The sequence below is a fragment of the Panicum virgatum genome, chromosome 8N (assembly GCF_016808335.1).
Source record: "Panicum virgatum strain AP13 chromosome 8N, P.virgatum_v5, whole genome shotgun sequence".
In the NCBI taxonomy this organism is placed as follows: domain Eukaryota; kingdom Viridiplantae; phylum Streptophyta; class Magnoliopsida; order Poales; family Poaceae; genus Panicum; species Panicum virgatum.
In genome coordinates this window covers 13,238,203-13,526,560 of record NC_053152.1, presented here as the reverse complement: position 1 = coordinate 13,526,560, position 288,358 = coordinate 13,238,203, and the positions used below count along the sequence as shown (strand labels likewise).

The following is a 288,358-nucleotide window of genomic DNA, read 5'->3' as shown; positions in this document are numbered from 1 at the left end:
AAACGTCATGTAAGTTGCCATGTCATATAGAAAAATGCATACATATAGGACAGTTGTCTAACAATGGTAAGATAGTGATGAGCAAGGGTTTAGCTAGAGGTGGTGGTCCACTTGTTTTCCTCTAGGCTTGTAGAAAGGCTCATCATGAAGAAGCTTCCCGTGGGTTCAAACTTGACAAGTAGATCTTGATTTCTTGTTATGCATTTCTTGTCATATAGATGTGCACTTCATGTTTACTCTTCTTTCGTATGTGGTTGTAGTTTGCATTATCATTGCATGCGTAAGGGTCACAAAGGAGATCACTTGGTGAAAATGAGACTTGTTTCATATACAAGATCTTAATTCATGAAAAGTGAAAAGAGCAAAGTGTTAGGTACGTCATTGCCTAGTGAGTCATGTCATGATGAGTTTGAAGCTTTCTATCTTCAATATTCCTATGACAAGGCTCATACATTTTATTTGGCGCTTTGTCTCGCTTTGCGGCTTTTCCTTGTGTTGAAAAAAAAAAACTATTAAGCTAGTGTGCTACCCTATTTATTTTGAGGGGTAAAGTCGCCTATGCAAGTCCATTAACTTGAGTTTAGTTGAATTTTATAAGTTTATTGGACTTAGCATAGAAGAGTGAGCTGAGTGAGGGGTTTTTGGGTTCACCGGTTAAACCGACGCCTAATGGATCTATACCCATCGGTTTAACCGGCGTTACTAAGTCTCTGTCTCAGCTCAGACAGACCAGGTATTCAACCGGCGTATACAAAAATCATAGCATCGGATCAACCGGTGAACGTAACTCAGATCTGACCCAGCAATCAACCGGTGTTAGCAGCGTTCAACCAGCGAGTTCAAATTACATATCGTCGGATCAACCGGCGTTCAGATGATTTTCTGCAGGAGTCTCGGGTGAACTGCACCGATGCAATCAACCGGCGTTCTAAACCTAAGCATCGGTTTAACCGGCGTTAAGGAAAATCGCGGGGCCCACCTGTCATATATGTGTCTTGCCCACGCCGCGCTCCTCTGTTTCTCTTTTCCTCCTTCACGCCGCCGCGCCCCTGCTCGACTCCGCAGCCGCCATCGCCGATCCCGCACCGCCGCTCGTCCACCCAACTGCCGCCGCTTCGCACCCTTTGCTCCACGCGCCGCACGCCATCCTCGCCGCCGGCCCAGGTCGCCGCCACGTCCAGTCTGCGCCACCACCGCCCGCGCGCGCTCACGCCGCCCGTGCACCTCCGCCGCCTGCGCCGCCCGAGCGCCTCCGCGCCGCCACCACTGCTACTTCGTGCCGCCGCCGCGTTCTGAGCCGCCGCTCCCACACGCCGTGCCACCCACACAGCCGCGCCTCCACGCCATTCACGCCGCAGCCGCAGCCGATCAGAGCTCGCGAGGTGTTCGACAGTTTGCCTGATCGAGATGGGTCGCGAGAAGAGGAAGGAAAAGGAAGTTGTGGTCGAGAAGCCCGTCTGCAAGCGGACTCGCGCAGAGAGAGAGGCCGAGAGGGCCGAGATGGTGGCCAAGGCCACCGAGGAGCAGGCATCAGGCCGTGCTCGTCCGTTCGCGATCAGGGAACAGCCAGCCAGGGGCAGAGGCAGAGGCCGAGGTATGGGCAGGGTCAGAGGTGCCAGGGCCACCAGAGCCACGACTGAGGCAGCAACAGAGTCAGATCACTCAGATACAGCTGCAGATTCAGATGCAGATTTAGAGGCAGAGCAGTCTGAGCAGTCTCAGGAGCAGAGTACTCAGGGGTCACCGACTCCACGACGTTCTGGCCGCACTCAGCAGACGTCCCCAGCTGCAGAGGCTTCGCCAGCGACCGAGCGTCGCACAGGACCGAGGACACGAGGAGGTCACCAGCCACAGGAGCCTCGCAGGTCCGCAGCAGCAGCAGCAGCCCGTAGTGCGGAGGCCCTAGAGGCCGAGCGCGCAGTGTTCCGTATGGACACTGTTGTGCGTCTGGAGCCAGGTGTACTGCTCCAGAACTTGACCAAGGCCAATGCGGCGAAGGTCAAGAGGCTCGGGTGGAGTGTGTCAGAGGAGGACTGGTTCCCCGTGACCCGTGAAAGCAGGGTCGACCGTAGATTCTGGACACTTCTTCAGGCCAGCTTCTACGAGACCTACCAGAGGCGAGGGCACAGGATCTTTCCGCACATGGTGCTTGACTGGGTTTCTCTGAGGACAGCTGCAGGGGTGTTGATATCAGAGAGCACTTTGCCCACTTCAGAGGTCTGCCCAGGCTACTTCAGATGGAGCAGAACAGGTACATAGAGGATTGGGTCAGAGTGTTTTATGCCACAGCCTGGATCGCTCTCGAGCGCAGAGCCGTACACTTCGTGTTTGGAGGCCAGGTCTTTGGTCTATCGAGGGCAACGATTGCAGGGATTCTCGAAGTCGATCTAGTCGACGTCTCCCTGCACGAGATGGTATACGGAGACGCAGATCCACCGCGCAGAGCTATGATTGGCGGGATTGCACCTTCTCACGAGGCGATCTCTCAGTGCTTCTGCCAGCCATTTCCAGCGTCATATGCCAGAGTACCTAGCTTGCTGACCCCAGAGGCATACGCTGTTCACATGGTCCTCCGAAGGACTCTGTTACCGAGGAGTGGCTACCCAGAGGGGTTTACAGGTCTGCAGCAGCTACTGCTTCTTCACATACTCACGAGCCATTTGACATTGTTGACTTCATTTTGGCTGAGATCGAGGATGTGATCACTAACGGGATGGGGGTTGTGAGGCAGTTCCCTTATGCACACTGGATCAGCTATATTTGTTATATGATTGTACCAGCAGAGTCACCTGTCAGCAGTGTGTACCGTCAGGATGAGGCTCCCCGGTTCCCAGTTTACCGTCCGACAGTACCACAGGACCGGAGGAGAGGCAGACAGGCAGAGAGAGCTGCCATGGCACAATTGTCACCTGAGGCACAGGCTCGAGTAGCACAGGAGGACGAGGCACTTCTGGCAGCAGAGGCACTGGTCTGAGCTTGAGTCAGACTCCTCCGAGGACGTCGAGTACTTTCCTGCAGCCCCAGCTAGTCACGACCACGAGGCAGGGGGGTCCAGAGAGCCAGCTCCAGAGTCACCAGCAGCTGCTACAGTCACCGAGTCCCAGGTGACCCAGCCGTCCGAGCTTACCTCTCTCCTACAGCAGCTTGTCACTCAGCAGAGAGAGGATCGGATCGCACAGGAGGAGGTCAGGAGAGCCCATGAGGCTCAGCTTGCAGCGACACAGAGGGAGGCCGCCCGAGAGCGTGCTGCAGCCGAGGAGCGTTTTGTCGGGCCTATCGACAGAGTCTCTCAGAGGACAGACGCTCAGTTCCAGCAGATGCAGCAGGGCATGATGGCGATGTTCGGGATGATCACACAGCTGTACACTCACACCGGACTCGCCCCGCAGCAGCCAGGCCTTCAGGGTGTTGGAGCACCTCAGCTTACAGTCACTCCAGCTCCAGCACCCACTGCAGCTCCAGCTACTACAGCGACACCGGAGACCACGTTCTCGATGTCTGCACTTCTTGGGTCTGCCGGTCGTCCGCTCTTCTCACCACTGCCAGCGACTACACTCTTCCAGGACTCACCGTCGGCAGTGCAGTCAGTCGCCCTCCCCGTCGTACCACAGACACTACCTTTAGGGGGAGGTGGAGAGGAGTCTATACTTCAGCAGTCGACACAGCCGGCAACTTCAGCACTCACTACTTCAGATGTTGACACTTCTTCTGCTGAGCCGGTTACCACGTCTACGGACCCTCTCCCAGGCAGTGCTAGTACGAGAGCCTCTACGACAGCTACACCCCCAGTCAGTTCAGACCAGCAGCTCCCGTCCGTCACCGAGGGTTCACCGTCCGATGACGACGACGACCCGGACCGCTTCCTCGCCGTACCGCGACAGCCGAACCAGTAGCTCACCTTTTTGGTGCTTTGATGCCAAAGGGGAGGAGGAGTTGGAGTCAGGGGGAGGTTAGAGTTAGAGAGAGCTCGTAGTTACAGGACTTTGATGTTATATCTCATTTGATGTTAGTTCATGGATATGTACATTTGACTATTGAGTATGCCGTGCTTTGAGACATATCTATGGATTTCGTTTGAGCCATTGAGCTCCTTGGTTCTCTTTCGAGTTTGCTTGAGTTTATCCTGTTTTATCTTTCTCGCTCTCTCGTTATATTTATTGTTGTGTTGTCATCAATCACCAAAAAGGGGGAGATTGTAAGCATCTAGGCCCTCTAGGTATGTTTCGGTGATTAATGACAACCATTATTATGACTAATGAGTTTGTACAGCTTAATAAATCATTACCGCTCATTTGGTCATATGTCAAAAGAGGCCCCTCAATTTCGTTATTCAAAAAGACGATCTCGGTATTCAACTCAAATATATAACAAGACTAAGGATCTTTCTAGTCCTAAGTGTTGTAAGGTTGAGAAGGACACTTAGGTTAGTATAGGTTTTATAGTTTTGTAGTGATCGCACTATTAAGAGGGGTTAAGGTCAAGTAACTTGAGCATGGACATGATCAATCAAAAAATGGATGCACACTATGGTCACTCAGGTTCTAAAAAAGTTCAAATAAGTGGTTTTCAACTTATATCTCAAGAATATTTGGATTTCACTCAAGACTCAAATCAGAAAAGGCAAAATCAGAAAAAGTCTATACACCGGTTTAACCGACGACTCAATTTTTCTATACGTCGGTTAAACGCAGTCAGCAGAGTCTGGACAGGTTCTATACACCGGTTAAACCGATGATGTTTGAATTAACATCGGTGCATTAGTCCAGAGTTGGTTTTTCCAAGGTATTTCAAGCTCTATACACCGGTTAAACCGACGGTATTTGAAATGAAACGTCGGTGCAATTGACCAGTGAGATGGTTTTTCCAGGGATTTCAGAAGTTGTACTCACCGGTTAAACCGACGATGGATTTGAGTTAACGTCGGTGCAGTTGTCCAGAGACTTGGTTTTTCAGTTGATCAGTGGACAACTACACTCACCGGTTAAACCGATGATACATCGGTTAATCTGCCCAAGTTGTAACGGCTAGTTTTCAGAATGGGCAGTTTACATTCATCGGTTAAACCGACGCTGACTATTGGAGGTACGTCGGATTAACCGACGCTACGCAGTTTTCTGGCAGCTTTTCTCCAACGGCTCTATTCGTGTGAGCTGGCTATATATACCCCTCCAATGGGTCATTTTGTACTCTCTTGATCACCAGGCAACATTCATACACTATACTATTGTTGAGAGCCACCTTGAGCTTCATCTTCCACACATTTGTACATTCAATCATTCAAGAAGCAAGACTAAGGACTTGAGTAGAGAGAAGCTTGTGTGCATCCGTTCTTGGTGATCGGCTCTTGCTCAAGTGAAGGCCCTAGCTTGTTACTCTTGGTGATTGGCAGCACCTAGGCGATCTTGGTGATTGAAGGTGTTTCTTCCGGAGCTTGCCAAGGATTGTGGGAGCCCGAAGAAGTTTGTACGTGGCTTGAGCTTCACCACGCCGGGATGGTGAACGGAGACTCTTAGTGAGCGCCCTCGTCTCGGTGACTTGGGAGGTGACAAGACTCTTAGTGAGTGTCACAACGTGGATTAGGGGTGTGTGCCAACACATCGACACCACGGGAAAAAAATCCGGTTGTCTCTTGCCCACTCTTTATTTTCAATCACTTACTTTAATGCAATTATTCATGTGCTTGACCTTAGAGATCATAACTTAGCTCTACCTTGTTTAGTTTCTTATCTTGTTATATCCTTTATAGCTTGTGTAGTTTGCTTAGTTAGCCGGTTGGTGAATTGAGCCTTACTAGTGTTGCATAGATTAAGGTTGCTTTACATTGTTTTAGAAATTTGAAAAAGGCCCAATTCACCCTCCCTCTTGGTCCATCGATCCTTACAACGGCACGACGCCCGTGCCGGACCGGCCCGGGCCCGTTTATCTTCGTGCCGGGCCGGGCCGTGTACCGGGCCCAATTCTCGTGCTTCGGGCCGGCCCACGGCCCACGGGCCTGATGGAAAACTATAATGGCTCCTAGCCAGAAAAACGGTAACATTGCACTTACTGAAGCAACCATAGTTGTGTACTTGATTGATTATAACAAAATGATCACAGGTGGTCATTATTATCTCTGGATCAGGTCTCTCTTCTTGGTAGCTAAATCTATCTAGTCTGTAAGATCGAATCAACGGTTATCTGACACACGAACACAACTTCAAGATGAAGACTACAATCAATGATGGTCCAGTTTTACTGACAGAAAAATAACAGTTCCATTGCACAAAGTTGCTGGTGGCATGCATCAGTTAAAGATCTAGCTAGATGCCTTCCTCGTGTCCTACAAGCCTGCTAGAAATCTCTCTTCCAAAGTGATTCTCACTTGGTCTAAAGGGCTAAAGATCCCGGTTCGTGTCTCTGCATGCATATGAACGGGAAAAAAAAAGGAGAACAAATTCTTGTTTTGCTTTGGACTGGTCTTTAGATCTCCTTTCACCTTTTGTCTTTTCCTTTGCATCACTCTCCCTTGCAGAGCTCCAATCTTTCTCTGAATACACCTAATAATTTTGATTGTAATGAGCTCGTGATGAAGTACACTGAGCAAAGATATCAGGAACCCTAAAAAGTGCACCCCATCGATTTGATCCAGTGAAAAGCAAGCACTTACTGATCAATCATTTCGTATATAATTTGATTCCGTTTCATCCAACACACTCACTGCATGCAGAGATTGATGCAGTGAAATAGGGCATTACTTCGCCACAAAGCAATTCTCATGTGAATGTGATTTGCAGGTTGCAAGTAGCAAAGATGCCCTCAATGCGTGGCAGACTGCTGAATTGTACGTCCCATCTATCTTGCGTTGTTTGGCATCTTATCTTTTCTAGAAAGAGACTTCACATTGATTTCATTCACGGCTAGAAAGCAGGGGAAAATACTGTTTCATAGTACCAGATAGTGCAACAACAATGATCATGTTCTTGTAGTTGTAAGAAAAAAAATCCATCTTAAGTTCATTCAGGTAACAATACTGTGAGGTCCTTATTAAATTGATCCTTGTAGTTGTTACATGTTGGTCCAAGAAGGGGATATATACACATATATATACATGGCGATTAAAAAAATAAGTTTGAAGCAACCACTTCCGAAAATAGGAGTCGAGATAATACTGCTCGTAGACCTTTTTTTTATAAAAAGAAAAAAAGAAAACTTGTGGGTATTGGTGACTGAAGAAGAATCACAAGTCGATCTGATCTATGTGTTCTTGATATTCTGATCATGTCCATACAGTTAGTTGCACCTAGGCAGCTGCATGTAGGCCCGTGGTGTAAAAAGGACCTGTCGAAATATCAGTAGAAATCGATGATGAACACTTTGCGAGTTGGCGTCACATGGCCAGTAGAGACGACCCACGACAGAGGTAAAGCCCCTCCTCTACAAAGGTAAATTTAAACTTTAAGACAGTGCACGGTAGGGACCGTACGTGATCGACGGAGTGGCAGCGATCAGAACAGAAAAAAATGCAGACGACTAATCTGATGTTGCGTTGTTAACTGCGTACGTGCAAGCAAGGGCTTTCGCAAAGGTTAAGATTACATTAAGGCTAATAAGGCCCGGCCGACCGATCGTCGATCTGGCCTTGACAAAACTAGTAGGATTTGGCCACATGCAATGCTTGGAAACGGATCATGATGCAAGCGTTATTTGATTTTTTGCATTGGTGCATCATTGCTTGCAGCCTTACAGCCTGCTGCTACCTAGTAGATCAAGGCTAGATAAACCATATGACCAAGATCCGATTAAGATGGTGAACTCTCACATAATTGTTGTGGATTACCTAGTACTTAGCTAAGATATTCTAGTTAGGTTAATGCGATCCAGCTAGGCTTCTAATTAGAACACATTTGGCGTAGCTTCAGCTTCTCCTAAAACAGCTCCTGAAGTAGCTTCTCTGGTGAAACAGCTTCTCTGATGAAGCTGAAGCTGTTTTCAAAATTGTTTGGCGAAATATGGGCCCGCGGGAGAAGCTGGGCTAAGGTACGATTTCCGGCTCCTCCCCAGTGTAATCTGGAAACAGCTTCACCAGGTGCTTCGTGGATGAAGCTGCTAGCAAAATAACCGTTTGGCAAGATGGTTTCCACTAATGGAATCTACTTTTTTCCCTAGGGTTATTTTCTTTCCCGCGAAACCTATCAATGAAAATGGTTTTTTGCCGGCTCCTTAACAGACTAGCTTTCATCCTACAAATGTGTGCATTACATGGAAAACCCGCCAAAAATTATCCAAAATGTGTGGCAGGAAAAATCCAGCACGATTTTGAGGGGGTTTTTTTTGACAGGAAGATTATTTCTATAAAGTTATCATATCGGCATATCCGATCCATTCTCAAAACCCTGATGGACAGCAACCAGAGAGATGAACAGGGTAACATCACGTGAAGAACCACATGAGGAAGGAAAAAACAGACGAGCGAGGGAAGACGTGCAAAATCCATGTGGTGCTCTGAGCCTTGCAGCAGTACATACATACAAAAGGCGGTTAACCCATGAAGTTGAAAGCGAGTTTCTGCAAAGCGGTGCCTCTTCTTCCCTCGCTCCCCTGGTCCGGTGGACACGCAGACGACCCTAGAAAAGCGCGCGACGAAGGGCAGCACCAGAGAGAGAGAGAGAGAGAGAGAGAGAGAGAGAGAGAGAGAGAGAGAGAGAGAGAGAGAGAGAGAGAGAGAGAGAGAAGTAGCTTTGCGAAAGCACGAGGCCAGCATCAAAACTAAAGATCGAGAAAGTGCAAAGAGAGATAGGGGAGTGTGTGCATACGATTACGAACTCATATGATACAAGCTCACGCTTTCCGATGCGCTTTGTGGGGTTCGCTGGCCGGCCCCAACGCTTTGCACATTTTCGCTTTAGTTCCTCCCCTTTCGATCAGCAGTAGTAGCGGTGGTGTGGATCGATGCAAACTTGCAAGCCCCATCTTTGCATGTCCATTGCATTTCACTGCTTTTGTTTACATGTGCCCTTTAGCATCATCAAGACATACACTTTTGGTTAACCTTCCCTTGTAGCTAGAACGACACTTTGGATTATTAACTATACATACGGTCGAGGCAGTTAGCAGCTGTAATTCAAGTAGAAGGTGTCTCCCTGATCTTTACATGTACAGTTCCTCTTTAATTTGACCCTTTCTTGGATAAAGTTTTTGTTTGCACTTCAATTTCACTAGAAGTACCTAAGTCGAGACCATGATAAGAGCCTCTGTAGCATATCAGATTCTGGGTTTGACTCTCCATGAGAGTGAATATTCTATAATTTTTAACGGTGTTTGTGTTTTCAATGGTAAGCGGCGTTCCTATCACCAGTGAGGCGCCTATGGTGCCTTCGTCAGTTTTGAGGATTTGCCGGCTCATCAGCCTTCGAAGATGCTCATAGTGATAGGGTTTATGTACTTTGTGTTTATAGGGGTGAGTGTGTACTTTGTGAATATCCGAGTTGTACTGCGTAATCACAAAAAAATATCAAACATATAGTTTCTGGACACATTTTGATCGACGCTCAAGTTTTGGTTATACATACATGGGCGCGATATCCGCAAATCAAGTGACCATGTGTGGTTACAAATGAATTGAATTTACGGTCATACACAAAAGTTTGGTTTTAAATTTTGGATCACTGTATGTGCATTATTATTTGCCTTTTTTCCTTTCCTTAGTTTCCTCTTTCAGATTACCAAAGCTTGTCTTGTTCGCTTTTGCGAACTAGCGAGAGCGCTCCCCAAGATTCCTTTTTGTTTTTGTTTGGGCTCTCCTTCGACACACTTTGGCGTGCATGCGTAAGGTCACGGTGAACTACTCGTGCATCCATGTGAAACTAGCTGTTTGGAAACTTCCCAGGACAGGGAAAAGGGTGAAAAGGCGCAGGATGTAACCTACCAATTTGTTTCGGGTGAAGTTAATCATTGAGACTGCTGTACGGATCAAGAAGGTTCAAATTCCATCGATTCATAATACATACCCCTTTTCCAAAAAAATTTGTGTTCTAAAAACCATAATGTACCTATATAACTCTGAACAGTTTACAATTTTGCAGTAGCAAACGTACTCCCAAGGGGGGGGGAATCATTTTTTAAAAAAAATCGCACTAAACTGTTCCTGAACAAACACATTTCCCCGTGCTTCCAAACGGATCAGAAATTGATAAATCTTGTACCATTTTGTTCGATGAACAGAACACAGGAACAGTTTTTCAAAAAAAAAAGAACAGAACACAGGAACCGAGGCCGGGGACGTCCTGTGTCCTGTCCCGGCCAGTCCATGTCCATTGATCCCTGCATGGCGGAATGGTCGGATCGGAGGTCCTTCCAGAACCATGCGTGGCAGCAACCATCATCCACGGCCATCCAGGACGCAAGCACGGAGGTGCAGGGCCAGGCCAACGGCTGCAATGATGGATCCCCTCCCCTGCAGGGCTGCCATGCATGCTGAACTGAACTGAACAAACCCTCCGCCCGGCAGCGACCACGCACCGTGCCGCCCCAGCCAAGCCACCCACCCGCACCGGTCACCAGCCATCATCACGCACCGCGCACCCCGGCCGGCTGCCGAGCAGCCACCCATCCGCGTTCCCCGGCTTCCCCTGGGCCGGACACAATGATTCGCCCATGATCACACGCACCAGCTGCGCCGGCCGCCTGCTGCATGTCGCAGAGAGCTGCAGCAACCTGCTGCTGATCCCCCCCTGGCCACCACTGGACTTGATATGGACGGAGATGCATGGCGTGGGCACGCACGACGGCTAGTGGGCGCGGCAGTGGTCGCAGCCGCAGCGCCAGCCGGCCGGCCAGGGCCAGGGCCAACCACCGGCGGCGAGCTCGAGATCGATCGATCGACCCAACTGGCAGGCTAGCTGCAGAGTGAGCAGGCGGCCAGTATGGCTGCCCGCGCCGGCCGTGTTGCCTGATGCTAGCTGTGCCTCTGGCCGTAACCTGCTAGCTCCATCGACGAGGAGTGGTGAGAAAAAGGGGGGCATGATGAAGCATGCAGGCGGCGTCTCTTCAGCTAGCCATGTTGGGGCTGTTCGGCTGGTGGAAAAGCCGGCTGATTTCGACTGATTTAATAGTACTATATAAGAAAAAATAAGTCAAAACAAGCCGAAATAAGCCGGAAAAAGACAAGCGAACAGGGCCGTTGTGACGAACTTGCAGTGTACCTACGGATTGTTCTTTGATCTGCACAGGTCAACGAGATAGGATGGTGTATCCGAAATTGTTTTTATTTCCCGCCCTGGTTGCCTTGGTTCACTTCTGTTTAGGACTAGTCTAGGTAAATGAGTGGTGAAGTCATAAGATAGCTTGTGATAAAAACCAAAAAGAGGGGTGAATATTAGCCTCTAAGTTTCTGAAAACATACATGTCCATCTTGGGGGACCATGTTGCTTTGCATTGTCTCTGCGGGTGGTCCAATGGATGTCCAAATTTTAACCTCACGTACAACCCGGTGTCCATGATCACGTACAACCTCCACGTATACATGTCCAAAGTCCACATTTATCCAGTTCTGGAAGGACTAGGACTATATAGATGCTATAAATCAAATCCTACATCTATATGATCACGAACCTTTTGAAGCCAGTTAACCACATCTATCTCGCTTATTAAGAGCGACCTTATATTATTACCGTACGTGTCAGCTAGCTTCCCGTTCCTATGCCATCGAACGTACATTTGTGCAGTGGCGCTGTGGCGCCGCGCACAACAACATGTGCATGCACCACCCCTCCAGACCAACACGATCCGTGGCACGGCCGCCGGCTTGACGGCGTCGCTTTGCCGGCCGGGCGGACGCCGGGGAGCAAAGCGGTCAAGCGCCGCCTTTTGTTTCCGTAGCAGCCAGCCCAGCGCCACCCGCTTTAGCTCGCCTCCTCACCTCCCCCGGCACTTTTCTTTCTTTGGCTCTGGCCCCTGCATGCCCCGGCCGGCCACCTTTGGACGCCGGCCGCCGCGCGCTTTACCCGGCCGGCCGGGCTCGCCCAGTCGTCGTCCCACCGGGCACCACGGATGGGCAGGGTGGAGATTGGCATGGCAGGGTGACATGGAACCCCGTCCCTTCCTTGCCAGTCGCCACTCACCACCACCTTTAGGCGAGCTTTAGCATCTCATCTCCAGAATTTTTTGTACAGAAATTCAGGTTCCAAATTAAGTTATTCGTTGCTTCATCACATGAGTAGCCCATCTATATATCGAGCATCTTCGTCGAGCGGTTCGAAATGTTTGGTTTCTCTATATTTTTAGTCAATGCCGCCTTGTTGTACTTCTATATATACTAGGCTGCTGTTCGGTCGATACTTAAGTTTTAGTGTGCCACCTCTAGGCTTTCGTCTTAAAGAGTTCGTCTAATAGTATGACAGATTTGTGCTGCACAAGTATATATTGCAATGATCAATCGAAAGCTACAGGTTTGTTTGGATGAGCTAAAGTCAGGCACTAAACTACTTTAGCACCGTCAAAACGCAATCTTCCGACCGTTTCAAATCAAACCACGCCTAATATTTTGAGGCTGCCATTCGACTGATTGAGCACCGCGACAACCCCCCGAGGGCGCGCACTCTTTAATCATTGCCGGAACTCATAAACGGCCGGTCCCTCTTATCTTGACGGAGACCGGAGTGCATTCCTCTTTTCCTGTCGGGGCGCCCTTGCCACAACTGAGAAACAAAACCCTTTCTCCCCAATACCACAACCATTTCAAGCAAAGATAACAGAGCGGCATCGTCGTCCTTGGAGAATCCAAAGCTAGAAACTCCCTAGCACAGTGCTTTCCCGGCCCCCATCTCTCCTTTTCCCCATTGCTGCTTCCTTGCCCACAAAAGGCCTTCAACAGTTCCCTTCCCTCTAATCTTCTCCCAAAGAAAAGCAAAAATAAAAGGAGTTGAGATGAGGAGAGAGAGAGAGAGAGTCAGATAGAGAGATGGACTCGCACAGAATCACACAAGCACTGAAGCAGAGAGCAGAGCAGAGCAATGGCACAAGGCACTAAGGCAGAGCAGAGTACAAGACCACTGAGCTAGCTAGTGAAGAAGACAGACACCCTTCTCCCTCACGCCATATATACCTCAAAAGACAAAGCCCTCCTTGCCACCCAGAACATGTTCGATCCCCCCCTGACCTGACCTCGTCATCATCTTCCACCTCCCGGCTTCACCCTCAAGCCTCCCTCCCTCCCCGTCCATCTTCTTGTGAAGCTTCCCAAGATTCTCGCATGCCTTTCTCCAGCGCCCTGCCACGTACTTCTCTCGCCATCGAGCTTACTAAACCACCTCGGACGCCGACGCCCATGGCGGCCGCTCTCCTCTAGCTCCACTTCCCGCAACCACAATTCGCAAGGCCACGGAGGCAGGGTGCTCGACCCGGCGTCCAGATGAGGGCTCCGCCGCCTCTGCTCCTGCTCCTGCTCCTCCATTTCGCGCTCCTGCCCGCCGACGCCATCGCCGCCGGCAATGGCGGCGGCGGCGGCAGCGACCTTCGCGGCGACGCGGCCGCGCTGCTCGCCCTCAAGGCCGCGCTCAACTGCCGCCCGCGCGCGCTGCGATCGTGGGCGGCGGGCAATGCCGGGTTCGTGTGCGCGTGGACGGGCGTGCGCTGCGCCGGCGGGCGCGTGGCCGCCGTCGACCTGGCCAACATGAACGTGTCCAGCGGCGCGCCCGTGGTGGCCCGGGTGGCGGGGCTCGACGCGCTCGAGAGCCTCTCGCTCGCCGGGAACGCCATCGTGGGCGCCGTGTCCGCGTCGTCGCTCCCGGCGCTCCGGCACGTCAACGTGTCCGGGAACCAGCTCGGCAGCGGGCTCGACGGCTGGGACTTCGCGTCGCTGCCCGCGCTCGAGGTGTTCGACGCCTACGACAACAACTTCTCGGCGCCGCTGCCGCTCGGCGTCGCCGCGCTGCCGCGGCTCCGGTACCTGGACCTCGGCGGCAACTACTTCACCGGCGAGATCCCCGCGGCGTACGGCAGGATGCCCGCGGTGGAGTACCTGTCGCTCAACGGCAACAACCTGCAGGGGCGCATCCCGCCGGAGCTCGGCAACCTCACGACGCTCCGGGAGCTCTACCTCGGCTACTACAACGTCTTCGACGGCGGCGTCCCGCCGGAGCTCGGCCGGCTGCGTGGCCTCACCGTGCTGGACGTTTCCAACTGTGGCCTCACGGGCGGGATCCCGCCGGAGCTCGGCGCGCTCTCCTCCCTCGACACGCTCTTCCTCCACACCAACCAGCTCTCCGGGCCCATCCCGCCGGAGCTCGGCAACCTCACGTCGCTCACCGCGCTGGACCTCTCCAACAACGCGCTCACCGGCGAGGTCCCGCGCACGCTGGCGTCCCTCACCTCGCTCAAGCTGCTCAACCTGTTCCTCAACCGGCTCCATGGCCCCGTGCAGGAGTTCATCGCCGCGCTGCCGCGGCTGGAGACGGTGCAGCTGTTCATGAACAACCTCACCGGCCGCGTCCCCGCGGGGCTCGGTGCCAATGCCGCGCTCCGGCTGGTCGACCTGTCGTCGAACCGGCTCACCGGCGTGATCCCGGAGACCCTGTGCGCCTCCGGCGAGCTCCACACGGCCATCCTGATGAACAACTTCCTGTTCGGCCCCATCCCCGGGTCGCTCGGCTCGTGCGCGAGCCTGACCCGTGTCCGCCTCGGCCAGAACTACCTCAACGGCAGCATCCCCGCCGGCCTGCTCTACCTGCCGCGGCTCAACCTGCTGGAGCTCCAGAACAACCTGCTCTCCGGTGAGGTGCCCTCGAACCCGAGCCCGAGCGCGGCGAGCTCGCAGCTGGCGCAGCTCAACCTGTCCAACAACCTGCTGACCGGGCCGCTGCCCAGCACGCTGGCCAACCTCACCGCGCTGCAGACGCTGCTGGCCAGCAACAACCGGCTCGCCGGCGCCGTGCCGCCGGAGGTCGGCGCGCTCCGGCGGCTCGTGAAGCTTGACCTCAGCGGGAACGAGCTGTCCGGGCCGGTGCCGGCAGCGGTGGGGCAGTGCGGGGAGCTGACGTACCTGGACCTCAGCCGGAACAACCTCTCCGGGGCGATCCCCGAGGCGATCGCCGGGATCCGGGTGCTCAACTACCTGAACCTGTCCCGGAACGCGCTGGAGGACGCGATCCCGGCGGCGATCGGGGAGATGGGCAGCCTGACGGCGGCGGACTTCTCGTACAACGACCTGTCGGGGCAGCTCCCGGACACGGGGCAGCTGGGGTACCTGAACGCGACAACGTTCGCGGGCAACCCGGGGCTGTGCAGCGCCGTGCTGGGCCGGCCGTGCAACTACACCACCGGCGGCAGCGCGGCGTCGGCGTCGGCGGGGGCGACGCGGCGCGCCGGGGCGGGCGAGCTGAAGCTGGTGCTGGCGCTGGGCCTGCTGGCCTGCTCGGTGGTGTTCGCCGCGGCGGCCGTGCTGCGCGCGCGTTCCTTCCGCGCCGGCGACGGCGGCGGCGGCGCGTGGCGGTTCACGGCGTTCCACAAGGTGGACTTCGGGATCGCGGAGGTGATCGAGTGCATGAAGGAGGGCAACGTGGTGGGCCGCGGCGGCGCCGGCACGGTGTACCTGGGCCGCACCCGGTCCGGCGGCGCGATCGCCGTGAAGCGCCTGCAGGCCCGCGCCGGCGGCTCCGGCGACGACCGCGGGTTCCGCGCGGAGGTCCGGACGCTGGGCAGCATCCGGCACCGCAACATCGTGCGGCTGCTGGCCTTCTGCTCCAACCGCGACGCCAACGTGCTGGTGTACGAGTACATGGGCGGCGGCAGCCTGGGCGAGGCGCTCCACGGCCGGCAGCAGCAGCAGCAGCAGCACCAGCGCGGCGGCGGCGGGGCGGCGCTGTGCTGGGCGCGGCGGCGGCGGATCGCGCTGGAGGCGGCGCGCGGGCTGTGCTACCTTCACCACGACTGCGCGCCCATGATCGTGCACCGCGACGTCAAGTCCAACAACATCCTCCTCGCCGGCGGGGACAGCGACGGCGACGGCGAGGCCCGCGTGGCCGACTTCGGCCTCGCCAAGTTCCTCCGCCCCGGCGGCGCCACGTCCGAGTGCATGTCCGCCGTCGCCGGCTCCTACGGCTACATCGCGCCTGGTACGCGCGCTCTCCCACCCGCCTTCCCCGCACGTTTTTTTCCTTCACACTACGTGGCGTCGATCGGACGGCTAGGATTTGACTGATCGGATTAGCACCCGATCGTTCTGGCTGTCGCGTTGCACGGTGGCGTGTACGAACCCGGGGCATGACGGTGGTGTCTGTCTGGGCGCGGGACCCACCGCCCAGAGGGGACGTGCCGGGGGGGGGGGGGGGGGGGTCGGTCCGGTGGTCTCTCGCTCGGGTCAATGGGGGGCTAGCCTGCCCGGCCCGACACCGCGCTCGGGTCAATGGGGGGCTAGCCTGCCCGGCCCGACGCCGCGGGCGCGGTGGTCGCCGTCGTGCCAGGCGCCCAGGCCGGCACGTCCGTAGACCGTAGGCCAGTCACGTGACTACTACAGTGACCCGGCAGGTGTATGTACTGCAATACAAGTGTAGACCAGCGTATTTTGGCTGGTGAGAAAAACGGCAAGATCTGGGTGGTGTCTGGCTGCCACTTTCGTCCACACAGGGCGCATACGTACGTACGTACACGTACATGGCAGCAGCAGGGTAGCAGGCCGGGCTACCAGCAGGCAGCAGCAAAGCAGCCGGCCAGGCCACGTCAGCGCTGCCGCTGCGCGGCGGGCCCGGGGGCGAAAGCGGCCGAAAAGAGGTCCTCTGGCCAGGCTCGGTGGGTAGAAAGAAGGGGTCGTCGATGGCCGGCGGGGCCGACGCACTCGAGCGCCCAATAATTCCCGGCGCGGGGCCCGCGTCTCCGGTGGGGCCGGCGACGGTGACTGGACGATGCGTGGGCCTCGGCGGCAGCCGGCAGCGGCGTCGCCATGCCATGCCATCCCTCCCGCCGCGCGCGCGCGGGCACAGTGGCACGGTCGTGCTCGTGCAGGGCACCGGCGTGTGCGCCCCGCGACACGGCAGCCTTGGAAGCCGCGCATTGGACGTGCAGGGGCAGCCGGGCAGGCACGGCCCCGCGCGGTGCGGCGGCGGTCGGAGCCGGACGCGCGCGCGTTTGTCCCCCGCCGCAGCGCGCTGCGCCGGGCGGCCTGGCAGGCAGGGGGCGGCGGCGGCCCGGCGCCTCGAGCCACGGCCATGGCCAGGGCAGTCAGGGATGCGCCGAGGACGGGGCGCAGAGGAGCAGCATCGGACTCGCCCCAGCAGCATCCAAAATGCCATCAATGGCTAAAGGCTGATGCGATTGCGATGCGATCTTGCTCGCCGAGCCCGGCAGAGGCCCGCCGTGGTCCCCGGCTCCGGCCGGCTCCTTCCACGCTGCCTTATCTTTGACCGGCAGCATGGGTGGTACGCTCCCAAAAGCCTTCGTCATCCTCCTGCTGCTCCGGCCGGCCGGCCGCCCGGCCTGGGGCTTCGCCAAAGCGGACGCCACCGCTCGCCGTTACGTCGCCGCCAAAGCGAGGGCTGCTTTTTTTTTCCTACTGTTGCAGCCATGGCACGCTCTTTCTTTCCTTTTTCTACTCATCTTTTGGTTGGTAACACTGAGGAAGATCACCTTCGCTGCAAATTCTTTTATCTCCCGTTTCTTGCTCCATGCATGCGTGCTACTTGTATACGCGCCCAAGATTTGGGTTTAGGGCCAGGATCTCGGCCGGGGATGGGCGAAATGGACAAAGATTAGGCCGGACGGCGGGGGGGGGGGGGGGGGGGGGGGGGGATTTTCCTTGGGCTTCGTCCCGCGATGGTTTGGTTTGGGAAAGATTCCGATGGATTTGACGCGGCCGTGCCAGGCACTCCCCTTGGGATTCGTCGCCGTGCTGTAGGTGTGTGTGCCTACTAGGCCTTGTCCTCGATGCACAGGAGCAGCAGCCACCCAGCCAGTTTGTGTGCTGTTCTATTCAAAATCAAACATCGAAACATTCTAATTCAGCCATGTATAAAAATTGATACGTTCAAAAAAAGTTTAAAAATTGGATCAACTCTAGATACGCTTGGATTTGCGTTGCTCCTTTTGAGACGGCACGGTTAGTATGCACGCCACTGTTAATTTAACTTGAGTAGCTAGCTGATTATTAACCGTGTATTTTCTTTTTCTTTTTCTTTGGTGATGAAAAAAAATGCAGAGTACGCGTACACGCTGCGGGTGGACGAGAAGAGCGACGTGTACAGCTACGGGGTGGTCCTGCTGGAGCTCGTCACGGGGCGCCGCCCCGTGGGGGGATTCGGGGAGGGCGTGGACATTGTGCAGTGGGCCCGGCGCGCCACGGGGGGCGGCCGCCGGGAGGCCGTGCGGGCGGTCGCCGACCGCCGCCTCGCCGGCGACGCGCCCGCCGACGAGGTCGCGCACCTCTTCTTCGTCGCCATGCTCTGCGTGCAGGAGAACAGCGTCGAGCGCCCCACAATGCGGGAGGTCGTGCAGATGCTCTCCGAGCTCCCGCCGCAGGCGTTGCCGTCGACGTCGACGTCCTCGGCGTCGTCGCCGAAGCCGCCGGCCCCCGCCGGGGAGGAGAGCAGCAGCAGCAGCCCCGACGGGCAGCCCGCCGACAAACTGCTACAAGCTGTTCGTCCCGGACCTGCTGGCCTGAACAACAAAACGACTCATCAAGCCATGCATTGCAGATTGGAGCTAGCAAGCGTTCTACAGTATTGGAGATAGATGGTGACAAGTAGTAGGAGCTGGGGATCAATCAATAACATGTAACTTTATTTAATTGTTTTTTAACTTTTTTTTCTCTCCTTTTTTGGTTGGTCTATCAAAGGTGTATAGGGTTTGATCATATGCTACCACCTAGCAGCAGCAAGGGTTTGTGCTGTCCAAAGCAGTAGCATCCTCCCTAGCAATAGCTTCCATCATCATAGCTTTGGCACTTTGTAATCTCCTGGTGATCTTTAGCCACCATCCATTGTCCTCTGCCACTCTACTTACCCATCGCTTCGCTTTTACACTAATCCTTGTTAATGTGCAGTGATTAGTCCCGGTACTTGCTCGTTGCTTTTTGTATTGTTTGGGCCATTTTTTTGGCAGCAAGAGCTGTGCTCGCTCGCTGATCATCTGTTGGAAGATTCTTGACCGGGGCTTCGGTTTCAGTGAAAGCATGAAAGAGAAATGCGGGGAAAGAGCAGTACTTGACAGTCTTTGAAAACATCTCAGTTCCCAACGCTTAAAGCACTCCTGCTAGACAACTGAATTGCACAACTTTCATGGAAGCAAAGGAGATAGGATGAATCGCTTAAGAGATTTTAGAGGGGGAAAAAAGAAAGCAGAGATTCATGAACAGATGATATGCGGCATGGTTTCTGGACTTGCAGTGTCAGCATGTAGCTTCAGAATTCACACGAAAAAACCGTTTCGACCATGGAACATCTATAGCTTTAATCATGAGAGGTAAAGGTTGGATAGAAGCTGCAAGGTTTATTAGGGGTCAAAAGACACGAGGTAAAGATGCTTACTTTACTGGAACACCTTGGTATACTTTACAAGTCATTTCGCCAAACAGGATTGACAGAATGATTGATTGCTAAGAGCCTGGCAAAAGAGTGTCAAATTAAGGCCCCGTTTGGCACGGCTCTTGGGGCGGCTTCACGAGCGGCTTCAGGTGAAGCCCTCCCAAACGTTTGTTTTGTGACCGGCTTCACGTGTGAAGCCGGTTTTGAATCCATCAGCGGCTTACACAGGCAAGGTGAAGCCATGAAATCGTGGCTTCACGCGGCTTACACATCAATCTAACAAGTGAAGCTGTTTTGCCAAACATTTTCTAAAACGGCTCCAACTCCACCAAAAAAGCCGCTCCATCTGAGGAGCCAAAGCCGGAGCTGTTTTTGGAAGAGCCGAAGCCCTCCCAAACGGGGCTAACTGTGAATTGACATGTCAACAGCTCATGCAGCTACGAAAACAAAGTGAGAATATTTATTTCTGATTACCTCTAGTAGCACGACAACCGAGAAATCTATGACACCAGAAACCAATCCAGGAGAATATTTCGTATCACCTGTTTGTGTTGCCTTTTCGTCTCTACCATCAGCGATGTTCCTGATGGACAATACTGTAGCTCAGAAAAACCATGTGCAGAGATGTGACAATCATTTGGGAGATCAACTTATCCAAACTTTGAGGAAGAAAAAACAATTGGTCAGAACTCAGATCGTGCTGTTTTCACTCAAGTGTTTGTCTGGACACGGAACGCAACATCAGTTCAAACATCTACAAAATCATGCTGCAATCAGCACTTGTTAAAATTGCTGCTGTTTCACCAGCAAATCTTTATCTTCCCACATCCAAAAAGGAGTGACGGTTACACTGTTTCCCTTTTTATTACTCATAACAGTACAAGCTCGCCGTAGTTGTGGTTCACTATGAAAATCTCACGAGTAGTTAGCCGCTTCCTTGTGTCTCAGTGCTCTCCAACCAATGTCACGCCTGAAGAATCCTTCTGGCCAATCGACAGCGTCTACTGCATCATATGCCCTCTCCCTTGCTTCTTCAATGTCCTTGCCCTTGGCAGTGACACCAAGAACTCGGCCTCCAACAGCAACAAGATTGCCATCTCCATCTAGTGCTGTACCAGCATGGAAAATCTTGACAGCTGGAGAGACCTGCTCAGCCTTGTCGAGTTTTTTTATTACAGTCCCCTTCTTATAAGAGCCAGGATATCCCTGGCTAGCCATTACAACCACCATTGCCATTTCAGATGACCAGGTTAGTGAAACATTCCCTAATTCTCCCCGGCAGGCGGATAACAGAACTTGTGCTAAATCAGATTCCAATCGCATCATCAGAACCTGTAACAAAAGGAAAAGATATTAGTAGGAATAAGGACAATCAGAATATGATGACAAAAAAAGCATTTCAAACGTCAAGTAGATAATTGCATCAGCCAAACTTATATGCTAAATATATCATCTGAAATTTGTAGAGTGTAATTCTGAAATTTAATATACAATCACAATGAAGATACAGCAAAGGAGATTTGCCATTCAAATTAAGTACATTCAAATAAAGTAATGCATTAGATACTTTTTGGCTACAACAGCAGCAATTTAACTGATGCTGGACTGCAATTTGGATCCATATCCACTTAGATAAACAAGTACTGCTGATAAAATCAATTATACCTTCTCTCCTGAAGTTTTTCAGATTTAATTTTGATATATAATAATGGTAGCACTCCTGATCCCACGTGCTTACTGTTCCAGTAGCCTTGGGATTTGTTCTTATTAAGAAATAAGTCTAGATTGGTCTGTTTCCGAATGTTGGAGATTAATCCCTACCCTTTGGTGTGGTTGCCAGGTATCACCATAGTCAGATTTCTTGGGTTCAGGGCAATCTAAAGTATGCCCGTAGCACTAATATGTATACTTATCAAATTTTAAGTAGCCCAAGTTGAAATGTTACACTGGCATTGATTAAAACAGAAGTGAAACTTTTGACAGCAGACAGTGATCAACCAATGTGAGATTCCAAAATTACATGAATGAGAGCTTTATGGTGGTTGATATTGATCAAATAAATAACAATGTAGCAGAGCAGACAATGGCTAGCAGATTAATCCTAAACAGCCACTCATATAAACCATGGTTATTTGCGGTCATATAAACCTCTGTTGGAGTGTTTCAAGCGCCTCCACCTTGACAAGAGTGCAGCCAACATCGAGGGCTATAAATTAGCGAAGAGGGTTGCAAAGCGAGCTGTGAGTGTAGTAAAGGGTAAGGCGTATGATGACTTGTATCAGCGGCTAGGCACGAAAGAAGGGGAGAAGGACATTTATAGGATGGCTAGGATCCGCGAGCGGAAGACAAGGGACATCAACCAAATCAAATGCATTAAAGATGGGACAGATCGACTGCTAGTGAAGGATGAGGACATCATAGATAGATGGAGAGAGTACTTCGACAAGTTGTTTAATGGGGAGAGTGAGGGCCCTACCCTTGAGTTAGATGACTCTTTTGATGATACCAACAGACGTTTTGTGAGGAGAATTCAGGAGGTAGAGATCGGGGAGGCTTTGAAGAGGATGAAGGGAGGTAAAGCGATGGGCCCTGATGGTATCCCCATTGAGGTGTGGAGATGCCTAGGAGATAGAGCAATAGTATGGTTAACTAAGCTTTTTAATCTCATTTTTCGGTCAAATAAGATGCCGGAAGAATGGAGGAGAAGTATATTAGTACCTATCTCCAAAAACAAGGGCGATGTTCAAAATTGTACTAACTACCGTGGGATTAAACTGATGAGCCATACGATGAAGCTTTGGGAGAGGGTTATCGAGCATCGCCTAAGAAGAGTGACAAGTGTGACCCAAAACCAATTTGGGTTCATGCCTGGAAGGTCAACCATGGAAGCGATTTTCTTAATACGACAATTGATGGAGAGATATAGGGAGCAGAAGAAGGACTTGCACATGGTCTTCATTGATCTTGAGAAGGCATATGACAAAGTACCGAGAAATGTCATGTGGTGGGCCTTGGAGAAGCACAAAGTCCCAACTAAGTACATTACCCTCATTAAGTATATGTACAAGGATGCGACGACGTTTGTCCGGACATGTGATGGCAACACCACTGACTTTCCTATTAACATAGGCCTACACCAGGGGTCAGCATTGAGCCCTTATTTATTTGCTTTAGTGATGGATGAGGTCACAAGGGATATACAAGGTGAGATCCCTTGGTGTATGCTCTTTGCTGATGATGTGGTGCTAGTTGACGAGAGTAGGGCAGGGGTTAATAGGAAGTTAGAGCTGTGGAGACGCACGTTAGAGTCGAAAGGGTTCAGACTTAGTAGGACCAAGACCGAGTACATGATGTGCGATTTCAGCGCGATTAGGCATGAGGGGGGAGACGTTAGTCTAGATGGACAAGTGATGGTCCAGAAAGATACTTTTCGGTATTTAGGATCGGTGCTACAAAAGGATGGCGACATTGATGAAGATGTTAGGCATAGAATTTCAACTGGCTGGTTGAAATGACGACAAGCTTCTGGCATCCTTTGTGACAAGAGGGTGCCACAAAAGCTAAAAGGCAAATTCTATAGGACAGCAATTCGTCCGGCGATGCTATACGGTGCTGAATGTTGGCCTACAAAAAGGCGACATGTTCAGCAACTGGGTGTAGCAGAGATGCGAATGTTGCGGTGGTTTTGCGGACACACAAGGAGGGATAGAGTCCGGAACAAAGTTATTCGGGATAGGGTCGGAGTGGCACCAATTGAGGAGAAACTTACCCAGCATCGGCTGAGATGGTTTGGACATGTCCAACGAAGGCCTCCTGAGGCGCCGGTGCGTAATGGGGTTCTTGAGCGGGTCGATAATGTAAAGAGGGGTAGAGGTAGACCTAAACTGACGTGGGATGAGTCGATTAAGAGAGACCTTAAGGATTGGAATATCTCTAAAGAGATAGCTTTGGATAGGAGCGCTTGGAGACTAGCTATCAATGTGCCTGAACCTTGAACTTATTTCTTTCGGGTTTCATTTCTAGCCTACCCCAACTTGCTTGGGAAAAAAGGCTATGTTGTTGTTGTTGTATAAACCTCTGTTGGAAAGATATGCATATGCAGCATAACCATTGCATTCTGTTGTCCAACAAAAACACCTAGATTACATTGTGATCATATAAACCAAAACCAGAACTGAAGTGACCAAATTGAGACATGTATAAGCTATTATGCATCCTTTCGGTAAACTAGAAGTCTACTATCGAAATGGACCATTCTACTCGTAAAGAGCCTGGAAATTGACAGGTCTTTTTCTTTCTTTGATTCAGCCAGAGCAACTTTTTGACTTGCTAGTTTTGCAGTTTAGGTTCTTTAGTTTGATACTTATTATTACTATTTTTGGTATGTGCTAGATTCTTGCTGAAGGCATTCCAACATTCTTAAACTGGATTTACATGGCATGAGATATTTGTACTGATCTTGTTTTTAACGATTAATATTTGTTGAACTTCTTGGCCTGTTAATATACAGAAATGAACACTAGATGTTGGAGAAGGGTGGCTAACCTGGCATTCTGGGTCACCAAATCTCACATTATACTCAATAAGCTTAGGCAGCCCAGATTTCTTCTCGATCATAAGCCCAGCATATAGTACACCAACAAACTTGCACCCTTCTGCTGCCATACCTTTAACAGTAGGGATAATTATATTTTCCATGACTATGCGCTTGAGCTCATCTGTAACTATTGGTGCAGGAGAGTATGCACCCATACCGCCAGTATTTGGGCCAACATCACCATCACCAACTCTTTTGTGATCCTGTGCTGATTCAAGAGGCAATGCATTTTCACCATCTACCAATGCAAAGAAAGAGGCTTCTTCACCCTCCAGAAACTCTTCAATGATAACCCGTGAACCGGCAGAACCAAATGAGCCTTCAACCAACATAGAGTCTATGGCTTCGAATGCCTCATCCAAAGTCATAGCGACAACCACACCCTTTCCAGCAGCCAGTCCATCAGCTTTAACAACGATAGGGGCTCCTTCATGTTTGACATATTTTTTAGCTTCTGCAGCATCCGTGAATGTCCGATACTGCAAGAGAAAAGGTAAGTGCAAAAATTAACATGGTTTGTATGGATTATCACTGAAATTATCAATAATACAAATGAATGGGCTGTGCCCCCTCCCCCTGGTATACTAACTATATATTCTCTCTTTTCTAGAGCAATGCAATGGAAACCTCTAGAATTACAAACAGTTCTTTAATGTAGTTTGGCCAGAAACCAGATACACTCATGGAAAATCACATTTGACAACTACTAGTGTCTGACAATTAATATGGACTTAGTAAAGCATGGGCAGGGATAGACTAGCCTATAGGGTTAGCAATCAACATAAATGGAACAGGAAGTACCTTGGCTGTCGGGATATTGTACTTATCACACAACTTCTTCATGAAGTCCTTGGATCCTTCTAGTGCTGCGGCCTCTGAAGAAGGGCCGAAGGTTGGTATCCCAACTTTGACAAGGTCATTTGCAAGACCCGCGACAAGAGGGGCTTCAGGGCCCACTACGACCATCCCCACTCCCCTCTTGCGACAGAACGAGATAACATCATCGCTACTGGAGATGTCCAAGTCTGGGACACAGGTTGCGTCCCCGGACTGAGCAATACCCGCATTACCAGGGGCACATAGAACTGCAGCGCAAGACGGGGAGCGGCTCAAGGCGTAACAAAGAGCATGCTCCCTGCCTCCACCACCAATGACGAGTACAGTTATCTTCTCATCTGAAAGAAGGCAATGGACAAAAATGAAACTAGCCCACTCTTGAATTTTCATTTACAATAGCACTAGTATGTTTAGTCTCAGACAGCCAATTAGAAGTACAAAGTAATTTACCAGAAACAATGTCTGCATCGGTTGCTGAAGCTTTCAGGTTGGAACGCCACCTTGCTGAAGCCCGAACACTCAATTGACAATGGGATGCGACATGCCGCGCCGCGACCGAAGAGCAATTGCTGCTCCACCCCTGAGCAACGGGGCAAGACACCCAAGTCCTGTAGCCGTTGCGCGAGTAATAACCACCAGCGGAGCCGCGCGTTGCAGCGAGCTTGAGAGGGCCCCTGACACTGCAAGCAGCAGACGCCATGGCGGGGGCGGCGTTGGCTTGCGGCGCGGGGGTTCGCTCGATCCCCCAAAATTTGCGGAACACAAGCTGCACCCCGCACCTTTATTGAGCAGCAACAAGTCCTGTGTGCCAGCTAATGTCGATCTCTCGCGCTAGTGCTGAAGAAGAAGAACCCAATGGAACCAGCGATGGATGGGTTAGATACAATAAGTAAGGCACCACGCAGGACAAGAACCCTCGCTGGAGCCGTCGCCCGCTCGCCTCACTGGGGAGGGCCAGTGGCTGCGGATTTGGGGCGCCGCTGCCGCGGAAGTGGTCGCCCGCTCGCCGCGAGTTGGAGCAGGCAGCAGCAGCAGAGAGAGATTCTGGCGGCGGCGTGGGTCTGGGGGCGGCGGCGACCGGGAGAGAAGTGACTAGTAGGTGGGCTGGGTGAGTTAAGATTAGTTGGAGGCCAGATTCGGCTACCTTGGGCCGCCTTGGGCTGATACAATGAGCCCATGAGTGGGATTGAGAGGATGGGGCTTCTCTGAGCGCGCAGTAGCTTACCGTATCTGTTTAATCAGCCATTAAACGTTTATTCTATTTAATTATCGTTTAGTCCGTTGAAACATTTACTGTAACACTACCAACACGTAGATCCAAGTGTCAGTGACCAAGCCTAGCTTATTTTGACTTCAACTTCATTTATTTCACGCAAATTGAAATGCTGTAGCATGAAGTCATTTTATAAGCTCGTGCTAAAATGAACTAGAAGTTAGATGAAATCAGTGTTTTTGGGCTTTAGCGTTTTTACCCCTAATTTGAAGTGAAATGGTGATTTTACCCTTATTTTTTTAACTTTGTGATTTTACCCCTGCGATTTCAAAATGAAGGAAGATTTTACCCCTGGTGTATAAATGCACAACTTTTCTCATGAGCTTTTACCCCTATTTTATTATAATATTTGTGTTTTTACCTCTATTTTAGATTATGTATACATAACTTTTAGAAAAATTCAACAGCATTTCATCTAACGAACCATATAAACATAATTTAATATCACGCAACAAATTAATTTCACACATTCTTGGACTACGCGAGAGAGAAAAGAAAAGATTATTTTATACTATTAGATCCACATGCTCCTCTCACATATTCTTGGACTACGTGAAATAGATAAGCTATTTGCTCATCACTAGTGACTACTCTCTCTCCTACTTTTTTTGTTGCCACATTAGATCTAGCTAGCTAAATAGCTAACCATTGCGGACGCCCTTAAAATCAGGATTTTCAATCTTGTCAAGCACAGACTCAGTTTCCGAAAGAAAACTACTCCTACCTCACGATGCAAACGGGGCGGGCTTTGCCGCGAACCCGCTGAGCCAACCCGCGTCACGAACCCACCTAACCCACGTCGCAAACCCGCATAGTTGGAGCGGTCCTTGCGGGCTTACCCGCGTTGCGCCGCGGCGCCCGCATTTGGCCGCAAGCCTACCACCGCATAGCTCCATAGGACGCTTGTGCCTGTATACCGGGACGTTGCCAGCCTCTCTACGATCTGTTGGACTAGGTAGTACTTCCAATCTGCTAAGCCTCCCTGAACTGATTTCCACGAAGCATATTTTGTTGAACTTATTAAAAGATGGAAACTAGTCCAGAAAAATATCAAGGAAAACAGATAGATCAGCAATCCTGCAGATTGATTTGTCCTTGATGCAGCACCTTCAAGCACTCAAGCAGTAATGGGTACATAGATGAAGACGACGTTCGCATAAGCCGTTGGGTAGACTTGCCTTGGCAGCCGGCGCGTAAAGAAACTGGCAGCCGCGATTGTTGTCAGATTGCACAACATGTTTGCACTTTCGACAAGATAGCTTGCGGTCATGTGGGTTGCCGCAAAACCCGCGGAAAACTAGCGGACGCGTGCGGGCTGCCACTTGAGGCCGCATTTGTGTTTGCGGCAGGCGCAGACGGGTGGCGGACAGCCGCAACCCGCCCCGTCTGCATCCTGACCTACCATACATGGAGAGTAAAGCATTTGACACTCGGATGTCATTCATTAAGTCATGCTTGATTGCCGAGGAATGAATTTGATGCCCGACTCAGTTTCTGCAAACCCGTTAGGCCGTTACCTTGAGCATATATCCATGTATCTGCTCGTCATCGTGTGCTCGTTCCGCGCAACGCTGGACTCCATTATGCCCACGAACATGGCCGCGGCGTCCTCGGGCCGCCCGTTCCGCTTGCACCTGGGGGGTACAGGGCGGCTGGGGCGGCGGCCGGCGGGCAAGGCCCTCAGCGGCTCTGCCTCGCCGCCGTCGGCGTGAGCCAGTGGAAGGGGTCGGGGCGGAGCCCGCAACAGGCCGTGCAGTCGCGAGCAGGGGGCGGGCCGAGGTGTCACCTAACCGTGTGGTGGAGAAGAAGAAATGAGGGCCGGCGCGGCCGGACCTGGCTGCCGCGCCGGCGTGGCCTAGCGCACGCGCCTTGGCTGGCCTGGGGCTCCCACTGACCGGTGGGTCCCTGCTATAATTTGTTTTGTGTTCAAGCTTAATTAATTTATTACTGATGTTCTATTGCTCTAAAAAACATGAAATTTATGCAGTAGCTCATTTTCGGAATGTATAGTTTACTATAAAATCTACATGTCCTGAGAACATCATCTAGTGTGTTAGTCCATTAATCCAGGTACTAGTATATTTTGGAATTAGTAAATAATGGTAGATTAGAGTTATGCTTTTGCATTGACCGGCATTTCATTCGCATACATGTAGAATCCGTAGCCGGAGACGTCACCCATACATTAATCCTGAAGTCAGGAGCTGACGGAGCAGGCCCAGGAAGAAATTCGTGAAGATCCAATGCAAGACCGGAAATAATACTAACCCCGCTCAGCAAAAGGCAAGCCTCAGTGCATAACCTACTATTTTAAATTATGAATCATTATATGATTATGATTTGTGCATTACGTTTTTAGAAATTGTTTGGAACCTTAATTGCATTATCCCCAGATTTCTTTGGTGTATATATAGGTCGTGTACTGCCATGCTTAAATAGAACTCGGTAGAAGTCGAGTGATTTTCTGTCACTCGCGAGATTTAGGACCACTGGAATTTTGATGGCAAAGTTATTGGAGAAAGAATTGATGAGAAAAGAGAAATGGAGACCGGGCGGAGATGAGTATGATTATGGATATGAAATGGATGAAGAGTAAACCTCCGCCTGTGTCAATTAAGGTCCGTTCGTTGTTGGCCCTGCTGATCGAGTTTGAACAATACTAACCATATGTCGGGAGTAGGAGGTAGTCGAAACAGGTAAACTCAGTACCATATGCGCACCGGTAGGCGGATTTGATACTGTCTTCACCAGTGGAGCTAGTATAGAAACTCATGACTGACCCTTCGTTGGTATCGGTGGGGCTAGCAGTCCCGGGTCGCAGGGCAGTTCGGCTATTCGGTGTGCATATGTGAAGGGTTGCCGCGTATGGTCCGACGGGGTGTATACGTGGCGTGTGTATTAGGTCCACCTTGCAAGGTTAAATTGAATCGATTCGCCATCAGTCGCTCTCGGATATGAACACCTTAATCACCGAGTCACATCGTAGTGTAATCAATGAAACATGGATTATATATGATGATGGTTACTTTGAATTGTGATTTAATACTCCACCATGTTTGCTCTAGTTAGTTGTGCAAATAATAGCTGATATTTAATCTATATAGAAGTTGACCTAAAACCTTGAAAGTAAGGATCCATTATTAGTAGTCTGTTCCGCAAAATAAACTCCAGAGCCAAAGAACTTTGCATATCTAGATAGTGGGCTAAGTATACCCATAGTCGGGTAAGCATTGCTGAGTATTAGTATACTCAGGATTTGTAGTTATATTGCTTTCAGGTAGCTGCTGCTGGAAGCTAACTAGGATTCACATCTGTAGGGTAGATGTGATGTCCCCGCGTCTCCGTAGTTACCGCCTTTTTGTGCTTTTGTTTTCTCTTAAAACTCTCCTCAGTTTAGAATATCTTCCGTTGCTGTCTCCACTTATGTAAATTCTAAATTTATCTAAGAATGTTGTGTAATTATTTCGTATTGTATCCTAGTTTTGTAAATTACTCAGGCTTGTTCTCTCCGCGCTCGCCGTTATGCGAGACTATTAGTGATGTTTCGATCGGACCGTGGGTTGGAAGCAGACTGTCAAGTTACGTTTAATTAAACTAATGCGCTTAATGTGTGTAAATAATGGCCATTACGCTTAATTAATCTGTTTAATTTGATGGTTCTGTCACAGGATCGGCTAGCAGAATTGGGACGGGAAGGAGGTAGACGAAGAACAGAGGAACAACGGAGCAAAAGAACGATAGAATGTTCAGGTTCTTATTTCTTAACCATGTCAACTTGGGACCAGGGATTTATACTCTGTCCCTCCCAGCGGTTACAACGACCACCGACTGAGTAACATGGCCCACGGCACAAAACATGAGGCCTGTCTAGGTTCCAACAACTACTGACTATTTATATTCATGTATTCATGACACGAGGCCCTCAGGCTCAGCCGCGGCGCCGCTGCGGGCGCGAGCCGGAGGAGGGGTCGGGGCGTAGCTCGCAAAGGCTGTGTGTCGCCCTAGCCGCCGAGGCGCGAGCCAGGAGGGGAGCAGGGCGGAGGGAGGAGGAGGCCGATGGGAGCCGCGCCACTGCCGCCGGTTGTCTTGTTCGGGAACGGTTCGAGCGAAGCGAGGAAGGAGAAGGGAAGATTGTGAGGGGTATCATTGTCTTTTCGTGTAGAATTTTTTCTTTTTTCTTTTACCATTTATAATCCAAGGGGAGCTTTGTTTGAAAATACCGAGGGTAAAATCATAAAGTTAAAAAAGGGGGCAAAATCACCATTGGACTATGAAGTAGGGGGCAAAAAAACCAACTCTTATTTTATTTCATCAGTTTTAACTTCACCAGTAAAGCTGTTTTGGCATAACCTATGCCAAACGGTGTTTAAACGTAGAGGGGGTAAAGTTAGAGGAACCATTTCTTATTAAGGAGAGGTATTTTAAAATTTTTTCATATAGTAATTTGGTGATTTGGTTATCTGGTTAACCTAAACCTGAGATCGAAATTATGACAGAGAATTTCGATTTGGATGAGTTCAGGTCGAATCTCGATTATCGCGTCCTGGCTAATTATACCCATCATCTCTAGAGTTGAGGAGGAGGCGGCGGCGACGACAGTTGCTGCTTCACAGGTTGAAGGTAGCACAACTATCCAGTAACAAGTAGATACTGGATAACGGGCCAATCAAGGGCGGGGAAAGATCCTGGACGGCCCATCAAGCAGAAGGCTGGCAGCCCGACATCAGACCAATAATAGTTTCCTCTGAAAAACAGTCTCCCGCCATCTGGCCAGTAGTAGTTGATTTTAGTGACATGAATAAGGATATGTATCAATTCTTATTTAGCAGGTGATCCAGTATGAGGATATAAATTCTCGATTCCCAGGCTCATGCCACGTACAAATCTATGCAATCGCCGGGGGGGGGGGGGGGGGGATGGGCTCTCCGTGATGCTCTTACCTCTTCCAACTATTTGGTTGTACATGTACTTTCAGTACTCATGCATTGAGCATAGGTGAATTCAGCATTTCCAGCCAATAAGATCATCATCATTCCACGACAGGCTTAGCAACACTATAAAAAGTCATGAATAGTAACTTTTTCCTGAGGAAATAGGAGGGGTTTGCACCCCTGGTTGTATATTAATATTGAAAAGAAACAAAACAAGATCCAAAAGCTGACAAGAAAAAAAACAAGAAACAAAAAAAAAGAGAAGTTACAAGAGGGTGTCTATCCATTTGTTCAACAATGTTAGGAATTTTTGCTCTTAGAATAACTAAGGCAAACTCTTTTTTGAAGATGAAAAAAGCATGCTGCTGTGTCGGTTGAACATTCCTGAAGATGAAATCATTTCGGGTTATCCAAATACTCCAACTGATGAGAATGACGATTTCCATGAAAAAAAGTCAATCGGAGCTGATCACGAAAAGTCTCAACTACCAGGCCAGGGCTAACATCATCTAGGGGGATGTTTAGGCCAAAACAGTGCCAGAAGCTTCTTGCAAAGGTACAGTAGAAAGAGGTGGTCAGAAGTCTCTTCAAAGCTTTCACCACAAAGAACACAATTATATGATTGTAACACCATATTTTTCCTTCTCAGAATATTTCTAATGCTGAGCCTGTCTTTTAAGAGGAGCCAAAAGAAAACCTTGTGCTTGTTCTAGCAGGCATTTTTCCATAGCTATTTAAAAACTGGGCCAACTGGAGCATAACCTATTAACTATTTGTAAGCTTTCGAAGCTGAGAAAAAGAGAGGAACCCAAATGTAAGACCAAAGGGGCAGGTGCAAAATTTGATCCAAAGATGAGCAAGAGATGGTGTCTTTCATAGTAATTGTGGCCCTTGTAGCGAAAGAGAAAAGTTCAGGGAAGGAGTGACAATTTACTAGTCCATTGCAGAGATCCATCCACATAAGGCAGGTAGCACCATCCTTTAAGGAGACAGAAGCTAACCCTTTAAATTGTCCAGCAATTCATCACATTACCCCACCAGAAGACCCTTTCTTGGTGTGGTAAGATGGTGTGGTAAGATGACTCGAAGTCGGCTACTTCGAACTTAATGTGCTCTGTCCGAAAGTTTTGCTCTGTACCAAAGGTGATGGGAACAATGACTGTACCAATTGGTGTAGAGGAGTTTCCCGGGATGATATCGTAGAACGGGGCCTTGCTTGGGGTAAGCAGACTCTTGTAGTTAAGGCCCATCTTCCTTAAAGTACTCGCCAAGATCAGGCTGAGCCCGCTTCCTCCATCAATGAGTATTCGAGTAAGTTTTGAGCCTTGCACAACAGGGTCGAGTACGAGCGAGAACTTTCCCGGCTCAGAAAAGTTGGTCCATTGATCTTCCCTAGAGAAAGAAACTGGGACCTCGCTGTACTTTAGTGGCCTCTGGATTGCAGGCTCCACCAAAAGGATCTCGCATAGAAGTAGTTTCTACGCACGCTTGGAGAAGCTTGGATCTCCACCGAAGATGATGTTGACCACATTTTTGGGTTGTTGAAACCCGTCAGGGTCCTTCTTGTTGTCATCCTCATGATCCTTACTTGGTTTCTTCTTGGGCCCTTCGGGTAATGGTGCGTTGAGGGACTTCCGGATGAGTGCACACTCGAACATTGAGTGATTGCTCTTCGGGTGGATTGGGAACCTTTTATTGTGTAGGATCTTGTCGAATTGATCCTGTGGCTTGCCAGTCTTCTTGCCACGCGGGCTGCGGTCGATTAGCCCCGACGACATCGTCTGGCTTTCGCTTGAGCATAGGGTCCCGCTGGCTGCTGCTGCCGCCACGATCATTGTTACACTTCCTGTTGTTGTCATTATAGCGGCGTGGGAAGCGACTGAGCTCTTGTTCTTCCTCGTCAGCCCATCGCTGCATCATGTCATGAAGTTTCACCACTTAGTCCGGACAATTTCGTCCGAAGTCATAGCAAAGAGATTGCATGGTGATGTTGTCGTGGAAGTAGTCGATGACATCCTCGTCGGAGATGATAGCGATGGTGGCTCTTGTGTCGAAGAAGCGCTTCACGTATGACCTCAGGGTCTCGCCTGGCTCTTATTTGCACATCGCAAGAGCGTGGCGAGTGTTGGCGGTTGATATCCGTGATTTTCGCCACCAACGCTCCGCCTGATTTCATGAAACCTAGGTCATAATCATGCCATAACCATTATATCTAATTAGTTCCACAAGTTTTGGTGTATATTTGATCTCAGGAACAACATATCCAAATTTGACCCAAAACAAACACTGTTTGGACCAGAAGGCCCGAGTCCGGCCGACCAGCATATGTACTGTGGAATCTCGACATGAAACTTTACCAGAGTCATCTAGAGGGAGAATTCAAGCCAATCCCATGGGTAGTTTCCTAGAACATACAAGTTGGAACCGGAAGGCTTGAACCCCTATGCAAAATAGAGGAATCCAGGTCCATGATTAGAGAGCAAGATAATTACCCATCTAGGAGTAATCTACGACCGTTGAGGAGCGAGTTGGTGCAACGGAGGGCCAAGAAGCCTCCAGAGCCAGGCCGCTCGGCCCAAGAAGATGTCAGTTGAGCAAACCGCCAAAAGTACCGACCTCCAGAAGCGATCAGAGCCGTCCACGTGAAGTCGGTGGGCACGTGGCGCCACCCCCAGGCCGGCCGGAGTAGAGGAGGCCACCCGGCCCCACTTGTCATCCTCGGGAGATGCCCTTTCATGTGGATTTGAAGCCAAGGCAGAGGTAGCGTAGGCTTGCAGTGGTTAACAGTTTCATCGACCTTGAGCAGCTATAAATAGGACCCCTCACCTCACTTGTAACACACACCACTTGGAGCTAGAGTGTCTCAAGTTTAGTTCTTTATCCTAGTAGAATAGAGAGAGTGTGAGGTGAGAGCTTTGGCGGAAGCTGGGCTAAAGGGGCGGAGTCGAGTTCTCTCGACCTTACCCCAACTTTGTACCCACCCCGGGGGAATTTATAATCAAGTAAGTTCCTCGTTTATCTTCAGTTTCTCGCTAGTTTTATTTTTTACTTAAGTTACTTGTTTAGTTACTTTCTTTGATCTGCGGGATCCTGAGTCTGCGAAAGTAGCAAGTTCTACTTATTTGTGATTAATTTCTGCCTTAGTACACGGTAGGAGTAAGTAGCTCGATAGCTGTGGGTGTGGTGCCCAGGCTAGGTTAGCTATCTCGGGTTGTATTCCACCCCACGGTACCGCAGTGGTATGCGGCAAGTGGTGATAGCCTTGTCCGTCCTTTGTAGTCCACCACGTTCGGGTGCTTTCATAGCAATAATTGCCAAAGGACTCCACCATGTCGAACTCCTTTCTCATCCCTTTCTACGTCCTCTTAGGCCGCCGAAGTAGATCAAGTTAGTAATCTATCAGGATAGCTTAGTAATTGGGATTCTATCTGGAGTTAAACCCTCTACCCTCGTACCTCTTCTCCTTAGCGGGTCCTGCTGAATCGCTCCAGACCACTAGTTGAAGCTTATCGTTCCTTGGATTCGATATCCCAGGTATACACCTTGGTGAAAGTTACAATCGGTCTTTGTGCGCTTGAAGAGTAATTTGTTTAGGCTAAGGAGTGCCAACAAGCTTTCTGGCGCCATTGCCGGGGAACGGCAGCAACACTAGTACTAGAGCTTTTTAGCTGTACACTTATCCATCCATCTTTCCATATGAAGTCCGCTCCTAGTTATCCGGCAGTTCCATCCCGCGAGTACATGGAACCACCTCCATCCTACCATCCCATCCTATCTGATGGCTACGAGATCCGTCCCAATCACGTAGCCATGGTTCATGCCAAGTGCTTCTCTGGTAGAAAGGACGAATGCCCCTACACTCACTTGCAAGAATTCGAGGAGAATTGCTCTCTCCTCAGCATACCCATAATGAACCAAAACACCCTACGGTGGAAGCTTTTTTCGTTCTCTCTAACGGGAAATGCGAAAGTTTGGTACAACCGGACTGCAGTGAGAGTTGGAGGAGATTGGATTCAGTTAAAGGACGAGTTTGGCCTGTTCTTTTTACTGTCTCCAAAGTGATTCCACATTGCGTTCAACTGCTTACTTTTAAGCAAGGCGACGGTGAATCACTTGGAGTAGCGTGGGCACGATTTATGCATCTAGCAACCTCTGGACCCCCTCATAATATCCAGGAGGAGATACTGATGCAACATTTTGTTTACGGCCTCAACCCGAAAAGCGAGCATTTCTTGAATCTCACCTCCGAGGGATCTGTCATGTATTAGAAAGTGTCTGAAGCAAAGGCCATCCTAGAGAGGGTCCTTAACTCTACTCAGTACACAGAAGTCTTCGACGATCGTCCCGAGCCAGCAAATCAGCCCACCAAATGGCAGCAACTCTGCATCCTTTCCGCTGTTTTCTCTCCAGCTCCTCCACACATAGAGTAAATCACTGAACCATTGTTAGCATTTCTTAGCGCAATCACTAGGAACGGGGTTGTTAAGCTCATTCCCGGCAACGGCACCAGAAATGCTGGGTTGGTATGTCTTAACATTTACAGAAAGATCCGCAAGCGCACGGATATACTGTTGTAGCATTTCACCCGAAAGTATTCAGGGTATCATTATTTATATTTTCCCAAGGGATGGCGAGGTTGTGTAAAGATATTTACTAGTTACATAACCATGACTTTATGAAATAAGGTGCAGACTGCTGATTATACAGGGGTAAGTGATAAATAAAGGATAATCAGGTGTAATGTGACACACACAGAACAACCAACTCTCATGAATAAAGAATAAACAAGCACACCTAAGGTTAGTGGGAGCATAGGCACAGATCCTAGTATATTATTCATGTTAGCAGATAAGTTATGTTTGCCACATGCTTAGAACTGCAGGTGCAGGGAAATTACAGACATCGGGAATAATGACTCACACTGGAGAACATCCAGTCCCATTTCATCTTTGCATGAGCTCGTACACGATACCCAAACATCGAGGAGTACGCTAACCGAGAAGTAGCTTCCCGGCGGACCGACAGGGCTGTCACCACCTGCGGTCTACCCCAGTCAAACCGTGGAGCACTGTCATATCCAAGGGATCCTGCATACCCAAGCACCATGCCTGCATATGAGGTCACTACCTTAGCACCCCCAGGTCCCCCACCCTTCGGATGGACAGGTAAGATGCTAAGATATGCCCGAAAGCACAATGAACCGATATCCTTACCCAGATCATCTGGTCTAAGCAAGCAACTAGAATAACTCAATAAAGCATAGATCAAGGCTAAGCATGCTAAGAACACAACAAGATAACCAAGAACAAAGTCAGTATGAATAGCATAACGAATGTCAGAATACAAAGCCATACCAGAGGCCGAGGATTGCTCGCCGACCCCGAGGACGACTGGATTCGCTAAGGAGATAAAGTACTAGCCTAGCTCCACTACCCTAAGGAGTACAAGTCACAAGAGAGTGTGAGAGAGAGGCCTTCAAGTGGTGTGTGTGGAGTGTGTGGAGGGAGGCCCCTTATATTGTGCCTTGAGGTCGGTTCCCGCCAAAACTATACATGGAAACGCTGAGAACCGCCTTCAGGAGGATCAGCACCGCCTTCCCGCCAAAGTGCAACTGGACGGGAACCAGGGCAGGTTCGACCAAACCATGGGTTCGGCCGGCCCTACCTTGGGGTCCCTGGCCACCGCCTTTCTTCGTGTGTCTGTCTGGTGGGCCCTGATGTTGGTACGTCGGTGCCGGAGTCCAGTTGGTCTATTTGGTCTGTTAGGTGGGCCTCTTTTGCATGTGTTACACAGGACGTGATCTTTTGCGACTTTGTCTGCGTATTCTTCATATTTTCTTCTTATTCCGGTCTTGTGCTCCTAAAAACATAAATCTTCAAAAACAACTGTGGAGCTAGGTTAGTGATACAAATATGCGAGTAAGAGGTATGGTTTTTCTTCTTTTATGAGTATAGTTGACGGTCATATTTCGCACTTGACGACCGTCAACACACCCCCAAGCTAGCCTTTTGCTTGTCCCTAGCAAAACAAGGCGCTTGTTGTGGATCAGGAATTGCTACGTTGTTGAATTTCCAACTCATACTTAGGCACAACCAAATGCTTCTTACCTTGATTTTGAATAAGTTGGCCTTTTGTTCTTACCTCTTGGCTTACTCCTATGGAGCTTATAGCTTCACCTCATCTTTGGCGGTTGAGAGTTAGAACGGTATCATAGAGTGCTCATATTTCTTTCTTTTTAGTTCAACCGTCAATCCGGAGGTTTTGTGAAGTTTTTCAAAAGAAATTTATAAAGTTCCTCGGATGATCTCTCAAATCGCTCATTGTGTATGATTCCTTACCAAGGCTTTTTATTATGCCTTTCTTCCTCAACCTATCTCTAGTGGCTGTTTTTGTGGAGCTATAGGTATGGAGGATTGAAGGCATACCTGCTTCTCATATTTTGCTAAGTCAAAAACCGAATCCAAAGGAGAAACAAGTCATAAACCTTGATCAAGATGTGCTAGTGTGTGGATATTTTTGGTGGATGGTGTATGAACTCCTTTGTATGAACCATCTCTCTTTTTTTTTCTTTTTGGATAAGGGGCTATCTTTTTTTTTGACATGCCTAAGCATATGGCATACCTTCTTTAGGTATGCATCTTTTATCTCTCTCTCTCTCTCTCTCTCTCTCTCTCTCTCTCTCTCTCTCTCTCTCTCTTTTTGACATGCCGAAGCATGTGGCATGCCTTCTTTGGGTATGCATCTTTTATTTTCTTTTTGCATAGCCCCATATCCTTGATGTGTTTTTGAGAGAGAGGTGTCATATATTGACATGGAGTTTTACTTTGTGGATGGATGGATGTTTGCTTACTTCTAGTGTAGAAGCATAGCATGTGGTGGAAACGTATACGTGATCTTGATCATGGGAGTTTGAAATGAATCTCACTAAGGGTCACAACAATTTGACAAAGCTCAATGAGATAGCAAGTTGCATATGTGGATAGTTTTGCAATGAAAACAACATATGGCTTTGGATAGAAATTTCATATCATCGAGGAACTTTATTATATTTTTGTGTTTTCAAAATTAAATACTCCGGATGTCAAGTATCACATAAAAGAAGATCATAGCAACTCTATTTAACCATATCATAGCTCACAACAACTTAGATTTGGATCATGCTTTCCGCTACCCACAAGTTTCGAGTTTTAAGGGTTGAACTTTTAAGCCAACGAACCCAAAACTAGGTAGAGCATAAAGTTGTAACTAAGTATATGAAGGAAATTAACAGAGCAACTATTCATCATCTCAACAAGGACAACTTACACCATGCTTACTACACATATTAAAGAAATATTTTTGGTGTTTTCTAAGTTTTGCAAAAAAAATTATTTGTTTTTAGTTATGCAAATTTTTATGGATTTTTCTAGATTTTGCAAATTTTTATGGGTTTCATGCAAGGTTATGAAGGTAGTAAAGATAAATGATACAAGTTACTTCTCGTGGGGGTCCTCCCCCAAGCTAGCTTCAGGCTCACTACGGCTGGTCGGGGTTGAAACCCGTCCAGCGGCAGTAGGCCCTCCACTCCTTCTATTGCTGCAACTGCAACTGCTCCATGTCGTGGAGTCTCTCGCCAGTGTGATGCTGCCATGCTTGGGATGTCTCGATATGTTGGTGCAGCATTTCTTGAATGTTGTTGCCTTGCACCCGCAGCTCACCTAGCTGCTGGGTGATGGCGCCGAAACCTCGAGACGAGGTCGTCCGTCTAATGAGGTTCGGGGCTCCGCTGGAGCTGGAACTGGTAGACCGGCGGCCTGGTGCCTGCTTTGCCCACTCCTCAGTGCTGGCATTATGCCATGACGACCCACCGGCCTCATGCTGATGTGAGTGTTGTGGCTGCTGAGGCGGTGGTGTCGGTTCTGCTTCCCTTCTGGTCTTGCTTCTTGTCATCCTGCCAGGCAAACCAGAAGATCTATGCCTACTAGCCCCTTCTCGTGGAATGAGATGGATGGTTAGTGAATGTCAATTATACAAATGGAACTCCGCATTGGGTAGTGAAATCTCATTTGTAAAGCCCAAGTAGAAAAAAAATCAAAGAGTCATCCGGGCCTTTCTTGAGTGTGTGACCTTGGATCAAATAAGCCTCGTCGATATATGCACGGTCACCCTCAATGAAAGGAATAAAATTCCCCTCTAAGGCACCGACACATGTAGCGATGTGAGTAATCAAAGAAGTGCACTCAATAGGACACGTCATCTTGAAATTCGAAAGCCATTGCTTAACCAAAGCTTCGCGGGGGAGATTTTGATCTTGTTGACCATGGCATATAGTATGAGCAACTTATCGTTGCGCACAGGTTAGACATCATCTCTAGAAAAGAGAGTGATGGCTAACCATTTGTGCATCAACTGAAGAGTCGGATTATGAATATCATTGCACCGAGGAGCAAATTTGCCATGGACAACTTGACCCGAAATTTGGCCCCAAAATTCATGACCATTAAAACCGTGGCAAGCTTGCTCAAGAGAAATTGGCCAGCGTTTGTTGAAATCGAGGTGGCTGGCAAAAGTTTTCCAAGAAAACAAATATTCTTTCCCGAAAAGTCAAAAATAAACTCCATTTTCCACCTCCCGAAGAGTGCAAAGAAATTGGATGGTGAGGAGTCGAGAACCATACTCCTCAACGGGAACAAAGTTATTGTTGATAGCTCTTAAGTACTAAATTTAGGCCGTCAACTCCTGCATAAATACATAAAATGTAAACATCAACATAGTGGTAGGGGTTTATTACTGACCATTTCCATGAGTGTTGGTGTATATTTATGTGCAGGTTGCTTATGCTTGGAAATGAGAAGAGAATGCAGCCCATAAGCAAGGCGACACGTCATCGATCCAAGGCAACAAGTTCTCGACGAATCAGACGCATTCACGAGGTTCTACGGGCCTACCAGAGCTACCAAACCACCTCAAGACAGGCCCTTGCACATGTATATCACAGGGGGGTCCACCTAGCAGCCACCTGACCGCAAACTAGGCCAAATAGGCCCAGCCCACGGTCGGCCGACCAACATGGTCGCCCGACCAAGTGGTAGCGGCCCACGAGCCCCACCGCCTCTCAGATGACACGTGGCGAGGTGTGGTTGGTCCCCAATGGCGGTTTGGCTCGATTCCCGGGCAAGAGGCCGGTGGTTCCCTCCTATAAATACAAGGGGAGGGGTTCCAAATGAAGACACACCACCAAGTTGGAGTTCACATCCACTTCAAGCTTTCTCTTTGGTTTGGAGTTGTCTTAGAGTAGGGAGAGGGTAGAGGTACTTAGGAGGGGGGGCGGTCTTCGGCGCTCTTCTCCATTGTTGTACCTCTACGAGAGTGGGGGAGTAGTTCGGGAGAAGTGCCGGGTGTCGGCTCTCTGCTCCCAGCTTGTACCTCTACGGATGCTGCTACATTCTTCGGTATTTAGTAAGTATTCGTGGTTCCAATCTCTAGTATTTTACTTGGTATAGTAGATACTAGTAGTACTTGTAGTTGAGTGAGATCAGTTCTCTTACTCGCGGGTTCGTCGCTTTGTATTCGTACAGAGTGCTGTAGTTTGCTACGGCTCGAGATACGTAGTTAGACTGCAGTAGTAATCGATAGCGTAGACGTGGTATCTAGGCTAGGGGTTTGTTGGCACTCCTTAAGTACCCATTTTATCCCTTGTTTATCCTTGATAATGGCATGAATTTAATATCAAAATCACTAACCATCCTAACCCCGGCCTAATTATTGGTCATTTTCACACTTGCACATATATTTTGGAGGAACTTCGTTTTTGCAGGTTTTTGGTCTATTTTGGAGCATGAAATGACGAGGCCCGTGATCGAGCGCCAACACGAAGAAAGACGAAGGCCAAAGCCCAAAGGAAGGACCAAAGCCCATGTTGATTCGAAGCCCATTCATGCACATCCATCCTCCAAGAGAGCCCAAAGGACCGAGCCCACGAAGATGAGATCAAGATACTTCGGGATTAAGCAAAGCAAATGAAGATTTAAGGAAGGATTCCCTATCCTATCCTTTCCTCGAAGATATCTCCAAGATAATGACGTCCAAAGGGGTGCAATCGTGAAGTACATAAACTCTAGAAGATGTGAGGAGTCTACACGCGAAAGATGAGACCGAGGCGGGCCCGAAAGAGGGTAGGTCAGCCGGCCTAGGCCCATGAGCCGGCCGGCCTAGCCCGTTTCCGAGGCAGTTCGGCCTCCCCTTCGACCGGTGGCTTCCTCGGCTTATAAATAGCTCGTACCTTATTCAACTCGGGGCATCCATCCACCCAGAACTTGACGAAAACCTAGGGCCAAGACCGGAGGGAGACGACGGCCGCCGTAAGTCTTCGAAGTTGTCTAGGAGATGGCTTAGGCCGCCCCTAGCCGCCATGGCCTCCCTGCGTGGTTGTGCCATGGTGGAGTTCATGAGCTAGTTGGAGTTCTCAATGGTATGTACACGGTGGTGACGATCCAAACAAATCTATTATGTGAGTAATGATAATCATGTCTTCCGAATCTTTTAGCGGCCATGTTCTCTCTTTCGATTTCGTTCTTTTCTTTGGGTTTGCTTCATCCTAGATCTATTATCGAGATAGATCGCTTAGCATGATCTTGTAGTCATGGTGGCTAGAGGTTCATGGCGGAAGTACCAAAGGGGGTTCGACTTGCTTCAGGGTGCTTTCGTCCAAAGGGGGGCGTCGTGACAGGGCGTTGCTTTAGTAGATGGGGTATCGAAGGATCGGATTGGAGATTTTGGGTTTAAAGATGCCATTGATTAAGATGCATGATTTATTTGCTCGTTAGCTTGAGCTACAACTAGATGACAATTGGCCTAGTCATGTCTTTGGTTTTGCTATGGTTACGCCTATGTTCATGGATGAGATCAACCTTTACACGACACTCATATCTATTAAAGGTTACTCTATATGTGCAATTCATGCTTCATATTAGGATAGATCCGTTAGATTAGATGGAAAACCTTGGGTAGTTCTTTGTCGATCCACGGATTGATAAACCTTGGGGGAATACTCTAAGGGAAAAGCTACACGATCCCGTGCGCTTGCGGTATATAAATTGGGGCGCTAAGGTGCATCAACAAGCTTTTCTGGCGCCGTTGCCGGGGATCGGCAACTCGAACCCTAGGGTGATCTATCTAGTTTTTTTGGACTAACCCTAATTTTTATTATTGCATATACCCTTGTTTTCTTGTTTGTGTCCTTGAAAGCAGGTGGAAAAAGCTAGACACCAAACTTGGACTTCGAGAAATCCATAATCCACTTCAACAAATTTCAACAATCGGCAACAAGATGATCGAGGAGCCTCGACATGGAACATCGACAATGTCCACATCGACATGACGGCAACAACATCAAGATTCGCTCTTTAGTGGTAGGTGCTAACTTTTGTTAGTGGCCCAGCATCCGCTATCGAGTCCCCACTCCCCAAAAGCAAAATATGATAAATAAGGTACACCGCCGTGTCAATTAATTTTAAAGACTAATGTTTTTGGGAAGAATTGTTTGTTCAAGCAATAGGTATGAAGCATGCCCGCGAAGAAAATTGTGCGATCATCATTATCTATGAAGTGTTACTGTTGTGATGAGTTTTTCATCCAAGATCAGAGAAGTACCATGAGCAAATAATAGATTATTTTGAAGCTCCATCAAGTCTTCTTTCCAACGGATCAAAAACCGTCAACTTTGGAGATCGGTGTGAAGAGTTATGGTAAAATCTTTCAACGCTGCGCGTTCTGAAATCCCTCTGGACAGATTGCAGCGCCGTAATAAAACAAGCATAACTTCTTTATTCGGAGTCCAATTGGAAAGATAATTTGATGAACCTTGCAATAGAGTAGAAGTTTGGTACATGTTCTGCACTGGATGAAGGGGAATTCAATGAGGACAGAGGCAGTAGCAACCGACGAAGAAGGTGATGACGATGTCAATGGATGATTGGAAGGCTGTGTACGCAAAAGATGATGATTTGAAGTTGACCAAAGCTGGAGACAACAAGATTAGAAGAACCAGAACACCACCTATCTTCTCCAGTGGGATGCTCGATATACTTCTAATCGAGTGATGCTATCAAGGAAGGAAACCGTTCGGATCCTCAACACGAAGCACATGAGCATCTTCCAATCCCGACACCTTGGGTAGAGCAAGAACATGAGCATCATTGAAGCCGTGATATTTGCTGGTAATCAATGGCGATGACCTTGAAGCCTAGGGACGCACGACACTACGTTCCAAAGACCACATGATTGAGATCATTGACATCTTCGGATGAATTCACAAGAAGATATTGTTCTCATCAATGTCCAGCTCGACCTCAGAAGCAAATAGCAGCATATTTTTGGATATTCAAAAGCTCCATGAAGTTCCCGTTCCAACGAATCAAGAACCAAGTCAATCGGAGATTCCTACAAGCGGTTATTGCCAAAACATTGAAGGGTGTGCACTCTGAAAATTTCTGGACAGCACGCAGCGCCAAAAGTGAAACGGGCATAACTCCCTCGTTTGGACTCGGTTTAAGATGAATGACCACTCGTTGGAAAGGTAATTTCATAAACATTTCAATAGATCTATATTTTGGTATATGTTCTGTTGAGTATACAGGTGATATTCCACAAAGAAGAGGCAGGAGCAACGAGATGAGAACAAGATAGAGAAGATGACGATGACAACAATGAAGGGGAGTTTGGGCGATGCTTTCATCAAGTGTCCATGATAAAATTCAGAGGCTTGGAGCAGAGGAAGAACCCCAATGACATTGGCAAATGAAGGCACAAGCGGTCGACCTTCGACAAACGAAGATGTTGCAAACAAACCACGACGGATTACAAGAGCGCAACATTCAACACATGGAGACGTGAGAAGCAAACCACGACGGACCACGAAGAATGCATCAAGATGACATCTCGCACAAAGCACCATGACTCCAATGAGTATGAAAAAGCTCCGAGGCTAAGGTATACTTTGAATTCTCAAGCTTCTATTGGTTTTGTTGATAATCTTTAAAAATCTCATGCTCGAACTGATAGTCGGAATGAAAGTTTAAATTCTATGCCTTGTTCTTTTCATGATGATAGGCTAGAGTTTCTTGAGAATGTTAATTTCACGCTTAAAGAACCTCTGCCTAATAATGAGCTCCGCGCTATGCAAGAAACACATGCTGCATTTAATTACACCATGCCTTGTTGATGAAATTTAATTGAGGATGTGATTATGTTGCATATGTTTACAAATAATTGCAAATTTCGATCTTGCTTTGTGTTTGGTCAAGCTCATGACCATAAAAGAGCACAAGTCGGGAGAAGCCCCGAATTTCACTAACCATGCAGGACATGAAACTCAAATGATGAGGAGGAAAACCGTGCCCAAAATTTTGAACACCATCATCAACATCTTCAAGTTTCAAGAACGGACGTCGCTAAGCCTCATCAATTTTGTGCACAAGTCCAGAGATTTACAATACAAGAAAGTTGAATATTCAGGATCTCCATCAAGTCCTCGGTTCAACGCATCCATGATCGATACAATTGAAGACCCACGGGAGGAGCTATGTCTCAAACATCGGAGATGCACGTGCTGAAATCAGCACGGGGCAGATTGCAGTGACGGGGAAAAAGGGGCATAACTCCCTCAATTGGAATGTGTTTTGGGCAAATGAAGATTTGTTGGAAAGAAGATTTCATGCACCTTGCATTGGATCAATTGGTTGGCGCAACTCCCAATCTGGACAGAGAGGAAAATCCGTGAAAAGAAAGATAGCGATGAAGGACAACAAAGAAGGAGGTGACGATGATGTGAGAGACGATTGGGCAAGTTTTCCATTAAGCGTGATTGATCATGTCCAATATGGGAAGTGGAATAAGAGCTGCATGGAACACCTTCACCTCTTGCATGAAGGACCTTGGCTTCACATCAATTTGAAGGTAAGAAAGTCGAGCTCTATGACTTTAAATGAAGCACTTTGCGGGAGGCAACCCGATCTTTTATTATATATGTATATATATTAATATGACCGTCTACATTGCACTCTTTAATCGGAATATCAAGTAACATTGTATCATTGCTCTAACAAAAACCACAACTTCATGTTGTTCATTCTAAATGTTATTGAGGGAGCACTTTGTTATTTGATCTTGGGAAACTTGTAGACCTTTTTGTGTGCCTATTAGTGTTTAGAGTCTTTTTATTTGTATCCTTTTAGAGGGAAATATGAAGTGTTGCACCACCCTTTGATTCTAAACTTGTGGCTAGTTAACTTAGTCTAACTTTTTGTTTTGTTTTAGACCACCTCATCATGTCATATCATTTTGTTCACCCACCCCGTGTTGCATTGCATACCATGTTGTTCGTCTCACACTTTCATTGTATTGCACATTGCATTTAAAAAAAAACTTTTTCTAAAAACATTGACTAGCCTCGCTTTTGAGATCCTAAAACCCTTAGGAAAACCACTCATAAAGCAATCCTAAAAACCATAGGTTATGTTTTTCTTTCAAAAAAGATCTAACTTTTGTTTCTCTCTAGTTTTTTTTTTTAAAAACTACCTTAGATAGAATTTCTATACCCAACACTCTCTCTTCAAAATTTTTGTTTTAAACCAAAAAAATATAGTAAACCCATAAACCTACTTCTAAAACCTTGTTAGCTCGGTTGCTTGGTCCTTTTCGATATATAATCTTTTCATTGACAAAAGCCTCACTTCTTATGAAGTGTCGCGAAGGCTTTTTGTCACTCTTAGCAATTGTTTTTGAATAAGCTAGTTGTGGAACAACATCGAAAGGTCCTTTCAACCTTGCTAACACTTGTTTTTGCTAACTTTGCATTTGCACTTTGCATCCATTCCATTGTTCATGCCACAAGTTGAGTCTAGGGATGCTTGGTTTGTTGGCTTTTGTCTCTACTCCCGATCGTCACCCCGGGAGTAGTGTGTGCACTTGATTGTTTTGCAGGCATGACAGAGCATTCCCATGAATTTGTGATCAAAGAAGAAATCAAATTCGTCAACATCTCCAAAGTTTGAGAGCAAGCCCCGCTGTTTTCATCAAATTTTGCACATGGACAGAGACGTACATGGCAGAAAAAGTTTATATTCAGAAGCCAAAGTATGCACATGGACAGAGACGTACATGGCAGAAACCAAAAATATCCTTTTGTGATTACCTCCTTGACCACAACCCAATTTGAGTATGGATTATCATTTCGACGGAATCAAAAGAATCAAGGGCACCATATAAAGAAAAGTTTTGGGAGACAAGGCTCCCCGGAGATTCAAGAGGTTCTACGAAGAAGAAGATGAATTTGAGATACTTACCCTAGCTAGTTGGTTCTCCCACTATTTATACTCGAGGACGAGCATTTGTTCTAGCATGCGGGGATGGCTGGGTAAGTATTCTATGTTATCAAAAGTTCTAAGGAGCAAAAAGAAAGAAAAATAGAAAAATGAAAAAAAGGAGAAAAGAAAAGAAAAATGAAAGAAAAAAAAGAGAAGAATAAAATGCTCCTTAGCTCTTTTTGGCTTCATTAATTTTCCAAGTTACTTTGAAGAATTATTCCATACTCAAATCTTGCAACCATGTGCAATCCGATAATGAGAACTTCATTTGTGTCTCGGGATCATCCATTTGCCACTTGCACATGTCCACCTATCTAAATGTGTGTGTTTCATCTTTCTCCCTCTCCAACATTATTTTCCAATGGCCTTTTTAACAAGTCTCAGTAAATCCAATAGATCTCTCTTAGTTTGACAATATTTCAGATATAATGTTTTGCTAGGATTGTTTTTACCTACCAAGCTCCACATAAGCCTTCCACTTTTATATATGAGTAGAATAGGTTGAAGACAATCTAATGTAGGCTTGAGAGACTTGATGAGATGAGTATTTCCATGATCTTTTGCAAGAGAACCTCACTTATGTTTGATATGCATTCTTTTGAAAACTCTTCACGATGAAACAAGGTAAAGGTTTGAAGTTTGCTTAAGTTTGAGAGCATTGTATTTATTTATTATTGTGGCTTGTTCTTTAATTGCTAGTCTATCTTCCATAATGAAAAAGTAGCCGGTCACAACATGAACTTAAATGCTAAATACTTGATAGAGCAATATGTCTTGTTATGTATGACTAAGTACAGAGAGAACGTTGAGGGGCAACGCTGATTTCTTTATAAGCAAAACTCCTGGACTTACTCGAGGACGAGCAAGGTTTAAGCATGGGGGGAATGTTGGTGCTCCTTAAGTACCCATTTTATCCCTTGTTTATCCTTGATAATGGCATGAATTTAATATCAAAATCACTAACCGTCCTAACCCCGGCCTAATTATTGGTCATTTTCACACTTGCACATATATTTTGGAGGAACTTTGTTTTTGCAGGTTTTTGGCCTATTTTGGAGCATGAAATGACGAGGCCCGTGATCGAGCGCCAACACGAAGAAAGACGAAGGCCAAAGCCCAAAGGAAGGACCAAAGCCCATGTTGATTCGAAGCCCATTCATGCACATCCATCCTCCAAGAGAGCCCAAAGGACCGAGCCCACGAAGATGAGATCAAGATACTTCGGGATTAAGTAAAGCAAATGAAGATTTAAGGAAGGATTCCCTATCCTATCCTTTCCTCGAAGATATCTCCAAGATAACGACGTCCAAAGGGGTGCAATCATGAAGGACATAAACTCTAGAAGATGTGAGGAGTCTACACGCGAAAGATGAGACCAAGGCGGGCCCGAAAGAGGGTAGGTCGGCCGGCCTAGGCCCATGAGCCGGCCGGCCTAGCCCGTTTCCGAGGCGGTTCGGCCTCCCCTTCGACCGGTGGCTTCCTCGGCTTATAAATAGCTCGTACCTTATTCAACTCGGGGCATCCATCCACCCAGAACTTGACGAAAACCTAGGGCCAAGACCGGAGGGAGACAACGGCCGCCGTAAGTCTTCGAAGTTGTCTAGGAGATGGATTTGGCCGCCCCTAGCCGCCATGGCCTCCCTGAGTGGTTGTGCCATGGTGGAGTTCATGAGCTAGTTGGAGTCGTCAATGGTATGTACTCGGTGGTGACGATCCAAACGAATCTATTATGTGAGTAATGATAATCATGTCTTTCGAATCTTTTAGCGACCATGTTCTCTCTTTCGATTTCGTTCTTTTCTTTGGGTTTGCTTCATCCTAGATCTATTATCGAGATAGATCGCTTAGCATGATCTTGTAGTCATGGTGGCTAGAGGTTCATGGCGGAACTACCAAATGGGGTTCGACTTGCTTCAGGGTGCTTTCGTCCAAAGGGGGGTGTCGTGACAGGGCGTTGCTTTAGCAGATGGGGTATCGAAGGATCGGATTGGAGATTTTGGGTTTAAAGATGCCATTGATTGAGATGCATGATTTATTTGCTCGTTAGCTTGAACTACAACTAGATGACAATAGGCCGAGTCATGTCTTTGGTTTTGCTATGGTTACGTCTATGTTCATGGATGAGATCAACCTTTACATGACACTCATATATATTAAAGGTTACTCTATATGTGCAATTCATGCTTCATGTTAGGATAGATCCGTTAGATTAGATGGAAAACCTTGGGTAGTTCTTTGTCGATCCACGGATTGATAAACCTTGGGGGAATACTCTAAGGGAAAAGCTACACGATCCCGTGTGCTTGCGGTATATAAATTGGGGTGCTAAGGAGTGTCAACAGGGTTATCCTTGATTTGCCTTATATCCCACGGTTTGTTAGAGGTAGGCCATAGGTGGTGATGGCCCTATTGGTCCTTCGTAATCCCCCACGTTCGGATATAGCGTAGAGCTGTTGGCCGGAGTTGACTGGCAGACCAGTTGTAAGCCGGTGCCCGAAGCGAGTATTGTGCCCGAGAGATTGACCTTTAACTCAGCAGTAGCACTATCTTAGGAATCCTCTCTACCCTTCTACCTATCTTGGTGTATCCTTGGACCGATTAGAATAGAAGAGAGTGCACACACGTTCCCTATGGATTTGATAACCCTTGGAATACTCTGAGGTGAAAGCTACAATGGTATCCGTGCGCTTGCGGATTTATTCGTGATGCTAAAATACCCAACAAGCTTTCTTGCGCCGTTGCCGGGGAACAGTTGCTGTAACTTTCTTCGATCCTAGTCGTCCTCATATCTTTTCCTTTTCTTTCCTTCTACCTTCACCCCCGCTATCCATGGAGAAGTTGTCCTTTAAGAGCTTCTCTATCCTACGGAATTTATTCTGTATCATCTTTCATTTTCTTTCTGCTACACCAACCCCCGCTACCACAGAGCAGCCTTCTATCCGAGACTTTTCTGCTCCTATGGGCGAGTTCCTTGAGCCACCGCTTTTTGAGCATCCAATCCTTTCATCCGGCTATGAACTCTATCCTGACCTTATCGCTATGGTTCGGGAGCTTTCCTTCTCTGGGTTAAATAGCGAAAACCCATACCACCATCTGCAAGAGTTTGAGCTAGTGTGTTCATGCTGTGCTATCGCAGGCATGTCACGTGATTCCCTCAGGTGGAAGTTGTTTCCCTTCTCTCTTGTAGAGGAGGCTAGACAATGGTACACACGTACCGTAGCGAGTATGAACGGAAACTAGGGTGAACTTAGAGATGAGTTTTGTCTCAAGTTTTTCCCTGAGTCCCGGCTCGTTGCTCTACGAAAGGATATCGTCTCCTTTCAACAGAATGAGAAGGAATCTATAGGTGCGGCTTGGGCTAGATTTTTACTTTTGGTAAAATCCGGCCCTGTCCTATCGATACTCAATTATGTGTTAGTTGAACATTTTTACTCGAGGCTCAACAAGGACTCTGCTGCTTACCTAGACATGACAGCTGGAGGGTCTTTCTACCACAAGACTCTAGCCGAAGGCATGGAAATCTTAGAAATTATCACCGAAAATACTTCCTTCGCAGCTGAGTCTGTACCCTCTCATGAACAACATAAGTCATGTCATGAGGACATTCTAGGAGCTAAATACGATCATTCACTATCATACCTTTAGATTCAACCCTAGAACCCTTTCCTGAACCACGAGTTTTGGAGAAAGAAGAAATTCGAACTCAAGAACTCCATTACAAATTCGAGGATGATCCTTTTGAAGATTTTAAAAATACCTCGAATTATGTCTGCAAGAGGAGACCACCGGTTCCCATTGCTTCCACATATCCTATAGAAGCTACCTTCTATAAGGAAAATGTTAAGAAGTCAATGGCCACTATGAGCAGCGAGTGGTTGAGAGAGATGAAGCTCTCATCAAAAGTACTTTGGATCAGCTCTCCTCCTGCAACCCTTTCTTGCACCATAAAGGGAACCCAGGTAGACACCCTCTATAGTCCCACTGTCGGCGCTAACATCATCTCTAGTGAATGCGCATTTCGCCATTTGCGAGATGAGCCGTTGGTTCAAACCGACAAAACCTTCCAAACTTCCTTTGGAGAAATCCTGGAAGCATATGGGACTTTGCAGAACATGTCTATTAGACACGAGGACGTCGAAATAATCCTCGACTTTCATATGTTCGACGTCCAAGACTTCGATCTCTTGATTGAGCATCCCATCGAGAAATTGATCGCGGATTCTCTGACCCAAAATAAGCTCGACGTCCATCAAGGGAAGGAAACCATTTCTATCCAAATCGCAAGAGCCACAAATTCCATGACAGAACCATCCCTTGATTTTGAACCAATCAAAGAAGTTAAGGGAATTCTCCTTGTTGACTCACCAGAATCCCCTTGGGAGAAATATGCTGAAGAGTTCATCAAGGAGGAGAATGATATCTCAAAATCCGTAGATTCATCCGAGTTCGAGACTCCCCCTAAACCTCCGATTGAGTTTGAGCCTCTTCCCTCTGGCCCAGAGAAAGTTGTTCTCGACCATGATCGAGATTCAACTGTGATTTCCCATGATGAATCTCTTGAGATAGAGACACCAGGGGCCATGGAATCTGACGGGGCACCGACTTTGGAGTCCAAAGAAAAGGATTCCATAGATGAGCATGGGAGTTTTATCCTTGAAATACCACAAGAATCATGCTCGTTAAATGCCTCTCTGGAGTCAGGCATGCTCTGTTCCCCGAGCATACATGAGGACTACAACTGCCTTAAGGTCCTCTCAAGCAAAACCTTTAGAAGGCCAGTTGTAGATGCATATGTTTATCGTAAACATTGCAGATTTCGTGGGTGCACGGCGGCACTAACCTTGCAGCGAAAACTTCATGATACATCAACAATTGGCGGTGAAAGGGGAACACACCACCAACTATAGCTGCAAGAGTATGTTCCCATGGTCGAGCTTATGACCATAAAAACAAAGCACTGGCGGGAGATAGCCCGGATTGTTATCATTTATTTATTTCCCTTCAATAAAAGCAAGAGCATGTTCTAGGATGTATTTTTCATTCGGGTATTTTTGGTCGCTAACCTTTCCAGGGGAAGATCAAGAAGAATGACGGACAAGCAATGCCTATGAACATGAGAGCTACACCGACTACAACACCTTGGTACATCTTGGCGAGGAAATGACTATGGAAGGAGACTTGAACTCCACACACTTGAAGTTTTGTTGCCCAGCAATGCAAACTCCAAATGTGGGAGAGATATGTGAGTACCCCAAGTAAGTTATTCTCATGCCAATTCATTACTTTGGTTTGGGAAATGGTGTTAGTTCTTTTATCTTGCTCCTTAAAAATATATAAAATTAAAAAAAAATGAGAGGAGTTGCCATGGTGACAATGTTGAACACTTCATCAACAAAACATCGCGGTAAGTACTCTCAGTGTCCTGCTTTTGACATTAAACAAAGCCCTGCCGGGAGGTCACCCGAGGATCGCTAGAGTAAGTCTCATGGTGAGATTAATATTTAGTTTGAATAAATTCTAGAGCTCCCTGGTTCTTGAAACCAGCAGAGCCATTATTTTGTTTCCACTATCTCGTTGAATACAGCACCAGGTACAAGTACAAGTGTGGGGGACATCTCTCAAGATCATCATTGTCATACACATTCGAGATCTCCTACAGATGCATCGCACAACATCGTCTGCACCAACATGACAAGAGACAAGACAAGGACACCAAATTCAACCAGCCACTTGGTTTGGCTGAATCACCGTTGCCTTGATCTCCACCTTCTTAAAGAGCGATATGTATCTGCCTACTCTACATGTTTCCTATGGTTTGCTTGCATATGTTTTATTCCATGCTCATCATCTTGATGCTTGTGAACAAAAATCCTTAGGAAACCATGCTTATCCAAGTAGTTGATGTTTGAGATATGGTTTGGATGATATGATCTTCGCTCCTTTTTGTTTAAGTGCTTGGGAACTTTATTTGAAAATTTGGAAAACCCTTTGTGAAGCTCCTCTTTGATGTGCCAAAGTCCTACCAAAGCCATATGATGATACTTCTTGAAAACCATTTACACATATGCTGCTTGTATTTGCATTGAGCTTTGTCAAATTGATGTGACCCTTGAGAGAATTCTTTTCATGATCAAGATTCACGTGCACACCATATACCCCCTTGCTATGCTTCTTTGAGAAGTTAGCATTGTACCATCTACTCATTCCACAAAATAAATGCTCCACTATATGTGTTGGTCTCTCCCCAGTTTTTGTTAAAAAAGAGAGAGAGAGGCATGGGCTATCGAAAAAAATATATGGACACATGAAGGTCCAATATAAAAAAAAAAAGAAAAACAATGTAGGCACATGAAGGTCCATGAAAAAAAAGAAAAAAAAGGAAAAAAGATAGCCATGCTCTCAAAAGAATTTATATAGGGAGAGAGATCACACAAAAGGAGTTTCCATTCCATCCATCACAATCCATGCACGTGCACATCTTGATCTGATTGTATGACTTGTTTTTCTCTTTGGATCCAGTTTTTGACTTTGCAATATATGTGATATAAGTATGTCTTATACTTCATGCCCTACCTTGAGCTCCACATATAGCCATCACTAGAAGTAGGATGAAGAAAAGGCAAGTCAAATGCCTTGGTAAGGACATATACACATTGAGCGATCTGAGAGAATCAAATGAGGAGCTAAGTAAGGTTTGTTTTGAAAACTTATTGAAAAACCCCAAGCTGCTTGACATAAGGAGTAGAAGTGATTTGATTCGCGATCATTCCATTCCTCAACTACCCAAGATGGCATGATAGACACATCAAAGTTCACAAGTGCAAGGTATGGTTTGGAATATCTCTTATGCTCACTTCACACCTTTGGAATTCAGGTTTCACCTCAATCCTTTCTGCTTTACTCGAGGACGAGCAAAGGCTAAGTGTGGGGGAGTTGTTGACGGCTCTTAAGTACCAAATTTAGGCCATCAACTCCTGCATAAATACATAAAATGTAAACATCAACATAGTGGTAGGGGTTTATTACTGACCATTTCCATGAGTGTTGGTGTATATTTATGTGCAGGTTGCTTATGCTTGGAAATGAGAAGAGAATGCAGCCCATAAGCAAGGCGACACATCATCGATCCAAGGCAACAAGTTCTCAACGAATCAGATGCGTTCACGAGGTCCTACGGGCCTACCAGAGCTACCAAACCACCTCGAGACAGGCCCTTGCACATGTATATCACATTGGGGCCACCTAGCAGCCACCTGACCACAAACTGGGCCAAACAGGCCCAGCCCATGGTCGGCCGACCAACATGGTCGCCCGACCAAGTGGTAGTGGCCCACGGGCCCCACCGCCTCTCTGATGACACGTGGCGAGGTGTGGTTTGTCCCCAATGGCAGTTTGGCTCGATTCCCGGGCAAGAGGCTGGTGGTTCCCTCCTATAAATACAAGGGGAGGGGTTCCAAATGAAGACACACCACCAAGTTGGCATCCACTTCAAGCTTTCTCTTTGGTTTGGAGTTGTCTTAGAGTAGGGAGAGGGTAGAGGTACTTAGGAGGGGCGCCGGTCTTCGGCGCTCTTCTCCATTCTTGTACCTCTATGAGAGTGGCAGAGTAGTTCAGGAGAAGTGCCGGGTGTCGGCTGTCTGCTCCCAGCTTGTACCTCTATAGATGCTGCTACATTCTTCGGTATTTAGTAAGTATTCGTGGTTCCAATCTCTAGTATTTTACTTGGTATAGTAGAAGCTAGTAGTGCTTGTAGTTGAGTGAGATCAGTTCTCTTACTCGCGGGTTCGTCGCTCTGTATTCATTTAGAATGCTGTAGTTTGCTACGGCTCGAGATACGTAGTTAGACTGCAGTAGTAATCGATAGCGTAGATGTGGTGTCTAGACTAGGGGTTATCCTTCGTTTGCCTTATATCCCATGGTTTGTTAGAGGTAGGACATAGGTGGTGACAGCCCTATTGGTCCTTCGTAATCCTCCACGTTCGGATATAGCGTAGAGCTGTTGGCCGGAGTCGACTGGCTGACCAGTTGTAAGTCAGTGCCCGAAGCGAGTATTGTACCCGAGAGATTGACCTTTAACTCAGCAGTAGCACTATCTTAGGAATCCTATCTACCCTTCTACCTATCTTGGTGTGTCCTTGGACCGATTAGAATAGAAGAGAGTGCACACACGTTCCCTGTGGATTTGATAACCCTTGGAATACTCTGAGGTGAAATCTACAACAGTATCCATACGCTTGCGAATTTATTCGTTATGCTAAAATACCCAACAGTTATCCCATCCAATTGCATTCCAAATGTTAGAGATGTCTTCATACATACCTGTTTTGATGAGGAGGTCCGAATCGATTGCTCAGGTGTGGACGAAGCTTCGGTTCTTGAGGATGGCATAGCCTTGGCGTTCACGATCATCTCGCAAGTTGAGGTAGGGGGCATCTTCTGCATCAATCTTTATAGCCTCGGCTTGTGGTTCGGCTTGCATCTCTTCAAATTGTTCTTCTTCCTCGTAGTCCCACGTGCTTGGTGTAGGCGTAGGTTTGGGAGTGTACAAGCTTTAGCCACCCCGAGAACGGGATGAACGTCCACCCGTCATCTTCTTGAATGCGCCGGAGACCTTCCGCCCTAAGCCTTTCATGATGGGGGCAAACAAACATGTACAACTCGAAATCGGTTAAGTTAGTGAAATCGAAATGAACGTTCTTACCCGCGAGTTGCTCCTTCTTTTTTTGCAGCAAGGAAATTAGAGAGAGAGGTTTCTTGAAATCAAAGTTGAGCAAAAATCTAATGAAAACCCGAGAGCAAAGTTTGAGAGAGTTTGAGAGGGAGTGAGTGAATGAGAGTTGAGTATGAGAGCTCAAAACTCACACCTCGGCCTCTATTTAAAGAGAGAATGGCTGGGCACAACAGCTAGGAGCTGAACACAATGGCCACTAGCCATTGGAAAAAGGTGGCAGGGAGCCGTTGCCAGGTGGGGTCGGCCGACCCTAGGGTTCGGCCGGCCCCCTGTGGGCCTACTGGCTGACAGCCAGGGCCCAGGGGCTCCCTAACGGCTATAAACTTTGAAATCTTGGGTGCTCGGTCAAACTTTGGCTCGAAAGATGTTCGAATTTATTTTTCAAAGGATTTTAATGCTCGGAAGTATTTTTGGATTTTTGTGAAAAATAGAAAAAGTGCTGGAAAAGTTTCTAGCATGCATGAGTGTTTTGAAAATTCAAATATGCAGTGGGAAAAATCGAAAAAGTCGAGAAAAGCAAAATGGTGAAAAGTAAATATGAGATACGTACCGATTTACCTTTGGCAAGGGCTCGTCGTTTTGAGTCTGACGAGCGGGACCTTTCTCCTGCTTTGGTTACAATTGTTCGGCTCGTCCTGGAGAATTGGATGAGGACGAACTCGCGACCTTATGCCACATCTTCTTGGCACGTCTTCTCTTAGAGTGTGTGGTCGTAGGTCTTGACAGTTGAGATTCTGGTGCATCCCAAAGTGCTTTCCCTTCGTCATCCTGTTGGTTCAGGATGCACTTCTCTTCCCTTTGTTTGAATCTAAAGAACATGTTCTCCTTTTCGACACGGAAGCAGATTTCTCCTCTTCCCACGTCGATTCTTGCTCTGGCGGCCCTCAGGAATGGTCGCCCTAGAATGAGCTTGATTCCGAGGTCGCCTTCTATGTCCATCACTACAAAGTCTGCAAGGACGAAGGAGTCTCATGCGCAGACCAAGACATTCTTGGCTATCCCTTCGGGATACCGGATTGTAGAGTCTGCGAGCTGCACACACATATATATTGGGGAGAGAGCAGGGTAAAGAAGTTTTTCATATATTACCATAGGCATAATGTTGACACTGGCCCCCAGATCGTAGAGCGCATGCTCAAAGTATTGATCGAAGATTGAGCAGCTAATCATGGGGACCCCTAGATCTTCTTGAATTGCTGCTACCAGGCCATCCCAAGTGTCACTCTTCGAGGGATTGTACCTGCCTGCATGATTAGTGCGGGGAGCCTGCCGGGGAAGGTTGCCCCACCCGGTAGACACCATATTTGTAGTTTCAACGGGAGATTCGGGTTGCCCCGGAATCTTTCCGGTCTCAGAAACAGGAACAACAGCAGCAATTTGTGCAAGTTGTGTTTCTATCATTTTGTTGAAACTTAATTGGTTTTTAAGAGCAGAAGAAAGAGTTTCAACTTTTGCATTTATATTTTCCAAAATTTTATCATTGGCAGTAAGCTTTTTGTTTAAATATTCATTTATTTTAGCCTGGTCAAAGACTAGATCTCTCAAGGAGGGTTGGTTCGAATTAAAATTTGAATTAAAATTTGAGTTAAAGTTGTTACCTCCTCCTTGGAATGGTGGGCGTGCTTGACCCCACCCTGGCCTCCTTGTGGACGGAACCCGGTGTTGCTGTTGTTGACGTACGCTGCGTCTTCTCGGGTCTCGGGGCAGTCATTCCCCAAGTGTCCACCGTCATCACAAACCTCGCACATTGAGTACGAGTTCATGGCATGGACGGGAATAGACATCTGTTGCCAGTTCCCTTCATCAAGTTTCTTCAGTAGGAGGTCCAGCTTGGCTGCGAGCATGTCCGTCTCCTTGACGGTATGCATTCCGCCCTTGGTGCTGGGCTGGGAACGCTCCTCGTTCCAGCCCTGGTTGGAGACCATCTTTTCTATTAAGGCCGTAGCCTTAGCAATTGTGAGGTCTAGATAGGCTCCTCCAGCAGCAGCATCAAGGTGGGCTCTGGATGTTGTCGTTAGCCCATTGTAGAAGCTTTGGAGCACGAGCCACTCGTCCATCCCATGATTAGGATAGACGAGTATGTATTCTTGGAGTCTCTCCCAAGCTTCCGGGATGGATTCCATCCCTGTCTGCTGGAAACATGAAAGTCTTCCACGTAGGACATTTGTTTTGCCCAACGGGAAGAATTTTGCGAAGAACGCTGTGGAACATTTGTCCCACATGCTGACGGCTTCCTTGTTCTGATAAAACCACTGTTTTGCTTTCCCTAGGAGGGAGAAAGGAAATAGGCGGAGCCTGATGGTGTCAGCCGTAACGCTCCGTATGCTTACAGTCTTGCATAACTCCAGGAAGTTCTGGAGATGGGCGTTGGCGTCCTCATTTGGCTTGCCACATAATGGGCTAGCCTGCACCATATTTATGAGGCTGGACTTCAGCTCAAAGTTCACGTCCCCAACATCAACATTGGCTCCAGTTGCCACATTGGCAGCTGAGGGGACGGAGAAGTCGCAGAGAGTCTTCTCAGCCATGGGTTCGGTTGTTGTTGATGGTGCTTGAAAGGCTAGCTCGCTTGTCGACTGCGAGAGCAGAGGAGGGATGACGCGAGGTCAGACCCTTCACATGAGCTTCTCGGGATTTTCAACGAAGTTTGCCGGCAAGGAGAAACTAGACATACACTACCCTGTTTTCATCCAATCAGGAGAAAACAAAAAGAGACACATTAGCCTGTATAAGCAGTAGCAACCTCTTACTCATATTGCCAGGTTTATGTTCTTAGTAAAATCTTTACACCTAGTACCATCTCCGGCAACGGCGGAAATGCTTGTTGGCATTTATTAGCGCAATCACTAGGAACGGGGTTGTTAAGCTCGTTCCCGGCAACGGCGCCAAAAATGCTGGGTTGGTATGTCTTAACATTTACAGAAAGATCCGCAAGCGCACGGATATACTGTTATAGCATTTCACCTAGAAGTATTCAGAGTATCGTTATTTATATTTTCCCTAGGGATGGCGAGGTTGTGTAAAGATATTTACTAGTTACATAACCATGACTTTATGAAATAAGGTGCAGACTGCTGATTATACAGGGTTAAGTGATAAATAAAGGATAATCAGGGGTAATGTGACACACACAGAAAAGCCAACTCTCATGAAAAAAGAATAAACAAGCACACCTAAGGTTAGTGGGAGCATAGGCACAGATCCTAGTATACTATTCATGTTAGCAGATAAGTTATGTTAGCTACATGCTTAGAACTGCAGGTGCCGGGAAATTAGGGACATCGGCGAGAATGACCCGCACTGGAGAACATCTAGTCCCTTTCATCTTTGCATGAACTCCTACATGATACCCGAACGTCGGGGAGTACGTTAACCGAGAAATAACTTCCCGGCGGACCGACAGGGCTGTCACCACCTGCGGTCTACCCCGGTCAAACCGTGAAGCACCATCATATCCAAGGGATCCCGCATACTCGGGCACCATCCCCGCATATGAGGTCACTACCTTAGCACCCCCGGGTCCCCCACCCTTCGGATGGACAGGTAAGATGCTAAGATAAGCCCGAAAGTACAACGAACCGATATCCTTACCCAGACCATCTGGTCCAAGCAAGCAACTAGAATACCTTGATAAAGCATAGATCAAGGCTAAGCATGCTAAGAACATAGCAAGATAACCAAGAACAAACTCAATATGAATAGCATAACGAATGTCGGAATAAAAAGCCATACCAAAGGCCGAGGATTGCTCGCCGACCCCGAGGACGACTGGATTCATTAAGGAGATGAAGTACTAGCCTAGCTCCACTACACTAAGGAGTACAAGTCCCAAGAAAGTGTGAGAGAGAGGCCTTCAAGTGGTGTGTGTGGAGTGTGTAGAGGGAGGCCCCTTATATCGTGACTTGAGGTCGGTTCCCGCCAAATCTATGCATGGAAACACTGAGAACCGCCTTCAGGAGGATCAGCACCACCTTCCCACCAAAGTGCACCTGGACGGGAACCAGGGCAGGTTCGGACGGCCCCACCTTGGTGCCCTTGGCCACCGCCTTTCTTCGTGTGTCTGCCTGGAGGGCCCTGATGTTGGTACGTCGGTGCCGGGGTCCAGTTGGTCGGTTTGGTCTGTCAGGCGGGCCTCTTTTGCATGTGTTACGCAGGACATGATCTTCTGCGACTTTGTCTGCATATTCTTCATATTTTCTTCTTATTCCGGACTTGTGCTCCTGAAAACATAAATCTTCGAAAACAACTGTGGAGCTAGGTTAGTGATATAAATATGCGAGTAAGAGGTATGGTTTTCCTTCTTTTATGAGTATAGTTGACGGTCATATTTCGCACTTAACGACCGTCAACAACCATCCAAGTCCCCTGATCATGAGCCCCTCCTTGAAGATTTGCCTATGTTCGTACCCGAGCTCTTCTCAGAAAAGGAATACATTGAACTCGGCAATGTTTCGAACATGACAAAGGAACATAAGTGCATATGCTCACGATCTGAGGCGTTCATTCCCGAAGCCACCTCGCAGATTGAGGGCCTTTCTGCGATTATGAGCCGGGAATGGAAAAAAGAAGCGGAATCTTGCGGTAGTATCATCCAGATCTACCGCAATCCTAGAATTCTCTTCTGCGCTACTGGGAATGTCTTTCCGCAAGAGATCTTTTACGATCCGAAGGTCGGGGTGAACGTGATGTCCAGGACTCTGGCAGATCACATCTCACCCAAGCAACCCCTAACCTTCTCTCGTAAGCACCTGAAGTGGATCGACGGCCAGATCGTGGAAAGTCATGGCATTCTCTGAGTTGTTCCTCTCATGATAGGAAACAACATGGTCTAACTGGATTTCCACATCTTCGATATCCAAGAAGGTGTAGAGTTCGTCTTGGTCGGAAGGCCAATAGAGCCTCATGTCAACCCCAACAGACGCTCGAGGTTAAGGTTGGCAAAGAAATTATTCCGGTCAGCTTATTGCGTTCATGCAACACGATTGCAGAAGCCAGACTGGAGAAAGACCCACTTGAAGAGGCTGTGTGCACCATCCACGAAGAGCAAACTCAGCCCTCCCTCAATGAAGTTGCCACTCATTTCACCTAGGAGAAAGAAGCAGATGACCAGAGTAAGCTTGACGGAGAGGAGACACCGCAACCTTCTCTCCCCGAGCTGAAGCCGCTGCCTCCTGGATTGAAGTACGCCTTTCTTCACAACAATAGAGCCACGTCAGTCATCATCAGTGATAAGCTAACAGAGAGCGAGACTCGGCGGCTCGTTGTAGTACTGGAGAAGTATTGATCCGTCATTGGGTACTCTCTGCAGGACTTCAAGGGGATCAGCCCCAACCTATGCACCCATCGCATCCCTATGGAACCGGACCATAAGCCACCAAGAGAACATCAGCGACGGCTTAATGATGCGATGAGGGAGGTAGTCAAGAAAGAGATCACGCGGGCATCATCTACCCCATGCAAGATAGTGAATGGGTTAGCCCAGTTCAAGTTGTCCCAAAGAAGGGAGGCATGACAATGGTTCAAAACGAAAGAAATGAGCTCATACCTTAGAGGATCGTTACTGGTTGGTGGATGTGCATCGATTACCGAATGCTTAACAAAGCTACCTAGAAAGATCACTTCCCTCTCCCCTTCATTGACGAGATGCTTGAACGGCTGGCCAAGCATTCCTTCTTCTGTTACCTCAACGGATATTCTGGTTATCACCAAATTCCAATCCATCCGGATGACCAGAATAAGACTACCTTCACCTGCCTGTATGGCACGTTCGCCTATCGGCGACTGTCATTTGGTCTATGCAACGCAACCACCTCTTTTCAGAGGTGCATGATGGCGATCTTCTCTAACCTGATCGAGAACACCATGGAATTTTTCATGGATGATTTCTTAGTTTATGGAGAATTTTTTACGAATTCCTTGAGAACTTAGATAAGGTTCTCAAGAGATGTCAAGACACACACTTAGTCCTTAATTGGGAAAAGTGTCATTTCATGGTCAAAGAAGCGATTGTCCTCGGTCATAGAGTGTCCGAAAGAGGGATAGAAGTGGATCGGGCAAAGATAGAGGTAATCGAGCAATTGCCACCCCCGACGAATGTCAAGGGAGTGAGAAGTTTCCTAGGCCACACTGGTTTTTACCGAAGATTCATCAAGGATTTCTCCCATATTGCCAGACCCTTGACAAATCTCCTTGCCAAGGATGCCCCATTCAACTTCGATGACGATTGCCTCCTAGCCTTCTATACCCACAAGAAGGCACTCGTTACTGCACCCATCATCCAGCCTCCCGATTGGAGTTTTCCTTTCGAGATTATGTGCGACTCTAGCGACTACGCCGTCGGAGCAGTGCTCGGTCAGTGCAAGGATAATCAGCACTATGCCATATCTTATGCCAGTAAGACACTGACTGGCCCCCAGCTCAACCATGCCACAACGGAGAAGGAACTTTTGGTCGTGGTCTTTGTTGGTGTAGCATACCCTTCAGAGCGAAGAGGTGTCACAACAGCCCGGTTCGTCGAGGGCGAAGCCTCGAGAGAGAAATTACAACCACAGTAACAGCATGAAAATTAATGCACAGGCCAAAGACTCTGTATTCAATGTCCCATCATGGGCGGTTACAGGGGTATTTATAGCCGGCAACTCAACTACCGTGAAATCGCCGTAATACCCTCTAACTGCCACGATTATGGAATATTCCGTGGGCACTAGGGTAACATTACATCAATAGTCAATGTAGTGGGCTACAACTAGACTGGCAAGTGGGCCTCCCTATAACGTCCTTGTCCTTTGCCATCCGGCTTCACGTCAAGCCCTTGGGCCTGGCCTTCATCAACCGAGTCGTGCGTCCCTCCTTCGGTCACATGCCTTCGTTTGTGGAACTTCAACGACGAGCCTTCGCCACCGAGGCTTCGCCAGGGAGAGCACGTCCCACACAGCGCCTCGCCGAGGGTCACCCTTCGGAGCTTCTTGGCTTCGCTCGTGGGCTTCACCAAAGGCCCTTCGCTTCAAATCCTTCGCCATCCAGGGTGCCGCACGATCGTCTCCTCTCCGGGCTTCGGTCTTGTTGGGCGCCGCACCTTCGCCCATCATCCGAAGGTGGCTCCCCCAACAGTAGCCCCTTGAGGCTGCGGGTGCTTCACGGAGGACCCGAAGGCTCGACAACTTCGGGCGGGCAAGCGGGCGAGGGCGACAGAAGAACCTGAATTGAGACAAATGTAGAGGTAAAAGCCGCAGCTTCGCCATGGGTGAGGTTACCCTTCGGGGTAATGATATGTTTGTCAAGAAAATAAATAAATAAATAAAAGAAAAAAATTTGAAAACGAGCCGGCGGTTAGGCTTCCTAGAAAAAGATGATGATGCCCCTGGGCCGTTTCGACTTCCTTTACGCGCGGGGAGGGGTACGACGGTCTTTGCACCTTCAAACGCCGCGCTTCTCGAGGCGCTCGAGTTTGAGCTGCCCGGCACTATATAAGCCTGGGGGGCGGGTCAGAACACCATGCTTTCTAGCACTCTAGCCCCCCAGCCCCCCTTCGCTCTTGCTCTCATGCCTTATTGCTTCGCCCATTTTCCTGACTTTCTTCGGTGCCGTTCTTGCCCGACTTAATGACGGCTTCTTCCGAAGAGATGGCTCCGAAGGAACGAGCTCGCTTTCCAGCAACCTCCATCCTTGGGAAGAGTTACATGACCCAGGCGATGATCCAAGACATGGAGAGGAGGGGCATCCTCGAAGTCGGCTTCGCACAGGCCCCTCCTCTCAGGGAGACTTCGGCGAAATCCCATCCAGACGAAGTGGTTGTCTTCCACGACTTCTTCGCCATCAGCCTTTGTTTTCCACTTGATGCGGCTGTGGTGGAGATCTTCACGCTATTTGGCGTCTTTCTGCACCAGATGACGCCGACGTCCTTCCTCCGACTCAGCCTCTACATGTGGCTGACGAAGACATGTAAGCTGAAGCCGAGTCCTGTGGGCTTCGCACACCTCTTCCGCTGCCACTACCAGCCGAAGATGGTGGTTGTGCGCAATGGAGACGAGACTTCGGAGGCGGAGCCGCAGTTCGGCGTATACACCTTCGCCTTTAGGAGTACGGTGCCAAGCCCCGTGGTCGCCTACCGCAACAAGTGGGGGGACTGGACCTCGATGTAGTTCTACCACAAGGTCCCCATCGATGTGCAACACAGAGCCACCCTTTGGTGGTGAAAGAAATTGGTCTGCTCAGGGAGCAACCTCTGACTATGGAGGTGGACGAGGGGATGCTGGAGTCGAATGCTCATGTTGCGATGCTCCGCGAGGTGTCGAAGGTCTTCGGGACCCGAGACATTGTCGAGGAGTACATCGCGTGCAAGTGTTTTCCCGTCCGCGAGGGGTGGTCAATCTCCTCGTGGGTGAGCAAGGAGAAGCGTGTTGGTGGTCTCCCGATGCCCAATTTCTCAACTTCCTTCAGGGTCACAAAGAAAGGTGAGCTGTTGTTTACTGCTTTGCTATATATATATATATATAAACCCGGCCGCTATCTTCGCAGATGTGAACCCTGTTGCGATTGAAACACTTGCGGACGAGGTCCTTGGGGCCGAGGCAGCGAAGGAGTACACACTGCTGAAGGCGAAGTTGGGCGGCACTCGTAACAACCGGGTGTTCACCTTTTTCTGCGTCGAAGCCCCCTAGCGTGTCGCCGAAGCTCGGCTCGCTGAAGCCGAGGGCAAGAAGAAGATGAAGGCCAAGGCTGCTGGAGGGGCCAGAGGCAAGGTGAAAAAGGGCTCCAAGGAGGCTGCCGCCTCTCGCATTGGCCTGACCACCGAAGCCCTAGAAAAGAAGAAATAAAGGGGTGACGGTGGCGGAGCGCGACCGAAGAAGTGTTCCCACTTGATTGATACTTTCTTCACCCAGTCCCCGCTTCGCAGCAGGGGGGACTCTGATGAAGAGGTTGAATCGAGCGGGGACAACGGCACGGTGGAGAAAACCACCGCTGCTTCGATCTCTGTAGTTCCTGTATGCGCGAGGCCTGCCTTCTCGCTGCAGTGGAGCGACCCGGAGCTGGACAGCGACGACGAAGTGCCGGCAAGGCCTCATGCCACGGCCGCCTCGGTCGTGGCGGTGGAGAAGTCCCCGGAGAGGGCGGCGACATCTTCTTCGAAAGAAGAGGAGGAGGTGAATGTTGAAGAGTTGGGGGAGTCGGGGCATACCCTGCCTTCGGCCAGCACAGCGGCGAAGGGGGAACAAGTCGGTGGCGAGGCCGGCAGTGGCGGCTCAAGCTCCTCGGAGAGCAGCGGCTATTTGCTGAGCACCTCCATTTTGGAGTAATTTTCAAAGTTGACCGGTTAGGATGGATCTCATTTGGTCACCCAAGTAGGAAAAACGTTTTCAAAATATCCACAACCTACTCGAGCCGGCGAGTAGGATGTCCTTCACCCAAGGACTGGATTGGTTTCTAAAATAAACCTATTAGGATGAACTCCATCGAGTTAACCAAGACAAAAATATTTTAGAAATACCCGAAACTTACTCGAGCAAATGAGTAAGGTGTCCCACATAAGGACTGGTGTAATTTCTAAGATAGATCTATTAGGATGAACCCCGTCGGGTTACCCAAGATGAAACCATCTTAAAAATATCTAAAACCTACTCGAGCCAGCGAGTAGGGAGTCCTAAACAAGGACTGGAGTAATTTCTAAGATAGATCTGTTAGGATGAACCCCGTCGGGTTACCCAAGATGAAACCATTTTAAAAATATCTAAAACCTACTCGAGCCAGCGAGTAGGGTGTCCTAAACAAGGACTGGAGTAATTTCTAAGATAGATCTATTAGGATGAACCCCGTCGGGTTACCCAAGATGAAACCATCTTAAAAATATCCAAAACCTACTCGAGCCAGCGAGTAGGGTGTCCTAAACAAGGACTGGAGTAATTTCTAAGATAAATCTATTAGGATGAACCCTGTCGGGTTACCCAAGATAAAACCATCTTAAAAATATCCAAAACCTACTCGAGCCAGCAAGTAGGGTGTCCTAGACAAGGATTGGAGTAATTTCTAAGATAGATCTGTTAAGATCAACCCCGTCGGGTTACCCAAGATGAAACCATCTTAAAAGTACTCCTTAAAGTAAACCATAGTTTAAGGAACTACTTGATGTTGCTCTATGTTGAGCAAAGCTTGTGGAGTAGCGTTGGAAGCGGGGTATAAGTCGGATGAGTGAGCAAAGTAGTCGATTTGTAAGGAAACCAACTTTTATAGAGGACTTGTCGTGATTACAGTGATTGTAAAAATGACAGACTCTGACTCTTAAGACCTACCCCTTGCTCGTAGTCATAAGGACGTGAGCAATGGTTTACATAGCTGAATATGAAAAAATATTCGGTGGTAATTCTAATCGTTTTGTTTGTTGACTAGATTTTGGGTAAAGCTTCCTTCACCAAGGGTGCCCCGAGGGCTTTGTGGAGTGAGTTGCACTCAAAGATCGTGTGGGAGCTCTTGGGGTGCATGAAGCACTTGCGTAAGAGTGTTTTGTTGATCTTGTCTCCTCCAAGAGATGTTTCTCCATGGTATTGGGTGTGAGGTTTACCCTGAGGGTAGGTGCTTGTCGACCTTCCTTGAGGGTGGTTGGTTGCCGATTTGTGCTTCTTGAAGGAGGTGGAGGCATGCGCTGGAATGCGGTAGTTGGAAGAAGGGATGTAAGCCTCTACTTCCTCGCGCTCCTTTCTCCTTGAGATGATGACGTTGCGTGCGTCACGACCAATGTTGATCACGTTGTGGAGATCGCTGTTGGAGTAGTCGTAGTTGTCGCCCTGCTATTCTTGTTGGCGATTGGCGATGCACTGGCGCCTGAACGCCCTTTTCTGGTTAAGCAGGCGACGACACACGTAGAGATTTTCTGCTGCTGGCTGCTCCTCCAGTTGTACAGTTACTGTGACTACTGGAGGAGGTGCAAGCAGGTCTTGCTTGATAGCAGTTTGGACTTTTGTGACTACAGGGGAGTGGTTTCCATGTTGTCGAAGAGGTACTCATCATAGTCATCAGAATTGTAGTCGTCGAGGTTTAGACGTTCCAATGAATTATCCTCTGAATCATGGAGTTCAGAGATGTGAACCATGAGGATTTCACGACAGAGATCCTGAACTTCTTGGTCTTGTTTGCTTGCTGACGCATCTATCGAGGTTCCTTGCTGGAAGGGGAGATCTGTTGGCTGAGGGCTGAGAGCCTTAAGATCTTGAGGGTGTGTCCTCTCCAGGCGCACTGTCCGTCCTTGCACCATTGCATATATGACCAAGTTTGGGAGGGAGTCCTGATCGGACTTCGAATTCTTAGTCAAGTTGGATTCGACTTCCTTACTGTACTGGATTACGTCATCCAGTTCATCCTCCGGGTCATAAGAGTACTCGGTGTCAGAATCGGTTAGGACACCGACTTTGGATATTTGTGATTTGGGTGAGGGAGAAGCGGAATGCCCATCTCTACGCGAAGGGCTTTCTCATTCATCCAATGTAGCCATGATTGTGTAGGAGTCAATCCTTCTGGCTCTTTAATCCAGGGTTTGTCGAAAATCGACTTGCTGGATTGTTCAGGAGCTTTGGATTTTCCCTTTTTAAGCTTGACTAATTCCCAGAGGGCATCTGCCATATGGGGTGGATGGGCCATAGCACCCATGAACAAGTCGACGTTGTCTGACCAATTCTCGAGATCGTCGAATGGTTGGAGGTTGTCAAGACTTTCCATGAACTGGCCGAAATCCTGATCGAATAAGGGATCGGAAATATTAGTTGGTTCAGGAGTCCACTTGTGAGCAGGTTTCGGTGAAGGAACCTGGAGTTTCCCAGAGGGAGGCGATCCCATCCGAACAAGCCGGGGGTTTGCCTCTTCAGGTTTCCCGCAGGTTTTTCCTCCCGAATTCTGCTTCTTGTTTTGCTTTCGGCCATCTTGATGCAGTCGATGAGCTTGGAATCTACTCGATCGATCCCTGAGAGCATGTTACACGACAGTTCTTGTGGTGGGTTCAATGTTTCTGGGTTCTGCTATATTTTGGATGAGCCAAGAGTGGATTTTGCAAGCTTGATGCACCCCTCTATCGATCGTGAGACTCGATCTACACTATCGAAAAGTTTTGAGTTGATGGTCTTGGGGCGTTTGATTGACTTGAGGTAAGTCACGTATTTTTTGAGGGTTTCAGAAAAGTGAAGATTTTTAGAATAAGAGTATGTATCGGACTCGTCTAACTCATTGGTTGGAGTCGACACGTTTTCCATGCTATCCGAGCCGAGCTCAAGCAGAGCTCGTTTTCCGTCGAGTTCTGCAGCCTTGCAGGTTTCAGCGGATTGGTTGATGGTTTTCAATTCGGGTAATTCTGGCGTGAGGAGGTGGCTAGAGAAGCCGCCCGATCCATCAGCCGTGCAAGCCCAGGAACCAAAAACGAGGGTCGTGCCCTTAGGCACATTGTTGGCATCGCTTGATCCGGCCATCGAATTCGCCAATGAACTCGCCAAATCCCCTATCTGGCACGCTAGCTGTCAGTGTTTACCGCCAAACATGCTCAGGGATACCCTTAGCAGTAAGGTTTGTAGGTAGGGATCGACTACTCTGGAACTCGATGGTGCAAGGAACACAAAGATTTAGAGAGGTTCAGGCCGCGAGTTGCGTAATACCCTACGTCCTGTGTGGTTGTTTGTATTGCCTTAGGTGTTGATGTGTTTTGAGAGGGTTCCTGCCCGCCCTTATATATCCGGGGGGGATAGGGTTACATGGAAAGTCCTAGCCGAGTACAGTTGGAATCCTACTACAACACAATCGGATAGTTTCCTTTGTACTGCAGCTAGTTCTACACCTATTCGGATAGTTACAAGAGAGGTAAGGTACATCCATGAGCTATCCCTTACTCTAGAACATATAATGCCTATAAGCAGTCCCGCTACCCCGGGTCTGACACCCTTCGACTTGCCCTTTGGGATGCGGTGAAGCACTAGATCGCCTTCTTTGATCTCCCTTGGCCTTACTTTCTTGTTGCGCCACCTTCGGGTCTCGTCATGATACTTGCCCAGATTGATGGCCGCTTGCGTTTTTACGGCTTCGATTGTGTCGATAGTTGGCTTCATATCTTCCTCGGGGTTCTCTGTTCTATAAGACCCGTGGCGAAGCTCTTCTGGACTCATTGCTTCTTTGCCATAAAGGAGTTTGAAAGGTGTAAACTTTGTTGCCCTCGACTCTGTCGTATTGTGGGACCAGATGACCTTTGGCAGCTCGTCCACCCATTTGCTGTTTGGCTGTTCTGTGATGTTTTTCTTGATGCCTGCGAAGATGATGCCATTTGCTCTTTCGACGGCCCTGTTAGACTGTGGGTGGTACACCGAGGCGAAGCACAGCTTGGTGCCCAGCTGAAAACAGAACTCTCTGAACGTGGAGCAATCAAACTGCTTGCTGTTATCAACCGTGACCTCCCTTGGTACGCCGAAGCGACATACAATGTTTTGCCAAAAGAATTTTTGCAAGGCAGCGGCTGTGATGTCCCGAAGTGCTTTGGCTTCGATCCACTTTGAGAAGTACTCCACTGCTACTGCTGCGTACTTGTAGTTTCCCAATGCTTTTGGCAAAGGACCCACGATGTCGATGCCCCACCTGGCGAGGGGCCAGACCTGAGGCATCATGTGGACTTCGTCCGGGGGAAATTTGCTGTAGTGGGCATGCTTTTGGCAATTTGAGCATGTACAGACGATCTCGTGGGCATCTGCCACTACCGAAGGCCAGTAGAAACCTTCACGGAATGCCTTTCCCACTAGGGCCCTCATGCCAATGTGTGAAGAGCACATGCCTGCATGTATCTCTTGTAACAGCTGCCTGCCTTCAGCTTGCGAGATGCATCTCAATAGTGGAGCACAGACACCCCCTCTATACAGGGCTTCGTTGATGATCGAATAGTTGCGAGCCCGAAGGGATATTCGTTTTTCCTCTTTTTCATCCTCCGGGACGAAGTGACCCCGAAGGTAAGCCATTATAGTTGATCTCCAATCTTCGCTAGAGATAGCATTAAGGAACTTTGCTGGCTCGTTAGCACAATCAACTGATCCACGCTTAAGTGTTTCAAAGAACACGTCTGGAGGTAGTGGGGCATTTTCTGTTGTGGCCTTCGCTAAGACATCAGCCTGTTTATTCTGTAGCCTGGGGAAGCTTCGGACGTTGAAACCAAGGAAATACTTTTCCATACTCCGCACCGCTGCCAGGTACTTCGCTAGCTCTGGTTTGAGGGCTCTGTATGTTTTGCCTATGTGGTTTGTGATGAGCTCCAAATCAGATCTAATGGATAACATTCTCGCCCCAAGGGCTCGAGCTTTGCAAAGGCCCAGAAACAGGTCTTCGTACTCGGCCACATTGTTTGTGACCCCTGCGAAGTCTAGCCTAACTGCATACTTAAGCTAGGTGCCCAAAGGTGCTGTTAGGACTGCTGAAGCCCCAAAACCATTTTTGCAGTATGCTCCATCACACTCCAACTGCCATATGGCTTCGATTACCGGAGGGTGCTGCGAAGGTGCTGCTGGTGTCCAATCTGCGATAAAATCTGCGAGGACCTGAGACTTGATGGCACTTCGTGGGACGAAGTCAATTGTGTGTGCCGCCAATTGGGTTGCCCATTTTTCGATTCTTCTGGAGGCTTACTGGTTCAGGACTAATCTCAGTGCTTGAACTTGGGCTCTAACGCCGAAATTTGGTTCGGAAACGGGCAGCGAGAAATTGATCATCCTCAGATAATGACTCAAGTACCTCCTCCACGACTACTTCTTCCTCCCTGAGCACGTCGGCCACTTTAGTATGAAGTGGCTGGAGGCGAGTCGGGTATAGTCCATGTGAGGCACAGGAGGAATGCTAACAATTTTAGCATTGTCCTATCACAATCCTCGAAGACATGAGTCAATGCAAGAACATCATAGTGTCACAAGATATGTATCAAGGCAAAGATATGGCACAATGCACAATAAAAGCTACAATCTTACTCGAGGAGGAGGATTGGTTGCTCGAAACAAAGTCAGCACATAAGGAACATGGAGCGGCTCTAGGAATATCATCCGAGTCATCTCTAGTGCCTGCGAGAGCCCCATTGGCTCTGCAACGAGTCAGGAACTATCCCGAGTACCCTGATACTCAAAGCCAAAAGTTTTCTGCCTTTGTAGAGGTTGAGTTCTCCTTTGAATCCAATTATAAACAACTAAAGCTGCTGTTACTCTCATGTCCCTCATGCAGGCGACTAGTTGCATCAAAATTCCAACCTGGCCTTTATTTAAATCAGTGCCAGGGCACAACCACTCGAGTACGTACACAGGGACTTTACTCTTGATTTTGGGAAGAGTAGGATAAGAATTTCAAAGATAAAACCACTCTGCCTCCCAACCCTTGGTAAGCTTAAAGCAGGATAAGGAATTTACTGGCCTATCCTTCCGGGCCTCAACCATAATCTTGCCCCCCCCCCCCCCCCCCCCCCAAGGATATGAGTATTTCAGGGATGAGGATGGGGAAATACACGGAAGAGGTGACGAAAAAGATCAAAATGCGGAGGAATCCCATGAAAGTTTTGCAAAAGTGAACAAAAATAGAGATGTGCAAGACGATTCTAGATCCAGATTATAGAGTTCAACTCCGTATTAATTCAAAAGCCCAAGCAAGAAATCACAAGCTAGCAAGGCCAAGCCATGTTGCGCAAAGGGGACAAAAAGAATAGTCTCAGAAAGCCACACTGACGGATCCACATCTGACTCAACAGTATGCCAGCAGATTACTTCCTTTCATTGGAGAAGACCCGCTCGCACCAAACCCATCAAATCGGCTTCAGTATCACTACACCACAACCCCGCAACAGCGATGGACTGACCGTCGGTATAAGTGGACATACCGACGGACAGTTAGTCGGTATAAACTTATGCCGACGGACAGATCCCATTGGTGCTAGTCCCGTCGGTAAAAGTTTTTACCGACAGACTCTACTTATACCGACGGACAATCCGTTAGAATAATTTTTACCGACTGACTGTGCGTAACTAGTTATACCGACAGACAGTTTGATGTTAAAAGTATCTTTACCGACTGACCATCCAACGCGATAATCTCAATTGTAAAAAAAATAAAAACTCATTTAACTGCAATTTAATTAGTACAATGACAATCATTCATAACAAGGTCCCAATATAATCCCAGACAAACATTAGATTCAATGACTGATCCATACATCATATAGTCATACATTACTCCACATAATCAGACTAACATATTCATAATAGGTGAATATATGTAGCACCTCATCGATAAGTTTTACCTACGGATTGTCCATTGGTATTACTGCACTTTTATCGACTGACTCCCGTCGTTAATACGGTATTGTGGTGTAGTGAGACTTACTTGGCACCCATGAAGATTTCTCCATTGACCCTCCCTCGTGGTCATCATGCTTCCTTTTCTCCCCGCAGCTAGCATACTTCGAATTCTCCATCCTAAATGTCATGAGTCTCTTGCAATGCATAAACTCGGGAGCTAGGGATGAGCAAGAAAGAAAACTAGGGATTCAGGGGATCGAAGGAGGCAAGGAGGTAAACCAAAGATGGTGTAAGGAATGGCGGCTGAAATGGAAGAAAGGTATTCCTAACTCTAATGATCCAACAGATTAAATAATTAATGGAGGAATTGCAAAAGTGTAAAATAGTAGAAGTCGAACCGATTTTCATTAGAAAGTTCATTTCGGAACACTAATTCCGAAAGATAAGTCTGGAAAGTCGCTTATTTTCATCATTTTTCAGGGATTCATTCTGAAAAATGAGGCATTTCAAATTTTTTACCAAATCACACACAAATCCGAGTATGCCACGGTATTCTTGGATCCTTTTTCCAAAACCTGAGAATTTAGATACAAATACAAGGGTCGAGGGCAGCTGGGTAAGTGCCATCAGGGATTTAGTTTTCAAAAATATTTGAAAGATAAATAGACTGAATTCAAGATTCAAGATGGACTCTCAACCTGAATTCTTCGATTTCAACATAAGACTCAAGGGATACTCCATATGGAGTGCGACTATTCGTCGCACCCCATATATGAAGATCATTCTTAAAGATTTCAAGACTACTTTAGCAAGAGCATCACGCAGTCTCGGTACAGCTCGTGAAGTACTCGGAAGGCACGTTCTACGTGAAGTTCGGAAACTACTCGGCGATGGCTTCAGAAGTACTCGAAGACTTGCAACTACTTGGCTATGAAGACCGCGAGGGTTTGTCATAACCGAGGCCATGGGGTATCTAACATGTCGCGGTCCTGTCCGAGATATGGGGTATCCAATGCCAACGCAAGTAGTGGAAAACAAGTGTAGGACCGATCTGGGGTTGTGACTTTGTGTTGTGACTTGTGAGTGAGCGAAGACGACGCCATCCATGCCCTGCGATTTATTTTTCCTCTAAGACAAGGAAGGGTAATTGCTTCTTTTTTTCTCTGTGAATAGTTAATCATTTATTAATTTATTTTTCCTGTGCTTTATTGGAGGTTACTTGACTGATTGGTGGTGTCCAATAAGAGTACCTTTGGTTCAGACTAATAAAGTGAAAGCTATTCAATTGCTGATTATTCTTGTGATAGGCTGATGGCTACTAGCAACTAACTATTCCATTTTTGCGATCCGAGCTTACGATTATATTTTAACGAAATCCAGCAGCAGATTTTGGATAGTAAATTCAGTATTACAGAGTTGCTGAAACAGAGATCCGGTAGGAAATTCACTTATGTACAGATTCATTATGAGATTAAAGCATATTTACTTCTTGCCTGTAGATTTTCAGCAGCATAACTTATGCAAATTAACACATTGGGATTAATGCTAGGATGCAAGTCAAAGTTCTTCTCTTTTGGGAATATTGAAATATGTATGTGGTGGAATATGGAAACTCAATGCAACTGGAAAGTGCTTGGCGTGTTCATTCTGTATTATCTTCATGGGTCTCTACAAGTACGAGAACGACCACGCAATCTTGATTTTACACTCGCCCGCAAGCAAGCAAACTCGCGGTCGACGACAACGTGTGCGGGGCTCACGCGATATTTCTCCATGCCTCCTCTCCTTTCCCATTCACTGTTTCTCTTCCCTCCTTCTCTGACCTCCCCATGCGAGCGGCTTCTGGTCTCTGGATCTCCCCAGGCGAGCGGCGGAGAGGCCCAGCTGGCTGGTGGCGGAGCGGCCATCCGGCGACGGGGACCTCCCTCCATCTCTCCCTCCCTCTCTCTCTAGCGATGGAGGCGCTGACGGGGGCCCGACCTCCCAGACTGGTGGCGCGGTGGTCTTCAGCGGCGACGGCGGGTTGCCCGGCCTCCTCGGCCCTCTGACCTTCACGGAGCGCCGCCCCCTGATCTCTGCAGTGGCTGAGCGGCCCACGCCGCGGAGGATCCCACAGCGCGCGGCGGGGAGGCGGTGTGGGCGGCTCGCCGACCAGGTAAGTGATTTTTTTTTGCAAAAAAATTTCCACAAAATTTTTTCATCTGATTTTTTTATTTTGGATGCAAAAAAATTTTACCCGAGGCCTTTCTTTTTGTTATGGATGCAAAAAAAATGTATCTGACTTTTTTTTTGTTTTGAATGTAAAAATTTTCTCATCATTTTTCTTTAGGTTTGTTTCTTAAAAAAAATTTCCAAATTTTTCTCGTCAAACTTTTTCTCGCTCTTTTGATTTTTCTCTTGAAAATTTTTTCAAGATAATTTTTATCAGAAAACGATAAAAAATTACTAAAAAGGAAAAAAACAAACGGTCGGAAATCGACCGTACGACTCCCAACTTCCGGTCGCCCGTAAACTAGAATGACCCAGTACGATGCAGTAGCACAAGCTAAAAGTGTGGCAATGGAAATGAAGAGAAGATTGTTTTCAGGTTTACTATCTCAGCAGTACAGCGGGCATGTGATGTTTACGGCTTGGCATGTGAACCCCTGTCCGGTGAGTAGGCTACCAGAATGTTTAGTATGGTAGAGTTTTGGAGGCAGTAACATTGATAGTTAAAACGTTTGGAGAGATTATTTTGGCAATCACTAGCATTAGTATATTGAGAAGATTTGAACATCATGTCAGAATAACAAACTTGACTGGGCTGTCCCATTTGATTTTGCATATCAATTGTATAATATAAATGTATTATTTTGTTGTATTATGTTATTTGACAGAGCTACTTGCTGGTCTGCAACCATTGCATGAGCAGAGGAACAAGAAAAGATATACATTGTCAATTGTTATGATAACTAGTAAAGTGTACGTGCGACACGCACGTAATTTTAAAAACTTATTAAAAAATAATATTTCAATAATCTATTAAACATACCTAAATCTAAAGAGCAAGCTAGCAACATATGAGACTTTAAATGTGTCTGCCCACCATGTAGGCAAAACATGTCTCTGCATCACTAACATATATTCTTTTTCTGAAATCTTATGTAGCATATCTGTTGACATATTGCGGTATTAAACTGAAATATCATTATCTCAAGCAACACATTTTAACTTAAAACTGCAAGTATGTCTGCAGAGTGAGCTCAAACTCAAGTAACTGAGTAAACTAAACCTGAAACTCAGTCCAACACCAAGCAGTTCGAGGTACCATCGGCCATCCTCTAGCGATCCCGAGCTATCCTGCTCTGTATTGAGCTGAATTGCTGCCCCCTCAATCTCTAGAATATTTAATTTTAGAATAACAACTATATTTTTACCACTGGAGAGAGGAAGCTACGTTTATTTTTGCTATTTTTACCACATGGCAAGACACGGAGGATTGCCAGCGTGGAGGCATGATGCGATTATGACCCTGCCTTCTCCTATCTCTTTTCTTGGTGTTGTTCTTCTCACCCAAAGCACACATGGCGAAAAGAAAATTTCCTCACGGCTCGCGGGTGTGGCCAGTTTGCCCAACACCCTCCCTGTCTCTGAGCGCACGAGATGTTTGCACCCCTGGTTAACTTCTTCCTCCGACGGCCGACCAATCACAACAGCAGCAAGCTGCTCCCGTTAGGTGTGCTGCTGGCACAAGGCCTTGCGCCATCGTCTATGCCCCCGCCGTGTCTTGCTGTTAGACGAGGCCAAATCAATGCAATTCGCGTGATTCTATATGGCTAAATCAAGTGATTCATATTGGATCCGCTCTCCCTCTCACTTAAAAAGAAATAAAATAAAATACAACAGCACGGATTGGACTGCAATTGCACGAGGCCGCTACATTGCAGGCCTAGGTGAGGTCGCCGACGAGACGAGCTGCTCACCGACCGCAGATCTGAGTCCGCGGGGCGCTGCTTGGACTTGGACTCGCGATGCGCCCCTTCCCTCGTGCGTGCGCGGAGCTCACGGCGGCCGCCGCCGTCTCGTTCTCGCAGTGCAGTGCCTCCTCTCCTCAACTCGCGTGCAGCGTCCCGTCTCCCGGCGAAGCCCCTCCTTCCCCTTGACGCGCGCGCGGAGTTTGCAGTCGCCGCCTGCGTCTTTGTCCCCGGGGCGGGGTGCCGCACCCCTCCCCCTCAACGCACGCGAGGAGTCCGCGGGTGTTTAGCAAAAAGAAATAGAGTTGGGTACTGTGGGTACGACCGGCGGGTAAGCCGGACGAGCGGTGAGAAAAACAATTATATTTAGCCAGAAATAGAGTTGGGTACTGTGGGTCCATGAGGGGTACCGTGGGCCCATGAGGGGTACCGTGGGCCCAAAGTAGGTGAGAAATGTTTTCAATTATTTTCGATCTTTATAGTATAGATAGATCTAGCATTACACCAAATATTATCGATAAATAGAAAATTCAAATTAATAAAGAGATTCCTATTCTAATTTGGAAAGAAACTTAAAAGTAAGTTTATACTATACCAAATATTTCATATCTAACAATATTCTAAAATAAAATCCCAAATATAAACACTCGCTCCCACACACCAGATGCATCAGGACCGCCTTTGCTAGCACATGGGCCTTAAGTGGTTAAATTACATACTTGTTGTGTGTATATATTTACTATAAATATAAATATAAACTTTGTTTCTTATGAAGATATTAAGACACATGCGTGACGCACCTACCTTCTGCTAGTTATAGAGAAAAGATAGACCGACAACCAGACCGAACATCGAACCGGTGAAACTATCGGTTCAATGGTTCACTGGTCCAACTGTTAAGAACCGGTTGAACCGCCGGTTCAATAGTTTTGGACTGAGAATTGAACCGCTCACAAATACTTCAGACCGGTGCAAGATAATGATATATAATAGATAATTAGCAACATATATAGATGGTCATTCGGGCTGCCCGGCCCAGCCCGAGCACGGGCCCACCCTGGCCGGCCCAATATTGCAGCGGGCCGTGCCGTGCTAGCCCACGGGCTCCACTGACGGCCCAGGCACGAGCCCACGGGCCTGTTTCGTGCCTGGCCAGCCCGATATGGCCCGGCACTACAGCACAGGCCGGGCCGCCCGAAGCCCACGGTACACCTACACTCGGTAACAACCCACGGTCAAAACTCAACAACCAACGAGATCTGCTCAGTGGGCCGACGGAGGCGCAGATCCACTCACTGGAGACGGGAGGGAAGAGGAGAGGCCGGCGGAGGAGAAGGACCGAGGCGAGGAGGCGGTGCGCCGGTGCCGCGGCGGAGGCCCGAGGCGCCGGGGCGGAGGCGGCGGAGAAGGACAAAGGAGAGGAGGCGGTGCGCCGGTGCCGCGGCGGAGAAGGACAAAGGCGAGGAGGCGGTGCGCCGGTGCCGTGGCCGAGGCCCGAGGCTCCATGGCCGGAGGCGGTGCGCCGGTGCCGGGGTGGACGCCCGAGGCACCGGGGCCGGAGGCGGTGCGCTAGTGCCGGGGCGGAGCCGTTGAGGCGGGCAGGCGGCGGAGCACGTTCACGACCTCACGGAGGTGGAGGAGAAGAGCTGAGGCGAGGAGACGGTGCCGGTCCCACGGCGGAGGCGTGGGGCGACGGGACGAACCGGCTGCCGGTGGAGCAGGCGGCCTCGCGAGTCGCGAAGGCGTGCAGGCGACCGGGCGACCGGGCAACGGGCGAGTGGGGAATGTAGCTAGGGTTGGAGAAGCCAGGAGCGGGGGGGGGCTTGGGCACTCGGGAGGCTGGGCTCCGTTGGTTGAGTTGGCTGTGGGCTGGCCGGCTGGGCTCCATTGGAGTTAGCGGGCCGCTATCGGGCCGGTCTGCTAACTCCGTGCCGGGCCGTGCCAGCCCACGGGCTGGGGTGACGGCTCAAGCCCGGGCACGGGGAGCGGGCCGGGCTAGCCCGGGAATGGTGGGGAGCGGGCCGGGCCGTGCTTGGGCCGGGCCAAATTGCTCGTGCTTGGGCCGGGCCATCGGGCTGTGGGCTGCATGGACAACTATAGCAACATATATTTGATCATTTATATGCGAATTGGCTTGTAGTCCAATGGTAGGACGGTCCAGTGGGACGCTACCCACCAGGGTTCAAATCCTGGTGCTCGCACCTTTTCCTGGGATTTTCCTAGGATTTACCGGTGTTACACGTTAAGTGGTAAGCGACGTTCCCGTCGACGACGAGGCGCTAGTGGTGACTTTGAGAATCTTTAGATCTGTCGGTGCTCAGTCCTTCGGAGGTGCTCATAGGGGTAGGGTTTACGTACGTGTATTCATAGGGTGTGAGTGTGCGTGCGTGTTGTTGGCGTCTTCGTTATACTGTGTGATTCTAAAAAAAATTTGATCATTTATATAAATAAGATTATTAGAAACACAATTGTATAAACTGCTTCCCACTAATCGACCCACAAGTACAAACACATACTCCAAGATATTGGTGCTCAAGAGTTGTTTTACTGAATATATAAATACGTGTATGGGAATATAATATGTGAGCACTTATAAATTGGTGCAAAAAAGACCAGAATAATAATTCAAATATTCACCATTGCAAAACAATCTTAAATGCTAAAATAAGTGCGCCATTGCGAAGAGCTCGTTCAGATACTCAAAATAGATATATTATTTGGCTAATTTGGAGCGGATTTTAAAAGGTTATGAAATTTTAAAATTTAATAAATACATAAAGTCAACATACTACGCATGCAATGCAACCTTTCAATTTCCAAACACGAGCTGCCATTGAGGCCCACCGGTGGCAGCAGGGGCGGATGCACACCCCGGGCCACCCGGGCCATGGCCCGGGGTTCGGTCCAATTTTTTTTCATTTTGCAGTAGTTTCTACCTCTGGACTTGGATCAATTACTGAAGAAAGACTTAGATCAATTGCTGAAGAAGAATAAATATATTACTTCGCGATGACGCTTTTTGTATGTTATCTATCTTTTCGTTTATATTTTCATGTGTCTTTTGAACCGTGAGTTTGTGGACGTCTATACTTAAAACTCGGCCCGGGATTCGACTCAATCCTGGTTCCGCCACTGGGTGGCAGCATGCAGCACAGCAGCACTGCAGCAGAGCGCCAAGCCCCAGCGGCACGCGCATCGCAATGCGCATGCAACACCAGTGCACCATGCCCAGTTGCCCACGCATTTAGCAGCACATCACGCAATCAAACAGACCGGAGTGGTTTCAAAAAAAATGGCCGGTTCACCAGTTCTATAAAAACTTGCCGGTTCGTTCGGTTTTTGACTTTTTTCCAATCCAATTACAGACGGTCTTTTAACCGGCCGGACCTGCGGAGACCTGGTTCAGTTTTTGACCGGTGGGTCCGATCCTAATAACTACGCCTACCACCCTATATAGATTTATAATTATTTTGGGTTCATCAAGTTTTTCCACGAACCCTCCTCCCAGGTCCAAATAAAACATTTTAAGCATGGTGTGTGCTTTGAAGCTTTCTTGAATATACCCGAATTGTACTAGAAAAAAAAATTGAAGCTAAACGTGTTGAGCGAACTAGCTACCCTACGAGGCTGCCTGAAATTAGGCATCAGCGTGCAACCTATTTCCGAAAGGGAAAAAATCGGTGGCACCTGTCAATTGCTCCGTCCTTATTCCCCAGCCCTTGCAGGAAGGGGCGGTGAAGGCGACGAAAACCCTCGCGCGCGGCCGCCTTCTCCTTCCTTTGCCGGCGCAATCGTCGCCGGCCGTCGATGAACAGATCCTCGACGGATTTAGCAAGGTTCATGTCTTCTTTATCTTCCCTCTCGGTCAATTCATTTTTTTCTTTTTTTTCTTCGCCTAGAGACGACCTGTGCAGTCGATTTTGGTGCTCGGTGGGGGAAAGTGTGGTGCTTGCCCTCTGATTCCTAATCTTGGAGCCCTACGCCGCCGCTTGTGAGTTCTTGTCCTTGCCCTACGTGAGCTGGGTGCGCCTTCTGAGAAACAAGCGCGGAAATTTCTCGGGTTTACTAGGTTTTCGATGCTCCGGCTCGGGAATTATTGGAGCTAAGACTCGCAAATTTGCAGTTAACTTGGGTGCATGCTTGGGTAAACAGGGCTTCATGTTGTTCCTTAAACTGCTTGTGGTTTTCAAGCGGCAGGACTTGGTGATGATGCTCCCAATCTCATACGTACTCACTCATTCTAGGCTTTGATGTGTGAATTTTTTTTTCTCGAATACGCGAGCAGCATATCATTGTATTAAGACGAAGAAGAAATTGGTACAGTGTTCGGTTACAACTCAGATGGAACGGACTCCATATGGACACAAGCCGGCAAGCCGGCTGAACACAACCCGAAAGAAAAAGTCCAACATGAACTACTCACATTCCGCACAACCTAAATGACTGGCTTTAAGCATAGCCCTCAGTCAACGCTCCATCCCACGGAGGGAGAGCTATTGCTCTTGTTCTTCAACATCGGAAATAAGTCCTGCAGTGCGTCCACGTGGTGCGGCGGAGGTTCGCGAAAGAATTTCTCCACCGCTTGCTCTGCCGAAGCCGCCAAGGGCAGAGGTGCGCCAACCTCACCGAGGCGGCGCATCAGGAGCACTGCCCCTCGTTTTGCCGGCTTGACGGCCGAGAGAGGGTGGGGCTTGTCGATGGCTTCACCTGAGACCATTTGCCTCAGATGAAGGCAGCTGAGGAGGCGCGTCGACAAGGACAGGGTCAACTCGACGGCGACGAGGCGGCTTGTCCAGAAGAGGTGACGGAATATTCTTCGTCACTTTGCTGATGAAGTCCTTCCAGGCCGCGGAATTGCCGTCCTCCGACGCCCCGACCGTGCCGGGTGCCTCCTCAGAAGCCGGCACCACAATCTCGGCCGAAGGTGGCACCTCCACAGGCGGCACCTCCACAACCGGCACCACCTCGGCCGATGGTGGCACCTCCACAGGCGGCACGGGTGTGGCAGCCCCAGAGTGCCCCAGCAGACCACCAGAGAGCGATGGCCTCTCCTGGGAAACATTCGCCGTCGAAGCCCGATCTCGGAACTCCTAAGACCGGAAAGTGGCCACGAACAGCTCGGGGAAGGCAGGCCCAAGGGTGAAGTCCTCCTCATCGATGCGAAGCACAGCCATGATCGCCGACTTGGCCGCAGCCAAAGCAACCACGGCCAAGGCATCGATGGCGGACAGCGTGAGGTCGAGGCCACCGTCAACAGCAACAGTCGTCGGCAACGGCCGAACGTCCGAAACCGGAGGGCGATCACGACCATGCCCAAACCCAGCAGGAGTGACACGACCGTCCAACCGAGGCTGGCCCGAGCGAAGTGGTGGACGCCGAGGCCGCAAGCAATCCTTGGCACGGTGCCGAAGGCCGTGGCAGTGCAGGCACCGCGAAGGCTGACGACACGAAGCAACCCGATGCTTGAAGGAAAGGCAGTTCAAGCATCATCCATCGAGCTCCTTGGGGAAGCATCGCCGCGGCGACGCTCCCGGCCGATGAGGCCGCTCCCGATGGTCCCGAGAATGCGCGCGCCGTCGCTCAACTCGTTGCCAGCCGTCAGGGTCAACGCGAGGAGGGCGATGCGCATCCTGACCCCGGACACGGCTCGGGGCAGCCCGACCAGCCCCGTGAGGGTGGTCGTGCTGCCGAAGACCGACGACCAGCTCCGTCATCCTGCGCCTGCGGTTGCAGCGCTTGGAATGATGTGTGAATTTGGTTAGTAATTGGGGTGCTCCTTGGCAGCTGGAGCCCTAGGAGCTAAATTAGATCTATTGCAATCTTGCGAGGCTTAGAGATGCAGAATCGAGAACAAAGCGTTGATGAATGGTTCAGCGTGTCGTGTTTTCTTGCAGAAGTTGTAGTAATGCCCTGCTTTAGTATTCTCTGATGAGTGACTTGATTAATGGTTATTCCTTATTGTGCTCTAAAAGATATTAACATTTTTGTGATCTAGTTAGCTCAAGTTGAAGTGTGTTATCGTGGAACTTGTAATGCACTCCCCTGTTGTTCATGTATATCTAGTATATGCTTGCAATTTACAACACAGCCTTAACGTTACGGATGCTGAAGTCTGTTATCTTGGAACTTGTAATGCACTCCCCTGTTCTTCATTATATATCTGGTATTGCAATTTACAACACAGCCTTAACATTACTAAAGCTATGAACTGTTTCACTGAGTTAATTATTTTCTTAATTCTTCGTTTCTTATGATCTTCTGCCTTTAGTTTGTTAAATTTCCCCCTTCAACCTCCAACTTCATTATATGTGTGCTTGTCTATTTCAGTGGTTGAGTTGTCTCTGAAGTCTGAACTTTCTCGTCATATGTGTGGTCTTTACTAGAAGGACGCAACAACTTATTTTAGTATGCATTGACAGAGAAAATAGGGGTGGTCTGTATTTTCAGACTGAGATTTGCTTATGAACAATAAACTATGGATCCTTATTCCTAGACACTAGTACATGTATTAGCTTTCCTAAATTACCTCTGCAAAATGAGATGAGGCTAAACTGTATGACACTAGTACTACTCGATCTTTGTATAGTATTAATGAACCCACGAGCTCAAGCACCTGAATTTTCATGTTCAGATTGGCATGATTATCAGTAGGTATAGTTTGAATTTGAATTAAAAAAAAACTCTTTCCTGGTTTCTTCATTTTAAGTTTTTGCCTAGTACTTATTCCAAAAATACAAAACACGGAGCTCATTTTAATAGCATTCTTGGCCTTTATTACCTTTTTTTATGTTAGGCCAGTCTCAATGCATAGTTTCATCACACGGTTACCTAGACAAAAAACTAGGTAAGCGAGCCAGATGAGTTTCATAGGGATGAAACTCCTCTCACATCCCATGAAATTATCTCTTCTCTTTCCTCATAAATATCCTGCCACATCAGTAAAATTAAATGTCATGAAACTCTCATAAAACTCCACTGAGACTGGCCTTACAGTTCATAACTTTGACTATTTTTCTTACTAAAATTTCTGATAGCATAGTTCATATTATTTTTATGTTACAATGTGATTTGTTCCATAGTTAAATTTCTGTTAGTTTTTTTTATCCAAACTAAATTGTCGTGTTTTCAATCTTGTGCCATTTAATACATAACAATGTTCACCACACTGCTACCCAACCTACTGCAGTTGATGTTTACTTTTACACTTAAGCTATACTCGTTTTATTTGTATTATATGCGTCAATTCGTTTTAAGCCTGGAGCTTGGTGGCATTTGAACATAGTTATTTGCTGTTCAGTGTCCGCATGTATTACTTTCTTTTAAATTGAATCACAAACCTACATTACAATTACAGGGACTCTTCTGAGCATTTGGCATCCTAAAACTTTGGTGCTGTCAAGATAGCTGTGACTTTGTGTTGGCGACTTGGCGTACTGCATAAGCGTGGAGTTTGATTTCAGCCTGTTCTTTGTTCACTCTGTGTCATCTGAAGTTCATCTTAGGTGCTAACGTGGATGATCTATTTTTTTTTTCTACCGTAGCACTATGTATAGTTGCTTTATTGGTTGTCTCAAGTAACTGTTGTCTTTTCTCAATGTTTCTCAGTTGCAACAAAAGCAAAACAAGGTGCTAAGAGATAAAGCTACCCGCGCAAGACTTCCAATTTTACACGGTTATGCCATATCCTGGTAAGGTCCCCCATGATTCACGAACTTAATAACCATAGACCAAGCTCAGAAACAAACTAATACTATCAAATAAATGCACTTCCGTGCAACACCAATGAAAATTTGACATGTCTCATATTCACTCAATTGTTACAGATATGTACATGTCAAAACTCAAAAGATGTGAGGCTTCAAAAATCCCCCACCTGCAAGGCTTAAGGCACCTGTGCCAGTCTTACATCTTTTGTTAGGGCCATTACTATAAACTGGCCTAGGCCTCTTAGGCTTGTTGAGAAATTTACATGATTTACATACATATCGCTTTGGCACCTGATCAAAATCACTAATACCAGCACACCTAGTGTGCTGCCACACATGGCAAGAGTCACAAGATAGCATCCTCTCACCATCATCATCCGTGGCTCCACAAGAGCAATTGACTGTCCATTTGTCCACGCCTCTCTCCATCCTGTAAATTCCAACCCTGCGTTCACCCCCAGCACACTTGCCTTGGATACCAACGGTACCATTTGCTCCAAATAAGAGCTTGACTTGAGTTGACTCGCTTGCTGTTCCAAAATCAAGAAGTTGGTTGGCTACAAAAGTCTGTAACATCAGATAGATGTCACGAAATGTCTTTGTTGCCTCCAACTTCAGATCAGCAACAGTTGCTGTTTGCGGAAGTGTTAGGAGCTCCGGTGGTATGGAAGGCGGATCACCAACCTGGTCTGACAGCTCTACATGGCACCAAATGTGCAGTATGGATGGATTTTCTGGCAAGAAATCCTGTTCCAGATCATAATGTTTGGTGAATTGCTTGCAGTCCAAAAGGATCATGGCAGATCTCTTGGCATGCTCATAGTCTTTTTCTGGCTGGTAAGGATTCATTGTATGAGGGTAGAGGAGAACGTCATGCAAGAACTTTATGTCACGGCGAAGATGGTCTTGGGTCGGCATGGATACATTGGGCATCAAGTTGGTTTCATCCGTAAGCCTGCAAATAATTATTTAGAACTTTCATGTTGAAACAAGAACAAAAAACAATGCCAGAATCTTAATCACCCACCTGTACTCTAGTGTTTTTGTTTCGCTGTTGCATCTCACTGCAACTGTCATTCCATCAATCGTTCTTGCAGCAAGGGTCTTGAGGCAGTAATCGACGAGCTGAGGCGAACCAATTGGATGGGATATGGCTGCCTTTAAGGTTCGCATCGCCACCCACCTTGTCCTATCAACAGCTCGAAGAACTTTTAGAGCAATGTCTGTTGCTCTCTTCATTTCCTCCTCACCCCATGTGTCTTGAACATGGGCATGTGATTGTTCTTTTTTATGCATTGACCCATACTGAATATGCACCCTCTTGCTGGTGGCAAGCCCCAGCACATAGAGGAAAAGTTCAAGAATTGTGGTTAGAGGGCAATTTGAAAGGGATTGGTAGAATGAAATGGTATCTTGTAGCTGGTTTCGAGGAGATCGGGAATGTGGGAAGAAGTGCGCTAATGGAATTGAGGAAAGGTTGTCTATAGCTTTAACGTATTCTTCTGATGTGATTCCAAAGCTCCCTTTGCTGAGTTTGAATCCCCATTGGCCATACCAAGAATGACCAGTGGCGATGGCATGTAATATACGGTAGTCCGTTCCATACTTCTTAGAGACATCCATCAATGAGACCTTTCTGCAATCAAGTTTTACATGTCAGTTTATGCTTAATAGAGACCTTAGTGCAATTAACTAGAAAACTAAATTGAGCTCAGGCGAAATTATAGTTTATATTGCAAATAGCATTGTATGATGTAATGCAGTTCATACTTCATACCCAATTCTAGTCAGATGGGCAGCATATTACAAACGAGCTGTTTTCACGGTTCAGTGGAATTGCTGAGGTATCCTGGGTCTGCATTCAGCATTGTTTTCTAGTGTCCACAACTCCAGAATTTATATATAAAGGGCACCATTTTACTAATGTTATCTTCCAAAGCAAGATGTTCCAGGTCATGTTGTACATTTTTTGTTCAGTTTTGTTGAATGCTGTTGTAGCAGGTTTAAAGCAGCAGCCAAGAAAATAGTGCAGAAACTTTTCATGTTACGGTTAATTTATGTTCCGGTTTATGTGAAGCACCAAAGTCCAGTCTATTATATTCCCTAACAAAAATTTACTATTACTGTGTCGCTTTGTGCCAAAAACAGAGCACACTAGTCAATCTTAACTTCTGCCACTGTCCATCTGTTTCATATCTTTGAAAACAATCAAAGAAGCAAATTAAAATTTGTCTGATGCGCACAATTATAAAACACGATCTATGCAAAGTCATGAGAGGTCATCAATCCCAATGTCATGCTGTGCCCTTAAAGGAAATAATTGAACCAAGTTGGCTTTACCTGACCCTAAGGTATATGCAAAGCCGATCCCAGAAGTCCATCAGTTGAATCCCCATCAGAAGACTAGAACCGCCTTCCTTGCCATTTATCCGGACAAGGTGACCGAACCCATTGTCATGAACAATGCCATGCAGCAAATGGCGTGGATTATCTAACTGCCTATAATCCCAATCTTCTGGATCATCATAAGATATTCCATGGTTGCATGACGGGCACCTGATTTATGATGAAAAATGATCAGTACTAGCGAGCAAATGTGCCAGATGGAACCATCAGCACCTTGAATTGGTTATATGAAACAAGTTACAGTACTACTTTCCGTTTGTTTGGGTTTATTGTTGACTACAGTAGTTGGGTTTTAATTTACTACAGGAATAGTTGACTGGTGATAATAGAACCCAGAGCTGATTGTCTTACCTCGTTTCAAACAACTGGGCCATAAGCCCACAGTGCTTGCAGGTTTTGTAGTCCAGTATGGCATATTCATTCCGGATTATGAAGTGGTACCTCCTCCCACAAACAGGGTGCCTGCTCCAGCCTATCAAGAAGAGTCAAGACAAACGCAACGACATTGAGATTCTTCGGCCATAACAATCACCAGCTCGTTCAATAGATTTTGTCTTTCGTTTGGCATCTGTAAAAGAAATCGCAAACTTTCAGGTGAACCGGCCTAATCTGGCTTGGCACAAGCTTGGCAGAGTATGTGTATAGTCAGGAGTCCTATTCTAGATTTTTTTTTTCATTCTAGAAATCATAAACATCCATTCCCACAATCCTATGCCTTAGATTCACGCAATACACACCCAAGAAGCAGAGGGCAATTCACTGACGAAGGAGATGAAGGGAAAAAAGAAAAGGCACGCCAACGCAATGGAACACACAAGATTAGTACTACTAATCGGTGAGCAAGAAGAGATTGAGGCGGCCACGGCGGCACGCCGTCTTACCGGCGACGGTGCAGTGCTCGCAGTAGACCCGGGCGGCCCCGGCCCTGGCCACGTCCTCCTCCACCACCTCCATCCGCAGGGCCGCCCCGTCCCCGTCCCCGGCGCGGAACCCGACCCTCCACGCGCCGCCCGCCGGCACCGCGCAGCGCACCAGGAACGCCCGCACGCACTCCCGGAACGCCCCCCGCGGCGGCGGCAGCCCCTCCCCGCCGCCGCCGGCCGGGAACGCGCGCATGTCCAGCGGCCGCGGCCCCGCCGTCACCCGCGCCCGCTTCGACGGCCGCGCCGTGATCACCGCCATCGCCGGCCCCGGATCCGGGCGGCTCGGCCGGCCGGCTGGCTAACTACTGGCGCGGGCGTCAGATCCGATCGGCCTCGAACCCGGGAAATCCCCGGCGGATTGAAATCTGGGACGGGGGGCGGGCGGGATTTGGATTTGGAAATTTTCGTTGGGGAATGGGATCGCGCGGGAGTGGCGAGATTTCTGGGGATTTCGGATCAGGAGGGGGGGGGAATTTGGGGGCGGTGGAGAGGTTTTATAGGCGGCGGGAAGCAGGGTCGGTTCGGGGTGGGAGATGACGAGTCTGCCCCTGATGGGGACCGCGTGGAGGCGGGAGTCGCACGCGGACACGTCAGCCGGTTACGGTGGGAAAGCGGGAAGGCGGAGGGTTTGGATGGAAATTTGCCGGGAAGGTTCTAGCAGGTTGGGTTTGTGGTTGTTTAATGTGGCCGTTGGGGCGGGGGGATGCAGGGTGGGTTGCGTGGGCTGGAATGGGCTGGGTGATTGGGAATGTATGCCTAATTGTTGTTATTCTTCATTTAGGTGGGCCACATCTAGGAATAATAATGGAAGCCCAGGCCCACCCAGCCGTGATTGGATGAATTTGCAATTCTTGAGCTTGGTTATGGTGGCACTGACCTCGTACCCTTCTCTATTTTTTTTTTGATGGCGTACCCTTCTCTATTATGGCCGTCCGTTATATGGTATCCGAAATATGGAGGAGACCGACCGTGACCGAGACAAGACGACAGTACGGGTATATATATATATTGAGCAAGGTTTTCACATAAATTTTTAGTTTGATCCGTCTTATTATTGATAGGTGGGTCTTAGTCAATCTCGTATGCGAGTCAGACAAACTCTCTCCATCCACGACTTGATCACGTAGATCCCTAAAAAAACGCGCAGTTACCGATACATATCCAATATTTATACCAATTTGTCTGTAGCAATGCATTACCTAGTCTATATCTATATCTATATATCTATATACATATTTCTAAATTGAGTAAGATTTCCATCTAATTTTTTTATTTGGACCACCTAAATTTGTTTAATTCGTTTTTGTCATTGATAGGTAGACCTTAGTCCACCCCTTATACGCGAGTCAGACTAGCCCGACTCGATCACGTAAATCTCTATAAATTAACTAATATATAATTAGACGTATTCAATACTTATATCAATTTTGTCTGTAGCCACATACAAATATAATTGCCTAGAATTAATTGCATACTAGTTCATCAAGGGATGTAATATCTGTCCAATCAGACATTGCTCTGGTTCGCGGTTCCCTTTCCTCTCATAACTTCCATGTAATCTCAGTCCCATCTGCTTCGTCCTCCTTTTCGATCAATATTGTAGGTGCGGCCCTAGGAATTGTCTCAAAAAAAAAGTGGCAGCAGGGCTTGGTTGTTACACCACCTCGATGAGCTCCTTTTTCTTATTCGCTTCACTGTTATAATGAAAATAATCATCTACGCATTATTTCTCCTATTGCATCTTAGAAATAAGCTGTTGTTGCGCCGTTGGCGCCCCCTCCCCCGAGAGGCCCATCACAAATGTATATGTCCGTGCTTGTAAAGTTTTGTTGAAGGCTCGGTCAAATTTAATTTAGGTTGTTAAACTGTTGAAATATGTCTATGGAAAATGTGACAGTCATCATATATAGGTGTCAATGCTATGATATATGCAGTGTGTAAATATGCGAGACGATTCAACCGCCTCAGACAACGACCCCGGCACGCCGGACAACAGGAACCCCGAAGGGGAAGTAAACCACCAGAGGAGGTGGGACAAGCAACCAACCCGGCTCCATGGATTGGTAAGACAAGATCTCCTGCCCTTTCACACAAAAGCAGGAGAAGAAGAAACCTCACAACACCACCGGCGGCGATGCTAGATAGGTCCGAGTAAGCAGAGCACCTCGCGACACTACCCAACACCAAACCAACAGAAAGGAGGAGGGACAAAATCTTCACGCCACCGACGACACCGTCAGCGGAGAAGAACCCTAGCTTATTCACTGACCTCTTGCAGTCGTCATCCGAAGAGACGGGGAAGCCGTCATCGATGAACGAGGAAGGCACGCCAACCTCACCACATCCATGGTGTCGCTCACCGAAGAATGCAGCAGAGGAGAAAAGATCCACGCCATACCACCGACATGGATAAGCCGAACTTACCTAAACTAAGTAGAGTATATACACGACCAGCTACCGATTGACCGGATCCCCACCACCTCCGACACCGGTGAGGGCATCAGAAGCGATGTGCCAGTCGAATCAGCGGCGGATCGGAAATCCGCCCTGGAGTCGCCTCTGGGTACTGTGCGAAGGGGAAAGAAGAGTCGAGACTCAACCATAATTTTCTTTAGAACAACTAGGATATCTGTAAGCGCAACAACTTTCTAGCCCAGGAACTTGTTGGACATTTACGTACTTGTTGGGTCTATAGAGAGCTTGGCCCATTAGGATCGATTGAAGTCAATCCGCTGAACCAGCAGCCAATGTAGGGGATACAAACCTATTAGATTCTGCCACCCAAAATCAAAATTCATGAAAAGTTTCTAAACCTACTAGGGAAGATGTATGTACCACAGACACATATTTAATTTTTCTTCCATCAAACAATGATGTTATTTATTTTCTTTCCAAAATAATACACATCTTTTTTCCTTCCATAAAACAATGATGTCAATTTATATCCTTCCAAAACCATCAAGCAATGATGCCATTTATGTTTCTTCTAAAAAATAATACATATCTTTTTTTCTTCCATAAACAATGATGTCAATTATTATCCTTCCAAAAGAAAAAATGAGGTGAATTATGGGTTAACGTATGTGCAAAAGAAAGTATGTATATACTAAAGAAAAGTAATACGTTAATACACGTCTTTATTTTCCTTCCATAAACAATGATGTCAATTATTATCCTTCCAAAAGAGAAAATGCCGTGAATTATGGGTCAATTTATGTGCAAAGAAAAGTATGTGTGTGCTAAAGGAAAGTAATATGTGGGTACATGAGGTGGGTATAGAAAATTGCTGGTGTAAAAGTAATAGAATTTTGGTGGAAAACATTGACGAAACCAATCCTCCTCCCTTTCGTCAAACCTTTTGGCCTGACAAGTGGGAACTCCGTGAGGGGTATGGTGGGTCTAATCTTGATGAGAAAGGGTTCAGTTGTTTCAACTTTTATAGTATAGATTAAAATCCATACCGTGTTGAGTTTTTGAATTTACCCCAAACTCATGCCCATTTTGGTTAATAGGTACCCAGAGGTAACCCGTGCACATTACTATATTAGTTTTTATCATAATCATCAGGTTTAATATAATAAGCATCAAGTTTATAGTGTAGAGAAATACTTAATAAGCAACAAGCTCGTTTTTCACTAACACTTACTAAAGGAAATAAGAATATAAATATCAAGTTCTATATTCAAGTGATCGTGACACCATGCAAGGTCACAGATGCATCATATACATACACAAATACTGCAACAAACACATATACCAGCTACCAAAACATCTAGGGTTCACCAAAATACCAGCTACCCAGATATTACATTTATTATAAAATTATAAAATAAAATAGCAATTGTACTAAGTAGGGCCAGGTTTAAAAAACCTTATGGATTTACGGGTTTAGATATTATATGAACAAATCCATGCCTATAAACCCAAATGGTATGACTTTTTGCCCATTAACAAACCTATGGGTAAGAAAATTAACCCATACCTCCATCCACAGGGCAGCATATATGTACGTATGGGCCCAACAGCTCCATTTAATTATCTCAATTGGAAACTTACATCAATTTTGTTTGGCTGAAAAAATGCTTATCTTTTCCTATTGGCCAAAGAAGTCTACTAGCTAACATCCTTGACATTGTTTGGTCGGAAGCATTTGATTGCATGACACTAATAGAATATGTGAAGTTGAAATGCAATGTGACATGATTTGTTTCCTTTTAATTTTTCAAAGAAGCGGTTGTATTAATAAATAAAGTTAGCCTAATTCTGCGTAGATGTTTGTTTTGGTGGCCATGATAACTTGAGAAGAACCAATTGCTGCATTCTTGGTTTAGCACAAGCTCAGACTCAGTAGTACATGGCTATTTTTTAATAGGAAAAAAGTTTAGTTTACACTCTAAAACTCTCACAAAAGTTCGATTTTCCATCTTCAACTACAAAACCGGATAACATAGATCATCCAGATTTATCCTTATGTGGTTTCAAATGTTGTTTTTTATTTTTAAAAAATTAACAATATTCGAGTTTAAACTAAAAGTTCATAAGTAATTCATTTTAAATAAAAAATCCGAAACATGTGCCATCATTTTTTTAGAAATGCAACCTATCTATTGGCACTCTACTTGTCAGTTATTTGGATCCAATTTTTTTATATTCCTAAGTATTTGTTTGCTCATAGTTATGCCTATTTTTTTTGAATAAATAAGATTCAAATAGAGCAACAAAAGATAGATTACATTTTTAGAAAAAACTTTAGTAGTAGTTTCAAATATTTTTTAATTTAAATAAATTAGTTTTGATTTTTAGATTTAATCACAATTTTGTATTCTCTTAAGAAAATGTAAAACCACATTTGAAACTACCTAAAGGGCCAAACTTATCTAGTTTCGATAGTTGGATAGTCTGATTATCCAGTTTTGTAGTTGAAGGTTGAAATATATGCTTATATGATAGTTCGTGGGTGTAAACTAGATTCCCCCTTTTTATTAGCATGAGATCTTTCTTTTTTTATATATTTCTAAAAGAGATGCTGTTTTCCAATTATTAGAGGTGATTATTCATTTCATCTAGGACGGCCCAAGCCCACCTTCTCATGATGGTATGGAAGCGATATCTTTTATCAATATACTAGTTGGGCCATTAGTTGAATTCCAGTAGGCGGGCAATGTTTTTGATGAGTTTACTGTTCACAAATCTGCTCCATTGTGTTTTATATGTAACAATATTATGAAAGTTATATATGTATGAAATCAATACAGCGTGCTGAATATATATAGCCTTCATTTTCAAGAGATTCTCTTTCTTTTTGCGAGGATTCAGTACAATCATCTTGCATTGATACCACTGTCATATGTAAAGCAAAACACTAGACATAACCAAAAACAAAAAAAAAACTCAATAACCAAAGACTACAAAAGGCTTGGCTATACATATCCTATGATCTCGCTTATTCGACCAGAAGGACGAGAGTCAGATTCCATCCCCAAACTCAGCACGTTAGCAGTATCAGGACTGCATAGGAAAAGACTGAAAGCAGCAGATACAAAGAGAAAGGCCACGAGCTGCTGCTAATCTTGGAGATGACTACTCTACTCGCGGAATAGTATCTCGTACTCCCAGTCCAGGTGTTCTGACGCTGCACAAAAAAGCAAGCGCAAGGTATCCGTCTCGCTGCCTTCAGGCTCCCGGCACAAGCACAGCCGGTGACATGTGTCGACGTCTCGCCGGCTCTGCATCGACCAGCGTTTTCTCCGGGCCCCCCTCTGCACCGCAGATGAGCACGAAACCGATGTTTCCTGATGGCCTCCGCGGCGCCCGCCGTTCTTTACGCGGCATGCCGACCGCCCGGATTCGCCGTCGGTGTGGATCCTCCGGTCTGAGTCTGATGATGACTGACGGGCGGTTCGTCTGCCGCCTGGCCGGCGCCATTTGTGTGCTGCTTTTTGTTTCTGTTGTTTCCGAGTGATTAGAGATGTAAATTAGTAACTCTTAGGTGTACCTCCAACTATTTTAGTTCAAAATTTTGTACTAATCTTTTAAAATAAGATCTAATTTTGAAAAATTAGTACAAAATTTTAAACTAAAGAGAGTTAGAGGTGCACCTAAGAATCACTAATTGACAACTCTTCGAGTGAGTGCCATGGATTATTGATCCTGCTTTTCCATGTGTGGATATGGCTCGCTGTCATGGAGTGCGATCCTTTCTTGCCAACCATCCAGGATTGGGTCGTGTAAGGACTAAGGAGTGATCCGAAGTTGATTCGATTAAGTTGTGGAAATGACTGTTTTGAAAGGACATTTTTTTTAACTTGGATACATCCTTGATCCACGGTTAGACAAGCTATCTGCTGAAGCATGTCTTGTTTACCGAATTGTCATGAGTGCAGCAAAGCTTGAAACAGGGTAATTGAAAATTGTCTGAAGAAGTAAATTAGTCGCAAGAACAGGGTAACCTTTTTAGATTAAGAAAAATTCCGGCCTTGATCACTCACAGTTGAGTGACTACAGGCAATAAGCATCAACACAGCACGTAGGCTGTCCAAGCAAAGCCAGAGAAATCATCCGAAACAACACAAAGATGGTCTGAGCCAGGGTCCGAAAAAAAACTCTAGATAGCTATACTTCTTCTAAAGTTCCTCTCATTTCTTGCAAACAGTTCCATCATCATTGCTTCAAGCCGCTGACAGTTTTCCCTCAAATCAGTCCTCGCTTCCTCTTCAGGTAGCAGCGACCAGAACCTTGCCCAGTAGGTCCCTCTGAAGATTACCTGCATATAAGAATTAGAATTGAATTGATGGAACACAATATCATTTGGACATAGCCAAATAGTCCAGCACATGGCCGAGGCTCCTACTAGCACAAGTTTTTTAAGTTTTGCAGGCTACCCATTAAGCCAAGACCCCAACCAATGAGGAAAACATGACCCACCTGACAGTATTGGTCATGGTTTGATGCCAAAAGTAAAGTACACAGCCCGCCAAACAAACTTTGCTAGATGACATTGAAAAAACAAATGCTGAATGTTTTCGTCATTATTACAGAAGCAGTATTTTCCATCTCCTTTCCACTTTCTTTTGAGCAAATTATCTTTAGTGAGAACAGGGTAACCTTACATTTTGAGAATTAAAGACGCACAAAGCACAACCTTCATCCATTCCTTGTGGCATATTGGAACACGAAGTAGTAAACAAGAAAATTGTTACCAAATCTTAAACATGAAGAGACGAAATAAGACGCACTTGTGAGTTGTGACAAGGTCTTTGCGCAGCTCAGATCGATATGCACGTTTACAAATAGACTTTGTTACTTTAGCTCAACATACATGCAGAACATCACTACTGCTGGTTCCAGCAGTATATATTCCCTCGTCCTAAATTATTCGTTATTTTGATTTTTTTAAATACATAATTTTTGCTATACATCTAAATATCTTATATGTGCTCAGGAGCTACTCTCGCTTTGTCCCCGCCACAACAATCGAAACCGCCTCTGCTCTTTCCAAGTCGCTCTGTTCCTAGCTCCATGTGTCATATCAATTCTACGATTGTACCCTCAACTAACTGGGCATCTGCCAAACCAGATTTTTTTTGTCTTTTTTTTGTGTTTTATTAGTCGGACTATTTTTTAGTAACAGTATATGTGCATGTTGACACATCGAGGCACATGTGGTGCCTTCTCGATTTAAAATATGCCCCTCCAGTCATTTTGACAAAAGAAGAGTATCTGAAGTTCATAAATTAAATAGAAATAAAGCTTACCCCAACCAGCAAATATTAACATAAAACTGAAACACTATAGGATTTCTAGGCACAAATAATGCTACGTTTCATGAGGTGTATAGGCGCTTCACTTTGCGGGGAACAAACTATAGACTTACTTTCTAGGGACATGAACGCACGGTCATCTCCGTAATGTTAGCCACCAAGCGTTCCACAGTGTCCAATCACTGTGCCAATAATAATGTCCTGCCTGCCTTTACCAAGTTACTCATTCTGTCGATGTTTTGGAGCCAAAGCATATACTTGTGGCACATCAACTTTACTTAATTATTTCACCAAAAAAATATTCTTTGTATCCACCTAGGCGCAACATTCTATTTAGATGCTAGAACGAGTGACTCTAAGAGAAGATGTCTTGCAAACGAATAATATGCTAATTGTTATGGTTATGATTGAATGTGTACCTGTGATATATATCTCACTACCGGAAAATCGCCTATATGTCGTGTGCCTCGCGGTTTGCCGAGTGCCAGAACACGGACGATCGGCAAAGATGCCATTTGCCGAGTGCCGACCCTTTAGCACTCGGCAAACCCAAGGCACACGACACAGATATTCTTTGCCGAGTGCCTCGGCGTAAATAATCTTTGCCGAGTGCTGACGGGCCCGCACAAGGCAAAGGCCGCGCACGTGCCCGGCACGCGCGCCCGTCGTGCGCCGGCCATTACTATATGCCGAGTGCTGCCCTTTCGGCACTCGGCAAAATCAGAACTTCGCTGAGTGCCGACAGTAGGCACTCGGCAAAGCTGTTTCGTCGAGTGCCTACCTTCTGGCACTCGGCAAATATTTAGTTTTTCCCCATTTTAGATCCGATTTTTTTTAACCAATACAAACAACATGTGGTACTCCATGTTGAAATTTGATGTATTTTTGAGTTCATTCTATATATTTTACTAGTTAATTGAATTTTCATCAATTTTTTTAATCAAGTCAAATTTGAACTGCAAGTGATTCAAATACATGAAAAGAATGAGTAGAAAATTTATATTCATACTATTCAACTCACATTGAGGACTTATTTATGAAATCAAAAGAAATTTCAAATATACTTTTTAAGGAAACATGACCTCGATCGCATGCCTGAGCGGATTTGAAATTCTATAAAAAGCAAACGAAGTCAGAAAATCATGAAATTTGACAAGATGTCATGAAATCGTATGTAGAGGCTTTGGTAAAAAATTGAGAACATTTGGCACAAGTTGGCATGTACATTGCTCACAACCTGGAACATCTCCGAAGAAGTTTCTGAATTGTTGAGTATGGTACGGTATAATTTGGAGTGAAAGTGACAATCGATTTGTGGTTTTCCTCTGATAATTTTTATATAGCCAATAGACATCAATGATCATATCATGTCAAAATTTGGTAATTTTTCAAATCCGTTTCATAATTACTATTTTTTTCTGCACTTGTATAAATGGAACATGTGCTAAAACTACATGAATATGCGTTGTGGAGTAAATTTGACAAGGTATTTCTAAAGTATATTGCAACAAATTTTGAAAATATGCTGAAAGAAGAAAGAGTGGGAGAAAAACATGATTTAAAAAAGTACTTTGCCGAGTGCCCCTTGGCCTGGCACTCGGCAAAGGTGGGTTTGCCGAGTGCCCTCTAGGCCGGCACTCGGCAACTATTTTTTGCTTTTTTAAAGAAAAATGGCTTTGCCGAGTGCCGGATTGCGGGCACTCGGCAAACCCGATCCGGTACGCGGCAAAATTTTTCCTTCACTTATCCAAATCGGCCTCTTCGTCACTCACACACGACACACACACACACACACACCCCACACACGCAGACACGCACACCGCCGCCGCCCGTCCGCCTGCGCTGCCGCCGCCCGTCTGCTCGCCCGTCCCGCCCCATGTGCTCCACGCCGCCGGCCTGCCCCCCTCGACGCTACCTCCACACCCCCAGCTGGACGAGTGCGCTCCACGGCGCCTCCACATCGCCGACCACACCACATTCACGCCACCGGATGCCTGTTCCACGCAACCTGCACTGCCGCTCGCCATGGACGACGCATGGCCACCCCCTTGACGCCGTCGGCCCCGCCACCTCTACGCCGCCGGCTGCCGCCACTGCTCTGTCCAAACGCAGCCGCCGGTCCCCCGTGCCCTGGCCGCCCAGTGCGCCACCGGCCTCCACCATCGCTGCCGCAGGAGAGAAACAGGAGGGCCTCAACCACTGCGCCCCCAGCACCACAGGCAGAGAAGAACTCAAGTTTCTCCCAATGAGATACGAGCAGAGTCGGCCCAATCGAAGAACCACTAATACCGGAGTTTTACGCCAGGTCAAAATGGAGTCGAGTATTACAGAAGAGTTGAAGAAATATACGAACTCAAGTTTCATGGTTCTGTACCGCTCACTCCAGTCATTTTCAAATGCTATTGATTTGATCCAACATTAACAAGGCATACCACTAATGTTGGCCTAGTCAAAATTCGACAAGATTCAACGTTACAAGGCGATGATGTCTACATTGTGGCTCAACAAGCCACACAAGTTTATTATCTCTCGTACCCGTGCCAAACCGACCATCATCTTCGGGGTTGGGATGTTGTGTACAAAGTATCATCACACGACAAACTGCCTCTCCCAAACAATGAAGATTACAACAATGATAGAGAGTTCTTTCAAGAAGAGGAGCTACAAGGGAGTTTCGAGATAGACTTATCCGACATGATCGGAATGGAAGTCGATAATGAAAGGGTAGTTGACGAGGAAGTTGGAGATGAGATTGAAAATATTCAGGACTTACTATTACTAGAGCGATTACATTTAGGCAGAGATAGTGAAGACGAAATTCCTCCTTCGGATTCTGCTGGTTATGTTGACATAGCTGATAGTGATGATGAGGATTACGATACAGTTAATCCCGATTATGATGACTACTTTTAATACATGTATGACTCACACTATTTAATATATATTATATTAATTTCTAGTTATATCTTCTTCATTTCCATTTATTTGCAAGTATTGTTTATCTTTGCTGATTCTTTCACTCCTTTTGATTGCAGATAACTAAACAAAGATGCCAGGTGGTGGCAAGATGACTTGGCTGAGCTCCTTCTACAAGGGCAGTGGTGGACGGGGAGTGGCATCCGAAGGGTTCGATGCACCAGAGGCGTCCGAGAGCCGTAGTGTTTGCATAGGTGGTGGAGGAGAGGGAGAGGGAGAGGGAGAGGGGGAGGGAGAGGTGGATGAAGGGGGAGGAGGGAGAGGACACCTTCTCCTATAGAGGACGAGGAGGAGGAGGAGTAGAGGGAGGAGGAGCAGGGGAGCGAGGAGGAGGACGAACAGAGGGAGGACGAGCAGGGAAGCGAGGAGGATGATGAGTACGTGCATGGGGAGGAGGAGGACGAGCACGTGTAGGGGGAGGAGGTGGAGGAGGAGGAGGCTGAGGAGGGGGCGGCAGTTGGTCAGCGGGAGGTGTGGTTGCGTGGACCATCGCAACTCCTGCAGCGGCTGATACCTCTAGCGAGACGGTCGATGATTCGACCAGCAAAGTCTCGATAAGTATGTTAGTACTTTTTTGTTATGCATTATATATATTGAAAATCAAAATACTAACTAAAATTTTACCTTAAACAATCTTCCAGGGGTTGGGTTTTTGTGCAGCTAGGTGACCACAAACGGAAGCCCAATGGTATCTTGGGTCTTCTGTGCAGGTTGCACTTCCCCAGGCTCGTGATGCATGGCGGGGTCCTGGAGCCGACCTACACGTAGTACCACTACATGGCCGTCCCAAACGCAAATGATCGAGAAGGTAAGAATTTTGGCACCAAAGCAAGGCGAGTGGTTGGGGAATTGTGGGTAAGTCATCCTCGCACTAAAATGGTCGATATATCGCATTCTGTTTCATTTGGAATAATGATTGCAATTATCGGGTCTATATGTAGGATTTCTACAGGTGCATGGAAGGGCAAGAGGCCCGGGAGAATGAGCTAGCTCACATGGCTTACTACAAACTGGTGAAGGACATGCACTACGAGGCGCGTGTTCAGGCCGTCATTTTGTACTACGCCGAGTTCGAAAAAAGGAGTGTCAAGAAAGAAGTCGCAAGAGAACTCCTTCTCACTCGGGATCAGTACTTAAAGGTAAATAAATACCATCTCTACTAATTTATCTTGAATTTGATATTACAATATGTCATACACTTCATTACGTTTAGGTGCCTCCGAATTGGTGCGCCGGCAAGGGCGCGTGCTGGTCTATGATGGTGGACAAGTGGATTAGCAAGGAGAGGGCCCGGCAGCACAGCTTATGCCGGGAGCGCCGTTTGATGATGTCGGGTCCAGCACATCATCAAGGTAGCCATAGCCTTGCCGAGTACAAGGAGTCTTGGGTAAATTTACTCATTTCTTCATTTTTTCTAAAGCTAAATTTTGAATTCTTACTAATCATCTTGTTGATTTCTTGGCAGTTCGGCGTCACATGAAGACCAGTCTTGCAACGAGTTCACGGCATACGCCATGGCTCATAAGGGCAGAGCGACATCTGACGTGGCCTACAACCCGGCGGATCCACCAGAGGCCTACACCAACCCCAGCATCCACACACGCATCACTGCGTACACAGAGATGGGAAGGGCACTCCATGGGGAGACTTGGGATCCGACCACCGCGCTACTTTCTAGAGAAACCATCATGAGGGAGGGAGGCGGGAAGAAGCACGGCTGGTACTGGATGGCCAATAGCTTAGTCGACATGGCGAGTATGCCCAGCCTCTCGCAGCTTCGGGCAAGGATCACCGACTCGACCCCGCCCATACGCCCACGGCCTGAGACTTCAGTGGCCAGCATGCACTTGAGACAGGTTAGTTCTGATTCAGTTGTCGGTCTATGATTTTTAGGCAACTTTGCTTTGTATTGTAACATGGGAGTTAAAATCTTGTAGGCCGAGATGGAGGCTAAGATTCAGGAAGAGAGGAGGAGGAGAATGGGGATCGAGGAGAAGCTGGAGCAGGAGAGGAAGCTTAGGGAGGAGTAGTCCATTATGTTGCAGAGCATGGTTTCCTGGATGCAAGGTCTTGGCACGTCAGTCAACTATTGACTGCCGCTTTCGGTGCCACCCTTCACCTTTACACCAATGACTTATTTTCCTCCGCGACCTGGAGGCACTTCTGTGAGTATGAATTTTTTTTGCTTGCATGCGCATACAATTAATATTGACTCCAAAATGTGAGTATGAATTTTCCTATTTGTAGAACCAATTGGGGGGGGGCATCGAATGAGCCTCCGGACCAGAACTCGCCGACGGCGCAATGGCCAGCTTGGGGCTCCGAATCTGACCAGTGAGTGTATTTCGAGATTTCGGACTTGTACCGGTGTTGAACATGTGGGTTAGACTTGTCATATTTGTACCGGAAACGTTGGACTTGTCTTGTTGTATTTGTATCGGAGTTGTAGTATTTGTTGCATTTCTGGACTTGTTGTTCGTACGTAGTGATATTTGTGATTTTGCTATTGTATCTGTGCTATATATGTGTTATAATAACTGCCTGTAATGTATAAATTGTCTTAGATTGGATGATTGAATGCCTGAGTATCGAAAACTAGAGAAAATAGGAAAAAAATCACTTTGCCGCGTGTAAAAGGCATAGCACTTGGCAAAGTGACCATAAAATGCAGCCTGGGAACGGGCTTTGTCGAGTGCAAAAACAAAAGCACTCGGCGAAGCTGGGCCCTTTACCGAGTGCCTCAGATTCGGCACTCGGCAAACCTTGGTTCTTTGCCGAGTGTCGGCTGCGCGGCACTCGGCGAACCTTGGTTCTTTGCCGAGTGCCAGGCGGCCGACACTCGGCGAAGTTTTCTTCTTTTCCGAGTGCCTTTCCGTCTGGCACTTGGCGAAACCGCCGTCACCATAACCGCCCGTGGAGACTTTGCCGAGTACGGTTTGGCTCTCGGTGAAAGCTTTGCCGAGTGCCCGAGAAAAGGTACTTGCCAAAGTCGTCTTCGCCGTCACTAGGTTTGCCGAGTGCTACACTCGGCAAAATCTTTGCCGAGTGCAAAATGGCCTTTGTCGAGTGTTTCTGGCACTCGGCAAAGGACTCGGATCCAGTAGTGTCTATTAGTCTATTAGTCAGTGTTCAAGAATCGAAACCATAATTTTACAAATACAAACTCAACAAACCAAGCAACAACCAAAGCATCGAGCAATAAAGTGTGCGAGTCGAGTTGTACCATATTCTAGCTATAGCACAAGGAGATTGTGAGATAAGATATCTTGTAAGGAAAATTGATAATTTTCGAGAACGGGAGGAGGTCGGGGTGGCTAGCTACTCCAGCTCTTGACTAAGCAGCCTAGGGAGAGGGAGAGAAAGAGAGGGGTGAGGATAAGGATGGGATAGAGTCATGGGAGAACCTGGTATGAGGATAGAGATAAGGTAGAGACAACGCCGGAGGGATGCAGCGGGTGGACCCGATGATCCGCCAGCACTTGAATTATTTCTTTCGTATTTTCCCCAAATTCTATAGGCAATTATATGCTTATGATCAAACTTCCACATTTTTATGTGTTTTACTATTTTTCTTAATTTAAATGAATTTTTAGAATAATTTTGAAAAAGGTTTGTAGAGGCAGGTGGGGGTCTCATCCGCTCTTAGAATTCGATTTCTAGGGGTGGGAGAGGCCCCACCCGCTCCTACAAATCATTTTGTGATATATTCTGAGAATTCAATTAATTCAGAAAAAATATGAAAGTTTTATCATATGCACATTGTGGTATGTAGAACTTAAATAAAATATTAAAATCAAAATTTCAGTGTATATAATGGATGAATGTGTTTAAACCACAATATGTACCTACCACACGACTATATCTCATAACACTCAAAGCTCACTTTGTATTTCCAAACACTTAACCACATATATAGAAATATGTTTCTCATTTTTTTTCTAGTTTTATATGTTAGAATAACCTTATTGTCTCAGGTGTCCGAACTTGTGAAGGGCGGACGGTCCAGCACAACGTGGCGGACAGTCCGCAAGCTAATTCAAATGTCAGCAACGTGGCAGACAGTGCCTGATCAAACAATTTGTAGGGACGGCTGGAGAGTGAGCCATCCCTACAAATGGATTTTTAGGGATGGCTGTTGCTACAGTAACCGTGCACTATTTGTAGGAACGGCTGCAATTTGGGTCCACCTCTAAAAAATCGAGGTGTTGCTACAAATCATTCTTGTAGTAGTGTATGCCAATGTCCTTCTTGTCTTTAGCATGTTATCCTTCATGAAAATATTCAGCACCAAGCATAAGTACTCAACATACATGGAATTCGCTTAAGGAACTCATCGCTCATAGCGCTTGAACTTTATTAGTTGTTACACCACAAAAAGTTATTCTAAACTGCTGTGCAACATCCAATTTCTTTTCCTAGGATACGCATGAGGGACTGTAAAAGAAGATATATACCAAGCACATCAACATTAAATGCATGCATTTTCCATTTCTTTATTAGAAGAGGCATATATTTGAAGTACCAGGTAATTTTAAGATGATGAAGAACACATAATAATATGCCAGCAGGGAATGGTCCTCTTATTCTTTACAATATAAATGTAACACTATAATTATTGTAGTTACTGCATCTAATGACCGTAAACAAGATAACATACAATGTAAAATATAATCTTCAGTTACCGTACCTTCATTATTGAAGAGGTTATATGGAATGTAGCTACTAGTATCCAAGAACGCAATTCAATCTAATCATATATCTAGATGAAAGCCCATGGCTACTATAGCTGTTGTCCTTGTTCCTTGTCCGCTGGCTTTCTAACTAACTATGGTCCTGAGTTTAGTAGCATGGTACAACAAAAGGTTGCCTAGATGGGGGACAAGAAGGCGATTGATGTTATCACTCACCATGCTTGCTTTCTTTGAAGCACCTTGTTGGAGCTATTGGTTTGAAAGACAGGTTTGGCATCCGGAGTGCAGCTTGGATCCATGGCTGCTTTCCTCCATATCCAGACAAAGGAAGCTAAGGCAAAGCAAGGCATAAGACTGGCCTGCCTTTTAGGAAATAAAAAACATCCCACAAATTGTTATTCTAATATTCTCCCTGGCACATATCTAATGGAAGTCACTTTTATTGCTAGGATCGGACTCAAAATTGTGATATTCCTGATGTGGAAAAGTATTATATTAATATTCTGCAAAGAGATTTGCACGCCTTTTAGGGGCTGCTTGGTTTATACCAAAACATGTAATATTCCCTGGAAGAATTGTGTGTGTGTGTGTGTGTGTCACCAGTTTTGTCCTTGCATTATTGTCTTAGATTTGCCGGTCAATCATGTTTTTTTTAATGAAACAGGAGGGGAAAATCCCCTACTGATTATATTATATTAATTAAAAATAAGTACATCAAAGTCTATAAAGGTTCATGATACAAAAAAGGTTAAAAAGAAGATCTGAGCAATTACACAAAGCCTTCTAACCATTGTGACATAGGCTCTTTGTATCTTACTTTTGCTCTTAAGATAACTAGAGCAAATTCTTTCTTAAAATTGTCAAGGCATCTATCTGGCGAAGGATGAATTCCCCTGAAAAAATGAGATCATTTCTTTGCATCCACAGGCTCCAACAAAAGATAATCATGATGTCCATAAAGAATGGACGGGTCAATCATGTTTGTATCATACTTACACATTGCATCAGGTGCTCATTCTATTATTCATAATGCCATATACACGTGTTGATCTCATATAACCCTCCCTCACTACTGCAGAGACCCTCATCCATGCCGGTTAACTGGCACTGCAGAGACCCTCATACATTGTTTTGAAAATATACATTATCTCAAAACAATTATATTTGGCATGCGATTAGATAAGGAAAAGTTGGGAGTTATCAACCACTTACGCTTGTCAATAATGCACGAAATTAGATGCTCATTTGGCAAAAAGTGTGACCAAGACCGTTGTCTCTTCTTAGTTCTCTTTTTGCAAACGCTTTATGGAGCATGACCTGTTCCGAAAAGCTCTGCAAAAGCAAAGTAGACGCTGAATAGATTCTATTATTTCTTCATGAAACTTTAGTAGTTTCGAATCTTTTTTAATTTAAATAGAGCAACAAACGATAGATTAAATTTTTAGAAAAACTTTAGTAGTAGTTTCGAATCTTTTTTAATTTAAATAAATTAGTTTTGATTTTTAGATTTAATCACAATTTTGTATTCTCTTAAGAAAATGTAAAACCACATTTGAAACTACCTAAAGGGCCAAACTTATCTAGTTTCGATAGTTGGATAGTCTCATTATCCAGTTTTGTAGTTGAAGGTTGAAATATATGCTTATATGATAGTTCGTGGGTGTAAACTAAATTCCCCCCTTTTTATTAGCATGAGATCTTTCTTTTTATATATATATATTTCTAAAAGAGATGCTGTTTTCCAATTATTAGAGGTGATTATTCATTTCATCTAGGACGGCCCAAGCCCACCTTCTCATGATGGTTTGGAAGCGATATCTTTTATCAATATACTAGTTGGGCCATTAGTTGAATTCCAGTAGGCGGGCAATGTTTTTGATGGGTTTACTGTTCACAAATCTGCTCCATTGTGTTTTATATGTAACAATATTATGAAAGTTATATATGTATGAAATCAATACAGCGTGCTGAATATATATAGCCTTCATTTTCAAGAGATTCTCTTTCTTTTTGCGAGGATTCAATACAATCATCTTGCATTGATACCACTGTCATATGTAAAGCAAAACACTAGACATAACCAAAAACAAAAAAAAACTCAATAACCAAAGACTACAAAAGGCTTGGCTATCCATATCCTATGATCTCGCTTATTCGACCAGAAGGACGAGAGTCAGATTCCATCCCCAAACTCAGCACGTTAGCAGTATCAGGACTGCATAGGAAAAGACTGAAAGCAGCAGATACAAAGAGAAAGGCCACGAGCTGCTGCTAATCTTGGAGATGACTACTCTACTCGCGGAATAGTATCTCGTACTCCCAGTCCAGGTGTTCTGACGCTGCACAAAAAAGCAAGCGCAAGGTATCCGTCTCGCGGCCTTCAGGCTCCCGGCACAAGCACAGCCGGTGACATGTGTCGACGTCTCGCCGGCTCTGCATCGACCAGCGTTTTCTCCGGGCCCCCCTCTGCACCGCAGATGAGCACGAAACCGATGTTTCCTGATGGCCTCCGCGGCGCCCGCCGTTCTTTACGCGGCATGCCGACCGCCCGGATTCGCCGTCGGTGTGGATCCTCCGGTCTGAGTCTGATGATGACTGACGGGCGGTTCGTCTGCCGCCTGGGCGGCGCCATTTGTGTGCTGCTTTTTGTTTCTGTTGTTTCCGAGTGATTAGAGATGTAAATTAGTAACTTTTAGGTGTACCTCCAACTATTTTAGTTCAAAATTTTGTACTAATCTTTTAAAATAAGATCTGATTTTGAAAAATTAATACAAAATTTTAAACTAAAGAGAGTTAGAGGTGCACCTAAGAATCACTAATTGACAACTCTTCGAGTGAGTGCCATGGATTATTGATCCTGCTTTTCCATGCGTGGATATGGCTCGCTGTCATGGAGTGCGATCCTTTCTTGCCAAGGGCACATCCAGGATTGGGTCGTGTAAGGACTAAGGAGTGATGCGAAGTTGATTCGATTAAGTTGTGGAAATGACTGATTTGAAAGGACATTTTTTTTAACTTGGATACATCCTTGATCCACGGTTAGACAAGCTATCTGCTGAAGCATGTCTTGTTTACCGAATTGTCTTGAGTGCAGCAAAGCTTGAAACAGGGTAATTGAAAATTGTCTGAAGAAGTAAATTAGTCGCAAGAACAGGGTAACCTTTTTAGATTAAGAAAAATTCCGGCCTTGATCACTCACAGTTGAGTGACTACAGGCAATAAGCATCAACACAGCACGCAGGCTGTCCAAGCAAAGCCAGAGAAATCATCCGAAACAAACAAAGGTGGTCTGAGCCAGGGTCCGAAAAAAAAAACTCTAGATAGCTATACTTCTTCTAAAGTTCCTCTCATTTCTTGCAAACAGTTCCATCATCATTGCTTCAAGCCGCTGACAGTTTTCCCTCAAATCAGTCCTCGCTTCCTCATCAGGTAGCAGCGACCAGAACCTCGCCCAGTAGGTCCCTCTGAAGATTACCTGCATATAAGAATTAGAATTGGATTGATGGAACACAATATCATTTGGACATAGCCAAATAGTCCAGCACATGGCCGAGGCTCCTACTAGCACAAGTTTTTTAAGTTTTGCAGGCTACCCATTAAGCCAAGACCCCAACCAATGAGGAAAACATGGCCCACCTGACAGTATTGGTCATGGTTTGATGCCAAAAGTAAAGTACACAGCCCGCCAAACAAACTTTGCTAGATGACATTGAAAAAACAAATGCTGAATGTTTTCCTCATTATTACAGAAGCAGTATTTTCCATCTCCTTTCCACTTTCTTTTGAGCAAATTATCTTTAGTGAGAACAGGGTAACCTTACATTTTGAGAATTAAAGACGCACAAAGCACAACCTTCATCCATTCCTTGTGGCATATGGGAACACGAAGTAGTAAACAAGAAAATTGTTACCAAATCTTAAACATGAAGAGACGAAATAAGACGCACTTGTGAGTTGTGACAAGGTCTTTGCGCAGCTCAGATCGATATGCACGTTTACAAATAGACTTTGTTACTTTAGCTCAACATACATGCAGAACATCACTACTGCTGGTTCCAGCAGTATATATTCCCTCGTCCTAAATTATTCGTTATTTTGATTTTTTTTAAATACATAATTTTTGCTATACATCTAAATATCTTATATGTGCTCAGGAGCTACTCTCGCTTTGTCCCCACCACAACAATCGAAACCGCCTCTGCTCTTTCCAAGTCGCTCTGTTCCTAGCTCCATGTGTCATATCAATTCTACGATTGTACCCTCAACTAACTGGGCATCTGCCAAACCAGATTTTTTTTGTCTTTTTTTTTGTGTTTTATTAGTCGGACTATTTTTTAGTAACAGTATATGTGCATGTTGACACATCGAGGCACATGTGGTGCCTTCTCGATTTAAAATATGCCCCTCCAGTCATTTTGACAAAAGAAGAGTATCTGAAGTTCATAAATTAAATAGAAATAAAGCTTACCCCAACCAGCAAATATTAACATAAAACTGAAACACTATAGGATTTCTAGGCACAAATAATGCTACGTTTCATGAGGTGTATAGGCGCTTCACTTTGCGGGGAACAAACTATAGACTTACTTTCTAGGGACATGAACGCACGGTCATCTCCGTAATGTTAGCCACCAAGCGTTCCACAGTGTCCAATCACTGTGCCAATAATAATGTCCTGCCTGCCTTTACCAAGTTACTCATTCTGTCGATGTTTTGGAGCCAAAGCATATACTTGTGGCACATCAACTTTACTTAATTATTTCACCAAAAAATATTCTTTGTATCCACCTAGGCGCAACATTCTATTTAGATGCTAGAACGAGTGACTCTAAGAGAAGATGTCTTGCAAACGAATAATATGCTAATTTTTATGGTTATGATTGAATGTGTACCTGTGATATATATCTCACTGCCGGAAAATCGCATATATGTCGTGTGCCTCGCGGTTTGCCGAGTGCCAGAACGCGGACGACCATTTGCCGAGTGCCGACCCTTTAGCACTCGGCAAACCCAAGGCACACGGCACATATATTCTTTGCCGAGTGCCTCGGCGTAAATAATCTTTGCCGAGTGCCGACGGGCCCGCACACGGCAAAGGCCGCGCACGTGCCCGGCACGCGCGCCCGCCGTGCGCCAGCCGTTACTATATGCTGAGTGCTGTCCTTTCGGCACTCGGCAAAATCAGAACTTCGCCGAGTGCCGACAGTAGGCACTCGGTAAAGCTGTTTCGCCAAGTGCCTACCTTCTGGCACTCGGCAAATATTTAGTTTTTCCCCATTTTAGATCTGATTTTTTTAACCAATACATACAACATGTGGTACTCCATGTTGAAATTTGGTGTATTTTTTAGTTCATTCTATATATTTTACTAATTAATTGAATTTTCATCAATTTTTTTAATCAAGTCAAATTTAAACTGCAAGTGATTCAAAAATATGAAAAGAATGAGTAGAAAATTTATATTCATACTATTCAACTCACATCGAGGACTTATTTATGAAATCAAAAGAAATTTCAACTATACTTTTTAAGGAAACATGACCTCGATCGCGTGCCAGAGCGGACTTGAAATTCTATAAAAAGCAAACGAAGTCAGAAAATCATGAAATTTGACAAGATGTCATGATATCGTATGTGGAGGCTTTGGTAAAAAATTGAGAACATTTCGCATAAGTTGGCATGTACACTGCTCACAACCTAGAACATCTCCGAAGAAGTTTCTGAATTGTTGAGTATGGTACGGTATAATTTGGAGTGAAAGTGACAGTCGATTTGTGGTTTGCCTCTGATAATTTTTATATAGCCAATAGACATCAATGATCATATCATGTCAAAATTTGGTAATTTTTCAAACCCGTTTCATAATTACTATTTTTTTTCTGCACTTGTATAAATGGAACATGTGCTAAAACTACATGAATATGCGTTGTGGAGTAAATTTGACAAGGTATTTCTAAAGTATATTGCAACAAATTTTGAAAATATGCTGAAAGAAGAAAGAGTGGGAGAAAAGCATGATTTAAAAAAATACTTTGCCGAGTGCCCCTTGGCCTAGCACTCGGCAAATGTGGGTTTGCCGAGTGCCCTCTAGGCCGGCACTCGGCAACTATTTTTTGTTTTTTTTAAGAAAAATGGCTTTGCCGAGTGCCAGATTGCGGGCACTCGGCAAACCCAATCCGGTACTCGGCAAAATTTGCCCTTCACTTATCCGAATCGGCCTCTTCGTCACTCACACACAACACACACACACCCCACACACGCAGACACGCAGACACGCACGTCGCCGCTGCCGCCGCCCGTCTGCTCGCCCGTCCCGCCCCGTGCGCTCCACGCCGCCGGTCTACCCCCCTCGACGCCGCCTCCACACCCCCAGCCGGATGAGTGCGCTCCACGGCGCCTCCACGCCGCCGACCACACCACATTCACGCCACCGGACACCCGTTCCACGCAACCTGCGCTGCCGCTCGCCATGGCCGGCACATGGACACCCCCTTGACGGCGTCAGCCCCGCCACCTCTACGCCGCCGGCCGCCGCCACTGCTCTGTCCGAATGCAGCCGCCGGTCCCCCGTGCCCTGGCAGCCCAGTGCGCCACTGGCCTCCACCGTCGCTGCCGCAGGAGAGGAACAGGAGGGCCTCAACCACTGTGCCCCCCGCACCACAGGCAGAGAAGAACTCAAGTTTCTCCCAATGAGATACGAGCAGAGCCGGCCCAATCGAAGAACCACTAATACCTTAGTTTTACGCCAGGTCAAAATGGAATCGAGTATTACGGAAGAGTTGAAGAAATATACGAACTCAAGTTTCATGGTTCTGTACCGCTCACTCCAGTCATTTTCAAATGCCATTGGTTTGATCCAACATTAACAAGGCATACCACTAATGTTGGCCTAGTCAAAATTCAACAAGATTCAACGTTACAAGGCGATGATGTCTACATTGTGGCTCAATAAGTCACACAAGTTTATTATCTCTCATACCCGTGCCAAACCGACCATCATCTTCGGGGTTGGGATGTTGTGTACAAAGTATCACCACACGACAAACTGTCTCTCCCAAACAATGAAGATTACAACAATGATAAAGAGTTCTTTCAAGAAGAGGGGCTACAAGGGAGTTTCGAGTTAGACTTATCCGACATGATCTGAATGGAAGTCGATAATGAAAGGGTAGTTGACGAGGAAGTTGGAGACGAGGTTGAAAATATTCAAGACTTACTATTACTAGTGCGATTACATTTAGGCAGAGATAGTGAAGACGAGATTCCTCCTTCGGATTCTGCTGGTTATGTTGACATACCTGATAGTGATGATGATGATTACGATCCAGTTAATCCCGATTATGATGACTACTTTTAATACTTGTATGACTCGCACTATTTAATATATATTATGTTAATTTCTAGTTATATCTTCTTCATTTCCATCTATTTGCAAGTATTGTTTATCTTTGCTGATTCGTTCACTCCTTTTGAGTGCAGATAACTAAACAAAGATGCCAGGTGGTGGTAAGATGACTTGGCTGAGCTCCTTCTACAAGGGCATTGGTGGACGGGGAGTGGCATCTGAAGGGTTCGATGCACCAGAGGCATCCGAGAGCCGTAGTGTTTGCATAGGTGGTGGAGGAGAGGGAGAGGGAGAGGGAGAGGTGGAGGAAGGGGGGAGGAGGGAGAGGACACCTTCTCCTGTAGAGGACGAGGAGGAGGAGGAGGAGCAGAGGGAGGAGGAGCAGGGGAGCGAGGAGGAGGACGAACAGAGGGAGGACGAGTAGGGGAGCGAGGAGGATGACGAGTACGTGCATGGGGAGGAGGAGGATTACGAGCACGTGCAAGGGGAGGAGGTGGAGGAGGAGGAGGCTGAGGAGGGGGCAGCAGTTGGTCAGCGGGAGGTGTGGTTGCGTGGACTGTCGCAACTCCTGCAGTGGCCGATACCTCTAGCGAGACGGCCGATGATTCGACCAGCAGAGTCTCGATAAGTATGTTAGTACTTTTTTATTATGCATTATATATATTGAAAATCAAAATACTAACTAAAATTTTACCTTAAACAATCTTGCAGGGGTTGGGTTTTTGTGCAGCCAGGTGACCACAAACGGAAGCCCAATGGTATCTTGGGTCTTTTGTGCAGGTTGCACTTCCCCGGGCTCGTGATGCATGGCGGGGTCCTGGAGCCGACCTACACATGGGACCACTACATGGCTGTCTCGGACGCAAATGATCGAGAAGGTAAGAATTTCGGCACCAAAGCGATGCGGGTGGTTGGGGAATTATGGGTAAGTCATCCTCGCACTAAAATGGTCGATATATCGCATTATGTTTCAATTTTTGGAATAATGATTGCAATTATCGGGTCTATATGCAGGATTTCTATGGGTGCATGGAAGGGCAAGAGGCCCGGGAGAATGAGCTAGCTCACATGGCTTACTACAAACTGGTGAAGGACATGCACTACGAGGCACGTGTTCAGGCCGTCATTTTGTACTACGCCGAGTTCGAAAAAAGGAGTGTCAAGAAAGAAGTTGCAAGGGAACTCCTTCTCACTCGGGATTAGTACTTAAAGGTAAATAAATACCATCTCTACTAATTTATCTTGAATTTGATATTACAATATGTCATACACTTCATTACGTTTAGGTGCCTCCGAATTGGTGCGCCGGCAAGGGCGCGTACTGGTCTATGATGGTGGACAAGTGGATCAGCAAGGAGAGGGCCCGGCAGCACAGCTTATGCCGGGAGCGCCGTTTGATGATGTCGGGTCCAGCACATCATCAAGGCAGCCATAGCCTTGCCGAGTACAAGGAGTCTTGGGTAAGTTTACTCATTTCTTCATTTTTTCTAAAGCTAAATTTTGAATTCTTACTAATCATCTTGTTGATTTCTTGGCAGTTCGGTGTCACATGAAGACCAGTCTTGCAACGAGTTCACGGCATACGCCATGGCTCATAAGGGCAGAGCGACGTCTGACGTGGCCTACAACCCGGCGGATCCACCAGAGGCCTACACCAACCCCAGCATCCACACACGCATCACTGCGTACACGGAGATGGGAAGGGCACTCCATGGGGAGACTTGGGATCCGACCACCGCGCCACTTTCTAGAGAAGCCATCATGAGGGAGGGAGGCGGGAAGAAGCACGACTAGTACTGGATGGCCAACAGCTTAGTCGACATGGCGAGTACGCCCAGCCTCTCGCAGCTTCGGGCAAGGACCATCGACTCGACCCCGCCCATACGCCCACGGCCTGAGACTTCAGTGGCCAGCGTGCACTTGAGACAGGTTAGTTCTGATTCAGTTGTCGGTCTATGATTTTTAGGCAACTTTGCTTTGCATTGTAACATGGGGGTTAAAATCTTATAGGCTGAGATGGAGGCTAAGTTTCAGGAAGAGAGGAGGAGGAGAATGGAGATCGAGGAGAAGCTGGAGCAGGAGAGGAAGCCGAGGGAGGAGTAGTCCATTATGTTGCAGAGCATGGTTTCCTGGATGCAAGGTCTTGGCACGTCGGTCAACTATTGACCGCCGCTTCCGGTGCCACCCTTCACCTTTACACCAATGACTTATTTTCCTCCGCGACCTGGAGGCACTTCTGTGAGTATGATTTTTTTTTGCTTGCATGAGCATACAATTAATATTGACTCAAAAATGTGAGTATGAATTTTCCTATTTGTAGAACCAATTGGGGGGGCATCGAATGAGGCTCCGGACCAGAACTCGCCGACGACGCAATGGCCAACTTGGGGCTCCGAATCTGACCAGCGAGTGTATTTTGAGATTTCGGACTTGTACCGGTGTTGAACATGTGGGTTAGACTTGTCATATTTGTACCAGAAATGTTGGACTTGTCTTGTTGTATTTGTATCGGAGTTGAACTATTTGTTGCATTTCTGGACTTGTTGTTCGTACGAAGCGATATTTGTGATTTTGCTATCGTATCTGTGCTATATATGTGTTATAATAACTGCATGTAATGTATAAATTGTCTTAGATTGGATGATTGAATGTCTGAGTATCGAAAACTAGAGAAAATAGGGAAAAATCACTTTGCCGAGTGTAAAAGGCATAGCACTTGGCAAAGTGACCATAAAATGCAGCCTGGGAACGGGCTTTCTCGAGTGCAAAAACAAAAGCACTCAGCAAAGCTGGGCCCTTTGCTGAGTGCCTCAGATTCGGCACTCGGCAAACCTTGGTTCTTTGCCGAGTGTCGGCTGCGCGGCACTCGGCGAACCTTGGTTCTTTGCCGAGTGCCAGGCGGCTGGCACTCGGCGAAGTTTTCTTCTTTTCCGAGTGCCTTTCCGTCTGGCACTCGGCGAAACCGCCGTCACCGTAACCGCCCGTGGAGACTTTGCCGAGTACGGTTTGGCTCTCGGTGAAAGCTTTGCCGAGTTCTCGAGAAAAGGTACTCGCCAAAGTCGTCTTCGCCGTCACTAGGTTTGCCGAGTGACCTTTGCCGAGTGTTACACTCGGCAAAATCTTTGCCGTGTGCAAAATGGCCTTTGTCGAGTGTTTCTGGCACTCAGCAAAGGACTCGGATCCAGTAGTGTCTATTAGTCATTTAGTCAGTGTTCAAGAATCGAAACCATAATTTTACAAATGCAAACTCAACAAACCAAGCAACAACCAAAGCATCGAGCAATAAAGTGTGCGAGTCGAGTTGTACCATATTCTAGCTATGGCACAAGGAGATTGTGAGATAAGATATCTTGTAAGGAAAATTTATAATTTCCGAGAACGGGAGGAGGTCGGGGTGGCTAGCTACTCCAGCTCTTGACTAAGCAGCCTAGGGAGAGGGAGAGAAAGAGTGGGGTGAGGATAAGGATGAGATAGAGTCATGGGAGAACCTGGCATGAGGATAGAGATAAGGTAGAGACAACGCCGGAGGGATGCAGCGGGTGGACCCGATGATCCCCTAGCACTTGAATTATTTCTTTCGTATTTTTCCCAAATTCTATAGGCAATTATATGCTTATGATCAAACTTCCACATTTTTTATGTGTTTTACTATTTTTCTTGATTTAAATGAATTTTTAGAATAATTTTGGAAAATGTTTGTAGAGGCGGGTGGGGTCTCATCCGCTCTTAGAATTCGATTTCTAGGGGCGGGTGAGGCCCCACCCGCTCCTACAAATCATTTTGTGATATATTCTGAGAATTCAATTAATTTAGAAAAAATATGAAAGTTTTACCATATGCACATTGTGGTATGTAGAACTTAAGTAAAATATTAAAATCAAAATTTCAGTGTATATAATGGATGAATGTGTTTAAACCACAATATGTACCTACCACACGACTATATCTCATAACACTCAAAGCTCACTTTGTATTTCCAAACACTTAATCACATATATAGAAATATGTTTCTCATATTTTTTTCTAGTTTTATATGTTAGAATAATCTTATTGTCTCAGGTGTCCGAACTTGTGAAGGGCGGACGGTCCAGCACAACGTGGCAGACAGTCCGCAAGCTAATTCAAATGTCAGCAACGTGGCAGACTGTCTGCCTGATCAAACAATTTGTAGGGACGGCTGGAGAGTGAGCCATCCCTACAAATAGATTTTTAGGGGTGGCCTGTTGCTACAGTAACTGTGCACTATTTGTAGGAACGGCTGCAATTTGGGTCAACCTCTAAAAAATCGAGGTGTTGCTACAAATCATTTTTGTAGTAGTGTATGCCGATGTCCTTCTTGTCTTTAGCATGTTATCCTTCATGAAAATATTCAGCACCAAGCATAAGTACTCAACATACATGGAATTCGCTTAAGGAACCCATCGCTCATAGCGCTTGAACTTTATTAGTTGTTACACCACAAAAAGTTATTCTAAACTGCTGTGCAACATCCAATTTCTTTTCCTAGGATACGCATGAGGGACTGTAAAAGAAGATATATACCAAGCACATCAACATTAAATGCATGCATTTTCCATTTCTTTATTAGAAGAGTCATATATTTGAAGTACCAGCTAATTTTAAGATGATGAAGAACACATAATAATATGCCAGCAGGGAATGGTCCTCTTATTCTTTACAATATAAATGTAACACTATAATTATTGTAGTTACTGCATCTAATGACCGTAAACAAGATAACATACAATGTAAAATATAATCTTCAGTTACCGTACCTTCATTATTGAAGAGGTTATATGGAATGTAGCTACTAGTATCCAAGAACGCAATTCAATCTAATCATATATCTAGATGAAAGCCCATGGCTACTATAGCTGTTGTCCTTGTTCCTTGTCCGCTGGCTTTCTAACTAACTATGGTCCTGAGTTTAGTAGCATGGTACAACAAAAGGTTGCCTAGATGGGGGACAAGAAGGCGATTGATGTTATCACTCACCATGCTTGCTTTCTTTGAAGCACCTTGTTGGAGCTATTGGTTTGAAAGACAGGTTTGGCATCCGGAGTGCAGCTTGGATCCATGGCTGCTTTCCTCCATATCCAGACAAAGGAAGCTAAGGCAAAGCAAGGCATAAGACTGGCCTGCCTTTTAGGAAATAAAAAACATCCCACAAGTTGTTATTCTAATATTCTCCCTGGCACATATCTAATGGGAATCACTTTTATTGCTAGGATCGGACTCAAAATTGTGTTATTCCTGATGTGGAAAAGTATTATATTAATATTCTGCAAAGAGATTTGCACGCCTTTTAGGGGCTGCTTGGTTTATACCAAAACATGTAATATTCCCTGGAAGAATTGTGTGTGTGTGTGTGTGTGTGTGTGTGTGTCACCAGTTTTGTCCTTGCATTATTGTCTTAGATTTGCCGGTCAATCATGTTTTTTTTATGAAACAGGAGGGGAAAATCCCCTACTGATTATATTATATTAATTAAAAATAAGTACATCAAAGTCTCTAAAGGTTCATGATACAAAAAAGGTTAAAAAGAAGATCTGAGCAATTACACAAAGCCTTCTAACCATTGTGACATAGGCTCTTTGTATCTTACTTTTGCTCTTAAGATAACTAGAGCAAATTCTTTCTTGAAATTGTCAAGGCATCTATCTAGCGAAGGATGAATTCCCCTGAAAAAATGAGATCATTTCTTTGCATCCACAGGCTCCAACAAAAGATAATCATGATGTCCATAAAGAATGGACGGGTCAATCATGTTTGCATCAGGTGCTCATTCTATTATTCATAATGCCATATACACGTGTTGATCTCATATAACCCTCCCTCACTACTGCAGAGACCCTCATCCATGCCGGTTAACTGGCACTGCAGAGACCCTCATACATTGTTTTGAAAATATACATTATCTCAAAACAATTATATTTGGCATGCGATTAGATAAGGAAAAGTTGGGAGTTATCAACCACTTACGCTTGTCAATAATGCACGAAATTAGATGCTCATTTGGCAAAAAGTGTGACCAAGACCGTTGTCTCTTCTTAGTTCTCTTTTTGCAAACGCTTTATGGAGCATGACCTGTTCCGAAAAGCTCTGCAAAAGCAAAGTAGACGGCTGAATAGCTTCTATTATTTCATCATGAAACCAACATGAGCACAAAGATGTCTTTGATACACAAGATGAATACAAACTTTGTTCGTCTCTTGTAATTACTTGCACTTACCCATAAGAAATTAGGCACCAAGATGTTTATTAGTGACAGACCAAACTAATTTAGTGATCTGCTTTAATTTATGATAAATCATTTGCATTTACATAGCTGCATATCATATATATTTTCTCCCAAACCACTTGGTACTACTCCTCGATCCTTGCAGGAGTTGAATTTACAGAACTACCCCTAAAACTTGGTCTGCTAGCCAATACTAATTTCAGTTACCTACCACCTCTTTTGATTAATTTAACTCATACTCATATATATCTCTTCCCAAATGCAAATCAAAACCATAAAAGCAACAAAATAAAAAGAAATAAAAAGCTTAACTATACTTAGCACTACTAGGTTAATTGATTAATTGGCTGACATGCCTGGGCCCACTTTTCAGGGACCCATGTTAATGATCTCAGCACTCGGGAGTGTCCTTCTGCTGCTCATCCTGCTCACCGCCGCCCCGGACTCCGGCGACCTGCACCGCCGTCTCTACGCTCTTGGAGTACCACCTCGCCCAGAAGAGGTAGTTGAAGAAGTTGAGGATGCTGAGCCCGGCGAGGAGCCAGTAGAAGAGGTCGAGCCTGTCCTTGTTGAGGTCGTTGTTGGCAAGCCAGCCGCCGCCGCCGCCGGCGGTGCTGGTGACCCTGTTGACCAGGGACACGAGCACGGAGCTGAGGTAGAAGCCGAAGGAGTAGGAGCAGTAGTTCATGGAGGTGAGGAAGGCCTGCATGCCGGCGAGCGACTGCTTGTAGAAGAACTCGATGAGCCCCACGGCGGTGAACATCTCGGAGAGTCCGAAGACGAGGAACTGCGGCGCGATCCAGAAGATGGAGAGGAGGCGGCCGCCGTCGGCGGCGGCGTGGCGGCGCCGGGCCTCGACGAGCGCTGCGGCGACCATGGAGAAGGTGACGGCGAAGAGCCCCACGCCGATGCGCTGGAGCGGGGTGATCCCCGTGGCGACGCCCGTGAGGCGGCGCACGGCGGGCACGAAGGCGGCCTCGTAGGCCGGGACCAGCGCGACGAGCATGGCGTAGGGGATCGCCTGCAGCGAGGCCGGCGGGACGTGGAAGGAGGCGGCGAGGCGGGTGTCCATGGCGCTGCCCTGCTGCACGGAGAAGGTCTGCAGCTGCGCCAGGATGGTGTTGAAGACGATGGTGCACGCGAAGATGGGGACCACGCACAGCAGCACCTTCACCTGCTCCACCTCCGCCGGCGTGCACAGGCGCCATGGGCCCTCCTTCCCCGCCGCCGACGCCCCGCCGCCGGGGCCGCCCCGCGCCTTCACGCATGCCTTGTCCAAGAACCTTGATTTGCAGAGACGAAGAATAATTTGAGACAATTTAGCAAACCTCTCTCACTCGTAAAAGTTTGATGCTACTAGCTGCTTTGTTGCATGCATGATCGACCATTTTTCTCTTATCTATAAACTGCCCATTGACCACATCTTACACACATTGAAAGTTTTTCTTTTCTTTTTCTTGCAAAAGATAGAACTTGAAGTGTGTTTCACACACCTGAACTTGTTGATGTGGCGAATGTTTGTAGGGTTAACCGACATCTCATGGGCGGTCACGCTTGCGATGGCCTGCACGGTGGCGGTCGACGGGCACACTTGCTTCCTCTTCGTCGCAGCGGCGACAAATACCTACAAAACGTTCCATTCCAGGACCATGCATGAGCTCAAAGTAAAGGAGATGTGGTAAACTTTGCGCTTTTGGCGGTTTTAAGAAAAACAACACGTCAAATTGGTCATGCTGCGTTTTCATGTCATCTGGCGCAACTAGGGGTGGTAAAGTGCCCAATATTTTGAACTAGAAGATCTAAGGGCCGGGCCCTAAAATGGCCGGGTTCTAATCTTATACAATTTTGAACTAAATAATTTAAGAGCCTTGTTGGGCTGTGAAGAGACCACTAGAGCCATAGCCCATTACCACCCCTAGGCGCAACCGCATGTTACACGCCTCCACTAGACATGATTGATGGATGCATTGCGACGAGCATATATAACAGAATGGGCCTCAAGCTATGTGTTTAACAATCAGACAGCACAGGGCAACCTTCCAACAGCTAGTGTGTGTAGTGTTGTTGTTAGACCCACTGCACCCAGTGGAAAGCTGAGCCACTAGCTCTTGTCAACTTGTCCCACATGTGTGTGTGTGTGCGTGTCTTGGTTTGGGGTGGGTGGGGGGGGGGGGGGTGTTTGAGAGAGAGAGAGAGAGACCAGCGCTAGTACACAAATCATCGAGTGATCAGTGAAATTACTTTACTCTAACACACAAACAAACAATCAGTTAAGGGAAGAAGTCTGCAAATACCCCCCAACTAAATCGGTGTCGGTCTAACGGCTAGATTCAATCTTTGAATGTGTATAAGAAATTTTACCAATTTTTCCATGTAATTGCAAATACCCACTAAACCCTGTGGGTCGCCCGAACAACTAGCTAGATTCAAGGCTTCAAGCTGTAACTAATTTACTAATTTTACCTTATAATGCCATCTTTTTTTACATGAGCAGATTGAACAGTAGATTGTCCTACAATTTTACTATTTTCATATAAGAGTCCTGTATAATCTTATATTTAGCTGACATTCTTTTGTTTTGTAAAAGAGAGAATAAATCGGGCTTCGAAGTCATAACCTCCACCACTAATGCTCAACTCCTGTTCCTGATAGGTGATCCTGTGGCTTTCGGATCAAAGAAAGAAAAAAAAGCCTTGCCAATTAAACAACACCGGCGGCCATCAGCTTTGCTCCTAAAGCAAGCATATCTGGAGTCCTACTTTTTTCATAAGGAATCATGATACGTATGGTCAAACTTTTCCCTTTCCGAGTGTTGGATATACACCTGCCTGCTCATCCATCCACATGTACGCCTTTTGATTTTTTTTACTGACCTGCTAGTGCGTCTCTTGCTATATATCATAGGATCTCGCGTATTATATGTATGTAGATAGTGCGTGTACGTGGAGCTAGGGCCGGCGGCGACTACATATATGTGTTGACACCAAAATTATGCAGATAGTGACAATATCGGCACGATTGCGGTCGTCTCAAACTTATGAATTTGCGCTTGCGGTATCTTTGGCCTTGGTTTTTTCTTAATCTACATTTGACAATATGCTCTTCGACTCCACATATCCTTTAAATTATGTGGTCCTTCTACATAGCATCCATTGATAGGGGCAAGAGTAAATACCTAACTAAATGCACGGATCTCACGACGAAATCCGCCGTCATCGGTTATGGGAGGATGTTCACTTACTTGTGTTATTGGATCTATATGTAATATGTAGCTGATGCATACATGTGTGGAACTAGGTCATAGTTTTTGTCTAGACATGGCATTGGGCCTATATATAGCATATTTGGTGATGGGTTTTCTTTATCAATCTTGTTAAACCATGCATGCTACAACACTTAACATATTCCTCCTATGTGGATGTCCTCTTCCCATGCTAGTATAGTATGCTAGTACCTACCATATATTTTTTTTTGTTGAGGTCTAGATACGTTGGTGCTCATGGTGGGCATACCTTAGCTATGGGAGTGAAGATGCTGCCCTGGGGCGGCTTGTTGCGGTAGAATGGGACGCCGGCGACGAGGCTGACCAGGCCGGCGGCCATGGCGGCGGCGGAGACCCCGAACCCGACGTCCATCCCGGAGCGTGTCTGCACCCAGACGAGCACGGTGAGCGCCACCAGCTCGCCCACGCAGAAGCTGAAGTAGGCCGCGTTGAAGTAGGTCGACAGCCGCCGGGCGTCGCCGCCGGCGCCGCCACCGCCACCGCCCCGCTGGAACTGGTCCGCGCCGTGGGCGATGATGTTGGGCTTGAGGCACCCGCTGCCCACCGCCACCAGGTACAGCGCCGCGAAGAAGATGCCCGCCTTCACCCCGCCGGCCTCCTCGCACGCCGCCGCCCCCGCCGCCGCCATCATGTCGCACGGCGGCGGGCGCAGCTGCGGCAGGTGCGCCTGCACCGCCAGCAGTATGAACCCCTGCAGGAAATCAAAACCAAAGATCGCTGATGAGAAAGTAAGAATTTGTTGGCGCATCGTGCTGCAGCATTCGCTGTTGCCATTGCCCGGCCCTGATGCACTGAACCCCAGCAAAGATTGATCGCGCAGGGCCAGGGGAGAAAAGTGGACTGGCGTTTCGGGCGCGCACTGAGGGCGCACTAGACGGCTGCCGTTGGCGGTGATGATTTGTTCCTGTCCTTTCCTTCGCCTTTACTTGCCTAGACGGTTCACAACGCTGCTCTGTCTCTTCTCTTCTCACTCAAAAAAACTGGCTACTATTTTGCCTATCATTTGGTCTTGTTTCAGGCCGGTAAAGTTGAATGCAACCTCGCCTTTTGTTCATTATTGAATGTTTAATTTCTGCATCTTTCTGTGGTGCCACTAGTTTAGTTATAGTAAAAGAACAGTTACCAGGACAGAGTTTAAGTTAAACTATACATGATCCTAGGCCCTCTTGCACAGAAACAAACAAGAATGCAATCAAGTATTTTGTAAAGAGGACCCAGGTCAGGTGGCATCTTTATTTTGTTAGCTTCATTTCAGGTATGATGATCATGGAGTAGCAGACTCTGCTGCATCCAAATCATTGAAGGGGTTCATTGTTGATTAGGTTGGTATGGTTGCGCTTACGGAGAGCTCGACGAATCCAAAGATGAGCATGGTCCAGAAGCTGCCGAGGTAAGAGTCGGAGAGGAAGCCGCCGAGGAGGGAGAGGAGGAAGACAGTGCCGATGAAGTTGGTGACGATGTTGGCCGCTTGCGACAGCGGGAAGTGCATCTCCCCAAACACGTACGTGATCAGGTTGTTCCCCACCGCCGCAATCGCCATCATCTCGAACGCCTGGATCCCTGCAGCAGGCATACACTTGATCAACAAAACCAGGAACCCAAGAACGAGGAAGAACAGAGCAAACCAGACAATTGCAAGCAAAGATGTAGCTCTGAACCAAGATAGGAGAAGGGAGAGGTCCCACACGAACCTAGGACGAAGACGGCGGCTTTCATGCCGCCATGCTTCAGGTGGTCGCATGGCCGGCCTCTCCAGTCAACAGAGACCTCAGAGGCACCACCAGCAGCAGCAGCCATGGAGTCCCCTTTGGGGCCTTGCCTGGACTCGATATCCATCGTTCACCTTATTGTACTCGAGTTTGCAGCTTGCACTAGTGAACACCACTCCCTCCTACAGTGATCTCTGCTCCCTGACTTCCAGTGTCTCCTCTCTATGTCCCCCTACTCTGCTCTTGTGATACTACTAGTCTATATGGTTACAGACCTTCTTGGTACCCTTACAAGCTAGAGCACACTATGAAGCTAGTGTGTTGTGTTGTGCTCAACCTTGTAGGAGTTGAGTGCCTTGGTAAATTTCTAGGCAACTGGGCCGGTTATTTATAAGGGCCTCTGGGTGGGGGAGCCAATTATCATGGCATAGTGTTCAACTACTGTTTACCCAAGCGAATGCAGAAAATATCGATAAATATATTGAAAACATCTTAATCAACCTTGCGCTCTCACTGATGAAGAACTGACTTGATGAGCAATCTGATGTAAAATGTCGAAAAAAGAGGGATAAGACGAAGGATGCATTATCCTCGTTACTACCTTGGATCTGGTTCACTTTTATTTTGGATATGGACACAGTATGCTCTCTATCTGGCATAGATTTCACTTTTAAAAATAAATATTATCTAGCAAAAGTTCCATGCCAACGAAGTATTTTGGGAGATGAAGGTTAATTAATATCGCTCCATTTCGACAAATCTGAATGCTTTGATGTGTAATAGCATTAAAAGTTTAATTTTTTGATAGCATATTGTTCTTGGATGACAACTTTTCTGGAGCAGAGGTAAATCTCCACATAGTGAAGTGATATACTACAACATGCCATCTCTTATGTGATAAGTGAGCATCTTCCTTTTTTTTTATGTCCTTTCAGAATTTTTATCCAGACAGCTGGAGATAAATGTGAGGCTTCAGGCTTGTGATTCTGATTGTGATTTGTTAATATCTTTCGATCATCAGTGAGTAGATCAGTGGGGTTCTTTATCTTCTTTTCTTTGCAAGTGTTACAACATATCCTAGATCTAGGAAAACAAGAACACAGAGAGGGAGAGAAGAGAGACCCTCGACGCCACTGGAGCTCGATCCGGCCATCTTTGGTTCGGTGGTGTAGGTCCGCTCTGGGCGGCGACGGTCGGAGTAGTGGCCGTCGCAGGGTCGCCGGAGACGTAGAGGTTGACGGTGGCGTGGTGCAGGGGCTGCGGGCTTCCCGTCGCTTCAGCGCCTCGCAAAGATCGGGTCGCGACTAGGTTTTCAGTGGTGAAACTAGGTGGTGGCGAACCTCGTGTCACGAGCCACCAACCCCACCTCTCTCTCTTTTATATGGCACTGCGCGATGGGGGCCCACCAGCCGTGTTGGGCTGGGCGTCCCCGATCAGAACGCGAGTCAAGGGCCTAGTTGGCCGTTGGGCCAACTGGTGGAGATCAATCCAACATTCTCCCCCTTGATCTCACCTTATTCTTTCAACTTTATATCTTTTATTCCTTTTCATATTTCATCACAGATTAATGCATAGAGCAGCTTCATCGTCACGGTCAGTTGCCGACAGATTCAGCAGCTACAATACACGTCTCTGTTCTGAAACAGATCCTTTAACTTTGGGCCCTTTATTGTCCGAAAAACATAGGCTATACCATAAACCCATGTCGACTATGTGTTTTCTCTGTACACACTGGGCGGTAAGCCTTTAATAAGCGGATCCGCAAACACTTTGGCTATCATTTAAAACCACAATGCATTTCAATCATGATTCCGAACTTTCTCCTTTACAACGTATAACTTTGTGTCAACGTGTTTGGCACCACAGTTGACTCGTTGTCATAGGAGCAAACTACTTTAATGGTTATCGCTGCTGTCAACCATTATCATCTCCGGGTACAGGTTCCCTTAAGCATTTTGCCTGCCCCTCAGCCTCGTATCATGCTATACCATATCTTTGCATCACATTGATGATAATTGCTTTATTTTGGAGCTTTTCCACACAAAACCTCCAAATGTGAAAGTTAGCGACAATTGTGGATTTCGCTACACATTTCACAAGTTCTACTTTTGTACTCACAACCTTTTGAGAGTACTTGATCTTTCCAACTTAGCATGAGGTCGATATTCTCAATTTTATTCCAGTGATCTATATCTGGATTGAACTTTTGCCAAAATAACCTGGATACACAAAATATGTCAGGGTAAGTTCTTTTCTTGCGCGCTTATAATGCTTTCAGCAGCTGAAGCATTTAGAACTATTTCCATTGCACATTGGTTCCTGGAACACTAAGGTTCCCAAAACTATTACCCTTAACGATAGGAACAGGCGTATGTTTATTCATATGCATACTTCATTTTTTTTGAATCTTTTCCAAGTATGCCTTTGTTGTAACCAAAATACCTCTTCCTTTTATCTCGATGAGTTTCAATTCGTAGAATGAAAATCCATCTCCAAGATCAAAATTTGAGGACAAGAGTTCTTTATCTATAACAATATATTAACACCACCACTAGAAAGTAGGATGTTATCTTTATTTAAGATGTGGAAATCAGATTCCTATTCTTTAATTTTTCTTAAAAGCTATTGTCCTCCTCAATCTCTTGGAAACCCAAAATTTCATACTGTTTCATTTAAACTTTAGATACCACCGTCTCGTGGCTTTCTTCAATCCATAAATGAATTTACTATTGTGGTATCCCGTATGTTCTTTTTTCTCTTTGACTAAAACTTTTGTCACAAATTTTGCTTTATATCTTTCAACATTCCCTCTAGAGTCACATTGCATTTTATAGGTCCATTATAACCTACTGTGATGGCTCTTTTAGGAATCACTTCTTTTTCCATGACCTTAACCCATGGAATTCTCGTAACTCTTCAAATGGGGTGGAATCAACATCCATTTGATTTTCTTTACTTTGTACAGGGCTGTTGTTTCTCCTTTTTGCCAAATGGAAATGGACTATGAGATCCTACATAACAAGATTCTTCTTTACTTTATTCATTTTCTTTGAGAGCTAACGACATGTGTTGTATACAACATCAGCACGAATGAGAAACTTGTTGTTCTTGAATCATCGAAGTGGACACGCATTCCCACTTCTTTTCATGTCTTAGATCTCTACATGCCATGCTCCCCCAGATTTTGCCATCTTTTAAAGATGGCTATCAATAAATCTCTTTGTTTGGGTTCTGTCTGTTAAAAATTTTATATGTGCTCCGTAAGTATCATCTTACTATCTTTGAGGGCCGTCTAGCATAAATACTGGAATTTAACTATTTCTTTACATAGGGGTATCAGTATAGTGACCGTTGTACTCCCCTTGACAGTCACATTCATTCTTTAATAGATCATCTCTTGCTTTCAATGCACGTTACATGAGAATATCTTTCTTAACTGTCTCATATTTCTCCCCCTCGAAATGTGGCTTGAACTTTTCTGCCACAATTTCGAAAACTATTCACAACTTTTGTGAATGAGGAAACTTTAATTATTTACTTCGTCCACATGATTACGACATGCAGAATCATGTAATTTGTTACTTCATATGGGAGTACCTTTTATTCATTTTACTTTGAGAACTCAATAGAGTCCTTTACTCAATATGGCAGTACATTTTCCTCATTTTACTTCACGAACTCAACAGAGTCCTTTACTAGCAGTACTTTAGCAAGTCAGGCTCGCATATCTTTCTCATCTTGAGGTTCGTATGTAACTTTCCATTCTTCTTAAACTCATTGAGTGCATAATCACTGTGACACAATAAAAGTGCCGGATCATTCTAGAATAGCAAAGCTACTCCAAACTTTTCTCCCAGTGTGGGATAAACCAGCACATGAGTCATCACAACTTTCTCCCGCCATGCAAGATTAGCACTATGCCAACTTTACCCCGTCATGCGGGTTATATCATACTTTTTCCAGGCAAAAATGTCAGAATCGGTTCATGTCAAATTCAGAAATAAATCTGAATATTACATGACACACATGCTTAATCCGACATTGGTCAAATTAAACATGTATGATTTATCACAACTATGAATGAACTCAAAATGAATTCTACTTAATGGAGAGTACATAAGAGACATTTCTCAAAACAATCTCTTATTGCTCTATCTTCTTTTGTTGGATCAACATCCATAAGTACTTTTCTTTTCAAGCCATTCTTTAAAGCAAATACACTTTCTCTTGTGATGACCTTCTTTCTTTATGAGTCACAAGTTCTCAGTTCATTTTCTTTTGTCCCTTCAAGAAGGACTATATGCAAATCTTCGTCTGAAAATACAACAACTAAAACTTTAAGTTCTATTCTATATCACCGTTGGGTAGAAATAGAATAATTTTTTTACATTAATTCCATATCACCGTTGGGCAGAAACGGAATTAACGTATGGAAATCTCAATAAACTTTAAAACCATATATTTGCTCCTCAGAAATAAATTCTCCCGTTGGTTCGAATTTAATTAGAGGATAAACAACTTTATTGCAGCACAAACTAGGAAAATACATTTTTCTAGTTCAGGAGCAGTGCTTTATCTATTCTCTGAAAAAAGGTACTTTGATGCAATATTTACCAGAGACTTTAAACTTTAAGGTATGATTCATGAAAAAATTATAATATTATTATCATCAACGTTGGTTAGAAAATAACAATACCATAATTAACTTTAAATTTCTCTTCCTTGAGAAATATCTTTGTGATTCCAGTAATGCTCAACTTTGAAACTTCAAATGGCAGAATAATGCCAAAACTCAACTTTTACTTTAAACGGCGGAAGCTTTTCTATCTTTTACCCATAGGGAAAAAAACTCATTTAAGACTTTAGACTATTCTTTCAATTAAATCTTCTCGTTGGTTCCGACTTAATTGAAAGATAGCAACAGTATAACACCAAAAGTCTTTTTCTTTCTTTATGGCAGCGGAAAACTTTTCTTTCTTATCAGAAACAGTACTTTGTGCTCATTTTATCTCTAACCAATTTATCTCGTTGGTTCAAAATTGAATAGAGATAAAACTGTACAAAGCTTACTCAAAGTAAACTCTTCATTCATGCTCTTAAGAATAATTCTTCCGTTGATTTGAATTAAAATTAAGAGCAACAACTTTAAAACTTTGCAGCGGACACATGTAAAATTCTATATTTAGAAGTATTACTGTGCGCATTCATTCTCTAAACAAAATTGCACGTTAGTGCAAATTGAATAGAGAACAAAAACATCTTTAATATGCCTCTGAAAATAAGAAAACTATAACAAAAATTTACTGTGCTGTTCTCTGCTTTCAGCCCAGCCGACACAAGAAAATGGCCCAAGACCCACTCTCGCGCGGCGCGCTCTCTAACCCAGGCCACAACCTGGGCCTGGGCCGGGAAATCAGCCCGTGCTCGGCACCCGCCTGGGCCGAAAGCCGGCCCATCAGCCGCCGACCTCTCCCAACTATTGGATGTGATTGAACGGTCCCCCGCGGATCTCGCCGCATCAAAACCGGCGGCCAGCGGCACCGCCCTTGAAAACCCTAGTTCATTTTGATTTCTTCCTCTCTCTCCAGCTCACCGGAGGAGGCGGCGCCGCTGCGGTAGCTCTCGCCGGCGTCGAGAGCTCCGGCCGCCAGACCCATAACCCGCGACTCCGAGCTTCCTTTCTTTACTTTCTTTTAGACACCCCGAGCGGCGGCGGCCGGCTTTGGCCGCAGGAGATGGCAGTGCCGCCGCCGGCCCCCTTCTCTATTTCTTGCGCCGTCGTGCTCGCCTCGGCTCGGTGCAATGGCGCCGCTGTGCATAGGCCGGCGACTCTTTGTTCTCTTCTCCTTCCCTTTTTTGTCTGCAGCGCACAGGGGCGAGCACGGAGAGGCATCCGCCTGTGGCGGCCAGAGGGGCGCCACCGCGGTGCCTCTCGCCGGCACGCGCGTTCGCCCATGGGGGAGCGCGCCGCCGTCGAGCGGCCATGCGGTGGTGCTTGAGCCGGAGCCCTTGCGGAGGCGGTGGCCGGCGACTTCCAGGTGAGCGCCGCCACCTTTCTTTTCTTTTCTGTGGCTAGGGTTGTGTAACTTCGGTTCGAATCGAATCGAATACATTCTTTCTTCCTTTATGTTCTTCCAATTTTAGACCGGATTAATACTGTTCTTGCGATTAGGGTTAGGGTTCGTCGAACCGAATCCTTCTGTTCTTTTCTTTTTCGATTCAAGATCGATTTTCTTTTATTCTTTCGATCTGAGGACGAATCCTTCTTTCCCACACTCGATCCACACACTAAACCTAGCTCTGATACCATTGTTAATATCTTTGGATCATCAGTGAGTAATCAGTGGGGTTCTTTATCTTCTTTTCTTTGCAAGTGTTACAACATATCCTAGATCTAGGAAAACAAGAACACAGAGAGGGAGAGAAGAGAGACCCTCGACGCCACTGGAGCTCGATCCGGCCATCTCTGGTTCGGTGGTGTAGGTCCGCTTTGGGCGGCGACGGTCGGAGTAGTGGCCATCGCAGGGTCGCCGGAGACGTAGAGGTTGACGGTGGCATGGTGCAGGGGCTGCGGGCTTCCCGTCGCTTCAGCGCCTCGCGAAGATCGGGTCGCGACTAGGTTTTCGGTGGTGAAACTAGGTGGTGGCGAACCTCGTGTCACGAGCCACCAACCCCACCTCTCTCTTTTATATGGCACTGCGCGATGGGGCCCACCAGCCGTGTTGGGCTGGGCGTCCCCGATCAGGACGCGAGTCAAGGGCCCAGTTGGCCGTTGGGCCAACCGGTGGAGATCAATCCAACATGATTGACTGTTTCCATTTACAAAGTATTCATTCTACATATTGATGACTAAAACGAGATCTTTACCAGAACAGTGCTAATCAAATTTTACATCTATATGTGGTGAAGGGAAGGCTGAGAATGGAATTGGTTGTGGTGAGCAGTTGCTCTCCAAGCAGGTCTCTGTTAAAGGGTCAGATTTTGTTTGTGCTTTTGGGGAGTGCATTGGCAGAGGCATGGGCCTTAAACCAACACTGGCCATACGCACAACTTTCCAATGGGAAGTGGACACCTCTAACTAAAATCTATTCCGACCTAGCCATGCTCAATCATGCAGCTTTTCCCACTGATGCTGGACAAAACAGTACAGCACATATATTCTCCTTAAGCTAGCAGGGGCTAATCCAATGGCAGCTGTGCTTTGCTGACGCAAGTGGGATAGGACCTGGGAAGCAGAAAGCTTGGGCTACACTTGCTTCTTGCAGCTTGGTACCACCGCATCAGCGGTTAATCTCCGTAATTTATCTCGGAGATGCGACGGAACATTTAAATATTCCCGACATAAACGGATAGGATATTCAGAATGTATCTAAATTGGGCAAATGTAGCTGTCGCCTGTCGGATGTGTGCATGATCTCCGCTTCCCTGCATTTTTTTTGGTAGGATTTGAAGATTTGCTATCCATCATGATGATGACTAGAATAGGGTTGAAGGACTTCTGTTTTTTATAACATTTAGAGATCAGTAAGCGCATTTAATTTGAAAACACAACTAAAAACTCCCAGGTACTTAATTACTTAAACCACACATCAGACATGAGTAGTATTCTTAACTGCTCTAATGCCAGTGGTGTCCAATAATATCTTTTAGTTCTTTTGGATATGTGCTCTTAATTAGACCAGTGTCTGAAATAACAAGTAAAGCTAATTGTAATCTATAAATAAAAAAAAAAGACTGTGCTAAGTTGTGAGGTATTTGTGGCTTTGCTGGGGTTTGACAAGCTGCTCAAAGCAACCTTTATCAGTGATTGCATCTATTAATTAGTAGCATGTTGAGTTCTTTGGGTGTCTGCTTTGGCGATTGTCTGATGATGCATTGTATCTCTAGATTGTTCAGGATCCAAACAACAGATCTTGATTAGGACACCCCATGCAATTGGCAACCTGCATTTGGATTCATGTGGATGGCATGGTCAGCATTTGCCATTTAGCACTGCATGCGAAAAATAACATTAATATACTAGCCACTTGTCAGTGAAATGGTTATCATCAATATTAGTACTAGCCAATTGTTCCGAGCTCATCAGAATCGCAACCATAGTTCTCTCTCGCTGTCTCTGAAGAAAGATCTTGCATATGAATAGAATATGTTAACTATTTACTGTGTTAAAGCTAACAGCTAAATTCAGTGAGGGTAATGATTGGTACCATATATTAGAATATCCTGTAGTAAACTGATCAACTAGTGATCCTGCTCATGCTGCAGATCAGAGTTGTCTTAAGCCTATACCGCAATTGCACTATATGCGCATAGCTTTCTACCTGCTAGCAGGAGCAACAAATGGGAGATGATCTGTCCTCCAATCTCACTGCAAGTCAACTAGCAAGATGGATCACAATTGACAATCTGTAGTTTGATTGTCATACACATATGCCAAGAATTTGACAATTTTTGTCTAGTTTATGTCCACTAAAGCAGCAAGCCTTTACACCAGCATGATTATGCCAGTGACAGATTATATTCGAGGAAACTTCATGTGTAAAGATGCATGGGCAGACAAGTAGAGAACCATGCATAGACTGACAAGTAAGCATGTGTAAGCACACCAGAAACAGCTACTTTTATAGCTGTAAACACGCACAAATCACGTTCTCATTGTCCACCAAGTACATGTATGCCCACGAGGCCTTATCTATATGCACATATTTAGTCCAAAGTCTAAAGGCTGCACGATAGTGTGGTCTTTTTCACACACTCATGACCAAGTGCACCACACACTTTCATGAGCTTGTTTTGGTGGTCAAATAATTTGTTGTTTGTTGTGTGCTTGTGATCATGTGGGTGGCCAAAAATAGGCTTCAAGTGGCACGGTTGCTTGATACTTCAGGAAAGGTTTTGAGAGCAGCTACAACTAGCCAGCTAGCCGATAGCACTACATAGCCAGTGGATCCTTGCCTCTCCTACTAACTGCACATACCAAACATGTATCGATGCCACTCTCAAATTCCCACGGTAAATTTTTTTAGAAATTGAACAGTTACTATACAATTACTAACTGTAAATACCAAAAATATATTTGTTATCAAAAGGTCATACACGGCAGTGCACATGTTGATGACAAGCGGATCAGATTGTACATGTCGACGACAGACAAATCAGATTGGAGGCATGCAGTACACCTAGTCACCTACCACTACCAGTAAAATGAAATCCCATGAGCACCATACACCATCCACTACTACAAGGCTCTTGATTTTACCTTTTTACCACTCTTGATGGGTAGCTTTTTCTTTGGATGGTTGATTGGTTGTTGTTTTTCGTATCTTTGTTCACTACTACCATTGCAACCGCTGCTTTTACTGTTTTGCGTGCTACACGCTTCGATATTTTAGTCCGAACTCAACTTATCTAGTTGCATTTGACAGTGAAACGGGAGGAAACGTTATGATGTACAGTAAATAGGCCTTCAGACATGCAATAAAAAAATGAACCCTCAGCTCCTAATCAAACAACCCTAAGCACCATATGGTCATCTAATTGCCAAACTGCATTTGACTGTCCAATAAAGTTTTGATTAGGCCTTCTAGACTACATGCTAGAGAGTAAGGGTACTTAGAAGAGGGACATTTTATTTAAATTTTTTGCATAACTAAATAAGTTTTTGATATTAGCCTTCTAATCAAAAGTTTTCTTACCCACCATACATCTTTCAAGTGATTTTCTGGATAGAGAATGGTCAAATTTTTATCCATTTATGTCATTGTTATTGGTACTTGTTAACATGTAGCAAGAAACAGATAATATCTGAGACGGTCCATTGAACGATAACATAAAGGCATAAAAGATATGTTTTGAACAATTGCACATTAATAGCAGCAACATTCTAGAGCATTACAAATAAACAACGTTACAGATCCTACAAGCACACACACATAGGAAAACAATAATAATGAACTAAACATATAACTAAATCGTCTAGTTGGATCTCTGCTTTGAATGGGTGTCTGGCCTCAAGATCAATTATCATAAAAGTGAGGTTATTGCATTTGGAGTGTCTAAGGAAGAGTAGATCAGGGTGGCCAATATGCTGAACTGCAAAGTTGGATCTCTTCCAATGACCTATCTTGGTTTACCAATAAGTGATAGAAACGTGGGGGTTCAAGCCTTTGAAGGGGTTCTTACCAAAATGAGGAAGAAACTACAACCTTGGAAGGGGAAGAACCTTTCCTCAAGGGGGGGATTGACTCTCACCAACTCATCTCAGAGCGGTCATCCAATTTACATGATGGGGATGTTTCAGCTGTATGAAACCAGTTTACATGATGGGGATTTTTCATCCTGTCCAATTTACATGAGGAGGATCCGGTGGTTTGGAAGCTAGAGAAATCGGGCCTATACTCGTCTAAATCAATGTAGAGGCTACTTTCCTTTGGAGGCCTTATTGATAAGCGACTAAAGAGACTGTGGAAAACAAAATGCCTCTAAAACTGAAAGTATTCCTGTGGTTAGCTTTCCAAAATAGATCGCAGCCTTTGGGGCGGGGGGGGGGGGGGGTGCTCTGAAAAAGAGAAAATGGAAAGGTGACAGCAAATGTATTTTGTGTGGGGTGGAGGAAACGGTAGATCACATCCTGTTCGGGTGTGTGATTTTCTCTTGTATTTGGAGGTGCTTCAAAGAGGCGCTGGGTGGGTTAGATTGCCTACTACACTACTACAAAAATCTTTTCTGAGATGGTTAAAAACTATTAACAGAGGCGGTCAGCACCAACCGCCTCTGACGTAACGTTACAGAAAATAGAGCATTAACTGAGACGGTTTTGATGCCCGCCTCAGTTAATAGAATAGGAAAAACAAAAAAAGAACAAGCCCGCCAAACCCATCTAGGGTCCGCCAAGCCCATCGAGGCCACCGCTGGCCGCCTCTGTTAATCGATTTTGAGAGTCGGTTTCTTTAACGGCCTCAGTTGATAAAAAATGACCGCCTCTGTTAATGATGGGCATTAACAAAAGTGGTCATTTTTTGTGCCCGCCTCAGAGCTCCAAAAAAGGTCGCTGTTAATCAATTTTTGTAGTAGTGCTAGTATGAATGATTTTTTCAGGGTGTGGCTTCCCTATTAGAGTATATATTTGATAGTTGTAGATATACGTATCGTAGATTGCCATATGTATCCCGGGGAGTCTTGCCCCCCCAAGTCTTGTACTCTCATATATACCGGCCGAGGCCTCAATGCAATATATCCACAACATTATACGCATCTATTCTTCCTACAAGGTATCACGAGATTAGGATTTCAGATCCTGACCTAAACATTCTGCTGCCTCTCGTCGCCCCCTGCCTCCTGTGTGCCGCCGGCCATCTCCCACGGCGCCTATCCAGGGCGTCCCCTCCACAACCCCCTAGCGCGCCCCCGGAGAGGTCGTCCATGACCTCCGCCGGGGCCAGTGACCCTCCTTCGTGGCGGATGCTCTAGTCTGGCGCCGACCCACCGTATTGAGTCAGCAACAGCAGATCGCGGCGTACCTCATCACCCGCCATCAAAGTCGTCGCCGACGACCCCGTCCCGTGCTGCCATGGTGGCCGTCGCGGTCTCCCTGCGATCTTCCCTGTGTTGCCATGGTGGCAGCGGGGACTCCTGCGTGGTGTTTCGCCCGTCGTCGATGCGCTCCCTGGCGGAACCTTTGCTTCACCCAGTTGACCTCATCGCTCGGATCCCGCGTCGCGCAGCCCACAGCGGCGGGATTCGTCGCCGACGGGTTGCGTGGCAGCACCACCGCCCCGCCCTCCCCTCCATCGCCGCTCGCCCTGGCGGGATCCGCCATTGGCCGCCGCCGCCTCTGGGCGGGATCCGCCGCCGCTCCACGGATCCAAGCGAGGATCCGCCCGATCCAGCGGGATCTGCCACCGCGCCGAGCGGGAACCGCCTCGGTGTGGCTCCGCCCCGCCTTGCCTTCGCCCCCCGGACCGGCTCCACTCCGACTCCCCATCCCCACCGCCTCTTGCAGTGTCACCCAGCCCCTCTTCTCTTCCTGTATCTGCCACTGTGGCTATTGACCGTGGTGGGTGGAAAACGAAGGAGATAAGGGGGCAAGAGGCTTCTGCTACGTGCACCCGAGGTACTACACGAGCTGCTGCTGTATCAATTTTTCTTTTGCCCGATCAGAGATCGGGATTGCGTCACCCAACGCCCGTCGACCTTGCGCCTCTACTTCGACGTCGGCATCGACTTCACCGGCCTCCTCTTCCTCTCCGACCCTGCGGCATGGCGAGATGGCCGGCACCCTAGGGGGCACTCTTTTGCGCCGCCGCCTACATCGCCGCCTCGTCCGCACGTCGACCTTCGCCGGCTCGTCGTCGCCTTCATCGATCGGGATGCCTTCACCGACTTCGCCCACCGTCGTCTCGCCTCACGCTACTCGGTCTGATCAGCCGATGTGCGTGATCAACCCGGCTCCTGTGAGGTCCGTCCTCGTCGAGCGCGCCCTTCACCGAGCATCAGAGGGCTGTCGTTGCGTCGCCTCTTCAGGCAGCAGTGGCGTCACCCCGTGGTCTTCTCCGCCGTTGCTTCCTCACCACCGCCGACCACGTCCCCGACCTCATCGTCGACTCATCGCTGCGCGTCCCGCGCATGGTCTTCGTCAAGCTGTACAAGTTCTTCGCCGTCTCTTTCGAGCGCCGCCGCCACGTCATCCGGATCATTTGGCCTTGTGCTGGGAAATCTGGGTACCCCTCCTCACTTCGTCTAGCACAACCACGTCGCCAGCATCGCCATCTCATCCCTGACTACTTCGTCTACTCCAGCAACAGTAGGCGTTGGCATTTTCTACCTCGCCTTCTTCTGCTGCTGGTCTCCCCCGGCGACGGCATCTGGTTGTGCATCCTCCCTTGCACGTCCGGTATTGGCAACACCGGTGCGTGCCCATCGTCCCTGGCGCATTCCCGAACCTGGCAAACCCGGGCATGTGTCGTCCGATGGCCTGACTGCATCGACTTCGGCATCGCTCCCTCTACGACTATCTCGACGCGTCGCCATCTTCGTCTCCGGCGTCTTCTCCATTACGCCACCACCATGGCGCCTCCTCGTGCGCCCACGGCTTCATGTGCGGCTACCTCGTCTTCGGCAGCCTCAACAGCTCTATGTCGACCAAGGCTATCCTATGCACGACATCTTCAACCATGGCCCCTCGCCCTCCAGCTCGGCTACCTCAACATCGGCACAAAGGGCTACCATCCGCATGAGTTACTTGCTAGTTTTCTCTCCAGTCGCAGCATCCGCACCACACCAACATTATGACTGCGGGGGGATGTTAGTCCGTTGGCTACTGCTTTCGGCTTCTTCTCCAGTCTAACCGTTTGCGGTTCTCCCGTTGTGACTGCGGTGCTCCCGTTGTGACTGCGGGGGAGTATTAGAGTATATTTGGTAGTTGTAGATATATGTATCGTATATTGCCATATGTATCCCGGGGAGCCTTGCCCCCCAAGTCTTGTACTCTCATATATATACTGAGCGAGGCCTCAATGCAATACATCCACAATATTATATGCATCTATTCTTCCTACATTCCCTTAGGGTGTGGTGGTTATGACCTGAAGCTTTCTTTGTTTGCCATTGTCGCCTGATCGCTTTGGGTGTGCAGAAATAAGATGGCAATAGAAAAAAAGTTTTCTTCCTCTGCAGTTGATATTATGTACAAATCTGATTTCCTGTATGATCTGTGTCAACTTTATATCATACAAAATTCCAAAAAATTATTATGCTTTCCAAACAAGCTTTATATCATACAAAATTTCACTAAATAATTATGCTTTCCAAAAAATCTTTAGAGTTCTAGAATATTTGTCACCTATCTGTATATGGTAAACTTTATGTAAGTCTGACCACAACTCCACAACACATATTACTATCTAAATTGGTCACAAGATAAAGATGTACATTTTTTTATAAAATTATCAAACTAATACGATTTTCATGTAATTGCTACATTAAATATAGGAATGTCATTTGAGGAATTTTTCAAGTTACAAATATGGCAATTTGCGATTTCTAAACCAGAATGATTGCACTCATGACAATAGTTCAATTGGAACATTTTATTGTCAATCCAACATAAAACGATGGGAAAAGTCCATTTACATCATTGAACAATAACAAATGTCCTATTTTTAACCTTTAACTATAAAACCGGGAAACGGGACCATCCATCTATTGAAACCAAATAAATTTAGACCTTTAGATGGTTTCAAAGGTGGTTTTTCATTTTGTAAAAAATAAAAATATTCAAGTTTAACTAAAAAAATTATAGCTAGTTCATTTTAAGTCAAACAATATATAATTAGTATCAGCATTTTTCTAAAAATGTAAATATATAGTGGCACTCTACCTGTCACTTATCCCGATGCAATTCTTTTATATTCCTAGTATTTGTTAGGTTGTAGTTATGCCTAGTATTTTTGGAATAAATTAGACTCAAATAAAGCAACAATAGATAGGTTATATTTTAAGAAAAATTTTGGTACTAGTTTCATATTTTTTTGATTTAAAATAAATTAGTTTTGATATTTTAGATCTAAAGAGAAATTTCACTTTTTTTTAATAAAATACAAACCACTTTTAAAACCATCCAAAGGGCCAAACCTGCCTGGTTTCGATAGTTGGATGGCTCTTGTTATCGGGTTTTGTAGTTAAGTGTTGAAAATCAGACTTTTATGGTAGTTCGAGGGTGTAAACTGAACTTTATTTTCTAAACGATTGAAGAGAAGATTATGATTAAGCAAAGTGATTAGATAGATCTCACCATCTTTTTCCAGGAGTAGATAAAATCGTGGTAGATTTGACATTAGGCTCTCCTTAGGGATAATATTATCGACAACTTTCAAGAGTCATATTATGCCTTTAGAAAGTGCATGTGCATGCTGCCGGGGCCTACAACAGTCAACAACAGAAATTGGATAAGTTCTTCGTTGCATATAGTTTCCTTGTTGACTTGTCAACAACAGGACATGGGCTCATGACGAACAACAGTGCATGACACGCCCCTTTTGAAATATGTTGGTCCTCCACTTTTTCATCAAGGACCAAATTGGTGTCCAATGGTTGCCCCTGAAAATAAGATCGTCTATCACGCTGAAATCGACGGTGAAGACATAAAGGTACCAATCGGTACCAAAATAGGTGAAATCCATACCAAAATAGAAAAGGTATATCTCGGAAGCTCTTGTTACCTTACCAAAATAGAAAAAGTATATCTCAGTAGCTCTTGTTACCTTACCAAAATAGAAAAAGTATATCCCACCTTTCCAATCACCGAAAGATGCCTCTTCTTAAAAACACATCATTACAACATAGAATTTTAGCCAAGGTAATGCACTAGTCCCCATTTAGTCAGTTTACAGACATATATGAGAAAAGGAAGAAATAGACGGATTAGGATAAAAATTAACTCTACTTTCCCCAAATAAATTTAGCGAAATGCAATCAAAGAAATCATTTTGTATACTTTCAGTTGAATTGCAGGAGCAACACACTTGACTGCCCATCTGTTTGGAAATGTATAATTAAAGTTCCTTATCATATATGTATGTCCTGAACACAAAATCTTGAAACTTGCCGCATGATTATAATCAAATGACCAGTTTTTTCGAACAACAGCCAACCATTTTTTAAATGGTGAGTTTGCTTTAGGAGTTACGAAACCAACCTTTCCAAATCAATCTCGTGACTTATTTCTATATTTTCTCACCCGTAGTGTGGTGCACTACCCATGCTAACACTTTCGAGACTATGCTGCAATTTCTATGGTAAATTAATCAATAGACTAAAAGTCTAAAACGTAAACATAACCACCATATTGTCTCTTCTTTTTTGAAAAGAAACATAATGCAACCTTCTCAAAGATGGTGAAATGTAAGCAAGTTGGGAAGGGAAAGAACCTCGCCTTTATCAGCACCCAAATTTTAGAGTGGACACAAGGATTTGCAATAAGATGCCCTTGAATGGTCCAATGAAAAGGGACTAGATCCTGTACTGAAGTGCATATCCAACTTTGAACTGTCACCGCTGTCTAGGCATTACAAAGTGGTAAATGTGGCACAAACTGTATCAATAAGTGTACTGTAAATAGTTAGCAAAAACAAGAAGTCAAACTCCACTATGTGCATGCATGTCTAATCAGTTAGGTAAGAAACTAAAACTATTGCAGATCGAAATAAGATAAATGTTCATTTTTCTTGGATAAGCCATTTTTTGGGTGCCAGGATTTGACTATGAAATTGGTTAGATGACATGTACATGAACTATTATAATTTTATCTCTATTGAGTGCATGATCGTTAGTCTGGTGATTGCGTGACCTGAACAGATTTAATCCATGCCATGGCAATCCAGTCAAGGGAACATAAATATGCCCTAAAATAAAGAGAATTTGATCACTTTTAGTGCGATATATCAGCGTATAAACAAAAAGAATATAACAAAAATATGATAATCTCATTGAGGCATTACCATGATAGGTTGTACTCGCAAGAAAGGGACAAAATATGAATGTTGGGAACAAATTCATCATCACTATGTTCCGTGCCATGTATTCCACAGATTTGCACATAATATGAACATAATGTGGTTTCTGTAGACAAAAGTACAGATTAACCTTATAGAAAACTAGTGATAACATACCGAGTATAATAATCATCCAATCATTTGTTATCTGTGATAGAGCTATATTTTGTTAGAGAACGACATGAAAATAAGGGAAATTCATACAAAGCTAGTAATTAAGTTCACCTTGTGGAACAAGGTGGCTGATGAAAACTCTTTGTGAGATGGCATTGCGAGAGAGGGCACTGAAACACTGTGGCCAGCAAGGAAGTAACTTAAAGGATCAATCGATGGTGATGAACAAATTTCTTGCCTGTCATGATGCATGCTAGCTTAGATTATCTAGAAAGGACGGGTAGACTACTCTTTGATATGATGGCAATAAAGAAATGGATGTGCTCATGTCCAGAGGAAACAGAAGCCAGCACTTCAAAAGCATTTTTTTATGGTAGTCTCAAGACATAATCAGAGATTGGAATATTCGCAAGACCAAACCCACTACAAGCATGCCAATGTTTAGTTCCATCACCTTAGCTTGTTGGTTTGGTTAACTACATGTTTAAGATAGCTTATGCCTGTCTTTGTTTTGCTTTGCTCCACAGATGAAAATGCTTGTGTTGCTTCCAGCCTATACTCTCCTGCACACCAAAGTTGATGAACATGCCAAAAACTGTTTTAGATGATAGAAGTAATGTCGTCACAGTAAAGCGGCCATGATAACACATGAAAAGAAAAATTGGAGTATGGTATATAATTAGTACTGGTTGCCAGGTGGGTTGCACTCAACAATTTAATAGAGAAGTACAGTAATAAACATTCAGCAACTTATCCAAACACATAGCAGATCAAAAAAACCAACCCTTCAGATATAAATTAAGTTTTTGTCTATTATATATCCATGGTTTCTCACTGGCACTAAGCATAATTAAAGATGTACTCCGGCCCAGCTCTAAAAAATCATTCTACATATCTGGATCCTTCACAATATGTTAATGTGGACCCAGCATCTTTCATAATTATAAATCCATTAACAGTTTAATCCTTGAGAAAGCTATGGTACAACAATATATTTCAGAGGTCATAAATCATAGATGTCCAGACTCCAGAATCATTCACACAAAACTATTTATCAGAAACCATATCTTAACACAGATATAGAACAAATAACAAGGAGCCACAGCAATACATTAATAATCACCTGTAATAATAACACTGGTTATAATTGAACACTATCGAGTATATGCTTACAAAAAATATTTTAGAAAACCTTAAACATGGCTGACCCCATTTACTTATAAGAAGTGAGCTATGACTCCTTATATTTCTTATTTTACTGAAATCTTCCATCCCACTAACTGATTTTTGTGGCACTAAGTACGTATTATGCATGCAAGAAGTCATGCTAGTACAAAATTAGCATGTAGAATTGGTTCAGAAAAAACAAGAACACATTTGTTTTTCCTAACTGCAATTACAAATTCAAAACAGTCAGTTGCGTTGCAATTTTAAAACCGTCACTACAATCAGAGGGTTCCAAAACTGACAGTGGAAATGCATTTGTACAGTGAGATCCTAGTGACAAGCTGACTGCACAAATTGAGACATTTTCACCATCGATCCAAACAAGAACTGACACATAAATTGTATTATCACAGCCAGTTCTATCCACCAACTGACTCTGATAATTGCTTACTTGTATAGTGTGTTCTAGGCTTCTAGCCTAAAAAACATCAATGATAGTACATCTGATCCAAACTTGCAGATTTCCGAAAAAATATATTATTTATACCTACAAGGTCCTATACGTGGCCATCCTTCAACTCCCACCATTCTATGAATGAAATATACAAAAGTGCTGCAAGAAGATGTCGAATATTGCAACCTCCAACCCGCGCCTATGCTGACAATAATGAGATGTTTTTCTATTTCCTCCTTATTTGCTGAAACTTTAGATCATTATTTACACACGTTAATGACTTGAAATAAAAAAACAGAATTGTCAACTACAAAGTTATAGATTTCGTCGAGAGTTACAATTTTCATATATAATTTGTCACAGTTCGCTGGTGAGAACTGACTATAAAAGTCAAGTATTTAATCGGCTCCTAAAACCGACTGTGATAATGCTATTTTTCTTAGAAGCAAAGTTACTGTACAGATAGTTGTGAACCGACTGTATACATAGTTTCTGTAGTAGTGCCAGCTATTCATAAAACACCTTATACACCTGTAATAGTCAGCAAAAACACATAGAACAGAACTCAATCAAACAACATTTTTCTTAGGTGTGTTAGGCTTAAAGAGATGCATTTGTTGTCTCTAGTGCAATGATAGGATAGAGATGAACCCAAGTTGTGGGGTACTTCCCCCACCTGTGGTGTGCTAAGTATAGCATCATTGCATATCCCTTCAAGTCAACTGCAGTTTCATTTTTCATTTTCAGTCTCCTTAAGCTTCTTCTCATCTATAATTTTAATTCTCATGAGGGCACCAAAGTCCACTAGGAGGCACAATCATCTCCACTTAGCTCAGCAAGAAAACAGAAAGAAATTCGAAAGGGCGAATGCAAAGTTGTTGTAAAACAATAGAATGCTGCCGACCATGAGCACTAATGGTAACAACTTATTGCTTTGGTCACTACTGGAGGTCGTCTTTTTGTCCCTGGGCGCCCCAAAAGTGTAGCAATGTGTCCAGGATTTTCTTCCTTTTGCACCTTCATTCAAGTTTTGTCAGGCACTAAGTTATTATGTCTTTCAAGTGAAGGACAAATAAGGTTTCATTACACATTTTTTTTATTGTATATATTTCAGTGGGATTCTTCCCTATTCTTTAGGCTCAGAAGAATCCAATAAGAGCTCATAACTATAAATACATTAGAGGCTGTAAATTATTTCCTGTTTCTAAAGTAGAAGAAAGTACAAATCCATTACAAACTTATGCATGCTTCATACTTCTTTCAACCTATTTTACTATGGTCAATTTTGGCTTCTCAGTTTGGCAGTTTGCTGGCATCACAGATTTTATTGCTGTCTGAAGGTATGAAACCATTTTGAGTCAACATGTAATGCCTAAATTACAATAGTACAATAACCTTTCATATAATTACCACACTAGTCAGTTGCAGCATTTTAAGCTAATTAAAACCTCAATTGATGTAAGTTATTCAAGCTGCAAGCTTATTTGAGTGCAGAAAGTTAGTTTTAAAATTTAGAGACCCAAATGAGTGTGTCAATTATCTGTCCCTGTTATATGTTTTTCTGGGGATTTTCTTTAGCTACAGAACGCCCTATAGTTGGCTTTAGTAAAATAGCTTCCATTATGAGGAAGACAATTAACAATAACTATCTTACAATTGACAATTGACTACGGCTATAAACCCCATGAATTGGTCTCTATGAAATTGCCATAAATTCCAATTTTTGTGTCATAAAGTCCAATTGTTTCCAACAAAACAACAGTTCCTTCAAAATAAAAAAAGTTCATTTGGGGGAAAAGACATTAACCAATGAAAAACATGGCTTATTCCTGTTTTTCAATACATAAGGAATCCCATTAATAGACTTTCAACAGAGTACTAAAAAAACATCCTGCAGAACAGTACCATACTATCTGCCGTGCTATATTTTGACTGCTAATATGTCATCTTACATGGCATATAGCTTATGATTAAAAAAACCAACACCATATGTTAGGACTTCGAAATATAAATCCAATTTTCACTAAATTTACATCTCAGAACCTACAAACTCTTGGGGTATTTGTTGGTATAAAAACATAGTAATTTGAATAACAAAATGCGTGCTTTCCTTATAAAAAGGAATGGAAGAATTATATAGCGTACATAACAATAATTTATTTTATGAGGAAACTGCATGACAAGCTTCTAAGTAGAAACTAGTTACACAATTAGGTCACTAGCAAATTAATGCATAGGTCCTAGTATTGGCAGGATAAAATGGTGGGCCCTCGCATTTGTCTGGAGAATGAAGAGCATGATTAGGCGACGCAACAAGATGATCAGAACGAACTACTCACTGTCGACCGGGCTTTGTTCCACGCAGTGACAGCACATCATGTGACCAAACCACTGAGACCACCCTTTCTGTCAACCAAAGCCTTTTGTGAACTTGCCAGTAAGCATCTATAGCTTTTGGTGGATGATTGTGTCTTCGAATATGGCACGTAATGTGGGAGAGAAGGTGTTAATCCCTCAAGATTTTTTTTGCTGGAAATCTGAGCGTGCATGCGGTGCACCTGCCCCACAGCGCGCTGTTTTCCCCTCTCTGGAACAATGTACGTGGGCTCTACAATCATCGGATAATGAGTAAGCAGCGCACAAATGCACAATATATATCTAGGTCCCAGCTGTTAGAAGCTCAATTCTAACTCTCATTGAGCTGAGAGGATGACAATGAACTTGGGGCAATTTTCTGGTTTTCTCATATTCACAAACTCAAAGCCATGCCAACCCAAGGGGCTGGGGATACATACTTATAGGCAGCCAGCCAAAGCTTGCTGCAGCAAAAGATGCTAAGATGCTAGTCAAAAGAACTAAAGCTAGATGCTGTCCTAGCAAACTGACTGTCCTAGCAAGATGCTGTCCTAGCAAACTGAAATATGCTAAAGGAATATATGCCCTGGTCCTTGCAAGGACTCTATGCCTTATCCATCCAGCACAAAGACTTATCCATCATTCTCCCCCTAAGTCTTGTGCGTCGTCTTGTGGGAGGATTGGACCATCCCGGTCCTGGAGCAGAGCTCAAGGAACTTGATCCTCCCAAGGGGCTTGGTGAGCAGGTCTGCAAGCTGGTCCTTGGTGTTGATGTAGCTTGCCTTGATGCTCCCGTCCTCCAAGCAGCCTCGGATGAAGTGGTACCTCACCCGGATGTGCTTGCTCCGTTCATGGAAAACGGGGTTCTTCGCCAAGGCCAGGGCGGACTTGCTGTCCACCCTGAGCTCCACCGCTCCAATGTCTCTGCCGAGTAGATCACCCAGCAGTCGAGCGAGCCAGAGCGCCTGAGTCGACGCAGTGGAGGCCGCTATGTACTCGGCCTCGCAGCTGGACAAGGCCACCACCTGCTGCTTGACCGACTGCCAGCTAACGAGGCACTCGCCAAGGAAGAAGAGGATCCCGCTCGTACTCTTGCTGGTGTCGATGTCGCCGGCGTGGTCGCTGTCGCTGTACCCGACGAAGTGTGCCGCCCCAGGGCACCTCGGGTAGTGGAGACCGTGGTCGAGAGTCCCCGCAACATAGCGGATGATCCTCTTCACGGCCTGCTGGTGCTCCGTCGTCGGTCGCTGCATGAACCGACTAACGTAGCCGACGGAGAACGCCAAGTCCGGCCGTGTGTGGGCGAGGTAGCGGAGGCTCCCCACAAGACGCCGGTACTGAGTAGCGTCCACCTCCTCCGCCGTGCTGTCACGGCTCAGCTTCAGCCTCTCCTCCATCGGAGTGAGAGCTGGGTTGCAGTCGGTGAGCCCAGCGAGCTCGACGACGCGCTTGGCGTAGGCGGTTTGTCGAAGTGTGATCCCGGAGTCGTCCTGGTGCACCTCGATCCCCAGGTAGAAGGAGAGAGGCCCCAGGTCGCTCATCTGGAAGGTGGCCTTCATCTCCTCCTTGAACGCCACCACCTCCGCATCCTTGGTGCCGGTGATCACCAAGTCGTCGACGTAGACACCCACCAGCAGGGCATTTCCGCCATTGCCCCGCCGGTAGATGGCCGCCTCGTGCGGGCTTTGCTCGAAGCCCATCCCCTTGAGCGTGGAGTCCAGCTTGGCGTTCCACGCCCTCGGGGCCTGCCGCAAGCCATAGAGGGCCTTGCGCAGACGTAGCACCTTACCCTCCTTGCCGGGGATCGCAAACCCCGGCGGCTGGTGCACGTAGACCTCCTCCTTCAAGTCGCCGTTGAGAAACGCCGACTTGACGTCCATGTGATGGACACGCCAGCCCTCCTGGGCAGCTAGCGCAAGGAGGAGTCGCACGGACTCCATCCGTGCCACGGGAGCGAAGGCATCGTCGAAGTCGACTCCCTCCTGCTGCACGAAACCTCGTGCCACCAGGCGAGCCTTGTGCTTGACGACGGTGCCGGCCTCATCCCTCTTCAGCTTGAACACCCACTTAAGGGTGATCGCGCGGTGACCGCGAGGGAGATCAGCAAGCTCCCAAGTGCGGTTCTTCTCAACCGCGTCCATCTCCGACTGCATCGCGGCACGCCATGCCGCGTGTCCCTCGGCCTCTGCAAAAGACCGAGGCTCGCCGTCGTCGCACGCGAGGTGCAACTGCGCCTCCAGGTCGTGAGGCACCAGTCCCGGCACCGGCTGATCGCCGAGAAGGTCCTCCATCGTACGGTACCGCAGCGGCTCACCGTCGTGGTACGCGTCGATGCGCTCCTCGTCGTGAGAGAGCGGAGTAGCGAACTCCACCGGGCTGTGAGCAGGTGCTGGAGTAGGCGTGCCCGGAGGAGTGGCTGTCGGTGCTGGAGTGCGCGGCGTCGCCGGCTGTGGTGGTACAGCTGAGGAACTCGGCGCAGCCGGAGTCGTAGCTGAAGGGCGTGGTGCCGCCGGTGTGGCGGGCGCCGGAGTCGGTGGAGGCTCGGGGGCCGGGGTAGGCATGCTCGGCGAAGAAGAGCTGCCTACTCCCCCAGCTCCCTCGAAGTGGACGTACTCGACGGTGAAGTCGTCGTACGTCGGAGTCGAGCCGTCGTCCACCGCCTTGTCCCACGCCCATCCTCGCCCTTCGTCGAACACAACGTCGCGCGCCGTGCGCACACGCTGTGTCTCCGGGTCGAGAATGCGGTAGGCCTTCGAACCCGCCGCGTAGCCGATGAACACTCCCGGAGTGCTCCTGTCGTCGAGCTTGCCGATGTGGCCAAGCTCCTTGGCGAACGCGAGGCAGCCGAAGACCCGCAGGTGGGAGACCGCCGGCTTGCGCCCATGCCAAGCCTCATACGGCGTCATGCCGTCGAGTGCCTTGGTGGGCGAGCGGTTGAGGATGTAGACGGCCGTCACCACCGCCTCTCCCCAGAAGACAGTCGGCATCCCCCTCTGCTTGAGGAGGGCCCGGGCCATCCCCACAACCGTCTGGTTGCGCCGCTCGACGACGCCGTTCTGCTGCGGGCTGTACGGCGCGGAGTAGTGGCGCTGGATGCCCTCATCCGCGCAGTACGCCGCGAACTCGGCCGCCGTGAACTCGCCGCCGTTGTCGGTGCGCAGCACGCGCAACTTGCTGCCGCTCTCCGCCTCCACAGCAGCCTGAGCACGCCTGATGGCGTCCGCAGCCTCTCCCTTGCTGCCGAGGATCATCACCCACATGAAGCGGGAGAGGTCGTCGACGAGCAGCAGGAAGTAGCGTCGTCCTCCCGGTGTGACCGGTGTCACCGGGCCACACAAGTCCCCGTGTACGAGCTCGAGCCGCTCCTTGGCTCGGAAGCTCGCCTGCTGGGGGAAGGAGTGCCGCCTCTGCTTCGTCAGCACGCAGACGTCGCAGAGCTGCTCCACGTGGTCGAGGCACGGGAGGCCTCGCACCATCTCCTTGGCGCCGAGCCGCTTCAGGGCCTCAAAGTGGAGGTGCCCAAAGCGCTCGTGCCACTGCCATGCCTCGTCGTCCCTGCGAGCTGCAAGACAAAGAGGCTGGGCCACCCCGACATGGAGGATGTAGAGGCGGTTCTTCCCTCGAACCACCCTGGCGAGAAGCTGGCGACGGTGGTCCCAGATGCGGAGGACCCCGCTGTCGATCACCACGCGGGAGCCGCTCTCATCGAGCTGCCCAAGGCTGATGATGGAGTTCCGCAGCGCCGGGATGTAGTAGACTCCGGTGAGCATCCGGTGCTCTCCGGACTTGGCGGTGAAGATCACGGAGCCCACGCCCTTGATCTCCACGGCGGAGGAGTCCCCGAACCTGACGGAGCCACCTACGTCGACGTCCAGGTCGGAGAAGAACTCCCGCCGCCCGGTCATGTGGTGCGTGGCGCCGGAGTCGAGGTACCAGCCATCGACCCTGTCGTCGTCGGAGCCGTTGCCGAGGAGAACTCGGGCACGCGGCTCGTCGAGGTGGAGTAGAGCGGTGACAGGCGGTGCCGCCGGCTGCGGCTCCATGTCCCCGTGGAGTAGGAACAGAGCCGGCTCGTCATCCGGCTGGGCCTCTGCGACGTGGGCTTGGCCCCCACGCCTCCGCTGCGGGCAGTCCCTGGCCCAGTGGCCGGGCCTGCCACAGTTGTGGCAGGCGTCGTCTCGTGCCGCCTTGGGCCTGTCAGCGGCGCCGCCCTGAGCATCTCCGCGGGCGCCACCCTCGGCGCGCCCTCGTGCCCTGGCTTGGGCACCTCCGCGCCCCTTTCGCGGCTTGCCGCGCTTGCGGCCACCAGTCGAGGAAGAGGGCTCCCCCCTCCTCCTGTCACCGCGCCGAGCCTCCCACTGCTCCTGAGTGAGGTGGAGCTTCCCACCGATGGAGATGCCTCCCGAGGGAGGCTGTGGCTCGTCGCTGTCGACGACCTTGAGGCGACCTATCGCCTCCTCGATGGTCATGGTGGAGAGGTCCAGCAGAGACTCGATCGAGCGAGCGGTCTATCTGTACCTCTCGGGGACGCAGCGGAAGAGCTTCTCGACGGCTCTCTCCTCGTCGTAGGTGTCGTCGCCGAACTGCACCACCTTCTGCAGCAGAGTGTTGAGACGGAGGGCGAAGTCATCAACATCCTCACCTGGCTTGAAGGCCAGGTTCTCCCACTCCTTGCGAAGTGCCTGGAGAGTGGTCTTGCAGGCGCGGTCGCTGCCGATACGTGCCGCAGCGATGGAGTCCCAGGCCTCCTTGGCAGTTCGCTTCTTGGAAAGCGTGAACTGCATCTCGGACGGGGCTGCTGCGATGAGAGCATCTAGCGCCCGTCGATCCTCATCGTAGCCGACGTCGCCGTACCGGACTGCCTCCCACATGTGCCGCACCTGGAGCTTCACCTCCATGACTGCGGCCCACTCGACGTAGTTGGTCTTGGTGAGGGTGGGCCACCCACCGCCGGGACCGACGTCCCTGACCACCGCCTGGAGGCCGTGGTAGCCGGGGGCGCCGCCGCGCGCACCCCAACCAGGAGCGCCGCCACCGCCTGCGCGCCGCCGCCAGGGGCGCGGCCGCCGCCGCCAGGGGCGCCGCCTCCGCCCTGCGCGCCGCCGCCAGGGGCGCGGCCTCCTCCGCCGGTGTGCGCGGCCCATTGGACCGTCGCCGGGCGCACCGCCAGGCGCGCCGCCGTCCAGGCAGCCGCCGGGCGCGCGGGGCCCCTGGACCGTCGCCGGGCGCGCCGCCGTCCAGGCCACCGCCGGGCGCGCGGGCCCCTGGCTGGACCGCCGCCGGGCGCGCCGCCGTCCAGGCCATCGCCGCCGGGGTGGGCTGCTGCCCACCGCGTGGTCCGCTCCCGCGCTCTCTCCCTCTCCAACTCCTCAAGGTCCTCGTCGGCGGTGGCGTCACCGGCGATGGAGCCGCTGAGGCTGCCGCGCAAGGTCTCAACCTCGACCTCCGCCGCACGCGCCGCATCCTCCGCCTCCTCTGCTTCCACCTCCGCCCTGGCCGCTGCCAGCTCCGCTGCAGCTAGCCTGGCCGCCCTCGCCGCTGCTGCAGCGGCTTGAGCCGTCGCTCGCCTGCGCTCCTCTGCCGCGGCGAGCTCGGCGTCTCGCTGGCGCCGTGCGCTCGAGGCGACCGAGCGCTGAGACGGTGCGTCGGACATGGCGCGCCTCCAAGGGGCTGTTGCGTGGAGAGGGGGAAGGGAACGGGGAAGAAGCTGCTGGTGCAGCAGCTGCTGGTGCAGCAGCTGCTGGTGCAGCTGCTGCTGCTGCTGCAGTTGCTGGAGCAGCTGCTGCTGCTGTTGCTAGTGCAGCAGCTGCTGCTGGTGCAGTTGCTGCTGCTGCTGGTGCAGCTGCTACTGCTGCTGCGCTAGCTGCTGGTGGTGGTGGTTGGGCTGCTACAGAGGCTTGGGAAGGGGAGGAGCAAGAGATATCCAACCTACAGGAAAGTACGGCTCGGATACCAGATGTTAGAAGCTCAATTCTAACTCTCATTGAGCTGAGAGGATGACAATGAACTTGGGGCAATTTTCTGGTTTTCTCATATTCACAAACTCAAAGCCATGCCAACCCAAGGGGCTGGGGATACATACTTATAGGCAGCCAGCCAAAGCTTGCTGCAGCAAAAGATGCTAAGATGCTAGTCAAAAGAACTAAAGCTAGATGCTGTCCTAGCAAACTGACTGTCCTAGCAAGATGCTGTCCTAGCAAACTGAAATATGCTAAAGGAATATATGCCCTGGTCCTTGCAAGGACTCTATGCCTTATCCATCCAGCACAAAGACTTATCCATCACCAGCATCATGGAAAATTTTGGTATGAGGAAATATGCATCAGTAAGATGCAGATCAGTTTCAGCAGTCTGGATCATGTCAATTCAGCTGCAAACAAGCCGCACTGTCAAATAGAAAAAAGGCGCACCAAATTGGGATGAACCCATCGTGGATGAAAAACCCAACCCAAACCCTACCTAGCATACCAAGATTGCATCACATGCTAATCGCACAGCATAACTTGAAACTCTAAATCGAAATTCACAACTGAAGAGTCGCTAAGCATCCCAGCGTGTCTAGGCATGCGCAACAGCCGGCAACCCCCAACAAGGCCACAAACCCTACGCCTGAGAATTGAATTCGATACCAGAACGGGAACAACGGCGTTGGCCGCCAGGTCGAGATCGAAGCGCGCGTGAGCGGGCTTACCATGCCGTGGCCGGTGTCATCGATGCCTCTCCCGGTGGATGCTCGCCGTGGCCCTCGCGCGCGACGGCTTGGCCGGCGGTCGGCGTCGTCGATGACGAATGAGGTGGCTGGACTCTCCCTGAACGCAGCTGGGCTCACAATGGGCCATCGATGCGGCCCATTTACTGTGGCCCCGTGCCAGAATGAAGCTGGAATGGGCCGTGTATACGATTGTCAGGTATGCAGGCCCGATTCTCCCACCGCGTGCGGGCTTTCAGTTTGGGCTGGTTGGTTACGGGGACGAATGGATTGGAGCAGGCTGGGCTCGTGGTCAGTCCTTTTCGTTTTAGGAGGAATCGCGGGCCTTCTTAATCCTCTATTGGGCTCGAGAAAAAGGCAATAAGGCCTGAAATGGTTTTTTTTTGTGGGAAAAAGCCTAAAATGTTGAGTTAGAACATGTTTGTTCATGCCTCAATCTGTTACCAATCTGTCACCACTACCTTGAGATTCGTGGCTTTTCAAATGATACGTTGAACAAAGCTTTCTTCACCTCGGCCTATTTTCCAACTCCATATTCAGATGCGCCTTTCACTCACTAGCTTGTCTTGAGAAGTTAGTGGTGAAGAACCATTTGATATGAGACTTTAGGAATTGTGTTCACAAATTTTTTTTTATGCAGCACTTCTTTTACTTGTAGTAGCGTGAACCACAAATTCTGGCACAAATATAAGGATATGCGCATCATGAGAAGGCATACTCTGAAATTACCAACTGAGCATCACACTTCACACCGGGTTCTTGGATAAACTGAGTGTGTGGTTTTGAGCTATCATTCCTGGAGTCCTGGTTCTTAACTCAAACTGGAGCTAATATATATATATATAGTTTACATATCTATTTTCTTAAGCACAATATCATAACAACTTAGTGGCATAATAATGCACTAAAACCACAAAAGAGTTCCGTGTTTCACGATTACATAAGACTACTAGATGGGAACATGATACTATCTGCAGTGTGATGTCTTTTCTGGTACCTCTTAAGCGCGCTCTCTACGTCAACCTCGTTCTCCGATAGGATCATGCACTTCTTTTTTTCTCAAACACATGCAGAAGAGCTGGGTATCATTGCATTAGTAGAAGCGATAGGATCATGCAATAGATATACACAATAGCCTCTCAGTCACAGCTGGAGGGCAATTTTGACATCATGGGACATCTCACTCCCTCTCCCTCTCTCACCATATGTTCCATAAAACATACTCAAACAGCCCTCTGCCCCCACCCTACCAACAAAGTTCTCTCCAGATTGAACATAACATCAAATTTCCAAACAGAGCTCCAACTACAGATCTCTCAAACACTATAGGTTCCACAAAATAAACATCATATCTCAAATGTACACACCTAGGGTCAGCTCTTACACCTCCCAGAAAGAATGCAATTCTAGGATTTAAAAATTGTCTCAGAAAAAAATATGCAACCCTAGCTTTTGGACCAGCTAATGTCCTACATGACGTCCACTTAATTGTGGTTCCCTTAAAATTCTGCATGCACAGTTAAATAGGAGCACCAAGTTATTTTGCTTCAAGACTAATCTCTGTCTGAAATTTTAGGATTGCATTATTTCTGGGACGGATAGAATAGGATCTTAGTTTGTATGATAAATTAAAGTTCTCTGCTTTTCGCTAAAATGGAAACAAAATGCCTTACCCAGCCTCAGTCCCTCCGTGGTTTCAGCTATGAGAGTTCTTGAATCTTGGAGCTGAGCTCCCCAAAAAAGATCATAACATAACAATTCCGAAAAAGAAAACGTGGAACACAAGGTAAACACCATTGGCGATCATCAAATGATCTTCAGCAAAAACGATAGATCCGTAGGTACACATATGCATAAAAAATTGAGAAACATACTTGAAATTCAATCGTGAAAGCATGATCCTATGAATCAATGATAATATTGTCATAATGCCACTATGACTTTATCTATTCCAGCAGAGCAGTAAAATGAAACCAAAAAAAGATTCATGGCAAGTTAACTATATTTTGTTAAGGCCTATCTCAATGATCTATCAAAGTGTAAAAGTTCAAATAAATCATCATCTAATCTATAAAAAAAGTCTTACTCTTTTGTTCCCAAACCTGCAGTGATGGTAATGTGCACTAAGAATTAGAAATCCAATGGTAAGGCAAACCCATCTTCCATGCATTCAGTTCTTGTCTCATGCATAAGCTGCTGCAGGAGGGAAGGGTTGCTGGTCACAATGGCATCAACATGCTCAGATAGCATCTTCTCCATGGAGTTGGTATCGTCAACAGTCCATGCAAAAACTTTCTTATCATGTCTGTTTTCAAATCCAAGAAGCTTAAGTTCAGTTTGTACATGATGTGCAAAATGCAAACAGGGAAAAAACAAAGATTGAACATGAGGTATGCGATGCTGTACCTCCGCATGACCTTCACGACTTTTTCGTGGATCAAAGGATGATATACACCAGCAACTTTAGCCCCTTCAAACCGCACCAACTCAGTTCTTCTACCAGTGGATTTATCAACCATAACAATATAACCAACCTATAACAGATGAGCCACCTATTGAAACGTACGGGACATGTGGTCGTAGGCACAGATAATAGACGGATCATTCGAATAAAGAAATGCAAAAGAGAGAACAATGTACCACAACATCTTTAGACAACTTGATCATCTCTCTCCCTAGGTCATCGCTTTTTGCCCACACAAGACAATTTTTGCAATTTGTTTTCTTCAGCTGCAATAAGGAACATAAAAAAGAAGGAAATTGAATCATGAAAGGTTTTCGAAAACATTCTGCAAAAATTGCAACATTTCAGACTGAAGTCAAATGACAATCACTGAAACAGATAACGGCACACAAATTAGGCAAGATTAGCTGGAAATCTACAAGGATGGAATCACATGAAGCCGTACCATGAATTAAGACGCCATTCCTTGAAGCAACATGTGATCAATTACAAGGAAATTCAACAATGTTACTCGCTACAAACAGAGCATTTGGCCATAAATCGTTTATCACAATTAATGATTGGTTCAAACTAATTACAACTAAGCTCTAGAAAATTGATGATATGATGCAGATAAGCTAGGTACATCAGTTATATGTGAAGAACTAAGAGGTACAAGAATAGTAAATAAAACAGCTTATGCTACTTAAAGCACGTGGCAAAACAAGACATGACATAAGCAAAACTTACAAGAGACAATACATCTTCAGCTAAACCTTTCTCAAATGAAGGTAGGCCAACTTTCACATCCAGAATCACCTGCCGAACCGACTGTGATATCATCTGTATGAGGAAAAACAGTTCATACATGTAAACAATTAAATCTACTCAATTATCCCGTTAAGCTTAATATGCTTATGGAAAAGCTTTCACAGTTTCAGAAAAGTAGCTTAAAGCTTAAGTGATTACAAGGACTACCAATCGAAAAGTACCAAATTTCCTACAACTTAAAAAGGTTGGATCAATGCTTACTGCCAGAGCATCTTCTGCTTTAGGAACGTCCTCGTTTCGGACACTTTTCGATAGCTGAAACCTTGTACTTAGTGCTTTTATCTACAAAACAACGAAATGATAACTCCATTAGCTAACAGCTCCAAAATCAGTCAACTATCATGAAATGTCTAAGGAAACAAAAATGAGGCAATTTCAATCCATATACTCCAAACAGTCATTTAGCAGATTGGTTTCAGCAAAACTAAAATAAGAACGGGAATTTTAGGATGTCATAGTAAGATTAAAACTAAAAAAAATGAGTCACCTCATCTGTGCTCCAGTGGCCAACTTTGGCAGTGGAATTACCAGACATTTTTTGCAGATCCCTGCCTGTGTCAATTGTGCATTAGGTCCAGGCATGTTGTTACAAAGAAAAAGAAGCATGCTAATAAATGCATTCATCATACTGAACATTCAAAAATGTTTTCTCAAGCTACTATTTTATGAATTTTCCATCCATTTCACAATTAACAGTAGCAGGAGGGTGATCCCCAACCATATCATGGTCTCATGCTCATGGTTATAGGTAGTAAGAACTATGAACACAAAGTAAGAAAGTAATCATATGCTTCCCGGCAATCCCTTCCAAAAATTAAGGTGTGCATAATTCTCAAAACAAACCAGCCATATGCCAATAAGTAATAGGCAGATAAAACTGTTTTCTCATAATTATAATCCAAACTTCAGAGTTGCCTATTTAACAAAATGAAAGCATAACAGTCAATAACCAAATTATATGAAAAAGTGTAGCTAAAAATGGCTGTGTCATCCAACTAATCAGCTTATTAGTAATGGTGGTAGGTAAACCCAACACACTAATTCTAACACACTAATAAGAATGCAAGCCGACTGCACAGAAATATAGCGAGACAACTAGATATATGCAAAAACTCATTATATGGTAAATATGCTAATATTCCTTACCTTCTAGTGAACCTAGACTATCCCGTAGTATTTCTTCTCTAGTTGACCTATGTGGTGTGCTAAGTTCTCCTAGCACAGCTTTTGTAACATTCTTCCTAGATTGCTTCCGCTTCCTACAAGTCAAATAAATTGAATTTATAATAACATTTTACCTCAAGTTGTAGATGAAGGAAATCAATACTTGCCTCTTTTTGCCGTCCCATTGAGTGAGCACTTGGAACTGGCTTGCCTATGACCCATTTCACCACATCTCGCATAAGTCATAGGTCGTCTAATCATTTTCTATCGCTTTGCATTGGTTGGAGCAGTAACATTGTCACCTTCACTTTCAGTTGTACCTTCACCATCTTTGACACCTTTCTCTTTGTGGCCAGCTTCCATAAATCCTTTCAGCCTAAATTTCCTTAGTCTTCCTACCGCTCCTTTAGCAAGAGGTGCACCAACAACAAATGGTAGTTTCACTAGTGGTCATTGCGTTTTGTCTGTCATTGGCTCAATCTCTCCGCAATAAGCAGCCCTGAACCTATCCACTGAGTAGTACTCATGCACAAATTGTTCAAAGTCTAGTCCTCGTTGGCTGGTTACAATTGGCCTTTGTAACAGCCAATGGGGACTTGGTAGAAATGTATTGGCCTTTGTAACCAACCAACGGGGACTGGCCTTGAACAATTTGTGCATGAGTACTAATCAGTGGATAGGTTCAAGGCTGCTTACAGTGGAGAGATTGAGCCAATGATAGACAAAACACAATGGCCACTAGTAGAACTACCATTTATTGTTAGTGCACCTCTTGCTAAAGGAGTGGTAGAAAGACGAAGGAAACTTAAGCTGAAAGGATTTATGGAAGCTAGCCACAAGAAGAAAGGTGCCAAAGATGGTGAAGGTACAACTGAAGGTGAAGATGCCAATGGAGGTGGCAATGCTACTTGTCCAACCAATGCAAAGGGACAGAAAATGATTAGAGGACCTATCACTTGTGTGAGATGCGGTGAAAAGGGTCACAGGCAAGCTAGAAGTGCTCACTCGATGGGGCAGGAAAAATGAGGCAAGTATTGATTTTCTTCATCTACAACTTGTGGTAACATGTTATTATAAATTTAATTTATTTTACTTGTAGGAAGCAGAAGCAACCTAGTAAGAATGTTACAAGAGCTGCGTCAGGAGAACTTAGCACACCACAGTGGCGGAGCCACCCATCACGCAGGGTGGGGCATATGCCCCAGCTAGCCGCCGGGAACCCCGACCCCGCACCCTTCTCCTCCGGCGAGTCTGCGGTCCGGCCCCCAATCCCCGGCTGGCGGTGCTGCTGTTTTTGCGGTGAGGCGTCAGGAGGAACGGGAATACAGAGGAAGAAGAACGACGAACTGTTATTTGGGCTTGCTTGGGCTTGTACCGGCCGGCCCATTCACACTCCTTGCGGTTGCAGCTAGGTAAGAGGGCAGAGGCCACGGGCGCTCGCTCGCCCAGCCGCCAGACGGCTAGAGCATACCCCCGCCCCGCAGGCCATCGTCGCGCGCCGCCGCCCCCTGCCGGCCCCCGCCCGTAGGCCCCCACCACCGCGCGCCACAGCACCTTGCCGGCCTCCGCCCGCCGGCACCTCGCAGGCCTGCACCCGCTTGCCGCGCCCCGCCGGCAGCCCCCTGCCGGCCTGCCCCAACCGGCCAGGCGCCAGCCTGCAGGTGCAGGCCACTGACTTTGGCCGGGCGCACCTCCTGTAAGGCAAGTTTTCCTTCCCTTTCCCTAATCCCAAATTCCCAATCCGACAATCCCCATTGCTAATTTGCTAAGATTGTTCTTAGTTCCTAGATCTTACCATCTTGGTGTATATTGAATTAAGGAATTATATTGTGGTGTTAAATACTCTACGACCTTTTATTTGGAAGGTACCATTTTTTATTTTAAAATGTACCATTTATTAACCTTTCGTACCCTATACGTGTGATTTTCCTATGGAAGAGTGAGATACAGTGCGATCTTGGATAGTATGAGTCATGTTTCTCGTGCTAGTCCGTATTGGAAGAAAATTATTAGATGTATTCCTCCAAACCCTAAAAGGGTGGTAAATATAGATCATATACATAGGCCTCTATATGGGCTCACATATACACCAACACCCCCCCCCCCCGCAGTCTGAACTACCGGCGTAGCGGTGTTCAAGACTGGACATCAAGAAAGTACACGCAGGGCAAATACCCCCCGCAGCCACAACTAGCCACCTGCTACGTTGAGGCTGGATCGAAACTCCGAGAAGGTCGAGGAGGGTAGTCCCTTAGTGAAGATGTCGGCAAACTGGGAGGTGGTCGGGACATGGAGAACCCGAACATCGCCAATGGCGACCCTGTCGCGCACGAAGTGCAAGTCGATCTCCACGTGCTTCGTCCGCTGATGCTGAACGGGGTTGGTGGAGAGATACACGGCGCTGACGTTGTCGCAGTAGACGAGCGTGCTCTTGGCGAGCGGGCTGTGGAGCTCCGCCAAGAGCTGTCGTAGCCAGGACGCCTCCGCCACGCCGTTAGCGACAGCCCAGTACTCCGCCTCGGCACTGGAGCGGGAGACAACCGGCTGCCGCTTGGACGACCAGGAGACCAGGTTGCCGCCCAGGAAGACGGCGTAGCCGGAAGTGGAGCGGCGAGTGTCCGGACAGCCAGCCCAGTAAGCGTCGGTGTAGACAACCAGCTCAGCAGAGGACGAGCGGTGAAGGACCAGGCCGAGGTCCACAGTGCCACGGACGTAGCGGAGGAGACGCTTCAGCGCAGCAAGGTGTGACTCCCGGGGATCATGCATATGGAGACAGACCTGCTGAACAACGTAGGTGAGATTCGGCCTGGTGAAGGTGAGGTACTGCAAGGCACCGGCCAGACTCCGGTAGGCAGTAGGATCAGCCACAGGATCCCTCAGATCAGCAGACAGCTTCGTCTGAGTGTCGACAGGAGTGGAGCAGGGCTTGCAATCAGACATCCCAGCCCGCTCCAGAATATCGAGGGCATACTGCCGCTGGTGAAGGACTGCCGCTGGTGAAGGAGAAGACCAGACGGGCGAAGCTCAACAGTGACGCCCAAGAAGTGGTGGAGCTGGCCAAAATCCTTCATAGCAAACTCCTGCTGCAGAGAGGAGATGACGCGCTAAAGCAACTGCTGACTGGAGGCTGTGAGCACAATGTCATTGACATAGAGCAGCAGATAGGCAGTCTCATCCCCACGACGGTAGATGAAGAGAGACGTGTCAGACTTGGCCTCGGTGAACCCCAATGTCAGCAAGAACGTGGCGAACCGAGAATACCAAGCCCGAGGAGCCTGCTTCAGACCATAGAGAGACTTGTTGAGCCGGCAGACCATGTCCGGACGACTGGAGTCCACAAATCCCGCTGGCTAACTGTCTCTGACAGAGTGCCATGAAGAAACGCATTCTTCACATCCAGCTGGTGCACAGGCTAAGAGCGAACCGTGCACACAGTAGCAGGCTTCACCACTGGACTGAAGGTCTCATCATAGTCTACACCAGGCCGCTGGGTAAAACCCCGGAGAACCCAGCGAGCCTTGTAGCGCTCCAGTGTGCCGTCAGCCCGACGCTTATGCGTCCAGATCCACTTGCCTGTGACCACATTGCAACCAGACGGACGCGGCACGAGGTCCCACGTCTAGTTAGCAAGAAGAGCCGCGAACTCCTCTTCCATCGCGCGACGCCAGTGAGGATCCGCTAGGGCGTCGCGGACAGAGGAGGGTAACGGAGAAACCCGTGGCTCCCCCTCAGAGGCGGAGAGAGTCGCGGCCTGAGACGCCATCCGCAGAGTCACCATGGGATGGATATGTCGAGGATCCCGATGGATGACAGGCGGGTGGTACACCGCCGGCTCGACACGAGAGCGAGGCGGTGGAGACGGCAGCGGCGACGGCTCCGGTGTAGGTGTCGCAGGGGCCTCCGTAGCCGCCGGCGGCGCCGGTGTTAGCGCCGAACGACGCCGGTACACCTGCACCGGCTGAGCGTACCGCGGCGGCGCCGGTGCCGGCGCCGAACGACGCTGGTACATCTGCACCGGCTGAGCGTACCGCGCAGGTGCAGGGGAGGCACCGGGGCCGCGCGTGGCACAGCAGGGGACCCCAGGCCCACGCACGGCACGACAGGGGGTCCTGGGGCCGCGCGTGGCGCGACAGCGGGCACCGGGGCCGCGCTGGGCACAACAGGGATTACCGGAAGTGGTGCCGATGCACCGAGAAAACCTGCAGGGAAAAGACAGACAGGTAAAGGTGGCTGAACCACCGGGTCAGTCGAAAACAGCAACTCCAGCTCAGGGTCAGGAGAAGGTATGGAGGAGATGGAGTAAGGAAAATCCGACTTGTCAAACACGACGTGTCGGGAGATCAAGACGCGGCGAAAGGTGAGGTCAAAGCATCGATACCCCTTGTGGTCAGGGGAGTAACCAAAAAACACACAACGAGTCGAGCGGGGCACCAACTTGTGAGAAGCAGTGGCGGAGTTGTTAGGGTAACATGCACACCCGAAGACCCGAAGATGGTCGTAACGAGGAGGGGTACCGAAAAGAGCGTGGTGTGGAGTGGGAGCAGGAGAAGCAGTGGACGGAAGGCGGTTAAGCAAGTAGGTGGCGGTGTGGAGGCTCTCAGCCCAGAAGCGCGGGGGCAAAGAGGCCTGGATCAGAAGGGTGCGCACGACGTCGTTCGTCGTGCGAATCATCCGCTCAGCCTTGCCGTTCTGAGGAGAGGTATACGGACAAGACATACGCAGCTGAACACCCCGAGAGAGGAAAAAAGAACGGGAGGTGGAGTTATCGAACTCACGCCCGTTGTCGCACTGGACGGCCTTAATGGTGAGGCCGAACTGAGTGGACACCCAGGCAAAAAATTGGAGGGTGGGAAAGGTCTCAGACTTGGCGCGTAAAGAAAAAGTCCAAGAGTAATGAGAAAAATCATCAACCACCACCAGATAATATTTATAACCCGACATGCTGAGTACAGGTGATGTCCACAGATCACAGTGAACAAGATCGAAGGCATGCGCAGCATGCGAAGACGAAGAAAAAAGAAGTCTGACATGACGACCTAACTGACACGCATGACAAAGGTGCTCAGACAGAGTCCGAGTACATGGAATATCGGTACTACGACTAAGCTGAGCCAAAATGTCACGGTCGGGGTGACCAAGCCGGCAGTGCCAGGTGGTGGAAGACGGCGTCACGGCAAAAGCAGCAGACGAAGAAGAAGTCGAAGGCGGAGCAGTGGAAGCATGAAGTCGAAGGGTGTAAAGAGGCCCCGAGCTGTCACATCGGAGGAGCGGACGCCGGGAAGCCGAATCCTTCACAGTATGACCAGAAGAGTCAAATTCAATGGAATAAGAATTGTCAACAGTAAACTGGCGAATAGAAAGAAGGTTGTGAACCATCTGAGGAGTAACAAGGACATTGGGAAGACGAAAAGAGCCAGGAGCAGAACCCACGGCGGTGACAGGAAGACAAGATCCATCACCAACCATGATGGAAGAAGGACAAGAGGGGTGTGGGGGTCGGACAGAGGAGAGGATACTGGCATCTGGGGTGGTGTGGAAGGAGGCACCCAAGTCGGCGATCCACTCGGTGCTGACCGGCGGCGTCAGTCCCATGGTGCTGAAGGACTGCGCCAGAGCGGCCTGGTCCCACCACCCAGGCCAGGTCGGCTGCTGGCTGGGCTGAACGGGCGAGGTCCAGGACGGCGCGAAGAGGGGAACAGCACCGGTGAACATGACCGCCGGCTGGAGCTGAGGACGAGGCCCACCCCCCTGACCCTGGAAGGGCCACATCGAGATGCACCCTGACCATGGGTTGTTGAAGGATGGCCAGGGCGTACCGCCAAGGGCAAGGGCGGGAGCGGAAGCCGGAGTCGGCGCGCCCCGACGGCCCCCACCGGTACCCCAGAAGCAGGGCCACCAGTACCACCACCACCCCGTCCACCCCCCCCCCCCCCCGAAGACGACCACGCCCCCCCCCCCCCCCCCCCCCCCCCCCCGCACCTCCGGTCTGCCCGGCGGGAGCAGCACCAAGGAGGGAGGTGGCAGGAGCGGCGGAGGAAGCCGGTGGAGTAGCAATGAGCGCGGAGGAGGACGAGCCGGTCGCAGGACTCCTGGTGATCTCCTCGAGAACGAGGTCGTCCCGGACCTGCAGGAAGGAGGGGAAGGGCTTCTGGCGTTTGATCCATGTCCGCAGGTGGTCGTAGGTGGAGTTGAGACCCCGCGGGATATTGAGCACCAAGATCCGGTCGGGCACCGAGCACCCGAGATCGTGAAGAGCATCGGCCATGCCCTTCATCCTCCTGCAGAACTCCCCAACAGAGAGGTCCCCCTGCTCGAAGGTGCGGAAGGTGGCGTCGAGCTGGAGAGTGCGGGACTCGGCGTTGCCGAGGAACTGCCCCTCGAGCGCCAGCCAGGCCTCTCGCGCGGTGCCGCCGTGAGTCCTGACGATGTCCTGCAGATCTAGGGAGATGGTCCCAAAGATTCAGGACATGGCGACGCTGTCGAGGCGCAACCACATCACGTCCCGCGCCTCGATCGGCAAGTCGACGAGGACATGGTCGTCGAGGGAGTAGCGGCGGAGGGTGAGGAGGACCTGGTCCCACCAGCGTCCGTAGGAGGAGGACGTGGGGTCGAGGAGGACGGTGACCAGGGCCCGAATGTTCTGGACGCCGGCGGCCTGGAGGTGGAGCTGGGCGACCATGGGATCGGTCGGGTCGTGCCGGAGTCCAGATCCAGCGGGCGGGGCCTGGTGGGAGGAAGAGGTGCCGTGCTCGGGGACGACGGGCAGCTGGCTGGAGGAGACGAGGAAGTAATGCTCCGCCTCGGCGACCCGGAGGGCGAGAGCATCGGCAGTGGCGCGCTCGCGCTCCCAAGCGAGGGCAGCCACGCGGACTCGCTCCTGGGCTGCCGAAGCCTCCGACTTGGCGGCGAGGAGGGCCGCGCCTAGAGCGGCGTCGGCCTGCTGCCCTCGGAGAGCGGCGGTGGCGAGCGGCGCATCCGCGGGCGCCATCCCAAGCCCGGTCCACGCGAGAGCGGGCGCGGCCGGCACGGGCTGCTTGCCGGCGGCGGCGGCGGCGACCTCGGCGGCGGTAGCCGGGTCGGCGGCCTGCGGCTGCAGGGGGCCTCCCGCGGCCCCTGCACCCCCGGCGCCCGCGGCCAAATTGGGCGGCAGCAGGGGCGGCCGCGGCAACTGGAGCGGCGGCGGGGGCCCTGCACCCCCTACACCCGCAGCGCCCGCGGCCCCTGCGCCCGCAGCCCCGGCACCCGCGCGCCACGCGCTCGGTGCAGGGGCAGCAAAGGAGGGAAGGGGAGGGAAGGAGGAGGAGGAGGAGGAGGGGGAGGCGTCGGCGCCGGCGGCCGGCGGCGGCAGCGGCGCAGGGACGGGAGGTAGGAGAAGGGGAGGAGAGAGAGCTAGGCTATTGATACCATATTGGAAGGAAATTATCAGATGTATTCCTCCAAACCCTAGAAGGGTGAGAAATATAAATCCTATACATGGGCTCACATATACACCAACAGTCCGCCCCACCTAAAATTTTTGGCTAGCTCCGCCACTGGCACACCACATAGGCCAACTAGAGAAGAAATACTACAGGATAGTTCAAAAAGGATCACAAGAAGGTAAGGAATATTAACACATTTACCACATAATAATAAGTTTTTGCATGTATCTAATTGTCATGACATATTTTTGTGCAGCCAGCTTGCGTTCTTATTAGGAGAGGGCAACTCTTCACAACCCACCGCCACTAGTCCTTAGAGGATGCTTACTGCGGCTGCACCAAAAAAGATGACTCCAAAAAGAAGGCTTCATATTGGATGAACGTTATTTTTATGATATGTGATGGCTCTATTTGTGATGAGATGTAAACTCATGCTTTATTTCATATATGGAACTCGTTTAGACCAAAATTATGGTTTTGTGAGATGAACATGTTTAAGCTAAATTCGTGGATTTTCGAGATGAACTCATGATTACTGTGCTTATTATGGCGACAGAATTTTTTATCGTGAACAGATTATGTTTTTGGTGCTCATTTTTATGCCCCAAAATTTGTTTTGTGCATAAAAATAATATGGACTTCTTTTTGCGCCCAGGCAGTTGTGGGCAACCACCAGCCTACCCAGGCGGTGGCCAGCCTGCCTGCCCAGGGCTTGCAGCAAGAAGGCTAGACGGGCCATAGGAGAGAGGAGAGTTGAACGGGAGAGAGAGGAGACGCAAATGGAGACACACCCTAGTGGGAAAAAAAACAGAAGGGTAAAATGGTCCTTACATGTGACAAATACAAGGAGAAAAACTAAAAAAGAGAGAAAATACAGCTAATGGCAAGGAAATCAAGTGGCACATGTTTGGAAGCCGATTTTTACAAATTCAATGTTAGGAATGGCAAAACTGCAAAGCGCGATGTTTGGAGTCCCAAATATGCAATATTCTCAAAAATTAGACGGACGGTTTCTGGTTAGATGCCTTCTTAACCCCATTAGTTAGACATATTTGCAGTTTAATTATTAAAACAGCTTAGATTTATAATGTTATGAGATGGTAAGCGCAATATGTACTTGCTGGCAGTTTTCATCACCCATCCTAATGACAAGTTTTCATTGTCTTTGTTTGCAGACTATTCCATATAAATGCGTCAATATGGTTGTAAAAATCATCTTTATGAGGATTCCACGGCAATCCATCCATGTAACGATGAATTGTTTCGTGGTACCCTGTTTAAACTTGGTAAGTGCATGCATTTTTCCATGACACTACCATCAACATACCACATAACACCAAATGGCAAATTTCTAAGCAGAACACTGAACCATCAAGTACTATCGGTATTATAACTTTATCTCCGGTTCTAATAAAAACAAGCCATACGCATTCACAGATATAACATCACATGCCGGTTTCTGCTACTTTAACAAATGAATCATCAAATGTAAGCAAATAATTGATTACACCACCCCAGCAAAGTGGCAATTCAATGACCTGTCGTGCAGTGCGAAGAGCACGCCGTCGGAGGACCTGGAGATGTCCACCTCCACGCAGTCGACCCGCGCGTCCAGAGCCATCCGAAATGCCTCCATCTGAACCACGAGATCCGCAACGAAACCAAGTCTTGTTAACACATTTACCTCAGCTCAAAAAACATGGATGGGGAAATCCATTTGTTAGAGAAACAAAATCAAATTCACAAGGATCGCGCATCCGTCTCCCCTGGAAACCCACCGAGTTGGGAAACGCATTGGTGGAGTCGCCGCCGTGCGCGCACACCATGGGCGGGCTCGTGATCCACCCGCACTTCCTCTCGCGCATCTGCAAGCCAGCAACCAAAAAAGGTTCAGCAAACGTGAAACCAAAGAAACGCATCGAATCAAATCAGTGGAATCCCCGGGCGTGAAAGTGCTCCGGTTCGAGAACCGAGGGGACGGGGGGGCGCACGCGGTGGAAGCGGCGCAGGCGGAGGTGGAAGAAGGCCGGCGGGACGAGGGAGAAGAGCGCGAGTAGGAGGAGCAGCCGGAGGAGCCGGCTCTCCGGGAGGATACGGCGGATGCGGGCGAGGAGGAGGCTCGCCGGAGCGGACGAGCGCTTGGCGGCGGGGAAGAGCGGGAGCGGCGGCGGCTGCCGCCGGCGCCCGAGGAGCCCCCTCATCCTCTCTCCGCGTGCCCTTCTCCCCCGTGCACGGTGCAATCCGAAGGCAGGCAAAAATGAAGAAATTGAGCCCGGTTGGAAGAATCAGAAAATGCCAGGGTCCAGCCCAGCCAGCCCATCTGGCAATTTAAGCCCATAACAAGATGAGTTGGATACCCACTTTAGATCAGATACAGAAAGAACCCATAACAAAATGAGTTTTGGATAGGAGCTTCGGAATACGGCAAAGTTGCATTATGAACCTTTTCATATGCCATGCAAATTCACAACTTGTGACAATGCCGCATCCATATTTTTTGGGGGAAAAATCGAAGCATATAAGATGCCATATATGCACTGGATTGTACTCCTACATTTCAGCAGAAACATACAATGGACTTGTCATTCTACAACATAGCCCACATTTCTGCATTCGAGGTCCAAGAGACAAGCAGAAAGCACTCAAAACTAGTAGCAACAAGAACAAGGTGGTATTTCTAGTAATAGACCACACCATTGCAGTGCACGCTGCACAGAACTCATGGACAACCTCATTATTATATCATAAATAACATCACCAATCTTATCAGCAAAGTAAGATCACAGCGACACAGCGAGAACGAGTCGATACTGAATCACACTGTATTTCAGTTTTACTGTTTTAGTACAAATCCATATCCATGCTAGGCACTACTGTTGTGGAAATACTGGAGCACTGACACACATTTTCAAAGTGGATTGCCCATTTCTAATTCATTCACAATAAAATGAAATACACGGCAATCGTTATGAATTGCATTAGTTGAAAGATGAAAACAGATGGAATGCCACAAAGGACTAGAAAGCTAGTACGTAGGTTCAGCAATTCAAGCACTTGTGGTTTTGGTAACCATCTCACTCTAAATATTCCAACCAGCAACTTACCTCAGCACAACGATCTCACACTGTTCAGTTAGTGGAAACCATATGCATTGGATGTTGGAATATATGGGCTTGGCCCATTTAATTTCATTTGTATTTAAAGAATTCAAAGACCCACTAATAAATGCTAGGGATTCAAGTACTTAATCTCGTACGGGTATTTGAGGAGGATCGACTAAAATGGTGGATCTTGTGTACACCTCATGTGAACCCGATAAGAGAAGATTGGTGAGCCACACGCGCGCGCTCGCTCGCCTCATCCCGCCGGGCCAAGACTGTGGGCGTGGCTCGGCCGGGCGGTGCGGTGCAACGTGATGTGCTGAAACAAGTAAACTTGAGAATTAACCTTAGCTGTTAATTGTAATTCAATCTTTGGCACCCCCCACACCTATATAAACCGGCCTCTCCTCTCACTCCCATCGCTAGCACTGTGTGTAGCACTAACCGCGAGTGCTTGGCCTTCCAAACTCCTTCAGTGCCTTTAGCGATCAGACTTGATGTGGCCAGGGTTTTAATGAAAATGTGATTAAGGTTGCTAAGCCACGACCTCAAATTTATAGGCAATGTGGGGTTGGGGAAGCCTCTGTTGAGAAATAAACTAATAGGTTTGCTGATCACAGCCTATTAATTTTTTGTCATCAAGTTTCCTAATCACATTTAGGTGGCTTAAACACTTTCTTTATTATTTTTATTTTCCTTAAATCTTAACAGAAATTTATTTCGAACACGGTGTACATACCTACCTCTATTAGCCTAGGTTTCTATAGGTTAGGGTTTGGTTACTCCGAATTGAGGTTGCTGATTCGGAATTTATGTCTGTGCCTTTGTTCCACAGTGATTGCGTCGGTTTCAGCTTCGTCTCCGGCGATGGGGATGTCTGGCGAGGATCCAATTTCTGTGGTCAAGAATGGGTACGCTATCTTACCAATCTGTGGGATTGGGTTAGCTGCTTGTCCCACCTCATCTGGTGTTTTACTTTCAGGGTTGTCTTTGTAAGTTGGGTTGTAAACTATCAGTTTTATTGTGAATGATAATCCCGGTTCCTCTCAAAAAAGCACTAAGAATACATAGAGATTGATCAAGTTGAATTGGGAAGAGAATATTAAGGCTATTATCCATTACCACTCCTAGCTCGTGTTACTCGTATAGTGTGGGGCTTGCTCGCTGACGCGCCCCAGCTTGCGGGCAGCCTTATCCAGCGACCACGTGGCAGTACCATGGTGGCTCACCAGCGACATTATCGGTTGGTAGGTTTACACATGATTGAGAAAAAGTGAAAGTGAGCCCTCTTGTTGGTACTTAAACTGGAGAAGAATAATTCCCGTTTTTTAAATTTAAACAATAACATTCACACATGCGGATGATAACCGGAAAGAAACTATCTTTTGGAAATACTAAATCGATTGAATAAGATTTGACATCAAAGCAAGACACATAGAAGTATAATTCTTAAATTAATTGTCACAACTGCTTGGATAGAAAAGCCAATAATCGCAGTTATTTGGAAACAAAAGAAGTGCAACAGTTTTCCAGCAATAATCTCCACCCACTTAGAGAAAGGAGGGTTTTATCCAGATAGGAGATGGCCAATTCAGCCAAGGATAAAGAACTGGAGAGATATCAACAAGTTTGGATATACTTTGCTCTGCCATACTCCAAATACCAATTTCTCGCCGGTTATACTTCTTGCTGAAATTCACATACTCCAGACAGTCATCGGTTATGTAATCATAGTTCGGCTTTAATCCGTGGAAATCCTTAACTGGTAGGCATAATGTAACAGCCCACGGGCTAGAGTGGGCCGGGCCAAATTCGTGAGTACTGTAGCAGTACTGTAGCGACGCGATTTGGTCTTACTGGAAGTTGAAAGGGAACTCAGACCAGCTTAAATACCAGGCCCGGGGTAGTTGAATAACTCCGGTTGCAACCTTTTGCGCGAAGCGAGGACGAAAGCGCAAGAAAATTATTTAGCAGGTGTGATTTACTCAACGTGCAGAGTAGATCTTAGCCGTTACCCCGGGTCAGGTCGTTACACATAATGAGGCATTTAAGCCGAGAAACAATGCATAGTCTGGCAAACCCTTCAGTAACTCCAACCTCTGACCATGGAGGTCAACCTTATAGATCTTTATATCAACAGTGTTGAGCTCTAGATATGGGTTCTGGCCCCCTTCCTCGTCGTCCTCGTCCTGGCCTACTTCCTCGTCGTCTTGGCCACCTTCCTCGTCTATATAGGCCGGTGGGATGTCCACCGGTGATCGTGAATCGACGTAGTCCTTCAACCTCCAAATTTGCAAGATGTCACCGGCCGGAGTTTGAACTAGGTACTTGGCCGGATCGCCCGATTTCGGCACTCTGTCGAGGATCTTGCGGACCACTGGTGAGGACCCGTTGAGGTCCAAGCTCACAATGGAGGAATCCGTCCGGACCAGGTAGAACAAACCGTCAACGTCGCTGTACATGGCGTCCACGTACCACGGGAGCCCCGAGCCGTCAGCCGGCGAGACCCACGTCCAGCGGTCATCACCGAGCCTGGCGAAGGAGACCTCGCCCATTGGCATGTGCAGGAGGAGCACGACGCAGGCACGACCGGCGGATGGTCTGGCCGAGAGCACCACCCGGTCGTACAGGTAGTCGTGCGCCCGGTCAATCTCCAGGGGCGGCTCGGAGGTCGGGACGTCGTAGACGACGTACGCCGGGCCGCCCCGGTTGTCCGTGCCCATCTTGACGTTGTGGAGCGCGGTGACGGGCGGGAGCGCGGCCTGGGCGCCCGTGATGGGGTTGAGGAGGTGCAGGTTGGAGGCCTCGTCGGCGGTGACCACCCAGCCGTGGCCGGAACCCAGCAGGGGCCGGCGGGCGAGCGGGGGCCGCGGGAAGGGGATCTGCAGCGTGGCGCCGGTGGCCAGGCAGTGGAGCGCGGCGGCACCGGGGGCGAGGGCGCCGCTGGCGTAGAGCGGGAAGTGGAAATCCCTGCACGAAACCGAGAAGCATTCAGCAACGTCATCAACTACGGCGGCGACAAGAACCTCTCGCCGTGCTGATGCCGACGGGCGGCGCACGCTGCTCATCGCCGGCAGCCTCCAGATGCTGGCCTCCGAGCTGCTGATCGGCGACATCATGGCGGCGGAGGTCGGCGACGAGGGCGTCATGTGCCGCGGCTACGCGGCGGCGCTGCTTCGTGCTCATCGGCGTGTACGTGGCGGGCTACAGCTGGTCGTGGGGCCCCATGACGTGGCTCGTGCCAACGGAGGTGTTCCCGGCTTCCCGCTGGAGGTCCGGTCGGCGGGGCAGACGCAGAGCGTGACGGTGGCGTCCAGGACTCCGGGCAGGGGTTCCTCGCCATGCTGTGCCGGATGAGGGCGTGGCTCTTCTTCTTCTTCGCCGGCTGGATCGTTGTGATGACGGGCTTCGTGTACCAGTTCTTGCCGGAGACGAAGGGGATGCCCATCGAGCTAGATGAACAGTGCAAATTCTGGGCTGTGCAGATTCATCTGGGTTGTAGATCGGAGGGCCAGGAAAGAGCTAATGCATCCTGGTGTTCATCTCACATGCAGAATTCATTAAGCTCGTACATAAACTGCATGAGTTGTTCAACTAGTCACAACAATACTGCATGAGTAGTATTGAAACTGGATATTCTAAGTCCGTCCTCTGGCGATTCTCTGGCCAGCGACCATGGCCACGTCGGCGGCTATTCTCGGCCGTCGGATCGGCCGGACGGATGGTCCAAAACGTGCGTTGCGCGTTTATTTTTCAAAAAACCCTCCAGCTTTAACAAAATCAACCCGCAGTCCATCGTCCTCTCTCAGGTTTGTTTGCAAAAACACCCTCACCTTTTAGCGAAATCTTGAGAAACCCCACTGCAAACTCTCTCTCCTCCCGCCGCCGCCCCTCCTATGTAGGGCGGCGCGCCGCGTCTGCCGACACCCCGGCGTGGGGAAGCGACGTCCACCTCCAGATCTGGCACGAGGGCGCGCCGACGGGCCGAGCTCGGCCGCGGCGACGACGCGGCGGCGAGCGCAGCGTGCTTGCCTCCCTCCGGCTCCCCCTGCCTCTCCTCGTCCTCAGCGCCCTGCTCCTGCTCGCGGCCGCCGCATTCTCCGCTGCCGCCGCCGCCGACACCGCCGCACGGCGCGAGGCCCGCACGGGGAAGCAAGAGGCCCAGGCCCAGGCGACGGCAGAGATGCGCGGGACCAGATGGCCATGCCGAGGCAGGCGGCGCAGGGCAATGCGACGCCGCTTGACGCGCCGCCCACCGGATCTATCTGCTCAGCCGCAAGCGTCATTCCCCCTCGCCTCCCTTTGCCGGCGACCGTGTCTGGGCTCAAGTAGTTTGCAAGCCGCCAGCGTCGTTCCCCCTTGCCTTTGCCACTCGCGGCTCCCTTCGCTAGCGACCTCGTCCGAGCTCAAGTAGTCTGCGCACCGAGGGTATGGAGCAGGGGCCAAACAGCTTGTCGAGCTGCAGTGCCTCGTCGGCAGCGCTGCAACCAGACGGGCAATACGCGGCTGCTGGTTGCACTGCTGCACCAGGATGGGCCCCAGACACTGGTTCCAAACGAGCACGTACCTCTCCCCTTCTACTGCCTCAAGGAAGAAGGGCCCTCCATGACTCCATCTAATCTGATGTTCTGAACTACCATCGCCGATTTAGCTATGCCCATCCCCACAACCAGGAGTAGCGAGGTAACATCATAAGCTTTCCCTTGATTCAATTTATGACCATTTGGACTAACTTTTGTTTGATGAAATTTTCGATTTTGGCAGACATGCAGTTCTGTGATTGCATCTTTATACAATAGCTCAATGCTTTGCGTAACTCCGCTTGAATACAAAACACAATCATTCAGAAGATAGCCACATAAACATGCAAATTCTGAATATACATTCAGTTTTTGCCCCATTAATAATTAGACAACATTTGACATCTCTGTTAGTTATAGTAAATAAGCATTCCTTCGGATCGTTCTTGTACAAGGTAATTATATTCAGGATACAAAATAAATCCTCATGTTGTTATCCTTTATCTTGCTGAAAAGAAATAGTTTCAGCATATCAATATCATATTATCATACGTTGTAATAGGCAATTTATTGAGAAGGTGACAGGACAATTTACTTTTCATATGCCCTTTCTGAAATGATTACATTTTCTTTCATCCAATAATCCAAACTTAATTGAGTTCTTATCTAAAAATGCTGTGCCAACAGTTCCAGAAGGTGACAGGACAATTCACTTTTCATATGCCCTTTCTGAAATGATGAAATTTTAAATTACTTGGTGACTGCAATCCTTAACCATTTATTTATATTGTCAAATCCATTTCTGTTGATGCATCTATCAACATTATTAATCACTTGTATAGCTGTTGCTACTCTTCAATGCTTGGGGCCTATATTTGGAGAATATGAACTGCTACATTGTTTTTTAATTTTTTGCAGATCCCAAATATCAGAAATCAACAAGTCAACCAGACACAAGGAGAGAAAAAGGAAAATAAAGGTAAGAACTCATTTCCTCTTTAATACTTATTTCAAGTACACATACATGTGAATGACTCAGTGCTACTTACATTACTTACCTGCTTTGCTTTCCTCCAAAAGGGAAAGGCTTACTGAAACTAGCACTAGCAGTGCGATCTTGCAATCACAAGGGCGATAGTCAAAAATCCCTAAATCTTGCTACTTGATTGTATACCCTGTGATGTTTCCTTGAAAAATCTACTGATAAATCAATGTTCCAGCCTTACCAGGCCAATCTACAGCTTCCATCAGCAAAACTTTTGAAGAAACTGATGATCATATTACACGTTCAAGTAACAAGCTGCAAGGCTAGCCGATTGTCAATAGCAAGCAAAACATCCTTGCAAACCTGCACGATCTCATTCTTCGTGGGCTACATTAGGTAAATATTATAATCTAGCATTGTTGTTCATCCAATATTGCCTTCTACCCTTTTTTATTTTTTTACCATAGGATTTTCAGAGTATGTTCTGTTGTGGTCAACCAACAGAAATGCCTCGTAGGAGCTATACCACGTTACTTGCTTGGACCACGACATGGGAGAGAATGGACTGAGGGGCAAATTGTTCGAGATTATGGAATATTTCTTTCTCAATAATTCCAATCAACCCAAATTTAATTTTGTTACTATCGACAGATATGTATCCAAGCTCATGGTATTCATGCTGGCCAATCAAAGGCCGAAGCGCGGCAACGCCGCGCGTTGATTCTAGTATATAGACCGAATGTTGACAGAGATATCATAATGCATCATCAAAGGCAAGACCAACAAAACATGAACTTCTAAATTCAGACATGTAACAGAGATTCAAATTCAGGTGCAGGTGCATCGCACGGCTCAAATTCAGGCTAAAGTGCAGAGATTCAACTCCTGGGCAAAAGATGCCATCACCAAATTCAAGTTAAGATTCACAGCATGAGAGGACGCCGGATCCATCTATTTGGAGATAAGATTCGAAGCATATAACGCACTGGATTATACATTTCAGCATAAAGCAAAGATACAATGGACCTCAAATTCTACAACATTGCCCCTCATTTCTGCATTCAAGGTTCATGAAATCCAATAGACAAGCAGAAAGCACCCCCCAAACTTGTAGCAACAAGACCAAGGTGATATTCCTAGTTATACACCATGTCAGTGCATAAAACTAATGAACAGCACCATTATACCATAACAACATCAACGATCTCGTCAGCAAAGTATGATCACACTGTACTTCAGTTTCAGTTCATATCCATTTCCATGCTAGGCTAAACTGTTATGGAAAAACTGGACTGGAGCACTATAACACATTAACACACACATTTTCAAACTAGATTGCCTATTACTAACTCATTCACGATAAGATAAAATATACGACAACCGTAAACCCTTATGCATTGCCATCGTTGAACATATGAAAACTAATGGCTGCCACAGAGGACTAGAAAGTTAGTACGCAGCTTCAGCAATTCAAAGTGGAATACCATGTCACTAACCAGTCATAATGATCTAGAAAATATGCAGATAGATAGATACTGAATTAAGATTAAAACATCTATATTATACACAACTGAGATACGTTGCAAGTCTAGTGAAAAGGAAGATAACCTCCTCACTTGAAAAGCAGAGAATTTCAAATGCTAATTTATCAGGACATTGAAGAATGAATAGTGACTGAGCCATCATTTAGTAAAAGTCGGAATCCACATTCAGGCTCATAAATCAAGGATAACACAAACTTTTTGAACTTAATAAGCTAACACAAACTTTGTGTTGGGATCTCAGCTTCTTAGACACCCAAACAGGGAGCATGAACAGTATGAAAGCGGCGATGAAGGTAGGTACTTAATTCTCTAGCAATAACTAGAAAATTCAACCCTTTACACTGTGGAGAGATGTGGCTATTTATACTCCTAGCCCTCGGCCAGGTTTCCCCAAATTGCTCTTTCCAACTCATTTACAGCTCACTTACAACCGGTTTCAGAGTAAAATTACAGGGTGAGAGGTGTACAAATCCGATCTTCTCACATATTCACGTTTTACACGCACGCCTACACCCGCCGAAGGGCTTCGAGTCCTTCGGGGTACTTCGGAGGTCGCACCCCCGAATGCTCCGTCTTCAAACAATTAGCCGTCACCTTCAGCCGCACGAAGATGGGATCCTTCGTTTGTCGGCGGCGAAGGTCTTGATCTTTAAGCTTGTGCCTCTGAGTAGCCACTTGTCACCTTCGGCCTGCCGACGGTGCGATTGACTGTCTCCTTCGGTCTCCCGAAGGTGACTCCTTCAAAGTTCCACAGGTTGCGGGCCTCAGGCTTGTGCTCCTGAGTGTTCGGCCCTCACCTTCGGTCCCGAAGGTGAGCTTCTCGGTCTCCGGTGTCTCTGTTGGCACAGAGCACCCTTCGTACGCGCTTGTTACTCGACACCGGAGCCCTGCAGACATGTTAAGAGATGTTTTCGAGGTTAGGATTATCCTCCGGGCGCATTCCCGACGGTTCAATCCCCAACACTTTGGACCAACATAAAGAAATCATGCACATCTTATGCATAGAAGTCCATGAAATTCGACACACAAAACATAAAAACAGAGAGTAGTGAGAGCAGTACAACAAAGGAGGCTTGCAAATGATTAGTGACACTAAAAGGAAGCTTCACCAAATCACACTAGTTAACCTTCCACGCAATTCCAATTCCATGCAGTATTGAGATAAGGAAAAAGCAGAGCACGAAAAAACACATTTTGGAATTGAATTGCACAAAAAAAATCTGTAGTACTCTACAGTCTTTCTATACACATTTTGCCGGATACCAAATCAAAATAAATCTGTAGTACTCTACAGTCTACACCTATAAAAAAACTGTACTCTTCACAGTTCACAGCTATGTTTTACATTGGAAGTTCAGAAATTGCAGGATGAAATGCAATGTTATCAGTACACTAGTACAGGGGGAAGGACTCGTAGGTGCGTCATTGGACAGAATTGTGTAATCTGCATTTAGGCTTTGGATCAGAGCAGAGAGTTCAAATAAAATGAACTTGGGTACTGTAAGCCTGCAGGAGCATGAGGACACATCAAAATCAAAAAGGAGTAAGGAATTTCTGATTTTGTTTCATAGCTAGCCGGCATTTCCGCATTCAATTTCGTGAAATCTGATAGACATGTAAAAAAAAGCTTTCAGAAAGTGCACTGTCGTGTTCCAGCCTTTCAGGCAAAGTTCAGATCACACCATGGCCACAGCACTGTACTGGATGAATCAGCAATCATCACACCATGACAACATGCTTGGTCTGATCAGAAAGATAAGAAGTACAAAATACACTATAAATGAGTCATAAATGCAGAATCACACTAGTTCAGTGATAAAGACAAAAAGAAAAAAAAATCTCAGAGCACTAACACACATATTTTCAAACTGGATGGAACAAACATGCAAATCTAATTCTGTGCTGGATTGTATTCCTACATTCACACAAATTTGCCATTCATGGCCACCATTGTTTCGCCCTGCGTTCAGTTAACAAATTAACAAAGCCGACAGAATACCATCAGGACCTGAAAAATTGAACACTAGGAGAGATTTCAACAACTGTATATCACTCTGAAAATTGGAATACGAAACTACTTCAGCATGTCAACTAACATTGGTTCAGCCTCCTTGCAATTTCAGTTTTCCCACCTGTACTGACATTAGGAAAAACCAGAGCACTAACTAACACATTTTCAAACTGAACTACATAATAATGCAAACCCAATCTGTGTCTGCTCTGCATTCAGTTAACGGAAACAGTAAAAAACTCACAAGGTATTGAAAAGTAGTATGCTGCTTCAACAATAAAAGTGCTTTCGTTCTGATCTCAACAACCAACATGATGTAAAATTTCCAAATTACAAAATCATAATTACATGTACTTTGCGGAATCAGAAAAGTTAAACACAATATCTACCATGTTGCATTATGAGATGCAAAAAAACCAGACCTGTCTTTCGATTATCCAAAACAAGATCAATATGCAGATAGACATAAGTAAATTAATATAAATCTATGTTCTACACAATTTGATTTTGAAGTGCATATTCAGAGAAATGAAGAGTTTGAAATCGTTGATCTCAGCAGGAAATTATGTGTACTTCAAAGTGGAATACAATGTCACTAACCAGTCATAATGATCTAGAAAGATGCAGATAGATAGATACTGAATTAAGATCAAAATATCTGTATTATACACAGTTGAGATACGTTGTAAGTTTAGTGAAAGTCCGATAACCTCCTCACTTGAAAAGCAGAGAATTTCAAATGCTAATTTATCAGGACATGGAAGAATGAACAGTGACTGAGCCATCATTTAGTAAATGTTGGAATCCACATTCAGGCTCATAACTTAAGGCTAACACAGACTTTAGACCAACATAAAGAAATCATGGACATCTGCATACAAGTCATGAAATTCGACACAGAAAACATATAAACAGAGAGCAGTGAGAACAGTACAACAAATGAGGCTTGCAAATGATTAGTTCCACTAAAAGCAGGTACCAGATCACACTAGTTAACCTTCCACACAATTCCAATTCCATGCTTTATTGAGATAAGGAAAAAGCAGAGCACCAACAAACACATTTTCGAACTGAATTGCACAAACGTGAAAAGCCGATTTAATATCTGTGCTGCATTCTGTTAACAAAACTGATTTGAAACAGCAAGGCACTGGATGTTCAGTTAACAAAATCGATCTGATACAAAAAAAAGTCGCAAAAGGAAAATAGTATGCCGGTTCCGGTTCAGCAATTGAAGCAGCACATTATGATCTCAACAACTATCTGACTCTGAATGTTGCAATAAGAAACTAATTGATTCTAAATATTTCATTCAGAAACTACCTGACCCTGAATACTGCAACAAGCAACTAACTCTGAATACTGCGATCAGAAAACTACCTGAACATTGCAATCAGAAGATCGTCAGGACATCAACCGACATGATCTCAGACAAATCAACTCAAGTATCATAGGGTAGCTGAAAACCGGGGTGGCCGCCTCAAGCTCAAGGGAGAAGCCAAACTGGAGCAGAGTGGTCCGACGGGTCTCCCCTCGGGAAGCAGCGCTGGACATGTCCATCTGACCACTTCCCGTTGTCGCTGCAGAGGTAGCGCCTCTGGTTGCGGTTGCCGGGGATGACTGCCCCGTCGTAGAACTCCCCATCATCCAGGAAGTAGATGCCCTCCTTGAAGTCCGGCGGGTACTGTCTCGCCTCGTAGGATCTGGAGCAGCCATGGCCGACGAACAGCACCCAGCCATCCAGCGCGTGCAGCTCGCTTCATGCCAAGGGGTACTGAGCCACGGGGAAGGCGTCGGCGTAGGCGTCGGGCACCATGGTGTTCCGTCCAACCACCCGGAACACCTTGAACTTGGACGTCGGCTGATTAGGCTGAGGCGTGAACCTGACGACCATGAGCAGCTCGCCGCGGGACACGACGAGGTAGCGAGCGCGGACGTACTGGTCGTAGACGCGCCCAGCGGGACAGAAGAAGAGGATCGTGTCCCAGCGTGCCGTCAGCTTGTTATCTGGAAGAAGGACAGGCGTGCACTCGCGGATGTGTTCGCCCTGGGTGAGGAAGAGGAAGGCTCCGACCGCGTCGTGGTAGAGGACGTCCTCAGCATCCAAGGCGGCGGCGTCGTGGCCAAGGGGCACGGGATCGTAGGCGCGGCGCCAGCCCCTGCGCCAGAGCGCGATGCAGCGACGGTATGGCGGCACGGCCAGCGCGTGGCATGCGGGTGGGTGCTGCCAGGACCTGACGATGGCGGCGCCGACGTAGTTCGGCTCGTCGGGCCTGGTGGAGAGCGCGGCGGCGAGGATGGCCATCCTGTGGATGTACGGGTCGGTCCGGCGCTGGAGCTCCCGCGGGAAGCCGCGGACGAAGTGGCCGCGGACGTGGATGGCCTTGTGGGAGCGCGGGCGGTGGGTCTCGATGAAGAGCCAGCCGCCGTCGTGGGAGCCGAAGCAGCGCGAGCCGGGCGGGGCGATGGCGAGGTAGTGGTGGACGCGGCAGGCGCTGAGGACGCAGGCGACGCGGGCGCTGCTGGCGAGGAAGCGGACGGAGAAGGGCGCGGGGAGGAGGAGCCGCGGGAGCGCCGGCGACCACGGGAGCAGATGCCCGAGCCGTCTCCGATGGTAGCGCATAGCGTCGCGCCACGCGCGGCAAACCTGGGACATGCGGCTGCGGTCGATGCCGCACGGGATGCGCCGAAGGATATTGTGCAGGATGTCCTCGGGGAGGTCCTGCAGGGACGTGGGCGGGGGCGGGGGCGCGGGCGCGGGCGCGGCCATGGCGTCGCAGGATGGGGAGGACTTGCTGATTGAAGAAGAAGAAGAAGAAGGCGGTTGCCAACTGGGTGGGGGATTCGACTTCCCTTTGTTGTGGAGGAAGCCGGCGGAAGAGAGAAGCCAGCTGTCTCGTAGCTGTTGCAGGCCGCAGGCTGTAGCCTCACTCGCATTTCTTCTTGTTGGTTACACGGGTCGGGCCGAAACTTCAAGCCCGTGATGCTCACTCTAGGCCCACTGATCGGTGAAATTTTTTCATTTTTATATTTTTTAAAAATTAAAATTTCAAAAATATATGTCCGTTTTGAAATATTTCAAAAATACCCCCGGTCGCCCCCATAGGGCGACAGGCCTTAAGTGAATTTTTTTTTTCAAATTCGCAATAAGGTCCCTGGAAATAAAAAAAAACCTGTCACCCGTTGGGGGGCGACAAGGGCCTGTCGCCCAGCCCACGGGCGACCGCCGCTGGGCCCACCCCACGGGCGCGGCAGGGGGCCTGTCGCCCCCCCCCCCGCGGGCGACCGGGGGTACCCCCCTATATAAGCTCAAGCCCTCCCCTTCCCTCCTCATTTGAGCCCGAAAATTCCACCAAAAATCCAGAAAAAAAGAGAGGAGTGAGGAGAAGGAAAACGGCGAAGCCCTGCCGGATTCAGCACTTGTGATCTGCAGGTTAGTACATTTAGTTTAAATATTGTTATATTTAAGTACTACGTATTTTAATATGAGTAATTTGATTTAATTAGTGCTATAGTAGAACCATTTAAGTAGGAGTTCAATGATACTTTAGTTTGTAGTTACGTAGTAGTAAATTAGTTTAGAAAATTAGTAGAACCATTTATGCAGTATAGAATTTGAGTGTCATCACATAGTTATGAATACTTATACGTTGTAATTGAATTTCATACTTAGTTTTTACGGATTATTGAATAAGGTAGTGAAGTAAAGAGTATAACTCGATAAGTATTATGTGATATACAGATAAGTCGAGCAAGATGCAGTTTCAAGTATTTTATGGTGAATACAATATTATGTATGGGTCAAATGGAGTAGATCTTTCTGCCTTTAAGCGCACATTTAGCGGCATAGATAAACCTCTGGAAAGGAGTTTTGGTTCCATATGTAAGTGGCTGCAGCGTGTGTTCCATGTTGATCCGTTGACACATGTGATCACTGTCCAGTCTCTTGTTAATTGGGAGGTAGAAAGTGAATTATGGGAATTAATGATGATACACAACACTGATGACTGGCAGAAGTACATGCAAGCAGCTCTAGAGCGTGGGTGGCCTCTGACCATTCTTGTTCAAATCCGGGAGAAGACACAAAATGAAATCCAACATTGTGCAGATCAAGGAACTCCGAGTATTCGAAGAGAGACCAATTATGTTGAGCAAGATGAGTCAGAAGAGACAGAGAACCAAAACATGGGACCACAGGGCCTTACTGATGAGGGAGAGAGGATACATAGCATTCTAGACGAGATGGAGGCAGAAGACCAAACCGCAATAGAGATGGAAGAATATGAGGACTCATCTGATGACGAGCAGTACTCATTGCCAAAAGAGTGGAAAGAGCATGGTTTTGGCAGTCATGTCGCAGAAGATGTACGAAATCAGGAGTGGGAGTACAGAGGGAATGAGGTAGTGCAAGGTGCAACATATCCAAACATTGAAGCCGTAAAATATGCTATGAGACTATGGGCAATCTCATTGAAACGAGAATTCAGAGTCGTAAAGTCTGGCAGTAAAGAATATGAGGTGAAGTGTGTGAATGCTGGATGTCCATGGCGAGTACATGCATTCAAGGGAAAATGGAAGTCAAACTGGAAATGTTCTATTGTCACAGAGCACACTTGTTTGCTGTCAAAAGTTCTTCCCTCGCATCGCAATATATCATGCGACTTTGTTGCAAAGCAAATGTATGGGTTTATTATGGACAACCTAAATTATGAGCCAAAAATGATTGTTCGACACATTGAGCAGACTTACCAGTACACCATCAGTTATTTGAAGGCATGGCGGGCTAAACAAAGGGTGTTCGAGATGCGGTTCGGCACATACGAGGCATCATATGATAACCTACCTCGTATGTTATCCCAGGTTGCTGCTAGAAATCCTGGAAGCTTTTATGACACATACATTTTACCAGCCGTGGCTAGGGGACAAAGAATTATGCAACGAGCCTTCTTTTGCATAGGTGCTTCTGTTAGAGCATTTCAGTTTTGTCTTCCGGTGATCTGCATTGATGGCACATTTTTGACTGGAAGGTATAAAGGTCAGATACTCACCGCAATCGGTGTAGATTGCAACAACCAAATTGTTCCGCTCGCATTTGCATTTATTGAGAATGAGAACATAGACAGTTGGTATTGGTTCCTTGAACGAGTGAAGAATCATGTTGTTGCTGCACGTCCAGATGTGTGCCTTATTAGTGATAGGCATGCAGGTATCCTGCAATCAATACTGAAATTGCAACGTGGAACTGCGACAACGCCTCCATTATGGCCTGATGTCCAAAACAGGTGGTGCATTAGGCATATGGGTGCAAATTTCTATGAACACTTCAAGAACAAGGATCTTAAGAACCTGTTTAAGAGATTGTGCACCCAAAATCAATAGAGAAAATTCAATGCATTATGGCAGATGCTTGATCAGTTGACTGCAGAGCTAGTGAAGGTAAGGGCATCAGGAGCAGGCACGAGTCAGGCTGCAGAGGCTAGGGATTCAATTGAGAAGCCATTTTCACACTGGATTCGAGGTGCACCTAAGGAGAAATGGTCATTCCTTTATGATACCAACGGAATACGGTATGGTATTCAGACAACGAACCATGCAGAGTGTTTCAATATGGTTATGCGTTCTTGTCGTGCCTTTCCACTTGTGGGAATTGTTGAGTTCATCATGTATGGGTGCATGAAGTATTTCAGAGAGCGTTACACGGCTGCAAGCATAAACATCAGCAACCCCCAAATTCAGTTTTGCAAAAGAGTGACACAATATATGCAAGAGAAGATTGAAAAGGCCAAACTGCACCGCGTCATATCCACAGGTACAATGGAGCATAGATTTGAGGTTCTATGTAAGGATAGAAGTGGTCGTGGTATCCGTAGAGATAGAATGGTACAGGAGAGTTTGATTACAGTTGATGGCAAAGCATTCTGCTCCTGCATGAAGCCTAAGTTATTGCATATGCCATGCTCCCATCTCATTGCGGTATGTGCAGAGTCTGCGTTACAGCTAGGACTATTTGTTTCACCGTACTTCAGCAAGGAAGCAGCTGTATCCACATGGGGACATGAGGTATACGGGATTGGAATTGTGGGGCCTTTCACTCAGGATAATGAGAATAAGATGTTTATTCCTGATCCAGCCACTAAGAAAGGCAAAGGCCGCCGTCAGACACGTCGTATTCGGAATGGTATGGACGAGTCGGAAGCAAGCAAGGCACAAAAGCGTTGCAGCCAATGTGGATCATTGAGTCACAACTACAAGAAGTGTCCTCAGAATGCACTTCACGATGCTGCTGACGTCGGTCCTTCCGGAAATCCCAGAGATGGAGCACCTCCTACGTTCAGACGAGCATCGGCGAGAATTGCTCGTGGAAGGCATTCGGTGTCATGATCCACAATTGTATTTCATTATTTGTAATATGTAGTAATGAAATATGGCAGGTATGTAATGAAGTATTATTGTATTTATGTGTCCAGTTTGTATGAAATATATATTTACCTATGTGTTCTCATATATTTTTGAATGCAGGTATGGAGATGGACTCCTTGCTAGACCCAGTGATCGACTCGAACCACAGGTCTTACTTTGCAGCTGTTGAGCACCGAGCCCTAGAGGTGCTACGTCCTCGTCCACCTGGCGAGGCGATCTCTATACACCACGATTGGTGTGACCGGTATGTAATGAAATATTATTGTTCATCACTTTTGTATTCGCCGGTATTCCTTTGTTTCGACATTTTTTGTTTTTTTGCAGGTTACGTGAGGCTGGCCTACTGACTCTGAGCCGTCTTGTCGAGGTTGGGCCTATTCAGCTCGACCGATCCCTCCTGACGGCGCTCGTTGACAGATGGAGGCCGGAGACACACACGTTCCACCTCCCGTGTGGGGAGATGACTCCTACGCTGCAGGACGTGGCCTACCTCCTCGGCCTCCCTATCGTCGGGGAGGCTGTAGGTCCACGTGTGGTGGCGGCCTCGTGGAAGGATGAGCTGGAGGCCCGTTTTGCCCTGGTTGACCGCGTGGACGAAGCAGGTCCGATCAACCCGCACCCGCGAGCAGTAGGTCCTTCGAAGACCTGGTTCCTACAGTTTACAGTACGTATTCATTGCATATAAATTTAATTGTTACAATTCACATGTTCCATTGCCAGTTGAAACCATTAATCTTAATTGTTTATGCAGCCTGCCTTGTTGGCTGCGGATGCCGACGAGTACAGTGTGACCAGATCGCTGGAGGCGTACCTACTTTGGTTGTTTGGTTACATCATGTTCAACAACACTCATGGCAACTCGGTCGATAGGATTCTCCTTCCGTATGCACGGGAGATTGCGGATGGGGACGAGGACGTACCGCCCTACAGCTGGGGTGAGGCGGTACTTGCAGCCACTTACCGTGGACTCTGCGATGGGTGCATGAAGACACATGGGAACGCTATCCTGTCAGGGTGCCCACTACTGCTACAGCTTTGGTCGTACGAGAGGCTAGCCATTGGTCGCCCCTTGGTCAGCCACGAGCCTTACCACGGGGGCATGTACGGCGACGAGGAGGACGAGAGGCCCACTATGGGAACTATCTGGATCTGGCGTCAGGTATGTTCGCAACAAACCTAATTTTGTTATTCATTGTTACATGATGTATTAGTGCACTTTTAATTTTACTTATTCGGAATGCAGAGGTCCTGGGCACATGAGCGGGTTAAACGCGCATATCCTGAGTTTGTTTCGGAGCTCGACATGCTGACGCCCGAGGACGTTGTCTGGGAGCCTTACAGCCCAGAGGCTGTGGCTACCCGTGCACCAGCAGACCTGTCTTCGCACTGCTCCGCGAATGCGAGCCTGTGGCTTACTTCCGCCGTCCTGGTTTATGACATCGCGGTTGAGGCATATTGCCCCTGGAGAGTCAGGAGACAGTTTGGGCAGCGCCAGGAGTTTCCGGTGCCCACCGCGTTGGAGCGTGTCAGTCGCCAGGACCACAGGTAATTATGAATGAACTTGGCTCATACATTCGTGTCGAATCTAACGATTCTTCGTGGTCCACTTTGTAGGTTGTCAAGGAGTGGCTTGCCGTGCTCTGATGATTGGCTCACCAAGATCCAGCCGTGGGTGGACCAATGGGAACAGGCAGACGAGCACTTGGTCCATCCAACAGGACCACACACAGATAGCTCCTTTAGAGCTTACCTCACCTGGTACTTACCCCGGACTCGGGCTCGTCTGGTTTTTGTTGACACTCACCCGCAGCCACACCAGGCGAGGCCTCAGAATGGCTATGCCCGGCACCACGTGGAGGCACTAGCTGGCGCGGTGAGTCTCTTGATCATATTTGCATATATATATAATCATATTCATAAGATAATTCATGTGGTTGTAACTTTACTGAATTGATGCAGCTTCGCCTTTGCAACATGATGGAGACGGACTGCTCGACTTACCTGACGAGGGTACGTGCCGGATCCCCAATGACCCAGTTTGAGCAGACAGAGGCATGGTCGAGGCAGCGTGATCAGTTGCGTCAGGTAGCGCACAACTTCGGAAGCCGTGTGCAGTACGAAGACAGCCACGGGTCGTCTCAGGCCTCGTCGTCGTTCCCGTGTCCGTCGACCATGCACGGGCCGACGTCGCAGTTCTTCCCAAGTGCAGGTAACGTACATATCTCTTTAAAATTACATCAAGTGTTCCTACATATTTACTAATATCACATACAGGATACGATCCAGCTACTGCGTTCGGCCATACTGGAATGTTTAGAGGGACAGCACCAGTTGGCGGACCGTATCCAGGGATGATACCAGGGCCACAGATACCGACCTACACAGGTTAATTTATGTTTCGTATTTTGGTTTCTACATGTCATTACGAAATATACGAGCGTACGCTAACATCCACATTTTTTGCGTAGGATTCTACCCCGATGCGGGCGCCGGACCTTCTTCTTCCTCCTTTCGACCAGATAACGAGACATTCACCTTAGACGACTTCGACAGCTTGAGTCCAGAAGAGCCTGCCGCACAAGGTGACCCCGATGTCTTGGGGTATTCACAGCTAGGAGGAGCACCACTTGGGATCTCTCAGCAGCAGACACCGCAGCCCCTTGCGCGTCTTGAGCGACAGATGAGGTCTCCGGATGTTCTCACCTACTCCGAGGGACATGTCCGTGCCCAGCAGAGGGCTAAGAGGGTCCGACGCCCTATGGGTGGTTAGATGTATATGATGTTTATTTGTAATGAGATAGCTGTGGACTGCTTATTTGTATCCGATGTTTATGATTGTGGTAGGTTACTTATCATTTGTTTCTATAGATATTATTGATGTGAACTTATTATGTTTGTGGGTTCCATAATGCTCATGAAATAAGGGAAGTTCTTGCGATTTTTCCTGTGATTTAATGAAGGACAAGTTACGTGCGGTAGGAGTTAGCGGCCGAGATCTTGCCGACGATGATGACGAATACACGCTCGAATAGCTCAAAATAGGTCCCTGGAAAAATAAAAGTCCCTGAAAAAAAAGGGGGGCTCTGTCGAAAAAAAAGGGGGGCCTGTCGCCCCCCAACGGGCGACAGGGGCCTGTCGCCCCCCAACGGGCGACAGGGGCCTGTCGCCCGAGGGGTGGGCGACAGGCCCCTGTCGCCCGTTGGGGGGGCGACAGGTCCCCCCCTTTTTTTTTCTCCAGGGACTTCGTTGCAAATTGGAAGAAAAAAAAATTACACTTTGGGTCTGTCGCCCTATGGGAGGGCGACCGGGGTATATTTTTGAAATATTTGAAAACGGACATATATTTTTGAAATTTTAATTTTTAAAAATATAAAAATGAAAAAAGTTCGCTGATCGGTGCCATTCTTTTTCCTTGCTCTGCCTGGTTTTCTCTGTTTTTCCCACATTCTTTTTATTTTCCATTTAATTTACAATTATATTTCCTCTTGATATGGTTGAGTTTGTAAGATCTAGCAGGAAATATAAAGAAAAATGCTATTGAGAGGTTTAGTTGTTGAAATTTGTTGCTTCGTTTTACTCTGCACCGTAGTTTCTGTTGAGTGAGAAACAGTCACTTTTAAGCTGACTACAATCTGACTTTGTGATAATCAAGCAAGTCCAGAGTAGGGATGCTCACTTGTCTACCTTAGGCCCATAATTAGCTAGCTAAATGTAGATAATATGGATCCAAACAGGTCAGAACTAATGGACTAGCTAATGATATTCCAGCTAATTGAAATAGTAGTATCTCATTATTAGCTGGTTGAACCCAGCTAATCCTAGTTAAAAACATCAAAAGACCGTATTTACCCCAAACCCAAATATTAAAGTTCCAATCACACAGGGGTAGCATGGTCGGATAATGTTGATAATTAGCAATTAGTTGGTGGATCCATACACATCTAGCTAATAGCTACTTAGCTAATCTTTAGCTAGCTAAAAGAGACTATTATCAATTAGTTGGGGAGGATCTAAACATGACCTTAGAGTCAGAGGATCACATCGTGGCGGTAGTTAGGTATTAGCTGTGGGCATAGCCGGGGATGCAGTGAGCCAGTGATAGGGTAAAAGATTAGTGGTGGCACGGACAGTCTAGTAATCTTGGAGAAGGATGGTAGACGGGAGGAGATTTAGGATATGGTGTATAATAATACAATTGGTCGAATGGATGATTGTATTGCTAAGCCTTATGGGTGGATTATATAGGAGTACATTGCTCAGGGGGCAAGTAGCCTCCCTGATAAGGCAATCTGGGACTACACAGTCCTAATCTACCATATCTGGAGATATCTCAACATACTCTAACATCTCCATAGTCACATCATGAGCGGCGCAGATGGTGGGACTAGAGAAGGAGAAGAAGCCGAAGGCTAAAAGCCAATGCATCCTGTTGTTGTTAAAGTGACGAAGTAGTCGGGGGAAGAGATGGTGATGCTAGCGGCATGGTTGTTCGAGAAGACGCGAGGAGGTGATCGAACCCAGATATTCTGGCGCAAGGCCGAATAATCCAGATAGCACGGCAGCAGCGCTCGAAGAAGAAGGCGAAGAACTCGAACAACCTGATCAAGACCATGCGCACAAAGCGTAGCAACGTGTAGTCAACGACGAAGTTGGATGTGGTCGACGGCGGTGAGGATGCAACAATCAAGGATACCACAGTCCACAGGTGGCGCCACTGCCAAGGAAAAATTTCTCGGCGAGAATTTTCCGAGAAAACCGAAAATCCTGTTTCTCGGCGGGGTCCGGTTTTTTTACTTATCGCCCGAAATTTTCGGCCCTTTTGAATATCCGCCCAAACCAAATTGGTGCAGCCAAATATCATGCCACCCACTGCCTCCTAACACTAAATTTTATTCATATTCCATTCCCCATCTCTCTCGGTCCCTCCACGACTTCATAGGAAGCCATGACGATAGCGATGGCCATATTAAACAGACTGTTTATTGTGGCAAGAAAGTCATATTTATATACATTGTTGTATCTTGTTTATACTATTAGATTGTTTGGAAATAATCTAGGTTACTTCCTGCATAAATTGAGAATTTTTTTCTAAATTTCATCCGAAATCAAAATGGCAAATCCGATAATTTTCCGAGAAATCCGATAAACGCGTTTCTCGCTAACCTCCGGTTTTTTTTCCTTACCGGTAAGGAAAACCCTGGCCACTGCTTCCCGAAGAGGCGATGCAACAGCAGCCCTCCATACTAGAGGCATGCAGTATGAGGACATATGTCACGGGAGCTGGGTGGATTACGCACGTCGGGTGATCGGACTGAGTACATGTGTGGCGATATGACGATGGGCGAAGTTGGTGGAGAAGTCCCGTTCGGTGGAGGCGACAACGAACCGGGGAGGTGATGACGAGCCAATGGAGGACGACATGTGTGGCGAGATGACGAGGTGGGCGGTGCAGACGGGCCTCCCCCAGAGTACCATCCATATCACCATGCTGCACATCGGAGATGTTGGAAAGGCCTGTGAAGTCAATGTCAACGTTTTGCAGTGAACTGGTTTTTTAAAAGGATTGGAAGGTGATAGCCCTGTTCATTAGTTCCCATGGTTTGATTCTTCCCGATAAAACACGGCGTGTTCGAAAGGAACAACCATTTTATTTCTTTAACCCGGATTGCATTATTTAATTGATTTACTATGTCGTGTACTTCGTATTGGTCACAAATGTGTTGCTTGAAGGAAGGAAGCGGCTTTTCAAAAGAATTGCTTAGCAATTGAAAGTTGGGGAATAGATCAGTTCGAGGGAGGGAAATTGTCTAGGGAATAGGGTGAAAAGTAGAGGCATAACGTAAGTTCGACGGATAGTGAGCGACTCAATCTCGATTAGTTATCGAGTAAAAAATTAGATAAATTAACCAAAACAAACCAGCATCAACTTCATGCGTAGAACCTCCAGGTGTGTACAGTGCATCTCCTCACCCTTTTATCTCTTTTCTTCTCCCACCATGGTCAACAGCCATGGCAAGAGAAAGAGGGAGGGGGCTAGAGGTGGGGCAGCCCAGCGGGAGGAGGACCGAAATAGGCCCCACATGGTGGACACGTGGCGTGGCCAACTAACGCCACGACGAAGCGGATCGAGCAGTGGCGTCCCAGCCCACGGAGTGGAGCGGCGAGGTAGGAGGTTGGGGCAGAGCCTGCGATGGTGGAAATCAGAGTGGATCTACAAAAGGAGATAGGTAGGAGGCCGGGGCGGATCAGGTTTGCCGGCGGTGGAGGTAACTAGCGCGAATCCGCCGGAGGAGGCAGGAGCGACGGATGCCAGCCCGCTGATGGTGGATTCCACTCCACCAGAAGAGGAGCAGGGTGAGTTCATGACGATCTGTTGCTGCTGGATGACCTTCTATGACAGCAGCGGATTGATTCGATCATTCACATAGATTGGGAGGGTGCTGCCCTCAGCGGAGGTCATGGGCAACCTCCACGGAGGCGTGCTACGGTGTCGTGAAGGCAACATGATTGAGGTGAGCCTTGGGGAAGCGATGAAAGAGGAGGGGCGTCAACAGTGCTAGGGTTTGGGCAGTGGAAAAAGTAGTGATGTTTGGCTCAACAACATGTAGGAGGATAGAATTGGTGGAATGGATGGTTGTATTGTTGAGCCCACCAACCAAAAACACACTTTACATACATAGCCCAAGCCCATGCTTTTCCTCAATGTTGAATCTACAAGCGACCGTAACCTTCTCTTGGAGCGGTCGATTTTTTTTCACCCCACGTCCGCAGGTCCCACGCGACTTTATCTCTCTGCCTCCCCTCTCCATTCCAGTTCACACTTTTTCTTCTCCATCCTGGATCCCGCGACTCCATGGCGCTGCTCCCCTTCCTCCTTTTCCTCTGCTCCATGCGGCCTGAGAGGGAGGCGCGGCGGGGCCGGCGCTCGCCCCCGGCGCCGGCACGGGTTGGCGGGGAAGGCCGGCGCTTGCTCCAGCACCGGCCGCTGCGAGATCCACTTTTTTCTTCTTTGTTTTTTTCTTTTTTTGATGCAAATTTTTTCTATAAACGGTTTCTGCCAATTTTGTTAGAATGTAGAAATTTTTCCCTTGAAATTTGTTTTTCAATTTTATTTTTCAAATATTTTTTCTCGTCATTTTTTCCCATCTTCTCAAATTTTTTTCTTGAAATTTTTTCAACCTTTTTTAATTTTTCTCTTGAAAATTTTCTATCTCTCCTATTTTTTTTCGTAATTTTTTCTGAATTGTTTTAATAAAAAAAATAAAAATTACTATAAATGGAAAAACTTCACGGTCGGAAGATCGGCTGTAGGGAGGGGCTCCCTACGGTCGACCGTAAACTAGGGATGCCCATGTTTTTCTTCTAGATTTAGAGAGAAGCACGCTCTGTGAGACACTTCACTTCCATATTTCTTACTCTTTGTAGCCCGGGCTCGGCTAGCGAGCAAGAAGCAGAGCAGAGCAGAGCAGGCACCGTCAACTAGAGGAGGTAAAGGGGCTTGAAATTTAATTTATATAATTTAAGGGAAGAACTCTAAAAGGACCAGACTAATGCTATATAATTTTGAGCTAAAAATGTATAAGAGTCAAGCTAGATGGTGAAGAGACCATTAGTTCAAAGTTCAAAGTTTTACATGTCATCTCCCATTACAAAGGATACCAGGATTTATAATCCCCATCTACTGGGCTACTGTTGGGCCGCCAAATATGCGCCAAGGACTTGCTGGGCCGGACGTAGATGCTCACACGGTCGACGTATGCTTTGTCATGACACCTCTGCCCCAGAAAAACTATCCATCTTCCGCAAGATTTTTTCCAACTTACCTTCCAGTGTTTGAGATTCGTGCGATCTCTACTGGCCATCCGATTTAGCTCCACCATCTCGTCTTCCTCCTCCGTCTGCCCCTTCTCCATCGTCTTCCTCCTCCGACATGCGCTTCTGCGCCCTGCTCCCGCCATGCGTCGCGCGCTCCCTGCTCCCCGCCATGCATCGCCGCCGCGGCCGTCTCCACCCCGCCACGCGTCGCCGCCCCCGCCTTGCTTCCCGCGCGCCGGTGCTCCGCCCTAGAGCGTCGCTGCTGCGCGCGCATGCCCGCGCCCCAGCTCCCCGCGCCTGCCCCTGCTGCGCTCCCCGCCCGCCCCACTGCTGCCGCGCCACCGCCGCCTGCACCACCGCCACCACTTGCTCTGCTGCCGCCACCGCTGCCGGCTCAGCCACCGTCGCCTGCGCCGCCGGCCGCCGGCGCCGAAGAAGATGAGGAAAAAATATTGGTTCAACATTTTTAGAATATAGATTCAATATTTTGGAAATACTAGTTCAACATTCTGTAATTGTTGAATCAACATTTTTAAAATGTTGGTTTAACATTTTTGAAATATTAGTTCAACAATTTTTTTTAGTAAATGAGTCTTAGTGGGCTTTTAAAGATAAATTGCTTAACCATCTTCCACAAGATGTATAGGAGCCCCCCTCTGCCCTGCTTCCACGCGATGAGGGACGTCAAGGAGATGGTTGACTATCGTGGGGAAGGACATGAGGAGGGAGAAAATTAGAAATAATGGAGATGAAGGGAATGACAGGTGGGCCCTCGCTTCGTATGGAAAGAAAATAACAGAAATAAAGTTTATTTGCTGCCGTGTGGCATGGACAAAAACACAAAATCAAAATCATAGTGTTTAATAGGCAAATTCAGCGACTAGATAGTGTTGCGCACAAATTCGATGTTTGTCAGTGGCCTACCAACTGAAAATTTTTTTAAGACTTGTCACTCACGCAAGTTGTTTCTTCTTCCATGCCCACCGCCGATTAAAAAGTGTAGATGTAAATTGGTGATCTTTAGGTACATCTCTAATTCTTTTTAATTAAATATTTGTACTATTCCCTCAAAATAAGATTTTATTTTAAAAAAGTAGTATAAATATTTAAAAATAAATTTGGAGGTGCATCTAAGAATCACTAATTTGTACCTCTACTAAAAATCTAAATTTAAGATATTTGTTGGTTTGCTTCATGTACCGTTGACATGAATTAGTAAACTTAGCACCACATTGTTTGCTTGACAGGATGAATGAGTATTTTGTTAAAAAAAGACTGGTTGTGGACGAGTTGAGAATTGAGATGGCCGGAAAACAAAAACAAAAAATGGGATGGTGGAGAGGAAGTGGAAGGAAACTTCGCGGAAGATCCGCATAAATGTAATCCCATTATTTACGCCATCTTATGTAGAGCTGTAAATCTGGGCCGTGCTTAATGGGCTGGCACGAGCACGGCCCGAAAACCTGGGCATGAAGCCCAGCCCAGCACGAAAACAACTGGGCCGTGCTGGCACGGCACGAAGGGCGGGCTGGGCCGTGTCTGAGATTTCGGCCCATCGTGCCGCCCGGCACGGCACGGTGTCCTGGGCCGTGCCTGGGCCGGCCCGGCAGCTGCAGATCTGGAGGATCACTAGTGTTAATTTCTTGTAATTTTTGCCATTGTGGAAAAAAAACCTTTCAAATGGTGGTATTCATGATCTGTGGGCCGTGCTTGGGCTGGCACGGCCCGAAGGTGGCCCGACGTGCTTTTGGGCCGTGCTGGGCCGTGGTTTCAGGTCTTAGGCCCAGCACGGCACGGCCCGGTAAAATTCCGTGCCTTATCGGCCCGGCACGGTTCAGCCTGAAGCACGATGGGTCCGTGCCGTGCCGGCCCGGCACGGCCCAACTTTCAGCTCTAATCTTATGCAATGCAAGCAATAGTTTGGAGCAAATTGAAGAGGCCTTCCTCTCAGGCTCTCTCAAAGTCCAACCACCAGGCTCTAGCTATATAGGTAGCATTAAGCTAGCTAGAGCGTTCGCTTGCAAGTCGATCGAGATGGCCGAAATGATGGCGAGCGCCGCCGCGTCCGTGATGGGCTCCGTCATCGGCAAGCTGGCCACCATGCTAGGCGGGAGCTACCAGCTCACCGGAAAGGTCCAGCGAGGGATCAGGTCCCTGAAGGACGAGCTGAGCACCATGGACGCCGTACTGCAGGATCTCGCCGAGAAGGACGACGACCAGATCGACGGACAGTCCAAAGATTGGAGGAACAAGGTGCGTGAGCTATCCCTCGACATCGAGGATTGCATCGACCGTTTCATGCTCAATCACAGCCATGGAGGTTCCAACCCCAGCTTCATGCACAAGACCGTGCGGAAGGTGAAGATCTGTCTGCAGGATCGGGGATTGGCGGAGGAGATCCAAGAACTCAAGAGCCTTGCGATCGAGCTGAGCGAGCGGGCCAAACGCTACGACATCCATCAGTGCCTCGGCGCCTTTCCGCCCTCACGTCATCAGCAAGTGCGCTTGGACCCTCGAGCACCGGCACTCTTCCAGGAGGCTAGGGATCTCGTGGGGATTGATGGTCCTCGCAGGGAGATCATCGAGTTGCTGAAAGCTGAAGAAGACAAGCGGCACAAGGTGGTGTCCATCTATGGAACCGCTGGGCAGGGGAAGACCACTCTCGCCATGGAGGTGTACCGCAAAATCACTGGACCATTTGATTGCAGGGCTTTCGTTTCCGTATCTCAAACTCCAAATATCAAGAAGCTTCTTAGAGATATACTGTCTCAAATAAGCAAGAACATGTTCGAGCAGTCGCAAAGCTGGGAGACGGAGCAGCTCATACGCACAATCAGAGAATACCTAATGGACATGAGGTAACTAAGATTAATATTTCTTCTGCAATCTTTGTTGATCGCATGAGCTCCCCTAATTTATTATAGGCCATTACAAAATTTTCTAGATATGTATACTATTACCTGCATATCAAAATATAGCAACTTTTAGACTTGAATCATAGTCAAACATTCAAAGGTTTAACTTAAAGGAAACGTAAAAATAGCTGTATTCTGGGATAGAGGTAATATTTCTCACAGTTAAAACCACGGCTAGCTTGAACAGTTTATATATACCTAGGATCTTAGAGCAACTCCAAAAGACTATCTCTATATTCATCTGAATAGTTGAAAATAAAGATTTTGATGGAAAAATAGCCTCCAAAAGCTTCTCTAAGTGGTTATCCAAATATAGCCATCATCTATTTCGGATTTGTCGCTAGCCAAAGATAGATAACGAAAATGGCTCTCTAGAGTATAAACAAGATATAGAAAAACTGTTGGAGAGTGAAGATGTATAGAGAGTGAATTTTATGTACATGACTCTTCAAATGATGATTTAGAGAGTGAAATTTAGAAAAACTATGGGAGATGCTCTTACAACAAGGTCTAGTCAACTCGATCCTTGTTCACAACAGCTATCGTGCACATATGTGAATTTGATTGGAATTGGCGTGTACAAAATGGGGGGGGGGGTGTATGACATTTCAGTAGAAAATGTACTCTATGCCATCAAATAAGTTCAGGTGCAGTAAAATTAATTATTTCTTGACAAATGTAATCAAATGCATATTTTGTATGGCCATTCCAAATATCCATATAATCTTTTCTTTAAACATTAAGTATTTGAACATCAGGCTTCATGTCTCTGAGTGGGACTAAAAAAGTGTTCTAATGTGGCACACAAAAATGTGCCACTTGGATCAGTCCTCTTAGATTTCTCCAATGCATGCATGCAGGTATTTCATCTTGATTGATGATATCTGGAGTGTATCAGCATGGGAGCTTGTGCGATCTGCCTTACCGCTCAATGACAATGGAAGCAGAATAATTACTACAACACGCAGTAAAGCAGTAGCCAAATCATGTAGTACTGGTATTGCTGAACAAATGTACGAAGCAAAGCCACTTAGTGATGACGACTCTCACAGATTATTCTTTAATAGATTATTTTGCTCAAGTGAAGATTGCCCCCACGATTTGAGGGAAGTATCCAGTGAAATTTTGAGGAAATGTGGTGGCCTACCATTAGCCATAATCAGTATAGCTGGTTTATTAGCAAACAGAAGCAGAACGCCGGAAGCCTGGGGCAATACATTGAAGTCCATTTCTGCTGCAGTTGACAAAGACTCTCCCATTGATAAGATGAAAAGAATTTTGCTGCTTAGTTACTTTGACCTTCCTCTCCATCTAAAGAGCTGCTTATCATATCTGAGTGTGTTTCCGGAGGATTATTTGATTGATTGCAGACAGTTGATATTGTTGTGGGTAGCCGAAGCACAGATTCCTGGACAAAACAGAGAAACTATGGAGCAGCTAGGGAGAAGTTACTTGAATGATCTGGTCAATAGAAGTTTGGTCCAACCAGTCAAGGTTGGGGCAGATGGCGAAACAGTGAAAAGTTGCAGAGTTCATGATGTCATACTTGAGTTTATTGTATCAAAGGCTGTCGAGGACAATTTTGTGACTATATGGAATCATAATGGGTTTTCTGAAAACTATTCTTCCAGCAAGATTCGCCGTTTATCCATCCAGGAAGACATTTCTGGCCCGGCTGAAGAGATGGTCAAGACAATAAAACAAGCAGCACATATTCGATCAATTAATACTTTCGGCTCTAATTCAGTGCTCCCTAAGCATGCCTCCAAGTTTCTAAGTAACCAAGTCTTGCGAGTGCTGAATATAAAAGGTTATTTTGAAGAATGCTATCTTCTTGGGCATGTCAAAAGTTTCAGTCAACTGAAGTATTTGAGGATAGAGAATTTTTCCAGTGGCTTCACGCTCCCAGAAGATATAGATAAGCTGCAACATCTAGAGACACTAGATGTGTTACGCACCACACTTAAGAAGCTACCGGCAAGTATTATCCAATTGCAGAGATTAGTGCGTCTTTGTGTCAGTTCGGGGGTACAACTACCTGACGGGATCAGAAATCTGCAGGCATTGGAAGAGCTATATATGATCAGTTTGGATTTTCAATCTGTAAAGTTCGTCCAGGGCCTCGGCGATCTAACCAATCTGAGGATACTTGGAGTGAGTTGGCGCCACTCTACTGATGAAGGCCACAGGGAAGCATGTATCTCGTCGCTCTCCAAGCTGTTCATGAGTGTTGGAGAACTGCGTGTTGGGGATATCCCAGATGCCACACCTCCATTCATGGCCTCCTGTGTCCGTAATCCACCACCACTTCGGAGGCTTAGCCTTAGTGAGACTGGTAGATTACGAGTCGTGCCCCATCAAATCAGCTCGTTGCTCAACCTGACCCGCCTCTATATTGCAGTCATTCGCGGTGAAGTAAGCGAGGAAGAAATAAATATCCTGGCAAGTTTACCCATCCTAATCTCTCTTACTGTTCGCTTGTCAGATGACAAAGGAGATTCAGGCGTCTTCCACCCAAGGCATGCAATCAAGAGCCAAGGATTCCAGAGTTTGGTCAAGTTTACATTCCGCTGTTGGTCTGAGGTAGCGTTGGAATTTGAGCAGGGAGCAATGCCAAAGCTCCAAAGGCTCAAGCTGCACATGCCGGCACGGTGTCAATTCAAGTATGGGGACGGTGGCCTGGTCCTCGGGCTGCAGAATCTGGCATGCCTCAAACATGTCGCTCTCAGTATTCACTGTGAAGCTGCTACTGCTAATCAGGTGAAGGCTTTCGATGATGACATCAGGGGTGCAGCGGGTGCACACCCTAACCGTCCCATACTCCAGGTTGAAAGAATAGTTCAACATTTGATGAGGGGTGCAGCAGATCAACGATGACAATCCGACCATTCCATACTAGAAGCACCATGCCCTTGATTTGAATGCATAAACTGCTTGTGCCAATTGGTACCGTAACTTTAATTTTTTTCTAATAGAGGGATGGGATAGTCTATTTCTTCATTAAGTAAATAAAAGTGATCCTATCATGTATATACTTTTATATACTTTGATACAACCATGTTTTGGACACATTTTTGTAATGGTTGCAACCAAAACTTGTCTCTAAGATTATTGATGTGTCCATTTAATCATGTCTTGAAAACTCATTGGAGGGTGTAGCTCAAAAGAAACCTCAATATTCGCCAAATAAACATAGCAGGATTCCACTCAAAGAACAAATGTTGTATATTTTCATTAGAATTACAAAAGCAACAATTTTTTTTTACCTCAATGCAAATTACTTCTAAAGTTATCTTTGATGACAATGATCTCTTTATACATAGACCAAGTAATAATCTAAATTACTCCCCTCATGCATGTCCAAAGTCCAAATAAACTCATAAACTATTTTTGGGATCAATTTACTCCCACAACTATGTCAATAGGACCAAATTACCCCTAAATAAGATTTCTCGTTTTCTTTTCTCAACGCACAAGTGAAGTCCTAAATTAGAATTTTGCGGGATGATAGCAGCATCATAACATATACCAAAAAATACATCTTGAAATTTTCATCATTATTTTGACAGGATACTATATTTTAAAATAAATTAATCTGTAGGATACAATATTGTACAAAAAATACTAAATATTTATAATATATTTTTAAAATGTCACTTAGACCCTTACCATTTGTGTGTGAAGAAAGAAAAAATTCAAATCGTACTAAGGGGTAAATTGAACGAAATGGCATTGTTTCAGGAGAATTTAACAAGAAATAACATGTGGCGATCTATCAAAAAGCACATCATACGGCTTTGCTTTGCTGTTCACATCATAACATTTGTGCACCAAATTTATTTCCTAAGATTCTTCCTGTATCCATTTAATTAACCATGTTGCAAACTGTCTTGCATTGGAGATTGTAACCCAAAAGACACTTCAACTATTCGCCAAATAACTTAGCTAGATTACATTTGAAGAATAAATATTCTATAGTTTTATAGAGTTACATATGCAACATTTTTTTATCTTCATGCCAATTTTTTCACTAAGTTATTTTTGGTGCGAATAACCCCTTTATATAAACCAACTAAACTATAATCTTCATATTGATGTTTTAATTCTAATTCCCCTGATAAGTGATTAACAATCATATGTATTTACAATTAAGTGCAGCCCTATACATGGTATAAAAATACAAAACCCCACTACCATTCCAAACCCACAAAAAAATTTCATCACTTAGAAAGATCGGTGGATCACCAGTATATTCTTTTGTTCAAAACTAGTGGAGATGTTTGGCACTTATTTAATTTTCCTTCCATCCAGCAACGATGTCATTTATTTTTCTTCCAAAAATAATACACATCTTTCTTTTCCTTCCATAATTAAAACAATGATATCAATTATTCCCTCTGTTCTCTATTGATAGTCCTATTTCACCTTGACACAATGACCAAGAAAAAGCAACCCTACTTATCATCTAATTAATATAACACAAGGCTTTTTGCTAGTCCTCCAATATCTTTGCAAGAAACTCCTCGTTACTAGTGCTATTTATTGCCATGGTTCTTATCAATAGCAAATATGACTATCATTTGTGAATACTTGAGTTTTGGAAATGGGACTATCAAAAAAGAATGGAGGGAGTATTATCCTTCCAAAACAAATAATGACGTGAATTATGGGCATGTGAAAAGGAAAGTAAAGTGTATGCCAAAGGAAAGTAATATGCAGGTACAAGAGGTGGGTATAAGAAATTGCTGGTGTAAAACGTATTAGCTTTTCAGTATAAATATTTTTCTTCTATCAAAAATGGATTTTCATCCCCCTTTCGTTAAATCTTTTGGCCTAACAAGTGGTATCTCCGTGAGAGGTACGGTGGGCCTAATCTTGGTGAGAAAGGGTTTTAATTGTTTCAACTTTTATAGATGTTAAGTCGCCTATTAATTGGTTCATCAATAAAGATGTAAAGGATGATTCTGAACCTAAGAAAACAGTCCATAACTATAAAGTAGTGTTTTAAGTACAAAAACATTTCTTATAACCTTTTGTAGTTAAAGTTTAAGAACTAGACTTTTGTCATAGTTGAAGGGTGTAAGCTGAACTTTTTTCTAAATAAAAATACTAAATAAAAAATAGAAATCGTTCTAAGTACAAAATAAACACTCACAAAAAAGGTTCCCAATAAGAAATAAAATGTACCAAAAATAGAATTTAGTTTGGAAAATAGTATTAGGAAAAAACCAAAACAAATTTCTTCTCCCCCCGATCTTCTTCACGTGTAACCGAAACAGGAGAAAACCAGAAAAACCTAAAAAAACCGAGGTATAATTGAACTACGCAGCTGGTCCCGTCTCCCAAAAGACCAGCCACGTTGCGCCACGTGCCATGGCCGATTTGATTACATGGCAAAGAGTAACCATAGCTAGGGTGTCCATTCTGTTGGAGGACATTTGGAGGAGGCTTCAAAGAGCACAGGGTGCTTGATGTGTTCGGTGCTACATCAAGGCGCTAAGGGGAGACTCTGCTGGAGCACAGTCGGGGACTGTGAAGCTAATTGGTCTGGGACCAGGAAGCTTACTTGAAGCCGGGCATCATTTACCATGGTAGATCTTGCTGGCGCAAGCAGTGGGATCAAGAAGCTCAATAGTCATAACTATGGCTATTGAAAGACCTGCATGGAGTCCTACCTACAGGGTCAGGACTAAAGGGAGGTGGTTGCAGGCGCTGAAATAGTGCCTCCACCAAACAAGAGTGGCGACGATTCTTCAAAGAACGATGGTGTTGAAGCCTTGTGCAAATGGCACATCAAAGCTGGCAGGGCTATGTTCGTGTTGAAAACAACAATTGAGGAGGATCTACTAGAGCACATTCGGGATGCGGAGACCCTGAAAGAAGCCTGGGAGACTCTAGGAAAATTATTCTCCAAGAACAATGAAGTGCGCCTCCAACTCTAGGAAAAGGAGTTATCTGGTATCTCTCAAGCCAATATGACTATTGGTCAGTTCTTCACTAAAGTAAAATCCATATGTCGAGAGATATCCTAGCTTGCACCGAATGAGAAGGTTGGTGGGGCTCGTATGACAAGAATTATCATCAATGGCCTTAGACCCGAATATCATGGGTTTATAGCCGCAATAAGAGGGTGGGCTACTCAACCTTCATTGGTGAAGCTAGAAAATTTATTGGCTAATCAGGAGGAGTTAGCCAATAAAATAGGAAGCATCACTGGGAAGGAAGAAGAGGAGGCGCCATTTGCAAGTAAGAAGAAGGGTCCACCTCGAAGTCAATGGAAGCCAAAACCAAGATGGTCAGATGGTGGCAAGCATCACCCAAAGGAAAGATGTGGGGTCCTTTAGGGGGAGCCCATGGACGAGATGACCAGTAGCAACAACAGCCAATAAGAAAGATTGATGGATGCTTCGATTGCGGTAAGCAAGGCCATTTTGCTCGAGAATGTCGATTACCAAGGAGGCGCTTTGACGGGAATGTGAGGCGCTTTGAAGGGAATATGGCCACCACCACACGAGAGAAAAAGCAGGAGGAGGCTAACATTAGTGAAGAAGAGTGGGATGTTGAAGCTGGATTTTCTTAGGAAATTGAAAAGGGTGAGTTGGAGGAGGATATGGAAGCACCTACTTTTGCAGCAACAACTGAGCCAATACTACAAGGGAAGAAGAGTAGTGTTGATGGCAGACAACTCGAGATTATCTATTTATCATGTTGGGAAGGCAGTCATTCCAAGGTATGGTCCTCAGCAACTCCAACTTGAGAAGGTTTATCATGTTCCTGGTTTGAAGAAGAATCTGCTCTGAGTTCCCCAATTGGCACTAGAAGGAAAATATGCGTTCTTTGGGCCCGAAGGTGTGACGATTTTTAGGAAATTAAAGGTGATAGCCACACCCATCATGGAAGGAAGGATGAGACAATTGGTATATGTCCTCTCAGCTGAATCCACTTATGTGGACAAAACTCGAAGGAATGAGACCAGTGATCTGTGGCATGCACGTCTTGGACATGTTAACTGTAGTAAATTGAAAGAGATGATGCAGAAATAAGTGGTGAAAGGGCTTCCTCAAATAGACATTTGGACAGACATATTTTGTGCCGATTGTCAGTATGGCAAGGCTCATCAATTACCGTACAAGGAGTCAGAGCATTGATCAAAGACACCTTTGGAGCTCATACACTCAGATGCCTTGGGCCCAGTCAAGCAAATATCTATTGGAGAAATGAGGTACATGGTGACTTTTATTGATGACTTCTCAAGGTATGTCTGGGTTTACTTTAGGAAAGAGAAGTCTTAAGCTTTTATAAAGTTTAAGGAGTTCAAGGAGAAGATAGAAGGTGAACTCAACATGAAAATTAAATGCCTCCGCACTGATAATGGAAGGGAGTATCTATCAAATGAGTTCATTATCTATCTCAAGGAGCACAAGATAAGAAGACAATTGACATGCCCCCAATACTCCACAGCAGAATGGAGTAGCAGAGTGCAAGAATCATCAACTTGCTGAAACTTCCCGAAGTATGCTTCATGCCAAGAATGTGCCTGGAAGATTTTGGGCTGAGTGTATGAGGATGGCAGCCTATATCATTAATAGGCTACCTCAACCAAAGCTGAGATTCAAGTATCCTCATGAGTTGCTATGGAAGGTGAAGCCAGTAGTAAGCCATCTCAAAGTATTTGGTTGTGTCTGCTACGTGTTTGTGTCTGATCACTAAAGGAGCAAGTTTGAGAAGAAGGCAATTCGGTGTATTTTTGTCGGATATGATGATGCACGAAAAGGTTGGAGATGCTGCGATCCAACCACAGGAAAGTGCCACACCTTAAGAAATGTGGTGTTTGATGAAGCTTCAGCTTGGTGGTCACCTGAAAAGGTTGAGTTACCTAATTCTAGAGGATTGGAGGAGGTTCCAGAAGAAATCCTAGAAGATGAGGAGAAAGCACAAACTCCAAATGAAGATAAAGAGGGTTCATCGGTGAAAGCCAAGAGCCCATGGAAGACCGGCGTACATCATATGACACTGGAGGACCCTCAATTGCCACAAATGGAACTTGAGGATCCTATTCAAGAACAACCGAGGAAAACAAGGAAGATCAAACCTAATCCAAGGTATGCTAATGCTGCCTTTGTCGATGAGCCTATACGTACTGAGCCATCTTCATATGAAGAAGCATCAAAAGGTCTTCGGTGGCGTAAGGCGATGGATGAAGAAGTTAAGGCACTAAATGATAATCAAACATGGGATTTAGTGCCAAGGCCAAATGAAATAAAGTCTATATCTTGCAAATGGTTCTTCAAAGTAAAGACTCGTCTAGATGGCTCAGTTGAAAGGTATAAGGCTCGACTTGTGGCTTGGGGTGTCTCTCAACAATATGGGATGGATTATGAGGAAATATTTAACCCAGTGGCAAAAATCACAACTGTTCGAGTCTTGCTCACATTGGCTGCTTGCAAGTTTTGGAAGTTGTGGCAGATGGATGTCAAGAACGCATTCCTACATGGCGAACTTGATAAGGATATCTATATGGAGCAACCAAGAGGTTTTAAGAGCAAGATCCACCCCGAGTACGTGTGTAAACTGAAGAAGGCCCTCTATGGCTTGAAGAAAGCACCACGAGCATGGTATGGGAAGATTGGTGAGTTTCTTGTGCATAGTGGTTTTAAAATCGCTCCATCAGACTCTAACCTATTCGTGAAGACCAAGGATGGTAGACTAGCAATAGTGCTAGTCTATGTTGATGACTTAATCATCATTGGGGACTATTCTGAGGAGATACAAAGGACAAGAGAAATTCTCTCAGTCCGGTTTCAAATGAAGAAGCTTGGAGAGTTGAAGAACTTCCTTGGACTTGAGGTGGAGCGCACAAAAGAAGGACTATTTCTAGGTCAACAGAAATATGCCTAGGATCTTCTACAAAGGTATAGGATGATTGACTGCAAGCCCATGTCTACTCCTATGGATTCCAATGTGAGGCTACAAGAAAATGAAGGGAAGGACTTGGAGGATGTATCTATATATCGATAGCTAGTCGGGAGCCTTATCTATCTTAATTACTTTGAGCAATCCAACGAAGCCTCACCTTGATGTAGTCAAGCGCATCCTCAGATATGTTAAAGGCACCACTAATTTTGGTATTCTATACAAGGAGACAAAGAATTGTCAGGTGATGGGATATTGCGATGCCGATTACGCTAGAGATTGTGGCACACGACGATGAACACGGGATACTTCTTCAGTCTTGGGTCAGGACCCATATCATGGTGCAGTAAGAGACAACCCAGTGGCATTATCTAGTACTGAAGCTAAGTATCGATCAGCAGCAATGGCAGCTCAAGAAAGCACCTGGCTTAAGCAATTGATGGAGGATCTTCATCAGCCGACGAATTATCAAGTAAGGATTTTCTGTGACAACTTATCCTCTTTATGCCTAGCAGAAAATCTAGTTTTTCAAAGGACCAAACACATAGAAGTCCACTACCACTACAGGGAAAAGGTCCTTGAAGGTGAGATCTAGATGGTGCCTACAAAGATAGATGAGCAATTTGCTGACATCTTCACAAAAGGTTTATACAAAGCAAAATTTGAGAAGTTTCGAGAAGCACTCGGCATGGTCTGCAAAAACAAGTCTGGATAGAAGTTTGCCTTGAGGGGGAGTGTTGGAAGAATGCAAGGCAACCTTCTAGAGTATTCTCCACAAGACAATAAGAAGATATTTTGTTGGAGGAATGCAAGACAACCTTCTAGAGTATTCTCCACAAGGCAATAAGAAGATATTTTCATGGAGTACTCTATAATTAGTAATAAATAAATTAAAAAACCTTATAATATTTAGGAATTCTCTAGAAGGGAGGACACATGTCACCACCCAATGATCTGCCTTGGCCAATAAATAGAGGACCCCCCTCCTTGCCATGCCATCCATCCAAGAGTATGGTAGATGAGAAGAGTGAGTGCTAGGATAACCACAAAGAGAGGGTGTGTTGTGTAATCTTGTGTAATACTATTGTGTTATAATAAGGCAAGTGTTTTGTAAGTGTTAGTCTCCCAGTTTCTAAGTACTTAGTGTATAAGTTGTGATTTATAGTAGGTTGGCTCTGCCACTTGGGATCACAAAGGGTTTGGGCTTCATCATAGGAAAGCTCTGCCTCCCGAAAGTCAACTTCATCTGTTGGTAGGCTCTGCCACCCGGAAGTGAGAAGGCAGGTCTGCCGTCGAAAGGACCTTATACACTAAGTAGCTAGAAACTGAAAATGCTAACTGACTCTAGAGTGAGTTGGTGTGTCTTAGGTATAGGTCCTCAGCTTCGCGGGTATTAGGGCCACCTCGATTCCCAACAATTCCCATTGTTGAGGCGCTTCCTGATGCACTCGATGCACGCAACTCACCCCCGAGGTGTGGTCACGAGTGCTCCCCGAACGACAGCGATGAATAGGGTCGTCGGAGAGGCTGGTGCTTCTCCTTTGGTGACGGTGGCAGGACGGGCGGTAGCAGCGCCATTCTTCGCCCCAACTTCATGATCCATTCGACATCCAGGGTGAGAGGGTGGGTGCGCGCGCGAGTTGTTCATGGACAAGCCGCGGCGCGCGAGAGGAGGCGAGGCTTGGATTTTAGTTTGGGGAGGCGTGGAGGTGAAAGAAGGGGCGGAGGGGCATTTTATAGTCATGTCGTGGAGGAGGGTGGTGGGGACTGGGGCGCCATGGATACAAACCTGTCACGATTATAGGACTTGAACTCAACATCAAACAGGCACGGGTGTTCCTTCTGCTCGGCGGCGGAAGAAAACCAGTTCCTGCACCGCTTACATTCCGACCTCTGTGTCTTCCTGTAGATGTCGCCATGTAGATGACTGTAGTGTTTGCCCATGCCTCCTGCCCCCACAGAGTGGGCACCGGATGCATCATCGCCATTGTTGAGGCGCTTTCGGATGCACTCGATGCACGCAGTTCGCCCCCGAGATGCGGTCGCGAGCGCTTCCCGAACTGCAGCGTTGAATCGGGTCGTCGGAGACGCTGTTGCTTCTCCTTCTTTGGCGGCGGCGGGAGGGGCGGCTACTGTAACTGCCCAAATGTAATTATCATGTTAAGCATTGCATCATGAGCTTTTGTTAAGCATTCATAAAGATTTTGTGCTTGATTTGAATGCATCTAAATTTAATTTTGAATTGTTTAAATTTGTGGAACCCAAGATTTGCGAAACAAATTCTCATTATATGACTTATGTTGAGAATTATTTGAATAAAATATTACTTTGAAAAATCTTGAAATTAGGTGAATTATGTCACCATATGCATCATCAAATATTTTCAAGGGAGGTATAGCAGGATTTCTGGAATATCTGGATTTTGTTCCGGAACCTCCGAGTTTGTCTCGTCCGGAATATCAGGGCCTGAAATCCAAAGTATCCGGGTTTGCAGAGCTGGACGCGTGACATACACACGGCACATGGATGCCACGTACCCCTCATCGGGCCCACACGTCAGCCCGAGCTCCACTAACACCTGGACACCCCCTGCCATCTCTCTTTCACCCCCTCATTCCCTTCCCTCACTCTCTCTCTCTCTCTCTAACTCCAATCCATGGAGGAGCTCCACCATCCCTCCAACCTTGAAGCCCTCTACTTCGCCGGAGCATCGCCGGAGGACGCCGGAGATCGACTCCGGCGAGCTGCTCCACCTCAACTTCATCTCCTTCCTTGGAGCTAGGGGCTTCCCCCAAGCTTCTCCTTCATCTCCCCCAAGGCTACAAGGATGAACTCGATCCGATCTACACCGAAGCCACTCTACTCCAACAAGTGGCCCCTTGCTCATGCTCTCTACTCATCACTGGTGAGCTCCCCTCGCTGTTCACCTTCCTTCTTGTGCCCTCATTCAAGATCCCTAGCCTATCCATGACCTTTCACCATTGATTACCTAAATCTTTGAAATCCCAATGCATGTGTGTTCTAGCTACTAAAATAGACTCCCCACACTCCCAGGAACCTTTAGGAACAAACCCCACCCCAAACCATGGTCGGAATCGCCGGCGGCGAGCTTGATGTTCACCGGCCGGAATTTCTGGGCCTACACCCGGAGTTTCTGGATTTACTGTAGCAACTAGTACTATTTCTTTGTGATTTGCCGTTCGGTGTGCCTATGCCTGTGTGGCAGAGCAAGAAACGGAGATATCTATCTTGTCACCCCTAAGGACTGAGTTGGTGTTATATCTCACCTAACTCCACTTTCGTGCAATCCACTCGACCGTTGTATGGGCAACGGCTTAGCATAAACCCCACTAGTTAGTCTGATAGCCATCAGGAGAGCTGAGAGCAACGGGTGACCAAGGAGAAGGGATATGTTCTGTGTGGCTTAGGCCCCGGTTAAACCTCAGAGATAGGTCAATGGCCCCTTGGTGGATCCCGTGGTGGCTAGTCAGGTCTAGCTAAGGTGGGTAATGGCTTTGTTGGGATCTGCACCGACACTAAGGTGACCGTGTTGTGGTACCCCACTTGTGGGTAAAGTTGCACACCTCTGCAAAGTTGAAACCTATTCGAATAGTCCGTGCCCACGGTACTGGGTGAGTTACGGTGTGGTCTCACAACTAGTGTTTACTTCGGGATGGGTTGGCGTGAGTTGTTTTGGAATTGTGTCCGGTAATTATGCCGTGTGCTACTGCGGATGAGGAGTCCGGTAGCGGTCTAAAACATGGATCCCGTGTGGATCAACCCTTTGTGTTACTCGGTATGAAGAAACTGGTTTTACAAATGTTTTCTTTCAAATGAACCCCTGCATAAAATATTGCTTTCCGCAAATCAAACCCTAGCCTTATCCTTGATTTATCTTGTGCATTATATTCTGCTTATACCCCTCCGTGGGTGTGGTTGGACTTGCTGAGTATGTTTGTACTCACCCCATTCTCTATTTTTACAGAAGAAGATCCAGACTTTGTGCCAGACGATGTTGAGTAGGGGTACCGTCCTGCACCCAGCCTTGCCTGTGGATTAGGGTCACCCGCAGGAGATACCGCATGGCGCAAGACTCTGATGATTTTCTCTTTGTTTTTAATATCGTTGCGTGTGTGTGGATTGTAATCCTCGCGATAGTGGCGCTTCTCTGCTCACTACCGCGTAGAGTTGTACGGTAATGAACCATCTGATGTAATAAATGTGTCATCAGCCTCCTGGGACTGATGTTTGGAACACATTTAAGTCTTCTGTTATGAGGGGACGCTTCAGGTGGTATCAGAGCCGTAGGTTGGCCGTAGGACGTGACCCTAGGAGCAAAACCCTATTTTAGGTCCTTTCACACTAGGATTATTCCTTCCTTAACCCTTTCTTCACACTAACACTCACCACTGGTTCTTGCCCTGTTCCGGATGGCTGACAATGGATGGATCGGCGGAATCTGTCACGCAGAGCCCGGCCTTCCAAAGTTGTTGATACTCAGCCTGGAACGCATCGGAGTTATGGACCCACCAGAGTTTCTCTACCGGGAGTACGACTCCAAGGGCACTCTTCGGTGCGACCTGATGATCTTCGTGGCAAGGAGCACCCGCTACCCAGATGTGGACCCTTGGTTCATCTCCACCACTGGTTTTCGCTTCCCAGACACCTATCGAAAAGCCGCCCACAAAGCCCTACGACGTCTATGCGTGATCTACAGGCATCACCTCCAGCGGACTCCTATGGGATTTTTCCCGCCGACTGAAGGAAGAGGACGCACATGGATTGCCCGAATGAGAGGACTTGGAAGAGAAGAAGAAGACCTAGAAGATACAGTCTCTCACCTATCTATCTATCTATCTATCTCACCGGCCTGGATGAGCTCTACCGCGAACAAGCGGCACAACTGAAGCAACAAGTCCACAGAGCAGAGAAGGCAACCCAAGAGCTGGATGAACAACAGACAAGAGCCGTACACGCCGAATACTCCCTAGCCGCTCTCCAAGTCCAAATGCAAGAAAAAGAGGCGGAACTGGAAGAACAACAGGCAAGAGCCACGCGCGCCGAGGAATCCCTAGCAGCCCTCCAAGCCCGAATGCTAGAGTACGAGGCTCGCAGAGGAATAGGTGGATGGATAGAGGAAGAAGAAGAAGAAGAAGAAGAGGAACCCATGGAAACCCATTGGGATGTTGGTACTCAGACCGAAGAAGAAGAACCCGAAGAAACCCACTGGGATAAGGGTACTCAGACCGAAGATGACGTGATGGATCAGTACCTTCCACTGAAGAAGCGCCCTCTTAGGATCAAGGAAGAATCCCCATGATAGGAGTAACCATGAATCGTGTAACCTCTGCCCTAATAATCGTGTAACCATGAAGTTTGTACCCCACCATGTTGCAATAATAAATATCATCTACTCCCTTTGTGTACCCCAAATAATTGTGCAAGTTTTTTACTCTATCTTTGTTTTCATATGGCTGAGGAAGGATGGACCCAGGGCGACTGCCAAGCTGCACTTGGCTTCCCCAGCCTGTTGATCAACGCCCTGGAAAACCTTGGCGTCACGGAACGCCCAAGGTACTACAGCAGAGAGTACGAGCATCATGGCACTCTCCGCTGCAGGGTGATCATAGTCATCACCAGAAGTGACCGCTACCCCGACATCCAGTCATGGCGAGTGACCGCTACGGGATTTAGGCACCAAGACACCTATCCCTTGGCCGTCAGAAATACACTCCGCTACCTGTGCCGGATTTTTGAAGAACACGTAACCCCCACGCCAATGAGGTTCTTTCCGCCGGCCATCAGAACCACAGTTTGGGAAGCACGCATGAGAAGTCTGGAACGGCGCCGCCATGAAGTGGACCCTCTGTACCAAGTGGCTACCTACCTAGCCGCCTTGGATTAGCTCTTTGACGAGCAAGCCAACATTCTGAGGGAGCAGACCCATCGCACGAGCAAGCAGAGCTCGCAGTGAGACTCCAACAGGTACGAGCAGCCCAAGCCGAGGCAAGAGCCGCAGCCGCGGTCAGCAGCGAAGTAGTTGCTCAGGAGAGTCTCCGGCAAGCCCGAGACCGGCGTATGCAAGAATGGACCAGAAGTGGGACCCCAGTCCCGGCAATTGGAGAAGACCAAATTCTACTCGGGACACCTGTCATAGGATGGGGACCACTCGTGATAACCCCGCAAGCCCCACCCGAGAACCCCGAAGGGTCTACTGCCGCCAGTGAAGGAGAAGCTGCTACGCAACCCCAGGAGAACGAGAACTTAGAGGACGGCGAGCAAGGATTGCTCACACACTCTGCCCCAGAAGAAGGCTCGCCTCGCGAGTAGAATGCCCGATGCCCCCTAGTGTTGTACCCTCCCAGCTCCCCTGGCTTATGTTGTACCCGTAGTATGAACCTGTACCCGGACGTGTAGTACGTGTTTAGTCTTGCCCCATGTTGTACCCCCCTACAGCAATGAAATTGTTTGTGCTTGTTGTTTGCTATGTTTGTATGCTTGTTGCTTGTGTGTTTTTCGGCAGAAGATAGATTCCGCCTTTCCAAAAATACGAATTAAACCACTTAAACATCACTTAATCCCAATCTCATAAAAACTCTACCCAATTTACATATGGCTTCCCGAAGCGTCACGAGGGCTGCCCGCATTCGGAACCCTGCAGTCGCGGACACGGGAGTGCAGCTGAATGGACAGAACCCTCCTCAGGACGAACAAGAAGTGAGCCAGAACCGAGGAGAAAATCAAGAAATGCCACTGCCACCATCTCCACCCCTCGGAGACCTGGCACAAATAATCCACAATCAGACCCTCATCCTAGAGACACTGGTCAATGCCCTTATCAACAGGCAGCCCCGAGAGCAAACCCTGAATGACAAGCTGACGGCTTTTCTGAGGACCAAGCCACCCACCTTTGCTGGATCAAGCAACCACTTGGATGCAGACGACTGGCTTCGTGTGATTCAGAGAAAGCTCGAGCCATTCTAGTGCCAGGATCGGGACAAGGTTCTTCTAGCAGCCCACCAACTCACCGGGTCTGCCTTAGCCTGGTGGGAGAATTACTGCGCTACTGCCAAGGATGCCTCCACCATCACTTGGGGGGAATTTGTGAGGGAATTCCACCGATATCATATCCCCTCGGCCACCATGAAGCGCAAGGCAGATGAGTTCCGCGCTCTACAGTAGGGAAGCATGTCGGTGGAAGAGTACACCCATCAGTTTATGAAGCTGGCTGACTATGCACCAGAAGAAGTGAACGACGACGAGAAAAAGTAGGATATGTTCAAGAAGGGACTAAACCCAGAGCTCAGGACCCTGCTCACCTCTCAGATCTATCCTGATTTCAACACTTTGATGAACAAGGCAATCCTCACAGAGAAGGCCAAGGTTGATGAAAGAAAGGATAACAAGCGCAGGTTCCTGGAGAGCAAGTCTCGCCAGCAGGATCGTTTCCAGAAGCCCAGAAGCTTCAGCTACAACTCACCAAGGTTCCAAGCCCTAATGTAGTACAGGACTCAGTCTCAAGTGACAGGACCACGGGCCCCTAACACCCAGCCCAGAAGCCAGAACACCATGAGGGCACCACAGAGTAATGCAAGCCAGGTCACCACCAACAACAGCAATGTGAGGGCCTGCTTCAACTGTCGTGAGACGGGACACTTAATCGCCGACTGCCCCTATGCCAAGAACAAGCCAGCTACGTCAGCCTTCTCTAATACAGTGAATGGACCAAGGCCAGTCCTGACCGGTGCCAACCGAGTGCCCATCCGCAACAACAGCAATGCCAACAACAATAGTCAGCAGATGAGACAGCCCCAGCAGTCCTTTGGACGAGCCCGCGTCAACCACATCAACGCACAGGAGGCTCAAGGAGCTCAGGGCGTAGTGCTCGGTGAGTACCTGGTCAGCTCATCCCTTTCAACAGTGTTATTTGATTCTGGAGCATCACACTCATTCATATCTTCGAGTTTTGTGGAAAAGCACAAAATACCTACAGTACTACTAAAAACACCCCTATTAACCCGGACGCCTGGAGGTGACATCAAGTGTCAACTGGGTTGTCTACGGGTAAGGATCAATTTAAGTAGGGTAGAATTTTTAGCAGACTTAGTAGTACTAAAGTCCAAGGGAATAGATGTGATCCTTGGAATGGACTGGCTAAGCCGACACAATGGCCTCATAGGATGTACTGACAAGGTGGTACACCTCACGAACCCAGAAGGAGTCCGAGTGACCTGTCATACCCGGGAGAGTGGATCGAACCCGATGGTGTTTAGCATGGAAGCCAAGTCCTTGGAAGAAGTCCCAGTAGTGAATGAATACCCAGATGTCTTTCCTGAAGAACTTCCCGGTATGCCACCGGATAGGGATGTAGAGTTTGTTATTGACCTTGTCCCTGGAATCGCCCCTATAGCCAAGAGACCCTTTAGGATGGCAGCCTCCGAGTTGGCAGAATTAAAGAAACAACTAGAGGAACTACAACGAATTGGCTTCATCAGGCCAAGTTCGTCTCCTTGGGGAGCCCCAGTTTTATTTGTCAGGAAGAAAGATGGAAGTATGAGGTTGTGTGTAGATTACCGGGCACTAAACGAAGTCACCATTAAGAACAAGTACCCCCTTCCCAGGATCGATGATCTTTTTGAAAAGTTAAAAAGAGCCAAGTACTTCTCCAAGATCGATCTGAGGTCCGGATATTTCCAGCTCAAGATCAGGGAGAGTGATATCCCGAAGATAGCCTTTGTCACCCGATATGGGCAGTTTGAGTTCACAGTGATGTCTTTTGGACTGACAAATGCACCTGCCTATTTCATGAACCTCATGAACAAAGTGTTTATGGATGAGTTAGATAAGTTTGTCGTAGTTTTCATCGACGATATACTTATTTACTCAAAGAGCATTCAGGAGCACGAGCAGCACCTGAGGGTAGTTTTGGAAAAGCTGAGAATGCATAGGCTATACGCCAAATTCAGCAAGTGTGAGTTCTGGCTGGAGAAAGTAGCCTTCCTTGGTCATATTCTGACTGCAGAAGGAGTAGCAGTGGATCCCGAGAAGGTCGAAGCAGTCTCCAACTAGCAGCAAGCAACCAATGTCAGTGAGATCAGGAGTTTTCTCGGATTAGCTGGGTATTATCGAAGATTCATTCAGGGATTTTCCAAGATAGCCTGGCCCATGACAGAGCTACTCAAGAAGGAGAAGAAATTCACCTGGACGGAGTCTTGTGAAAGGAGTTTCCAAGAATTGAAGCAAAGACTGACGATCGCTCCAGTACTAACCCTACCAGATATTCATCGGGATTTTGTCATCTATTGTGATGCATCCCGACAAGGATTGGGTTGTGTGCTGATGCAAGACGGGAAAGTAGTTGCATATGCTTCCCGCCAGCTCAGATCTCATGAGCAGAACTACCCGACCCATGATTTGGAACTTGCAGCCGTAGTGCACGCACTGAAAATTTGGATGCATTATTTGATTGGAAATAAGTGTGAAATCTATACCGACCACAAGAGCCTGAAGTACATTTTCACCCAGCCGGATTTGAACTTAAGGCAGAGAAGATGGCTGGAATTGGTCAAAGATTATAATTTAGAAATCCATTATCACCCTGGTAAAGCAAATGTAGTAGGTGATGCCCTAAGTCGGAAATCCTACGGGCCCAAAGATGAGCATTTACGAGAGGAAATGGCACGATTAAACGTGCACATTGTCCCTCGAGGCTCCAGCCAAGTACTGAACGTTCAATCCACTCTAGAAGAAAGAATCAGGAAAGCCCAAAGATCGGACAAGGGACTGATGGAAATCCGGAGGCAGACCGGAGAAAATAAGGCCCCAAACTTTAGAGTGGATAATAGGGGAACATCATGGTATAAAGATAGAATTTGTGTGCCCCAGAAAGGAGATTTCAGACAAATAATCATGGATGAAGCCCACAACTCAGCCTACTCCATTCACCCAGGATCCACCAAAATGTATATGGACTTAAGACAGAAATATTGGTGGAACGGGAAATAAGTTTCAGCCCAGGAGATTTCGTGTATCTCAAGGTGTCACCCATTCGAGGGACCCGAAGATTTCAGGTACAAGGGAAGCTGGCCCCTCGGTACATTGGACCGTACCGAGTTCATAAGAAAGTCGGAATAGTAGCATACCGTCTGGATCTACCGGAAGAAATGTCGGATATACATCCGGTGTTTCACGTCTCAAAATTAAGAAGGTGTTTGAAGGTACCCGAAGCAGAACACGTGCCAGTTGAGACGATAGATCTGCAACCAGACCTGCGATACCAGGAGGTGCCGGTTAAAATTCTAGACACTGTCACCAGGAGGACCAAAAACTCCGAAGTACGGATATGCAGAGTTCAGTGGAGCAGACACGGAGTAGAAGAAGCTACGTGGGAACGCGAAGACGCTTTGAAGAAGGAGTTTCCCCACCTCTTTAGAAACTAGCCGAATCTCGAGGACGAGATTCATTTTAAGTGGGGTAGGTTTTGTAACATTCCAAAATTTACTAAATTAAACAATACGCTAAATATTTTCAAAATCATTTTTTTTCATCGTTGAGCTCAAACCCTAGTTCCTCCCCAGAGTTTTCCGCCGTCCCGGCACCCGACTTCATTTATCATTCCACCCTTTTTCCGCTAACCGTACTCCTCTCTTTTTCCTCGCCGCTGTCCCATCCCGCGCCGCCCGAACGCCGGTCGGCCACGCGCGACCGATCGCCGCGGTCGGCGCCGACGCGTCTCCCCCTTTTCTCTTTTCCCTCTCCCTTTTTCTTCTTTTTCTCCCTTTTTCCCATTCTTCTTTTCTTTTCTTTTTCACTTCCTCCCTTCCCACCCTCTGCCCCGAGCACGGCTCAGCTCGGCCTGCCGGCCCCTCCCTCCCCTGTTGCGCATGACCGGCCGCGCCGCCCCTCCTCCTCTCCCGTGCCGCCTGCCCCAAGCGCCGCTCAGCCGCGCCCTGCCACTTCCCCGCGCGCGCGCCTCCCCTCCCGGCCACGTGCACCCACGCTGCTCGGCCGCACGCGCACCAGCGCTGCGTCGCCGGGCCGCGCGCGCCCGCCGCACCAAGGCCGCCGCTGGCGCTGCCCCGGCCCCGCGCACGCCACCGCCGCCGCCCGCGCCGCGCGCACCAACGCGGCACACGCGCACGCGCGCGCTGCCCACGCCGCGGTGCCCGCGCACACGCCGCTGACCCCCCTGCTCCGCCGCGCACACACGCACGCGTGCCCTGCCGTGCCCACGTGCGCGCCGCGCGCCGCTCGTCGCTGCCGCTCTGCTACACGGTCGCCAGCACCCACGCACGCGCACGAACCGCCGTGCCGGTCCACGTGCACGCGGAGCGCGTGCCCGGAACGCCGCCGCGCCGCTCGTCGCTGCGGGACGCGTCGCGTCGCCGGCCCCGCCGAGCCGCCCGCCGAGCAGACTGAGCGCTGCCGCCTCGACGCGGGGGCGCGAGCCGAGGCCGATGTCGGCCACAGCAGCACCCACATGCCCAGAATGCCGCACGCTGCCTCGCGACAACCCAACGCGGCCGGCCGCCATTAATCCCGCCCGTGGACCTTGCTAAGCCGGCCACCCACCCCCGCACTGCTCCACCGACCTACTCAGGCTATAAAAGCCCCCCCTAGCGCCACTCCTCCACTCCACAGCCATTCCCGCCACCGCCAGCCCTCCTCCCTAGCGCCAGCGCCGCCGCCACGCGCCACCAGAGCTGCCGCTGCCCGCTCCCGTCGCCCCGCCTCTGCGCGCCGCCCTAGCCCAAGGTGAGGTCGGGAATCACACCCGCACATCTCCCTGCCCCTTTTCCCCTCGCTCCCAGCCGCCGTTGTGGCCCAGAACGGCCGAATCGGCCGCCGCCGACGCCTCCGGCCGCCTCCCCTGTTCTGGTCGCGAGGAGGGGGAAGAAGAAGGGCAAATATGCCCAGTACCCCCTCCCCTCTCTCCTAATTAATTAAGAGCCCTTCCACCCTTTGTCTTCTTTCAAATAAAACCCTATCCTAATTACAAACAAAAACTCCACTTAATTACAAATAGAACCTTACTCTTTTCCCGAATAGCCCAAACCTTTCCAAAAATTGCAAACAGACCCCCGCCTTCTCGAGAATAATTACAACTAGGTCCCTGATTCCTGATCTAGCCCCTGAACCCTTATAAAATCTATTATTTTATGCACCAAACGAACTCTGATCGGCCCGAAACTTTACCACGCCTTTCTTAACCTAGTTTTTTCGACCATGCTATTAGGAAGCCACATGAAAACATTACCCCGAACTCTGTATCTTAATCATTCCCGATTCGAGCTCAACGATAAAACTTTTATTTCCTTTTCTTGATTGTGTGTTTGTTTGTGCGTGTCGTAGACCACGGTGTGAACGAAGGAGAACCCGTTGACGAGCAGTGCTGCGAGCCCGTGAACGAGGACCAGCTTCGCGACCCCGAGCCCGAAGGACAGTGCTTCGACCAGGATCTCCCCGAAGGCTTCGAAGACGGCAAGTTCAATCCCTTCCTTTGATGCATGCTTTTGTCCTAGTTTTTATAAACACAACCTATTGGCCTGTTTTATAAAATTGCATGTGTTTTGCTTGCTGAAAACACGGTTGGATAGATTTGTTAGAACCATTCCTTGACCACCTAGATTAATGTCTGATTTTGTTTGGACGTTAATCGCTACTAGAACGCTTAGGACCTTATACACAATACAACTTGTTTTATAATAAAAAGGTGTGTGTGTGTGGGAAGGGATAAAAGTGGAATTTTTCGAAAAATAAGTCTAGACGGGATGGATGGCATTTCTGTGTGATTTGCCGTTCGGTGTGCTTATGCCTGTGTGCCAGAGCAAGGAAGGGAGATATCCATCTTGTCACCCCTAAGGACCGAGTTGGTGTTACATCTCACCTAACTCCACTTTCGTGCAAACCACTCGACCGTTGTATGGGCAACGGCTTAGCATAAACCCCACTAGTTAGTCTGATAGCCATCAGGAGAGCTGAGAGCAACGGGTGACCAAGGAGAAGGGATATGTTCTGTGTGGCTTAGGCCCCGGTTAAACCTCAGAGATAGGTCAATGGCCCCTTGGTGGATCCCGTGGTGGCTAGTCAGGTCTAGCTAAGGTGGGTAATGGCTTTGTTGGGATCTGCACCAACACTAAGGTGATCGTGTTGTGGTACCCCACTTGTGGGTAAAGTTGCACACCTCTGCAGAGTTGAAACCTATTCGAATAGTCTGTGCCCACGGTACTGGGCGAGTTACGGTGTGGTCTCACAACTAGTGTTTACTTCGGGATGGGTTGGCGTGAGTTGTTTTGGAATTGTGTCCGGCAATTGTGCCGTGTGCTACTGCGGATGAGGAGTCCGGTAGCGGTCTAAAACATGGATCCCGTGTGGATCAACCCTTTGTGTTACTCGGTATGAGGAAACTGGTTTTACAAATGTTTTCTTTCAAATGAACCTCTTCATAAAATATTGCTTTCCGCAAATCAAACCCTAGCTTTATTCTTGATTTATCTTGTGCATTATATTCTGCTTATACCCCTCCGTGGGTGTGGTTGGACTTGCTAAGTATGTTTGTACTCACCCCATTCTCTATTTTTACAGAAGAAGATCCAGACTTTGTACCAGACGACGTTGAGTAGGGGTACCGTCCTGCACCCAGCCTTGCCTGTGGATTAGAGTCACCCGCAGGAGATACCGCATGGCGCAAGACTCTGATGATTTTCTCTTTGTTTTTAATATCGTTGCGTGTGTGTGGATTGTAATCCTCGCGATAGTGGCGCTTCTCTGCTCACTACCGCGTAGAGTTGTACGGTAATGAACCATCTAATATAATAAATGTGTCATCAGCCTCCTGGGGCTGATGTTTGGAACACATTTAAGTCTTCTCTTATGAGGGGACGCTTCACTTATGGGCAAGGACATAATTATTGCTACTTAATATTCTCTAAATATCCGCTGTGTTTAGGCTCTGAATCTAAGAAAAATATGGTAGGTTATCCACTTAGACCTAGGATACACCTTAGTTTGTAAAGAACCTATAAATGCTGAAAGTCCTCATGTTTAGTTGTTTATGTTACAGTTAATTTCATGAGTTTTTGTGAGATAATTAAGACTTGTAATCAAAAGTTTAAAATTTGGCTCTCATATGTATCCTTGTGATGGTTGCTATGACGTGAACAAATGGTATGCGGGTTGATCCTGGGCGTTGCTCAAGGCGCATACCGGGGACTACCGGGATTATCTCGCTTAAGCTGGGATTGATCAATGGACGATAACCTAGTTTAATCGAAATAATTTGGGCGGTTCCTCACAACTACGGCACCATTCTCCGCCCTGACTTCATGATCCATTCGACTTCCAAGGCGAGTGGGTGGGCGCGCTTGCGAGTTGTGCGATGAGGGGAGGCGGGGCTTGGGTTTTTGTTGGGGAGGCGTGGAGGCGAAGGAAGGGGCGGAGGGGCGCTTTATAGTCACGCCGTGGATGAAGGTGGTGGGGACTGGGGTGCCGTGGCGGTGCTGGCCGCCGCGGTGAGCTGTTGGGGGACGATGATGACGAGCGGTTGGTTAGGGTGGGCCCAGGAGGCTGGAACCAAGGGGTTTCGATAGAGGTCCACCAGTCAGCCAGAAGACTTGTGCCTTCGCTGCTAGGTCATCGTCGGTCAGTCGGCTCCATCACCGGCTGCTGCAGCGGCGTGGCGAACCCTGTGGCCTCCGGGGAAGCGGCGTGCACGGCCGGGTTGGTAGGGTCCGCCATGGTGTCAGGGCCCTGGGGAGTGCTAGCTAAGCAAATAGAATCTGAGTGAGATCTTTAGGCAGTTAGTAAAATGATTTGAATTGGATTCTCTTGTAATCGATCGGCTGTGAGTTGCTGGGCCAAGTTGTTGGGCTGCGGCCTGTGTAAAGGGATCTCTACATAAGTCTCGTGACTCTATGTACTAGGTATGAGAAAAGAAATACTTGAGTCAGTCCTCTCATTCTTAACTTGTTCGTCTTCCTCTAAACTTTTCTCCTTGCTCTGGACTTTGTCTTTGCTCTTCCAATTCCGGCTATCTCTTTCCCTACCCCAAGCAGTAGGACCGTAACAATTAGCATCAAAGCCTCTTCACCCAAATTCCACCCAAAAATTTTTCTAGTTCGTGCTCCGCAACGACATGGCGCCTCGGAAACCCACAAAGTTCGAAGCAACGATGACTACAGCCATGGATGACCTCGCCAAGAAGTTCGATAGATTCGAGACTGATCACCTAGGCGTTGGACAAGCTGTCTGGACTTGAAGCATGGCGAACGTCTGTGGAGGAGACCTCCAACAAGCTTCTCTCGCAGTCCGAGCGCCACGCATCGAGACTCCACCGACTTGAGGTCGCGCCCACACCACAACCACTGTTGTCGTTTCTGCAGCAGTCTACGGTGCCTCCCCCCCCCCCCCCCTCGGTGGACAGATCCGTTCGACCTCAACCTGCCTCCACCACCGGTGGCACGCCCATCTGCGTCAACCGAGGAGCGGCCCAGCAGGCACCACGCCGAGACCTGTCAGACACGGGGCCACGGAATACCTGACGTGGCACGGTCCTATACGAGATGTAGGGTAAGGTATTTTTTTTTTGAAGTAAGCCTTCCGGCAAGCTTCATTGATCTGATAGAATAGTTACATCATTTACAAGCAAATGTCGGACAAATGCTGGGGGATCATCTATCCAAACACAAGAGTTTCTCTCTAATCTTGCTTGACTAGCCAGCTCATGAGCTACTTGATACGTCATGCAACTACCCGTATCCAGGGGTGGAGCCATAGGGTATTGCTAGTTGGGCCACGGCATACCCTGTGACCTAATACTGTGCAACACATAATATATATGTATTTATAAAAAAAGGAAATATACTTATTAAATTTCTATCATTTTTGTGCACGCTAGATTGCCGCAGTGTCGCCGCCGGCCACTGCTAATCGCTGCACGTAATTGCTGCTTGTGGCCTCTCTAGCCTCACGTGGTCACGCTTGCCCATTGCCCAGTCAAACTGTCAAAGTGTAGCCGTGCAGGACATGCAAGGTACTATATAGGCTCTAGAACCATCCACACCATGGCTCTAGAAGTATCTGCTATCTACTTTGTAAAATATCCGATTGTTTTTTCCATTGTTCCGTGTACATGTACTTGTTGAGTAATATACAGTAGTAATTGCTTATGCTCTTGCGTATTTATTTGTAGAATTATTAAGAGGAACAGAGACATTGCATTTTAAACAAATTAATTTTGAAGGAAGATAATATAAGGCCAGTCTCAATGCATAGTTTCATGGTACAGTTATCAAGACTGACAACTAGATAACCGTGTCAGGTGAGTTTCATGAGAGATAAAACTCCTCTCTCATTCCATCAAACTCCTTCCTTCTATCTTCTCGCTACGTCAGCAAAATTGATGATGTGTCATAAAATTTAATATTATGAAATTCTTTATAAAAATCCCATTAAGACTGGTTAATTATATTTCCATGTTCTTTAGAAAGCGTAGATTAGACAAGAAGAATAGCAATCATCTTTAAACAGTTATAAGTATGTAAGTTTCTCTTAAAATTTTGACCTAATCAAAAGGTTATCTTTAAAATTTTGACCTAATCAAAAGGTTAAAAACTGGACTTTTGTCTCAGTTGAATGAACTTTTCCCTAAATAAAAAATATTTCATTAAAAATAGAAATTGTTCTGAGTACAAAATAAAACACTCAGGAAAAAATGGTTCCCAATAGGTAATAAATAATGTACCCAAAATAGAATTTATTTTGCGAAAATAGTATTAGGAAAAAACCAAAACAAATTTCTTCTCCCGCCGCTCTTCTCCACATGTAACCAAACCAGGAGAAAACCGGGAAAATCTGAAAAAAACGAGGTGTAACCGAACTGCGCAGCTGGTCCCGCCTCCCAACCAACCAGTCACGTTGCGCCACGTGCCATGGCCGATTTGGTTACATGGCAAAGAGTAACCACCGGTAGACCCCTTGGGCCTCCAAATTGTGAAATCAGACAGCGATTACGTAGACCCCTTTGGCCGGACGGATTAGTTTCTCGTGTTTTTTTGCATGGGGTGGTCATTCCAATCACAATCAGTGTGGAGACGCGTGAGAAACAACAAACAAGCGTGTGGCGCAGCATTCTCTGATGAGCATGCAGCTGCCGAGGCTGCGTGCAACTTACGGCAGTCTGCGTGCTTACCCATAACAGAATGACTTTGGCTACAGCAAATCTGGTGTCATGTATAGATACGGCAGTCTTTCACGAAAAGGTTCGGCATTCAAGTTAATAAATCTGGTATATAGAAGCAAACAAACACAGATGCTGTTGCGAAGGGGTTACTGCAGTTGAAACGAGGCTTTCCTAGCTTTCAAACCTTCAGTGTTCAGACCACACTTTAGCCTTGTGATAGAATAATCAGCAATCATCATACCATCACAAATCTGAATGAAGTGCCAAATTAGTCCAAGATGTATTCAGATACTTCTTGGAAACATAAAAAACAATGGAATTACATGTGCACTGCAAATCGTTCAGTATAATGCATATAATATATGTGCACTACATGGGAAGACTTGTTAAGTTTTGTGACATCTGCATTCAGGCTTATGAGTTATAAGTTATAACCTCTAGGTGCCCACCTACTTCAGATCAGACACAGAGAACTCCACAACACAGTTGAGTTCGGCCTTTTGGCTTTAGCTACTGCTAGTGCTTCAGATAGCGACAGAATTCACATTTCAGATCACAAGAAAATCTTAAACATTTGAGTTAGTGATATCTAATAGATAAGTATAAGAGGAGGAAAATTAGCAAGAATATGTATAAAAATAAAGTGCATACAGATCCTACTGAAAAGGGATTGCTGCCATCAGAATGAGGCTTTCATTGCTTTAGAGTTCAGACTTCATACCGACAACTGCAGAGCAGTGCGTGATTAGATGTCTACTTTCATATCGACAATATTGTAAATGACTAGGGGATTGAAACTGAACTACATTACTTCAGGTTTCATGCTAAACCAGTTGAATGCTCGATTTATTGATTCAAGAAAAAACAGAGCACCTGGACACATTTCTGAACTAAATGGCACAAACATGCAAATCCAATTCAGTTTCTGTTTGGCATTCAGTTTAAAAGCGACCGGAAACAACAAGGCACTGGAAATGGAAAGTGGTATGCCGGAAAAGAATTCAACAAGTATGATATGATTTCGACAGTTATCTGATTCTGACCAGTTATAATGAACTAGAAAAAAGTTAGGTCTACATTGCAAGTCTAGTGAAAGGCAGAGAATCGCCTAACTAAAAAAAAGAAAGGCAGAGAATTTGAATTGAAAATTTATCAGTAGTGAGCCATTAATTACTAAATGTGGAACTCATATTCAGATTATAAGTTTAAGCCATTAAGTTCGGCAACTGAAGCAGTACACTGTGATTTCAACAACTATGTGACTGAATATTGCAGCCAGAAAATACCTATCTCTAAATAATGCAATCAGAAACAATCTCACTATGAATATTGCAACAAGCATGTACCTCAGCTTATCAATTAATATCAGTAGCATCCTTGCAATTTCAGTTCCAAACTGTACGGAGATAAGGAAAAACCAGTGTAATTTCAAACATATTTTCAAACTGAACTGCACAAACATGCAAATCCAATTCCATTTCTGTTCTGATTCAGTTAACAAAAACTGATACAATACCCACAAGGCATTGAAAAGTAGTATGCAGCTTTAACAGTTGAAGTGGTACATTGTTATTTGGACACTATCTGAATCTGAACATTGCATTCAGCAACTACCTAACTCTGAATATTGCAATCAGAGACAAGCTACTCACTCTGCATCTGCATATTGCAACCAGCAGCACATCAATTAACACGATCTCAGACTAATCGAATCATGAAAACATTGCAACCAGAAGTTCGTCAGGACCTCAACTGACATGATCTCAGACAAATCAACTCAAGGATCACAGGGTAGCTGAAAACACGTTGCCGCCTCAAGGGAGAAACCAAATTGGAGCAGAGTGGTCCGATGGGTCTGACCTCGGGAAGCAGCGCTGGATTTGGCCTTCTGACCACTTCCCGTTATTGCTGCAGGGGTACTGCCTCTCACCGCCGTTGCCGAAGATCACTGCATTGTCGTAGACCTCCCCATCATCCAAGAAGTAGATGCCGGCCTTGAAGCCCGGGTACTCATCCACCTTGTAGGCTCTGGAGCAGCCATGCCCGACGAACAGCATCCGGCCACCCAACGTGTCCAGCTCGCTCCATGCCCAGGGGTACAGAGCGATGGGGAAGACGGCGTTGTCGTCGTTGACGTCCCGTTTAGCCATCCGGAACACCTTGAACTTGGACGTCGGCAGATTAGGATGAGGCGTGAACCTGACGACCACGAGCAGCTCCTCGCCGGAGATGACGGGTAGCGAGAGCGGACGAACTAGTCGTAGAGGCGCCCACCGGGACGGAAGCGGAGCGTCCACCACCTTGTCGACAGCGCGTGGTCTGGAAGCCGCAGCGGCACGCACATGCGGAGGTGTTCTCCCTGGGTGAGGAAGGCGAACGCTCCACAGTGGTTGAGGTAGAGGATGTCCTCCACAGCCAAGGTGACGTCGTCTTGGCCGGGCGGCACGAAATCCCAGCCCCGCGGCCAGTCCCTGCGCCAGAGCGCGACGCAGCGGCGGCGCCCGGGGCCGCGTTCCGCCAAGCCCTGGCGATGGCGGCGCCGACGCAGTCCGCGTCGTCCGGCGAAGACGAGAGCGCGGCGGCGTGGATGACCATCCTGTAGACGTGCGGGTCGGCCCGGCGCAGGAGCTCCCGCGGGCGGTTGCGGACGGCGCTGGTGCGGGCGTTGACGGCTGCGGGCCTGTGGACGTGCCCGCGGGAGTCGAGGAGGAGCCAGGCGCCGTCGTGGGAGCCGAAGCAGCGCGCGTCGGGCGGGACGATGGCGAGGTAGTGGTGGGCGCGGCAGCCGCTGAGGACGCAGACGGCCCGGGCGGAGCCGACGGCGGGGATGGGCGCGCGGAGGAGGAGCCGCGGGAGCGGCCGCGGCAGCGGGAGCCGGCGCCCCACCACCGTGTGCCGGTGGCTGCGGACCATGTCGCGCCACGCGCGGCACACAAGGGACACGCGGCCGCGGTCGACACTCCAGGTGATGCGGCTCAGGATCAGGCGCTGGGTGTCCATGTGGAGGTCCTGCAGGGACTTGCGCGGCGGCGCGTCCATGGCGTCGCGGGGTGGGGTGGGAGCCAGGCGGAGGGCTTGCTCGTTGCTGCTGCTGCAGGGGATGCGAACTGGGAGGGCGCTCCGCTGCGATGGGATTTGAATGCCCTTTTGGAAGGCGGCGGAGGAGAAGCCAGCTGTCTCTTTTTTTTTTGAGAGCAAAGCCAGCTGTCTCGTTGCTGGCGGCAGAAGCCTCGCTCGGTTCGGCTGTGGAAGTGTTTGTCGGGCCGCAGTTATTTGGGCTTGGGTCAGGCCCCCAACAAACTCGTAGTAATTTCTTTCAAAATAACTCGCAGTAAAGCCTGTGCTTTGATCCACGCAAATCGTGTACAATACAGAAATAGCTAGCCATCTGAAACAAAGTATTTTGCAGGACACATTGTTTGGTCTGGAAATTCCAACACCCGGTGGGACTGTGCCATTATTTTAGCAGAACAATAATCGTCTGAAGAAAGCAAGACACTCGGCAAGGATAAGAACTGCCCCACCGTTTTTTCATTAAGAGAAAGTCTAACCGGCTAACCGGGTAGAGAAACCCCCCGAATCCTGGCCCATGCCCGAGAGGGCCAAGCCTTGCAGCGAGCACAGCGAGGGTGTTTTTTTCTCTCAGTAGCCTGAAATTCGCTTCTGATGAGATTCGAACTCAGGACCTGCTGAGAGCGCGACGCTACCGGGCCGAGCTAGCCATCTTGACCGCCCGGCCTTTTCGCAGCATAGCTGATATATGCACTGCAAGTTCAGAGAACTCGTCGAATCACATTTCAAGTTCCACTAAAATGTTCCGCATTCAAGTTATGAGATCCGGTAGACAGGGGAACAAACACTGAAGATCAGTAGGCAGAAAGTATAACAATTCAGTGCCCACAGATCTTGTTGCGAAGCGGTTACTGCAGTTGAAATGAGGCATCCCTGGCTTCAGAGTTCTGAACACACTGTTGCATTGCGGCATACTAACCAACAATCAAAACCATCTGAATTCTGAAAACATTCCCTTCAGCAACCACCTCATCACATCGAACTAGTACATGATCTGAAACTAGCCAACTCGTGGATCATGGGCCGGGGCACCCAAAACCAGCCTTATGGGAGAAGCCAAGCCGGAGGACAGTGGTCCGATGGGTCTGGCCTCGGGAAGCAGCGCTGGACATGGCCTTGAGACCACCTCCCATTGTCGCTGCAGCGGAACTGCCTCTCACCGCCATCGGCGAAGATCACGGCCTCGTCGTAGAATTCCCCATCGTCCAAGAAGTAGATGCCTTCCTTGAAGCCGGGGTACTGATCCACCTCGTAGGATCTGGAGCAGCCTCGCCCCACGAACAGCATCCGGCCACCCAGCGTGTCCAGCTCGCTCCATGCATGGGTGTACAGAGCCATGGGGCGGTCGGGGTCGGCGTCCGGCACCTGCCGTTTCGTCCCCAGGAACACCTTGTACGCCGACGTCCACGGCTCTTGGGGACGAGGCTTGATCCTCGCGACCATGAGCAGCTCGCCGCGGGACACGACGAGGTAGCGAGCGCGGACGAGCTGCTCGTAGCCGCGCCCACCGGGGTGGCGGAAGAGCCGCACTTCCCGGTGCACGTCGAGGTCCCCGTCGTGGTACTGGACCGGCGTGGCCACGCGGAGGTTGTCGTTCTTGGTGAGGAAAAGGAAGGCGTCGTCGTGGTACACGACGTCCTCCGCCATCGAGCCGGACCCGATGTCCAGAGCCTCCTGCCGCTCCATGATCCAGAGCACGAGGCGGCGCTGTCGCGGCGGCGCGGCGGCGGCGGCGTCCGGGTGGGGGTCGTCGTCATCGCCGTCGGCCCATGAGGCGACGATGCCGGCAAGGACGCAGAGCGGATCCTCCGGCGGCGCCGAGAGCGCGGCGACGAGGAAGACCATGTTGCGGCCGCGCGGGTAGACGAACGGGTCCCGGAGCACGGTCGGGAGGACGTGGATGTCGCCGGCGGGGACGTTGAGGAGCTGGTGGCCGCGCGGCTCGCGGAGGTGGAGGAAGAGCCAGGCGCCGTCGTGGGAGCCGAAGCAGCGCGCCCGCGGGGTGATGGCGAGGTAGTGGTGGACGCGGCAGCCGCTGAGGACGCAGGCGACGCGGGTGGAGCCGGCGGGGTAGGGCGTCGGGAGGAGGAGCCACGGGAGCGCGCGCGGCGGGGGCGGCGGCGGGAGGTCGCCGGCCGCGGCGCGCCACGCGCGGCAGGCGAGGCGCGCGCGGTGGCGGTCCGCCGGGCACGGGACGCGGGCGAGGATCTCGTGGAGGTGGGCTGTCGCGAGGCCCGCCCAGGAGCGGGGCTGGGGAGCGGCCATGAGGCCGGGGTGGTTGGTTGGTTGGTCGCCGGGAGAGGAGGATGATAGAAATAATTAATTATAAACAGAATCTTAGCTTAGTCTAATCATGATCACTAATTACTTAATGCTGAATTAATTAGATTAAACTGACCAGAGCTTCTTGAATCCATGAACGCCACTGAAATTGTAGTAGTAGAGCTGATGACGGATGTAGATGAAATAGACTTAATCTTCACCATTGGAGAGATTTAGATCTCTCTGTTGATGAAGTTCTTGACGAGCAGCAACTCCTCCTTGTGCATGCCACGAAGTAGATGAGGAAGTCGCGCTTCCAGCCCCTCCAGCGCTCTAATTGATTGGTGTTTCGCTAATCGCGAGATTAACTGATTAGGATTAGAGAGGGTTCCCCTCTACCTCATATTTATATACAGCACTGTGGGACCGGGGCCGACTTATAGATGGAAACGTTAGGTGTACCTGCCAATCACGGTACATGACTTATTTGGTATGTTATCTCTAATTTGTGGAAATTATTTGCCATGCAGATCTAGGTTGTTATCCTGAGATCACAAATTTCCAACATTCTCCCACTTGATCGAACGATTAACAACTTAGGTTCGCTTTAAACTTATGTTCACACTCAGTACAACAGTAAGACCGGACCAATGCGTCGTCAGTAGTATTTAATTCACTACCGGGACTCCATTACCCACAGTTCACTGCAATACCTCGATAGAACGCTTATTACTTATTTGGGAATGATCATGTATCCAGAATCAGGTCCAAGACCGTTCACAAATCCCATACTTAATTTCGCGAAAAAATTAAATGGGATGAGTGACAAGTCTTGAATAATATTTGCTAGCATAAACTCAAACTTATTTCTTTAACTTTAATAATTTGATCCTGGGACCTTTCTTTCACAACATAATACTTAATCATCAGTAGTCTAGACATCATCAATAATTATGTTGTTACTCGAATGAATACCGCAATCATAGCAGTATCAATTTGCTGTCCATAAACTTAACACCGGAATATAATTCTAAAACTTGATAAGTTAAAACATGCCTTATGCAATCTCAGCTTTCATTATGCCAAGTTTGCTTAGAGCTCTCAATAAAATTGCTCTTTTCTGCGAAAGTGAAGGACATAATCTAATGTGCACTTTTACATCCTCACACTCTTACAGAACTCTTAGCTAAATAATTTATAATAAACAAGCATGCTATGGTGTCTTGTACATTATCCAATGGACCTCTTTTGGATAATATTAAACACATAAGGATTTCCGGTTTACAAATGCAAAGTCAATCGCTTAGAGACTCATGCATAAGCTTCAAAAGAATGAAGCATAAGGAACGTCTTCCTTAACTTTATCTCAACTTTATTCTTAGGGTATTAGACATAATTTGTTAATAGAACAACATATCTTAATATTTATTCTTATTGTATCACTTTAGACAACTTACATCTCAAGTGATGATCCTAACACTTTCTTGGTCCAATCTTAGTGTACATTGATGCCCAAAACATAAGAGGCTTTCACCAAGATTACTTTAAATTTAATTTAATGATGATAGGAAATCTCACAATATTAGTAGCATATTCTAATCGCCACTTTACTTAGTAGAGCATCATCCACTTAAGTATTAGGATAGTAACTTTTCCACCTTAATCTCAGTACATACCTTTATCCATGAACATTTAATCATGGTAAGCTATAAGCTCAGTATTTTTAATTTTCTTTCGGAATCATGATCATGGCAAGATACTAATTTGATTCCATCACAAATTTATACTAAAGCTCATAGACTCAATTTATGGCCTCCTTTATAGTGACCTTCAAAACGAATGAGGTCATTCTTTTATGCCAACATCAACTGTTATTATATATCACATATTCATGTTGGGATTAATCAACTTATGAGAATCCTCAATAAAATATATGGTAGCTTAAGATGGAGGTTTACTTAACTAATGGTATGAGTTAAATATTATGAGATTCTGCTACTTGAATCATCGATGCGGGGTAACTAAGCCCACATCTCTCCAAATCATCTCTTCCTCCTTTGTGAGCTCCCACTAATCTCTGCATTCTTTTAAGAACACAACAGTTGAAACAACTGATCTTTGCATTCCTTTAGAAACACAATAGTTGAGACAATTATAGTGGTAGAAATGGTACCCCTCAGACTTATTAGGATATCCATAAATGGTAGCTCATCATGACATAAGTTCTTTATCTTTAGTATACCATTGATCAATTTCCTTTACTAATCAAGATCACACTAGCGATGGCTAGAAATGAACCAGAGCAGCAAAGTTTATGGTCAAATATTTACCAAACAGCGATGGCCAGAAATGATAAATATAAGCCATACTTCAAAAGTCTCGAGCTTCATTGAACTAGTCAAATAGCGATGGCTAAAATGAACTAGAGCAACAAAACTTTGTGAACATGTATCCATTAATCAGCGATGGCCAGAATAATGAATAAAGTCACACTTAACTTTATTTGAGACAATTGGGTTTATGGAGTAATTCTCCTGTCACAATAGTTTTTTTTAGAGCGTTCTCCATCATATTCACCCTTTATATGAGCCGATTTTCTAATTCAGCCTTTTGAATATCAATCTTTATGGGCAAATAAAATATGGTGATAACTCTTTATAGTCTTACATCTAATGACCGGAGTATCTCTCATTCTTATGAGACATTACAACTGGAGTATCTCTTATACTTGATGAGACATTCCAATTCTCCCCTTCGAAATGTGATTTAACTAATAATATCACAATTTCGACAAGGTCTCATCAACAACTTATTGAAGCATTACACAATATGCAAGAAATAAATAAAATAATTCCTTGACAAGATAGCAAAATCAACAATGATGATATACTTATTATTTCAAAACTTAGCAAATGTTCAGAATCACTTATTACTGAAAACAAATATGGCTAAATATATAAAACTAATGCGAAGCATTTAACATCTTCATCATCATCATCATCATCATTAAACTTTGCTCCCCTTGAACTCCCCTGATCTTATGGGTCAGATTTAATGACCTACTGGGAATACATCTCAATCAATCCACCAAAATTTAGGGGAAACTTTAACTTAAAAGAGCTTATGAGACAACTTTATTATCCTTCCATTGCATTTGATGAAGTGACTCACATAACTTATATCTTACTGGAGTATCCACATTTTGAGCATGCTCATTATAATTCTCTAGTAGAGGAGCCATAAGATATGGCACCAGCAGATCATCAGAGATGAACCTGCCAAGTGCTTTCAACTCAGCAGCCATATTGTATATGCTCTTAATGTGTATACTTAGTCCATTGCGCCCATCATAACGTGAGGTAGACAGCTTATTTATGAGGAAGTTGGAATAATTAATTTTATAACATTCCTTAATGGAGTTCATAAACTCCTTAACACTTAGTTCCCTATCATCCTTCCTATAAGGAAATGCTCCCCTTATGGCATCTGAGATCGAATGTTTTATAACTAATTTTGCAAATTCGTTGGATTTTTACTATTTCTCCAACTTAATTGCTCATTATGATTCTCAGTACTTATAGAAGGATTAACAGGTTTATCCTCATAAAGTGCGTAATCAAGGTCCAGAACCTTGAGAACAGCATGCACCTCTTTATTCCGCTTGGGAAAATTGGTGCCATCAAAGGGCTCAATGGTGCTGAGCAAGCCCTCATAATTCACTGAAAAATCATAAAATTGAAGTCTCAATAATCTTTTACAACAAGATGCACATAAAGGCACAAGATTAACCCTACGATGGTCTGATTAAAATCATGCCATAAGTTTCAATTTGCATCACCGATGGGGAAAACAAACGAAACTTATCATTAACTCATAATTAAAACAACGATGGTCAGAATTAATTACAAGTGTACTCTAATCAAACTTCTCGATGGTTCCATTTGATTAGAGAGCATCTTAATTGCACATGGTGGAAAATATAATTTTTCAGCTTAAACAATGCGAACTAATGCAATGTTCATCAATAAAGCATAATGAAAACATTAAGGCAAATACACTTATTCTGGAATTTTAAACTCAAACTTAAGCAGTGAAATAACACATAAATCATAAAGAGATTAAATTTCACTGTAGATATAAGCCTTATAAAATCTTAAACTTTGCATTATATAATCAGTGCATAAAACCTTATTAAACTTAATTGCACTGAAAATTTAAACTTTATTGCACTTACAAAAGATAAGGCTCATTAATCTTTAGATTCTTTCTCATTTAACAAGCACATCTAACAGTATGAATTAATTGTGCTGAAAAACAAGACTCATCAATAGCCCGAAATTGAACTCATTATCAATGATGATTTTCCATAATTATTTTTAAATTGACCTTATAACATCAGAATTATGGAAAATATCACTATTCATAATTGAGAAATATCTATCATAGATAAATTAAGCAATAAACTTATTTGCAAAGTTATAAACAATAGATATCTTAAATATGAAATAAATACTCATGGGCATTAAAAAAAATAAGGCATGTAATTATTAGTACAAAAATAATTAAATAAAATCTTTAAGCATAAACAATAAGCCAAATAAGATTTATATCATTAATCAGCAGGGTACTAGGCTTTATTAAACATTAAATAGAATAAAAGCTCATAAAACCGGACCAGAAGAAAAATGGCCCAGCAACACGGCTTGGCCCGTTAGGGGTGCGCTATCTGCCCAGTTCGGCCCATCTGGTCGAAACCCTAATGCGGAGCTATCCTGACCGTTCATTTCGATCGGAGGGCCATCAACTGATTTGGCTCTGTATATAAGGGAATCGGCTGTCGGAGAGCTCCCCTCACTCACCCTTTCCTGCTTTTCTCATGAGCAGCTGCCGCACCTCATGCCTTGGGCACGGCCGTCGCGGGAGCCCCGGGATGCCGGCTGCGCAGCCTAGCGTGCTGCGTGCGCCCTTGATGCACCGCCGCTGTTGCCGCAGGGCACCGCGCGAGCCGCGCACCGCCCGGCCGCCCCACGCGTCGCCTGCGTGGGTGCGCCGGTGGCCGGGTGAGGCACAGCTCCGCAGGAGCTGCGCCTGCCTGCAGATGCGCGGGCCGCTCTGGCCCCGCCGCCGGCCGGATGGCCTCGCGCGGGTGCTGCGCGTGCTGCACGCGCCGGCCTGTGGCGCACCCGTGGCCGCCGCTCATGCACGGGCCACGCGGCCGCCAGCGTCAGGCCATGCGCCGCCGCCTGATGTGGCTCGGTGCCGGGCCGCAGGCCGTGGTGTGCGCCGTGGGTGCCGCGTGCTGCCGAGCGCGCTCGCTTTATGCGCGGGCCCCACGCCACGAGCGCTGCCGTCGGTCGCAGCCGCACTGGCCCAGCGCCACCTGAGTCGCGAGTGCGGGCTTCGACCGCGCGCCCTCATGCGCGGGCCACAGCAGGTCTCCTGATGCGTCGCCGGCCAACAAGGTGCCCCTGCGGGCCCTCTCGCCGGTGTGCGCGTGCGTCCGAGACGCGCGGCATGCCGTCGAGGGGCTCCACTGGGGTACCGTGCCTTCATGCCGAACCAACTTATGGTCGCTGCCAAGGTAGGATTCCTCACCTCGGGTTAGGGTTAGGGTTCAAGCAATTTGGGATTTCTTGATGCGATCTAAAATTTGCAATTCCCCTTCTTCTCAATGCTTCTGATACATCTAATTGCATGAATTTGACTTCAATTTTGCGGAATTTGACTTAACAGTGGGCTAATTTGGGGAACTGATTAAGTAATCTTAAACCATAACCTTAATTACTTGACTTAATCATCAAGTAGATCTTAATTTGCCTCGGTCTAATCACAAATTAGCATTAAGATAATTATTTAGATCTAATCCGAGGTACTTAGTCTAATTAGATTAAGATTTGCATTAATCAGCGTCTAATCCGAACATAATTCAGACTTCATAAACATGCATCTTAATCTAATTCGCCCATAAAAAACTTTACTGCAGAAGCTTAGTCGCAGGTAGATAAACACAAAAATAAATTAATTTGAACATTAATCAGCACACACATCACGCTGGACATCACTAATTGCACATAACAGATCCAATATGTGTTTATTTCACGCAAACAGAATAGTAGATCCAATCTACTAATTGCATTGCACTGATTTGCATATAGCACTTAAATGATTAGATCCATACCAGAATTAATTACCCATGATTAAGCACGGAACAGATCTAAATTGACATTAATCAGAGGCTAAGAACTTGATGGCTCTGGATTAGGATCATGACAGATCTAAGAAGGCTCCTGATACCGATTGATAGAAATAATTAATTATAAACAGGATCTTAGCTTAGTCTAATCATGATCACTAATTACTTAATGCTGAATTAATTAGATTAAACTGACCAGAGCTTCTTGAATCCATGAACGCCACTGAAATTGTAGTAGTAGAGCTGATGACTGATGTAGATGAAATAGACTTAATCTTCACCATTGGAGAGATTTAGATCTCTCTGTTGATGAAGTTCTTGACGAGCAGCAACTCCTCCTTGTGCATGCCACGAAGTAGATGAGGAAGTCGCGCTTCCAGCCCCTCCAGCGCTCTAATTGATTGGTGTTTCGCTAATCGCGAGATTAACTGATTAGGATTAGAGAGGGTTCCCCTCTACCTCATATTTATATACAGCACTGTGGGACCGGGGCCGACTTATAGATGGAAACGTTAGGTGTACCTGCCAATCACGGTACATGACTTATTTGGTATGTTATCTCTAATTTGTGGAAATTATTTGCCATGCAGATCTAGGTTGTTATCCTGAGATCATAAATTTCCAACAGAGGAGGCCCGGGGCCGGGGGTGTTGCTGCCTCGAGCGGGGGTGGTTGTGGTAGAGAAGACGGTGTGGCGATTGGTGAGGTGGAGGAAGGCGTTGGAGTTGGACTCGAACTCAAATCCCTTCTTGTTCGGGAATCTGGCGGAAGAGGAGCCAGCTGTTCAAGAAGCAAGCAAGAAGCAGAGCAGCCGATCGAGGAGGCCGCGAGCAAATGTTTCTTTTAGATACACGAGCAAATGTTTGTTGGACAGCAGTTACTCTTTTTTTTTTGCGGGTAGGGCAGCAATTACATTGGTTTGTTCTATTTTAATTATTTACCATATTGTTCAAAATTGTAATCATACTATTACTAGTTGGAGATTTCGTTTGAAGCTTACGTGTACACTCTAAAAAAATAGAGAAATGCTAAAAATTCTGATAAAAATTAGAAGTATCCAGCTATCAATACGACAACTCTAATCATAATAGTCCTTAAATCTCTTATCTTTGCTAATAAATTACACACCTCTATTATTATGAAAATACACTAAAATAACCCCTAAATGTGTATCTAAATTACCCATTTATGTCATTATAAAAAATCTAAAATAACCTCCTTATTTTCATGTAAATTACCCAGCTATGCTATTATAAAAATAGTGCAAATAACCACCTAAATTTGCATATAAATTATGCAATAATTTCATTATTAAAAGTTAAAATAACCCCTAAATATGAATCTAAAATATATTATTATAATAAAATATCAAAGTAAACCAAATATAAAGTTCTAATTACTGTTTGTGTTATTATTAATATATTATTTATATTACCATTTCTATCAAAATACTACCATGTGTCACCATATATTCATGTATGATGGAAGAAATAAGAATACCAATTCACAAATAAATGGTTCAATTAAATATATATCAAAGACACATGCAGATGTGATACAAAATAAAATCTATTGCAACTAGACAGTGATAAATATGTGTTTTAAAGTATGTGTTAGAATATTTAATACATAGAAGATGGCCTGAGATAGATAATTATAATTATTAGTAATAATTATTATTTTTATATGAATTCTAATTAGCCCGTGCGGGAGCATGGGTTGATAGGTGTAACACCCTTGTGTTAATCGTCTCGCTAATCAAGAGTTAACTCGCTAAGTGTGGACTCAAATTCATCGTTAACGCTAATCGCGTTCGCTTAGTAAATATCTACTTAGCTGTGTTCGGTCTCGTTTTTGTCCTTGATCCGAGCTCCAAATTAACTTCAGCCCAAAACGAAAGTTGTAGATCTTTTAATCCTCTACAACTTTTATTTTGGCCAAATTTCAAGTTCCCATATGAAAATTTGAGTTTCAACTAGTCTAATTCGAGTTAAAATCATTTAAACGAAGAAACAGTGCATCTCCTGCTCGGCACTGTGACGCTCGCCGGCCATACCGGCGACTGTGCTCGTCGGCGCCGCTCCACGCGTCGGCAATCGCGCCCGACCTCGGCGTCGGCGCTCTTATCCTCGCGAACGCCTTGAAGCTTCCTGTCCCGTCCCGTTCCTCCTTTCTCCTTCCTCGGAGCAGCGAGCGGAAGCGAGCAGAGCTCGACGTCGAAGTTTCACTGGCCGAGCTCCGCCCCTCTCCGCCGACGACCTTCCTCCGGCCTTCCTTCACGCAAAACGAGCCCCCGGTGAGATTCCCCGCGACCTCCTCTTGCTCCCCGTCCATTTCCCCTTTCGATTTGGGCGCTATCGCCGCCGCAGCGCCGCCGCGCCACCGTGGACGCGCCGCCGCCTCCGCGCGCACGCCGCCGAACCTCCCTGGGCGCCGCCCCTCGCCCCTACCGCGCGCCCCTAGGCCGCTTGGCCTCCCTGGTCCTCGCGCCGCCCCACCCCGTGACCGCCCTGCGCCGCCGCCGGCGGAACGCCGCCGCCGACGCGTGCCGCCGCCCTGCTCCGTGTGCGCCGCCGCCCTGTTTCCCCACGCGCGCCCTGCGCTCTGCCCCGCGCGCGCCCCGCATCCCGCGCGCCCCACAGCCGCCGGCCCCCACAGGTCGCTACCCCGCCGCCTGGACGCCGCCTCCGCCGCCGGCCGGGCCGGAACGGCAACGCGCCGCCGTGCCCTGCCTCCGCACCGCCGCGGGCCGCGCTGAGCGCGTGCCCTGCCGCGCCGCCGCGGGCGCCAGCTCCGCCGGGCTGCCTGGGCCGCGGTCGGGCCAGGCCGCGCCGCTGGCGAGCCGTGAGCGGGCCAGGCCGCCGCCGCCGCCGCGGTGTCTGGCCGCCCCGCCGGCCACGGCCTGGAGCGCGGGGAGCAGAGGAAGGGGGGCGGGCCGGGCTCGCTGGCGGGTGGGCCCCGGCTGTCAGCCCCCCTCTTTTATGTTTTTCAATTTGTTTAATTATTCTATTTTGGGCTGAAAGTTTATAATTGCGTAGAAAATCACAAAAAAATGCGAAAAATGCCAAACAAATTTTATTAGGTTTATAAAATTATGATCTTCAGAGGAAAAATACATAAGCATACATTTTATCACTTTTGCTCTAGGGAAAATTTAAATTGTGTTTAACCTAGTCTATTTTGTACCACATGTTCTATAACTCTAAAAATTATGAAAAATTCGCAGTGGCTTACTCATTTCATGTGTAGTCCACTGTAAAAGTTTCATGGCCTGTTGCTATGCGCTTTTGGGTAGATCTATTTATACTTTGTTTACTTGCTAGGGTTAGTTAATTGTTTCATGCATGCAAAGCAAACTCCTGTTAATCCATGCTAACCTAAGTCGTTTTAGTAGTTGTTTTCGTTGGAAACACTTCAGGCTAAATGTTTGAACTTTGTTTTCGCATCGTAAGCACTTATGCATTACTCTGTGTCCTATCTGTTGCATGACATATTTTATTCGTGTAGACGCCACGAACGACGCTGTCCACGAGCTAGTTGCTTAGCCGGTCCAGGAGCCACGAGCAGGAGCGCAGCAGGAGGACGCCCCCGGAGACCTAGTTAACCCCGCTGACCTGCAAGGCAAGCCCCGGAGCATAACCTTATTTTAATTATTTAATGTTTATTTAAGTATTGTGCATTTATGTTCTAGGAGTTGAATGGAACCATAGTATGCATGTTTTCCCTAGGTACCGTGGGTCTATACTAGTATGCAGGTGTCGGTAGAAATGCTCTGCTAAATAGGATTTCGGTAGAAGTCGAGTGATTACTGTCACTCGCGAGTTTAGGATCTTGATCCCTTAGCTTTGGCTTGAAATGAATTGTTGAGTAAAGAGAAATGGAGACCGGGCGGAAATGAGTTGGTTTTGGTATGGAATGGATGGAAAGTAAGCTCCGCCTGTGTCGATTGAGGACCGTTCCGTTGTTGGCAGTGCTGATCAAGGATTGAACAGTACTAACCACATACCGGAAGTAGGAGGTAGTCGAAACCGGTAAGCTGTGTACCACCTTACAGCGGTGATTTGAATTCCGCCATGCTACGCTGGGCGTGGGAGTTGGCGGGTGTTGGATAGGATGCCGCCTCCGGGTTCTCCGGGAGTTCACTGCGAGGGGCCCATCACCTGGGTTTTAGCAGGCGTAGTTCAGATGCCGTGGTAATGTGGAAACAGTTGACGCGCGTGGCCCGACGGGGCTTACATGTGTCGTGTGAGTTAGGTCCACCTTGCAAGGTTAAATCGGATCGATTCGCCGTGACTCGCGGTTATGAGAGCCTTGATCTCTTTATCACATCGTAGTAAGAAAGTGGAATGAAAACGGAATGGAAAAGACTGGTTTGGAATTTGCTAAAAGATAATCTGTTCCACCATGTGTGTTTTAGATGAATAGGCGAACTTAGTAATACTTGGTATACTAAATGGAGCTAAAATATTGAAAGTAAGGATTCACTTCTAGCAGCTTTTCAGCAAAAGAACTCCAGAGCCAAAAAGTCTTGCATGTCTAGGTAATGGGCTAAGTATACCCAAGGTCGGGTAAGCCTTGCTGAGTATTAGTATACTCAGGGTTGTTGTTGTAACCCTTCTGAGCAGGTTGTGTCCCTGCGGACTTCGAGGAGATCTGTGCGTCCTGGATTGGACAGCCGCTTCCTCCAGGTTGGACCGTCGAGTGGGCCCCGTCTTCCCCGTGAAGATTGGGCAGGTTGGCGTCACATCGGTGGGCAGGATGTGGAGCTCACCTTTTATCGTCGTCGTAGCGATCGTATTGTATTTCGAACTCAGTTTTAACTTCCGCTGTGCGTTTGAACTCTGTTGTTTGTATTTAAGACTTTTATGTAAAACTGGTGTTGTAAATTATTTTGAAGATTTATGTATGCTGGTAACACCTGTGCTCGTCTTTGTACGGGTCTAAGTGCAATTGTGATCCTGGAGTACAGTAGTTTAATCGGGATTTTACCCGACAGCCTGTCAAGTTACACCGTTTTAAGTGCACAGTAACTTGATTAAGTATTAAGATGATGGTTGGTACATTTAAGCCGGTTTAATTTGGACGGTGCTGCTACAGCTGGCATCAGAGCTCTAAATTGCACTGGGTGATTACCTTGCAACGATTTCGAGTTTTCGAAAAGTTGACGCTAGATGCGCTAAGGAATAGAATAGATAGTTCGTATGCCCTAATTATGTTTTATAAGTTAGGTGGCAACTAAGTATCTATTTTATTCCAGCACTTCCAGCTTTTACTTTTTGTTAAACCTTACTTCGGTAATGACGCACCTACGCTGAGGTAAGCAAGGTAAGCATTCTGGTAGTCCTTAGAATAGCCCACGTGTTTCATACGTGCGCGGGTCCCGTATGATGAGCATACGAGGAGGTGATAAGGCTCAATTCAAATGAGCCTGTCGCTATCTGCCGCCTGATATGGAGTGCGGATTTCATGCCGTGTGATTGTGATCACGGCCATTTCGTAAGGCAATGTTACGAGATGTAAACCTGTCATGCGGTTGGCCATGACCGTGACCCTTGGGACACGTCTACCCTTGGATGTCCCGTAAGGCGAGTGTACGGGAAGTGAATACGTTGTTATGACGTATGCAGCGCTGCCCATTCAGCGTCGAACGTCTGGGTGCCATCTCTATAGTGGATGGTAATGTATGTGTGAATATGTGGGAAACTGCATATGCGTTACCCGTGTGGCGTAGGACACATGGGGGCCGTTCGTGTGTGCTGGCACGAAGGGTCCAGAAATGGATATTTATATCTGTCTCTGTGTTCTTCTGCAGGAAACTAACTCCGTAAGCGCGTTATAAAATCCTTGATCGTAAGAACGACTAGTCTATATATAGGGAGAGTACGTAAACGTGCCACCGATTGTTCTCGTATACCATATTCTTGGTACTTGTTTGGGTGAGAAACGCTAGAACGTGGCATGCATCTTGCATCTTGCATTCCTGAGTTGTTGTTGTCTTGTGACTTCAGTTGCGCTTCGCAAAAATTTATTTGGATCACCATGTTTTTTACTATGTGTTCTTAAAAATTTATTTGTGTTGCGTTACCAAGTTTAAATCTGTTCTTTTAAACAAATTTGTGACTTATGTTAGCACTATGTGTTCTTACAGATGGCTAGCTTCACGCACGTGATCGTGGACGCTGAGGGTTGGGCGCACTCCAATGCCCTCCATACCGGCCACTTTCCTCGTCTGCTGTGGCAGATGCTCAGGGCGTTTGACTACACTGAGCCCCCACAGTACTCCGGACACGAGTCTAGCTTGCTGGGCACCGAGCGCTGTCAGATGATTGTGAAGATTCCTGCTTGCCCCGCTCGCTTGGATTGGGACTCGTGGCAGCTCACTGTCTATGGTAGGAAGCTGGCAGACTCCTGGGAGATTGCAGCTAGGAAGGCTATTGAGGAGTTCTCAGAGAAGCATAATGCAGAGGTGATAGATACTCCTTACAGTGTGTTTCCTCTGAGGGATGAGACTACTCAGGCCTATACAGATCGGGTGAACCGCAACCTGAACTACATGATGCCCGACTACAATGTCAGGACAGCACTCTCGTTCAGCTACTCCTCAGCTTTGAGCAACATGTATGAGCAGCTTTGCGAGGAGAATGCGATATGCAGGAGCAAGGCTCGAGAGGCTCAGCTCCATGAGCAGCACATGATTGGTACCCAGGACAAGATCAAGGCCCTGAAGGCCAAGTCCAGAGCGAGGAAGATCAGGATTCAGGAGTTGCAGGAGGAGTTAGAGAACAGGACTCAGATGGTGCAGCACCTTGAGGGGCAGCTTCAGCAGGCCCAGGAGTGGATTGAGGACGCCCAGGCTCTGGTGCAGGCAACAGCAGAGATGGAGGCTGATGCAGCAGAGGAGGAGCCAGAAGAAGAAGAAGAGGAAGAGGACCCTGAGGAGATCGAGGGAGTGTCTGGAGTCGAGTCGGGACCTGGGACTCCGTGAGGACGCAGCGGGATAGTGTTGATTCTCCCCTTGCAGTGTAGCCTAACTGTAGGATAGTTGGGTAGGATGACCAACATAGTGCTCTAGGCTAACCTTGGGTTGAGAATTCTTTTGTGGCTCGGTAGTTCGAGTCATGTAGGGTAACCCCTAGTTAGTGTGGTGTGTAGCCGGGTCGGGCAAGACCTTTCTTTTAGTAGTGGTGTGTTGTAGGGTCGTTTGTGAACCCTTCTCCCATGCTAGTTTGATGCCGTAGCACGGCTTGGTTTGTACTGAACCTTGTTCCAGCTGAAGCAGCGTGGCTGCTTAATGTAAATTTTACTTCCGTGATGATCTTTTCTGTCAGTGTGTGAAATTTCAGCCATGAGTTGCGCTTCGACCGTCTTCAAATCTGAAAAATTTTTTGTTGAGCGATGTTTAGTATTGCATACGTTAGAGCTACTCTGGACGAAATTTGTTGGTTGATGCGCTTTCAACCAAAGCAAGTTAGTTTATCTTCCCTTGGTGAACCATATCGCGAGGGGAAGGATTCATGCTGTGTGTTCATATTATATATGCACATTCTTTAAATTGCATGAATTAGTCCTGATAGCGAAATGGTTAACCATGGGAATGATTATTTTTGCAGATGGGTGATAATCATGACAATGAGAATCACGAAGCACTACCCCAACAACCTCCCTCTTTGGCTCAAGCCGTTGCAGCTCTTATCGCTGACCGCGACGAGCAGACGGAGTTGATAAGGCAACTGGTGCAAGCCCAGGTCAATGCTGGCAGAGGTCGACATGCTCCCCCACTAGCACCAGCAGAAACTGACTATGTCGGTTTTCTGGCCACCCAGCCACCTCTGTTCCATAAGGCCGATGATCCCCTTGAGGCTGATGCCTGGATTCGCACCATTGAGGATAAGTTCAGCATCCTCAATTGCACAGAGTTGGACAAAGCCGCCTTTGCAGCGCAACAGCTGTGAGGACCTACGAAAATATGGTGGGTCAATCACAAGGCTCTACTTCCCGCTGGTACACGTCTCACCTGGGATGAGTTTGTGGCAGCTTTTAAAGCCCACCACATCCCGACAAGCTTGATGAGGAGAAAGATGGCAGAGTTCCTAGCTCTGAAGCAAGGAAACAACACCGTGCTCCAATATGCTCAGACCTTTAACCAGCTATCCCAGTATGGTGGTTTTCATGTGGACACTGATGAGAAGAAACAAGATTGCTTCAGGAGGGGACTTAGCACAAAGCTTCAGGACAAGCTAGCTCCCCGCTACATCGGTCCATATCCAATTGTAGAACAATGCGGTCCTGTGGCTTATCGGTTGGATCTTCCAGCGAATCTTTCTGCAGTTCATAACATCTTCCATGTGTCACAACTCAGACTGTGCCTTAGAGTTCCGACGGAAGCTGTAGAAAGCGACTCGATTCAATTAGAGTCTGATCTCACCTATACTGAGCATCCTATCAAGATTATTGATCGCAAGGATCGAGTTACTCGTCGCACCACCAACCGATTCTACAAAGTACAATGGAGTAATCACTCCGAAGATGAAGCTACTTGGGAGAAAGAGGAATTCCTGAGATCCAAGTATCCGGAGTTTTTAAATGCTCATTCAGGTACTACATCTTCGAACCCTTTCCGCCTGTTTGAATTCTCTCATGCTTGAATCTCGGGACGAGATTCTTTTAAGGGGGGAAGGCTGTAACACCCTTGTGTTAATCGTCTCGCTAATCAAGAGTTAACTCGCTAAGCGTGGACTCAAATTCGTCGTTAACGCTAATCGCATTCGCTTAGTAAATATCTACTTAGCTGTGTTCGGTCTCGTTTTTGTCCTTGATCCGAGCTCCAAATCAACTTCAGCCAAAAACGAAAGTTGTAGATCTTTTAATCCTCTACAACTTTTATTTTGGCCAAATTTCAAGTTCCCATATGAAAATTTGAGTTTCAACTAGTCTAATTCGAGTTAAAATCATTTAAACGAAGAAATAGTGCATCTCCTGCTCGGCACTGTGACGCTCGCCGGCCATACCGGCGACTGTGCTCGTCGGCGCCGCTCCACGCGTCGGCAATCGCGCCCGACCTCGGCGTCGGCGCTCTTATCCTCGCGAACGCCTTGAAGCTTCCTGTCCCGTCCCGTTCCTCCCTTCTCCTTCCTCGGAGCAGCGAGCGGAAGCGAGCAGAGCTCGACGTCGAAGTTTCACTGGCCGAGCTCCGCCCCTCTCCGCCGACGCCCTTCCTCCGGCCTTCCTTCGCGCAAAACGAGCCCCCGATGAGATTCCCCGCGACCTCCTCTTGCTCCCCGTCCGTTTCCCCTTTCGATTTGGGCGCTATCGCCGCCGCAGCGCCGCCGCGCCACTGTGGACGCGCCGCCGCCTCCGGACCTCCCTGGGCGCCGCCCCTCGCCCCTACCGCGCGCCCCTAGGCCGCTTGGCCTCCCTGGACCTCGCGCCGCCCCACCCCGTGACCGCCCTGCGCCGCCGCCGGCGGAACGCCGCCGCCGACGCGTGCCGCCGCCCTGTTTCCCCACGCGCGCCCTGCGCTCTGCCCCGCGCGCGCCCCGCATCCCGCGCGCCCCACAGCCGCCGGCCCCCACAGGTCGCTACACCGCCGCCTGGACGCCGCCTCCGCCGCCGGCCGGGCCGGAACGGCCATGCGCCGCCGTGCCCTGCCTCCGTACCGCCGCGGGCCGCGCTGAGCGCGTGCCCTGCCGCGCCGCCGCGGGCGCCGGCTCCGCCGGGCTGCCTGGGCCGCGGTCGGGCCAGGCCGCGCCGCTGGCGAGCCGCGAGCGGGCCAGGCCGCCACCGCCGCCGCGGTGTCTGGCCGTCCCGCCGGCCACGGCCTGGAGCACGGGGAGCAGAGGAAGGGGGGCGGGCCGGGCTCGCTGGCGGGTGGGCCCCGGCTGTCAGCCCCCCTCTTTTATGTTTTTCAATTTGTTTAATTATTCTATTTTCGGCTGAAAGTTTATAATTGCGTAGAAAATCACAGAAAAATGCGAAAAATGCCAAACAAATTTTATTAGGTTTATAAAATTATGATCTTCAGAGGAAAAATACATAAGCATGCATTTTATCACTTTTGCTCTAGGGAAAATTCAAATTGTGTTTAACCTAGTCTATTTTGTACCACTTGTTCTATAACTCTAAAAATTATGAAAAATTCGCAGTGGCTTACTCATTTCATGTGTAGTCCACTGTAAAAGTTTCATGGCCTGTTGCTATGCGCTTTTGGGTAGATCTATTTATACTTTGTTTACTTGCTAGGGTTAGTTAATTGTTTCATGCATGCAAAGCAAACTCCTGTTAATCCATGCTAACCTAAGTCGTTTTAGTAGTTGTTTTCGTTGGAAACACTTCAGGCTAAATGTTTGAACTTTGTTTTCGCATCGTAAGCACTTATGCATTACTCTGTGTCCTATCTGTTGCATGACATATTTTATTCGTGTAGACGCCACGAACGACGCTATCCACGAGCTAGTTGCTTAGCCGGTCCAGGAGCCACGAGCAGGAGCGCAGCAGGAGGACGCCGTTGAGCACGCCCCCGGAGACCCAGTTAACCCCGCTGACCTGCAAGGCAAGCCCCGGAGCATAACCTTATTTTAATTATTTAATGTTTATTTAAGTATTGTGCATTTATGTTCTAGGAGTTGAATGGAACCATAGTATGCATGTTTTCCCTAGGTACCGTGGGTCTATACTAGTATGCAGGTGTCGGTAGAAATGCTCTGCTAAATAGGATTTCGGTAGAAGTCGAGTGATTACTGTCACTCGCGAGTTTAGGATCTTGATCCCTTAGTTTTGGCTTGAAATGAATTGTTGAGTAAAGAGAAATGGAGACCGGGCGGAAATGAGTTGGTTTTGGTATGGAATGGATGGAAAGTAAGCTCCGCCTGTGTCGATTGAGGACCGTTCCGTTGTTGGCAGTGCTGATCGAGGATTGAACAGTACTAACCACATACCGGAAGTAGGAGGTAGTCGAAACCGGTAAGCTGTGTACCACCTTACAGCGGTGATTTGAATTCCGCCATGCTACGCTGGGCGTGGGAGTTGGCGGGTGTTGGATAGGATGCCGCCTCCGGGTTCTCCGGGAGTTCACTGCGAGGGGCCCATCACCTGGGTTTTAGCAGGTGTAGTTCAGATGCCGTGGTAATGTGGAAACAGTTGACGCACGTGGCCCGACGGGGCTTACATGTGTCGTGTGAGTTAGGTCCACCTTGCAAGGTTAAATCGGATCGATTCGCCGTGACTCGCGGTTATGAGAGCCTTGATCTCTTTGTCACATCGTAGTAAGAAAGTGGAATGAAAACGGAATGGAAAAGACTGGTTTGGAAGTTGCTAAAAGATAATCTGTTCCACCATGTGTGTTTTAGATGAATAGGCGAACTTAGTAATACTTGGTATACTAAATGGAGCTAAAATATTGAAAGTAAGGATTCACTTCTAGCAGCTTTTCAGCAAAAGAACTCCAGAGCCAAAAAGCCTTGCATGTCTAGGTAATGGGCTAAGTATACCCAAGGTCGGGTAAGCCTTGCTGAGTATTAGTATACTCAGGGTTGTTGGTGTAACCCTTCTGAGCAGGTTGTGTCCCTGCGGACTTCGAGGAGATCTGTGCGTCCTGGATTGGACAGCCGCTTCCTCCAGGTTGGACCGTCGAGTGGGCCCCGTCTTCCCCGTGAAGATTGGGCAGGTTGGCGTCACATCGGTGGGCAGGATGTGGAGCTCACCTTTTATCGTCGTCGTAGCGATCGTATTGTATTTTGAACTCAGTTTTAACTTCCGCTGTGCGTTTGAACTCTGTTGTTTGTATTTAAGACTTTTATGTAAAACTGGTGTTGTAAATTATTTTGAAGATTTCTGTATGCTGGTAACACCTGTGCTCGTCTTTGTACGGGTCTAAGTGCAATTGTGATCCTGGAGTACAGTAGTTTAATCGGGATTTTACCCGACAGCCTGTCAGGTTACACCGTTTTAAGTGCACAGTAACTTGATTAAGTATTAAGATGATGGTTGGTGCATTTAAGCCGGTTTAATTTGGATGGTGCTGCTACAATAGGCTAGTTAAATTTATAATGCTAAGTTGTTTCTATTTTCCTCGTAACAAAATTTTTCGAATAGAAACGTATTTAGGACAAAACAATGTGGAATGAAGAGGAAGAGGAAAAAAACATCCAATGTGATCTTTCCATTACTGAGCTAGGGCGAGTTTTTCAATTTATATTTTGTATGAATAATTAAATTTCATCTCAAAAAACATGACCCTAGTTTCATTAGTGATGGATTAGTGCTTTTATGCCCGAAAATGTAGCAGCTAACAGAAACTTACTACTAATTGGGAACCATGTTTTCTTTATATTCTTTAGGGCATCTTCGAGAGTGCCCAATTTTTTACTCCCAATAAATCAATATTGGGACCTTGCTAAAAGAATTTTAGGCATAGAAAATAGGGTTAATTGGATCCATGCCATTACAATTATCCGAATTCATTGATATACCATTACAATTCGTCTATTTCAAACCGTGCCATTAAAACTTAACATTACTTCAAGCCATACCACTACTTATCCCTTCGATGTGTTTCTAAAAGATTTTGGACCAAAATATCCCCATATTCAACCTTCCACTCCCAGCTCATTTCTCCCCCTTCCTCTCTCACAGCCGCTGCCCATTCTCCGGCCCGATCCCGCGCTTCCACCGCTCGCCCTCCTCTTACCCCTCGGCGCGCTCCTGCTCGCGAACCAGCACGGGGCCCGCAGGGGCAAGAACGGCGCCCGCCTCCCGCCGGACCTGCCGCTCCTCGGCAACCCACTGCTGAGGCGCTCCTCGTCCAACGTGGAGTCCCAGCTCCGGCGCCTCGTCGCGCGAGACGGGCCCGTCGCGACCTCGCGCATGCGGCCCTGGTCGGGAGTGGGGCGGCGCTCGCTGACTGCCCGGCCGCCACGCGCAAGTGACATCGAAGTCTTGGAGCTGGCGACGGACATGGAACCGGGCGTCGAGTGTGGAGAGGAAGAAGCCGAACTGGGAGAGGTCGAGCTCGGTCGCCGCGGGGGAACCAGCATGTCGGTGGCGAGCACGAGGGTGAGGAGGGCCTCTGGAAGCGCCGTGGGGCATGGCGGCGGCGAGGCGGCCATTGGGCGGGCGGTGCGATTTGGGGGTGGAGGGGGAATGGAGAGCCGGACACCAGAGAGAGGGGAAGGAGAGAGGGGATGAGAGGAAGAAGATGAGGGCATTTTGGTCTAATACTTTTTCAAAACGCATCAAAGGGGTAAGTAATGGTATGTTTTGAAGAGCTATAAAATTATAATGGCACGGTTCAAAATAGACGAATTATAATGGTAGATCACTGAACTCGAACAATTGTAATGGCACGGATCCAATTAACCCAAAATACCCGCCTCTCCAATAGTATCTTAAATATTTGACAAACTTGCAAAAAAAAGTAACATAAACTAGATCAATACTTTTTTATTTCTCCTGGAAAAAGGGCACGGTATCTCCTCGCCCCTCCATCTCCTCTCCACATGGCCTTTTTTTTCTCACTGAGGGATTGGGAGTGCAGAGAGAAGGTAAAAATTTGGCTCATAATAGCTCTATTATTGGTGACGCGAAAAAATAAAAACAAATATTGGGCACTATTGGACCTTTGTTTTTCAGTTTGTTTTTGGGCCAAAACTGATTATTAGAGGGACTTATTAGGCACTTTTGGAAATGCTCTTAGAAAAAGAAAAGGAAATACTTGGTCTCTGAGGGACCACCTTTAACGGACGGGAGGTAAGGTCCTATTTGATTCCAATAAGTCACCTAATTTATTAAGTCCGTGACTTATTTATTATGGTCCTTTCTTTGGTTGCAGTGACTTATAAATTAGTACTTGTTGCACAAAAAAGTAACTTATTTCACTTTAAACAGGGGTGCACTTGTTTATGACTTACAAGTCCCTAGCTTATAAGTCCCTAGTGTTTGACAAAATAAGTAGTTTATTTTATTTTTTGGCTTATAAGTAGGGAGACTTATTGAAACTAAATAGGACCTAAGAGCCGGATATAAGAGAGAACACGTCGCGCGTGCCACTCGACGTTGACCATTGTTAAGAAATACTGAGTATGGACCAATTTTAAGCAACAATGTATACAGAAAATCAGAATTTTATTCTAAAAAAGTCAGAATGTGGTGTATTTGTGTGAAGCAATTTGTGTTATGTTCCTAAGGTCTTGTTAGGTTAATCCCCTCCATAAGGGGATTTAGGAGGGTTGAAAATGGATCGAGGGAATTTTGACTTGTCGGGGATTTAATCCCTCCCAACCCCTCTATTCCACTTCCCCCCTTGCAACCGAACAAGGCTTTAAGGATTCAAAATTGTATAAAAGTTTGTATTTTCCATGTGTACTGGAAATAGTTCAGTAAATTGCATAGAGTTGAAATGTAAAATTATCCACACGTGGAAAGGACTATGTGAGTCAATGTGGCATCAGCGTTCACCTACTCTGGACCAGACAGAGAACTCCATAAGAAAAATGGAAACTGAATTACATTGGTTCAGGTTCCGTGCAAATCCAGTTCCGTGGTAGATGGTGAGTATAGACCAGGAAAAACAGAGCTCTGACAAAATTCCATTCCTGTTTTGCATTCAGAAACCATCTGACTCTGAATTTTGCAGTGGGAAACCATCTCACCATGCCCAATTAACATAATCTGAAGCTGATCAACTCAGGATCTAGCCGGAAACCTGCCGCTGCCTCAAGGGAGAAGCCAAGCCGGAGCCTGGAGGCTGGAGGAGAGTGGGTGAGCAGCAGATGGAAGGCTCCGTCGTGGTAGACGACGTCCTCCGCGTCTAAGGCGGCTACGGCGCCTGGCGGCTCGATATCGTAGCCCCGCAGCCACCCCAGGGCCCATGCGCCAGAACGCGACGCAGCGGCCGCGTGGTCGTGGGCGCGGCGCGGCGGCACGGCGGCGGATGAGCCCGCGACCCCGCCCCCGCGTCCGCCGCCGGGTCGTCCAGCCCAGATGCGACGATCGCGACGGCGACGCATCCCGCGTCGTCCGGCGAGGACGAGAGCGCGGCGGCGAGAACGGCCATGTCGTGGGCGAGCGGGCCGGTCCGGTCCAGGAGCGCGGCCGGGAGCTCGCGGGCGCGGCCGGTGGGGACGTTGAGGAGCTGGTGGCTGCGCGGCTCGCGGAAGTGGAGGAAGAGCCAGGCGCCGTCGTGGGAGCCGAAGCAGCGCGCCCCGCACGGGGCGACGGTGAGGAGGTGGCGGTGGACGCCGCAGCCGCCGAGGGCGCAGCAGGCGGCGCGAGTGGGGCCGTCGGGGCGGGCGTGGGGAGCAGGAGCCACGGGAGCGCGCGCGTCTAGCCCATGGGCGGCAGTCCGTCCGCCGCCGCGTGCCACGCACGCGCGGCAGCGGTCGTCCGGGCCAAGGTTTTAAATCTCCCGCTATAACTTTCGTTATAGCCCGCTATAGCTATTTGAGGCATGGTACCGCTATTTGAATTCATGTGTAATTTAGCCGCTATAGTCCGCTATAGCTTCATTTAGCCCACTATTAGCTATTTTTTGAATCCAATCGCTAAACCCCTTAATCCGCTATTTAAAACCATCATCCGGGCCCGGGACGCGGCGGAGGATGGCGTGCAGGAATGCGACGGGAAGGCCGCCCAGGCCCAGGAGCGCCACGGGGGCGGTGGCGCAGGCATGGGGGTAGGAGCCAGGAGCCCAGGAGAGCAGGGGGAGGCTGTGGCGGTGGGCTCGCAGGGTGGTTGTGGAATGGAAGCCTCTGCGGCCGGGAAGAAAGAAGCAGAGGAAGCTGCAACGGTAGTGCCAGTTGGGCCGTATTTGGTTGGGCCAACAAGCCCATGCAAGGAGGAGGGGTCCATGCTAAATCGTACACAAGTACACAACATTGGGGAAAAAATTCAGAAATATGGTTCAGTATATTAAGTGCAAAGAAACCATCAGAAATGTTCAAGAAGGGGTTTGATGCCAACTTGCCAAGGCCTAGAGGGCTGCAGTTATAATGGTAAAAAAATAACAGCCGACGAGTCTAGGTGTGAATAATGTATCATGGTTCTAATATCTGATTAGCTTAAAAACATATAAATAGATCCTTTTTCCATGTCTCATCCTTAAAATTTATAGGCTAAAACTTTAGACCCTTTACAACTCATAGACAAATCCGATTATCGGATAAATCGGACAAATCTGAAATAAGGGAAATTCAGCTAACTTAATATTGTTTTAGCATAACTTCACCTAGAAATTTAATGATTTTTGAAGAGAATGAGAAAAAAGAAGTACGTTTGTGGGGAACCGAGGTATTTAGAGCTTCAATTTGATAAGATGATCCGTTTTCAGTCGGCTTGAGCAGGGCCAATGGAGTCTGGCAAAAATTTATGGTCTAGGTAAGTTTAACCAGCCCCATCAGTAAAACGGGCGTATACTGCCCCCCTCCAAATTCTAAATTGTTTTAGGTTTTGTATATACGTATTTTTTACCGTGTATCTAGACATAGCATATATCTAGGTATATAACAAAATCTATATATCTAGAAAATCCAAAATAATACATAATTTTTAACGGATGGAGTTGGATTTATTGGAAGTCTATTTCCGACAACTAAATCTTACTTTAGGGACAAGTGTACTTATTGTAGATGTGTTAGTCAGACAGGTTCGTAAAATACTGCACAAATTCTCATTCGGCAATCTTATATCCTTTTGTCCCTGTATTTCTTTGCAGTATTTACAGAAACACCTTATTGCTTACTCCGGATGAAATATGACCAAAACGGCAAAACTAGAAGGGACAAAAAAAAACGGTCATGCAATTTTGCAGCCACCTTTGACAGATTTCAACTGCCCAAAATAACCCCGGCAGAGTGGATCCACGAGCAGTGGGGAAGTAGCAGCTCTGCTGCTGGAACAAAGCAGGTCTCAGTCTCTTAGATGGCTTTGAGGATGTCGGCGGCCGCCTGGTCCTCGGCGAGGGTGACGATGTTGGGGGAGTCCATGGCCACGACGTCCTCCGTCAAGAACCCGTCCTCGTCGCGGAGCAGCTCCTCGCTGCCGTGGCTGACCAGCCCCGGCAGGACCAGCGTCTTGTGCAGGCCCGGGAGCAGCCGCTCGCGGTCCGTGTCGCCCTTGTCGCCGACGAGCACCGCCACCTTGGACAGGTCGATGCCCCACATTATCGACAGGTACCTGCAGGTCGCAGCAGCAGAGTCTCAGAAATGGCCATGGCCGCCCACAGGCCACGTCGAGGGAGCGCGTGTCCCAGCCTGACGAAGTGACGACTGACGAGAATGATCTCAATTCTCACCGGAGCGCGAGCGGCCGCGACGCCGAGAGCGGGACGACGTTGAGGCGCGTGCACGCGCGCGTGTACACGAGGTTGCAGCGGAACCCGCGCATCCGCAGCGACTGCCGGATCGAATCGACCTTCTTCACCTGCAGAATCCCAAGCAGGAACTCCGATCGTGAACTGGCTGTCGCCATGGATGGAGGAGGAGACGAAACGGGATGTCCAGCGAGAAACGGCCGGCCGCCTCACCTTGGACGCGCCCGCGACGGCGTAGGCGTGGCAGTGCGTGGAGCACGCAGCCTCGTCGGCGGCGAGGTCGGCCTCCTGCGCGCCGTCGGCCTTCCCGAGCCTGGGCACGGCGGGGCGCACGTGCTCGCCGGGCCACCGGAAGGACACGTGGCCGGCGTACTCCTCGTCCGCGGCGAGCTCCTTCCACGGGTAGCAGAGCTCCGCGCCGCTGCTGCAGACGAGCGCGTCGAAGGCGGCCGGGTCGGCGCCGCAGGTCCCGAGCGCGCGCGCGGCCTCGGCGATGGTCATGCCAGTCGACAGCACGCACCCGAGCTGCCCGCCGGCGGCGGCGCCCGCGGCCAGCGCCGTGTCGACGGCTCTCCTCAGGCGCTCGGCGTCCGGCTGGCCGTCGGCGCCGTAGCAGTCGGCGGCGAGGACGAGGAGGCCCTGCCGCCGGCCCGGCGCGAAGCCTGCGGCCGCCCCGGCGGCGCCGGCCGGGCGGTCCGCCGCGCGGCGCTGGCGGAGCGCGTCCATGATGGCCGCGGCGGAGCACTCCCCGGCCCCGACCTTGAGGTCGTTGGAGGCGTCGATCGAGATGGACAGGCCGCGGAGCGAGTCCGAGAGCGACGAGTCGTCGGCGGCGGCGGCGCGCGGGCTGGCGGGGACGCGGAGCAACTGGTGCGGCGCCGGGTGGTCGCAGCTGGCGGCGACGTGGGAGAGGTAGAGGCGGCAGTGGTGCGTCCAGGAGAAGCGGTGGATGTTGCGGAGGCCGGCGCGGCGGCACTCGAGCCACCGCGCCTTGTCGGCCAGCAGGCTCAGCAGCGCGCCGGTGATCGCCGCCGCGTCGTGCGGGTCCACCAGCAGCCCGTTGTGCAGAGCCTTGAGGATGTCCACCGGCCCGCCGTTCTGGGTGGCCACCACGGGCAGACCGTACGCAGCAGCCTGGAGTACATGCGAGACATGGCCACAACCACCTGATCAGGTCAAATTGTTTCGTCTAACAAAATACTGTCAAATCAAATTTCTGAACCTGAAATCGAACATGCATGTTCAGAGATGGATTGTTAATTACCTCTATCAGGGTGAGGCCGAATGGCTCAACAAGAGCAGGATTTATGAACACTCCCTGCCAATATTCAAGAAAATTAGTCTGCAAGTTTGAACATGTTCTGAATTGGGTATGAGTTTTATGAACTTTCAAAAAGAAAAAGAAAAAAGGGACGGCGCACCTTGGTCTTGGCGGCGAGTCGGTAAATGTGCGGCACGTCGGTCTGCTTGTGGTGCTTGGGGTAGGCGACCTGGCCGTAGAGGTCGTATCTGTCGACGAGCTTGAGCACGGCGGTGAGCACGGTGGCGGCGCCGCCGGACATCTCCTCGATGTCGTCCCTGTTCCCCAGTATCAGCGTCAGGTTGGCGAGCTCCCGGAGGTGGCGGCTCTCGCCGTAGGCCTTGAGCAGCGTGGTGACGTTCTTCTTGGGGTCCGGCCGCGACAGCGCCAGGATCATCGGCTTGTGCGGGTTGGTGAAGAACCTCAGCACCTGCGAAAGAAACCAGAGCAGGCCTGAGTGTTCTGATCACCGCTGCTCTGTTCCTAGCTGTTGCTCGAATCCCAGAGCAATGGCAGCAGCGGCGGCTACCTCCGACCAGATGGGCGGCATCGGCTTCTTGGCCTTGCCGGGGCTCATGAGCGCCTGCAGGCCGCCGTCGCCGTCTCCGTCGGCCGCGAGGTCCTGCGCGTCGACGTAGCTGAAGTCCATCCCCGGCGGGATGACGACCATCCGCGGCATGTGGCGGCCGAGGCAGCTGACCCCGCGGCGGCGGCGCACCCGGAGCTTGCGCTCCACCATGAGGTCGAAGCCGTCGTAGAGGCCCCACTGCTCCTCGATCTCCTGCTTGGTGCTGGTGACCACCACCTCCGCCGCGTCCAGCCCGGCCTCCTCGGCCTCGACCCGCCGCGCGATGCGGTAGGTGCCCTGGATCTCGGCGCGCGGCATGCGGCCGAGCTTGAGCAGCTGCTCCAGCTTGTTCCGCCCCAGCGAGTGCCCCGTCATCACCATGGGCACATTGAGCGCGCCGGCCAGGTGCGCCGCCGCCTCCGCCGCGTCCGCGTAGTGCCCGTGGATCACGTACGGCCACACCGGAGCCGCCGCGCCGCCGGAGAGCTGCTCGCCGAGCGCGCGCGCAACGTTGACGACGTGCGCCAGCGCGCGGTCCACGAACTCGGGGATGTGCGGCCACAGGGACTCCTTGGGGAGGTACCGGTCCCGGGGCCCGCACGGCAGCCGCACGATGTAGGCCCCGCCGCCGGCGCCGGCGCCGCCGTCGGCGTCGGCGTCGGCGTCGGAGGGGCGCGTGATCATCTCGACGGGCTCGCCGTAGGTCCAGTCGACGTCCGGGCAGGAGATCTGCCGCGTGAGGAGGTCGACGCGGTGCACGCCGGCGGTGGCCGCCAGCGCCCGGGCCAGCTCCACCACGTACTTCACCTGCGGACGTGTGGAAGTGAAAGGTAAAAAAAGCGAAATTTGATGAAAAGGTGGAAGGGTAATTCGGTCATTTTCGGCTCGGCTCCAGTCCACCGTCCGCCAGACGTGTCAACGTCTTCTGGAGTGGACCATGGACTTGACCGTATCCCGGGATAAGAATAAGATAGCTCCACTGTCATTTAGGAGATGTAACAAATCACAATCAAGACAAATCTCTACTTTGAAATCTCAATCTCCTAAAATTTGAGGAAATTTCAAGGACAAATTTGAATCTGGAATGGCTTTTGTGGGTGCTGAGAGTGACCTGTCCCCCGGTGTCAGAGTCACGGCCGAGCTCCATGTTCTCCCCACGGACGAGCCCGTGTAAGCTGCATCCGGACGCAACCCAATTATTCAAGTGAATCGTCATCGAAACAAAATACATAAAAGTTCGAGTGACGTGTCGGCCAGTGATCCGTTAGATAACAGCACTGATCATCATCACTTTGGTTAGGTGCTACCTGATGAGGACGATGTAGAGGTTCCGGTCCTCCTTGGCCGCCTCCTCCTCGTTGGAGAAGACGATCCGGGTCTCGGAGTTGATCCTCGCGAACCGGCTTTGCTGCTTCTGGTCGCCGTCGGCCGCGCTAGGGGGCTGGAGGGTCGGGGTGCCGTCGGGGCGGTCCTTCTCCCCCTCGGAGAGCTCCTCGGCGGCCTCTCGGCTGCCCAGCTCCTGCTCCAGCCGTCGCCGCGCTAGCTGCTGCGAGTACTCCCACTCTACCTATCGGCAATAATAGAATTTTTCGTACATAACAAATCAACAAACTAAAATGATTAGAAAACAGTAGTTTATTTAGATCCATTTCGATCAGAAAAAGGTACAAGTTCAGGAAAGTTCGGTCAAGTTAATCAGGTGGCAGGGTAGCAGACATGCAGAATTGCAGATTAATACGCGTTTTCATACGCCTGTACTCCTTTCGTCCCAATTATCTGTTGTTTTGGCATTTCTAGATACATAGTCTTAGCTATGTATCTAGTCATCTAGATATACATTATGTTATGTCAGGTGGAAAACAAAATTTATATGTACCTAAAAAAGCTAAACGGATTAACAATTTAGGACCAAGGGAGTATAAAAGAAAAACAGGGCACAAAAATAGAAGGAAACCATCAACCGCCATTGCCCAGACGCAACTGGCCAGGAGACCCAGCCCGGGTACCGTACGGGCCAGGCTAACTAACTAACTAGCCAGGGAGCCGATTGATGGCGGCCGGCGATGATCATCTTTGATTTGTTTGGAACACAAACGAACACGGGTTCCGTTCCGATCAGGGAAAAAAAATATCATCATCATCGACCGAAAAGCAGAGCAAGCGCGAGTAGTGGGTGAATGGATGAAGAGATGGTCTCAAACTCTCAGCTAAGAGCCATGGCGGCGTACCTGCTTCTTCTTCCTGGCGACGTGCCAGATCCTCCAGCACAGGTTCTCCAGCCGGTTGTTCCGCTCCTGGCTGCTGCGCATCGCAACCACCTGCGCAGGAGCCGGCCGGTTGCTCAGCTCCGGCGACTGCTAGCCAGTTGTTACTACTCGCTGTTGTGTTACCTTGGTCCATGTCCTGTGGAGGTCCCGGTCGTCGAAGCGGCTGACGACCTCCTCGACGAAGTAGCGCGCGGGGCTGTACGCCGCCGCCTCCGCTAGCGCCGGCGCCTGCAGCAGCCTCGGCGTCGTCAGCGCCGGCGCGCCCCGCTCCCCGCGCCGCCTCGCGCCCGCGTCCAGGATCGCCTCCAGGTACCCGTTGATCCACTCATTCCCCGCCGCCGCCATCTCCTCCTCGGAGCTGCTAGCTCCTCCCCGCCGCCGCCGGAGACCAAGGAGAAGGGAGCCGCCGCCGCCGCCGCCACGTACCAGAAGGGACTCCTCCTCCGCTCTATATATACCGGGCAGAGGTTGGGTGCACGGCAAAAGAAGGGAGCCGACAGCCGCCCGTTATATCGTGGAGCAGAGCAGAGCATGGCAAATTTCACCCTCTCTTTTTTTTTCTTTAAGAAAACAGAAATAATTAAAAATATTTTTTTCCGTTCAGTGAGATGGGATATTAATAATATTATTTTCCCATTTCGTTTTCGTTTTCCTTTTGTTTTTTTTTGAATTGGGAGGAATATTGGTGGTGGCTGCGTGGGATTCTTGGGCCGGGTTATCTATCCTATCGTCTGCCTGGCGGGAGAGGAATAAAGCGAAAGGGATTTCTGGGAGGAGGAGGAGGGGAGCGATATGGGTGGTGTGGCGGGTGGTGGATGGGTCGGCGGCGGCAGCTGGACGATGGCGACGACGACTAGTGGCGTGGCGGCGGCGGCGTCGCGCGGGCAGGGGCGAATGGCGATCGACGGCGGCGAGCTGCGCGCATGGCGTGGGCACACGTTCCCACGGCACATCACATATGCCTCGCATATGCTTCTTTGGCTGCCCTGCCTCTGTCTTTCCCTCTAACAGATATTTGACGGTTGACACCTAGAGGGGATGAGCGCTGGACGCGCATCAACTCCATTCCTAGTTTCGATCAACTTTTATCCATAAAATTGTCGGAACTAAGGTCCCCTAAATTTCTCATAAAATTCCCTAAATATCTGATAAAATTCTTCCTTTTTTCCTTTCTGCGGGCTAATTAAACTGATGCATCCCTTGATGGTGCACGAAAGTCGTACTCATTCTTTGAACGATAGGGCGGTTCCATCCAACCGTTGATATCATAGATTGAGAATTAGTAGTGAGGTCGTCGTGTGATCGATGCGGCTGTCCATATCATGGGCTCGTGGCGCGAGATGCATGCATGGAGAAGAGGCTGTTGCGCGATGCTTGACACATGGAATGCCTCCAACACGTTCATAATGCCAACGTACCTATCTCCTGATCAATGACACCACCTGACAACACACGAGATCGACCAATTGATCATACACCGACAGTTAGGCTGTCACTGGTAGTGTACTTGCTCTCATCTTTTTTTTTTTGTCAGCCCATGAACTGATGGCTATGTTTCAGCTCTATCTTTCCGAGGGTTAGATCATCAGATTGAGCAGACAGTTGTGCTGACGAATTTCCTGGTTCAGACGTATGCAGGAGCCAAGCTTGAATTTCTAGCAGGAATCACTACTGGTTAATACAAGAAAAGAAAAAAAACTTCTCAATCTATCAGTTGATCTGTCGTAATCCTGTATGTAAGATACTTTCACCTAGCTGGCTAGCTCCTAGAAGAATCTTGTAACCATGCACGTCAACTTCTTCTCTCTGTCTGAAAGATACAAATGATGATTCTGAAGTAACCGTTGCATAAGAAGGGTCCCTTTCAGCCCCTGCCGTGCGTCCATCTTCTACCGCGCGTGGAATCGCATCCTGCCCGACCTGCTTTCTTGGACGGCCGAATCGCAGGCGTCATTTTAGCTACCGTTCGTTTCTGCTCTTGAGTTCGACCTCCTTCACTACTCCACTTCGATCCAACAGCAAAAAGCCTCGAGCTAGCCTGCTTGCATCTCGGATCAATGCTCTACGGCACTTTCGAGAGGATATGCTTGTCAGTGACCCGTGAGCCTGCAGCATCAGAGCCGTGGAAAGCTGTGGCTTTACACTCTGTGATTCTGCACTGCTGCAACTGCATGATTGCATTTGCTCATGCAAGTGATGCTAGCTAGCTAGAGGGAACAGCATGATTCAAAGAACCGGAAACTTGTTTGGATCATTTGTTAGGCGTAGTATTTTTTATTCCAAATTGGATAAAATTAGGCACTCCATGATTATTGTACCGTGCATGTTTTTTGTCCAAGAACAGAGAGTTCTTTTTAATAGCTAACACAATATTATAAGAATTGTTCACAATACATTGCGAACAATTCTCATGATGTTGTGTTAGCTTATCTGAATAAGTTATAATCTTCTCTATAAGCATATACCAAAATTGTCCTGCATTATACTGCTTCCAGTACTAATCAGTTATCTGGCACGCATCTCCCCACTTTCGGCTCCACTATATATGATAGCTTAATTCTTTTTTTTGGCTGATCTGAAAAGTTTATTCTCACGCCCAAAGTGGAACTAGATGGATGGAGTACATATCTGCGTAGTTTCGTGATGTATCCTACCTAAATATAATTGATGCATGTACAAGCAAAATAAAACTTTATTAATCCATGCATATGCTGCTGCGGAAATTCTATTTAACAAAGAGCTGTTTGGGAAAAAAAAAGGGATGTGCTATTTGTTAGATGGCTGAAAATCGATAGTTCCATAGTAGACAATTAGATTTCATAACCCATATAAAATCCAAAAATATCAAAATGGGACCTGTAGAAAGTTAAGGGTTTTAAATTGATTTAGGCGAAATAATCGACAAAATAGGAGTTAAAATGTTGGAGAAACAGCTTAGAAAAGGTTGACCGGAGAATTAATTGATGAAATAGTGAAGGAAGGGAATATTTCAGAGATATTCTGAATAAATAAGAAAAAAAGTTTGTCATTTAATTAATAGCTTTTGGAATGAAAAGTGTTTCGGTATATGATGACAAATGGGGTTGATGTCAAAGCCGGAGTTGCTTAAGTCAATTGACAAGGGTTGACCAAATGTGCCAGGTCAACAAAGCCCACAACTGATAGGTGGGACCCAGTTCAACAGTCATTGCTCACTGGGTCTAGGGCTGGTGCCCAGGGATCGATGCTCTGCTGCACTTTTGAAATTAGAAAGGATGTTACTTTTTTTTAAAAAAAAGAAGAAAGGATATGCTTGTGAATGACATGTGAGCCTGAGGCTACAGCATCTACACACCGTGAAAGGCTAGCTTCATTCTCGGCGATTCTGCACTGCAGTCTGCAGCAAATGCATGATTGCATTTGTTTAAGAAGAGCAGCAAAATTTAAACTAAGAACCTGGAGATTTTTCTTTTGAGAAATAATGAACCGGAAACTTGTTTCATCCTTTTGTTAGTCGACATATGCTGATGCTCCATCGTTAATTAATCTCCTTTACATGTTAAAGTTAATGAAAAAAGCCTTACCTTTCTCTATTTTAAAGATTATTAGCACATGAGCATTTGTATTGCACGGGAAACATTCCTTTTCTCTGCTTTGCAACTTTGCATAAGTATATCTTTTACTAAAACACAGTATGAACACATATATACACTCACATCACTTGCGCGCTCATCACTATAAAGATACATGACAGGCACTCAGTCCTTATTGCAACCTTCAAAAGAAGACCATAAGCTTACGTCTTGCCGTCAGTGGACTAGTCACCTACGAAAATAATTATTCACAAACTGTGAGCACCTATATTGAGTTAGGGATTCTAATAATTCGGGTGAGCTATGTTCAATTCATTTTTTTTCAACATCTACTGGTGGTTTGCTTTGAAAAATCTAGTGTACACCTGCTCTCCCGCTCCTCTAGAAAGTCTTTTTTTTTCTTCACTTTTTCCCATTTTGAGCTTACGGTTGAACTCTCTGCAACAGTCCTGACATTCACATAATCTATTGTATAGCTCTCCATTATGGCAACGGGATTAAATGGGTACATATATAAAATTTGTATAAGCAAGCAAGATACTACGGGATTTCGTCACCTTCCTTATGGTCCCTATCATGTTTGCTTTGTCTTGATGAGAGCTCCTAATTTTCCATTTTGTTTAAGAAACGGAATGTGTTTCTCCACCATCTTATCTGTCATGTGTGCAAATGATTAGTAGGTCAGGATAAAAGCTCATAGCTTGTTAGCTCACTTGGCTCGGATCATTAGTCTAACGAGCCAGCTCGAGCTGACATTTTAGCTTGTTACTATAATGAGCGAGTTGGCTAGTTCGCTTAACGAGCTGAAGCAAATCTTAAATCATAACATACTATTGAGATAGAGCGAATCTTTACACGCTAATACAATGATAATCTCACACTAGCAATTCCTCAATAGTTGTTTGGTAATTTTTATATTTTTTGGACCTATTGTTTATGTTCTTACTAGGGACCCAGCATATTAATTAATTATGAATCATAATTGATGAGAGTTGAGGTGGATTAAGTTGGTGTGAATCATTCTTGTGAATCGTAATTTGTTGGTACGAATTTTAGATATGTTCTTAACGGCTAAGAAGGTTTGTTTATTGCTCGTTGTTACCACAAAATAAAATTGATGTGGCCAGCTCCCGAGCTGGACCGAGACGAGCAGAGCTGACTTTTCTGCTCATTTCGTTAACAAGCCGATCCGACCTAGCTCCTTCAGATAACGACCTGCACCGAAGCCATTATCCACCCCTAATGATTAGTTCAATGTGAGGACTGAGGAGCTGACTTCTGAAGTGGAGTTCGGCTCGGTTGGTCAGCCCGTGTTGGTGTGAGTATGGCGACTAGAGTTCGAATCCTACAAGTCGCGTTTCTGGTAGAGTGCAGGACAGACCGGCCGGGATTTAAATCTCGGTCCCCTGCCACGTTCCTCAGGTGTGGTAGGAGGGTAATTTACCCTCAGGGAATCTCTATAAGATAGAAAAAAAATCTGATTCAGAAGTGACCACTCAGTAGAAAGGATATTTGGTCCAGCATATTAATCCCCTACAATCATTGGACCCTGAACTAATAAAAACTTTAATTCCAGATCCAACGAATAGAGGGCTGCATGGAGTTTAAAAATCACCCTTTAGGGTTGGTGGCTCCAACCCGAAGTAAAAGTCCAACGAATAGAGGGCTGCATGGAGTTTAAAAATCACCATTTAGGGTTGGTGGCTCCAACCCGAAGTAAAAGTCCTTCCGTTTAGAGTATGTTTGGGAGCACTCCACTCCACCAATTTTACTTCGTTATGTTTGGGAGAACTCTGCTCCGTAAATCCCGTCGGCCCACTTCGGCCCATCTTTTCTCTCTCACTGGCCCATCTTTTCTCACTCACTTCCAAACTGACCCCATTGATTCTTCTACCTCCATCCGCTGGGGCTGCTGGAGGCGCGCCACCACCTCCAACGCTGCATCTCGCTGGGGCTGCGGAGGCTGGAGGCGCGCCACCACCGCCGACGGGGACCGCGCGAGGTGGGAGGGAGCCACCGCCGCTCGGGATGGTGCCGGCACTGTGGAGGAAGCTACGCAGGAGGGGGCCGGCGACGAGCTGTCGAGCTCCATGCTTGGCCGTGGGGAAAGGCGTCGCCGTGCGCGGAGGAGAGGAGCCGCGGCCGCTGTGAGCCCCGCCGGCGGCGGCCGCGAGCCTGCGGCGGCGGGGGCTAGCCCTGAGGGACGGCGGCGGGGGAGAGCCCCAGGGGCGGCGGCGGCGGGGGCTAGCCCCGGGGGCGGTGGCCGCGGCGATTCCCGGCGCCGGCGAGCCGCCGCGGCGAGGAGCTCCGCCAGCGGTGTGGAGCACTCTGCTCAGCAGGGGCGGGGTGGGTTGGGGGCGGGGAAGACTGTTGACTTTTTCTATTTTTTTATGAAATGGTATGAGTAGTGTGTAATCAGTGGCAGGTGGGTAATATTCTTAAACTCCACCAGCTTCATATTTTGGTGGAGCACCTCTTGAGGAGCTGCATGTTTTTGGTGGAGTGGAGCTGATATTTGGTGGAGTGGAGTGAAATTGAGTAATGTGTTTGGATAAGAAAAGATGGAGTGGAGCTAAATTTAGTGAAGCAGAGCTCTCCCAAACACTGTCTTAGTTCCGGTCTCCCAGACTATTATTAACAGCCAACTACTAGGTGGTAGCTGATGGGATCGCTACTCGTCCACCGATGAAATCTGAAACCAAAAACACACAGCTAGCATACTGCTAGTAGTCCTTCGTTCTACGTGAACTCTCACATTGGCATGAATCGGGCACGAAAGCTGGTCGCTTTCCTTTGTCCGGAGCACCAAACCGTCCCCAATCTGTCATTTCACTCACGAACGACGGCCAAACCACCCCCATCAGGAAACCGGGCACGTTGCAAATTGGATGAACCATCTCGCCGCGCCGAGAAGGGGGACGCGCGCACCGCCGCGGCCGGGAACGGCAAAGATCGCGCCGAATCCCGGCGCCGGCCACGCACGCAAGCACCCCCGAACCGGCTGTCCGAGCCACTGCCGGTGGACACCGGCGGACGCGTTCTGCTCCGCTGGCGGTGTGCGTGGCCGCGCTCGCCCGCCGGCCGGGGCGCACCCGTCGTTCAAGTTCCAACGCCGCGGCGCCTCCGTGTCTCTCTGGCCGTTAGTTTCCGGTCGCTGTCGGAGCAGGCCGTTCGTTCGTTTGTTCGTTCGGCGCGGCCGGTTTGTATATATTCGCCGGCCGCGACCTCGTACGTGATCGGCCGGCAGGTGGCGACGACCGCCGGGGATCTCTCGCGCCGCCGCGCGCCTCCGGCCTCCGCGACCGGCCCGGCTGCTGCCTGCAGGTACGCCCTGTCCTGAGCTTCTTCTTCCCTTTCCTTTTCACTGCTTGTTGTTTCCGATACTTGTGTTCATATCCTGTCGATTGGTTCGAGATCGTTCTGGTGGTCTTTGATCAGATTGGGAATCTGTGGTTCGCCGGTTTTGGTTGGGTCATTGGTTGATGCTACTTCCGAGCGTTAGTTTCATCTCTAATTCTCGATCTTAGACTTTTGTTGACGACCTGATCTGTCGTCTCTACTCTGTAGCTACCCAGTGATGCAACTGATATGAGCTTCCTCCTATAAACTCAAAGTTGGAAGGAATGATGTGTGGTATTGAATGATCTGTCGTCTAGCTGTAGCTACCCAGCGATGTCTGCATATAACTTTTAACCAACCATCTTTTCTCGGAACATCCAAATTAAACTTTGTTTGTACCCCACTCAAATTGTTCCATATGCAGGATAAGATTGTTGCTAGCTTCATACAGTATGGAAAACTTAAAGCTATATATAGTTTCTTAATCAAGCACCCTGATTGGATTATGTTATTGTGTTTTCAATCAACGACCTTAGAAGATCTCACATATGTTTCGTGATATTTTAGAATTTTTTTTCACAAGTGGAATATTTTTTTATTCTGTACACATGGAATAAATCAAACAAACTAATGAAATGAAGATTTGTACAACTGAAACAAATTAAACAAACTAGAGAAACACATATTCCTACACATGAAACAAATTATACGAACTAACAAAATGGATATTTGTACATTCGGAGTAAATCTTAATGGATATTCGCGATGGAGATGTAGATTGTTGTTCTCGGATCCGATTTCGTGAAAATTGGATCACTCAAGTTCTGTAATAGCCCCGGTTTAACACTAGGTTAGGCCATGACGTTTGCTTGATTCTTCATAGCTTGGTAGCAATAATGATTGAACTAATAATTAAAAATAAACCTGTATGGTTTTTTTGAACCTGAAAACATAAGTGGAGACACATGGACGTTGGAGGATCACACCAAAAATTGAGGTACTTGAAATAGACCCTAGTGTGAGACAATTCAAATAGTTCCAAATAATTGACAGTAACTGGCATGGTAAAAGTATACAGAGATTTATAAAATAGTAATTCTTGATTCAAATTTGAATACGAACAAAATTTATAAGCTCCAGAAGCTAAAGAGCATGCAGATGACCAGTACACGATGTCACCATACATTAATTCAAAAATATTTAACCTTCCAAACATAATATCTCCATGCTCATGTATGCTTATCTGGTACACCTTTATCTGGAGCCATTGAAGCTTTTGGCAACCGGAGAGAGGTGGAGCTCCCCATGCAGCGCGGTAGGGCAGCTGCCTCCCCTACCGCCGGAGTAGCACCACTATCCGCTGTCTTCCTCCCTTTCGGCGAGGTAGCGAGCCGACGAGCAATGGAGGGGCGCCCAACTCTACTTGACGAGAGCATGCAAGTGAAAAGAAAAATGGGGAGAGAAGAAAAGACCCACTAGCTCAGTTGAGCCGGCCCAAGTGGAACGAGCTCCCCAAACCTGGGCCAAATAGGAGCTCGGCATCGGCCTCGGCACGGCAGCTGGGCGCCAGCCTCAACTTCGCGCGGGAGGGCCGTCGGCACAGGCCGCGGGGAGGGAGGGGCGTAGCCACTGTCTGGAAGCACGGCGGCGAGAGGAATTCGACCAGGTGAGGGTCTCCCATTCGTTCTTCCTTCCTTCACCTGTGTGGGGTGGCAAGCAATGGGAACTGCCGCCGATTCCGTAGCTTGCTCGTTTTCTGCTCTTGTGGCGAACATGCTCTGCCCCAACTAAAATTCTAGGTCAGCTCCACCACTGACCAGAGGTGCATACGCAGCTGCCTGCTTGCGCACAGGTGGCAGCCATGCCTTCTAATTAGGTGCTAATCATGTCTTTAGCTAGTTCTTTGCAAGGCCACGAGGAAGGAGAAGACGTAGTAGCTTTCTTCCCTGTATTTTGTGCTCATTCCTATCTCTCGCCTTGTCACCATTCCCATCCACGAACAGCAACAGCAGCCATCTTCCTTTGCACCATCCTTAAGCTCAATTCCTCCTTCCAGCTTCCTGTGGAGCCAAATCACCCCCCCCTGGCAACCTCACACATGCCAGTCAAAGAATAGCTCAAGATCAGAAGAAACACTAGAACAGAACAGCATAGGGATTTCCTCAGACTTCAGAGCTGAATCAGCAGCCCCAACACTTGACGAAGCAAGGTAATGACTAATGACCTATGTTGTTTAGAAATTCATTCAGTTTTCAGTTTATGATAGCATACGGAGAAGAGTTATGGAATCAAGAGATAGGATGCATAGTTCACAGTATCAATTTAACAGAAAAGATGACACAAAATCCTTCAGTTTCAATCATTCTTCCATGATCATGCAAAGACCGTCAGTTTACACCCAGTCATTAAGGTTTTGCACTCAACACATCCAAAAAACACTGATTGTAGTGTTACCAGATGATCTATATATATGCACAGGCCACCAGTTTAAACCATGCTAGGAAATACATTTATATAGCTCAACATGCAGATCATGGTTGCACAGGTACATCTTCTAATATGTCATGATCTAGTTAACAAATAATGCTAGAATAACAATTTATTTGCAAAACACACACATGAAAGCAGCTGTACTACACTTCAATTTCAATAATGCTACCCCAATTCCAGAAAACCATTATAATAAGCTGAACCACTAGACTCTAGCATAGCAGCTAAAGAGAAGGGGTGTTGGGGGGGGGGGGGGGAGGTTTGTGATGAGAGCACATATGCTATATCTGTGAGGTAGGAACCGGCAATCACCGCTGACAGGCCGGTTCACCAAACAGTAAGGGATCGGATTACAAGAGATAAAGAGAAGCTAGTAGGACAGAAAGAGAGGAAATCGAAGTACCTGGGAGGTTGAGGGAGACAAGGCACAGATGCTAGTCAGGTCCTTGGGGGCACGGCGAGATTGGCAATTGCCGACGGCACGATGGTGTCCAATCTGATGCTGGCAGCAGCAGTGCTTGAGGGAGGTACCTGAACCATAGCGTGTTGGCGAGGAGCCTCAGGAAGTGGTGAACATGTTGTGGGAGTCCGTGGTATTTGTTCAGGTCCGAGAGCAGAGGGAAGTAAACACAAACGCATACTCGCATAGACCTTGGGCATGGCTAGTTCATTAAGGAAATAAAGATAAAAGACAAACTCTTTGGCTATATCTTTTTTTTCTCGAACATGCAGGACAGCTGCGTATTTTTGTATTAAGAGGAGAAAGGAGTTGGTCCAATTTAAAAAAAAACAGCACCTCATCTTGGACCAGAGTGAGGTCTGCAGAAACCTAGTAGAACTATTAAAAAAGAAGGATGAAACTAGGACTGGACAACAAAACACCTTACAGCCTAAACTTGCTCTACCAACCTTCCCGATTTCAGGGCAGCAAGCCCCTTTGCCCCAGAGAACCTCCATAGAAGGGATTCCTCCATGAAAGCCTGGAATTGGCTAGAAAATAGAAATACATACTATAATATCAAAACCTTTGTCCAAACTGATCTCATAACTTTTACAAAACACATGATAATCATTCATAATACATAAAACAAAGGTATGTATGACATATAATCAGATAAGACTAAAACTGCACACGAATATATAATTTACTGACACTAACTGAATTTCATAGGTCTTAGCAGTCAATCACTACCGGATTCCCATGCTTTGCCATGTGCACAGCAAAGCATCAAAAGCCCACTGCAAAGGCTTTGCCGTGCACGCACACGGCAAAGAGCACAGCAAAGGCTTTGCCGTGCACGCACATGGCAAAGAGCACATGACAAAGATGTACACGGTAAAGAACTCTTTGTCGTGTGCCTTTTGTCGGCCATACGGCAAAGCTATTTGCCGTGTTCATTTTTGACACTCTACAAAAAAAAAAGAACGAGAAATAAAAAAAATCCCGGCCACACCCCCGCTGCCACCACCAGGCTCGCCACATCACGCCGCGCCGCTGCCACCTCCAGGCTCACCACCACCATGCTGTCGCCGCTGCCACCACAAGGCTCGCTACCACCAAGCCGCCACCACTGCCACCACGCTAGCTGCCGGAGATGGAGGGAGGGGGCGGCGCCACCACGCTTGCCGCCGCAATAGATCCCGCTCGCCCCTCAACGGCAGTCAGCTTGGCCGTTGTCCTTGCCATTGCCACGGTCCAGCCGCTCCATGCATTGTGGCTTGGAGCAGAGGGAGAGGAGGGGCGGTTGCCAGGAGGGAGGAGGGTTCTTGCGGGGAGGGAGGAGGGAGAGAGGCGATATGGATGGAGGAGAGGAGGGGGCAGCAGAGGTGAGGGAGGAGGGAGGAGAGGAGGGGGCGATAGTGGATCTGAGGGCGGGGAGGGAGGAGGAGGGGGCGACGGTGAGGGAGGAGGGAGCCGGCGGGGAGAGAGGAGGGAGGGAGGCGGTGGTGGCATGGTGGCGGCGCGCCTAGGGGTATAGTTAGATTTTTCAAGTTAACCAGGTACTATTACGACAATGCTATTCTGCACTCTAGATGTAAAACATTATTCTACACCCACCACCTTCTACTACTAACAAAAGTAATTGTCAAAATACTAAACTAAATTTACCAAGTGAGTAATAGCTCGCTAATTACTGAATTACCGAAAAGTTGTTAAGTAATTTTGCCTCTAGATGATATTGGGCTTTAGTTTCATGAAACTAACGACTCCAAGACCAGTCATACTACACGTCATTACAAGTTCCACTCTTCTCCACGTGTATCAACAGAAGTTCATTCTTCTCTTTGATCATTATTTCTCCTCGCACAAGTTTTTGTTCAAGCTCAAATTTTTCATGCACATGGATGATTGTATCCTGTTCCCATCTATTTGTTTGTTGTTACAACACCTAACCCACTTGTAACACCAGATATGTACCCGCTGCTGCTACAGTGCTGCTACATCATTTATATTGGCTATATGGATCCAGCAAGATAGAAGGTATGGCATTTTTGTTCACCACCATGGGAAAATCATCCCATCATATTTACAAGTAATGGCATACTTTATTTGGATTATGTCCTGTTTGTAAAAATATTAGGAATCCTACACCCTGTCCGAACACATCCAAGAAATTGTACTGCCAAATAACAAAAGGTGTATGAATCTTTTCTATGTATATTTTGGCAACACGATTGTCTTTTCAGCGGCTTTTAGTTATTGAATTTTCATTGTATGATTTCCATTAGTATGCACATAAGATAAATCTTTTGTTTTTTTCATGTCCATAGGGGTTATTCTCATCTCTTTATGTTTTATATATCAACGCAGGAGTAATACAAAGTGGCATTACCTTTGAGTGGCTTACGTACTTGAGGCAGGAAATGTCTTCAGAAAAGCCTACTCAATGCTCCAATTCACCCAACAGAACCGGACAGAATTCCACCGCATGGATATTACCACAAACAACCCTTGATGGTCTACTAGATCAGAACTATGAAGAATCTGGTCATTCATTTGACCACTCCAAATTGCAGCGGATCGCTTCAAATCAGCAGCATGGGCACTCGGAGAATAGCATAGGCTACTTGCAGCACCTTCAGAGCACAAACCTGATCCAGCCATTTGGTTGCTTGTTGGCCATTGATGCAAAGAGTCTCAAAGTCATAGCATTCAGTGAGAATGCACCGGAAATGTTAACAGCAGTCGGCCATGCAGCGTCAGGTGTTGATGATTCCCCAAACTTGTGCATTGGCATCAATGTAGTATCTCTTTTTGCTGAACCTGGTGCCACAACAATGGATAAGGTACTAGGATTTCCTGATGTTTCTTCCCTGAATCCTATCATAGTCCAATGCAAAACATCAGGCAAGCCGTTCTACACCATTGTCCATCACGTGGCTGCAGGCTGTCTAGTGCTGGATTTTGAGCCAGTGAACCCTTCTGAATTTCCTACTGCTGTTGTATGGGCTTCGCAGCCTTACAAGCTGGCTGCCATGGCAATATCCAAAATCCAGTCACTACCCGGTGGAAGCATGGATGTCCTGTGCAATACTTTGGTAGAAGAAGTCTTTGACTTGATGAGATATGATAGGGTCATGGCTTACAAGTTCCATGAAGATTATCATGGTGAGGTCATTGCTGAGATAACAAAACCCGGTCTTGAGCCCTATATTGGCCTACATTATCCAGCCACTGATATCCCACAAGCTGCCAGGTTTCTTTTCATGAAGAACAAAGTCCGCATCATTAGTGACTGCCATGCGAGGCCGGTAAAGATTGTTGAAGATGTGGAACTCCCCCTTCATGTTAGCTTGTGTGGATCAACTCTTAGGGCACCACACAGCTGCCACCTTCAGTATATGAAGAACATGAAGTCGGTTGCATCCCTAGTAATTGCTGTTGTGGTAAACGAAGATGCAGAAGATGTTGAAGTCGTTATTAAACAACAAACACAACAGAACCAGAAGAAGAAGCTATGGGGCCTCATTATTTGCCACCATGGGAGTCCTAGATATGTCCCTTTTCCACTAAGGCATGCCTGTGAATTCATAGGGCAAGTGTTTTCCGTCCACATAAGTAAAGAGCTTGAATTGGAGAAGCAGATGCAAGAGAAAAGTATAATACATATGCAGGCAAGGCTCTCCAACATGCTGTTCAGGGAAGCATGTCCCTTGAGCATCATATCTGGGAGTCCAAATATCACAGACCTTGTTAAATGTGATGGTGCTGCTCTTCTGTATGGTGACAAGGTATGGCAGCTACATACAACTCCAACTGTGTCTCAGATAAGAGATATTGCCATATGGCTGTCAGATGTTCATAGGGATTCTACTAGCTTGAGTTTTGATAACCTCCAGGATGCTGCATATCCAGGTCTTGCTTCCCTAGGTGACATGATTTGTGGAATGGCAATGGCTAAAGTCACTTCCAGCATCATTCTTTTCTGGTTCAGGTCACATACAACTTCTGAAATTAAATGGGGAGGTGCAAAGGACAATCCATCTGACAGGGATGACTGTAGACTGGTGCACCCTAGGCTGTCCTTTAAGTCATTTCTTGATGTTGTCCGGATGAAGAGCTTGCCCTGGAATGACTATGAGATGGATGCTATTGACTCACTACAACTTATGGTTAGCGGATCGCTGAATGATGCAAACGAGTTAGCAAGAGTGCCTATTTTAAATAACTGTATTGATCATCTCATGTCTAATGTCGTGTTGCCTGAGGTTCAGGCAGCAACAAGGGAAATGTTTCGACTGATGGAAACAGCAACAGTTCCGATCATGGCCGTAGATGGAAATGGATTGGTTAGTGGATGGAATCTGAAAGTGGCCCAATTGACAGGTTTGAGAGCTGATGAGGTTCTAGGAAGACACTTGCTTACCCTAGTGGAGGAGTCTTCTTTACCAAATGTCCAGAGGGTGCTATCTTTAGCTTTACGCGGTATGTGCTCTGTACAATTGACTTTAGCTTATTTGCCCAATGTTTTAGTCATTCCATATATGATAAAGTTATTCTTCTTTTTTATTCTTAAAAGAGAAGTTTTATTTAGCATCTAAATTGATAGATTCTGCAGTTGATCTTGGTGCCTACAACACCATGGAAAATAATCATTATATGATACTTTAGCATTTTTATTTCCTTCTAAATTTTTTCATCAACATAATTATACAGGCATCGAAGAAAAGGAAGTTATACTCGAGGTGAAAACTCATGGCTCAAAGAAGGGTGATGGTCCTGTTACCATGGTAGTAAATGCTTGTATAAATCGAGATCTTCATGAAGAGGTTGTTGAGGTGTGCTTTGTAGCTCAAGATATGGATTCTTTCAAAATGTTTTCTGAAGAAAATATCCGAAATGAGGGAGAGGTATTCATTAATAATCTGAACCTATTGACTCCTATGTTTGGTGCTGACAAATATGGGAGGTGCAATGAATGGAATGCAGCAATGGCAAAGCTTACTGGGTGGCCCAGAGAAGAGGTTCTCCATAAGATGCTGCTTGGAGAGGTTTTTGATAGTAGCAATGCATCCTGCCTGTTGAAGGATAAAGACAAATTTTTAAGCATTAGCATTCTAATAAACAATACTTTAGCCGGTGACAAAATAGAAAATCAGGCTCCATTTGGCTTCTTTGAACGAAATGGGTGGTACATTGAGTGCTTGCTATCAACGAAGAGAAAAGAAAATGCAGACGGTGTTCTCACTGGAGTGTCCTGCATTATATTTTTTCCTTGCCTTGAGCCACAACAAGCAGTACATGTGCAGCAAGGCTCTGAGGAAACAACACTACAAAGGTGAAAAGGCTTGTCTTACATGATCTGTACCACTTTCTTCCATTCATCTTCACTTTTTTCCATCTATATTAAGTTCGTGGGCATAGAGAACAAATTGATGGTGTTGCTCATTGTAAGAGTACCTTTCAGCTTAATGTTGCTCCATCATTGAATCTACAGGTCACGATATTTGGACTCAGGGATGGGTGAGTTTGTGTTGCAAGACATGGTATTGGCCGCTGTAACTAAAGTACAGACAGCTTGCCAAGGGAAAGGGATCATTGTCTCTTGCGACAACCTTGCAGAGAAATTTCTGAAGCAAAGGCTTTTCGGGGACTGTATTCGACTGCAGAAAATCCTGTCTGATTTCCTAGTCGCGTCAGTGAAGTTCTGTCCTGTCGGAGGTTCTGTTGCAATATCTTCCAACCAGACTAAGAATAGCATTGGGGGGAACATTAATCTTATAGATCTAGAACTTAGGTATTGTATACTGGTCATGCACTTCGCGCTGATGTGACCTTTTCCTGATATGTGAACTTGTAATGCACAAATACTTAGAACTAATTTCTCTTGGTTTGTGGTTTCAGGATCAAGGAGCAGGTGATTGCAGTACCCGAGGAAGTATTGGCACAAATGTTCCAAGTGGACAATGAAGATCAACCAGAGGACGGCTTGACCCTTGTAGCATGTAGAAACCTTTTGAGTTTGATGATGAACTAAGGGAAGAAGGGGACTGGAACGCTGACTTCCATAGTAAGCACTGAACTTACTCTTCTCCGGCACCACAAGCCAGTGGAGCTAGAAGTTAGTGAAGCATATATAGCACACTATAGAAAAAGGTTTATTGATCGGATTTCTTGAACTCTAGTCAGAAATGGTGGCTATATATGAAATGGAAAATTCATGATATTGTTCATGCTCAATGCATGCAATGTGAACATGCGTGTATTATTCTTAGATTTTATTGTGAGCTCTCTATGTATGATTTAAAGGTGTTGCAACATATGCGCCAGCTATGTATGATTTAAGGAAGAGCGGGAGCGGCGCTGCGGCAGCTAGGCCAGTTGCAGAGTAGGAGTTGTTCACGAGGCGTGGTATTGATAAAGTTAAAAAGATGTTTCAAGCCAATTAAAATTAAAGAGTAAACTTGCCAATACCAAGGAATGATCAAGATGTTGTTAATGCTTTGCTACTGGAACGGTGTATGCATGTTCTTATAATGTCTACCAATATTTGAGGCATATGATCACTTTATTATGACTCTCTAATTGATCTCTATATATGATTTCCTGGCTCATCCATTTTTAGTTTTTTTTTGCAATGTACGATGTTAAAACTATCAAGTTATCAATATAGTCATCAACTCATCATGGATCAATCAGCGCGGCAGCACCCGCCACAACAGCATTTCCTAACAAATCAAATCCATACATAATTATATTTTGTTTTGTTTTCAACCAAATGCGTCTATTCGTAATTTCTTATTTGTAAAAAGAAAGAAGAAACCTGATTAGCAAAAAAAGCAGTGTATTAAGGAAAGGAAGTTTTTTTAGATAACGGAATTATATTCCGGCCTCTGCGGTAATGCACACAGCCAAAGCCTCTGTGTGACCACACACAGCCAAACTTATTACAACATCTAAGAACAAAAAGAAACTTTAGTACATGAAGATATGTGTACTAAAGATCAACTAGCATCCATGGCATCGAAGAATTGAAATCCATGGACACCCCACCTCAGCGAGCACGACGAGAAGGCAAAGTGGTATGTCGCCTTCAAGACATCCCCACAGTGCAGCTGGCAAACCGGCCCACGCTCGATCCAAAAATCAGAATGTGGATCATATCCGGCAATGGATATGCCGCCGACTCTGTGCGTTACCGGGTCACCAAGGTGCATCGCGACGCTGAATGTCGCCATTGGAGAAACACCTGTCCCCGGCGAAAGAGAGATCGTTGCTCACTGTTAGAATGTGTGAGCAACAGCCGCCGTCGTCGTGTTGGTGAAGATGGGATGTCGCCATTGGATCTGCGACCCCATCCTCTCCTCTTCGACCTCCTCCTTGGGCACCCCTGCTTGCAGCTTATGCGTGAGCGGCGTGAGGTTGTTGATGGCCCTTAAGTCCTAAAATCAGCTGTCAACTCCTGCAGCTTTTCATAACATTTCATCACCAAACTTAGTTGTAGGGCTTATATCTAATCAAGTTCCACGAGTTTTGGTGAATCATGGTCTGCAGGAACCCATAGTCGAAATGCAAGGGAAAAGACAAGTGAATGCAGAAGAAATGCACAGATGATCCAGTACTGCGTTACACTTACAAAAAGGGCCCACAAACCATAGAAAACAGGCGTGCCAAGCAAGATGCACCCAAGGGATAAGGTTAGGGCCCACCTGCCAGCTAGCCAGAGGAAGGAGAGCCTGGGGGAGTGCCGTCTGGGGCCGGCCGACCCCTAGGGTCTCCCAAACCCAGACGGCCACCCGTCCAGGTGCGTCTTGGGGAGGAGTAGCGCCTACTCAACCTTGATTCCTTCCATATATGCATACGGCGGGAACCGACCTCCTCAGGCTATAAAAGGGGACCTCCCTCACCCCTCATTGGACACACCATCCAAGGGAGTAGAGTAGTGCCACATTGCAAAGGCAACGCGCTAGTTCGCTAGTGTTTAGAATAAAGGAGGAGAGTGAGGAGTAGTTCGGGTAAGCGCCGGCCTGTCAGTGTTTTTCTTCAAGCTTGTACCTCTACAGATACCGGCTTCTTTTAGAGTAAAGTAAGTTAGTATTTGTGATTCTCTATTTTTGCATAGTACTTATCTTTGAGTGAGATTAGTTCTCTTACTCGCGGGTTCGTCGCTCTGTTTTATACAGAGTACCATAGTTTGCTACGGGGTACCAAACGTAGTTAGACTACGGTAGTAATCAGTAGCATAGACGTGGTGTCTAGGCTAAGGGTTACCTTCGTTTGCCTTATATCCCACGGTCTGTGAGGTAGTCCACAGGTGGTGACAGCCCTGTTGGTCCTTAGTAGTCCTCCACATTCGGATATAGCGTAGAGCCATTGGCCGGAGTCTCCTGATCATTTCAGGGGTAAGCCGGTGCCCGAAGCGAGTATCTAGCCCGAGAGATCGACCTTAACTCATCCTTAGTGCTACCTCAGGAATCCTCTCTATCCCCGCCACTTATCTTGGTGTGTCCTTGGACCGACTTAGTAAGAAGTTAGTGCACACACGTTCCCTGTGGATACGATACCCTTGAATACTCACGGGTGAAAGCTACAACGGTATCCGTATGCTTGCGGATTTATTCGCATCATTAAAATACCCAACAAGCTTTCTGGTGCCGTTGCCGGGTAATGGTTGCTGTATCTTTCTTCTTGCCTAGTCGTCCTCGTATCTTATCTTTTCAAAAAAAAATCTTTTATTTTTCTTCTTATCTCTATCTTCACACCCTTCTATCATGGAGCAGCCCTCTATCCTAAGCTTCTCTGCTCCTAAGGGCGAGCTCATTGAGCCACCAAAATCCGAACACCCAATTCTTGCATCTAGCTATGAGCTTAGCCCCGAACTAATCGCTTTGGTTCAGAAATATTCCTTCTCCGGGATAGATAGCGAAAACCCATACCATCATCTGCGGGAGTTTGAGCAAGTGTGTTCATGTCATGCTATCGCAGGCATGTCACACGATACCTTCAAGTGGAAATTGTTTCCCTTCTCTCTTGTTGAGAAGGCTAAACAATGGTACACATATACCGTAGGCAGCGTGAACGGAAGCTGGAATGAACTTAGAGACAAGTTTTGTCTCTCGTTCTTCCCCCAGTCCTGTATCGTCGCACTACGAAGGGATATCCTCTACTTTCAACAGAATGAGAAGGAATCCATTGGTGCGGCTTGGGCCAGATTTTCACTTCTGCTAATGTCTGGCCCTAACCTGTTGATACCCGATCATGTGTTTCTTCAACATTTTTACATCGGACTCAACACGGAATCCGCCTTTTATCTTGACGTTACCTCTGGAGGATCCTTTACCCACAAGACTCCGTCCGAAGAAAGGAAAATCCTAGATCGTAGCACCGAAAACACTTCCTTTGTTGCCAACTCCGAACCCTCCAACAAAGAGTGTACATCAAGCCATGAGGATATTCTAACAGCCGAATCTGATCCTTTACCTCCCATAACTCTAGATTCAGCTCTAGAACCCTTTTCTGAACCACAGGCTCCAGAGGAAGAAATTCAACCTTCGGAGTTTCCTTTCGAGTTCGAGGATGATCTTTTTGAAGACTTCGGAAACACCTCGAAATATCCTTGCACAAGGAAGCAGTCGGTTCCCATCCCCTCTGCGGATCCTATAGAAGCCACATTCCTTAGGAAAAATGTTAAGAAGATAACATCCATTATGGCTAGTGAATGGTCAAGGGAGGTAGAGCTCTCACTGGAAGTTCTCCGGATCAACGCCCCTCCATCAACCATTCCTTGCAACATACGGGGAACCCCGGTAGACGTTCTTTATTGTCCCACTGTCGGAGCCAACATAATCTCCAGTGAATGCACGTTCCAACTCTTGGGAGATGAGCCGTTGGTTCAAACTGACAAAACCTTCCAGACTTCCTCTAGAGAAATCCTAGAAGGAATTGGGATTTTGCAGAACGTGACTGTTAAGCACGAGAACGTCGATGTGATCCTTGATTTTCATGTTTTCGATGTCCAAGACTTCGATCTCATGATCGGGCACCCCATTGAAAAATTGCTCCTGGATACTCTGACTCAAGGTAAGCTCGATGTCCGTCAAGGGAAGGAAACGTTTTCTATCCAAATCTCTAGAGCCACAAACTCTATGGCTGAACCTTCCCTTGAGACTGAACCGATCATAGAGGTTATGGGAATTCTCCCTTTTGACTCACTAGAATCCCTCCTTGAAAAAGATGCTGAAAAGTTTATTAAAGAGGAGGATGAACCCACAGAACCCATAGACATATCCGAGTTTGAGACCCCCCATAGACCTCCAATTGAATTGAAACCCTTACCCGCAAGACTCCGTTATGCCTTCCTACACGGTGATACCGAGTCCCCAGTAATCATTAGTGATAAACTTTCAGAAGAAGAATATGTGAGACTAATCACCGTCCTAGAGAAACATCAAGCCGTTCTGGGGTACTCCCTCCATGATCTGAAGGGAATTGGCCCAACTCTTTGTACCCATCGCATCCCCTTGGAACCAGATATCACACCTTCTAGGGAACCTCAAAGGAGGTTGAACAATGCGATGAGGGAAGTCGTTAAGAAGGAGGTCCTTAAACTCGTACACGCCGGAGTTATCTACCCCGTGTCGTATAGTGAGTGGGTCAGTCCCATTCAAGTAGTGCCTAAGAAGGGAGGGTTGACAGTTGTCCCTAATGAGAAGAATGAGTTGATCGCTCAACGTCTCCCTACTGGATGGAGGATGTGCATAGATTATAGGAAACTCAACAAGGCTACAAAGAAGGATCATTTCCCGCTGCCCTTCATTGATGAAATGCTGGAGCGGCTTGCAAATCATTCCTTCTTCTGTTTCCTCGATGGTTATTCTGGTTATCATCAAATCCCCATCCATCCCGATGACCAAAGTAAGACCACGTGCACATGCCCTTATGGAACATACGCCTATCATAGGATGTCGTTCGGGTTGTGTAATGCACCCGCTTCGTTCCAAAGGTGCATGATGTCTATTTTCTCGGACACGATTGAGCAGATCATGGAAGTTTTCATGGACGACTTCTCCGTCTATGGAAAAACCTTTGATCATTGCCTTGAGAATTTAGATAAGGTCTTACAACGATGCGAGGAGAAAGACTTGGTGCTTAATTGGGAAAAGTGACATTTCATGGTCCAGAGGGCATTGTCTTGGGGCACCATATTTCTGAACGTGGGATAGAGGTGGATCGAGCTAAGATTGAAGTTATAGAAAAGCTTCCACCTCCTGTCAATGTCAAGGGAGTTCGTAGCTTCCTAGGCCATGCTGGGTTCTACCACCGTTTCATCAAAGACTTTTCTCACATCGCTAGACCCCTCATGAGCATCTTAGCTAAGGATGCACCATTTGACTTCAATGATGAGTGCCTCGCTACCTTTCACACTCTCAAAAAGGCACTCATTTCAGCGCCAATCATCCAGCCTCCAGATTGGACGCTGCCCTTTGAGATCATGTGTGATGCTAGTGACTACGCCATAGGGGCCGTCCTCGGCCAGACTAAGGATAGGAAGCATCACGCGATCGCTTATGCTAGCAAGACTTTGACAGGAGCTCAACTAAAATATGCTACCACTGAAAAAGAGCTCCTTGCCGTTGTCTTTGCTATCGACAAGTTTAGATCTTACTTAGTAGGAGCAAAGATTATTGTTTATACCGATCATGCTGCTTTGAAATACTTGCTCACTAAGAAAGATGCTAAACCACGCTTGATACGTTGGATCCTTCTACTCCAAGAATTTGACATTGAAATAAAGGATAAAAAGGGAGTAGAAAACTCTGTTGCAGATCATTTGTCGCGTATGCATTTCACTAACATGCAGTTCTGTCACACCCTGAAATTGTTGAATTTCAGGATGTGATTAAAAGTAAAATAAAGCAACAAATTTTCTCAAAATTTTAAAATTTTCGCAACATTTATTTTCTTCGCAGGGAACTTTAGTGAAAAATAAATAATGATTGGTTGTTTTTCTAAAACTAAATAAAACTTTTTGTTTGTTTTGCACTCATGTTGCCCTTGCATTGTTTTATTGTTTGTTGTTCAATTTGAATTCAAATTCTTTGAATTTGAATTCAAATTGAATTTGTTTGAAGGCTTTTGCAAAAAAAAGAAAAAGAAAACCGGAAACCCCTCTCTTCAGCCCAACCAGTAGCCCAGCTCGTTTTTTTTCTTCCTCTCCACCGGCCTAACCGGTTACTGCGGCCCAGAACCCCAGCCCAGTCGCGCGCTGGCCGTGCTGCGCACTCTTTCCCGGCGTCGCCGAACACGCGGGCCCCGCTTGTCATCCCCCTCCACACGCTCGAGCCGGACTCGGGTTGAACCCGGGTCCCGACCGTGCATGCCTCGCCGCGCGGCCGTGGCACGCACGCCAAGGCGCCTCCGCACCCCTATAAAAGGGACCCGCGACCCCCTTGACTCCCCAAGCCGCAACCGCCGCCCCTCGCCCTGCGCTAAACCCTAGCCGAGGTTGCCTTCGCCGCCGCTTCGGAGTAATTAGCCGCGCCGCCGCTCCGCCACCTCTCCGTTGTTTTTGAGTCATCCCAGAGCTTTGCGTCAAGGTAAGGAGTCTCGCCGGGCATCCTTTTCCCTGTTTTCCCACCTCTGCGCACGCCTGCACGCTCGCCGGAGCTCTGCTCCGCCTCTGCTCTGCCGCGCGCCGCTGTTCCCGTTCTCCCCTGTGTTGCAGAGACGCACAGCCACCACAATCGAGTTCGCCTCACCGCACACTTCCTCCCTGTCTAGATTTCCATCCAGAGTCGACCCCGGGAGTGCATAATCACGTGACTCCGGCGATTCTCCGCCGTCGCTGCTCACCGTCGGCGTCTCAAGCCGCCGTCGCCTCGCCCCTTTGCATCTGATTCATCGGATCGCAATCCAACGGTCCATAACAGATCTAACAAAGTCAATACCGGTCAGCTATGGAACCTTTGCAAAAGAGACCCTTGGTTTAGTCAAAATCAACCCGTCGTCCTGCTCTCTTCAAAAATAATTCTGTTTAAGTCCTTTTATTTGCAGAAAGAACCCTGTTCTTTTATAAAATTGAACCCGCCATCCAAAGCTTTAGTTTTTGTTTTCTAGCATCTGTAGTTTAGGTTTAATCTCATTTTAGTCCCTGGTTTCTTTAGAGCTAGCCCCTGGAAGTTTAGATCTATCGCAAATAAGTCCTTGGAACCTTGTTTTAGCCATAACTTCTTCTTTTTAGCTCCGTTTTCATCGATTCTTGCGCTCACGTGATCCTTGTGATGTGTGCAGTAGTCTTATCACCTTGTCATCCTCTGTGAGAACACTTTATTGTGTCTTAGAAATCTTTTCTGTTAGTCCTTAACCCTTTGGTTAATCGCGATTAAATCCTTACTCATTGTTTATCCCATAGTTTCCACGTCCTAGCTCCGTTTTCCGTGTTTCTTGCGCTCTCGTAACCGTAGAAGCGAGCCCGATCCTTCAGTACAACCTTTTAATGCTTTTATATGATTGGTGTACTATTCTTAGTGGTTTTTGTTTGTTGCTTTGTATGTTTGCTCGTTGATTGCCCCGAGTAGAAGGATCGTCATTTGAAGATTGAAGATCAAGTTTTCCAAATGAGCAAAAGCTGAAGAGCACTAAGAGCAGCTTTTCGTTGGAAAAAGGTAAGTGACCCTAACCATCTTTCTATCTATGCTTATATACAAGAGTACTATGATTTAATTGGAACATGGAGAACCACCCAAGAAAACCGTACAACCACAATACTATATGGCTCTGGTCTTGGCTAAGTAATTTGATGATCTATATGTCGTGCCTGGGGCGTTTGATTGGTGGATTTTTGGGTTATCGAGCTTTGAGGAGCGGGTGAAGGAAGCTTCGTCTTCTGAGGTACCGCAGAAAGCAAGGAACCAGTGCGTACATATAGTGATTCTTTGTAAAGGCCTCGTAGCATCCCTATGCAATCACACCTCGGAAGTGTGGTATTGTGCCTAGCTAGCACTTTGCGTGGTTGGGTTCAAAGTTCTTCGAAACTTTTACGCGAATTGTGGTGAAAGTGTACAACCTCTGCAGAGTTAAAACTAACCGGTTAGCCGTGCTCACGGTCAAGAGCGGCTTGGACCCTCACATGATTAATAAACTTAAAGATGGATATAAATCATTTTCTGGTTATTTCTTGTGGCCTTGCTGAGTACCAACCATAAGTGTACTCACCCTTGCTTACTGCTGCTTAGAAGGAGAAGGTTTATGAAGTTTTGTGAAGATGTTGCTGAGTTCTAGGCGTACGCAACCCCCAGTCGATTGTCTGTGAAGTTGAAGCCATCATTTCCAGGATAAGCTGTAAACTCTGATAATCTTTTAGTTGTTGTTTTAATTCTCTTTTACATGATACTGTTACTGATTATTTACTTATGATGTCTCTATATGTATGAAACTTGATCCTGGCATACATATAGCTATGCATTCGGTTTTGTCTTTAAAACCGGGTGTGACAGAAGTGGTATCAGAGCTGTATCGACTGTAGGACGCAAGCCTAGTTTGCAATGGTCGTTTTCTAAGGTTTATTTTGATACAAAATCTATTCCTGGTTATTCCTTGACCCCCTCAATTGAAATTTCTCACTTCTTAACTATTTTCTTCTTTTCTTAATCAACCTTGACTGCCTTCCTCACCTGGCTAGCTTATCATTTGCTCTTTCTTATTTTGCAAATGTAAAATCTTAAACCTTTGTACATTGGTCTATTCTTCCCTGAAAAAATTTACTTGACCCTTGGTCATTGTTTCTCAACACTCTCAACCTTTCTACTAATTCTTTTATCTCCTGATGAATCATTCCTTGATTTTCTTAAGAACTTATCCTTGTGGATAAATCTCTCTTTTCTTTATTTTATATAGTTTTCTCCATTGAGCCTCTCCTCTTTATTTTCAAATAAATATCACTTTGGATTCATCTCTTGACTTGAATTCCAAAGTATATCTTTTGATTCAAAATTGTTTAGATAATCAGTGCCACGTGTCCTAATGCCTGTTCAAGCCATCTGAAGCATGGAGCTACTAGTTCATCATGAGGAGCCAAGTCGAACCGATTGGAAATTGTACCACTTACCCACATTTTTGCTCAAGTTGGATGAAGGATTCAGAGCTCCACCAAAGAATCAAGCCTGAGTGAGATTATTACACTCTCACTACCACTACAATCACGAAGGTGGAGTCAACACTGGACAACCTGAAGGAGGCACGTGTCATCAACAACGAAGCTGGAAGATGTAATCATGCTTAGGAATACCCCTTCTAACTCTATTAACAACGTTTAGCATCGTTCCTTAGACTGTGTTGACTGGTGAAATTCTGTGTTTGCATGATGATGTTTGTCTTTATGACCTTGTCTGTTTCGCTTCTTTGTAATGATTGATGGTGTGTTGTGGGTTTTCTGCCTACAATGACATCAGTTGTCTAGCTGGGTTCTTCTTTTATACCTCCCACTTCCTTGTTATCCTCCGTTTTTCTACCTAATCCTTTGGATGTCAAGAAAGAAGTTCATGGCAACCCTGACAGCAATAGTAGAAACCTCCAAGCACCTACAAATGAAAGAAGCTGAAGACAAGAATGCTCTCTTTTCCTTTCGGTTAACCCTATGCCTTTCTCCCCTCCACCTTGATTTATTTATGTTGCGACCACCAAGAGTTGGTGAAAAGGAGGATGATGATCAACCCAAGAACCGAAGCTCCAATAGCCATACACTCGGTCAGACGTCATCAGTTGATCCCCTTGCCAAGACGGATGATCAGGATACCTCTGCCAAATGAGAATGCCGTCAGTCTCCAATTCTCATGCCACCACGAGTCGCCAAGATACTAAACCAAGAAAATCATGTTTCTACAATGCAGTGGCTGCCTGAGGATGTATGAAAAGATCTGAACTTTATGGTTGGCTTATCTTCGTCACTTTACTTGAAGGTTATGAGATGTGTTTGTGGACTTGAGAAGTGATACCATATACTCAAGCCAGAAGAAACAACCAAGCTCTATTCAAATCACTTTATCAAGGTACGAAGGATGTTCTTCGAAAGATGTGCCAACGAAGCTGTGGACAGAATGGAAGTTAAAGAAGGAGTTAGATTGAGTATCCATTAAGTGTTTGATGTGAGCTGCAGAGAATAAAGAAGCATATCTGCAGAGGTATTGTAAGAGGAAAAGACCAAGAAGAAAATTTAATATGTGTTGGATGCTATCCACCGAAACCTTTGTCTCTTGCTAGCCTTGTGAATCTCGGGACGAGATTCCTTTTAAGGGGGGTAGTTCTGTCAAACCCTGAAATTGTTGAATTTCAGGATGTGATTAAAAGTAAAATAAAGCAACAATTTTCTCATAATTTTAAAATTTCCGCAACATTTATTTTCTTCGCGGGGAACTTTAGTGAAAAATAAATAATGATTGGTTGTTTTTCTAAAACTAAATAAAACTTTTTGTTTGTTTTGCACTCATGCTGCCCTTGCATTGTTTTATTGTTTGTTGTTCAATTTGAATTCAAATTCTTTGAATTTGAATTCAAATTGAATTTGTTTCAAGGCTTTTGCAAAAGAAAAGAAAAAGAAAACCGGAAACCCCTCTCTTCAGCCCAACCAGCAGCCCAGCCCGTTTTTTCTTCCTCTCCACCGGCCCAACCGGTTACTGCGGCCCAGAACCCCGGCCCAGTCGCGCGCTGGCCGTGCTGCGCCCTCTTTCCCGGTGTCGCCGAACACGCGGGCCCCTCTTGTCATCCCCCTCCACGCGCTCGAGACGGACTCGGGTCGAACCCGAGTCCCGACCGTGCAAGCCTCGCCGCGCAGCCGTGGCACGCACGCCAAGGTGCCTCCACGCCCCTATAAATGGGACCCGCGACCCCCCTGACTTCCCAAGCCGCAACCGCCGCCTCTCGCCCTGCACTAAACCCTAGCCGAGGTTGCCTTCGCCGCCGCTTCGGAGTCGTTCGCCGCGCCGCCGCTCCGCCGCCTCTCCGTTGTTTTTGAGTCATCCCGGAGCTTCGCGTCAAGGTAAGGAGTCTCGTCAGCCATCCTTTTCCCCGTTTTCCCACCTCTGCGTACGCCTGCACGCTCGCCGGAGCTCTGCTCCGCCTCTGCTCCACCGCGCGCCGCTGTTCCCGTTCTCCCCTGTGCTGCAGAGCCGCGCAGCCACCACAATCGAGTTCGCCTCGCCGCACACTTCCTCCCCGTCCAGATTTCCGTCCAGAGTCGACCCCGGGAGTGCATAATCACGTGACTCCGGGGATTCTCCGCCGTCGCTGCTCACCGTCGGCGTCTCGCGCCGCCGCCGCCTCACCCCTTTGCATCTGATTCATCGGATCGCAATCCAACGGTCCATAACAGATCCAACAAAGTCAATACTGGTCAGCTGTGGAACCTTTGCAAAAGAGACCCTCGGTTTAGTCAAAATCAACCCGCCGTCCTACTCTCTTCAAAAATAATTCTGTTTAAGTCCTTTTATTTGCAGAAAGAACCCTGTTCTTTTAGAAAATTAAACCCGCCGTCCAAATCTTTAGTTTTTGTTTTCTAGCATCTGTAGATTAGGTTTAATCTCATTTTAGTCCCTGTTTTCTTTAGAGTTAGCGCCTGGAAGTTTAGATCTATTGCAAATAAGTCCTTGGAACCTTGTTTTAGCCATAACTTCTTCTTTTTAGCTCCGTTTTCATCGATTCTTGCGCTCACGTGATCCTTGTGATGTGTGCAGTAGTCTTATCACCTTGTCATCATCTGTGAGCACACTTTATTGTGTCTTACAAATCTTTTCTGTTAGTCCTTAACCCTTTGGTCAATCGCGACTAAATCCTTACTCATTGTTTATCCCATAGTTTCCACGTCCTAGCTCTGTTTTCCGTGTTTCTTGCGCTCTCACAACCGTAGAAGCGAGCCCGATCCTTTAGTACAACCTTTTAATCCTTTTATATGATTGGTGTACTATTCTTAGTGGTTTTTGTTTGTTGCTTTGTATGTTTGCTCGTTGATTGCCCCGAGTAGAAGGATCGTCGTTTGAAGATTGAAGATCATGTTTTCCAAATGAGCAAAAGCTAAAGAGCAGTAAGAGTAGCTTTTTGTTGGAAAAGGCAAGTGACCCTAACCATCTTTAAATCTATGCTTATATACAAGAGTACTATGATTTAATTGGAACATGGAGAACCACCCAAGAAAACCGTACAACCACAATACTATATGGCTCTGGTCTTGGCTAAGTAATTAGATGATCTATATGTCGTGCCTGGGGCGTTTGATTGGTGGATTTTTGGGTTATCGAGCTTTGAGGAGCGGGTGAAGGAAGCTTCGTCTTCTTAGGTACCGCAGAAAGCAAGGGACCAGTGCGTACATATAGTGATTCTTTGTAAAGGCCTCGTAGCGTCCCTATGCAATCACACCTCAGAAGTGTGGTATTGTGCCTAGCTAGCACATTGCGTGGTTGGGTTCAAAGTTCTTCGGAACTTTTACGCGAATTGTGGTGAAAGTGTACAACCTCTGTAGAGTTAAAACTAACTGGTTAGCTGTGCTCACGGTCAAGAGCGGCTTGGACCCTCACATGATTAATAAACTTAAAGATGGATATAAATCATTTTCTGGTTATTTCTTGTGGCCTTGTTGAGTACCAACCATAAGTGTACTCACCCTTGCTTACTGCTACTTAGAAGGAGAATGTTTACGAAGTTTTGTGAAGATGTTGCTGAGTTCTAGGCGTACGCAACCCCCAGTCGATTGCCTGTGAAGTTGAAGCCATCGTTTCCAGTATAAGCTGGAAACTCTGATAATCTTTTAGTTGTTGTTTTAATTCTCTTTTACGTGATACTGTTACTGATTATTCACTTATAATGTCTCTATATGTATGAAACTTGATCCTGGCATACATATAGCTATGCATTCAGTTTTGTCCTTAAAACCGGGTGTGACAGAATCACAGACCAACACATGTCTTTTCTGCACACTTTGTCCTCACTCGTGCGCACCCGGGAATAACTTCCCGGTCGGTCACCCATCCCCAAATTGTTCCGGGCCAAGCACGCTTAACCTCGGAGTTCTTTGGAGACCGACTTCCGGAAAAGAAGTTGCAACTTGTTGGTACGAGTATCCTATTAATCCTATTAAGCCCTAGGCCGGGTTGTCACATACTCACCCCCTTAAGAGATCGAGTCCCCGTCGGTCAATCCCAAGCCAGGAACGTCCTCTCTTGGCCATGTCCCGTACGTCCAGTGCCAACGACCCATGTGCCACGCCCGTGCGTCCAGTGCCAACGGTCCCTGTGCAACGTCCGTGCGTCCAGTGCTAACGGCACATCCCAGATGCCCGCGCAATGGCCCGCCACACGCCCATCCACATGCCAGTCGCATCTGCGCCCCCACGCGACCGTGCTCATGCCCGCGCACTTACGCCCGTATGCCCCAAATTGTTCCGGGCCAAGCACGCTTAACCTCGGAGTTCTTTGGAGACCGACTTCCGGAAAAGAAGTTGCAAACTTGTTGGTATGAGTATCCTATTAATCCTATTAAGCCCCCTAAACCATGTTTCTAATAAAAACCAATTTTTAACGAGACGTGAGCCACTCAAGCACAGATCACAGAGGGTCACTCCCAGAATTAAGTTGCATATACCATTAATCAAATTAATTAAAAAGGACCAAGTGTGTTATAGCGCGGCACCTAGTACAACTAACCAAAATGCAACCCAAAGGATATATATAAAGGATATAAAGTGGCTAGGAAAGTCCTTATAGGCATACAATATTAAAATGCAGTATAAAATTGTATTAAAAGTGATGGGTGGTGTTCATGTTATACTTGCCTTCCTCAAACTGTTCCTGCTGCTCAAACTGCTCAAAAGATGGTGGCTGTCCCGGGTACTGGTACTGGGGCTCCTCCGGACGATCAACGTCTACTCACGATCGCAACGCCAAAACAAGTCCAGCACAAACACATACATGCAAACAAGAGCAAACACTAAGAAATAGTACAACAATACATAAAAATAGCAAACAAAACTAAGCTAGAACTATTCTACGCGTTACAACGATCGCGTGGACATAAAGAACACCTAAAACGGAGCTAGAACGTGAAATCTAGAGCTAAAACAAGGTCCAGGGGCTAAACTGTGACAAAACTGAAAGTTCTAGGGGTTCTGTGCAAAAAACCGAGGACCTAAACGTAATTAACGGGTAAATCCAGGGGATAAGGTGCAAAAACTACCAGGCTAGACTGCGGGTTCTATTTTAAAGAAACTCAGGGTTTAAAATGTAAAAGCAGGGGTGGTTTTGGAATTATTTTTCAACAGACATGGACTGCGGGTTTATTCTGTAAAACTGCAGGGGCTCTTTAGCAAAAGGCCAGCTGAAGGGGTACGCGGGATCTAATCAGGGCCGTTGAATCTTCATCGAGCGGTCCAGAGCGCGGGTGGCGAGACTGCGGTGGCGCGGGTCGCCAGCGCGTGATTCCGCGGCGGCGGGCTCGCCGGAGATGCCCTATCCGGCGCTCCGGGGGTCAATCCGACCCGGGTTTGGGCCAGAAACACACTACGCAACATGGGTGATCTTCCTAGGGCCAAAGCGAGGCTTGGCGAGGCTCTGACGGGGCTCGCCATGGCAAGGGTGCGGACCTGCGCGGTGGCGCCCGCCGGCATGCGAGGTCTGGGCAAAAGAGTGGGCCACGGGCGAGGCTAACTAGCGCAAAAGGACTAGGAGAGTCAAAGCGTGCTCACCGAGGCTCGAAAACAGGCCGGGGGTGCAACAGAGTGTGGTCAACGTCGAGGTCCGGCGGCGGCGAGGAACGGAGCTCGTGGCCGGGGTTGCTGCAGGTCGTCTCCGTGCTCCTGGACTCCACAGATCGACGCGTGGAGTGCCTGCATTGGTGTCACGGGGGTCAGGGAGGCTCGGAGATTGCCGGTGGCGAGGAATCAGGGTGGCGGCCGTGTTACCCGCAGTGGCGGTTCGGCGCAGTTCCGGTGATGCAGCGGCGCAGGCTCGGTGCTGAGGTCTCGAGGAGTTTCACCGGACGGTGGCGAAGCTATTACGGGGCCCGGGGTGGTTGGTGCTACAGCGGAGCGGCGTGGCCGCGGTGGCGCAGAGGCCCCTTCGCGGCGGAGCTGTGCGGCGTGGAGTCTAGGGGCTCTGGGCGGCGAGAAAGGGGAGGATGCGGTGCAGGAGGAGACCGGGGGTGTTTAAAGAAGGTTGGACGAGAATCTCGGCTCGGGTGCTACGGAGGGTGATCACGGGTTAAACTATGAGAAAACTGAAAGTTCTAGGGGTTCTGTGCAAAAAACCGAGGACCTAAATGTAATTAAACCTTAGTTCTAAGGGCTAGCGCATAAAAACACAGGGTCTGGACTGGTGGAATTCGGTGTTTGCATGATGATGCTTGTCTTTATGACCTTGTTTGATTCGCCTCTTTGTAATGATTGTTGGTGTATTGTGGGTCTTCTACCTACAATGACATCGGTTGCTTAGATGAGTTCTTATGTACCTCTTCCTCCTTGTTATCATCTGCTTTTCTACCTAATCCCTTGGATGTCAAGAAGGAAGTTTGTGGCAACGCTGACCGCAATAGTAGAAACCTCCAAGCATCTGAAGCGGTTAACAGATGAAGCAAGTTGAAGCCAAGAATGACCTCTTTTCCTTTCTGTTACCTCCAGATGGCAAGTCCCAACAGAAATCGAGAAGATAGAGCCAATAAAGAAGACCTCAACATTTCAGCACAAATTCAAGGAGCACAAGCGATGGTTTCAATCAGGGTCAACATCCAACAGCATGTCACAAAGCAAGCCTCATTTCCTAGGAGCCACAACCCTGATAACTGTAATAATCAAGTCCCAACTGGTCTGCCAGCGTTCGATAAAGAGGAGCTGTTAGCTATGCAAGCTCGTGTCTTACAAGGAAGGTTGCAGTCTAAAACACCAACCTCAAGTAACATGGAGATGACCAAGGCAGAAGTCCTCACCGGACCAGTAAAGAGGCAAGTTGCTGAAGCATGGAACAATGAAAAGCGTAAGAGGAACTATGAAGCACCAAAGCCACTAATAGAGGAACGACACGAGGATAATAAGACTCCGGAACGTGTCAGTGCCGCGAGCATTATGGTCGTCTGTGTCTCCAAGAGGATAGTTTAATGACAGCAGAAGCAAAACAATGTTAACATTCAGATATCAAGAGGAAGTTATCCACCCAAGATTCAGTCCTAGAAGAAGTCGCCCAAGATGAAGATATCAAGAGGATATGTATGATAGTACAGGAGAATTTGAGAATCTCTCGGACGAGACAGAAGAGTTATGCTATAGCTCCCTTTTTCGGAGTTATGTGACACCTATCTGGAGTTAGCAGCAGAGATGCATGGGCAGTGTGGTCTAAATAAGATAGATAAGATAGAACCTTAAATACTGGGGTTTTTCTCTCTTCTTTGACCTTACCAATCTATGCTTCCTTTTATCCCAGCTCAGATGTCGGCAGAACAAAAAGGCCTTGGAGACAGTGCAATGGGTGATGGTGTTCATGCAACAGTTTCCGTGGAGCAGCCGATAACGGTACAAGATCAGTCTTCGCAAACAACATACCACCTGAAGAATGGTGAGAAAGTTTGCCCGTGTTGCCAATTCTATGGCGTTCCTTGTCGTCAAGTTCGTGCGACTGAAGATGAAGCCACAACTAGGAGGAACCGGAGGTTGTTCTCCAGTACAAAGAGAAAGATGTCTCATCAAGAGCAACTAGTGGAGGATTCCTTTTTCCTTGACTCCCCATCAATCAATGAGCTACATACCATCCAGAAGAGAAAGGGTCCTGAGTGCTCTAGAGATACACAGGTCAAGAACCAAGCACTCTATGATTATGTTGATGGGTTGACTATCACTATGAATGTGATTCAGCCACGCGGTCGCAAGGAGTCCAAAAAGCAAGCAGCAGAAATTATGCAAGACGGGATGTTAAGTTCATAGGGAGGTCAACCAAGTAGCGCCTTTCACCGCCGCCGCATGTGCTATCAATGCAAGCAAAAAGGTCATTATGCCAAAAGTTGTCCACATAATCACCTTTCACCGGTAGCACCAGTCCAGGACCTTTCACCAATCCTGCATATCAGTGGTGACGAGACCCACCTTATTTCCGAGACCTGCTCCAAGCAGGGTGCCCAGAATGATCAGGATCAGCAGCAAGTGATACCAATGTGCAGTGATCGTACAAAGCATGAGCAATCCAAGAAGGGACCAAAAGAGTACCTCCAGGGTAGAGTTCACCATGTGTCAGCGGAAACCATTTGGGATGATAGTTCAGTCATTATTGGTATACTTCTAGCCAACTCATTTCCAGCCTCAGTGTTGATAGATCCTTGTGCTACACATTCATTCATCAGCACGCAGTTTGCTGCTAAGCATGAGATATTGAAGCTTCCCATGAGGAAGAAAATGGCCGTCAAATCATCAGGACAAGAACAGATCTCTAGTTACATATGTCCTTGAGTCAGTATGAGGATAGGCGAGGCAACCTTCCCGGAGGACCTTATTGTAATGGAGTCAACATGAATCGACATTATTCTTGGTCAAAATTGGTCAGTTCGATACAAACTTGTTATGCAGCCTACCAAAAGAGTGGTTAAGGTCCAGACCTCATCAGGAGAGCAAATTGAGCATGAGGTTCAACATACTGCCAACTCAGGGCATGCAGGTATGAGATCCCGACTCAGGTGTGCGTAGAGCTTAATCCCATCCTTGTTTCTCTTTGCTAGCCAGCCCAGATTCTAGGTTCGACTTGTTTGTGCATTCATGTTGGTGCATAAGTTTTCTTTGGTTGAGTGCATAGGAGTTTGAATTCAAAGTTGATTTGAATTCAAATAGTTTGAGTGTTGTCTGAAAAAGAAAAGGGAAACCAAAACAAAAACTCAATCCAGCCCAACCCACCCAGCAGTCCAGCAGCCCTTGCGAAGTGGCCCAGCCCGCCTCCTCCTCCCTTCTCTCCCTCCTGTCCAAACCCCACGCCCCAGCCCGCGTTGCACTGGCCCAGCGAGCCGCGTCACGCACGCTCTCCGCGCTCAGCGCCAGCTTGCGCGCACGGCCCGCTCACTCCCTCTCCTCGCGTGGCCCGGGCCTAGGCGTCAGCGCCCCGCTTCCCGCATGCCGCGCGCTCGCCGTTGACTCATTTCCCTTGCGGACAGCCTGACCCCACCGCTTAGTTCCATCGTCTCCGCCTCCGCGCCCGCGCAGCACCAGCCTCTGCGATCCCCGCCGAGGATATCGCGACACCCTTCCCTGGGCACGCCTCCCCTAGATCCCCGGCACCCTCCTTTAAACGCCCCCGCGACCCCCCTGCGTCCTCACCTTTCCCTCCAGCCCCAACCCCGCTTCGGCCCAGTTCCCCCTTTCCCCACCCGCTCGGCCCACTTCTTTCCCAATCCGCAGGCAGCCCAAACCCGGCCTCCTTCTCTTCACTGCGTGCTCAGCCCAGCTCCGCGTTGGCCCAGCCCAGCGCGCCAGCCTCTCGCACCCCGCCTCTCCAGCGCCGCGGCCGAGCCCAGCACACCGCGCGCATCGAACGCTCCGCGTCCCTCTCACCTGCGCCCAGGCCCACATGTCAGCACCGCTCACCCCGCGCTTTCCTTGCCCCGCTTTGTCACTGACAGACCGGCCCACCCCGTCAGCTCCATCCCCTTCCTTCCTTTCTCCCCCACGCTGAGTCCGGCCGGGATTCGCTGCCGTGATCCCCATGATCACCCTCCGTAGCACCCGAGCCGAGATTCTCGTCCAACCTTCTTTAAACACCCCCAGTTTCCTCCTGCACCGCATCCTCCCCTTTCTCGCCGCCCAGAGCCCCTAGACTCCACGCCGCATAGTTCCGCCGCGAAGGGGCCTCTGCGCCACCGCGGCCACGCCGCTCCGCTGTAGCACCAGCCACCTTGGGCCCCGTAATAGCTTCGCCACCGTCCGGTGAAACTCCTCGAGACCTCAGCACTGAGCCTACGCCACTGCATCACCGGAATTACGCCAAACCGCCACTGCGGGTAACACGGCCGCCGCCCAAATTCCTCGCCGATGGCGATCTCCGAGCCTCCCTGACCCCCATGACACTAACGCAGGCACTCCACGCGTCGATCCGTGGAGTCCAGGAGCACGGAGACGACCTGCAGCAACCCCGGCCACGAGCTCCGTTCCTCGCCGCCGCCGGACCTCGACGTCGACCATGCTCTGTTGCACCCCCGGCCTATTTCGAGCCTCGGTGAGCACGCTTTGACTCTCCTGGTCCTTTTGCGCTAGTTAGCCTCGCCCGTGGCGCACTCTTTTGCCCAGACCTCGCATGCCGGCGGGCGCCGCCGCGCAGGTCCGCCCCCTTGCCGTGGCGAGCACCGTCAGAGCCCCGCCAAGCCTCGCTTTGGCCCTAGGAAGATCACCCATGTTGCGTAGTGTGTTTCTGGCCCAAGCCCGGGTCGGATTGACCCCCAGAGCGCCGGATTGGGCATCTTCGGCGAGCCCGCCGCCGTGGAATCACGCGTCGTCAACCCGCGCCACCGCAGTCTCGCGATCCGCGCTCTGGACCGCCCGATGAAGATTCAACGGCCCTGATTAGATCCCGCGTACCCCTTCAGCTGGCCTTTTGCTAAAGAGCCCGTGCAGTTTTACATAATAAACCCGCAGTCCATCTCTGTTGAAAAATAATTCCAAAACCGCCCCTGCTTTTACATTTTAGACCCTGAGTTTCTTTAAAATAGAACCCGCAGTCCAGCCTTGTAGTTTTTGCGTGTTAGCCCCTGGATCTACCCGTTAATTATGTTTAGGTCCTCGGTTTTTTGCACAGAACCCCTAGAACTTTCAGTTTTCTCACAGTTTAGCCCCTGGACCTTGTTTTAGCTCTAGATTTCACGTTCTAGCTCCGTTTTAGGTGTTCTTTGTGTCCACGCGGTCGTTGTAACGCGTAGAATAGTTCTAGCTTAGTTTTGTTTGCTGTTTTTATGTATTGTTGTATTGTTTCTTAGTGTTTGCTCTTGTTTGCATGTATGTGTATGTGCTGGACTTGTTTTGGCGTTGCGATCGTGAGTAGACGTTGATTGTCCAGAGGAGCCCCAGTACCAGTACCCGGGACAGCCACCATCTTTTGAGCAGTTTGAGCAGCAGGAACAGTTTGAGGAAGGCAAGTATAACATGAACACCACCCATCACTTTTAATACAATTTCATACTGCATTTTAATATTGTATGCCTATAAGGACTTTACTAGCCACTTTATATCCTTTATATATATCCTTTGGGTTGCATTTTGGTTAGTTGTACTAGGTTCCGCGCTATAACACACTTGGTCCTTTTTAATTAATTTGAATAATGGTATATGCAACTTAATTCTGGGAGTGGCCCTCTGTGATCTGTGATTGAGTTACTCACGTCTCGTTAAAAAATGGTTTTTGTTAGAAACATGGTTTAGGAGGCCAGCACGGTGCTTAGTGCTGGGTTGGCCACTCTCCATAAGGACCGGTTCATAGAGCGACAACCTGGGACTACAGCGCTACCACAATACTGGAATGGGACGATCTTGGCTTACTAATTAGGTCTTTTTGGTTTGGAGTAACTTACCGACGGGGCAAGGGTGGTAAGCTTCTATGGCCCTCGTACTGAGTGGCCTCGTCTGTGCTTCTGTGTCTTGACGCCCACTAGACCTGCTCCATAGTCGCCAATCCAACCCTCGCGGTTACTCCTTACCAACGAGATTCTTTATAACGGCCTCGTAGTGAGTTTGCTAGTCATCTCACCTACGGAAGTGTGATGAACAACTAGCGTAGCTCACGACTTGTGGGTAAAGATGTGCAACCTCTGCAGAGTATAAAACTGGTATACTAGCCGTGCTCACGATCATGAGTGGCCTAGATCCTTTTTTTGATTAGTGGGGTTATCTTCCTTTGATTAGGGGGGTTTCCCGGGTGGTTGGTTTGGTTTGGTTCTCAGCAGTTCATAATTAATTCTGATTAATTATTATGTAATTGGGTTATGGTAATTCATCCACTTGTAGTAATTAGCTCTAATAAAACTTTGCCAAGATTAAAAGCTAATGCAGTTGAGTCAGCCAACCTTAGAGCCTCATAGTTTGTGTTATACTTGTTGAGTACGAGTTGTGTACTCACACTTGCCTCATCTACACTATTCCTCTTGTTCTTTTGGGGATACTCTACTGCTGCTCAGTTCCTGCCGATGCGAGGGCTTTCACTCAGAGCTACCAGGAGTACGAGGACTTCTAGGTGTTCGTCTCCCAGTCGACGTCCCTGTGGCGCCCAGCTTCCGAGTTTCGTACTTGTTTTACGCTTCCGCATACACTGTATCAGACATTTTGTCATTAATGTAATAAATAACATTCGTACTCGCTTTATTATATCTTTTTACGTGATATGTGCTGTGATAAATTGTTCATTCTGTTGTACATACGTGTGACTTGATCCTGGCATGTATATGATTGCTCAGTTTATGTCTTTTTATAAACCGGGTGTTCCAGAGAGGTATCAGAGCCGACTGTCGCGGTTTCACGGGCACGTACGGGCGTAAGTGCGCGGGCATGAGCACAGTCGAGTGGGGGCGCAGATGCCACCGGCATGTGGACGGGCGCGTGGCGGGTCAGTGCGCGGGCATCTGGGATGCGCCGTTAGCACTGGGCGCACGGACGTGGCACAGGGACCGTTGGCACTGGATGCACGGGCGTGGCACATGGGTCGTTGGCACTGGACGTACGGGACATGGTCAAGAGAGGACGTTCCTGGCTTGGGATTGACCGACGGGGACATCGGTCTCTTAAGGGGGTGAGTATGTGACAACCCGGCCTAGGGCTTAATAGAAAGTTGGTCTCCAAAGAACTCCGAGGTTAAGCGTGCTTGGCCCGGAACAATTTAGGGATGGGTGACCGACCGGGAAGTTATTCCCGGGTGCGCACGAGTGAGGACAAAGTGTGCATAAAAGACATGTGTTGGTCTGTGAGGGCAGTCTATGTCCTAGAAAGCTGTTAGATTTAAGCGGGCCCGGCCTCGGGGAGGCGGGACGTTACAGAATGGTATCAGAATGGTATTATTTCCAATTCAACTCGACTCCTCATGATGAACTAGCATCTCCAACCTTCAGATGACTTGGACGGGCATTAGGATACGTGGCACGGTTCATCTAAGTATTTTTGAATCAGAAGAGGTACTTTGGAATCAGAAATTATGGGATGAATCCAAAGCGGCATTTATTTGGAAAGAAAGGAGAGGCACTAAGCACATTGTGAATACAGCAAATGAGAGATAAGTCCAAAAAGATAAGTTAAAAATAAATTCAAGGATCAATTTCACCAGCATATCAAAAGGAGGTGAGCTAGATGAAATTGGAAAATCATACATCAAGGGGGAGGCATGATCAAAATCAAGGAGTGATCCAGGAAAAATAAATAAATAGACAAGGGTTGAGGATCTAACATTTGCAAAACCATGAAGTGCACTGAAAGGAGAGTCAGGTGAGGAAGGTGAGTTATCAAAGCCGATTTAGAAATGAAAATGGTCAAGGAGTGAGAATATTCACCAAAGATGTCAAGGGTAAAGTACGAATTGCTTTTGTGACAAAATAGATCTTAGGAAGCAACCATTGCTATTTAGGCTTATGTCCTACAGTTGATACAACTCTGATACCACTTCTGTCACACCCGGTTTTAAGGACAAAACCGAATGCATAGCTATATGTATGCCAGGATCAAGTTTCATACATATAGAGACATCATAAGTGAATAATCAGTAACAGTATCACGTAAAAGAGAATTAAAACAACAACTAAAAGATTATCAGAGTTTACAGCTTATCCTGGAAAATGAAGGCTCCAAACTTCACAGGCAATCGACTAGGGGTTGCGTACGCCTAGAACTCAGCAACATCTTCAAAAGACTTCACCACAACTTTCTCCTTCTGAGCAGCAGTAAGCAAGGGTGAGTACACTTATTGTTGTTACTCAGCAAGGCCACAAGAAATAACCAGAAAATAATTTATATCCATCTTTAAGTTTATTAATCATGTGAGGGTCCAAGCCGCTCTTGACCGTGAGCACGGCTAACCGGTTAGTTTTAACTCTGCAGAGGTTGTACACTTTCACCACAATTCGCGTAAAAGTTCCAAAGAACTTTGAACCCAACCACGCAATGTGCTAGCTAGGCACAATACCACACTTCTGAGGTGTGATTGCATAGGGACGCTACGAGGCCTTTACAAAGAATCACTATATGTACGCACTGGTCCCTTGCTTTCTGCGATACCTAAGAAGACGAAGCTTCCTTCACCCGCTCCTCAAAGCTCGATAACCCAAAAATCCACCAATCAAACACCCCAGGCACGACATATAGATCATCTAATTACTTAGCCAAGACCAGAGCCATATAGTATTGTGGTTGTACGGTTTTCTTGGGTGGTTCTCCATGTTCCAATTAAATCATAGTACTCTTGTATATAAGCATAGATAGAAAGATGGTTAGGGTCACTTTCCTTTTCCAACAAAAAGCTACTCTTACTGCTCTTTAGCTTTTGCTCATTTGGAAAACATGATCTTCAATCTTCAAACGACGATCCTTCTACTCGGGGCAATCAACGAGCAAACATACAAAGCAACAAACAAAAACCACTAAGAACAGTACACCAATCATATAAAAGCATTAAAAGGTTGTAATAAAGGATCGGGCTCGCTTCTACGGTTATGAGAGCACAAGAAACACGGAAAACGGAGCTAGGACGTGGAAACTATGGGATAAACAATGAGTAAGGATTTAGTCGTGATTAACCAAAGGGTTAAGGACTAACAGAAAAGATTTGTAAGACACAATAAAGTGTGCTCACAGAGGATGACAAGGTGATAAGACTACTACACACATCACAAGGATCACGTGAGCGTAAGAATCGATGAAAACGAAGCTAAAACGAAGAAGTTATGGCTAAAACAAGGTTCCAAGGACTTATTTGCGATAGATCTAAACTTCCAGGGGCTAGCTCTAAAGAAACCAGGGACTAAAACGAGATTAAACCTAAACTACAGGTGCTAGAAAACAAAAACTAAAGCTTTGGACGGCGGGTTCAATTTTTTAAGAGAACAGGGTTCTTTCTGCTAATAAAAGAACTTAAACATAATTATTTTTGAAGAGAGCAGGACGACGGGTTGATTTTTACTAAACCGAGGGTCTCTTTTGCAAAGGTTCCATAGCTGACCGGTATTGACTTTGTTAGATCTGTTATGGACCGTTGGATTGCGATCCGATGAATCAGATCGCCGGAGTCACGTGATTATGCACTCCCGGGGTCGACTCTGGACGGAAATCTGGACGGGAAGCGTGCGGCGAGGCGAACTCGATTGTGGTGGCTGCGCGGCTCTGCAGCATAGGGGAGAACGGGAACAGCGGCGCGCGGCGGAGCAGAGGCGGAGCAGAGCTCCGGCGAGCGTGCAGGTGTGCGCAGAGGTGGGAAAACGGGGAAAAGGATGGCCGGCGATACTCC

At 47.4% G+C, this 288,358-nt stretch overlaps 9 protein-coding genes, 4 long non-coding RNA genes and 1 pseudogene across 19 annotated transcripts; 5 read left to right on the top strand and 9 right to left on the bottom strand.

Annotated features, from left to right (window-relative positions):
* Nucleotides 1-12,655: 12,655 nt before the first annotated feature.
* LOC120684633 lies at nt 12,656-19,012 on the top strand (annotated as a pseudogene).
* A 1,116-nt stretch (nt 19,013-20,128) lies between these two features.
* Nucleotides 20,129-25,995, bottom strand: LOC120684634 (phosphoribosylamine--glycine ligase-like). The gene is made up of 4 exons (XM_039966514.1): nt 25,372-25,995; nt 24,886-25,259; nt 24,033-24,563; nt 20,129-20,819 (listed from the first exon to the last, which is right to left on the bottom strand). The coding sequence occupies exons 1-4, from the start codon at nt 25,619-25,621 to the stop codon at nt 20,403-20,405; spliced, it is 1,572 nt and encodes a 523-aa protein (XP_039822448.1). The 5' UTR covers nt 25,622-25,995; the 3' UTR covers nt 20,129-20,402.
* A 53,089-nt stretch (nt 25,996-79,084) lies between these two features.
* Nucleotides 79,085-86,234, top strand: LOC120685711. Of its 3 annotated transcripts, XR_005679706.1 has the most exons (5): nt 79,085-79,266; nt 82,785-82,932; nt 83,036-83,118; nt 84,234-84,301; nt 85,920-86,234. It is a non-coding gene; the product is annotated as an uncharacterized LOC120685711 (long non-coding RNA). The 3 variants fall into 3 exon arrangements; XR_005679707.1 differs by lacking the exon at nt 84,234-84,301 and having other exon boundaries at nt 79,088-79,266; XR_005679705.1 differs by lacking the exon at nt 85,920-86,234 and having other exon boundaries at nt 79,088-79,266; nt 84,234-84,429.
* LOC120685710 (PHD finger protein At1g33420-like) lies at nt 83,212-86,923 on the bottom strand. The gene is made up of 5 exons (XM_039967784.1): nt 86,424-86,923; nt 85,894-86,014; nt 85,477-85,692; nt 84,164-84,772; nt 83,212-84,091 (listed from the first exon to the last, which is right to left on the bottom strand). The coding sequence occupies exons 1-5, from the start codon at nt 86,722-86,724 to the stop codon at nt 83,272-83,274; spliced, it is 2,067 nt and encodes a 688-aa protein (XP_039823718.1). The 5' UTR covers nt 86,725-86,923; the 3' UTR covers nt 83,212-83,271.
* A 15,704-nt stretch (nt 86,924-102,627) lies between these two features.
* On the bottom strand, nt 102,628-103,244 carry LOC120686874. The gene is made up of 3 exons (XR_005680423.1): nt 103,105-103,244; nt 102,889-102,999; nt 102,628-102,785 (listed from the first exon to the last, which is right to left on the bottom strand). It is a non-coding gene; the product is annotated as an uncharacterized LOC120686874 (long non-coding RNA).
* A 12,250-nt stretch (nt 103,245-115,494) lies between these two features.
* LOC120685375 (protein NRT1/ PTR FAMILY 4.4-like) lies at nt 115,495-120,831 on the bottom strand. Its single transcript, XM_039967240.1, has 5 exons — nt 120,453-120,831; nt 120,104-120,321; nt 118,991-119,452; nt 116,972-117,102; nt 115,495-116,761 (listed from the first exon to the last, which is right to left on the bottom strand). The coding sequence occupies exons 1-5, from the start codon at nt 120,595-120,597 to the stop codon at nt 115,870-115,872; spliced, it is 1,848 nt and encodes a 615-aa protein (XP_039823174.1). The 5' UTR covers nt 120,598-120,831; the 3' UTR covers nt 115,495-115,869.
* Nucleotides 120,832-135,303: 14,472 nt separating this feature from the next.
* Nucleotides 135,304-147,958, bottom strand: LOC120686389. Of its 3 annotated transcripts, none has more exons than XR_005680155.1 (3): nt 147,802-147,958; nt 136,967-137,697; nt 135,617-136,870 (listed from the first exon to the last, which is right to left on the bottom strand). It is a non-coding gene; the product is annotated as an uncharacterized LOC120686389 (long non-coding RNA). The 3 variants fall into 3 exon arrangements; XR_005680156.1 differs by having other exon boundaries at nt 135,617-137,168; nt 137,246-137,697; XR_005680154.1 differs by lacking the exons at nt 135,617-136,870; nt 136,967-137,697 and adding an exon at nt 135,304-135,566.
* Nucleotides 147,959-148,887: 929 nt separating this feature from the next.
* LOC120685546 (glycerophosphodiester phosphodiesterase GDPD4-like) lies at nt 148,888-161,931 on the bottom strand. Of its 3 annotated transcripts, XR_005679630.1 has the most exons (11): nt 161,670-161,931; nt 161,457-161,543; nt 161,217-161,314; nt 152,240-152,352; nt 151,581-151,645; nt 151,295-151,375; nt 151,013-151,105; nt 150,460-150,549; nt 150,226-150,353; nt 149,493-150,124; nt 148,888-149,326 (listed from the first exon to the last, which is right to left on the bottom strand). XR_005679630.1 is itself a non-coding variant. In XM_039967538.1 (10 exons), exons 1-10 carry the CDS (start codon nt 161,877-161,879, stop codon nt 149,950-149,952), a joined length of 1,140 nt encoding a protein of 379 aa, XP_039823472.1. In that variant the 5' UTR covers nt 161,880-161,931; the 3' UTR covers nt 148,888-149,949. The 3 variants fall into 3 exon arrangements, 2 of the variants coding, with proteins under 2 accessions (XP_039823472.1, XP_039823473.1); XM_039967538.1 differs by having other exon boundaries at nt 148,888-150,124; XM_039967539.1 differs by lacking the exon at nt 152,240-152,352 and having other exon boundaries at nt 148,888-150,124; nt 151,581-151,641; nt 161,670-161,927.
* Nucleotides 161,932-164,800: 2,869 nt separating this feature from the next.
* Nucleotides 164,801-165,898, bottom strand: LOC120684802. Its single transcript, XM_039966673.1, has one exon. The coding sequence runs from the start codon at nt 165,896-165,898 to the stop codon at nt 164,801-164,803; it is 1,098 nt and encodes a 365-aa protein (XP_039822607.1).
* A 743-nt stretch (nt 165,899-166,641) lies between these two features.
* On the top strand, nt 166,642-169,036 carry LOC120686828. The gene is made up of 4 exons (XR_005680396.1): nt 166,642-167,462; nt 168,218-168,278; nt 168,520-168,680; nt 168,752-169,036. It is a non-coding gene; the product is annotated as an uncharacterized LOC120686828 (long non-coding RNA).
* Nucleotides 169,037-173,115: 4,079 nt separating this feature from the next.
* Nucleotides 173,116-174,501, bottom strand: LOC120686129. The gene has a single exon (XM_039968295.1). The coding sequence runs from the start codon at nt 174,493-174,495 to the stop codon at nt 173,599-173,601; it is 897 nt and encodes a 298-aa protein (XP_039824229.1). The 5' UTR covers nt 174,496-174,501; the 3' UTR covers nt 173,116-173,598.
* A 13,475-nt stretch (nt 174,502-187,976) lies between these two features.
* On the top strand, nt 187,977-191,949 carry LOC120684364 (disease resistance protein RGA5-like). The gene is made up of 2 exons (XM_039966227.1): nt 187,977-188,932; nt 189,850-191,949. The coding sequence occupies exons 1-2, from the start codon at nt 188,109-188,111 to the stop codon at nt 191,864-191,866; spliced, it is 2,841 nt and encodes a 946-aa protein (XP_039822161.1). The 5' UTR covers nt 187,977-188,108; the 3' UTR covers nt 191,867-191,949.
* A 51,296-nt stretch (nt 191,950-243,245) lies between these two features.
* On the bottom strand, nt 243,246-248,534 carry LOC120685802 (probable sucrose-phosphate synthase 5). The gene is made up of 10 exons (XM_039967897.1): nt 248,169-248,534; nt 248,007-248,096; nt 247,086-247,345; nt 246,890-246,953; nt 245,740-246,585; nt 245,332-245,640; nt 245,175-245,228; nt 244,124-245,044; nt 243,893-244,020; nt 243,246-243,774 (listed from the first exon to the last, which is right to left on the bottom strand). The coding sequence occupies exons 1-10, from the start codon at nt 248,388-248,390 to the stop codon at nt 243,516-243,518; spliced, it is 3,153 nt and encodes a 1,050-aa protein (XP_039823831.1). The 5' UTR covers nt 248,391-248,534; the 3' UTR covers nt 243,246-243,515.
* Nucleotides 248,535-259,724: 11,190 nt separating this feature from the next.
* On the top strand, nt 259,725-264,112 carry LOC120684541 (phytochrome A-like). The gene is made up of 4 exons (XM_039966399.1): nt 259,725-262,373; nt 262,605-263,226; nt 263,386-263,685; nt 263,793-264,112. The coding sequence occupies exons 1-4, from the start codon at nt 260,312-260,314 to the stop codon at nt 263,923-263,925; spliced, it is 3,117 nt and encodes a 1,038-aa protein (XP_039822333.1). The 5' UTR covers nt 259,725-260,311; the 3' UTR covers nt 263,926-264,112.
* The last annotated feature ends 24,246 nt before the right edge of the window (nt 264,113-288,358 follow it).

Coding starts and splice junctions, on each gene's coding strand:
- LOC120684634 (XM_039966514.1), bottom strand. CDS start 25,621: ATGGCGTCTGCTGCTTGCAGTGTCAGGGGCCCTCTCAAGCTCGCTGCA. Junction 24,564..24,885: donor ACAATATCCCGACAGCCAAG/GTACTTCCTGTT, acceptor TTTCTCTTGCAG/TATCGGACATTCACGGATGC. Junction 20,820..24,032: donor TTGGTGACCCAGAATGCCAG/GTTAGCCACCCT, acceptor CTTTTGTTACAG/GTTCTGATGATGCGATTGGA.
- LOC120685710 (XM_039967784.1), bottom strand. CDS start 86,724: ATGGCGGTGATCACGGCGCGGCCGTCGAAGCGGGCGCGGGTGACGGCG. Junction 86,015..86,423: donor CGAGCACTGCACCGTCGCCG/GTAAGACGGCGT, acceptor TCTTCTTGATAG/GCTGGAGCAGGCACCCTGTT. Junction 84,092..84,163: donor ACAAAAACACTAGAGTACAG/GTGGGTGATTAA, acceptor AATTATTTGCAG/GCTTACGGATGAAACCAACT.
- LOC120685375 (XM_039967240.1), bottom strand. CDS start 120,597: ATGGATATCGAGTCCAGGCAAGGCCCCAAAGGGGACTCCATGGCTGCT. Junction 119,453..120,103: donor TTGGATTCGTCGAGCTCTCC/GTAAGCGCAACC, acceptor GATTTCCTGCAG/GGGTTCATACTGCTGGCGGT. Junction 116,762..116,971: donor CGCCACATCAACAAGTTCAG/GTGTGTGAAACA, acceptor CTGCAAATCAAG/GTTCTTGGACAAGGCATGCG.
- LOC120685546 (XM_039967538.1), bottom strand. CDS start 161,879: ATGAGGGGGCTCCTCGGGCGCCGGCGGCAGCCGCCGCCGCTCCCGCTC. Junction 151,646..152,239: donor TAGTCTAGGTTCACTAGAAG/GTAAGGAATATT, acceptor CAATTGACACAG/GCAGGGATCTGCAAAAAATG. Junction 151,376..151,580: donor GCCACTGGAGCACAGATGAG/GTGACTCATTTT, acceptor GTTGTTTTGTAG/ATAAAAGCACTAAGTACAAG.
- LOC120684802 (XM_039966673.1), bottom strand. CDS start 165,898: ATGATGTCGCCGATCAGCAGCTCGGAGGCCAGCATCTGGAGGCTGCCG.
- LOC120686129 (XM_039968295.1), bottom strand. CDS start 174,495: ATGTCCCAGGTTTGCCGCGCGTGGCGCGACGCTATGCGCTACCATCGG.
- LOC120684364 (XM_039966227.1), top strand. CDS start 188,109: ATGGCCGAAATGATGGCGAGCGCCGCCGCGTCCGTGATGGGCTCCGTC. Junction 188,933..189,849: donor GAATACCTAATGGACATGAG/GTAACTAAGATT, acceptor GCATGCATGCAG/GTATTTCATCTTGATTGATG.
- LOC120685802 (XM_039967897.1), bottom strand. CDS start 248,390: ATGGCGGCGGCGGGGAATGAGTGGATCAACGGGTACCTGGAGGCGATC. Junction 245,229..245,331: donor GACTCGCCGCCAAGACCAAG/GTGCGCCGTCCC, acceptor GAATATTGGCAG/GGAGTGTTCATAAATCCTGC. Junction 244,021..244,123: donor CCGTCGCGGGCGCGTCCAAG/GTGAGGCGGCCG, acceptor GGGATTCTGCAG/GTGAAGAAGGTCGATTCGAT.
- LOC120684541 (XM_039966399.1), top strand. CDS start 260,312: ATGTCTTCAGAAAAGCCTACTCAATGCTCCAATTCACCCAACAGAACC. Junction 263,227..263,385: donor GAGGAAACAACACTACAAAG/GTGAAAAGGCTT, acceptor TTGAATCTACAG/GTCACGATATTTGGACTCAG. Junction 263,686..263,792: donor CTTATAGATCTAGAACTTAG/GTATTGTATACT, acceptor TTGTGGTTTCAG/GATCAAGGAGCAGGTGATTG.